Here is a 253,650-nt window from a genome sequence, read left to right as displayed (position 1 = left end):
TCTGTGCACATGAGGATCACCATGTTGTGCTGGTATTGTAGAGCAGCCAGTGCTCTGAAGTGAAGGTAGTTACTGCTGAATGCACACTGCAGTTAAAGCCAAAGACTTGGGCTTATATATAAGTGGTGTCTTAGTACACATGCGGGCTTTAGTACCTCTGGGCTTCCAATTGCCCTCTTCTTTTCTTCCTTTGTAAGAACATTGGGAAGATGAATATGGTGAAGACTGCATTGTGTTCAGGTTGGAGCCAGATGTGTAGTATAGGTAGAGTGTTAAAGGTGTGTCTTAAGGCAAGGACACAAAATATACAAAGGAATGACCCTGGAGTTACTTTATTCTCCAACTTGCAGGACGTAAGAGCATAAACATAGCAAACACATCAAAATGTCAGTATCTGTCAGATCAAGAACTGTGTTAAACCTAGAGTTTTAGGGAAGGCATAGTAGCCTCCTGTCCCAGGGAGTGACTGATAGCTGATGCCAAGAGAGGAGAGTGGAGTATGCTGTTGCTTCCCAGATCAGCCTCTCATGGTCCACATGTTAAGGATATCTGAGTCAGTGGTGGCTTCTGTGTTGAGTAGCCCTTTCTGTGAATTTGTAAGGTTATGTTTTGAACCTAGGTGAATTTTTAGGCTCTGCAACTTCATACTGTTCAGGATTCCCAAGCTGAATGCTGTGAGGGAGAGAGCAAGTAGTTCCTGAAGTTAGTTTTGAACCTCCTACTTGCTAATTTCATTTTACCTGGGGACTAAGTTGACATCCCAGGAGAATCAGGAGTTGAACTGAGCCTTTTCTGCTCTGGTGGAGTGGTAGGAAAGGATGACCTTTATGTTCTGTACCTCCTTGAATTAGAGAAAGCAATAGAGAAGATGATATGTCATTTAAGCTGTAAGGCAGTCATCCTGGCCATTTTTTTCCTGAGAATTCGAGATTGTGTGGAAGAAACCATCATAAATTTAAAATATCCTGGGGACACACACTCAGCAACATATTAAAATATAGAACCATTAATCAGAACTGAACTGTATTTTTTCTTGTTGCCTTTCTTTCACACACTTCAAACATTGCTCTTGAGTTCACAGAAACTTTAGGTGGAGTAAAAACTAAAGAGGAATTGCTCAATGATACTTTTGCTGCAAAATCATTGCACTGAGGACCTGATTGTACATATTCCAGCTGATGTGTCAAGGCTATGGAATAAAGTGTGAATTCCATAAATCTACCTGACTTGCTTAGATGGAGTCACAGAAATACGCTATGCAATATATACGATGTGAACTATTGTGGTAGGGTTGCAGAACTGGAAAAGGCTATGGCTTTGCTGAAGGTGAGCCTCTTTGAAAAGGTAAAATTTTATACTTTGAATGTGCTAACTACAGAATACAGAGTACTACATTTTCAAGAGTAAAGACTTTAAAATTTTGTAGAAGCAAGCAATAAAAAACAAGCTCTTAGCTAAAATTTTAGATCCAGATGAAGGAGAATTATTTAATTATTATGATTCTCCTTGGCAGACAATACTTGGGAGACAGAATTTATACAGCTGGATAGAAGCTCAGTTTATTTTTTCTCTTGATTTTTGTTTTTGCTAAAAACAGTAGAGATCTTGGACTTAATAGCTGTTTCTGATTACAGAACCAACTATCCCATCTGCCTTCATTTTCCCTTCTGCATCTATATGCCTTATGAGGTACAAGGCAAGTTGTATGTAGCATATCGTTTAAGGCTATTTCAGTTGAAGATGACTCCACTGTGCACATTCTTATGACTCATGGAAGAGCATGTAAAGGACTGCCAAGCCAGCTTTCTCACTTAGAGGAAACCTTGTTCCTCACGTCCCCAGGAAATGGGCAAAGGTTTTCCCCCAAATCCCTTCTGGGTGGGCTGATGGAGACTGAACTCGTGGTACAATACGAGCAGCTATTTAATGGAGAACCAAAAGAAGGAACCTCAAATGAAAAAGCTTTGCGATACTAGAACTGTGGGTGAAGTGTTTGCTCACTGTTTTAAGCCTTCAAATTGGGGTTGTGGTGGGGAGAAGGGCAAATCTACTGCTTTGCTTGCCTGTACAGGAAGGAGTGGCTGAGAAAAATGTGTTGAGAGAGTTTGGTAATGGAGAAAGTGAGTTGGACAATTTGATTAGGCTAAAGAGAATAAGGTTTATCCACTGATCATGTGGATGCATGTGAATATGTGGAGGTGGACTGTTTCTTGCCAGAGACTTTTATAAAATTGTAAAAACAGAGCAGTTTTGTTTTTTTTTTTTCTGTAGCAGGATATAGCTAGATTGTAAACTTTGGCAGGACTCTTAACATCTGAATGCTTCTTGAAACTCTGACAATGTTTTTGTAAAACTAATTCTGGAACTGGAATAAATGAGAGAGTTTTCTATTTTCTCCCTCCTGTTAATTAGATGAAACAGTAAGTTTTATATTTTGTCCAGAAAGGGGTCAAAACAAATGAGGAATTGAGAGCAGAGGAGCCAAAGAGGCATAAGTAATGAGCCAATTTCTCAAACTGGCAATGACATACCAAGAGTTTGGAAAAAGTATGCTTGCAAGCTTCCTTTATTATTATAACCTCTTGAACAGAATAATCCAGTCCAAACAGCTATAAACGCTTTCCAATAGAGAAGTTTATGACCTAGTTTCTGACTGAAACACAGTATCACAGTGTGTGGAAAGAACTTAAATGAAGATGTTGGTGGCAGTACCTCTAGCACATTGTATTAGACACTTGGTGTATGGCCCTTTGCAAATACTTGTTAATTGGAGTCAAGTGGAATGAATTTGAAACATTGGAGTGTGGTGTGTTTTGGTTTTTTTGTTTGTTTTGTTTGTTTTGGTTTGGTTTTGGGTTTTGTTTGGGTTTTTTTGGTTTGGATTTGTTTTGTTTTTGTTTTGTTTTGTTTTTTTCAGGAGGCGTAGATACTTAAATGCCTGAGTTGGCATGTAGAATTTTCATAGAATGTCTGAAGTTTTTCACGGAGGACTGTTCAGAAAAATGTTCATTTTAGAGTTATTTCAATGGGAGTTCAGCAATTATAGAATGCCTTTTTAGATCCTGTGTTTAGAGCAGTGAAAAAAAAAAAGGGTTCATTTAGTCTGTTCACAATCATAAATCTGTTCTGGAGAGACAGGGATAACTTTGATTAGGCTTCATTCTGTTCATTGCCCTCCTGTGAGGAGAAGGGCAAGGAGTTGTGGGGAATGTGCTAGGATGAGGTGGGAACAAAAATGTTGAACTTGTGGTTTGAGTATCCATTTCTCTTGAACTGAAGAACACAGCCTGGCAGGAGGCATCAGAACATGCCACATTTCAATTAGCTGCTCTGGTGAGAGGCCGGCAGACAGGGCACTTCTGTGCTGGGGGGCGAAACAACGCATAAGTAAACTAGATGAGCTGTTACAAGTTAGGGGATTTTGGTTTATCTCCTTTTTATTGCTCTTCCTGTGACTCACTGATGTCATCAAAGGCAAAGGAGCTGTGCTGATCTCCATCAGCTGCAGCTGTGGCCAACACCAACCATCCCTTTCTTCTGCTTTTTTGAGGACGTTCAGAGTGATTTTGAAATCACATATCATTAATGTCAAGAAGAATTTCTGAGTGCTGTTGAGTTTCTGGGTGTTGGTTAGCATAGAAAGAGCTATAGTTAAATTTCTTGCAGTGTTTCAATTATAATTCCTTCATTGTTTCAGTTGCTTATAACTTCCTGAAATGCTCTTGTCTCAAGTTGAAATTTTCCAGACTTGATCTTGGCCTGAGAGTGACCTTTTTTCCCTATTCTTCTTTGTTTCTCTTTTCTCTGTGGTATTAAGTGAATATAGCTTGGGTGTTTAATTTATAATGAGAAGAAAGTAGTAGAAAAATACATTACAGCTATTACTTAAAAACACAGACATCATTAATAGCTCAAGCAGTGCAGCTGCTAAAGAAATGGTGGTGAAAATCATCAAAACTACTTCTTGAATCTTACCAGCATCTGTGAGAGAGGGCACTTAGAGGTCTTAAACTTTCCATCATGCACATGTATTACATAATTATCATGCAGTTATTTTGGCTGATTGGTGATCAGCTGAATGAAGCAGTAGTCTTTGGTGAAAGAGTGAATCTGTTTTTTGGTGTTTACCATGACCCTGGTGAGACAGGACTTGAAATTCAGGCAAGTGCTGTGCTGGGATGTGCAACAGGAGCCCTGTGGGGCACAACTCCTGTCTCACAGTTCAGGCTGAAAATGCTGAAGTTTTCAGAAACTCTTCTCCCAAGAAAGCTATTTCTTAACAAAAATTTTAAATAAACTTTTGACTAACTCTTCTCAAGCTGTAGGCTATAGTAGTTTAAACTAGGACTCAAATGTCTTAGGGGATGGAATTTAAACATGGGGTGGAAATGGTAAAAATAAATTGTCAAGTGCTTTCCTTTAAATTAATGCTGATATTGTGTCTGTTTATTAATTTATGTAAAGACTACTGCTTGTGGTGGTGATGTTGCTAAACCAAAAACTACGGGGTTTGACTTCTTGACTTGTAATATGCGTTTCAAGAAAAAAAAGGTCACGTACTTGCCTGTTGGCTTGTGTACAGGCTCGCTTAAAGACTGTGGTTTCTGCCAAGGACAATCACTGTGAGTGTTTCTATAAAAAAATATAAGAAATTTTCATTTCTAGAGTTGGCTTCTCTTGGTCTCCTCTGTTCCATGGGAAATATCAATTCACATGCATTCATGAATCATCTTTGTTTCTGAATGGTTGTGTCTTTCCAGTGATACAGACAAGTGCCTGACTCTGAAAACTGCAGGGCAGCAGCAGAGAGAGGGTGAGAACAGAACTGCCAGCAGATCTTGGCAGAGGTTCCCATTGTGCTCTCCAGCTCTGTAACATACGTTTTAAGTGAATTCCCTAACTCTGAACCTCCTGTGTAATAGCACAACTCTCTGATCTTGTAGAGGACTGTAGAAACTTTCTCTGTTGCCTGTCACAAACTTACGTTGATCACCTGCAAGATTGTCCCTTGCAGGAGCTCAGGAATGATGTTCTGACACTGCTTTAGGAGCACTACCAGCTGCTAGGTAAAAGTAAGGTGCCTATGGAATAAGCCCAGCTTTTCATGTTGCTGCAGAATACTTATTTCTTGTTGGAGAATAGTACTATACACATGGTTTTCTTAAGATTTAAGGATCTCAGGATTTAAGGTTTGGTCAATAAGTGCAACAATTTCATCACAACCACTTTCACCTCTAAAAATTAATCAAAATGTATCTGCTGCAACACAGAGTGATACAACTACCTTAAAGTTGCATTGATCTGTCATAAAAAGCAGAGTCCAATAAAGTTTCTAACTTTAAAGGAAACAGCTCTGTGTTGCCAGTTTGTCTTCAAAACAGGAGAAATTGTTTTCTTTAAATCAGCAACCAGATTTTGGTTCAACTTGCTGTTCTTTTGATGAGAAACTTGTCAAGTGTGCCGTCTTTCTGACCTGTCCCTGAGTGAGTCACAAACTACCTAAGTATGTAAAGGACATCTGTCTAAAAAATTTGGGGGCTTGTTTTCTGGGAAGACCTTGAATTCTGAATTTTTTCAGGCCTCTTGATATGTGGTAAATTATTAAAGTGGAATTACTTGGAAGAGATACTGTAATAAACTTCAGATTCAGCAACTTTTCCTTAAAGCTGGCCTTGCTGATTCTGATGACGATAATCAATTCATGCTTTGTTATTGGCAGCAGGTAGTGAACCACTGCAAATGTTGTGGGTAAATGACAGTCAATGTGCAAGAAGTTTTAGGTGAAATGAAATAATCAAAACTTCCTTGAAAATTACAAACTTCTGTTTCTGTCATGATTTCCTTGTCGTTTCAGTCTGTTTAAGTTTGCTCTCTTCCATGCTGTCTTTGGGCTTATACTTTCAGTTACATTTTTAAATGTCGAACTTTTGAAGGACAAGCATCTATTTCTACCACAGATATTAAAATGAAAACTCACTTATTGGCACATACAAAAATTTGGGGGTTTTGACCTTTTTGGCTCAGCGTGCCTAAACTCTACGCTTGGATGGATGAGTACTTTCAGGGTTACAGCTAGGTGTTGGTTTTTTAGCCAGCTGTAGGATATTTAGGGTGGATTTCTAATAGGAGCATGGAACTAATTTTATCACTTTGACTTTCTCTTCAGTGGTTTCTGCATTGGTTTTTCCCTTGTAACCTACACTTTAATTCTAGGTATAAGTATTCTGCTAGTCAGAATGGGCTCTGGTGTTCGAAACTTTAGTAACAAAAGTGTTTCTGTCTTGGGGTATTTAAAAACTGATCTTTAACCTGTTGAATAAAGTTAAATGGAGAGCGATAGCCTTAACTCACTTTTTTTTTTTAATTTCAGCTAATTTATTATTAAATACTCTATGGTGATGAGTGCTTTGGAAAAATTCAGTTTAACTTCTGAAATGCCAATTTAGTAATCATCCTTGCTTTGTCACTTCCCCAGCCCCCATGTACCTCCTCTTATATACATGCTCTATAAGTTAATGAAAGACCCACTATAGGCAGAGAAAGCTCCCTGAGAGAGCTGAAGCAACTCCCACACAGTAAATTCATGACTTGCTGAACACTGCTGCTGGTCTGCTGAAGGAGGGATCAGAATTGCACTTTTTTTTTTTTTTTTTTTTTTTTTTTTTTGTGCCTGGGTAATTGTGTGAATGCATCCCATGTGCCTGACCTCCCTCCTCCACCTTCCCAGGGCCCTCGAAAGTAACCATAATCCTCATGCCTCCTGTTTCCTTGCCAGAAAAACACATCAGCTCTTAGCTTGGAAAACATCCTGCTTTGCAGATGTGCTGTGTTCCAGGGAGGATGGCCCTCTCCTGGCTGTGAGCTCCTCAGATCAGCGGCATGACAGCATCTCTTCTCAGCCCTCTTGGAAATGATTAATTCTGGTTATGTTGCTGCTCTGTGTATACAGTCAGAGCAGTCTCTTTTCTTATTTCAGGGATCACTGTAGAAAGGCCGTGTTGCAGATCGTATATCGTTGGGTTTGGACATTCGGTACATATGGTGACTCATAGGTTTACTTTATAGTCAACTGAAAATTCAACTCGGAAGTTTAAACTTGTTTGAGGATGCTTGCAATTCAAAGGTTTTTTTTTAAAAATAATTTTTTTGGGAGTCACAATTAGTGCGTAGACCCTCTTGCAGGGAGAGGTTAAGCTGAAGTGGAAATACTTGTATTTTGCAAGCAATCAAAGAGGATAGTGGCTTATTGGTCTGTTGTGGGAGAGACAGGGGTATGTACCCTTATGTAACACTGTCTGGAGCAGACTGACTGGAAAAGCTGATCCTCTGCTGTGTGACCCAGCACTTGCAAGTGCTGCATTTGGCTGAGGAAGTGTTCAGTGTCTCTGTAAAAAGTAACAACCTGTCTGTGACTGTGAACTGTAAAAGGCAGCATGAGATTTTCTGGTCAGGAATTCTTCAGGCACAGTCACCAGTGAGGTGGGAGGCCTAAGGAGACTGGCAGTCTGGAGACCAAGAAGTAGGAATTTAGGCAGGATCAAAACAGGACTGATCAGGAATATTGTCTTGTCAGCAGTCTCACATTACTGTCATCCAGTGTTGCATGCTTGATTCCCTCTGTCACCCACCCTAGACAGCCTTGCTTTACTTTCCCAGGGCAGAAGTATCGGCGTGAGAGATTTCTGTGTGCAATTGAATCTCTCTGGTTGGACCACCCTTGGGCAGGCAGACTACAGTCAGTCGGATCTATGTTGGTGGCAGCGCAGCTTCTCTGCCATCTGTAGGTTCAGATATGCTTGAGATTAGGCCTGTTTCAAGCTGTCTCTTTCATGGCTATACCCTTTGTCTGATCCCAAACATTAAGAGATTAGGTTTCTTGAAATATCAGCAATTGCTGTCCTCCCTGGCTTGAGCAAACCACTTAGCCCACAGATGTGGGAAGGCTTGAATAGGTTTTCAGCATGAAAGAAATGTTGAGTTCCCAAGATGTATAATTTATACAGAGGAATAGTTTTTCACCTGCAGAGTGTGGGTAAATGCTGCTTTTTGTACTGTGGTCAAGGGTGTGCACTGATAAGCTGGTGGAAAAAGGAATTTGCAGTGAAGGTAGGTGTTTATTCTGTGGAATGAATACAATAAAAATAGACATCAGACATGGAGAGTGCTGACTTCTCAGAGCTTTCCAAATGCACACTGGTTTAAAACTTTCATCTTATTTAGTTTGGGGACTGTGTTGCAGGTTTTGAATGTCGAATATTTCAAAATAGAGCCTTTGTCATAAGGAAATGTTGAGTACATACCACCCCAAGACCTATTAAAAATCCACAAATGGCAGGCAAAGCAGAGAGTTTTTGATTCTCATGCGGTACTTTCTGAGGAAGAGTGTGAAAATAAGCAAAAAGGAGGTTTTGATGCTTTGGCAATCTATGATTTGGTCAAAGCTTTGAAAAAGGAGTACGAAACATGCTTTTTTTTGTTCAGAGGGGACCACTACCTGGCTTCATTGCTTTGTAATGGTAAACACTGAATTTCAGTACATCTAAACACTGCTACCATAAAGAAAAAAGACCATGCTCCGGGCCCTGTATCTGAAACCAGTTCCAGGGCTTGAGGGCATGGGTCCTTCCTTCAGTGCTGATCTCCTGGTGTGGGGCTGGGTACTCCCTTGGTTTTATGCTCTAAGCCAGGACCTAGACCTAGGTGTGTCTTACTCTCTACAGCAGGGCTGTAGAGATTTTCATGGTAAAGCTTAGTGTGGGTTGAACATGTGTGACTTGTTTATTAGGGAAAAGTCTGATAATTTCAGATGTGCTTTGTCTAGCTTTCACATTCCAGTTCACTCTCTGATTTCCCTGTTTAGTGAGTTCTTACTGAAAAATTCCCCTGACATGGCATAAAATGTTGTCTTTTTTAGTAGACACTGTTCATAACACTGTAATATCTACTCTGAGTACAGTGATGCAGTCTTCTGTTTATTCATAGAATCACAGAATAGTTTGGGTTGGAAGAGACCTGTAGAGATCTTCTAGTCCAACCTCCCTGCCATGGGCAGCGTCATCTTTCACTAGATCAGGTTGCACAGATCCCTGTACAACCTGAATTTGAACACTTTCATAGGACAAAGATTAGACTGTATTAGGTCTTTTGCGTATTCTCTGCATGAAGGAAATAATTTACATTATCACATATAGTTCCTTTGAATTTTACTGAAATGAAAAGAATATTTATAATGTAAATATTGGTAGAATGGACATGAACATTTTACACATATAGGTTGTCTAGTTAACATGCAAGGCATATTTTCCTCTTAGAAAAATGTTTTTGGTGAAGTTCTACTTTTTCAATCCACAGACGTGTAACAAACAGTTCTGTTGATTTCTCTGTGATGAGTTCAAATTTTTACATATAAAACAGAGAACAGACTGACCTATAGCTATGCAAAAGGTTTACATTTTGTTCTTATTTTAAATATCTCAAACTTTCAGAAATTGCTATTTTAAATCCACTTCATTTTTTTTTAATCTGCAAGTCCTTCCACGTGATTTACTTTAAGTTTTAAGACAGCTGTGATTGCCTTCTCCTGCTTGCAGCTGTTCCCATTTTCTTGAAATTTAGACTTATTGAAGCAGCTGGTCTAGACATCGTTGGTTTAATTCAAGAGGAACTTGCTCAGTAATCTGTCAGTGTTAACCATAGACAATGTGTAAGTACACACATAGCTATAGTATCTGATACACACATTTAGAGGTGACTTCATCATGTGGTTTGCTCTACAAAGCCAAGAAGGAGAAGGCTGTTTTTGCAGGAAGATCTCACCAAATGCAATTACCTAAAACTCCAATTCCACTAACAGCTTGTAGCTGGCTGCCTGGGGAGGTAACTCAGCAGTTAAGCCAAGCAAAGCAAGGACTGAATTGCAGCAGTTTACATTTTTGTGCACTTGAAATTCCCCATGTTTAACTTTACAAGTGGACTGGAAACCTTAAACTTGCACTAGAAGGGATGATCTCCAAACCTTGTTGTCTGACATGGATTCTTGAACTTAAGGAATAGCTTTTATTAAGTCCCCGAAATTCAACCCGTACATTAGGAGCCTGGGATTCCCTGGGGATGCTGGTACAGGGCAGTGTTGTATGAACTGGATTCTTGGCTGGAATGCCTTTTGTGTATTTTCACAGGAGGGATGGGGATGCAAGGAATCTAACTCCAAACAAGTCAGTCTTCTTGAGAAGAAAAATGTTTATTGAAGTTGGCTTTAATATAGGTGCCATGGCAGGAGAAGTGCAGTGATATTTAAGAATAACATTGAGCGTGGTGCTGTGTAGCTTCTCTTACATCTGTAAGGTTGCTCTCGATGTGCTGTGCATTGCTGCAGCCAAGGTCAGATGGGGGTCATGGTGTGTGCATGTATGTCTACAAACTGTCTTTGCTGCTATATAGTAGAAGCATCTGTGAGCTTTGCCATTATCACATAATGATTTGAAATACCACTAGGCTTAAAAAAAGCACACACTTTCTCATAGCATCATCTGTTCAAGTGTGTAATGGATATTCTTAACTGCAACAGGAAAGCATATACAGTAATTAAAACACAGAGCAGAAAAATTAGCCAAATTTGGCACAAATGCCTGAGAAAGTGTCTGCTTTAGCTGTAGATATAAATGAAGCAATAGCCAAAATTACTTTCAAAGGCTTTAATTACATCTGTTTTAATTTAGCATGTAAAATGCAGGATATTATTTTTAATATAAATTTAATTCATGGTTAATCTGCAGATTGCAATATCCTTCCAGTAGAAATGATGTACTTGGAGTAGAATAACTGAAAACTTTCGAGCTGTTTGGTTAGTCTGTTGCAGGGTGTGCTGTGCAGAACCACATGTTCTCTGTATATGTGCAGCTGCTGCTGGTGGATCATGTAAGAAAAAAACCCCAACACTCTTGATTTTAATGTAAGTGCATTATTATACAATAAGCTGTTCATAGTGCAGATATATAAACCAGTTATCAAAATGTAATGTTTTTGTCCATAGAATTTTTTTTCTGAAGCGCACACAGTGGGCATGGAATGTAGTCCTTCTCAATCTATTCTAGACCTTACTGCTTGTAAACAAGAAAAATTACGTGCTTGAAGATAGCCGGTGTTTTTTCACTAATTATGCTATTCCAAATGAGAAAGGGTCCTTGTGTGTGCATGCATAGTTAGTTCACATATTCTGTACTGTCCAGTGGCTGACGGTGTCATGTGCCAGTAAAGAGCAAGCTCAAAATGCTCCTGATGAGAGAGTGCAGGTTCCAGGTGAGCGACTGGCAGTCGCTCATAGAAAGGACTTTAAGAGTGATATTTGAAAAATTAGGGCTGCCGTGTAAATTAGCAGGTTCAGACTGTCTAGATAAAAGGATTTGGGAAGATTATCTGAATGAATTTCAAAGACAACTGGTCACTGTATTGAATCAGTTGTGAAACAAATAGTGAGTTGGGCAAGAGAAGCAGGAAGAAAAGGTCATCTGTTGTCCTCCATCTCAAACACGTGGAGGAAGGGCAATCAGACATCAAACTCAGTGAGCCTCTGTTTTAGTCTGCACGTAAATGCATACACCAATGAATAAAGTAATAGATTTCAAAATATAAACTGTGCATATCTGAATAAAAGAAACATGAATGAGAAACTGTATCTGGGTAATAGAGTCATGGGTCTCAAATAGTTTAGTTACATAAATGTGGAAGTTGGGCCAGATAAATCGGAAAACCCTATTTTGTCAAAATTACTCGATTGATAGAAGGAGGAAACTGAGGTTCATGAAGTGTAACTTGGTTTTAGGAGACTAACATATATTTTCTTGTGAAATCTCACTTGAAACATCATTTTAATTGAATAGTTTGTGAAAGTTGGCACACTGGCTGAAACTGAAAACTGGCAAAAGTAAAAAGAAGAAAATCCTCTCAAACCCAGAAACAGATGGCAACAACAATATACGAGGTTAGGGAATGATATCAAGTGGTCACTGTAATGATTTTCTCATCTTATATTTATATATTTTAATGTAGGGATGCATAGTGGCAAACTCTGACATCTCTTCCACTTCACTGTATTTTCTCCTGTGCACAAGGATAACCAGCTCTTCACAAACAGCTTATCCTCTTGCTGTGAGCAGGATCTGAGACTATCCGGTGTTGCATTTTGTCAGAGGAGCAGCTGCACCACTGGTTCAGGATCCTCTCTCTGAAGAGGGTTTGGTCCATTTTGTGTGTGGGCAATGCTCCTGACAGGAGAACCACATTTTAAATGCCTTCTTCAAAACTTTGCTCAATCAATCAGTAACATGGTGCCAGAAGTCTTCATTGTAAGAACTCTCCTCCACGAATAACAGGCTCTGTAAAGCTGAGTTTCTCATTTAATTACTTCATATATTTGCCAAACTAGCTGTTTAAGTACGTAACAAACTCTCCCCAAAATACCATGATACTTCTGGTAAAGTCCTGAGCATGTGGCAGTGCTGTCCCTTGATGCTTCTTTTGTCTCATGATGTATCTGTTAGAGTAGGAACAAAGTGACAAGGATGAATTGGTTTGACTTGCACCCTCTCAGTATTTTACTAGTTGCAGGTAACATCAGTGTGATAGCAGGCAATCATTGCTGTGCTGGGTCTTCAGAAACATTAGTCAAAATGCAGTCATGTTGCTGCTAGATACCATCTACTACAGTGGCCTAAACTTGGCTTTTTTCACTGTTGTCTGCCTGAATGGAAGTGACAGCAAACTTTTCTCCTGTGGTCCACAAAGCAAAGAGGACACTGCTCTGAAAAATAGAGAAGGTTCAGTGGGTTTGCTGGTAGTTCTTTCCCTTGTTTTCTGAAGACACTTGCTCCCACTGATTTACTTTACTTTGTTTAATTATGAAACCAAGGAAATACTGGATGCATGCTGCAATTTTTCTATTGTATCTTGGGAACTTTGGGTTCATTTTTATTAGATGATGAAGATCTAGAAATCTGGAAGTCTGTGTTATTTGGGAAAGATGGACAGTGACAGTAGGAAAACATGTTAGAATCACTCTCTAGCTGTCAAACACATCTTTGACTTAAAACTAGTTACTAGGTCTAATAGTAAAAGCCACCTGCCTTTTCGTACTCTAATGCCTACATCCTTAATAGCTTGCCTTAGTCTAGCCCCTGGAATCTCAAAGTCATTGTAATACTACTGCAGCCTCCGGCAGGATCCTCAACAAGCCACAGATTGGAGAATATACTCAGACAATAATTTTAAAGCCAGTTTTCTCCAAAAGCTGACAAACAAACCCTATGTTGTATCTGAAAGTACCTAGAAAAAAATTGTTGCCTAGAGAGGACTCAAAGGAATCATCAAATACTATTAAAAAAACCTCTGACAAAACAAACACTCCTCCCAGATAAACACTCTGCAGTCGTTGTCCCCCTGCGCTCCCCAAAAAAGGAAGAGATTAGGAATTTTAAAGTACTAGGAGGCACAGAAAGAAATAATCTGCTGGCTAGAAGTTTTGACCGCTGCCAGTGGACTTATAAGTGCTTTGTGCTGTTTACAAGTACCCCAAGGCTTGGCTGCCTGGTATGCGGGGAATGCCCCTGCTTAAATAGGAAGGGGGATGACTCCTTCCCATTTTTCAGGCCAAAGGATCCTAAACTTTCAGTTGCCAAATATATTACCTCACTGTGTGATATACTAAACTTTTTTTTCTGTAATAGCATGCACTATGAATTTCTTGCAACCTTCTCATTTAATAGCCTTAGAACTTAAAGTACCCTCATAGAATAAAACAAAATGGTACTAGCACACCTCTTTCTTCTCCCTCCTCCCCTCGTTACCTTGAAAGGATGATATGCCATTGCTGCGAAAGCATGATGAAAAATATGGAATAATCTCTTGCAATATTGGAATATTTCCTATTAAACACAACTTGATCCTCACACTTGAAGGTTTCATTGTGATGTTGTTATTATCTTTACCTTGCTTTACATATTGTTGCATTTTCACCTGCCGTACACACAGCACAACCCCCTCCTCAAGGCTTTTTTAGTAAAAGCAAGTAACTTCACAATGATTATCAGCTATGTCCTATAGTTATACTTATGTTGAATTATAGTTATACTTATGTTGAATGTTCTGTGTATTTATTTAAGAATCATAATCTCTTATCATAATAATATTATTATGGAAACATGTTCCCGAGCACACAAGAAATGCTGAGGCAATCTTGCTTGAATTTTTCATTTCTGAATCATCAGGGCATTCTGTTAGTGAGAAAGAAGTTGCTGTTGCTACCTAAACTGAGAATAGTTTGTTGATGTTAATGATCTCTTAGAGCATAGACTATAAACAGAAAGAAATCTGAAATAGAAATCTTCTGACTATATAATCCAAGAAATAACCAATGCCTAGTTACAATAACTGTTGAGGCTCCTGTTTTAGAGCTCTTGTGGCTGTGGTGGTATGTTGTTATTTTGACTTAGTACATTGTTTTAGAGATGCTTATCTACCCTTCTGCAGAGGTGGAAGCCTGCTTTATGTAAGCTAACACAACTGTTTCATTGTCCATTGCCCTTGCTTGAATTTTGTCTTTGAACTTATCCCGTTTCCTTTTTGTTTAAAGCCACCAAATGCAAAGGTGATAGGATTGATCTCCAGTGTCAGGTACCTTTGTTGCTAGAGCAGGTGAAAAACTGATGGTTGCAAGATTTGAGGGAGCTTCCTCCCCATAGTACCCTTTACCAAAAATACCTTCATGGAGATATTTAAAAGATGTGTAGATGTGGCACTTAGGACACGGTTTAGTCATGGACTTGGCAGTCTGGGTTAATGATCTTAAACTTAAACTTTTCCAAACTAAATGGTTGATTCTGAACTTTTGGATCAGAATGTCCCTGAAAGGGCAGGGAGATGTTGATGATGTGTCAGTGTGGTGTTCGGTGGTAGTAGTCTCTTAACTGTTGCTTTCCTGCATTTACCTTATTGTATAAATATTAGTTAAGATCATGGTTGGCATAATTCCCATTGCCTTCTGCATGCCATTATTACAGTAAGCTCTGCCTTTGCTGTGTGCCTTATGTCAGCTCAAGATCACAGCAGAGCTAAATTCAGGTGACCAAAATGACAAACTTTGGATATTGCTAGCCCTTCCTTTCCCCTGGGGAGACTTTCTTTTCAGCCAGAAAATCCCTCTGTGAAATCTCTACTTCATACAGTTGCTCCCAGCGCAGCACAGTAAACCCAAACCGGTGTTTTAAAGTTCAGAGCAGCATTATATTCAGCCTGCTGTTGGGCGGGCAGCTGCACAGAGCAAGGATGAGCAGCGTCAGGGGAATAATAACCACATGGGTCTTCTGCATTGGTACTGCCTGGGCTCAGCTATGACTGTCTTCAGCATTTGCTCACAGGAATACAATATTCTGAAACTTGTTAGTTGTCCTGAAAGAACACAAACAAATCACAGCTGCACTGCATGTTTGGAAAATCACGGAAGTGCCAACGCTTTATGAGTACATTTCTTTTAATTCCATTTTAATTTTTTCCCCCTCAAAAAAACTTAGAAAATATTGATATGGGGATGAGCAAACAGGTTTGACTGAAATAAGAAGCAATCCATGCTTTTCCCACGTTTTAAGCTGAATGTGAGATTTATGCTATTGGGCCTTGTTGTCTTGGAATAGTTAGAAACGGGAATTGAAATTTTCTCATTCTTTCTGAAATACTTCAACATTTTCTTTTTATTTATTATTTTGTAATAGAAAGTCTTAAGCCTGATCGTTTGCCTCAATTTTCTAGTGTAGTCAGAAGAACGTCAGATTGTTCTCCTGGTTTTAACTACTTTATTAAGTTTTGTAAACTATAGATTTCCTTATTTGGTTTTAGAATAGGCTATCTTTGGTCAAGTAACACAATTCAGAAATGGATCATAAACACAAAGCATCCTGTTGGAACCAGTATTTCATATTTACTCTGCTTAATTCAGTGCTTTTTTGTTGTATAGACAAAGTGTTAGAAAGCAATTAAATGGTTAAACTTACATAAGAAGCTTAAACTTTTTTTTTTTAATTTCATTTAGAAAAGAGAATAATTACAATAATTTGATAGGTTAAATCACAAACCTAAAGTGATAGAAAGTGCTGTTAAGTCAGAAAGGTATTGTTTAAGGAATGGAAAGAAGGGAAATAGAGGATTTATCTTTCCATTATATCATTCATTAGGTCAGTTTTGGTGTTTTCCTTGTGTTTTGGGAACTTCTTTCTCAGTATATATGAAACCTGTTTAGTTGGTGAGGGGAAGCATAATTTTTATAAAATTATCATCTCTGTCTGTAAAGGGATATTCTGGCTTTGTTCCATTTACGTTTTCTCATCTGTTGAGTCTGCTGAGCACAGACAAACACAGGCGAGACATGCAGCCTTTACTTGCAGTAACTCTGTCAGTGCAGGTCGCTCGCTTATTCCGTATTTGTCTGTTCATTTCTCTTAGAGCTCATTAATCTGTCAGCATGACACAATCCTTCCAATGAGATTGTGCCAAATGTTACAGTAGCACACCAGCAGAAACCTGCATGCCATTTTTTTTTTCCAGTGATTAAGTAAGACCATTTTCCTGTCTTGCAGTATGCCCAGTGCATTCAAAATTTACCAGTGGTTTGTTTTTTAAAGAGGAAATAGCATAGCCATTCATCAGTATTTACTGAAAACTTAGTTCAGGCTTTACGTACTCACTGCCTGACCCTCTGCCCTGCAGCCCTTTGCTCTTAAGCAGAAGGGTAATAGTGACAAGAGCATGGGATAAGCCTGACTGGGAGGGAGAGCTCAGCATGCAGGACTCCAGTGGTATTTAAGACTGAGCTTCAGAGCTGCTCAAGAATTACTGCTGCTTATGACTGTTTGGCCTGGCAGACTGTCAGAGCTATTAACTTCAGAATAACATGTCCTTAAAGAAAATGCAGTGGCTGGGGAGGAGGGGAGGGAAGGGACTTTTTTCCATTTCTTAAAATAATGTCTTATTAACTCAACTTATGGAAAGAGAAAAGGCTTCTGCTTGAAGTATAGTGCTTCCATAATTCCAGGTGATGTATAAAAATAGCTGTGAATGTGGAGCATCCAGGAGAACCTCGGGATCCAGCTTTGGCTTCTCGAAGTTTTCAAGGCCTCATAATGTTGCAGAAGGAGCTTGCTTTGTGCTAGCCTTTGCAGCCATGTCCCTGGTCTGGATCCCTTCAAATCATACTGTTGTTTTTTCTCCCCCTCCTAATTCCAATGTATGTGTTGTTCTTTTGTTCATATGCTGTTTATTAGAAACAAAATTTAAAAATAACCCTCTTCCTGTGCTGCATAAAATACTATGCTTACCTGTAAGCATCTGGAGCTTCAGTTTCATATGCTGTATTTTTTGTGAGCATATGTTCAGAAATTATTTATGCAGAGTGTTTTGATTACTTGTAAATCTCTCCATCTTGCTTTGAAAGCACCTTAGCATCGTTTAAATGGTCATTTTGGATGGCAGTGACATTTATTAACATGGAATCTGAAATGCAAGCAATATTTCCTTGCAATTGGGATAGGCAGATCAAAAAAGTCCTTTATTAATGTCAGGATTTACCTCAAAACAAGCAGCTGTTTGATTTCAGCTGAAAGTGTGTAATGTTTTGGTCACCTCTTCCCTGTCACTGACAGAATTTTTGGACTTTTGCCAAAGAAACAGACTACAGTTGAATGTATGAAGAAGGATACAGTAAAAAAAATCCATGAAAACAACAACCCAGCAAAACCAAAGTAGGCTTTTATGAGTCTTATTCTTTGCTATTTATGCTGCCTGTCCTCTCCTTTTTATCTAAGCAATGATTTTTTAGGTTTATATTAAAAATACTTTTTTTTCCTTCTCTTTTCCATTTCTGTATTTTTATCTGCATGCTCTGCTGTCTCCCAGGAGTGCTCTTCTTCTCTTGTGCACTTTTTCTGTTCTTTCATTAACATGGATTTTCTTTTCCACATCATGCTCAGAGCCACAGTTTCTTCTTCTCTTAAAATCCATTTTTATTTTTTTTTATTTTCCTTGTTTCTTCTCACATGCTACATCTTTCTTCTTCATGCATTCGTTCTTCTTTGTGTCCTTCTCTCCTCACATGCCTTGGTTGGGTTCTCCTCTTCACTGTACTTTTCCAAAATAGTCAACCTGCTAAAAAAAACCAAACCCAAAACAACACCCAAACCTGAGGCATCCTACTGATCAGGTACTTCAGGTTCTTAACAAAGTGGGAATGGCTGTACATATGTAAAGTCTTTGACTGCAAACCTGAGTGAGTATAATTACAGAAATCTTTCTTGTCAGACTTCTGCATGCACAAAATCTTAAGCCCCTGGGAATAGTTTAACAGCAGAGAATCAATATATTAGAGGATTGTCACCTGTGCTGTTAGCTATAGCTGCTCCTGTGTCAGCATTTCCATTATAAATTTTGGCTTTCAAGGGTTTATAACTCTGCTATTAAAATTCACTGCTGACTGAAACTTGGCATACAAGGACTAAGCCTGGAGCAAACTCCCCCCCTTCCCTTAAAAATAACTTTAAGCCAAAGGAATGCAATGAAAACCATTAGTCTAATGATTAGAAAGGCAGCACTACTGCTATCAAAAAACTACTTAATTTACTTATGTGTCAGTCTTCAGTGTGGACTTACACTTCAGGTATTTTGGAATAGGGAATCGAATGGACAAATTAAAAAATTAAGAAAACAAAACACCTCCTTGATAACGCTTTCATGATATCTCTTGGAATGTGTTTCAGTAGGTCATTTATTTCACAGCTCTGTGGCTGCAAAATAAAAATTTTATACATTAAGCCAAGTGAATATGCATCATCATGCATTAAGAAAAATGAAAGAACATTGTTATAGATATCAGGAGACTGAAGAGACCAGGCTCTTGGGTGCAGGATGCTGAATGCTTCAAGCCTGCTCTAGTTGGACCAAGAAGGATGGGATGCCCCTGGGGGAGCTGCAGGCAGGGGGAGTATTTGTCCGCTCTCCCTGAAGGAGAGTTTTCAGCTGGTGACCTGCAGCAGACAGACTGCCTTGCTCATCTGTCATCACCCGGGAGATGCCTCATTTCTGGGCAGATGAAGTTGAGACAAGCAGGATCCTGTTCTTAATGAGGTAATTTAGGTCACCCAAGCAACTACCCGATGTGGGGCAAATTTCTCCTGTGGAATTGCCCATGGGCAAGTATCTATCTGCACAGCCAGCTGCCAGAGCACTTGATATTAATTGGCACCTTTTCTTGTTGTCCTTGCAGGGAGGCCTTAATGGGAAGATAACCCTTCCTCCTTCCAGAAGTAGATGGCAGGATTCACACTGCTGCTGTGTTTAGGAGTTAAACATGTAACCGTTCTTGACTAAGCTCTATCCGTGTGGATTGTCTTGCATATCTCGCCAATTGTGATGCCACACGTGAAGCAAAAAATGTGAATAGAAAAAGTATTGGGAAGGAAAGAGATTTAGGAGAAAAAGTATTTGGTGACAAATATGTTTTGATCTGTCATAGTAATTTGCCTTTAAAGATATACTAAATAATACACATCTTGGAAGTTTAAAGGGTCAAATATTTGACACCCAGCACATGTAACAGTTGATTACATATACAATGTGTTGCTTTCAGTAAGTAAAAAGAAGAAAACTGACCAGCAGAATTACCTGGGTTTCCTCTTATGGTGTTTAATTCTGGCAATTAACAAAGAACAGTGAATTTGTGTTTTGAGTCTGAAGATGCCTTTCGCTTATGAGAACAAACCATGTTAGAAGTGATTCTGTCAATGGTTTGTCACTTGGCCTTTTGGTAGCTTTTTTTAGTGGAAAGGGGCTTTTAGGAGGAAGATCTAGCGCTTACTCTGTCAGAAGCCGGCTGTGTGAATGCCAGTCACACAAAACCAGCAGGGCCAGCCACCGACTCACTTATTCCACCTCTACCAGGCTGAAGGCAGGGTGAGCAAGATGACTGGTGAGTCAACTGGGTGGTGAGTGAGTGATTGAGAAGGTTTGGAGCATCTGCTCTTCTCTGTCTGAGCCCAGAGGGAACCGTTGGAGGCTTCCTTCCTCCTCTGGAGTATGTGCCCAAACAACACTGCTGCTTTTTGGGTGTCTTATCTGACTGATGTGCAGTCAGCCTGCTGAGGAGCCACACGAGAAGCATGTGTCTATGTCACTGGTTTCTGGCAAGGCAGTGCCAGAGTATGTGTGTGTGCTGCTGAACTTTTGGCGTGGTGGAGAGGTCTTGGCGGCTGGCATGCCTCCAGAGGGGCTTGCCAGCACTTGTTCAGTAGCTGTCCTTCAGGGAGCAGTTATGAATAAACAGCTGGATAAATTGCTTATTTTTTTCCTGTCTCTGAATGCTGATACTGTAACACATGCCCTCAGATTGGCCTAGCTAATATTAGAAAATGATTGGGTAAAAGGATGAGAAGATTTACTAATGCTTTTTTAAATGACCTCAAACATATTTTTGTAAGAACAGGAATTGCTTTCCTACTGTTCATATTGTTTTCTGTTTTAGAGTGGGTGTCTATGATATAACCCAGAACTACTTCTCTCAAGGGGTCTTTTCCTTCTTTCTTCTCCAACAAGCAAGTGTTTGAAGATATGATCACTCCCCTCTTGCTGTGTTGGTGTCTTTGGGGGGTACATGCATGTGAGAGGGGGAGAAATCAAGCTTGCCAGCAGAATCTTATTTTATCACATGATTTAAATCAGAGGCGTTTTCAATAAGAATTTATAAAAGCTGGTTCAAATCATTATAAATAAAAGAACTGAGATTCTGCTCTGGTAGTATAACTTAAAATAATAATGACCACGATTCTTTATTCTTTCCAGTGTCAGAGGAACTGCTCAGCCTTATGGCCAGGCTTCCTGTCTCTTCTGAAGGCTTGTTCAGGAAATGGCAAAGTGCACAAAAAAGGTCTTTGTCATTGAAAAGGTTTATTATTGTGCAGTTGAAGTACAGCTGTTACATATTTCCTTACTTAAATTTGGACCCTTCCTGAAGTTTCAGGCCTCTAATTATTCTGCCCAGGCCACTGGTCTATAGTCTATATTTAGCGTATTGCTGAAGTTTTCTGGTCATCCAAAGACTGAAAAGCCTTTCTGTCAAACCCTGATCCACCAATATTAGCTATGAATTTTCTGTTGGAGTATATAATATGAAATGTGACTACTAGAGGGTTTTGCAGAGGAGTTTGAATGCACAAACTGTGTCACTCTTTTAATATTTTGCCAGTTTCTGCAGGTTCTGAGAACAATAACGCAGGCACTCCCCCTCTCAAAAAAAACAACCCTGCAAAAACAAACAATGAGAAGAAATAAACAAAACCAAACAAACCTGCAAAAAACCGCCCATCAAAATACAAGCAACAAAATGCTACCCCCACAGAAGTCAGGGAAAACATTCCTTCTTAATTGGGGGTTGAGTTATGTAATTATTGTATTAGCCAGAAGTCCTGTCTTTAAGATAGTGAAGTTTATTTTATCCTTAGAAAATGGTAGTCCAGATGTTCTAGCCTAAATTTACTTAATTCGCTTACTTAATTCACAAATGTTTTTTGTAATTTGTGAATGCTTTAACAACTCTGGAAGAGATATAAGTTAGAGGGATAGGTACAGGACTGTCCCTTTCTGGTGGAAGTTGTTCTAATGAGTAAAGTGGGGAAGGATAAGTGTGTTTATGTGTTTTTCCTTGTTCTAAGGTATTATCTTTCTGTTCCCCTCTAAAAGTTATAGCTACAATGTTCTTACCATTCACCTTTCAGATAGTGGTATTTGCAGATTCATTAGAAAATTTTTGACTGGGACATAATGATAGCTCCTATGTGAAGAATATCTCGAGATTTTATGTACCAACATTTATAAGATAGTATAAAATATGAAGAATTATGAAACATTGAGGTAAAAGCCATTGGCCTTTAAACTGTTTTTAGCTGTAAGTGCACATTAAACACAGTTCTGATTACTAAAAGTATTTTTTTTGCTTTTGGAAAAACACAGAAGCTGGATAATTAATAGCCAATAATGCTTAATGACAAGCAAAACAGTTTTTGCGTTTTCATAGTTTGGTTTTAGATTTTTGGATATGGAGAACAAGAACAGACAGAGAAACGCTGTAAGTGTGCTGAAAATAGTATCTCCAGATAACTTTGTCTAATTGATTTTATGAAACATCTTGATTGTTCAGGTTTAGTTCCTCCCTGTATGAGTCGACCCTGTTGGTTATGCATCCTCCTGGAGATGAGCTGGCAACTTCTGAGAAAGTAGCTATATCCTTTGGAAGCAGAAGTGGGATGGAAAACAGGATTTTACTGTATTTCAGCGTGCTGTTAGAAACAAATTCCCTTCTTGAAGCAAATTTCCATGATATCTAAAATCTCCCTCATGGGGTTTTGTCTGTAACTGTAGGCCTAACACCTGACATGCATTTTTCTGTTTTCCCCCCTCTAGCTTCTCTTGCAAAATTATTCCAATTTATTCTGTAATGTTCTGTGTATGGTGCTGAGTGGCTGTCTGAGCTACGGACACAGTTAGATACACTTTCTGTACCTTTAACCATACCTTTAACAATTCCCACAAAGGATATAAAGAGAAAGCCCTGTAAGAGACTGGAAGTTCCCTTCCTGCAGCAATAAAGCTATCTTGATGGGCTGTAATGTGGGCTCCTGTACTAGCAGAGAATGTCCTGGAGGAAAGAAGGCAATTATGTCTTTGGCACTAATATATATTTTAATTATAACATGATGCCGTGCAGTTGTATTTGGTTATAATGCAGTGCTATTTACATGTAATGAATATATGTATTATCATAGCTAGGGAATAGACATAGCTGAACAAAAAGGAGTTAAATGGCAGAGCCAGCTCACTGGGTTTTTGCTCTGAGCAATACAGTACAAGTAAAATGAGCTGGGTTTGATTAAGTGGCACAGGAATAAACTACTGGCCAATAAGAACTGTGTTTTTGCATTATATGTTCTGCCTTTTAAGCTCATTAGTTTTATATTTATATGGCACCCTCTGCTCATTTGAACCATGTTAATTATAAGGTGGTGCATAACATAATCAGAATGCTTATCCATGGATTTTGCACGAATGGAGAAATAGTATGTTTCGAAATGTTTCGAAGTACCTCTCTCAGATATAGTTGAAATTAGCTTTGGTCATTCCTTTTTTCATTTGTAAATTTGCTCGGACTGTTGGTGAAAATGGGACATCAGTGTGAGAGGTGTCGATTCATCTCAAAGCCGGTGTCCTGAAGTTGGCCTCATATTTGCTTCCAGCTAAGGCTTCTTCCTCAGAAACCCTGCTCTTATGGCGAAGGTTTGAAAGTTGAAAAAAGAATCTGTTGTTAGACTTGTGTATGCCTAGAGAGTGTGCATGTGCATGCTGAGGCACATATCTTCACATATACGCCTTTGGGTGGTCAGTTCATGGGCTAAAACGTATTTATGAGAAAGGATAGTGGCAAGATGGTTTTGGCTTTGCTTAGTGCCATGAGAAGCACAAATTTTTCTTTTGCAAGGAATACTACTGCTGATCCGTGAGGCAAAATCTCCATATCACCCCTGCTGTGCTGATGGCTTTGCCAAAACAGCAAGGTCCAACCTTCAGCGACACCCAGCTTGGGAGCATGAAGACTGACAATTCCAGATATGCAGGTTGCCTGCCCTTTGCTGTGCCCCCGGGGCCAGCTGTGAAAGCCTAGGTGCTGGTGTGTGTTGGGAGCCACAGCCTTACGTGGTCTGCCTGAACAGTTCTTGCTGCACATACCTGAGACTGTGTGCTATGTTAGTGAGAAGCAGGCTTCACTTCTTGCCTTATAAAAGCTTTTGCCCCACAAAAGAAGATGTCAGAGGAAGCAGCGATGTTGGAGGAAGAGGAACAGTACTTCAGTAGTTCAGACAGTTTAAAATGCCTCAGATGGAAATAACAGTTGCATTTGTTTCTTCAGTGACAACAAAAGCCTTGACCCAATGTTTGACCCTACACACTTTTTTCCTCTTGTGTCTGCATCTCCTAGCCAAGGAAGAGCTGAGCTGAAGCTCTGGACTGCCTACAGGCTTTCAGGAAGCAGTGACACGTAAGTCCAGCTGGTCTCCCCCGCTTTCCATGTATTGTTTCTGGATTTGTAAGAGAACACACTGAGATGAGAGGCCGCTATTTTTTTAATTTATTTTCTTTTCTTTTTTTTTTCTTTTGGTCAGGTTTCATGCTGAATGGAAGCAGCTGCTTTATTTAGAATATGACAGAGAAGAAAAACACTGCTTAGGGTTAACACCCTCCCAGTGTTTATCCATAAATATGGAATAGTGCAAGAACACCAGATACATGAGGAGCACTGTGATTGGCTGCTGCTGATGTCATGCTGATGTCATTCAGCAGTGATCAGTATGTCACCCAGCAAATGAACAGATCAGCTCCCCTTATTCCTTTGTATGAATTCCATTTCGTAGCAGCACATTTTTAAGGCGTTACTGCACTTCTTAGGTGATGGAGGGCATCTAGGCCTTTTCTTGAGTCAGTCAGTGTTTTGTCTCACCGTACATAAATGTGCTTCCGTGCCCTCCCCCTTTGCTTTTTTCTCTTAACGTATGTATGTAAACAGTTGACTTTTATCTGAATTAATTGCTAATAAAATAGGTGGGAGATCTAAGCTAGCTTTTAAGCCTCATCTGCTATGATTGCAAGTTTAGAGAAGAGGAGTGTATATTTGGGAGAATGGATAGATGCAGATGAGTGGAATAAAAGGTAGCTTTGTGGAAATGTTTAGGTTTCCATCTACCTGTTCCTCTTAAATCTAGGTCAGTAGATAAGTAGTACAGTGTTTTTCTACTCAGTGCTGAATTGTAAGTTATGAATGCATTTCAAGGTTATTTTGTTAAACATACCCATATTCCATGACATGTGTGTCAAATCAGTCAATATTTCTACTACTTTTGAGTGGAAATAGAAATTCTAATAAGTGATAGTCTGCTCTTAATAAAGGGTGGGAAGAGAAAAACAACAACAAAAAAAAAAACCTCTTGAAGTTTCAGATTAGTTGGACTTTCTCACATTCTAAAGCTCACACTCTAATCTAGCAATAATGTTCTTTGGTTTTTTTCTGGAAGTTTGGAAACACTATTTTTGAACAAATCCTTTAATAGAATGAATTTGCTTGTATAAATAGAAACATATTGGAAAATGATTATTGCAATATTTTTCTTCCATTTCTTTTAAATAAAAACTCCTTTCCGTAATCCATCTCCCTCAATTGACTAAAAGTGACTCTTCAGCTGATGCAGTATCCCCTTGCTTAGTTGCAGGAGCTGTATTTCCAAGAGACTGAAAAAACATGGGTATCTCAACTCACGTGAGTGCTCAGGAATATTTTGGATGCTGTATTTTATGGATGTTACAGATTGTTAGGATTTGCAAATTTTAAACCAAGCAGCTTGACTGATGCCTTAGAAAATTTTTTAGTGCTAGATCTCCTCTGCCCATATACTTCTGAGTTTCAAATGGGCAGTGACCATAAATTTGCCAATTCAAAAGGAGGTGAAAAAGCTATTACAAAATACATGGGGGGTATTTCTGCATTACAGGCTAGACACGTCTCTGTCAGGCTGTAACTGTTGGATGAGCTGCAATCAACACTGATCCAAACATACATAAGAATTTCACGTACAGATTTTTGCAAGTGGTGCCTTGGACAAGTCTATCAACCTAAATCGATATTATTGCTTATTCTGTCCAGGCGGGAAGGCACTGCTCTGCTCTTACTTCTGCTGCTTTTTCTTCCTCCTCCTTCTGCTACTTTTTCTTCCTCCTCCTTCTGCTGCTGTTTGATCTGGTGAAAGCTGTTTCAGCCTGAGCTGGCAGAGCTATCACTCACTATCAGGATACTTAATCCCATGCAGGTGCAGTTTGAGCCACTATAGAGGGCCCCAAGGTCATGCTGGCTGCAAAGCTGGGCTCTTGTGGATGGCTGGGATGGGAGGCATGATAGTCATTAACGTTTCACATCTAGAGCTTCCATGCTCCTCTGTGCCATTTCTTCCTCCTCCTCTCTCCCCCCACCACTTCATAGCTTGTCACAAGGCTTTCCTACAGTGCCGTAGCAGGTCTGGGTGGCTGCAGAGGCAAATACTGCTTTACAAGCAAGCAGTTAAATAAAGGTTGTTTATAAATTTTATGTAAAAATGTGGACAACTGGAAGGAGATTGTAGACAAATGGACATCTTTTCTTTCACTGATGTTGATGGTCTAACTCTTAAGCCAATTTTTTTGTTTCCTCTCTCTACCTAGTGATTTTAAGCCTACTTAACTATATATGTTAAAAAAAAAAAAAAAAGGCAGGACGTTTCCACTGACTTTATCTCTGCTCCAAACACAACCATTCCTCTTCTGAAGGGTTGAATTTGCCAGACTCCTCCACCTCATTCCAGTCCTAGTGATCCACTCTTGCCCCATCCTTGTGTTAAAAGCTGCTTATGTTTTTTTCTGTGACAGGTCCTATCTGTTACGGTGCTGTTACGGTTCTGTGAACTGTTTCAACTACCATGTCTCCTTTACACACCCCTCCCCTGAAAAACACAGCAGGGGCAACCTTCACAGGGATATCTTAGGAGAAAAGACCTGAGAGAGAGAGAATTTAGAAAGTGTTGGCAAGGGAAGCAAATGAGCTGTGATTAAAGTGAATCTAGGCACTAAATAAAGGATCCTTAAAACCCTTAAGTTTAAACTTAATACAAGTCTTCAAAAAAGTTGGATAGGATTTTGGGGGAGGATTTCTAACCTCAGAGTCATTGCTGCTAGGAATTGCTGCTTCCCCTGTGGCTTCAGACTGGATTTCCACAATTATGCAGTGAACAGGAGCACAAGCCTGTATTTAGGACACAACTCTTTGTGGTAAAAAGTTACATATGGCATATGAGCACCCACTTATGAACTAAAAATACACATTACAGCCCAGTTTGTCTTTGAATAAAATCATGCTTAGGACTGGAGTGCTTAAGCATAATTTGATTTCCCACCTCTCTGCCTACCTCCATAGCCCCCCCAGGCCCAATATTATTATTATGTTTTAAAAGACTTTATTCAGCGAAAAACTGCCTACTCAGATTTTCAGCACGCGTTTGCCTCTACACTAGGCCATATGCAACCTGTACTTCAGTTTAGGAAGGTTTTATGTGAATTTCTTTCTGACAGGGTTTTTGTTTATTTTCAGGCACAAACTACCCATTTTTTCTCCCCAGTTTCCAAACTTTTCGTGTGGTGACAAATGCGGAAAAAAATTTATGTGTCAAAAATTGTACTGTAGTATAGTGTTGTTCTTAAACAATTGCGTTACTGGGGGTCGAGGAGGGTAGTTGCTTTCTGCACTTGATAGTTTTCATTTAATTTTTAAATGTTTCTCAGCTGGTGAAGAAAATATAATGAAGTCCTGATAACCTTCTTTTAAACAGGAAGGAATATTGCCACTGGTTTGGGTCATCACGTCAAATTTAATGAAAGATCTTTAAATTTGCCCTTCAGCAAGAGGATTTCTGTGCCTCTGCCACCTGCTCTTTGTGGTGGCAATGGAAGACTTTCCTTAATGGGGGTTGAGGTGGTCAGAGGTTCCATGAGGTGGAGGTAAGGCATAGGAAAGACTAAGACATAAACTCTCTGGTTACTGTGAAGTATTGTACATTGATGTCTTGAAGGTGCAGTGTGGACATGTATTGCATACACTTGATTTTTACTATATTGGATACTGTTACCTTATTCTGCCAGCTCCTGTCCTTCAGAGATTTTTTCCTTCAAGAATGCAGAAAGCAATCTCTTATATGCAGAACACTTAAGATATTAAATTAGCTATCTCATTTCATTCTTGCCTCAGAGTATCCTTGCTTAGATGCAGAGGGGGAATAGTGGAATCTTAATTCCTTCAATTTTAAAGTGTTAGGATTAAAAAAAAATATGCTGTTTTTTTCTGTTCTTCATTCTTTCAGAGCTGTCGCCAGCAGCACCTCTCCAACTTGATCACTCTTCAAGAGAAAGCTGCAAATGAAATATCTTCAAAATGAAGCTAGGCTAAAGGAAGGTGTTTTTCTTCTCTCTCTTTTTATCTGTAAACAGAATGTTCTGCCTGTTCTTTGAAACAGTAATTCCAGTGATAAGGATATAATTATATAGCTCTTCAGTGCTTATGTAAATGCATTCAACAACACATTTTGGAAACTGGACTTCTGTTCTGTTAATCTTCATTGCCTCATGTGTTTTGTTCAAACTAGAGATGCTCTTTTAACTTTGCCTCTTCAAAAAGAGCAAGGGAGGAAAGCTACAGTTTTTCACTAACAATAAAATATATTGATGATGCTGATAGATTTAAAAAAAAATTACTGGGAATTACTGGAGGGACAGGGGAATAAGAATCTACTGAAACATTGTGGAAATATTGTGGTGGAGGGCACACTTAGAATTGTATATAGGGATTTTTTGAGGTTGGAGCAGAAACTTCCAGGCACACTTAGGGTGTGGATTATGGGTGGCATAGGCAGTTGTATTTGTTCTGCTTTTTGCAAGAATGGGGAAGTTGACCTTATTCCTATTGTAGTGGGTGGATCCTGGCCAGATACCAGGTACCCACTAAAGCCCCTCTCTCATTCTTCCTCTGCAACTGGACAGAGGAGAGAGAAAAAAACCAACAAAAAACCAGCTAAGGATTCATGAGTTGAGATAACAGCTGGGAGAGGTCACTTACTGACAAAACAGACTCAAAGTGGGGATAGTACTTAAATTTACTGCTAACAGGATAAGAGCCAAAGAATGAGAAATAAAACAATCTTAAAAACACCTTCCCCCCAACCCTCCTTCCTTCCATGTTCTCCCTCCTCCCTCCCAGCATTGCAGGGGGATGAGGAATGGGGGTTATGGTCAGTTGTTGTTTCTGCCACTGCTCAGAGAGAGGAGACCTTCCCTTGCTCCCGTGGGGTCCCTCCCACGGGAGACAGTCCTTGATGGACCTCTCCAGAGTGAGTCCATCCCTCAGGCAGCAGTTCTTCCCAAACTGCTGTCCTGTGGGTCACTCCTCCATGGGTGCAGTCCTTCACGAATGAGCTGTACCGGCGTGGGTCCCCCACAGGAGCCACAAGTCCTACCTGGGAAAAACCTGCTCCAGTGTGGGCTTCCCTCTCCATGGGCTGCAGGTCTCTGGCAGGACTCTGCTCCATCTTGGGCCTCCCACGGGGTCACAGCCTCCTTCATGCATCCACCTGCTCCAGCATGGGCTCCTCCATGGGCTGCAGGTGGGTCTCTGCACCCCGATGGTCCTCCATGGGCTGCAGGGGCACAGCTGCTCCACCATGGTCTGCACCACGGGATGCAGGGGCCTCCGCTCTGGCACCTGGAACACCTCCTGCCCCTCCTTCTGCACTGACCTTGGTGTCTACATTGTTATTCCCATGTTCTCACTCTGCTCTTCCCTTTCCGGAATTTTTTATCTGTGCCACAACCTTCTGTTCTTAAATATGTGATCGCAGAGGCGTTACTATCACTCCTTATTGGCTTGGCCTTGGCCATCGGCAGGAAGTCTGTCCTGGAGCCGGCTGGCATTGGCTCCACGGGACAGAGGAAGCTTCTGGCAGCTTCTAAAAGAAGCCACCCCCTGTAGCACCCCCTGCTACCAAAACCCAGCCACAGAAACCCACTAAGCCTATGCAGGCCTAGAGTTTGATGCATGTAGCCCCCAGACATGCATGGCAGGATGGCAGTTCCCGACTCTTTCTTGGAGAGCGGAAGTGAAGTGAGGTTCTTGCTCTGCACATACATTTGAAGTATCTTGTGTACCACATTTTGGTAATATTTTGGCTACAGAGAAAAGAAAATACTTAGACTTCAAATATTAATTCGATTTTTCAAGAGATCTGGTGCTTTCCCCTGGCATTTCAATATATGCTGCAACTTCACAAAAGCTTTCAATATATCTCTTTCTGCTTTTAGGACATTTAAGTATGCATTCTGAGGCTTCAGGCATCTCTTGGCATGGTTTTTTCCAGCTCATTGTTTACTGCAGTGCCAAGTTATCCTCAGGTATCCCATCTTGTTTGCTTGAATTGCACTTTGTTGATTTGCTTTCTGGATTCATATTCAGAGTGAGATGAAAATTTCCTACCTCAGTCAAATTTGGCAATTGGTAATTTTATTTAAAAATGCCTCCATATTCCTGGAAGAGTTGGTATTTTACAATGATAAATTGTATATGCATAATACCAGAATATCTGTTTTGGAGAAGCATATACCACTGTGAAGAAAAAAAACAAACCTATTCCAGATATAAATTTCAGGTTTCAACATAAGATTTAGCCAACAAAAAACCAACCCAACTTCAGCTGCTGCTATAGTCACTGTGAATCAACTTGTGGAATGATATTATCTGTTTTATGAACATGTTAAAACTGGAAATACTACCAAGGGGCCCTAGAATATCCTTTAAAGTTGATTTTAGATTTGAATTTTTGTAACTTCTTGGAGGTTGTCAAAAACAAAGGAAAAATCCATGTTCAGCTAATTGGTGACTGAGTCGACAAAGGAGTTTGAAATCCAATGCCATCTGTTTTACTAGATCCCGCCTTAAAACAGCACCAACAGACTGTGTCAATCTCAGAGCACCGCTTGATGGATTTTTAGTTGCCATAGGACAATCGATTCTTGAATCCTTCTGTCTGTATTTTCTGGGGAATACATTCTCATTCAAGACAAAGGAAAATGTTACACATGGATTAAAACTACGTTTGGATGTGATAGATCTTCAAGTATAATATTTTTGGTGAAGTGATAATATATCAGAGAGAAAATTAGTTATGTAGGGGTTTTTCCTAACACCTGAAGCTCATGCTGTTGCTGTTTCTGCTGCTGGCTAGCTGTTGTTTTTCATAAATCACTGGGTAGGAAAAAAATTAAAATCCAGTAAAATGATGGAAAAAAGAAGTCATGGCTAGGAAGGAGGAAAGCAACATCTAAATATTTAACTACCACCCAACAAGTTCATAATCTTCAGGAATTTCCATCTTCCTTGGCTTGTTTCCTTGGCTTACAGCTTGGAAAAGAAACCTGCCCAGATAGCTGGCATTGAAAAATAATAATCTCAGCCTATGTTCTGGATATCTTAAAAAGAACTCCAAAACAGTGGCCTCCCACTGCCCCCCCCCCCCCCCCCCCAAAAAAAATCCCCACCCAACCAACCAAAAAAAGCAACCAAAAAACCTCACCACAACTAATAAATGAAATAAACCAGAAATGTATCCAATCATGTGCTTTATGATTTCATCTCTGACTTTAATGAAGGCCTTTTGTGCACTCCAGGGACTTTCACTGATGCATGCAAATGAGGCCATTCAGTAAGATCTGTGATCAGGATATTTTCTTTCCATTATATTTTGATCCTGCCAGCTCTTATTTTGGCATTTGACTTGCACATACGAGTTCTGCAGAGCTACTGTTTGTAGCACCTTTTTTGGAACAATGGTGAGGGATTGAAAATGGAAGGGATCTTAATTTCTAAACAGGTGCCTCTTTCAGCCAGATTCATGAGATGTGAAGTAAGTGGCAGCATTATTTTGTATACATTTTATTTATTCTGAGTTCAGGACCACAGAGTCCACAGCAGGAATGCTGCTAACTTTTACACCCGTAAAAACCACTATTTACAAATTATCTTTGCATGCTGTGCTATTTGACTTCTGAAAGTGCTGAAGAATCAAGGTGTAAGAAAGTAACAAAATAAAACTTCTAATAGCACATTTCTTTTCTCTGCTTGGGTTTTTCAACAGACAATTTATTTATTAGGATAGTGGTTGTGTGTCTAACACATTTTTGCATCAATGCTGACTGGGTGATTAGTTGTTCTTATTATCAAATATATTTTAAGGAAAGTAAAGGCAAGCATCGGAGACTAAGACAGCTTTTCTAAGGGACTCATCTGTTGTCATCTTTTCTGTGACATTTTCCACAATTAGATGTATTATTTCACTTCTGTCATCACAGAGAAAAAAAAGGATGATCCTTGATTTTACCATGTGCATTGTTGGTCCCCAGGAGAGTACCATCATAAATGCATTCATTTATTTCAGTGAGTTTAGTGTAGTCTTTGCTTATATATAGAAAGAAAATGTTCACAAATGTCTTTTGTATTGAAACATGGGAGTTTTTTAAAATTTGTTATGCTTGAGAGTGAGCAGAGAATGTTATGATTGTCACTCCCTGCTGCTAAAATAAACACCTGGATTTATCAAAGCGTTTGTTCTAATCAGCAGGAGATGTTTATCTACAAAAAAGTTCTCTCCTCTTACGTATTGTCAAAGAATAGTATATCTCTACAATGTGTGTAGGAAACACTGTTCTTTTCCACTGCCTGAGATGAATGCCCTGTGCTTCACCCCCAGATTCCTGTATATGGGTTATTCTGTGCTCATGGGGCAGATGAGTCAGAAAAAAGATACTAGTTTAGTGGCATTCTCTGTGGACCGACTCCATTCCTTTCTGTCTTTACACCACATTAAATCTGTAATCTTATGTTAAACTGCGAAATTCTTCATGCTGGCATAAACCAGCTTTCCTTCTTCATCATTCCAATCTGTTTCCTACTGATGTATGTGGTTTCGTGGAGTCAGTTTTGTAGGAATGTTGAGATCAGGAAATCAGATTCTTTAGAGCAAGGCCAATATAAGATGATATGAAACACAGTTTAGCTATATTAATGTAATTGCTGTCTTCATAAATCACATATTAGGTGATTAGAAAAAACAAATCTAATAAAATCTAATATATGACATTTCTATTTACAGTCCTTGCAATTATACATTAGTTTCACTAATCATAAGCTGACAGCTTCAATTATTGATGCGAGACCCCCTCATACCAAACTCTACAGGTTTCCTCTTTTCTTGCACTTCTAGTAGGAGATATCAAAACAATTCTGCCATTGGGGATATTTCTGTCAGTCTTCCTATCCACCCTCCTTACGACATTGCCTTCACTGGTGAGATGTTGCTGATAAGATCTCCTCAAGTTGTCTTTTATCTAGGCTGAGCAGTCCCAGCTCTCTTGGTCTCTGTCATATAACAGATGTGACTGGAATTATTCCTGCCCAAAGGCAGGACTTGTCATTTCCCTTTGAACTTTGTAAGATTCCTGTTACCCCATTCTCCAACCTGCTGAGATCCTTCTGAAGTGTTTTCCAGGATTATTTGCTTCATTGCCTTCCCATGGATTAAAGTAAGGACTGACTGTTCTGTAGCCACCCAGATCTTCCTTCTTGCCCTTCTTGAAGTGACATTTGTTTTCTTATGGTCCTTGAAAAAGTCTGCCAGTTTGCTGTGACCTTTCATAGCTTAGTGAGAGGAGCCTCAAAATGACATTGACTGTCTCCTTCAGCACTTTTGGGTAGACCCCATTAGGCTAAAGAATTGAGTATGTAAAGTTTAAGTCTAATCCTAACCCAATTCTTCTCCACCAACAGTAAGTCTTCCTTTCTCCAGACTTTTCCCATTGGTCTCAGGGACCTGAGATTTCAGAAGGCAAATCTTAACAGAAAAGAACCTCAGCTTTATCCATGTCCTTTGTCACCAGGTCCCTTGGCCCTTTCACATGAAGGATCCACGTTTCCCCTGGTTTTCCTTGCATTGCTGGTACTTCTCTAGTAGCTTTTCTTGCTCGCTTCACTTTTCTTGCCAGATTCAAAGGCTTGGCTTTTCTAACTCTGATAAATAGATTGTGGACAGAAACATATGTTTGCAGGTTGGCAGTTTTGCAGTAGCACCTGTGGGCAAAAGAATCCTGAAAGCTCCTGGGTAACGTGTGATACACAAAAATTAGGAGCAAGGATGCAATAAATTGGAAAAAGGTAATTTTGAGTGCAAGGTCATTTGCAATAACCTTGATGTAAGAAAAATGTGCCTGGAAGTTGAAAAGTAAGGCTTTGGTTCCTTTTTTAAATTTTCCGTAACCGTGTATTCTGATCAAACATTTTGAAAAAAACCAGAATGTCATCTTTTTTTTTATATTGGGCTTCAGAGCATAATATGTGCAGGACTTAGAAGGAAGAGATAGGAATACCACTTGGATCTCATGACATACTTTGCAGGAAGGGGCAGCAGGTAGCAGGATAGCAACTTGTTTCCTACACCATTATTCCAAAGGGCAGGAAACGCACAGGGAGAATTCGAAGAGATTCATTGTGCTTTTTGCACAAAGCAAGCAGCCTGCCTGACCTTGTGAGCATCTTAAATCCTAGTAGGGCAGAATGTTACAAGGCATGCACCACAAGTCTCAGAGAAGTGCAGAGGAGGAGACCTCCTCTACCAGAGCAGGAGGTGACAGTAGCAAAGTCCCCATTATGGTTTGTGGTGTTTTAGGCTGGGCAGACATGCAAATGCCATGCTGATCCAGTGAGTTCAGCCTTTTTTATCGTCTTGTTTTTATGTTGGGGAGTCTAAGACTTCCTTGGCTTTTGGTGCACATTTACAAAAATTTGAAGTGCTGCATTGGATCATGGAAAACAGGTTATCATGTCCTTCACTCAGCCTGAGCTGGAAACATCCCTGTATCTTTCCTGACAGACGATTGTCTAACCTGTTCTTAGAAACCTTCAGTAAGAGTAATTTTCCAGTCATCCTTGGTAAACTACCCCAATTCCCCACTATCCTTAACAAAAGAGAAGTTCTTTTTCTGAAGTTCTGTGTAGAAAAATTTTGCTACAGTCTCAGTATGTGAAACAGTCTGCTGCTGAGATATGTGACATCTAAAGAAGTTCCTGGGTGCAAGCTTTTCTTTGCTGTGTAGTCTACACATTCATACATATGCTTGCGTATTTCTTCTTCCTTTGTTATTTATCTTTCAGCTTTCCTTCATGTATATAATAAAGGGCTGTTATTTGCTTGGGATTTTCTCGAGCCTGTTTAATAATGGTAAGTGTTAACTTATATACTTATTGGACTTTTCCAAATATACTATGTCACCTCCTAAAATGATCTGTGGAAACCATGTTAGAACATGCCCCAACTTTCTTTAGATCTGATGTCATCACAAAACCTCTGTCAATGATTTTTGGGCAGTCTTAGGAATTCAGTCCCAGCTGACTGGAAGCTGGGGAATGTTGTCCCTATTTTCAAGAAGGGCAAGAAGTGGGACCCTGGAAACTACAGGCCTGTCAGTCTCACTTCAGTGCCTGGTAAAGTTATGGAGTAGATTATTCTGGGAGGTATAGAAAAGCATCTGAAAGACAACAACCCAGTCATTGGTCACAGCCAGGAGGCATCAGGAGATAAAAGTCCTGCTAAACAAACCTGATTTCCCTTTATGACAAGGTAACCCACCTGGTTGATCAAGGGAAGCCAGTGGATGTAAATTTTTTGGATTTCAGTAAAGCTTTCGATACTATCTCTCACAGGATCCTTCTGGACAAAACATCCAGCAGAGCTGGATAAACACATCATGTGGTGGTTGAGCAGTTGGCTCACAGGTTGGGCACAGAGGGTAATAGTGAATGGGGTAACATCAGACTGGCAACCTGTCACTAGTGGGGGGGGGTTCAACGGGGCTGCATCTTAGGCCTTGTGCTCTTCAACATGTTCATAAATGGCTTGGATGCAGGACTGGAAGGGATACTAAGCAAATTTACAGATGACACTACACTGGGAGGAACTGTTGGCTCCCTCAAAGGCAGGGAGGCCCCGCAGAGAGACATCAACAAATGAGAGGACTGGGCAATCACCAACCATATGAAGTTCAACAAGGGAAAGTGCTGGATTCTGCACCTGGGATGGGGCAATCTTAGATGTCCATACAGACTGGGGAATGAGATGCTGGAAAGCAGTGCCATGGAAAGGGACCTGGGGGTCTTGGTCTATGGCAAGTTGAATATGAGTCAGCAGTGCCCTGGCAGCCAGGAGGGCCAGCTGTGTCCTGGAGGGCATCAGGCAAAGCATCGCCAGCTGGTCGAGGGAGGGGATTGTCCCACTCTGCTCTGCACTGGTGAGGCCTCACCTTGAATGTTGTGAGCAGTTTTAGGCACCATAATATAAGAAAGATATTAAGCTCTTAGAGAGCATCCAAAGGAGGACAATGAAGATGGTGAAGGGCCTTGAGGGGAAGCTGTAGAAGGAGTGGCTGAGGTTACTTGGTCTGTTCAGCCTGCAGAAGAGGAGACTGAGGGCAAACCTCATTGCAGTTACAACTTCCTCATGACGGGAAGAGGAGGGGCAGACACTGATCACCACTCTGTGGTGACCAATGACAGGACCCGAGGGAATGGCCTGAACTTGTGTCAGCGGAGGCTTAGGTTGGATATTAGAAAGAGGTTCTTCACCCAGAGGGTGGTTGAGTACTAGAAAAGGCTTCCCGGGGAAGTGGTCACAGCACCAAGCCTGACACAGTTCAAGAAGCATTTGGATGATACTCTGAGGCACATGGTGTGACTCTTGGGGATGGTCCTTTGCAAGGCTAGGAGTTGGACTCAGTGATCCTTGTGGATCCCTTCCAATTCAGCATATTCTGTGACACTGTGATTTCCTTTCCATTCAAGCCAGATCAGGTAGCTCTGAAGTTTGGGGAGCTGATGTGTTCTTGGAGCTTGACCAGCCAGAGGGTTGGACTGCAGGTGTGGCAGATGTGCAGAACCTGAAAATAAAATTGTTCTCGGTTCCCTAGTTTGGAGATTAACTGAAATTACAGGTTGTCCCTCTGCACTCTTATTCCCCTCTTTCCGCGCATTAGGTGCAGAGGGTCTGGGGGATGCTGCAAAAAATGGTTTAATACCTACTGGGAGTAGACCTTGCTTATTGTGGAAGAAAAACCATGAGCTGTCATGTAGAGAAGTGCAATGTGCCACTGTTTCTCATGGAGCCCAAAATACCTCATTAACATTATACCAGCTTGATAAAATGAGACTGCATCACAGGAGTTTTTCCTGGGGAGACTCTTTTGGAGGGAAAAAAGGGCTTGAAACAACAACCTGCCATTTTTGTGAGGTTTTCTGTGAACGCACTTGGCTTTTGAGTGCTCTTTGGTTACCGAGAAGATCCCACAGGACTTCCCAACAGTCTGTTGTAAAATGGTTCAGAAGGGCAGCTGTTTTAAAAGCCTGAGCTAGGCTCAACCTGCAGAAAGAGGCCATGTGCCACAGATTTTGTTGTGAGAAAGTGTACTCTACTGTATTGGCTATTAAAGTGCAAGGCTTCAAGTGCTATCTACTCCTTATGTAAGAGATTTTGTATGCAGTTATTAGGCTTCATTACCTGGGTTTTAAGTAGATGTGTAGGGCATTTAGATCAGTTGTCATCGGCTAAGAACAACTCTTAAAATGAAGGCAAGCAATTTGTGTTTAATGTAGTAGAAAAAGGGGGAGCCAGCGGGAGGACTGGCAGGATGAAATAGAGGCAATGTGCTTGAGGCAGTAATCCAGAAAAATGATTTTTGCCTTTTCAGTGGATTTCAGGGGGTAAGATTGCTTCTGTTACAGACAGAAGGAAAGAGATTATCTCACATCTCAGGAACAATAATGAGGGACTGGAGGAGTGTTTTGATTTTATGAATAGAAAGGGAAGTCAAGGCACTGAAGATGCTAAAGCAAGCACAATTTTGAGCCAGTCCTGGGTGCATGGAGGCAGGCAGAGGACAAAGCCAAAGATGACACCTTGGCATCATGAGAAAGAAGTGATTGAAAGAGGAGAAGGTGAAGGGCAACTGCATGTTCCCCTCCGTATCAGGGTGCGTTTGACCTGCAAGAAGTTTCCTTGGGGACTTGAGCATTCAGAAGTCTCTAACTTGACATTTTTTGTAGTGTCGTGCTATATTGTTGTCTAAACTCTGCAGTATGTTTGCAGGCTCAGGTTTGCAATTTGCTGAAGCTGTGCCCCTTAGGAGTATAGCTCACTGTTTCTCTGTAGATTAGGATGCTGGTCAGACTGTACCTTCAGTGAAGCATTGTGTTTCATCCCCCTGGTAAGGGGTGTGTATGAATATCTACATACTAGAATGGAGCCTAGACCATGAAAAGGAACAGTCTGAGACTTGTTAGAAGGACAAAAGCATGAACTTCTAAATGCAAACATTTTGGGTTCTGGTTAAAATACTGTTCCTTAATGTATAAAAGAAAAGTTGAACATTTTCATAGAAAGCAAGTGTATTTTGTGAAATACATTGCTTACAAATAAGCTTATTTTTCTTACAAATGTGGGTAGAGCCCTTCCCAAATCTTCGTTCGTGAAGCCTAGCCATGATTTTTCTACTAGAGTCACAGATTTGTTTCTGCCAATCCTATTTTAATCTCTATTTCCTGTTTGTTTTCACCATTTGTAGACTGGGAAGGAAGCTACTGTGTCTTACGGGTTTTCCACACTACTGTTTCTATTTCTGCTATGAGAAATTAGCCCTTAAAGCAGTGTAGCAAAATACATTTTCTCAGAGTTTTTGGTAGACTGCAAAGAAGTTGGAACCAGTGGAGAAAATTAAGATAAGAACAGTCATTTTTTTCATAAAGTTCACGACAAGTAGGAAATGGAATAGAAATTGTGTGTTACAGAAGGCTTTTTACTGTGTTGCAATTATGATAAGCCCTGGACAACACATGGTAAAATGATGATGCCTTTGAAGGAATGTTTCCACCAAAGCTTGTTCTTGTTTTGGACAGGAAGTTTACACAGATTTAGCTTTAAATCTTACCATATTTATATCTGTGTTTACCTATAGACATTCAGTAAATTTCAGTAAAATTCTTCGCTGAAACTTCTTTTGGCTTTTTAAGAGGTAATATTTTCAAGTAATGTACTTAATCATTTTACCTGCTGCCTTACCTTTACCCAGTGAGGCAGCTTCGATTAAGAAATTCAGCTGCTTCTGCTTAATGGTTTTCTTCCTGCCCTTACAGAACAGTGCTTTTTTTGTTTGGTATCTTAGCACTTCAGGTGAAAAATATAAAATTCCTGAAAACCTGTCTTTCTACTTACTGAAGCAGTTTTTGAAAATATTACTTTTCACTTTAAGATTTTATAAATCCAGTGCATTTGCTTTCTCTCCACTTTCTCAAACTACTAATTTCGCATCAGTAGGGGAATACTTTAGTGATAAATGTGCTGGATTTTTTTATGTTGTAACAAGTCTTTGATCACCCTGTCTATCTGAGAAGCAGCTACAGTAGCGCGTAGCCCAGGGCTGGAATCTGTATGTAGCAGGCCTGCTGTATTTTTTCCGGTTTTGGGCTTAGCTAGGGCCTGTGAAATAGCAGCAAATCTGGGTGCCATCTGGACTTGCTCTCTCTGCTCAGGCGGAGTCTGGGAGGCAGAGTGTTAGTTTTTTTTTTTTTCTTTTTTTTTTTTCCTAATTGCACTGTGGGACAACCCCAAGTTTTTCCCAGGATTGTGAAAACACAATGTCTGCCTTTCCCAAATCTTTTGAGGTTGCCCTTTTTTTTCTGAGGGAGGCCATGAAAATCACTGCATAATGGGCTTGGTTAAAGCATTCATGTCAGATGTGACTTGAATAAACCCTGGAGCTAATCTCACATGAAGCCTACTTGTTTACTTAAACTGAATGAAGAATTAATAAAATAATAAGTTGATTTCAGTGAGGTTTTCTAATCAGTTTGTTTATTCCTGAAATCATAATGGATAATTGCAGAGAATAATTTTGAATTCTACTGTATTTTCTCTTCTCAAAATGCAAACCCACAAATACAAGGACAGCACGTATAGAAAAGAGGGAGAGTCCAAGTATGTAACTGCGGGGGGGGGGGGGAATATTTTAAAAACCCCAAGAGTCACCTTTTTCTGAATATTTGCTTTGGATTTAGGGTTGCATTAGATTCTGTTGTATGTTTATGTCAACTGATTCTGTGTTGCAAGAATTTGCTAAATACTTACCCTTACTTTGCCCAGTGTAGCTGAGGACTTATTTCCTTGAGAAAATGATGGCAGAAGTGTGTCCTTTTTCTGTTAAAAGAAATCAGCATTTGTCATTTACATATGTTGTTATTCCAAACACTTCAGCCATATCCATTTTCTTCAGAAGACTGAGTTGCAGAGGTGAGATACATTGATTGAAAAAGCATGACAGCGAACAGTGCCTTGTCTGTCTTCCTCCTCCTGTCACCCCCTCCCCAAAGTACCACGAATTAATGAACATGTATATTGGTTATCTGCTTGCAAAAACAGCATCGATACAAAGCCCTTAAGTTTTGCTGTAAAGTAAATTAAGTGTGGATGGCAGCGAGTAAACTGTAAACTTTGTTATACTACTTTATTACCATAATTACCTTGTGTAACATGGTTTACAGTGGATTTTTAAATGACGATCCCTCAAGATAATTTGAACAGCACAAAAGAAAATTACATTTCTCTTGCTGAGGACAAAGACAGAGAATTCCTGACTCACACCAGTGAATGTGTTTTGTTTGTCTTTCCCCTGAAGATGGGTCACTGGTATGATCACAGTCTGGAGCAGCTGCCCTCTTATTCAAATTGGGAGTGGGGGTTGCAGGACTAAATTTCCTATTTGATGAAAATTCAGAAAAAAACCCATTCTGGAAATAACCCTGTAGAAATATTGCATACAGTCAAGGTACTTAGCCTTTTGATATTACATTATAATTTATGTTGGTGAAAGTTTAAACATTTTGACTCCTAGAACATCCAAAACATGATAAATATTTGCTAAATTTCAGTTATATGAGAGGTCTAGAAGAAAACGGTTCAAGTGTTTACTTCCAGTGTGCTAATGTAGCATGCTCTTTCTGGTATGATAATCTTATCATACTGATGTGTGAAGTGTCAAAATGATGGGTGAAGGTTTTCCTGTAATCTGAAGGGTCGTGTTTAGGTTTTTAATACATATTTTTTAAGAGGCTTCTGTCTGACACTGTCTTTTAGTGGGACAGCACTGTTGTCTTTGCAGCAGAAAAGCTTTGTGTGTTGCCACTACTACCATATTCCACTGAGAAAAGTGGCAGGCACTAAGATGTGATCTGCTGATATTCTTGGGCAGAAGGCTTTTCCAGACATAGAGTACTAATTGTCAAAAAGAAAGCTAGTGGTTTTTGCTTCCTGTTTCCTAACACTTGAAGGAATCTTTTGTGACTCTTACCAATGAGAGATTACACTTAAACGAGAGATGTTGCAATTTGTCACTGAGGCAGCTTTGGCAATGGGGGCTGATGCAGCCGACATGAAGGAAAATCAAACATGCTGTAGCATTAGTGTTCATTTCATAAGTTTTAAGTGGTGACTTGGTGATCCACCAGCTTTTCACCAAGACTTGGAATATTTTGCAATGTTGTAGTTTACAATAGCTTTCCCCTCTATTAAGATCTGAGGTGGAAGAGTTGTTTATTTGCCAATATCTTGCTTTCTTGGGAGACTCTTGCCTAAATTTGTGTGTTCAGTGGTGACTGAGCAGTATTCAAAGCTACTAATTTGAGGTTTATGAGACATTAATAAATTAAATATTTCTAGCTATCATCTGATGATAAGCATGCATTATGGCAAAAAGGAACAGATTGGCCAAGCTTCCTCTGACTTCTATTTTTAGGACTTGAGTTTTCATCTGTTTGAAAAACTTCTGTTGTTTGTCTGACTTTCCTTGTTTGATTTGCAAGTTTATGCTGTTGCCTATTGAGTTTCCATGCCCATGAGTTAATTTCTCTTCCTTTACATTCCTCAGGTGGTTAAAGACAGAGTGAGTCAGTGTTTTGCAGGTGAAGGTTTAGACAAGTAATGGATAAAATAATAATAAAGGCTCTGTCTAGATTTTTATCTTGGTGAAGCAGAGGCAGACGATTGAGAGACGAAGATGAATCTGGGTGGTCTTGATGTTGCCATGAGGATGGATGTTCACAGCTGGGAACATCCCTGGGATGTTTCTTCTTCATTTCTCCCTGGGAACAGGGAGAAAAAAAAGGATTCTGAAATTATGAAATAAGTATATTGAATAACAGTGTTTTGCTGTGCAAGAAGCCTATCGTGTTTGAAAAGTAATCCAACTAGCTATTTTAGCATTGCTTATCTTAAAAGCAGCAGCAAGTAACACTACTGCAGACAGGAGTACCTTGTTTACTGGGGGGATAGAAAAACTGTTCTACAAGAATAAAGACCTTCTGGGAAGTTAAGCCACAACACCCCTCACAGACATTTATTTGTCTTTTAACAAATCATGTTTTCAACAAATGAGATTTGAAGCATTTCAGTGACATAGAGAAGTTTATGGAAAAGTGCATTACTAGGGCTGTAACTGAAGTGATTTCATAGTTTATTTTTAGGCACTTTAGATTGAAGGTTGCTAATTGACAGTGGGAGTTAGAAGGGAGGGTTTGCTTGGAGTTGGGTTAAGCCGAGGTTATCTGTATTTGTCTCAAGCCTAGGAGAGCTGGCAGGAGAATTGACTAAACTTTGTGAACTTGTGCAGACCTGACCCTTAACACACTCACACACACACATGCGCAGACATACATGCATCCTTGAATGCTTTCTCAGCCTTCCACTCTAGCCAGCTTCACTAACAAGCATACCACAATCCTTTCCAGCCCACACTGGGAGGATGTTAAATAATTTTTATCCTAAAACTCCTGCTCCCTCCTCCTCTTTAACTTTCCCATCCACCCCCTGTATGTTCCCATTGTGGGGAAGAACGAGTGCTGTTTTCTCTTATCTCCTTGGCTATGAGGGTAGTTTCACAACTGCTCCATGTTTAAGTTTTTCACCTACCACAGACTTAATGTATTAAAGTGGGCCAAATCTGGCACTCCTTATCCCAGACAAAAGTTTTATTGAAGTCTTTGGGAACTGTGCCTGGGACTCTGTGAGATTGCAGGCAGTGGTATTTAAAAGAGGTTTCCACAGTCACTTGATTTGATTGAAGTGAATTTTTTTTTTTTTTTAGTGAAGGTAGCTTAATCAAGACAGCGCTTTCAAGTCTGAAATTGTCTCTTATGAAGTTACCTGGGAGGAGGTTCGAAATACCTCAGTTAATGTTTTCACATCTCTACGCATCAGTTGCCAGCCATATCTACTCCTTCCCTTCTGTTTGAAGGCAAACTCTAAGAGAGATGTCATTTATTTTCCCCCTTCAAGGTTAGGCTGGACAGTCTTGGATTCTGAAAGGAGAAGCTATGACAGCTTGTTATAAGGTACAACTGATTGTCTGCAAGTGATGTGATGAAAGAAACAGTCTAGTTGGTATTCTGACTTTACAACGCTAATAAAAGGCTTGGGGCGGGGGGGATTTAAACCCCCTTTGCATGCACAGACATACACGCCTGCATTCTCTCGCTTGTGATTGATGAAACAGTAGCGGGGGAAAAATGACTTCTTTTGGGGAGGGTAAGTTCATAGAGTTTTTGATCCAGTGGGGGCAAAATAGTACCGGGGTGAATTGGCAATGAAGAGGAAATTGGTCTGTGAAGTTAGCTCTGATAGCCCCACATGGATTCGGGCAGGAAATATGCTCCTCACCGTATAGCATCATGTTTGCTAGAAAAGCCAAAGCTGTAAGTCAATCTGTTGCCTGTAGGACTTTTCTGTGTTTATGGTAAAAAGATGATAGATGTATTTCTTTTAAGACTTCAAAGGAAGAAAATGAAAGGGAAAAAGTTAAACTCTGTCAAAATCCACCAAAATACCAATATGTCAGCTCCTGAATAGGCTGTGCAAGGAGGTGCTGTTGTAATCAAGGGAAATAAAATGTAGAGAATTGAAGTGTAGGAGATATACTGGATTCTCATTAAGCAGTTAAAAAAGATTATTAAAATAAAGCCTTCTCTAAGGGTGAAAGAAATTAGGAAATGGTGCCTTCACTGAAAAGACATTTATTTCTGTCTGAGGCATCATTCATTATAAGGTTATAGGAAAGGCCATGCTAATATCATGTTCTTTTGCCCTCAGCTTCATCACTGATGCTGATGTCCCAAGTGCCTTTGTAAGAGCCTCACACTCAGGCCAGAGATCTGGCCCTCCTGATCTGATCCAACTTGTGGATTGCAGCAGGAGGTTTACTGTCTTGGGGTGGGAGCTCCTTTTTTCTCAAACTCAGAAACAGTCTAAAAATCTAGCGCACTACTTGTAGCCAGAGAGAAACAGAAGAGCAAATTACTTCTAATTGGACTGCAGTGAGGCCACAAGCTCATTTAGTGAAAGGATTTTGTGGTGGAAGGAGGTGGAGGCAGAGGCTGAGGATTCAGCCCAGTGAAGAGGCCACAACATTGCAGCTGTGGCAGTTTGGTGTAATGGCTTCTGTAATCTACTGGTGCTTTATGTCTTTTCCAACTGAGCTTAAGAAAGGTTTGCCTCTAACTACTGCATTTCCCAAAAGAAACCACTTTAATACTTGTTGTTTTTTCCTGTGGAAACCTTGATGAGCCTCTCTGTTGTTTGCTCACTTCACAAGTCCTCTTGGCATTGCTGTCTTGTCTCTGACTTCTTGGTGACTTGTTCCCAACAGTGCTTTTCCTCACAACTTGTGCAATGAGTGTATGACCAGAATAGCATTCTTGTCCACTTACATGGGTGTTTAACTGAAATTTATGGTGGTCTGTTGAAGTTACTAGAACTTAAACATAAAAATGTACTACTTTTTTTTTTTTTTTTACTAAAGGTTATTTCCATAGTGTGTACATGTAAGAAGGAGCTGGGGCAAATGCTTAATAGCACACTAAGGAAAACTAAACCTCTTCTCTCAGGCTGGGTTGTATTATTTTGAAACAATCATATCTATGTCTTTCGGAGTTTAATCCTTGCCAAGATTTCGGTTTGTGGTTTACTTGCATACTTGCATTGTGCCATTTCATCTCCACAGCAGTTTTTTTGCCGTGTTAATCCTTTTCTCAATTGTTACATTTTCCCTTTTTTTCTGCCTGAAAAAAACCCTTCTGTTTTGACTTGTTTTTGTATTTTTTCCAATCATGGAAACAGAGCTGAATGTGTTGGACTAGTGGTTGAATTTCTGTTGCTCAGCTCTTTTTTATGATATTTGCCTTTACAGTGTGATTTGTACAACAATTAACATTCGTCCGGGCTGAGAAGAATGCTAATGGAAGGCTGTCTGTGAGCTGAGAGAGTGAGAGAGCAGCAAAAGAGGTCTGGGAGTAGAAAGCTTAAACAGTGAGGTTAAACAGGTCAAATGAGAAGTAACAGTCAGTTGAAAGAATAGTCCAGGGGATTAGAAGAAGGGATGAAGCTTAATGGCCAGGTTTTGCAATGAGGTTGTTACTTATGTGTAGGTAAATTGTCTTTGTTTTGACATCAATATACAGAAGTTTGGCTTTGTCTCTGAAGCTCAAAATGTTATTTTGTAGAACAACAAAAAGTCTGATTTTTTGCATATTGTCTTTCCCACGTACCTCTGACTTACTGAGATGCTAGCACTCTCCACAGAGGTAGTTCCTTTCAGACTTCCCTTCACTGAAAAACTAAATACCTTCAGCTGGCAAAGACAGGTAATGGTTTGCAGCCTGCCTGTTGCTATCTCACCGGTGCACACAACTCAGTTTCAATAGTAAGACACCACAAATGTTATCAGCATGTTTTTCCTTTTCCCATGTACAAACGGAGTCCAAGATCAGATAAAGGAAATGTCATGTTGACCTGTGGTTGCCTCTGAAATATTTTTGACTCTTGACTTCATGAGTTAGTTGTCTTTATCTGAGGCAGATTTCATGTCTGTGATGGTGAAACCAATTTTTCCATCATGTGTTGGTACTGTGATATGGAAGATCGCTATGACTCTTGACTAAGAATTGTTCTGCTGTCCATGACTTGAAAAATAGCAATAAACTAAATGCTTCTGGTACACCTTGTGTTTGAAATACATTAGCAATGGATTCCAGGAAGGAGCAAAGTTGAAATGTGTATTACACTGTTTTCTCTTATTCTTTGTAGGTGACTTCCCCATATTTAAATGTAACAGGGCAATCAGAGCATAAATGTGTGCTGTGTGTGACACAGAAATGAGAACTGGAGGTGCAGGCTAGATGGGATTCCTTGATTTCCCTCTGAGAGGAGCTCTGACAAGTCCAGAGGAAGTTTTGCGCAGGATGTTCAGGGTTGTTGCTACAGATCACCTTTTTTTTCTCTAGTGAACAGAAGCAAGAATTGGGTTCTTTTCTAAAATTCATCAAGCCTTTGCTGATTTATGATTCTATGCTAATGGTTTTCCATTTTGTGCAGAAACATCTTTCCTTGTCTTGTTATGTGTAATGATAATGAATAATGAGGAAATGGCTTCATAGATGATAAAGGACATTATGAAAGTCCTGCTGTGAGTTAACTGTAAGCTAAATTGTGTTCAAATCATCAGCTTTGGGCACAGCTCTCCTGCTGTGTTTCATCCTTCCTTCCTCCATTCTCTGCTCTCTGATAGGCTTTGCAGCCTGCTCTTTGCCAAGAAAGCAGAAAGCATTGGAAAGAAAGTGGAGTTAATTATATTTAATGGTGGGTCAGGAAGGGGGAAGGAATGATAAGATTTTGATATCAAGAGCCAGCATCAATGCTGAATATACACATGCTTTCAAGTTTGTTTCATTAAAATGGTTTCAAAAAGAACTCCTTTGGAAATATTGGTCATCTTGGCAAAGCACCATGATAATTTTTTTGAAATGTGAACTCTGGAAGACCTAACCCTGGGCCCATTAAAAAACCCCTTTCTACCTGTCCCCCCCCCCCCCCTTTGTATCTTGCTCCTTCCTTACCCCCTAAACAACAGACTGATAAGCAAAAGCCTCAGAACTAGCTGTTCCTGCCTTGGTGGTTGGAATAGGTTTTCCTACTGTAGCATACTTTAAGCTCTGCTTGCACTGACTTCTGAGAAGGACATGTCTTGTGGATCTTCATCTCTCCTGGTGCTCTGAAGTGGTGGCAGGTCTGTGAGCATCACAGCGGGCTGCTCATCTGCTCCCTTGGCCTTTCAGTGAGGCTGCTGTGCTCTGGTTTGGCTCCCATGCAGTGTTGGGACCATGGCGTGGGATGTCTACACAGACTCAGAAGCACTCTCAAACAACAGACACATGTATCTAGTGGTGTGGCAGGGTTTGCAAGGAAAGGTTTATAGAGAATTTAGGACCTGTCTCCCCTGCACCTTTTTGCTTCAGACCTTGCTGAGCCATCTTGGAGTAAACTGGTGCTTTTATGTAGTGTAAGAAAGAAATATCGAGTCCCAAAAGTGTGACTGTACCACAGCTCAGAGGCAGCGCAGGGCTGATGCACCTGTGAGCAGTCCTGGAGCCAAGTCACTTACTGCCCACTCAAAAATCAAGTCACATTTGATACTAACATATAACCTGCCCCACACAGAAGTGCAAACAGTTATTTCTCCGCCTCTCCGTTTGTGGGCATTGGTGGTTTTGAGGTACCAAAAAAAGGTGCCTGCTGTACTGCTGCTGCTGCTGCCCATGCCATCTTTGATGAAACGTACTGCTTCATATCTGAAGGACATTGCGTCTTGCAAGTTAGAGCTGTGGGTGTCTGTCTCTAAATCCCCTCAGTTGTGTTCTCCCCAGACCACGCACCAGCCTGTTTTAAGGAGCTGCCTGCTGCAGGCCCAAGAGCTGATGCAGGCTTGCCATACCAGGGAGGCTGGGTCCCTTCTCAGCTTGCCAGGGAAGCTGATAGGAACCCATTAGGGTATGTGTTTCCTCACCAGCTATTTGAATCTGTTATGTTTTCATGAAATATTTTTGTTCAGCTGATGAGGATTTTACTTTTCTGATGAACAAGATTCCTGTCAGAAAATACCAGTCAGAGCTGGAAAAGGAGTTACACAGAAATATATTGTTATAATAATACCAGAGAAAATTTCCAAGCATGATCTGAATGCAAGTCTTGATTTCTTTTGCTATGGGTCAGAGGAGCGTAAACTGTCCCTTTCATCTGTGTAGTGTTGGATTCTGGGACAGAAATGCTTGGTATTCAGTATTTGGTATTTTATTTTAACTATTTTTTTGCTGAAAAGTGATAAAGATCCAAATAGTGTCCATTTTGGTAATAATATAGTGACTGGTCTAGTCTCAGAACTTACAAGGCTCTTGGTAGTTAAAGGCTGCAAGCTTTTATCTTTGGCAATTTCTATTCTAGTTGTGTAACTTATAGCAGAAGCTGAGATTCAGGATGGCACAGGTTAAGCAAAATTTGATATATTAAGTAATGCAAGAGGTATTGTTGCAAGAGAATTTGTTTCAATTGTCATGATTTTTAATGGGAAGAAAATGAAATGCACTTAGTTTTTAAGTCTACATTGCACAAGGGTGGAGTCTTAGTATCCTGAGATTTTAGTGAATATTTGATATTAAATGTTATACATAAATGATCTACCAAATAAACATAGGATAAAAACTTTTGAGTAATGCAGGGGAACTTCCTTAAAAATGTCAAAATGTGTATTCCTACTTGTGTGTTGTTGCCTTCTACCCCATATAGTAGGTTGGGTATGGTAAAAGCTTATACCCCAACTTCATTTTTTCTTCTGAAACTGACAGTGCCTTCCTGAGTTCAAGGCATTTTAAAGATTTTTATACTTTATATTGAAGAAGAATGATAGCTGAAGATAAAGCTGATTTATTCTTCTTCCCCAAATAGGTTGTGATTAACTGCATCATTTTAATTTATTTCTGAGTAGTTGCTAATTCTTTTTGAGGGCTATGTATAGTGGACTCATTTGTTACCAGAATTAATTACATATATAAGGAAGGTTTGTAACTAAACAGAAGCTGTGGAGGCAGAGGAAGCTCTTTCCTTTTTGAAATCTGACCACTTGAAACTACCCATAGTGTCTGGAAACCTGGAAGCTGATTCTCTGTAGTTTTGTTTCTATGGTCATTATATTCCTTGGCACACATAATGAATATTTTTTTTTTAAGAGTGAAAAATGCAAAAGTGCATAGATAATTTTAATAATTAAATTTTTGCTTGTGTTTTCTTTCAATGTTAAAAATGAATGTAAAAGATAAAATTATGTATATTATAAACAAGGCCCTTTCTCTGAGCACTTTGAAGCAGGATGTTCTACTAGTCTGTGCTCAGAGTCATGGTTCAGCTACAATTTGATAGAATAAGGCATTAAAGGGTGCGTAAAGATTTAAGAGCGCAGACATTGTTGGGTGTCTTGTGCTGTCATCAACAAAGAAAAAATAATATGTCCTTTATTAAGTCCTTGTTCATTGATAGCTATTATTCAGATTATACCTAGAATATCTCATAAAAGATTTAAAACCAGAACAAACACTACAACAGACATTTAGCTGGCAAGTTGTAGAGGTTATGCAACTCTCTGCCAGACACGGAGCTGCTAGTTTTTAATTCGAAGGGAGCAATCTTCCAAGTTTTATTCACAGATTTATATTCTACTGGATTTAGTGACCTACTGTTAGTGAACTTTCATGTGAAGATATATCTGAAGTAATTTTTTCAGTCTTTTTGTAATTTAAGCAAAATTTTAGATGGCAGGCTTGTTTTACAATTAATGACTAGCTTTACAGCTAATTTTCAAGGAGTGCGTGTGTTTGCATGCATATTGTGGTTTTAGTATATAAAAAAAAGGTTTTCCTATCAAGAAGAAAATGAGCAAAAAGAAGATAGATCATCTTTTTCTATTTCTATTTCGAGTTGATTCTGATGCAAAGCTACATAATGCAAAGTTTTTGTGTCTGAAGAAGTTGGATTGGCAACTCGGGACTGTGGATCAGTTGTGTGGCAGATAACCTAAGGTATGCAGCTGTATAACAGGCCAACTTAAAAATAGTGAACTGCTGGGCATGGGTACCTTCCTTTCAGCCTTACGCTTCCCATGGAGAAGCCCAGGAGAAGCAAAGCTTTTCCTGCAGCGGTGGAGTTCAGTGAGACTACAGCAGTGCAGGCCAGGGTGTACAGAGGCCCCTGTGTGGGGTGGGGGGAGAGCCCCAGGGTGGGACCATCTCAGGGCTGGGTTTCTCACGCAGGTGTTTGCAGACAGGGCCCCTGGGTACCTGCCTCAGCTCTCTCAGAAGCTGTAGACACTGTGCTTTGTAAGGCTAGCTGAAGGGTGCAGATGTTTGCAGGAATTTGTTGGAATTGAAAGTGAGATGAGAAGCAAGAGGGGGTAATGTTTTGGGATGCTGTGCTAAGAACCTGAGGCTAATCAGGTGTAATGAAGTTTACGATGTCTGCCTGAAGGTATTTGCAACCTAGAGTGGCAGCTGTGAGGGGCAGATTACAGCTTTCATCTTGCTTGCATGCAGGAGATGCGTTCAGTGGGAGATAGGACCTGCATCCATTACTTGCTTGAGCGCCCACTCTCTGTGGGCCTCTGTGCTTTGTTTTTCTCTCAGCCCTGACTCTAACCTGAACTTTACACTCAGCCCTAGACCAGGTCCCCCAGCCATGGCCCAGGCGAGGAGTTTCATGCAGCCTTGTTTTCTTGGCATCTTGCCTGGAGCAGGCCCTATCTAGCCCCACTCTGTGTGTGGGCCTTTGGGCTATCTTGTTCATCCTGAACCCTAGTTTTATGTTGCACTCTGAGCTAAGGGCATACATAACAGGCAAGTTCCCTTTGCTCCTATGGGAGATGGCACAACAAGGTTATCTTGATGTTTTTTCTCTGTAATGGAGGATGCAACGAGTCCTGATGCTGCTGTTGTTCCTCTTATTCCATACCAGTGGGGGATGATAGGGGTCCCAGCATGAAATAGGGAACTGGGTGCGACTGTCACAGCATATGTGGCCTTTGGATTGATGTGAGTCAGATTTGTATGGTTTGCCTTCTCTCCTATTGTGTTTCTTGATGGTGAGGTGAGAGGGGGGATTCAGACCATCTTCTCTCCTGAGGTCCTTGTGGATCGTATTATGTATGGTTTTTAGTAAATAAGCAAGACCCAAAACCTCCCTCCTTGCCCCCACAAAACCAAGCTGTGGCTGCACTGGATAGGCTTGAAATAGGTATAAACAAACATTAATTACTTTTCTAAGGTTCTGAGGCTCAGTTTACCACTTCTTTGATAATGTCCCTGTAAGCAATGTGGCCAAACTCCAGGTCATATTAACATTGTGTTGAAAAAGTGATATGATTTTACTTGTTAAAATAACAGTCAAAAGAGCATTAGTGGTAGTAGGGGTTGTGAAAGTAATCTTTCTGGTTATAGGGACAGACACTGCACTTTTTGGAGGAGGGAAGATCAAGACTAATTTCTAGAAGTATATTTCTAGAAATATTTTTAGAATTTTCAGGAAAATCTCACAATCAGTTGATCTTTAATTTACCCTCGTTCACAGTGTTTTTAAAGTAGAGATGGTGTTCTGCACACACTCCTTGTATGCGTGCATGCATTCACATGGATATTCCTGCAAGACTGTTGTGGTAAAAAGCAATTGGCATTTACCAACTTTCTGCATCTGAAGCTGCTTCTTTTAGGCATTTGAACTGGTTCTCTGCACCCTGGCCCCAACTGACCTTTCATGTGCAACTCTACATGTCCAGAGCGCAAAGGCAGCACCATTTCAAATGTAATGCCACTGGAGAGGGGTCATGATGGAGGTTCCCCCTGCACAGGCACTTCTGTCTCCATCATGTGTGAAGCCATTCCACATAAGTGAAGGCCCCCATCAGCTGCAGGCCTAGGGTGGGCAGCATCCTTACTTTCTATGACTTCCTTGGACTGAAAACAGGGAAAAATGGGAATGTCACCATCTTGCCTGGCCAGTGGTGTGATTGGTAGCTGGGTCTGTTTTGGCAGAGCTGCACCCCACGTCTTCACAGGTGCATACCCCTGTGTGTGTACACACGGTATTGGATGACCTTTCTGTAGGACAATCCTGTAGAGGAAGATGTGTGCGCATATGTGTTTAAGTGGCCTGATTTATTCCACTGTGTTTTATTTGATTGGTTCCTCTCCTCTCTTTCCCAAATGCTAGGAAGGCCTTGCATTTTTCTTTGCTATGTATGTTTACCATATGTGTTTCAGATGGCTTTGGCAGTCTTTTGAAAAGAAGGATTGAGCTTCTGTGAGTATTCTAAATTGTTTTCCCTTATAGATAAAAGTATTAAAAGATACATACTGGTGGTTGCCTGAGAAGGGCAGAGAAGGGAATGTACTCTTTTGTATCTCAGCCATGTGTCTTGTTTTAATTATTCCGTTAGCTCTTTCATGGAATATAGGCACATGGTTGCATAAAAAAATAAACAAAGTATTCTATTTGACCATCTTCAATAAAGATGGTATTGTTTTGAATATGTTAAAAAATTTTCGATTTCCAGAGACTGTGATAAAGGAAAGGAAGTGTAATATGGCTGAGTTGTGTATGCATGCTGGCTTGCACAAAAATGAGAAAAAATACCTATAGCGTGCTTTTAGAATTTAGGGACAATTCAAGAAATCAAGATACCCTTTGGCTTCAGTGCATCCAAGCTGGAGAATGAACCTCAGGGTCTGCTCATTAAACAATTCATCTCTATTTTGGTGCCCATTCTGAAACTTCTGGCTTTCCTTTTTCACTCCAGCAGTCAGCAGATTTAAAGGTGTGTGTCTCTGTGTGTTTGAAGAAGCTATCAGATATTGGTGACAGCTGAGCTTTGAAATATTCTTTGAAACCAGCACAAAGTGCATGAGGAGTGAGTCATCATGAACATTTACAGACCATACTTGCTTCATGTGTTAGTCTTCTAATACTGAGCCTGTCTGAGCTGGGGAAACTCACTTCATCATCATGCTCCTCAAAAAGCAGTCCAGTCACTAAAGCAAAAGATCTGAGCAACTTTTTTTATGATGCTAGTTTTGATTAATCAATCAAATTAAGATTTTCATCTTTTCTGTCACTGCCAGAGGGGTCCAAACTAGAGCATGATTTTCACCCCTCACGAGCTTCCATGAATATCTTCCTTTTTGTAGTTTTAGCTACTTCAGTTAGAAAACATGAGGCTGTACATTTTGAAGGTAAAACTTTCCAGTTATGATTCTTCAGCAAGGAATTGAATTGAATTAAATGCGGCAAATTATGTTTAGTCACATAGACTCAGACAAGTTTGTAATAGGAAGATATTTTTGTTCGTAGATGCTGTGTCTGCTCCAAGTGTAAACCGAACCACCGGAAGCGTGCAAAAACAAAGCTTTCTGAGCCCCAGTGTAGTTATTCTGGACAAGTTTCCAGCACGTGTGGAGAGCACTGCACCGTACACACATCACGACTATAAAAAAAACAGTCATAAGTTTCTGAACTGGCTGTTTGCATAAACCACAAACTGCTGAATTGTCAAGACAGTGGCCTCAGCTGTAACCCTCACAGCGTGGTGTGTGCTTGTGCAGCATGGGCTCTTTCTGACTTACCACAGTGGTCAATATGCTGCATCTGTGCTTTTAAGAGTGTTTGTTAGTATGTGCTACAGAACCTCTCCATATAAACTGGTGACCTTCGGCTTCAAACCTTAATGCAAAACTGGATGTTAATCACTATCTCCCTTCTTACCTTGTAATTTCCTTTATTTTAACTCTTAAGCTTATAATTTGAACAAGGATCGTACTATGTAGGTGGCTAAGACTTGAACTTTTTTTGATTTTGATCAACCTCAGTGCGTTTTATATTCATACTGTTAAAAAAGTGAAGGTGCACTTAACATGCTTAGATATATAAAAAAGTTTATTGCTGGCAAAATGTCCTTTCTTTTATCCTTCTCAGGATTTTCAGAATGTTTTACAGAAGTCAACTTTTATTTGACTTTCTGAGCATTGGAAGAATCTCTAATACTTTGACAGGGTTAAATGCCTGGGTGACACAAGTCTGCCAGGCCTCAGTGTCTTCAGTTCACTCTGCATGGTTCAATGTTACAGACACGTATGACAAAACTTTGTGATTTCAGACTGGAATGCCTGCTTATGTTGATTTTCTTTCAAGGTTATAGCCATGCACACAAAAATGCACACTGTGTAATAGAAAAAATTGGTATCTATAATAATGTTACATAAAAATTAATTATAAAAGTAAGAATAGGAAATAAATGGCATGGGGCATATTTTTGTGAGAATGTACTTGCACAAGTGATGTGCAAATATGGATTTTTTTATACTTAATCTTAGCTACTGTTTTGAATCTTTTATTACTGTTTACTTAGTAGAGCTGAAGTTTTGATCTTACTTTTTGGCTGTTAAAACTGCAGTCGCCATCACGCTGTAGCCTATGTTTCAAAGGTGGGCAGCAGATACTCTGTGTGCCTTTGGGAGTAGCAGAGGGCAAGATGTGAGGATGTGCTGGAAGGCTGCCCACAGGGTTCTGCAGTGTGTTAAGGGACATCAACCACTGCCGCTGCCCAGCACCTTTGTCTTGTGTTTGGACCTGATTTGTTAAAATAAATAGATAAAATCCGCTGAAAGCTAGTGACTGCAGAGAACAAGAAAATATGTGTCTGAGAGTAGATTTGTCTTCTGCTGACATAGTTTGGCTTCATTTTTGTAGCATGAATGTTCAATAAATTTTATTTCTCAAGGCTGTGTTTTAAGAGCACATTCCAGGTTGTGTTCCTGTTCCAGAAAGGTTTTAGTAAGGAAGCATCCTGACTGAAATTTTGGACTTTGTCCAGTGACTAAAGACCTTGTGGTGCCCAACTGGTAAAAATCCTGAAATATAAGATTATGTACTTGTATAAAAACATTGTGTTTTCTGTCATCTTACAGTCATTTGACCTTGAATTAGAGCAAGGTCTTTGCATTGAGTATCTGAAAGACATAATATAAACGAATTGTTTTAAAACACGTATTATTATACTTTAATTTTTTATCAGTGCGTTGCATAAAGTTACTAAGTGTTCCTATTCTGGTTTTCTTTATTTTAGGCTTTAGTCACAGAGAAGCATGGGGATTTAGACCTCTGAAGTAGGTGTGAATGGAATTGAAGGGCTTACATGGAGGATTCTGAATTCCCTTCCTTCCTGCTTCAGGAAAGACGGGTGAGTGAATTATGAGGTAATTAGTAAGTAATGCAGTCCTCACTTCAGAAGGTTTTTAGTCAAAACAGTAAGATACAATTCAGATGACTGTATGTAAGAATGGAATAAATTTCAGATACTACAGATACACCTCCTAATTACAGATGTCAGCCTTCAGTTTTCTGTTCCTGTTCCATAATAAGAGGGTTTTCATTAAAAAATAGTGTAATTTTTCTGTAAATCTCAGCCCCCTCCTACACTCACCAACTCCCTCTGATGTAGAATGTTCTATATTTGAAATGTCAAAGAAATCTGAACTGACAAAATTAATTTAGCCATTTGTTGAAGTGGTTCTGAGTAAGGCTGTTACTGGAGAAAAGCTCAAGGTGGAGCTTTATTAGACCCCTGCACATATTTCTTAGTGAAACAGACAGGTCAGCAACAGCACCAAATGTGGACATACTGCACCTGGGCTGCTCCCAGAGCCTGTTAGAGTGGAGGTGATATGTTAGTTCCAGTGGCTACAAATCCAGCTTGTGTGTCTTCCTGCCTCCCTCCCTTGCTACATCCCTGCCCTCAGAGGGAAAGAGAGAAACTAGGGGCCAAACCCTGTAGGAGGATAGATAGGACTTTGGGTTGTCTTTCTTTGGCTCTGACTTTGTAGATACGAGTCCATCATTAGAAAAGGGTACATGACCTTTTTGTGGAATTTACGTATTGGCATTCTTATTACTTTTAGCTTTGTGAATACCTAGCATATATCACCTTCAGCTACTGACCAATGAGTAAGATCTATGCTTCTTAGTACAACCTGTTCAAAGTGAGAAGATGCAATTCCTCTTAGAAAAGCACATGCTGTTGAAGCCCTGGCTTTTGGCAGGCTTCTTCTTACTTCTCCATCTATACAGGCCTGCCAGGAGCATGTATATGGTCCTGCGTATATACCAACACTGAGCAGTACATAACAGGATGAGCTTTAATTGCAGATGTCGTTGACCAGACAGGTCTTGCACCAAGATGCGATACAACAAGAAATATTTAAGAACTAGTAAAAATGAGCTCTAACACCGGTAGAGCAGCAGCAGTATCTTTGTATTAATTTAAACATTCTTGTACCTTAGATCCATTTTGTCTAAATTGTGCTCAGGGCTGAAAATAGAGGCTGCACAATCCAGAGCCGCTTTGTATGACATTCTTAGTCTTTTCCTTATGTACGTGGGGGCAGGCAATACCAAAAAACAAAAGAGATGGATCTAGACAGCACTCTGTCAGCTTGAGAGGACCAGAACTGAGATGTTGCCATGCTGCCTACAACCCTGCAGCCATAGGAAATGCCTTGGGTTGGGTAGGGAGATAAGATGATGACATTATTGTGTTGAAGGTGTCAGGGACGATATCTGAGGCTTTGCCTGAAGCAGCAATCTGCAGCAGGTGTGAGTGTATGCTGGAGAGGAGCAGGCTGCAGCAAGGTACAGGAGTATCCCAGCACTTGGAGGGGGTAAAAGGGTAGACAGCAGAGCAAAGTGGGTGTCAGTGGTATATCAAAGCATCTGGAGCTCAGTGGGTGAAGGAGGAAAACAAATGGGAATAGTAACTTGTGTGGCTTCTCCAGAACAAAGAGCGGGATGAAAGGATGCAGTAGAGAGTGAAGTGGGTGGGAATTTTTCTGTTCAGCCATGTATGCTAAACATTTTTTTTCCTCCAGAGATGTTTCTTGGTGGGCTGTACTTGAGACCAAGTATGAAAGACTCTCCCCTGCAGTTGGTGAGAGACAGAGGTGAACACAAAGTCAGGGAACCAGAAATCAGACCTTTCTGAATAAGAGGAAAGAACAAAGGGCTGAGAAATGTCCAGGCAATAATGAGAAAACAAGTGTTTTGAGGGGGAGTTTCCGAAGGTAATGGGAGAGCAGGACTCTTCATTAGGAAATACACAGTGATAAGATTCAACAGCCAACTTTCTTGTTTTTGTTCACTAGTATGATGCAAATGGTAGCTCTTATTGGAGGGAGAGAAAAATCACTTTTCTCAGCAAGAAAATGGAAAAAGCTCATTAGATTTGTGTGCATGCACTAAGAATGCTTTAATGTAAGTGTGGAAAAGCAACAGAAGCATTTTAATAGCACTTTCTGTGTTTTCTATTTTTTTAAGAAGGGGGTGCCTATGGTGACAAAGCTGGGTAACCATCAGCCTAAACCCCCCATCTGAGTGCCCTTGTGGTGCTTTCTCAAAATATGTTCTTTTTTTCCCCTATCTTTCATATACTGCCTTGCTTAGAAAAAGCCAATGTTTTAAAATTTTATTTTGAAGTTTGTCAGAAGGAAGTCTAGTTATCTGCTGGCCTGTATATTTGTTGCTTGACAGGAAGATTAAAGTGGTTGTGAATGTTTTAAAGTTTCAGGCTTTGCAGGAGTAGCTTTTGTCCTGCAGTGGGTAGCTGGGCTGTCACTTGGCAAGATGTGACTCCTGCCTGAAATCAGAGCAGCTCTGGGGCTGACCTAGTAGCTCAAAAATTGGCATAGACTCTCAAAACAGTGATCAGCTTGGTGAAGTAAAGACCACTTTGTGCGTGTGGATATATTCACTTTTACCTTTTTCCTGCTTTTCCTTTGGCTACAGCTGTGCTTTGAAGTGTTTGTGGTGTATTTGTTTTATCGGGAGGACACTGGAGGTATCAAAGACATGCCAGAAAAGTACTTGTTAGCCTGATCTGTCCTCATGCGTTACCTACACATGTCATATGGAAGTCTCTTATTTTAGAAATTGCCTAAATATGTTAATAACATTTGCTTCCAACAGGGCACTACGTTGTCGTGGACATCCTGTTGTCTTCCTCTTTCAGCCTTTGTCTGGATCAGTCTGAGGGTTTTGTGAACTTGTTCTTGTTTCTCAAGCCCCTGGTGGTGGTAAAAGGCAGGTGCTGACGACAGAGTTGTATTATGGGCAGGTCTGGGATCCCTGGAGCCATGGCAAAGTGGAGGGAAGAGCTTTTCCAGCTGTAGCAATCCTGACCTTTCAGAGAGCATCACACTTACCCTCTATGTACTACCCAGTTGCTGTTCCCACTCTATGGCAGGCCTGGTGCTTGAGGGGGTGACACCAAAGCAATGTGGCTGTGTGTTTGCAGTTTTCCATTGCTGCAAGCAAGTACTGAAAACCTCCATTTATGCCTGGGAGCTTTTTGACTCCTGAACATGCTAGATAAGGGGCTTGTCCTCCATATGGATTGCCCGGCCTTGTTGCTCAGCGTCTGTTTCTAACCCTGTACATTCATTGATTTTACTTTTCTTTCCGAATGTGTCAAAATATAGGTAAAGCAAACATTTCATTGTATCTGTAAAGATGCTGACCTAGCATCAAATGGAAAAGTATGATGAAGTGATAAATATTTCAAGCCCCTGGCCTTTTATCTGTGGTCTTTTCTTTTTTTTTTAATGTTTCTCAAACTTAAGTGATTGAAAAGTTTTCCAGATCTGATAACTGCAGAGATTTCAAGTGAAACTTTTGGCTCCTATCCTGGTATGAGATCACACTAAGTGATATTAGCTGAATTTGTATCAGAGTTTGAAAAGAAAATGAAAACAAGTTACTATTAGTCTCTCACAGCTATTTTTCAGTTCTGCTGGACAAATGTTTTCTCCTTGGTTAAGTTCTCTGTACCATTTTAAAGGTTTGCAAATACACACATGTGTTGTATATATACACATTCTTCTTTGCTAGTATTGTATTTAATTTACACTCTTTTGATCTTTTATCCTTGCAAGAAGGATTCCTTGGATTTTATTTTAAATAGAGGTTTTAAAATCTAGTGTTGCTGAGAAAGCTCACTATAAGAGAGAGGGTGTACTAAGTTTACCTGTTGTTATTCCAGAATGACCTTAAAACCGCATACAGCTGGTGTATCTCTAATCTGTCTTTTTGTCTGGTTGCTGTGATAGGTGACAGTGAAAGCAATGGTCCTGGTACATGTGTGTGTACCTAATAAGGGTAAATGTGTGCCAGCTTCGTGTAATTTGTGGGCTTCCTTCTGTATAGAAATAAAATAAGATAAATAATGCCTTAAGTTAGGTGCTTAGATTACTGAACAGGGCTGAACTTCAAGGTTGCAAAACCAAGCAATCGGAGGCTAGAAAAGTTACTCATTCATCCTCTTGGTAAATATTCATTTTGATTGCCTTTAATTAGAGGATTGTGTGCTTCCCCCTCCTCCCCCCACCCCCCAAGGCCTGCATATTGTTCAGCACACAGCATGGCTAATGCTTAATGAGTGGGTAGGTTGTTGATTGTTTTGTTTCTCACCATTTCTTGTATGGCTTTATTTACTGCATGGTTGGCAGATGGTGCACTGAATAAAGAACTACTTATTTCCTCATGGAGATTTTCATGGCATTAACACCATAAAGAGTTACTTTACTGCATATTTTTCAGAGAATCTTAATCAGGAGTGCAAAATAAGACATATATGTATATTTAAACAAACTCTGAGCCTTGACAGTTAATTTTCTGGCAGGAGATAGTTACAGCACAGTTGTCTTGGTGGACGATCTAGGATGCTGTACTGCTTCCAACCCCCACTCTTCTTTTTATAGCAAAAGGCAAAGCTCACACTGGGGCACAAGGTATCTTCATAACTCAAGGAATTTGGTGAAGATGGTGTAAATAGCTATAGATTCCCTCCACCGCATCAATACTTTCTTATTGCAGTTGTTTGTTTTATAATAGAACAGAGACTTTCACATATTGGTAATCCTCTTCTGTAATCAAAGGAATGGATATTCTGTCCAGCAAGTTTAGAGTACTTGCTCAGCAACCTGCTCTCCAGCATTCAGTGCATATTTAAGAACTGATGGAAATGAGCAAAACTTCAAAACCTAGTATAAGCTACAGGAAGAAAACACCTTCATCTGGTTTCTCTCTTGGGAGATTGTAAGCTCTTCAGGCTGGAGACTGTGCCTTCCCATATGCTGATAGAGTATTTCAAGCAGTATAGTAGTATAAACAGCAGTGGATGAGGTCATCATATATCAAACAGCATAATTAAATCAGTGCTTTATTCACTGTCTGTCTCTCATTATGGCTGCCTCCTAGGTCACTCTGCAGCCTTGAAGATCGTGTAAGAACTCGAATGTTATAACAGCCCTCACAGAAACATTTGCTTTGAAGTTGGTGCTATTAATTTTGAAACTAATCTTCAGAAAAACATACTTTTGTTTAAAATGTGGTCTTATTTTTAAAAAGTTATGTAAAAGGGAAACACTTATTGATTTTTGTCATAAATTATCATGCACAAATGTCAGCCCACAGCTGCTGGTCACATGACTGTGATTTCCTGATTGATAAGAGGTCTGAAAGCAATCAAATAGATAATGTATTAGAAAGGACTCAGTTTCTCAGAGGGGAGCATAAGGTTGAAGTGCCTGCAAAGCAACCAGACTTTGGGCATTGGCATGAAACTGGCATTTTTTAAAGTTAAGTGATGTTTAGTTTTGCCTGCTATTTTAAAGTGCATTCACTGTAAACAATATAGGAAAATATTTTAAGATGCTCCTTCTCCCTTTCACAGTTCTAGTACCCACGCTTTAAATCTTGTGTTGTAGCAATAGATCCTTATGTTTTACAAGAAAGTAGGCTACCTGTTTTGTCTGAGCAGTAAGGTACTTTGAAGCCTAAATTCATAATAGATATGCACGTAAGCCTCGTGCTTCACCAAGTATGATGCCTTGGGCATATGTTATTGCTTACCTATGCCATAATTACTGTACACATGTAGCTACAGGAATATATCCATATGGTTTTCCTACTGTAAACTTTCAGGTGACTTGCTAATCTAGGCCAGTACTCAGAAACAAGGGCTGGTCTGAGATCTTAGTAATTACAAACCTGGCATACAAACTTCAGCATTAAGGCTCTCCCAGATCTACTAGAAATCAGGTTACATTCATATTCTGTCTTACTTTTTGTATAGCAGCCTGACAGCATGCAAAGTCATGATATTGTTTCTTGACCTGCTCTATCCCAGTCTTGCTGCCAAGGGAAAAAGAGGAAAAGGTATTCCGGATTTATATTCTCTTGGCTTTGCCATAAATGAAGGAGGGATTTTTGTTTGTTTGTTTTTGTTTTCATCTGGGGGTTTCCTGAACTAATTATTTGATAAATTTACTGAAGTAATACATGTTCTTCTTCCCTAATGCTTATCTATTTGTCTCTAGTGCTTTTTCCTCTCTACCAGTAATGATAGCTCAGAACTATGAGTCGATACCATTGCTAAATTTGAGCCCAAAAGCAGAAAAGTGAAGAGGGATCAAAGGCAGCTCTTTAGTGTTCTGCAGTACAGGCGGGCTCCAGAAATCAAGTACACAAGTGAAGTTGTGCTGCTCAACCAAACACCCTCTTAGAGAGTGGAGAGCATCTGTCAGCTAGGCTGCCTCTGGGACTAGTTTGCTCTCCAAAGCATTTCCACAAACCTCCTGCTGTAAAGATGGGAGATGGGGGATGACAATGAGGAGGGACTTGCTGGATCCTGCTGGAGGTTCAAGCCAGTAATTCCCGCTAGGTAGCTCCCCTGCTGGGAAGAGTAGCCTGGCGGGGTAGGAAAGCTGTGGGAGGGGCAGGGAAGGCTGCTTACCCCCAGGCTAGAGCTGGAAATCACCTGGCTCCTACTTAGCTAGTGAAATAACAGCAAGGAGAAAAGTCTGTCATCCTGCCTGAAGAGGTGCCTTCATGTGGTTCTGGGGTGCTATAGAGTAGTCAGTTCTCCCGTGCTTAGTCTGCTCTTGAAAACCCTGCTGTTCCTGACCTTTTCTTGTTTTCCTCTTCAATAACTGTATCTGAGCAGAGGTTAAAAGAAGATCAGTGTCAGACAACAGGCTGCTCAATACTTAAAATTTAGTGTGTTCAAAAAATTACTTCAATTTTATTATGCTGCCTTAGTGGCTTGATTGTTGGCTGGTTAGGCACTTGATAAACCTCTTAACAAAAAGAATGGACATGTTGGTTTTGCGCTGTTTTTTATGTCTCTGTTCATGTTTTGTTATTTTGCTGTGATTCTTTTTTAAAATAGCTAGACTAAAACAGAATTGGTAAGCCCTAATTTAGAGGTGTTAGCAAGAGCTGGCTTACTCTGATAAGGGTCATCCAGGCTTCACTGGTTCCTTATTATAATCCACTATCCACTGTGGTTTATCCTCTCTGAATATTACTTCTGTTATACTTGCTATCATCTCTGTGCAGATGATAGCTTAATAGTTGAAAATGACCTAAATATAATGAACAGCAAGCCAAAAAACCTCTGAAAACATACACCTATGAGAAGACAAGGACAATACTGGAGAGCTTGTTAGGGCAAGCGTGAACAAGTGTTGGATGTAAAGAAAAAGTGGTGCTGGTTTTTTTTTCATTCCTTTGATACAGGGGCACAATTCTCCTTTCTGCTCGCAGTCGTCTAGGCAATCTTAGGTGTGTTGAGTGCAAGGCCTATTTGCTTGTGCACTGCATACTGCATACAGCTTTCAACTGGGAGCCAGCTTGGAGCACAAGCAGAGCAAGCTTGGGTCTGTCTATACCTGCCTGCATGCAGAGATCCTTAGTAAAAAGCAGAGACACCCATTTTCTCCTTATTACTGCATTACATCAGAGGCAAATGCTCTAATTAAAATTTGCATTTAGCAGTGGTGTGTTATAACTGCTGTAAATTTTGGTCATGTCAAGACTTCCTGGCAGTGAGAGGAGAAGCACAGAGAAGCTGGTGAGTGCAAACAAGGGCTCTCATGTAGTTGGCTTCAGCAGCCTGGCCCTTGTGTCTCATACATTTCATTAAGGCATCACCTATGGCACTTTGTACCAGGGAAATGACTAAATAGCTGAAGAGGAAATGTCACTAACCCTGTATAGTGAAGGAACTAAGATCTGCCTTGTAGTGAAAGAGGGTCTAGTCACATCCTGCTTTCCGCTAGTCTTGCATGGGGAAAGGTGCTTAAAAGGCTCAAAACAGCCTTGCTGCTTTGCCCTGGTGTATTGCTTCCATTCATCTGACATAGTAGGGAAAAACTAGGAACTTGGATAACAAGGATGGTAAGATTAAGAAATATGCATTTTAATAAAGGCATTAGAGAATAGTTTTGCATACCTTAAAACTAGAGAAATAGAAACTTGGAAAGTGAATAGTTTTCTGAACAGGTTCCAGTTTTTACCTTCTCAGTCACTATGTTCATTTACTTTGGCCATTGTGATGGCTGCTGAAGTGCTGTGCCGGGTTACTGTCTTGTCTTCTGCTTGCTTTTGTGAGCTGGATGGCTGAAAATATTTATGTGCTGTCCTACACTGTGCTATTTCTACCACCACATCTAGACCAAGGAAGAATGTCCAGTTACTTTTCTTTCTGGGACGGGTGGACTTGATTGTACAGGAACTCTGAGACGAAGTGCAGTCTGGCATGTAATTATCTTTTCCTGTCTACAAGGGTGCTCTTTGCTTGGGCAGGCTGAGCAGAAAGCTGTGGGTTTGGACATGTTCTCTCTGGACATCGAGCATTGTTTAGCAGTACGTGTTTGGGACAGAGGAACAGAATGGCACCAAGTTAATGTGGTAGTATTCATGTGGAGCCCCTGCTTCCTGTTGCACTGTATTTGACCTGACATAAGCAGCTGACATAACACCATCATGGGAGTTGCCAGCATTTTCTTCTTTTAATATTAAATTTGGGGAAAAAAAAGTTATAACTGTTTTCATTTTAAAAGGAAAGAGAAAACCCCAAAGGATCTTGGCAGGCTCTGCGTGCCCTATAGGTATGTCTGGTTGTTTTTGATGAACAAGGTGCTGTCCTGTTTACCTCTCTCAAAGGAAGTGTCTGTTGACATAGTCTGCATTTCAATCATCTGTATTATACAGCTCTCTGGGAAGCCTCCGAGGCAAGTCAAGCCAGCCTTAAAAGAAGCTTCTTGGTCACAAAGAGGGAAGAGTCCGAACAGACTCCCAGAGTTTATATTTCTTTATTTGCAGAGATCTCTGCCCTGATAACCTCAGACCCCACAGCAGTTGAAGTTGACTTAATTTGGAGTGGTGCAAGAGGCATGGCAGGCAGGTCTCCCAGTGGCTGCTATTTCTGCCCTTGAACGGCAGCCAGTATGGACCTGGGGGTGCCACCGACGCTGAACCTTTGGGAAGCTGAGCTTGCTGCCCATCCTGGGGAAAGCTGGGATTTTCCTGCAGTGGGAGAGCTAGATGGGCACTACCAGGCTCAGAGGCAGCTCACAGGCATCTTTCTCCCTTCTCCTCCCTCCATCCCACATGTTTACTGTGCATGCTCTCCCCATGCGTTTGTTTCCCTTAGCTTGGCTCAACTGTTCTCAAGGTTTCACGTGCCATTACCCGTGAGAGGCTTGTTCGCTGAACAGTATCCAAAGAATTACATGTTGGGAATTTGTGTCCAGACAGCTGGTCCCTGAATTCAGTAGGGAACTGCTGTTGGTCATGCCATCAAAGCTGTTAATATGAGCATGTTAATGTAAGTATGAGGAGAGAATTTTACTTCAGATGGAATTTTGTACGTCAGGACTAAGCCATTGTGGGTAAGCGGGCAGTGGATGATTTGCATGATGTTATGGTAGTGGGTTTTATTATTCCATGCTCTTATAAGTGTTTTGAGTAGGTGAAGTTAGCTTTGGCTTACATCGATGTGATATTTTCCTCTAGTGCTCAATGATGAGCTCTAGATAGAAGCTCTTGAAAATTATGCTACGCAAAGCATAATTTTCATGGTAAAAGGTGAGGCCCTAACTGGCCCTCAGGGTACCCTTAAGGCCTCTTTGTCCAGATCCGTGCAGCTTCTTGGCACCTCTGAGGGGCTAAACCCATCAATCTTTCAAAAGAAGAATGGCTTTATACTATGCTAATAGAGAGAGTAATAAACCTTCCCCTCTCAAGTTGTCTGCATTCCTGATGTAGAGCTTTATCTTTGATAGTTCATGCCTTAAAAGAGTTCCAACCTCTATTAAAAATTGTTACCCGGAAAAGTTGCAGATGGTTAAGGAGCAATGTATGGGTGACCTGGTTGTCAAGTGTAAGGTGGTACCTGTGGAGCATGGGGAGCTGCCTAACATCTAAATGTTCAAATATCAATTAAAAATAATTTGCAGAGTCATGCACTAATGATGAAAGCAGCTTGTGCATTCATTGTAGCCAAAGATTTCAAGGGCCAAATTCACTGCAAATATAAACAGTGGTGCAAATTATATGTTAGAGCCCAGTTGTTTCCCTGTGGGCTATAAATAACTCCTATTTTAAGACAGTGGGGGTTATTTGTCTCCTGTGGGAGAGACTGTATTCTGTGGTGTAGCTGACCAGAAAATGGTTGTTAGTGATAAAGTGGTGTAATTTGCATTGATTTATTATTCATTGGCTGTACAGATCAAGTGCAGCTTACTCAGCGAGAGGGATTGATACCAAATTCTTTTGTCACTTAAACAAATATCCCTGCTGAGTATAAGTGAGAGGTGCTATTATAACAGAGTAGTGTTTATCACACACCTTGTAACTCACTAAAATCTGAATCAAATTTTCCGAGACTTTGACTCTAAACTTAATTTTGGCCTACCTGTGCAAACTAGGGTTCATAACTATCAGAAGTAGATGTATATAAAGAGAAATAAAAGTAAATTTCTTGAATTTGTCTAAATTTCCCACATCATGTATCGTGCAGATGCTGTTTTAGAACCTCTCATGCTTGCATCTTCCATCCTGCACCCAAAAGAATAGGCTTTTATTGGCTACTGTGTTTAATGTGGACAAAATTAAGTTAAGGATAGGCCAAGATCATTATTGTGAGGTTTTCTTCTGAAAATGTTGACTTCAGATCTCCAGGTATTGTGAGACGTATTATGATAGATGTGAGAGTGAACGCTTCCATCAACGCTGTCTCTACACAATCCTAAACATCCACTGGTCAGATTATGTGACCAATACATCTGTTCTAGAACAGGAAAGAGTCACAAGTGTTGAGGCCATGGTGCTGAGAACACAGCTGCGCTGGGCAGGGCACGTCTCCAGGATGAAGGACCACCGCCTCCCTAAGATCTTGCTTTATGGTGAACTTGCCACCGGCTGCCGCAAGAGAGGAGCCCTGAAGAGAAGATACAAGGACTCCCTGAAACAACATCTCAACCTTGGCCATGTTGATCATCATCACTGGTCTACTCTGGCCTCCAGTCGGGAGGCCTGAAGACACACCATCTATAACGCTGCTGATGCTTTTGAGAAAGCACGCAGGATCACTCTTGAGGAGAAAGGACAACGCAGAAAGAATCGTGTCTTGCAGAATATTCCACCTAAGGAGTCTTTCTGCTGTGCCTTTTGCAACCAGACGTGTCTATCTCGTATTGGCCTTTTTAGCCACCAGCGCACTTGTAACAAATGTGGATAGAGTCCTTTCCAAATCTTCGTTCGTGAAGCCTAGCCATGACTTTGGTGTTCTTCTGAAAACTGCAGCTCTTGGAAGAAAACAACAGATAAAGACTGTTTGTTGTGTTTCTGTTCTCTTGCTCCTCACCTTTTAAATCAGTTTTCTATTTCTGGTGGTTGTGGAAGAAAACCTGAAAATATGAATCAAATGCTTCTTCAAAAAAATGGAAAAATATATTTAAGTGTTATTTTTAGTCTAGTCTGGAGATGGAGGGTGTTTTATGTTCAGATTCATTATTCTTAAGTGTGTATGGCCACTGCTGCAGGCATTGAACCATCCCTTCCCTCCCTGGACTATTATCAGCCCTGATTTCATGCCTGGCACACGTGCACTTGCTGCCCTAAGGATGATGGCGCTGGTCACTGTGAGCTCCAGTACCAAACTTAGCCATTTGGCAGTGCAGCCAGACTGTCTGCTTTTCAGCTGGATTCCTTTGGCTGTGCTCCTTGAGGTGTTGTCAAGCCATCCAGTTCTGCATGAGCTGCACCTTGTGGAGGTGGAGCTGTGGATTGCAGGCCAGTGTGTGCTGGGTGGACTTGCAACCCAAGAGTGCTGGGGTGGGAGAGGCCTGCTGGCAACCCTCTGCTGGGACCCTCACCCTTGTGATCCTGCTGGCATGCTCCATGTTTCACAGATTATTCTGCAATTCCGATGATTTGGGCTAAAAAAAACCCCACTCCAACAAATTAGTGGCAATGCTGGAGGAAATCCTTAGAGTTTTGCTAGTAATTCATTTTTCTTTGTATGTTGATTTAGCATCAGTCTTCCACCACAAGTCCCCAGCTACCATCTGCCTTTGAATAAACACTCCCTGTCCTGCCATGGGCCCTTGCTGTTCACAACCTGGAATGAACTTGTAGAAAAGAGTGCTGTAACTATAAATTATTCTTTTTGGCCCAATTGTCCTGGGAAAATCTGAATAAAATAATAATCTTGAAACTTAACTGTTCTCCTAAAAGGAGCATGTCCTATCTATTTTAAACCAAACCATTTTGCAGCATATTCCTTCACATTTTTGCTAAAGGTTAACAAAATTGTTTAGACAGCTCTAGTTGGTGCGCATCAATATACTTTACAACCGGCTGATTAATGTGACTGATTTCTACAGTGAATTTCTCTAATCACTTCTTATTTACAAACTGGGGCAGTTTTGTTTAAAGCAGCTATGCTGTGAGTGTTCATCCATCTTAAAAGTTCATTTCTTGACTGAAGTAAGTTCAGGAAACACAAGTCTAATGAACCTCTGTGACAAATAGTGCCCATAAAAGAAGAGGTCACATGCAACATTTTTGATAGTGTTAATCCCTCTTGTCATCTCCTACAGATGGAATAATAAAAGTACATTTTTCTTGAAGTAAAGAGAAAGGAAATCATAGTGAGTGTAGGCAAATAAGAGAGAAACAGCTACTCTGAAGCCTGCAAGGAACTGTGCAGGAAGCCGTAAAACTGTGGATTTTCATTATCCAGGCTATTGGCTGCCAGCTGGTGATGTGAAATAATCTACAGCTTTTTTTTGAGAACTTTTTAAAACCTCATAGACTTGTTCTACTGGGAATTACAGAGGTTTCCTCTTTAGAATTAAGTTAAATTATCCAGTCTTTCTTCAAGTGGAGTTAGGCACTGAGCTGATGTCTCTACTGTGCTACATTGTGCTTCATTATAGACTACAAGTGCTGAATCCTTCTCTGTGGTTATTCTGCTGGTAAATATCTTTCTATCTAGCATTACACAAACTGTTTCCAATAGCAAATACAAGAAATATTTAGCAGCTGTGTCCTGATAGGGAACTCAGTTGGACAGAGTCCACAGGTATTGGGGATGCAGTGTATGCAAAGTCTATGCACTTTATATTGACAAGCCAATGTAACTCTGTTGGATTGTAGCATGACAGAAATGAGGCTCAGAGGTTTTGAACTGTCAGATCTGTTATGCAGGATGCCAGCAAAAGTTGTGGCATGCTGCTGATTTGGGAAAAAAAATCATATAAGTGGATACAGGAATATTTCATTCAATATTTAAGGACTACTGAGAATCTGCTAGTCACCTTCAGTGGTGACCATGATTTTTAGTTTTAAATCAGGCTTAATTTCCCTACACTTTTATGACTTGTTTCTTTCTATCACTATATGTCTGGGAGGATATTCTATACATGGCTTTCAGTGTAGGAGTAATTCTGCAGGTTTCCCTTTACTCTCTGTATCTTCTATTCTGATGACTCAGAATGTGTTTGTACTTGAGTCCTGTCTGAGGAAAATATGTTATATTTCTTTGTGGTAATCTCACCATTTTTTCTACACTTATGTTACAGATCAGAGTTCTGACCAATATCAACTTCAGTTTGACTTTTCTTTTAACTTCTCTCACAAGAAGCTATCTGGTGTTTTTAGTTATTTGTGGACTTATGAAGAAAAGACATATCTCTGTGTACTGCTAAAGCTCTTGCCCCATCTCTCATCACCTTATGATTCTCTCTCTCTCTGCCTTGTTAGTTTTTCTGGTTTTAGCATGTGTTCTTTCATCCTGTTACTGTCCCTTTAGACTGCTTCTGCAAAAAGTCTTCCAGACATATCACCTTTATTATTTTCTTTCTAGATTTCCCTACACTTTGTACTGCCTTAAACAAAAATCAACTCTATTTTAGAAGTACCTAACAGTCTACCTCTATTCTATCTGTAATTTTTACAGTTTTTGTAGACTGAGTTACTTCTGAGTTACACTTTTGCCATGATTTCTGTGGAAAATTTGGATTCTGGTGATCAGAATTACCCCAATCCCTAGAGAAGGCTTGTAAGTGAGATGGGCAGATGGGAAGAAAGCTTGGCCTGTGTTTCCATTGGGTAACATTCAAGAAATTAGAATATTTCTTAAGAGGTGATCTATATCACTGTGTGGGGTACTGGTCTTTGATGCTGAGTCTGTTACAGCAGTTGAATATGCCAAGAAATGCTGGGAAAAGGTCTGAAGATGGTCATATGATATCCATGACTGGCTTTAGTGTGCAGAAGTCAAAAAGGGGGAAGATACATTAATGGATAATGGAAGTAGAGCGAGAAAAAAGAAAGCGACGGAAATTATAGTGATCTTAATTGGATCGTGAGGACATTTAATGAAAGGTTTGTGTCTAACCTGACAAGGCAATTGGTTGTGGTCAGTTAGAAACAAGGAAAAGGTTTGTACTTAAATATAGCAGGCTTGTACTTCAGTACCAGGTCATTAGGGAAAGGGAATCTAAACTACCCAAGAAGGCAAATGGTGTAGAGAACAATAGATGAGTAGCAGAATAATAGTCTTGCTGGAAATGTGGCACTTACTTGTTGTGTTCAGAAAGAACAGAAAGGGAAGGTATAGACTGTCCATGAGTGTAACAGTGCAAAGGATCATTAAAAAAACCCCAAATGGAACCTACCCTCCCCCACCAAAACACAAGAAGAAAGGACATACTGAATAAAAGAGTATCTGTTGTGGTTTAAAAAGCTAATAATGAGATCATAGAAGAGTTGAAGTTACTTGGGGAGTAACTTCAGATCAAGTGATCAGAAATCCATTTAATTAAAATGAAGGGAGGATTAAAATATGTCCTTAATTAAAATTTGTCTTTGAAAGATAGCAAATGTGAGTTTGCCAACCTGCTAGCAATGCAAGTTGACTGTACTGAGAGCTCGGGGACCCGAATAATGCAGTCATTAGGAGTTTTTGCAAGTACTCCAGCTGTCTGGATTTTATGTCCCAAGGAAGGAGAGAAAGTGGTCAGAAAAGGGTAAAGTTAGAGTTGCCAGATTTCAGGCTCAGTGGAAGCTAACAAGTAATGTTTAGACATGTAGAAAAAGAACATTCAACTATTCAACTTTCAAACAACAAGAGGTCTACTATATAATACTGCTGCTTGTGCAAGGATTAAGCAGAATTTAGATGTGGTCTCTGTGTGAAAAATACCCCACCACACATCCCCCTGAAAAAACCTGGGTGGTGACCATCAGGAGAAAAATATCTGAATGTGAGGAAGCAAAGCTTGAACATGGCAGTGCTTTTGAATTGCATAGAAATAGGTAAACTTTAAATTCAGACATTGAAGGGATGACTGCAAATATTTTTAACAGATCCTTCAACATCCACTGTTGACCACTGGGCTCTATGCTTTGTGCTTAATTGTGTCAACTGTCTGGAACAGGAGTAGTTTTGTGGTGTCATGCTTCTTGGTGTTGTGGTTCTTGAGTATCATTAAGTCAATTCAGGAAGGTTTGAAGTATGTAAACTTCAGGAAAAGATTGAAGAAGAGGGTGTGAAAAGAACTTTTAAATATGATGACATCTTAGGAAACTGCTTGAAGGGTATGCTTGGAGGTTTCCTGACTGAACAGAGATGGGAACATGAGTTCAGCAGTTGTACCTTTTCTGCCCTGGCAGAAGGCAGTGGCATTTTTGGGATACTCAAGGGGAGAATGTTGTCAGACTGGTTATAATAAAATACAGAAGGAGAGCTTTAAGCTGCTGAGACTGTAAGAAAATGACTGAAAGGGTAGGGCTGAACTTGATACTCAGAAGGAGAGAAGGAAATATTAGAAGTGATTTTAAATTTGCTGTTGTAAGCATTGAAATCCCAAAGTTGGCATCAGTTGTAGGGAGAGAAGGAGGTATTGTAGGGAAGGCATTTTGTGTTAGGGCCAGTTAATTTATGTTTGTGACAAAATGTGAAGTTTTAAAATTTGGGAGGTAAAATGACTCATGTTTAAGTGCAAAGGAGACGACTTAGAAGGGGAAAAGATGTGTCTGACAACATGTTCTCATAAGCTGCTTGATCTGATCTAAGGTTCCTGGCCTATGTCCCTCTCCTGTCTTCTACTACACATTCCTTCTAGGTCACCTTAGACTGCTTTGGCACTCTTGGAATGGAATCTGAACCATCAGTGCAGAGGTGACAGCTAAAGAGATCACCTAATTGTGTTAAACTGGGAAGAAAACAGTGCCAGCGGCAGAGCTTTCAGAAGTGCCCATCAATGTGATGGGCTGCCCAGAACAGCAAAGTATCATTGACAGAAAAGATAGCAACTGATTTGACACCTCAATGAGGATGAGATGTCAGAGCAAGGATGATGTTCAGCAATATCAAAAGAACTAGAAGGGCTAAATGGAAGGGAGATTCTTGAGACTTGCCCAGGAAGAGATCATGAATTACCATGGTGAAAACACTTTCATTCAAAGTGCAACAGGGAAAACTGGGCTGGACATGATTCAGTACAGAGCTGGAAGAGATGAAGCAAGTGCATTGACTTTAACCTATGCTTGCAGCAAGTTTATAGAAAAGGAAAAGGAGGAAAGGAGCAATTGCTGAAATAGGTAGGGATGATGTCTTGTGGATAGCAAAAAGGGGGGACAGAGTGAGAGAGCAGTAAGTGGGAGCTAAGCTTGGCTGAAATGGAAATGTGCAGTTGAATACAAGTAGAAGTAGTTAAAGAATTTCAGAGGAAGGTAAATACTCTATAGGCTCTGTATAGTGATGTTTTAGTAAACTGTATTTTTGGTAAGAATTGTCAAAAACCAGTGAGAGAATTCAGTTGGAAATATGAGCAGCTTCATGCTTAATGAAGAAGAAATTGGCTAAATGAACTTTTTTTTCCAGTAACTGATTTGAAGCAGCAGTGTGCTGCTGTCTTCCCTTTCCTCTTTCCAACCACAGCAGACAGCAGGGCATGGTGCCGACGTGTGCCCTGCTATGGAGTTTGCTTGGCTCTGGAAGGAGAGCAATGCATCCAGACTTCAGGGGCTGCACAACCTAATTGTCTGGCTCTGATCCAGCTGGTGATTGACCCAATAAACTCTAATGAATCTGGATTCCTGCAGTCTGATTTGCTTCCTCTCCCCTATGTGCCTTTCTCAGTCCATGAAGAGCTGAAACCTGAGTGCTGGCTTTGACAAAAGGAGTGAGAGCGGGGGAAGCAGAGGAAGAAAAGGCAGATAACAGCCGAATGTAATCAGTGTTTTATTACCATCCTCAGGAAGTGGGAATGGCTTTAAAAAAAAAAAAAAAGTAGTAGGTTGGAGCAAGGAAAGTTAGTTACGGTGAGGTTATTTGACAGGAAATTACAAAATACAAACAGACAGAAGAAACACATTTTAAAACAGGGTAGGAAATCTCAAGTTACTACACTCTGTATGTTCAAAACCCTCAAAGCAAAGGCTGAAAATAGCAGTTTAAACAAAAGCTATCTTATCTGATAAAGGCATTTCAAGCACAAAAGGAAATTTATATATTGGGTTGACAGTCTTAAAATAAACTGATTTGCTTGATAACACCATAGATTTAATTGTGGGAATTGGGTTCATTTGTATGACCAGCAGACACAGTAAATTCCCATGTAAATTCATTCTTTTTCTTTCTTTGTACATTTCTTGTCTCCCAAGCAGTGTTTATCAGTGTTTTCCAGAAATTGTAAAGGTAGATTTATGCATGTAGGACGAGACTGATAAATATGTGCATAATTTAAAGAATTTCTTGCAGACTAGATATGATTCATTTCCTGTGCTACCGGATGGAAGCATATTAATGATACTTCAGCAAGTAGCATTCAGATTCAGAAAGATTTTAGCAGAAATACATTGTTTTGGAATGAGGGTAGAATTTCCAGTACTAGTAATCAGAATTATTATTTTATTTATTTAATTGTTAGTAGATTTGTGATAAACTTTTGTATACTTGGTGTGTCTTCACTTTCTGTGTAGAAAGGAAACCATTCTGTTAGTGCATCACCTTAAATCTGCTGAGATTTTGAATAAACATTACATATTTATAGATATGTGTCCTTCTAGTGAGATAGGATATGTGTTATAGGGTTGAAGCAAATTGATTTGCCATGAGGAAGGGAGCAAGGAGGAGGAGGGGAGGAAATAACTCAGTTGTGCAAATGATAGATTATCAGAATTCAGATCAAAGAATGCTGTGAGACAAAATATTTCTCTTGCTTTTGACTGAAGCTGTAAGAAGAAGCATTAAGAGGTTTATAGATACACCTATCTGACTGGTGTGACTTGGAACTTTGTGTTCCCCCCAGCTCCTTGGTCCTCAGGCTGCCTATCTATCAGTGTATTACAGTGCATGAGGTACATCTGCAACTCGGTGCCTCGCTGTACCTGCTCAGTCCTGGGAGACGTGTAAGTTTGGGGGTTTTTTTCCAATGAATTTGTCTGCTGTGCCTGTAACTCCGTATTGCAGACACTGCTGAGCTTTCATAATCAATGAACACAGCAAAATAAAGTCTGGTAGGAGGGCACTTGCTTACTGAGTTATGTTGGAAGGTAGTGGTAGATAATGGTTGAAGCGTACCATGGTTCCTTATGGCTAAGTTAGGTAAGTGGAAGTTTTTGTCTGCACTCAAATCTTTCCTTTTTATAGGTGATCCAGATATGCATGGTGATCTCTTAGGGACCAGAGTGCTCAGAATTATCCGACCTCATGAAGTTCAGAGAGTATCACTGAAGTAGAGCACAAAGATGAGTTTACATCAGCTTGTATTGAGGAACACAAGACTACAAGGTCCAGTAGTGTCCTATTACTGGAAAATCTTGCTGGGGTCCTGTAAAACTCTCAAGATCTGATGGGACCATAAAGGTTTTTGCTCTGCTTAACAAAGAAATATCAGTTGTCAACTGGCCATGAGGATTGGCTTGCAGTATAAATATTCTGAACTTGTGATCATTGGGGTTTGCACTCAAAATAAATAGAAGTGACACCTGTGCAGGAAAGAAGTTGATCTTTTTTTCTCTTGATTTCTGTCTTATTTAAATGACCTCTTACTTTAGCAGGATTTCATAAATCAACTGGGGGACTTCACAAGAGAAAGTTGTAGGAGGAAACTAGCTTCCTCCTTTAAAAGGGGTAAGTGTTGATGTCCTTATGAATCACTACTCTAAAACAGTGAATCTTGAAAAAAATAGAGAGAGAGAGAGAGGAAGAAGAAAGAAAATGAAAGGGAATCAAATAAGAAACAGAACTAAAATACCTTTCCTAAATCCATGTATTGAGTCTGTGAAAAAACAGGGAATAGACTAATTCTTAATTGACTCATTTTTCATTCTTAGGTTTTAGTTTTTTTTTTTTTAAATAAAAATTTTCTGAAACCCTCTACAGTTACTCCCTGATACAATTCTGAAATGTAGATGTTGTCCTATTGTAAAAGGAGATCAATAAAATGTAGTGTCCTATAGTTAGCTCTCCAGAATGCTACCTCAAATATTGGAAATTTCTGGTTTTCCCACTTCTTTTTTCAGCAATGACTAACAGCAACTGACATAGCTGATAGAAGATTTTCTTAGGGTTAAAGGTCATGCTTCAAAATTAACATCTCTGAAGAATCCTAAGATCATTTAAACAAAAAACGTTGGCTGTTACTATGAAGTATCTTTTATAATCATCTTTCCTTTTTGGTTTTGAGACATGTATTAATAAAATTTAAGGAGATGCAAGGTGATCCTGATGATACATAATTTTCTTTCTGTCTTACTGCTATTTTATAGCTATTATTTTACATATGTTGGAAATGGAAAATCAAGTTCTGGAAAATTATTGCCTTATAACAGTCCTTATCACAGGGTAATACTATGACTAGGTAGCAAGCATGTCCTCTGCTGAATATGCATTAATGTTAACTTCTTAGCTAAGATAAAAAATATCTACCAAGATTAGGATACAACCATTTCAAAACTTTGCTTTAACACAGTTCTGGTGTTTTCTCCTTCATAATGATGGTAAAATAGATGGAATCAATTTTTGAAAAAAGAAAACACTATTTTACATTAAACTGCAAAATGGGGAGACTACTTCGGGAAAATTGTTTGCTGGTTTTGAAAGGTACATGAAGCTCATTGTGACTACTGGGTATAAATAAAAGCTAGGTCAAAAACCACAGATTTAGTCTTCACAGAATCATGGAATATGCTGAGTTGGAAGGGACACACAAGGATCATCAAGTCCAACCCTTAGCCCTGCAAAGGACTATCCCCAGGAGTCACACCATGTGCCTGAGAGTATCATCCAAATGCTTCTTGAACTCTGTCAGGCTTGGTGCTGTGACCACTGCCCTGGGGAGCCTCTTCCAGTGCCCAACCACCCTCTGGGTGAAGAACCTTTTCCTAATGTCCAACCTAGACCTCCCCTGACACAACTTCAGGCCATTCCCTTGGGTCCTGTCACTGGTCATCACAGAGAAGACATCAGTGTCTGCCCCTCCTCTTCCCCTCACGAGGAAGTTGTAACTGCAATGGCTTGTCACTTGGCTTTGGTTATATGTATGACTTAAACAAGTCTGTGACATCACACATCTTTTTCTGGTGACGGAACTGAGACTGTGTGTAGGTGACTGACTTGAGACAAGAGTAAACAGATGAGAATGGGGGTAAGGACCCAGCTTCCTCAACAATGTTGTTCATGCCTAATCCACAGAGAAGTATTCCAAGAACAGTGTTTCTGCAAGGCTGAAAGACCTACCAGTTGGATTTTGGGACTTTTAGGTCTTTCAGGATTCCAAAATATGTCTCATTTATTTAACACATGTCCCTGCATCTCCAAAATTCCACTCTGGGTAAAGTTTGAACTAATTAACCAGTAACAGTTATGAACTACATTCATATCCAAACCATATGTTATCCTTGTAGTTTATCTGTACTTGTTTCCTTTAAAAACATATATTTTGCATGTATATGGTTTTGGTTTTGCAACTTTTTTATGGTTTCCAAATATAGACAATAGTGCAGTTTGTTTCAAGGTGTTTTGAATAGAGTACCTGGCATGCTTCCAGCATTTTTCTAATGAGTCACTGACTGGCCTTTAAAAAATTTAATTTAAAGTATGAAGTGAGTATTTTGCAAAGCACTTAATGCAGCTTCAGTCTAGGACTGTAGCCTCTAGATATTGGGTGATATTTGTGATCTTTGCTCCTGGAGGAGAACAATTCTGTGAAATCACGTTACTCCTTCTTACAAAAAGTAAAGTTTCTTTTCAGCAATTCTAGTTTTAGGGAGAGGGGAGGAAAAAAAGTTGACAATAAGACTAAATTTTAGTTTAAAACTTCAGGAGACAGAAGATAGAGAAAATGCAGAAACATATTTTTTAAAAATGTAAGATTTTCAGACTAATCTCACTCCTGTTTTGTTGGTGTGGCTTGAGTGTTCAAGGATTAGCAGTACTATTACATTCACAATAATGAAAAGCTTCTTCCTCCAGGGACTTACTCAGTAGGGCCACTGCCTTGAAACTTGTGACAGGACCCAGAGGTGTTTTTCTCTGTTCTGGGGCTACAACGATTCATTTTAGTTATTGTGTATAAGGCAGACAAAAGTCTCATTTTTATTCACAGGAAAGCTCTGCAGTTTGGCTGGAGGGAAAAAGGCTACAAAAGAAGGTATCAAATTTTGCAGCCATTCCTGTAGTATTTTGGTGTTACTCCTTGAACCCAGCCTGAGGGAGCCATTAGAGCAATATTTTAGCAGCTGAAGAGGGGAAGGGGAAGAGTAAAGTTTCCACAGCACTCAATCTCCAGTAGCCATGGGACTTGTGCTCCATGTTAAAACACAGTTCCAAAATTGCTGTATTCAAACTTAGTAACACTTAAGATATATATATTTACATAACATTATGTAAGAAATTTCCAAGTAGTTTATTAAAAACCATGAGATATTCCTTATAATATTTTAACTGCCTATAAGATTTTTAATTAATAGTCCAATACATAAATTGCCTTCTTATAATGTTAATTTTTTCGAATATAGATTTTTAAATTAAGTAGATTAAAAAAAATAATCCTTTTTATTCCTCTATCCTCCACCTACCTCAATAATCAAAAGCTGATTTGTGTTATACGATGATGTAACATAAACCATAGCCTAAACAACATAGATAAAACTTATGTTGAAGGGAAAATATATATATAAAAAAGGTTTAAATGGAATGAATGCTAGTGTCAGACTATAGAAGACTACATTAGAAAATGATTTTTAAATACTGAAACAGTGGGACAATTATGAATTATCCCAACATAGCAGATGTTTGAACTCTTTTAAGTAATTCTTTTGTGTTTTGGTGATCATAGAGTAACAGAAAATTTAGATTTCAGCACAAATGGAAACAGTTTTTACATGACTTAGAGCTATCAAATGCCTGTGCTGCAGATTTTTTGTCTAAATGTGCTAAATTAATTGGTGTTTCATACCCAGCTACAGTGGAAGTCATATTTGCTAACATGCTTTTTGTCCATGCTCTTGTTCATTCCAATTAAAACTACCTACTGGTGACTCTTGTGTTACCAGCTTACACTCTCGAGTCTAGAACTACTTCACCTTTCTCTTCTCTCTCTAGCCTAAGCACAGACTTAGGGAGGAGTGTAGTCTTTGGGATCTCATTCTTCTCATAAAACACTCAAGTTACTTTTGCTGCTTTAGCTTCCACATTGTTCTTCTGAGTGGGAGATACTCAGACCTGATTTTTTTCCTGGGCTTGCTCACTGGTAACATTTCTCAAACATTCAGACATAAAAGGCAAATAGTGTTTGAAATATCGCCACAGTCTCCTAACAACCCTAAAGTTTATAGAGGGGTCAGACTTGTATGTTATATTAAAGTTGGGCTGAGCTGAAATTTTGAGAGCAGTTTATTTCCCCAAGCAGATTTTATTTTTTTATCTACTTAAGCCAAAGTGTCTTTTAGTTTAGTGTAATATGAAATGAGGAAAAAAAACTAGGTAGAACATTTTATATGAAGACACAGCTACTATGACTGGTAACAGTAAGAGTTGGACGTTAGCTCAAATCCCGAGCGGAAATGACCATGTGGGTGTTTTTCTCCCACGTGTTCTCCTCTCCATCAGGTTTGCTGTCAGTGTTGTCTGATGGCTGGCTTGTTAGTTCAGCAGTGGTTATCATTTTAATCTCTTTAAAATCAGCAACTGACAGAAATTGAAGCATTGGAGTCAAGCAAATGATAACACGTAAGTGCCAGAGACTGCCTTATGTGCCTCCCCACTGAATTCGTTATAACTTTTTCTTCTAGATCTGCCTTCCCACAGGAGAAAAAACCTCCCACCAGACCTTGATTCAGGCTTAAATTGTACATACATCTGGTACTGATGTCTGGTACATGACACTGATGCTGTCAGCTATACGACAGAACCTCCAGGTGGTTTCTCCTCAGAGAGCTACAACCAAAGTAGCCTGTTTCTGGTATGGTAGCACCTTGGGAATCACCACTACTGTTAGTGTTGAACCCCATTTTCCTAAATGATGAGTATGGGGACTCCTGCAAAGACTAGAGGAGCATTTGGGTTTACAGCTAATGCATGGGGATTACTGCATTCAGAAGGGACTTTCCCAGACTGCATGGAAAACCAGGAAAGAGACCTGGCATCAAGGAACGAAAAACACTGCAAGTAAGATTATCAGACGAACCTGCTTGTCCTTGCTGTATAATTGGATTATAGCAACTAAATCAGATTTTTGAAGGCATGGAGGAAGGCATCTTCCAATAGCACGCTCACAGTCTGTAAGAGAACTTTTGCAGAACTGGGAACAGATTCTGGGTCACTTCCAAAAAATCAGTGTTGGACTACAATAAGCAGACTGTTGGGTTGCAGCTGCCGAACACAACATGTGTGCTGCCCTGCATATGGTAAGGCTATATTCAGCTTTATTTCTCATGGAAATACCATGGATATTGGAATGGAAGCAGAAAACCCTTTTAATTTTTTTGGTACAGTAATTGTGAAAGGATTTTTTCCACCACAGCAGCTTTGTTTCCATGTCTCCCCCTTAGAAAAGTTTAACATCATTTGGAACTGTTTTCACTCGTAAAAAGGTAAACCCTGTGTAAGGATAGCCATTTATTGGAAGGCTGAGTAAGATGGCAGATGGTCTGCATGTATGATTTTGTTCCCCAGGTCTAGACACTGGGGAAAGGATCAAACTGTTGAAGAAATTGTCATAATAGAAACTGTATAAATACATACTACTAGCATACAGAGGTTTTCCATTTTATCTAACGAGGCCGGATGTGTTTGAGTGAATTACATCTGACAGGGAAATATTAAAGAGAGTCCTGTTGTTCCAAGCCTTTTTTAATCTCTGATGGCATGCTATCTTGGTGTGCTCCTGGCTTGGTGGTAAGTCTTTCTTGGGAGAAGGAACCAACTCTACCTCTCTGCAACCTCAGTTCAGGCAGCTGTAGAGAGCAGTAAGGTCCCTCTGAGCCTCCTTTTCTCCAGGCTAAACAAACCCAGCTCTCTCAGTGATTCCTCATGAGATCTGTGCACCAGACCCTTCACCAGCTTCATTGCCCTTCTTTGGACATGTTCCAGTAGCTCAGTATCTTTCTTGTAGTGAGGAGCCCAAAACTGGACACAAAAGATTCAAGATGAGGCCTCACAAGTACAGAGTACAGTGAGGGGATGATCACTGCCCTGCTGGCCATGTTATCTCTTATGCAGGCCTTCTTGGCCACCTGGGCACACTGCTGGCTCATGTTCACCTGTCAGTCAGCATCCCCAGGTCCTTTTCTGCCAGGTAGCTTTCCAACAACTCTTTCTCCAGCCTGTAGTGCTGCATGGGATTGTCATGATCCAAGTGCAGGACCTGGCATTTTGCCTTGTAGAACCTCATTGATGGTCTTGGCCTATCAATCCAGCCTGTCCAGATCCCTCTGTAGAGCCTTCCTATGTTCCCCCAGATCAAGACTCCCACCCAGTCAGTTTGGTGTTATCTCAAAATGACTGAGGGTGCACTTGATCCCCTCGTCCAGATCGTCAATAAAGATATTAAGTAGGACTGGCCCTTCACCCTCTGGGCCATACCATCTAGCCAGTTTTTTACATGGTGAACAGTGCACTTATCCAATCCATGAGCATCCAGTTTCTCCAAGAGAATGCTATGAGAAACAGAGTCAAAGGCTTTACTAACTTCCAGGTAGACAACATCCTCAGCCTGTCCCTCATTCACCAAGCAGGTAACCCTGTGACAGAAAGAGATAAGGTTGGCTGAGCAGGACTTGCCTTTTATAAACCCATGCTGGCCTGATCCCCCAGATGTCCTGTACATGTTACATGATGACACTCAAGATTATCTGTTTCATGACCTTCTCCAGCATCAAGGTCAGGCTGACAGGCCTGTGGTTCCCTGCATACTGCTTCTGGCCCATCTTGTAGATGGGTGTCATATTTGTCAACTTCCAGTCACCTGAGACCTACCTAGTTAGCAACAGTTGCTGGTAAATGATGGAAAGTGGCTTGTGAGTGCTCCTACCAGTTCCCCTGGTACCCTGGGGTGGATCCCATCCAGCCCTGTGAGCTCATGTGTGTCTAAGTGATGCAGCAGGTCACTGACCATTTCCCCTTGGATTATGGGGGCTTCATTCTGCTCCCTGTCCCTGTCTTCAGGCTCAAGGGGCTGAGTACCCTGAGATCAACTGGTTTTACTGTTAAAGGCTGAGGCAAAGAAGGCATTAAATTACCTCAACCCTCTCCTGATCCTATGTTTCTTCCATATCTAATGAAGAAAAGATGTCCTCTGAAATGTGAGGGTCTCTCAAAAAGCAGCACAGTGTGAATCCTTATTGTGTGCTGGTGCATCTGCTGTTGTATCTGAGTTTTGCTGTTTACCTTCTTTCATACCTCTGCAATGTAACAGCTTGTTCTGAGAATTTCTCTCCCTCCACTGTCAACATTTTTTGCCTCATCACATCTTATGCATAGTAGAGTTTAAAACCAAAATGTTTTCGTGTGATCAGGCCATCCTGATTGTCCTCCTTATTGTCTAAAGTCTTGCTCTGAAACCACCTCCAATTATGATCCATGTGTGCTACTGAAGCTGACACAAATGGTGTGACAAATATAAGTATTTTGAAGAAACTTGGCCCTGCAAGCGTCCTTTTGTGCACTTGGAATTAACAGATGCTTTAATATCCCTGTGTCATGCCCCTGCTTCTGTAATGTGCATACAATGATATCATTCACTTCATCACACAAAGATGATGTGAAAATGAATCACTTAATGTTTGTAATGCATTCAGATGTTGTGATGAGCACTGTAGAAAAACTCACAAGCAAATGAATAATTCATTGTTCAAATCAGGCTTTGAATAGTACATGGTAAACAAGACATTGGACTTCACAATTATAGTGAAAGTAAGGCCAAATAATTAATGATCACTTGTTCAATTACCTCTCTTCATTCAGACTATTGAAAGGAAATGGCATCTTATAGAAAGAGTGTTGTCATGTCCTAAGGGATTGTATGTTAGCGTATGATGAAAGAATAATAAAGATAAAATAATTATGATGTGTATTTTGGAACAATGATGAAGTGTGTTAGACTTCTGAAATTGCCTGATTTGAGTCTATATGTCTCCCTTTACAATGATTTAGTAGTAGTTGGGAATCCTAATCTCTTCTTTAATTCTGTTTTCATAGTTTTCTGCCACTCACTAAATCTTTTTGGACATTGGTACTTAAGCATCAAATGAAGGGTGTAACACCCTCCCTGGACACTGTGGAACAGTCTCTGGATATATTTTTTTAGTCTGGATTTTATATATTGATATGAAAGGGTCTTAAAAGAAGCTAATGGAAGAGGAGAGTTAAACTTTCTCCTGTGTACTGGCTGCAAAATAAGAATTTAGTTTTGATGGCATCTCAGGTTCTGGAATAGCTTGTTCCTGTGTTCAGCCTTGTGACCTTCCTTTGGATGATAGCTCTTTACATTTTGAGAGTGAAAAAGAAAACTGAGGGATGTATTTGCAGCTACACTGCACAAAAATATGTCAGTAATTCAGGCTGACTGACAGCTCCTCTAGTAACAGAAGTCACCTGCAATTTTTTATAGTCCTAGAGCATAAGCCATCCAAACATGTCCGAGAGACAGCCACAGCCCATGCTAATACAATGCTCAGTATGTTAAATAACAGTTCTGGCACAGCCGTATTTAAAAGCAAAACCAAATCATGTTTGAAAAGCAATTCTGTATTTGACATTTCTGGTACAATTTGATACAGCACCGGTACTTCATAATATGGGGCAAATTTTGAGGAAAAAGCCCTGCATAATAACTGAGTGATTGGAATAAAATACAGGATCAAATATAAAAGGATAAATCTGCATTTTAGGACTGTGGAGAAACACAAACCTAAAGTACATTGCAAGCTGAGAAATGTAATGAAAGGAGGAAACTTTCTTTCCTAGATTCCAAAGCTGGCAGTAAACACAACTTTAAAGTTTTTTACTATAGAGTATGCAGTCCTTTTTATTCTATATTGAGCAGAAAACTTGCAAAGGATGAACGTATCTTTCACGAAGATAGGCCAAATTCTTACACCTGAAGGCCGATACATCCAGGGAGTTCTGTGTGTAGTTTCGCTGGCCTTCTACAAGAGATGAGTTTTGGATGTTAACTGATATTTTCTTCCGTCCCTGTCAGCATTTTCTTAGAATTCTGCATAGTTTTTAATCTGAGATTATAGTGAATCCAATACTTCATCAACATCACAGCCAGAGGTGGATTTTAAAAGTTTGAAGGTATTGGAAACAACTTATGGTGAGACTTGAACCTTGGAGACAGAAGGTAGTGAATGTAGGTACCTGAAGTAGTGCGTGCGTCTTAATCTTCTGATGCCAATCAGGCCCTGAGTTAGAAACTACTGAGTTAGTTCCTTGCATTTTTTATGCGGAAATCTCAAAGCATGTTATAGCTAATGAATTACTCTTGTCTGCGATGTGAAAGATGTATGTAAGTTATCATGTGCTTATTTTAGGTCTGCACAAATGGAAATATAAATCAACTTGGCTTGCACTGCATGCAGAGCTAGTGTTAGGAAGAGAAACCAAAGATCTCCTTTCTGCTCTTGCTTGGCTGACCCAGGAGTGGGAGAAAGCTCATTCATGTGGGCAGAATTCTGCTTACTGTCAAAAGTACTTCTGGCTTTAGCTCAGTTCCCAAAGAAAACAAGACTACTTCTTACTTCCCCCCACCCCCTCCTCCCTACCCTCCCTCATCGCTTCACCCAATAACCTTTCATTTTCTTGGACAGTTGTGGGAGGTTTGGGTAGGGCTGGAAGCAGTAAAATTGTTATGAAATAAGGGACTGGCTAGAAAAGGAAGATAAATTAGTCCTTTCTGAGAGATGTGTGAGCCTACCAGGTCTCTACTCTGTTTGGCCTGAGAGCTTGGCTGAACCTCTTGAACCATGGCTCAGGCTTTGCCTGAGCACAGGAACTGCCTCTATGCCCAGCTGGGAGTTCACTGATGAAGGAGGGATGTGTGGAATATTTTTTTGAAATGGTGCTACTGGAGTAAGGGTGGCTGGGAGTTATAATTGGGGAGTTATAATTGGCTGTAAAAGAGAATGAAGCTTAGGTTTTATTACTGGCACTGTTTAGAGAAGAACTTGGAGCCTGTAATAATACAATTAGCCTGCTTGGGAATGTATTGTTATAATTTTCATCAGCGTGGCAATTAAAAAAAAGCATTTTATTTCCAACTAGAGTTGATAAAGCAGAAACTTATTTAAAATATTGAAGTCTAAGCCCCTTCAAGGGAGTGTTTCTTTAAATAAATACTTAACAGCATCTCAAACTCCAAGAGGTTTTTTTTTTTTAATCTTCTAAGTAAGTGTTCTTTGCAGTTATGTCTTTCATCTCATGGGAACTGTCTGCTCCTTGTTTTAATCCCAAAACATCATCAAAGTCAGTGGGAAAGAAGAGGAAAAAAATAATATCTGCAAACTCCAGAATAAAAGCTCAGTGTATTGTGATTCAGCTGGGCAAAATCCTATCCTAGTACTTTTACATTTTGTACAAAGAAAGATGGAGTGTTAGGAGAAAAGAATTTTCAGGGTTGGACATTTTACTGCATTGGTATATGGATCTAGAATTCTTGTTCTTTTCACCAAGAACCTCCAACATGAAATGTGTTAGGAAGTGTGGGATGATGTCTAATTTGCCCTCCTTTGGAGTACAACATTGTGGTTATTGGTGTAGAAGGAAATCAGAAGTGCATATCAGAAACATCTCCCCAGTCTATTTGGAAGAGAAAAATTGAGACTGTTGTCCTTCCTCTCCCCCTGGAAAATCTGCTAACTTCATGTTCTTTAGTCTGAGCTAGCTCTCAAGGTCATAAAAGTAATTTTTTGAAGCCTGTGGCCCTAGTATTCTTATAGATAATAGCATCAGGCCCATTATCTCCTACTCCTCAATTTTCTTTTGGCTTCCTGCAATTTACATCCCATTGTCCACTGATATTTTCTATGTTCTTTTAAAGTAAATCAAATAACACTTCCTATGTTGTCTCTGGACTTAATAAAAATCAGACATGCAGCATTTGGGACTCTTAAAATAACACGTTTTAATACAAAGATGTGAGATTTCTTTTGAAATCTGTGGTGGATGTTTGTTTCCTGCTGGGCTTAATTTAGGAATCTAGTGCTAGCATTAAACCAAGGGGAAAAATATTTGCTCTTTCATCTGTGTGCCACATCCCATCTGAAATCACAAACAGATCTTTTAAATTTCTGATCTTTGTCCCCTGGTGGATGTGTATAATACACATGCCTGTCTAACATATGAGACAACCAGAGCCTTAAAAAAAAAAAAATAAAGGCAAAAAATTGCTAAGCTTATGCTTCTTGTCTTAGACCTCATAATCATGTGCAGTTTGGGAGAATGACAAGTGTCTGAGTTTGTTTTGATTTGATAAAGGTGCAGCTTTTCCTTCTTCTGAAGAAACCTCTTTCTTACCAAATCAAAACTGATTTTATTGGTAAAATAAAACAGGTAAAAATGCTTGGGGAATAAATACCTTCCCTGTATCAGGGGACGATTTCCCTTCTTTTCATACCACCTTTGAATACAGAAGTAAATAACTTCAGACATGTCCCCTTAAAATTATGAAATGTACTAAGGTCAAACCCAAATGTGAATCTCAGTCTTTAACGCCTAGCCATGTAGCTCTTGTAAATCACATTATAACAGGCAGAAGAACTTCTGTTTTTTTGCAAGCTGGTATGAAACTTCGTGGCTTCAGACTTTCAACTGCTTGGATCGCATCAAAGGTCTGGGATCAGAGTTTAAAGGAAGTTTTCACTTTCTATTTGATAAAAGTCTACCTTTGTTGGAAAATCATCTTGGGCCCATAGTGCTATAATAGAGATTACACATGAAAAACGTATTTTATAAGAAAGTTATTTAGTTGTAAAATGTAACACTGAAAAGTTTGATGCTAGAATTAATATTGGTCCTGTAATCTCAGTGGGTATGTTGTATGTAGGCATTATGATACAGATTTTAATTATATGCTTGCATCTTTTTTCTCTGTAGTTTCTCTGCCTCATTTACATAAACAACCGTTCTCACCTCTCCCTCCTCTCAAAGAGAAAGCACTCTTTAAACTGACAAGCTATTTGATGTTTTGTTTTCTCTTTATGCAGTGTAAGAGCAAATTGCAGTAGCTGTATGCTGTTCCAGCCCTGATATGAGGGTAAAATAATTAATTCTTTCCTGCGATTCTCTGTGGTACTTCACCAGTGGAGGAGCAGTGATCTTATATAACCTAAGAGCAGCTTTTTAGTTGCAATTGCAAGGGAAGCCATGTCAGCTGAAACTTAGAGAATTCATGTATTGAAATTTTAGTTATTTTTACAACGTGTCTGTGCACAGATTTAGTTTTTCTATCAGGTGGAGAGATCTAAGAAGACTGAGTTTAAAAATAAAAAAAAAAGAAAGAAAATGCAGGCATGTTGCCAGTTCCTGATCCAAAGCGAGTGTCTTCCGAGGCTTCCCAAAGGAAAGGCGACCAGGATTTTACAGTGTGTATTTTTGAGTTCATTTGTTTGTGAAAACTAAAGTTTATATTTATATGAAAGGAAAATTTCAGCCCAAACAGTTTAATTTTGCTGGAAAACGTGTCTTTGTAAATAAAAGTATCTGACTCACTTATTAATTGAGGATGATGTTTAGTTAAAAGTAGTAGTTTTGTAGAAGGATGAGAAGATGTGTTAACTTTGATTTTCTCCAAAATGTCATGTTAGTGTGTTCAAAATATTCTGCATGTATTGGCCAATAATCTGCTGTGTTATCCTCTTAAGAGTACACTGGCCACAAAGAGCAGTTTTTGGCAGGATGGGGTAGAAGGAATGATGCTGTGCTGTAAAACCTGGGGTGAGTTATGCTGGGTCCTGAGCTCTCCAAGCTTTCCATCCTGATGGAAAGATTTACAGATATGCCTTGGGTCTGATCTGCCTTCTGTACTTCAGATTCCTGTCTGTGCCTTAAATAATCACACTTTTTTTTTTTTCTCCCCAGGGTGTTCAGTAACAGAAACAAACTAGAATTTATTGTGAAACAGTGTGAGAGTTCGTTTTTAAAATGAGACTGTTCACTCAGTGGTCTTTAAAGCTAGCCTTGGCAATAAGGGGTATCATGATTTTTTAGAACACTTTTCAAAGACCCTGAACTTAAACTAACAGTTTAGCTCAAAGAAAGAAATTAAGCAGTATTTATTTGGAGTAGATATTTCACTTTCTTGAGCTTTATCTGTCTTCCATAGCCTTGGTATCAACCTTAAGCAAAGTGATGAAGCTTGTAAGGAGCAGATATACCTCAACCTCTGTTAGAAGGGACTACTCCCAAACAGCTCTCCACCTGGCACTCTTAATAAAAACTTGTTTTAACCATAATTTACTCAAAAAAATCCACTCATTTGCCATCCTTTTTGCCCCATACTGAGCATGTATCATTACATGACTCAGAGGTGAGAGTATGTCCCATCTGCAAAACAGAGTGATGTCTTTTGGCAGTCTCTTTGCTCCATTATTTTCTTTTAATTTACAGAGAGTGTTCAACTCCAAGCACACACAAAGGAATAGGAGAAAACTCGATGATGATCTCAGTGATGTGATATCGTATCTGCCAAACTGTTTTGCTGATCTTATTTTGGTATACTATGTTCATCATTTATGGGAAGTTGTGATTTCTCAAGATGATACTAAATCTCATGTAGGCAGCATTTCACTCATTTGCAAGTTGAGGTGGAAAGGTAAGCATCATGAAAGGGCTATGCAAGAACCAGCTTTTTGTCTTGTCGTAACAGTAAGCTGTCACAAGATTAAATTGTCCTGCTGATGAGATGTCATTAGGATATTACCTCCAATAAGGTCTGTATTTGATCAGCTATATCCTCACTGGTACGATAATGCCTGAAAGTGGTGCCAAAGTGGTACACAGGCCAACACAAAACATGAAATTGCACTTTTTGTCTACAAAAAACCTAAACCCAAAACAGTTTCTCATAAAACAAACCACCCCCCCATTCTTTCTGTTATTGCCTTTTTTAAGTATTTGTTCAATAAAAAAACCTGTCCTTTTGGTTGTTTTTATAGAAAGATAAATCAGAAGAGAAATTTCTAGGTTGGGGGGTAAAATTTTGAGAAATAACAAATGGATTGAAGACTTCTAAGGCCAATGTTTTATAAAAGTTCAGACATTGAAGTCTGCTTCACTGACTTTAAGTGAGACAAATGTTTCTGAACATGGTTCTGAAGAAGGGTCTTAAAAGCTAAACTGTTTTAGGAATTTTTAAAATGCTACCTTCAATCTTTATATGCTGTAATGGAACCAAATTTTGGGCAACAGGAACAAAGGAATGTAGTCCTAACTGTGTGCATTCCTGCTTTTACTTTAATTGGAAGCTAGGGAACATGGAGAAAGCAGAAAGCTTGTATTAAATACACAAAACCAATACAAACATCTTCTCATAAAATGGTTTTATCTTCACTTTTTTCTTTTATCTTGAGAATTATCAGAGTATGTAATGTGAATTGTATATGGAATTATCATGTAATAGAGCTTCAATGTCCCACGTAGTTGAAAATACGTCTGCATTGCTCTAACAGTTACTTTTACTGTAGCATTTCCTACACTTAGAATGGGAAATATGCAGACAAATTTAGGTCCTGTAAATGAAAAATATTTAGTTTTTATTGAGTACTCTCTGTAATTTTGTTCATACTAGACATATCTGATTTTATCGCATATTTTCTTAACCAAAAAAAACCCCAACCCCAAGAAACCCAACAGGAATTCTTAGGTTCAGTTTCTCAAATTAATGTATTTTTTTGTCCTAGTAAGTTCATTTCTTTTCTTGTAAACTAGTAGTTGTTATGACACATCATCTCTGTTCCAGGATTTCCCTGCTCATTCCTTTGATGTGTCTTATAAAAGCCTTGAACATACTTGACTCTGATATAGTGATATATATACAGCCAAATATGACCAAAATGAAACTTGCAGTGGTTATGCTTCTGTATTTTACTGTGGTATTTATGTAACACTTCGAGTTATTGTGCTAACATTTCAGATATTTCAGTTTCTCCTCATCACCGTTATCCTTAAAACTGTTTCTGTAGATAGTGGGCCAGAAGCAGGAGATGAAACAAAGCTTTTTATTTAATCTATATAGCAGGGATTGTCTAGATTAGGTCTCTACAGGAGAGGCATTTGGCTTTCAGCCCTGTACTTTCTTTTAAATATGCAAGTACAACTTACATTCACCTTTTGTTTGTAACAAAATACTTGATTCAAGTTTTTCATTTCGTGTGCATAAACTGTCCGTGAAAGTGTCTCTGATACTTCGTGGCTGGGTAGGTGTAGGTTTGTGTTTGGTTGCTACTTAGAGTGATAGAAATAAGGGAAGAGACCCAAAGCAAAGTACTGGCACTTGTGCAGCACAGTAAAATAAATAATCCTGAATCATACTATGCAAGATGTTACTGACTAAGCCCCTGAGGAACAATGCGTGCTTTGGGATAATATATTTTATATTCTACCTATGAATGTGTGTGAATGTATATAACTTTATAAATCACCTTTCAGCTGGACAAAGTCCCATAGATTCAAATGAAATCACTGTAACTTGTATAAATTGTAACTTAATTGGTTGGATATTAGGAGAAGGCTCTTCTTCTCATAGAGGATACTTGAACCAGGAACAGACTGCCCAGGAAAGTGGTCACAGGAGCAATCTGGGCAGAGTTCAAAAAGCATTTGGGCAATACTCTCAGGCACATAGTGTGACTTTTGGGGCTGTCCTGTGCAGGGCCAGGAGTTAGACTCGATGTTCCTTGTCAATCCCTTCAAACTCAGGGTATATTATGATTCTGTGATTTTTTCCTTTTCCCCACCCATCCCAAATAAAAAGATACTGCATCTTAAATGGTGATTGAGGAAGGATATGCAGCTTCTACTCTATTGTGTTAAAGGAGACAATGGTGGGAATCAGAAATGACTCTGCTTATCTAGGATGACTGAGTACAATCTTTTTAAGTATTCCTTAACTTGATTCAACTGTTCCCGTTCTTTTCTCCATTAGTGTGTTCTTATAATGGCCTTCAAACTGTAGGAAAAAAATATGTTCAATGAAACATGCAGTTTTTAATAACTGTTTGTAACCTCTTGTTTTTGGCATGTGTTTGTCCGTTTGAAAATAAATCCTGATTTTTTTTTTAATCTTTTATTGCTAACTAGAATTTGCACGAAACTTTTGGAGAAATCTGAGTTCATGGCCAAATTGGTGGTATTCCATGTTAAAATTCCAGATCCTTTGGATAGAACATGCTACAAGAAGTGGCAGTGTCTATGCTGGGTTGCTATTTTACTTCTTTGATGTGACGTTGGAGGACAAATAAAAGTCATCTTGAGGTGTTCAGAGTTAGTGTTGGGAGCAAAGAAATTAAATCTGTAGATTTTTGGGTTAACTTTTACTCCTGTGAATTGTTTGTCTGGTGCTTCTCAAGCCTTTGCTTTGAAAATACAGAGGTTGCATATTTTGACCGAATATTTTACAGATTGTGGATAAACCATTAAATATGGTTTACTCGATGTTTGTTTTTTATTGTCATAAGTTTATCTTTTCTTGATTTCTGAAACATCATTCATGGTTTTTTGAGTTATTTTTCCTTTTAAAAACAAGATTAAATAAAGAGAAAATTTGATTGCCACAAAAGAACAAATAAAATAATGAAAAAGTTGATTGAGACATTTTTTGACCTAGCTATGTGAGAACTATTTTAAAAAGTACCATATAAATCTGCAACTTATTATTTAATGGATGTAAGAAAGACTTTAGGTTCAGTGTCATTAAACAGTTTCCTTAAGCGGGAATGTGGTTTGGAATGGTTGTTTATAAATATGTAGATTAATTTAAGTCCAAAAAGTGTCAAGCATTAATGTTAATGCATGTTAATGAAGTGCTACTGCACTAAGCAGTGGATGGCCAGCCGGAACAGTGGAGATAGGATTTACCCTGAGGTTCAAAATGAAACTGCCATGCAATGTAAACAGAAGGCATGGCTCCTATTGATTGGCAGGGATGTTGTTCACTATTGACACTTATTTCCTGGTATTCTATCAGATGCACAGTTAAACCAAGTTTTTACTGTCTCCAACCCTCCTGTTTTTTTCACTGAAGTAAATCAATTTCGAGGACAGAAATGAATACCCTTCTTTCTCAGAGAGACAGCAGGATTCATAAGGGAATAATTACAAGTCTAATTCAGCTCTTTTAATGACATCAGCCCAACAATTCTTGGATTCAAAGTCCCGGATGAGTTCCTAAGCTTTTTAACTCTGAGCTTCTAGGCTGAAATAGTATGACTTTTAAATTTTGCTTTCATTGGAAGATCAAAGAAGTGACTGCAGTATTAATTAACTGTGTGTATTTCTGTTTGTGTAGCTTGCTGAAAAAAAATTGTGTATTTAATAGCATCCATTTGCTGGGTGAGATAAGGAAAGCTGGTCTGTTGGGCCTATAGGAGGAACTGACTGCAGGACTGACAAAAGCTTCTAGAAGTTGGTCATCCATGTACGTATTCTCTAGAAGATTTTTCTGTCAGTTCTAATCTGATAATCCTGAGATGAGCTTTTCTAATGGGCTGGATTCCAGGTGGATTACTCGGTGTGACTGTTTGTTTTATCTTGTGACTATTTGTTTTATCTTGTGCAGATTTTAAGCACATGAAGATTTTTTTATTTTGTACAAAAACTACAAACATATAGTTGGGAATGTAGAGGGGAATGACATTTTTCTACATTGTTTTCTTATTTGGTAATAGCATCCATAACTTCCGTTTTTGTAACCATACAATGAAGGAGTGCTGGTGCCCTGTTTGTATGATTAAAATCTATACTCTTTTGGTCAAGGCAGGCCAGCCATCCTTTCTACTCATTCTTCAGTATAAAATAGAAAATATATAAAAGTTAAACCAGCATCCAAGATCATTTTATTTCTTGCCTTAACCCTTTAGTTATTGACGCTGTATCCACTGCTCTGCCTCTCTCCTCAGATCCAGTCATTTCCTCACAGAGAAAAATCGGGTTTGTCAGACATGATTTACCCTTGGTTGGTCCATGCTGACTGTTCCCAACCTAGTTCTCCATGTATTCAGAGATGTGCTTCTCACAAAGTGGAGTAAGGCTGACCAGCTGGCAACCCCCTGTGCTGTCCTTTAGGCCTTTTCTGAAGGCGGGTGCGATGTTCGCCTTTCTCCAGGCGTGGGACATCTCTGCTGGTCTCTATGACTTTTCAAAGATAAGAGAAAGCAGATGCATTATGGCGGCAGCCATTTCTCTCAGCACCCCTGAATGCAGCCCATCTCTTATGTCCTCACTTCAGCTGAGTTGTTGCTGTCCCAAAATGACGACTACTTCTTCTAGACTGAGGTAGAGCAGAACTAAACTGCTTGTATGCATCAATCAGAAACTGTCCTTGGTTTCCTCTTAGTTTCCTTATACTGTAAGGGAAGGGAACGTCTGTGCCAGTCACATACGAAGATGGTACTGCTTGGTCTGGTTTGCTCAGAAATAGGACAAGAAGTCATGCAAAGCCTCTGACACATGCTGGGGAGAGAGAGTCATGGTATTTTGCTGAGGAGATGAAATGCTGGAGGAAAGTGTGCCCCCTTCTACAAGTTCTGTTTTTAATGTAAAGGTATTATTTGTTCATTAAAAGAAGTGGTAGATCTCTGCCTGCTTGTTGAAGGCAGCGCACCTGTGCGCCAGCTCTGGGTCAGGAGCTGGGCTCCAGGGGTAGCAGACTGTGCTTGCCTGCTGGCTGCCAGTGGCCGCTCTGATCCTGTTTCTGCGGGAACAAGTGTTGGATCAGCAAATGGGATGTATGTGAGAACAGTAACACGCAAATATTGATTTACTGGCTACCCGAGCTGCTTCTGTGGTTACAAGCTGTCTGCCTTCAGCTGCATGCCTTACGCTGCCCGTAAGGCACAGCTCTCCTGCTCTGCTGCCTTACCCTTGTTATTTGGAGAGGACTAAGGAGTGTTCTAACACACGGCATGTGAGAAAGTGAATCCATGGAGTGCTACTGTGGGAGATGCTGGTCAGCCAGAGCGTAGTCCAACCTATTTCTTTCATTACCACTGGTGCTGTAACTGTGTGTTGCATTTGTTAACTCTTTGCAAACTCTGGACAAGGACTGCCATGGTGTCTGGCATCTCCCATGGGAGTGAGGAGCAGACAGCAAAAGGCTGCTACAGAGCTGGGGAGGAGGTGGTTTTGTTGTAATTTTCCACCCTCTATCCCTTTGTTTCTTAACCCCTTAAGAAACCCACAAACCTATCCCTTCATAATTAGTTCTGTGCAAAAGGTTGAATTCAACCTGTCTCAGTTTGGGCAAAAGGGAGTAGAAACCTCAGTGATGATAGTAAAATTGTGTTCTGTGTAATTTTAGATGTCAGATTGAAAATCTACTGATCATGGATAATTTTCAAGCATAAGTCCGGGCCTACAATTATAGTGGCATTTGTGCTTAGAAATCCTGACTTCACTGTCCCATGAATGTGGATTTAATTCTCATTACTATCTAGATAACCTCAGAATTTTTGGTTTTGATCTTCCTACACAAGATGCTAATCAACGACCAGATTCTTTTTAATTAACCCCTTACTAGGACTTTTTTTTTTTTTAATTTAGGCAGCTTTTTGTTTTATATATCCCTAGAAACTTTTACATTTTTGTGGTTTAATTACATTTAGAATAGAAAGGAATTTTCATTTTCCAGGGAAAAGGGTTAAAACAGAGTTTGCACCTGAGAAAGGGAATTTAATATTATGCCTATCGAGCAGCACTTGATAGTGATGAAAATGCCAGAATGCCTGACAGTGGTGTATTCTGTTGCCACCAGTGCCCCATTAGGGAACCTTTCCAGGACTCAGTGAGCTCCTGAGAGCTATATTTGTTTGCAGATTTTTCTTTCTTTTTTATACGCTTTTGCCCTTCCTTCCCGTCCCTTTTTTTTTTTATTTGTGTCTTATTAATTACCCCCTAGATTCTAAGACTCTTAAATACAGCTCATCAGACTATGACTATACACCAGAGAAGCATTTGGCCTCTTCAATTTGTTCAGCTTCAAATTGCCCCCACTGTCCAAACAGGCAGCTGGCTATTGATGTGGTGTGGAAAAACCTCAAGGAAGCAACCTCTCCTTGTGAGCACACCACAGGAACAACAAGTGTCACAGAGGCTGTTTGCACAAGCTGGAAATGTTGCTTCTGCAGTTTGAGATCCCTCTATGGGCTTGGTACCTTCTTGAGTTGCCCTCCAGCTTCTACAACACTTTTACTGCAGTGTGCTACTGAAATTACTGTTACTGTCAGAACTTGTTTCCTGCTGGTTTTTTTAAGGTTCCTGGGCACTACTAAGACAGCTGTCAGACTCTTGTTGTACTGAAAATCTCCTTGCAAATATTGGAGATCTTGTACTTTGTTTCAGTTGTCTGCTTTACTTAAAAACCTGCTGTGTGTCAAAACTAAAGGAATCCTTTTTTCCCCCAATATGCTGATACTTCCTCGCAATTGTGAGCAGGACATAAACCCATTAAAAGCCTTGAATTACTTCTTAACCAATGTTTATACAATAGCTCAATACAAATTATGTTTATACAATAGCATAACTCCAAAACTGTGCTATTTTGACAAATATGTATATGCTGTGGAAACCACAGGATTTGTGGGAGGAGGAGATTGCCTTGAAGAAGAATCCAGCATTAACTGGCCATTGGTTACTGAGATGGTACACAAACCTCGGTGTCAGATTGGCTTTGTTTGTTGCTACAGGAGGCGTGGGCTGCTGAATGTTTTATAAGGAACACTTTTCTCAGTTGCATGCTTGCCTGGGGGTGGCCTCGTCTACCATAAGCACCTTATTCTTGCTAGTCATCCCTTCAGGCTCAGCATGCTGGTGTAAGGCAAAGTGAGAAAAGACATCGGCAGACCACAGCATGATGCACCTTATCAGCAGTGGCCAGCAAATGAGCTCAAATCAGCCTTAATTTGTAAAAAGCTTACTAAACTAGGACTGGGCTCCTCAGGAGACAAGTTGCCTCTTTCTCACCAGCTGAAATGATGAGATACACCAAGGGCTGCTGTCCTGGATCAATTGAATGTGCTGATGCCCTGACATTCTTTGCAGACTTCGGACGTATTTAGTATTTAGGGTATGTCTCCGTATTGCTCTATTTATCCTGAGCCTCCTGGAAACCATATGTCTGTGACTCATGGGACAACGAGCCTGGGCTAATCAGCTATGTTGACAGGCAGGGTGTATTTTATTTGGCTTACTGCAACCCTAATGTGGTCGTGCAGTTTCCAGAATAGCTTGTGTGGATATGCCCATAATCAGAGCAGCTTAAAGTGACTCTGAATTTGTCTCTGTCCAGTTCAGACTGTGTGACCTTTAAAGAGACTGTGAAGCAATAGCTCTTCCTTTTTCCTCTCTGCCCCAAAGGCCAATCCAGGACACGGAGGTTTTGAAGGGACACAAGAAAAATAGAGCCAAAGTAAACATCAGCAATGAAAGAGGAGAGGAAGAAACAAAAATAGCAATGGAAATCTGTCAGGTACAGAGAAGGCTCTTTTTGACATACTCTATTTCTTATAACACTTAGCATACGTTTAGTTAAACCAGTAAAAACAGACATTCTAACCCTGCATTTATGGTATACTCCTGCTGGGAAGATTATATTCAACACTGGAGCTATGGCAAATCAGAATTGTTTTGTAGGAACAAAGGTATTTTTTAAACTCTGATACATCTTACTATTTGTTCTCAACTGAGTTCATGTATTAAAAAAAAATGGAAAAAGGCAGTGTGAGCATGCTGCAGGTATGCTACAAAGTTGCCTGGATGACTGACCCTCCCTATTTGGCTGGCTACTTTCTGAGAACATGTTGAACACATGCTCTGCTGCCGTTTGAAGGCCCCGTGAGAGGAAGAAGCTGATCGAAAGCTCTCAGTTATGCTGAAGTGGGTGGCCAAAGTGCTGGAATTGAACAGCTACTATGAAACCTGCTGAACTTTGTTGTTTATAAATTATTTTGCATGCCATCTGGAACAAGAATGGTGCCACAGTTTACAAAAGCTGTAGCTGAGGTTCAGGTGTGAAATATTATTAAGTGATTATCAGATTTTAAAGGCTTCTCTATGGCTTAAAGACAGATTCTCAGGTTAGAGAGGTTTTAACTGAAACACACTGCTAGCTTTTCTTTCCTTGCAGTGTGTTTGTCTATGCTACATTTGGGTCTCCCGTTGAGTCCTTACCAATACCCAAGAATACTTCTGTGATTGAGTCTAGGGCAAAATATCCGTTAGATAAGAGTACCACCTCCATGGGCAGGAGGTGGTAGCTGTCCAAAATATTTCTCAGAAAACCTTCCTCTTGTGCATGAATGGTGTCAAATATGAGATTTTTTATGTTTCAGGTAGAATGAAGCTACTCAATACATGAACCCATTTCCCAAATCTTGCTAAAGCAATCTAGCAATTCTGGTTGGGACAAGGGCACAAGGACCATGCAACATGGCCAGACTGTAATTGGCCTTCTGCTTGCTTGACTCGATCTGTCTTTTATGGACTTTTCCCTTGGTAGCAGAATGGTGTCCATAGGTGCCATCTGGGTTGGATGAGGAGACTGGGCCATATTTAGGAAACAAAATATGCTTAAATAATTTTGTTGTCCCCAGCTATGGCCTCACCTGGATCAGTAAGACCAGGAATCTTTGAACTTTCCAACTTTCTGCTATGAGTATGAGGGGGATTTTTACCACTTTTCGTAGTGAATCCCTGTTTAAAAAAGGCATAGGGCAAATGTGCTGTGATGGTGACTCATGTCTTTACTATGTGAGCAAGCAGGGATGTAACTGAAATGGCTCAATATGTGGGATGCTCAACATATGCTGGCTGGGCATATAATGGGAAATGTCACAGGAGAGAGACTGCAACACGCAAACCTGGTTTGTACATGGACCTGATGGTGTGCTGACACACACCTTTTTAATTAGGTGCATTACAGCTTAAGCTCTTTCTGGAAAGTTGGTAGTGAAGGCAAAGAAAATTGAAAGTCTTATAGATATCAGTCAGGTATAAAACATGGATTAACAACTGGAACAGATATTAATAACAAAAATACAATCCACTTGCATAATTTTTGTAGGAGTACCTTTCTCTTCTGTTGAACTAGGTGGAAAGCTTATGTGCTTGTTAATGTGAAGCAGATGGCTACGATTGGAAAGCAGCAATAAAGAAGGTTTTCTGGTCAAATTTTTTATAATGCTGAACGGGCAGTTCCCTGATATGACTCTATACCTCATTAGTTGGCATTATATACAAGGAATTAAATATAACTTGCCTTGCCTTGCCTTGCCTTGTGCTATCTGGTTCAAATGCAGTCTCAAAATTTGATGCTGTTGCTTGAATTAGTGGTGTTTGTACTTTGAGTGTGTGACAGTTTCAATATGTTCTTATTACAGCTTCCACACATTAATACCCTATGAAAAGGTTGCTAAAGTATTATAGCTACTTTTCAGACTTCAGCTTCTACTTTCCTCTGAAAACTTACATTTGTGTGCAGGGTTTTCTGTTCTGCATAAGATGCTAAGGAGAAGATGGGAACATTAAACTCAGAACTATTAAAATCAATGGAAACCTGGGATTTTGAGAACAGATGAGGATTGACACATGGTTTCTGATTGCTACTTTGTCCCCTTACTTGTAGACCTACAAAACAGAGTCTTTCTAGCTTCCCTGACTATCGCTTTTTTCCCCCATATGAGTGTAATTTTAAAGTGTCTAGTGCTGTGGAATTCATTCTGCAGCCTTCTGCTCCATCAAGGCACCAAATAGGTCTCCCTTGCACATACACAGTTATTTTCAGAAAAACTGGGGGAACTTACTAGCTTTGAGACTCTGGGTCCTTTGTCAAATGTGTCTGAATTTAGTCAAAAAGTTCAAAAATTGCTGGAAACGTGGGCAGACAGTGTCCATATGTGCACACAGGTAATGAACCCATAGGCTTTGCGTGTGCAGGAACACATGTACCTAGTGCTGCATGTGCTTTTTTTACTCTGTACAGTTGATGAAATTCCACCAGGTCTGAAAATTCAGTCCTACTTCAAGAAATAGTTGATTTGCCTTCGTTCTTTATTTTTTTTTCCCCAGGCATGTTATTTGTTTATTTATTTTGCTTCTCTCTAATCCATCCTTATAAGTGGTATAAGAGAAATGCTGACACACTCTTGCCTTTGCCATTACCAGTGGGTGCTACTCTAAAAGTATCTAATGATTTTAATGAATTTGTGCCTGAAAGTTGGACACTGAAGCTGATTTGAAAGCATTCAACAGTGAAAAAAGGAGAGGCCTCTATTGATATCTAGTCAAAAGTGAAGACTTAGCTGTAATTATTTACAAATCAATTAATGGACCTTTCCTCTAACACCCTATCAGTCAAAGACTGGCTAAGAGCAGAGGAGAGCATTGATAAGAATACACCATGAAACAAAATCAATTGGTTTTTCTCATTCTGACAGAAGTGAGCTGTACACGTGTATTAACCCAGAATGCAACAGGAAAATGTCCACAGGCTGGAAGATAACCTAATTTTTTAAAATCAACATTGTCATAAGAATGTTTCGTAACTGATTGTGAGATTAGAATTTATGTAGCAGCCTGGTGGTAAAAATCAAAACAGTTTTTGGTGCAGTGTCACAAACTCTTTAAAGCTAGGTTAGCTTCCTCAGCTCTGGAGTCTGTCCTTCATGTCAGCTAATTTAAAGGAAGTAGATATACAGCATGAACTTTGAGATCATGCTTTTATGAATGAGGTCATATGATCCTCTGCAGTTTTTGGTAATTGTTGGTTCATGTATATTTCTGATTCTGTAGGACAGTCATCAATATTTTTTCTCTTTTTGAAAAAAAGTTTTTTTAATTAGTGTGTTCTTGTATACAAAATCTTTTGTTTCATATTTGTTTTTCTGCATGTGAAGTTGTGATGTTATTCAGACCGTAATCCTGGTTGTAGTATGATTCTGCACCCCCCTCTAAATCTTAATATTTCCTCCAAATGGCTGATGAAAAAAGTCTGAAGCATTTCTGTAATTATCAGTATAGCACTAAGATACTATTGCGGTGATTTAATTAAATGATGAAATTTAAGACTACTAGTTTTAGCAAATATTAGTTCTTTGTGTGATTACACAATATGAAAGTCTCAACAAATTTCCAGTCTAAGTTTTTTTCTCTTTGCACTTAATGGGAGTAGTGCTCTAATTTCTGCGTCCAGCTGGGCAGTACATATTTCACAGCCTTATGATTAGCATAACTTCATTCCACTCAAGCATTCCTCATCAATGTGCTCCAGCTTGAGCTCCACAAACAGAGCTTTCCCCAAGCTGCTTTTGGGAAATCCTTGTGAAAGAGACCACTATGCTCATGCTGCCACTTCTCTCCATCCCTCCAACATGTTTTGTTGTTCCTAGCTGTAATATGCTTTTCTACATTTCTGCAGGTTATTTTGCAAATCATCCAAGGAGTGTAGCAGTTGCTCTGCTTGTCTATTCAATTCATTTTTCAGCCTAAGATAACTCTAAAGATTGTATCTCCTTTGAGATTTAGTGCAATAACTCTTCCTCACCCAGTAGTAAAAATAGGCACTGGTGCGTACAAGGGCAGGAATACCTGAGAATTATTTAAATAAGCAGCAGGCCAAACCTTAAAGCAAAACCCAAAGAAAAAATATTAATCAAAATCAGGATTATCAGTAATGTTTTGTGACCAAGACTAAAGGTCAGCACAGTAACCTTTCAGTAATGCATCGTGCAGTCATGCAAAAGACCTGGTTTCTGTTCCCAGGCTTAGTCTGAACAAACTTGTGTGATTTGTTTAACCTCTACAGAGAGAAAGCTTTGCATTGCTTATCGATTTCAAGGGTGACCATACAGATGGAAGTATGTGCCCTTTTGGTCCTGAATTGGAACAACAGTTCTTGGGAGAACAAGTTTTTAGGGACTTTTAAGTGCTAGAAGTATGCAATGAATGTTAGAAAGAAAGATATGGAGCTCTGTCTTTTAAAACATGTTAATATTATAAACCCTTGAAAATGTAAAAGTGTATGTAGTGAGTCTGACAGCTCCATGCTGAACATAAGGATTCCCAGAGAAACCTGCAGTGCTCCAAGGGACTCTGTTTGTACCAATAGAGATGCTTAAGTTTTCAAGCTACTTAAAAGAAAAGGATTTTCAGGGGGGAAAAAAAATATATTAAAAGAAGAAAAGTTAGGGAAGCTGTGGTTGCCCTGATAACCATAACTCTGATATTAATTAATGTGGCAGTTGCTTTTAGCTGCTGACCTCTTAATGTTTCCATCTACTTATTTGCAGTAATAATTTAAAATTTCTATAATCTCTGTTTTAACTTTATTTTGTATTTATTTATCTTTGATAGTTTTGTTCCCATCCTCACTATGTTGTTCAAAGACAAACTTTTTCCCTTCTTTTCTCCACATGTTCATCTCTCCTCTAGTGAGGCAGAGTGAAAGGGGCAGATGAGGAATTGCAGAACAGAAGTCAACATCCTAGCATCTTCCCTGGAATAAATTCTTTCTAAGAAAACTGTTGTCTTGTCTGCAAGAACCAGAACCCCTCATTTAAACTTATTATACTTCTCATATAACAAAATCACACGATGACGTAGACAAGTAGTAACATGAAAAAAAGCAAAATAGCTGTTGTTTCCAGCTCATTTGACACAAACTAATTTTTTTTCAACATCAAAAGAAGTCTGTTTATGGTTTCTGGCATATGTCATAACCTTGGCATTGGTTCAGAAGCACACTAACATTAGTTGGGATTGTGACATGCTTCCTGTTCTTTCTCCTTAAGATTTGGCCCATGGTCGTGGACTGACATACCCATTTTAATGCTTTTTATGATATGTTTTCTAAGCAAGAACCAATTCTCTTCCAGGAAAATTTGACATTGGGTAAAAACAAGGTGAGTAGAGAAAAAGGAGATGAAAGTACAAAGTTAACTTCAAATCACTGCCTGCCACCATCTTGAACTATTTTTTTCACTTACCTTTGGGAGAGGAACAATTAGAAATAGCACAGCAGCAGTAATCTGCAGTGACTATCTTGTATGGTAGAATTTTCCTTGGAGGTATATATGTTCTAGGTGATTTACTTCTTGCAGCTTAAAAACATGTTATTCTTCACATATTTAATCCTCTTTTGCCTGTTGCTTCATAGTAAATATTGTGGAAAAAACCCTTGTGCCACTGCAAAAGAATTCTTTTGAAGTATGTATTCAAGTCTTTCTACTTATCAAGTGTTCCTCTTTTTTTCTGTGATTTCTAAAACACGAATTATAGGAAGGGTGCTCTTACTGTCTACTTCAGGTATTAGATGTAGCTGTTGCTTCTTAGTGCAAATTTAATAATCTTAAGTCAGTGGAGAAAGGTCTTTGTCAGTTTTAATTGAGGTTAAATAGCCTCAAAATAAATGGTGTAAGTAGTTAAGAATGAATCCCACTAAAAGCAATTTCAAAGTGCTAAAAGGAAGTCTCCCAACTACATCTGTATGGAATAGAGTGTTTTTCAGTCAAGTGCAACAGTCTTCCTTTTTCTGAAGCAAATCTTATCTACTGATGGTTTTCTTTAAATTTTTCTAATTTAAATCTGTTTTATGATTAAAATCTTCTATTTACACTGCACTCATACAGAGTCATAGAACCCCAGAAGGGAAGGGGCCTTGAAAAATCATCTGGTCCAACCTCTCATGAGAAAGGAAGGTGAGATTATCTAGCACCCTGTCCACTTACATCTTGAAAACCTCCAGCAATGTGGACTCTGTCAGGTCCCTGGGGATGTTGTACCAGTGAACAATTCTTCTTGCTATAAAAAGCTAATTTCTTATGTTTAGGAGCAAGACAATGATAGCTAATGTTGAACGTGTGTTTTGGGGAGATTAAGTTGCATATTAGAAAGACGTTCTTCACCCAGAGCAGGTTGAGCACTGGAACAGGCTCCCCAGGGCAGTGGTCACAGCACCAAGTCTGACAGAGTTCAAGAAGTGTTTGGATGATACTCCTGGACATATGGTGTGACTCTTGGGAATGGTCCTGTGCAGGGCCAGGAGTTTGACTCGATGATCCTTGTGGGTCCCTTCCAACTCAGAATATTCTGTGTTTCTGCTAGAGCTTCATGTGTGTTGGAGAGAGATAGAGGAATTTCAGTGGAAGCGTTTCAGCAAAGTTTTGTTAAGGAGGGTTTCTTCTTTTTTTTGGAGTGAAAATAAAAAATCTGAAGATCAAATCTAAATCTACCATTGTTGCTTCAAAAATAGTTGGACTGAGAAAGTTCTGCCTTGGCTTCACTCAGTGTGAAATAAATCCTTAACCTTTCAACCCCCCAAGTATTAAATAGTCGGACATCAAAAGTGTGTGTATATGAGGCATGTTTAGATTTACTTTAAATCTGTATCCTTCTGACACATATCATGACAACATCAAACTCAGATGATCAGATGGCTCTCTGAAGCTCAAAGAAGTACAGTTTGCATCTGCAAGAGAACAGTCTTCTTTTGTAATAATTATTTTCTCTGGCTTTTTCCCCAAATTACTAAGAGAGTGTAAAACTTCCAAAAAAAGTCTAAAAAGCATCTGTGCCAACAATCATCTTATTCCATATTTGAGCACCTAATTAAAGTATTTTGGTATCCAAATTTGTAGATGAAGTCAACATTTGGGGGGTTGAACTAGATGATCTCCAGAGGTCCCTTTCGACCCTAACAATTCTGTGACTTTTTAATTTCTGTTTATTTCTGATGCAAAGGATACTGGGAATCCAGACACTGGTATTGATCACTTTAATTTGCTGTCCATGCATCAGGCCGCCTTTTGACAGACTTCTAATTTTATAGATTTAGATCTGTGCTTGCTCAAACTCCTTGGTTTGTCAAGAACATTAAACATTTTTGTAAATAATGGTAATTCACATTGAACACTCTGGAGATCCAGCATCTTGATTTAACAGCCCAGGGAAGAAATATCACTGGCAGCAGGTTGGAAAAACTTACAGCTTAAATACCATACAAGTACAAACTGGTATTGGGTGATGGCAACACCTTTTCTCTTCTAAAAAATGAATTAAGGAGGAAAAGTCTCAACTATTATACAGCTTAAAAAAACCTGACACAAATGATTAAGAATAGCTAGTATTTTATGAAATCTCTGCAAAATTGTATTATGTTTAACATTTTAATATTCGCTCAAAAGCATAGTCTAGCATAAGGATAGTTTCAACACAAGGGGAACCAGCTTTCTTTTTCCTCCAAAAAATTTTCCTAATGGTGTGTGTGTTCCATACAATGTTGCTACTAGTGATAGAAAAATTGTTTTGCTTTACCCGAAACCCATTTGGACATGTTAGCTCTAGATCTTAGCTTCATCTTGACTGCTCAGCTCCACTCAGTGACAGAGACACTAATACAGATGTAGGAGATGGGAAAAGAGCACAAGTTTCTGGAAAAAGGAAAAAAAATACCATATGAGGGGAAAAAAAAAGGTAGAAACTGAAGACAAAGTAGAAAGCAAATAGGGACTATGGAAAAGCTGCATGAAGGAATAAAGGAAAATTAAAAGTTCTGATAAAGTATACCATGGGCTACTTGTCATTTGGGGTCAGAGGAGTGTTTAAGTTGCTTATATATGGACTAATAGGCAATGGTATGAACTTTGATAGCTTGAAAAGTGGAATTGAATCTAAAAAACATAGAATAGATCTTTGAGTTCAGGAAAGTGTTACGAACTCAAAACAGTTTAAGGATTACAGATCCTCAAAGTTGCTGACATGTATATAAATGTCACTTCACAGAGTTTGTATAGCAATCCCAGTTGTCAATATTACAGGTTTATTTATTGTTGGTTTAAACTTTAGGGAGTAAACTCATCAGGCAAGGGTGGCGTGCCCTTTTGTCACTCATCATAGCCTTGCATGGGGGGCAAAGGAGGGAGACTTCTGTGGGGTCAGTGCAGTGGTGGTATTTGTTATGTAAGATTATTCTATGTTGTTGCACTGTCAAAATATAAGAAGATAAATGTGACAGTTTACCTACAACTGTGCAGTGTGTTTTCACCCCACGGGACTGATGTAAACAGGTGGAAGGATATGAATGTTAAGATAACAGGAGGAAAGGAGCCCAGCACAGAGCTAGTACCTTAACTGTGGCTGTGGGTATACAAACAAATTAGTGTGGGGTGAGTTCATTGTAAATTCATAGTGTTGGTTACTGCCTCAGTACGTGCGTTTGACCTATGGTTAATCTGAAGTAGCATGAGGTAGTTCCTGTGCACCAGAAATGCATATCTGGGCAATTCCCCAGAGCACCTGCTGACCTGTGAATTCACTAGCTCCTCTACCCTGTGCATGTGCTCCCATCATGGCAGATAGAAAAATCAACCTGGCATTCCAATATGTTGCATGAATTGAATGAGCGAATATATTTTAAATTATGTCTTACCTGATAAAAACATAGTTCTGTCATGACTACATAATTCTGTTTTATTTTTTAAAATCGTGAATCAACACTAAACTTCAAATGCAAAATAGGCAATAAGGCTGGTTGGTGTACGCTCGGCTGTCAAAAACTGGTTAATCTGGCTTTGGTCTAGCTCTTATTTTGTGCCCAGAAGTAATTTTGTAGACATAAATTAAAGCATGCAAATACCTGTTTGATCTGAGACTGCAGTAGGCAATTTTGAATCTTCTCTGTAGCTATTTCCTTGAGGTGAGGAATGAAAGAAGAGAGGGATTTAGAAAGTAAGCAGTTAGTGTTTTATATTATACAATGACACTGTGCCAGTGTAATTTTAGGATCAATCCCTGCATTCAGAAAATTGATGCACATTGTTAGTTGCGCCTGCACAAAGGTCATGATCAGAAGATCTCTTATTTCATCTCTGGACAAGTAGATCATGTTGCCTCATGACTTTCAGAGTTTTCTGTCCCTTCTGACAGTTTACCTGGGGATTCCTAGGGATGAGTACCACTGGTAGTGTGATCTAGTTACCTAAAGCGAATTGAAAGGTCTTAAATGCAATCACTGTATGTTTTTGACAAATGTCATTATTTAAGTATAAAGGCATGAAGGAATAAATTTTCAAAGCATTGCCTGGAGGATTGGTTGTATTTCTTTCTTTGTAGTGAGAAGAGTAGTACATTTTATACTCTGTCCTGTACTTGAGAGAGCTCAGTAGACGAGATCTGAGGGCTTTTGAGTTTAGAAAACTTTGTTTTAGGAGGTCCAGGTTGAACTTTAAAAGCTGTGTATAGCCCTCAAAGCCTGGCCTGCATATTCACTTTCCTTATCATTTCAAGGTGAGAAGAACATTTTTTTGCTCGCAGGCTTTTCATTAATGTTGAAGAGAAATCACGAGAACAATCAGCTCTCATGATGGTCTGAACTTCTTTTGGTAACAATTCATGTAAATAGGTGTGCATGTGCAAGCTAGACATAGCTTTAGGGCTGCTGTTAAATTGTCAGTGTATATGCCAGTAGCATTAAAATTGTACAGCTCTGACTTATGCACATCATTACTGGTTGTAGAAGTAACATTTAAAAATACCACTTACTCTTTCTGGAAGTAAGGGGTAGATGTCTGATGGGTGGACTGTGAGTTTGGATTTGGGGGTGGGGGGAAGTCATAGAAAACCAATCTTCTTTATTTCTTATGAATGGTTTTCAGCTCAGGATTGCTCTTAAATTATTATGCAAACAACTACGCGATGTCTCTTAGCCAGCTGTGTTAGCTGCTCTCTTTGAAACAGGTGTGCCATGCAAGTCCGTCAGATATGGAATCACAGAATAATTTGGGTTGGAAGGAACCTTTAAGATTATCTAATCCCAACTCTCCTGTCTTGAGGAGGGATACCTTGCACTAGACCAGGTTGCTCAACACCCCATTCAACCTGGCCTTGAACATTTTCAGGGATGAGGGTATCAACAGCTTCTCTGGGTACTGTTGCAGGGCCTCACCATTCCTACAGTAAAGAAATTCTTCCTAATACTTTGTCTAAACCTAATCTCTGTGTCAGTGAACTCTCTTGGTGTGCCTTTGCCTGATTAGTAGTGATGCTTGCTACTGCCTCTTTTCATCTGGTTTAAAACAGAACTACTGTAATGCAGGTCCTCTTCATTTCAGAAGACGGAAATACAAAATAAGCTTAGTCTCATTTGCCTGAATATAGGGGACCACAGGAAAATAGAATATTTCTCTGCCCAACACACCAAGAGCAAGAGCTACTTGCAAATTGCTAAAGGAATCAAGGGCTTCCCAAGTGAAGGCTGTTGGGTATTAAGGAATCTCAGGTGAGCGGCCATGGCTGATGAGATAAAAACTAAACTTTACTTGATCGCTGTTAGCAACGAATGACAGACCTCAGACATGCCAAGGTTGTGGTTCAATTCCCATATGGGCCATTCACTTCAGAGTTAGACTTGATGATCTTTGTGGCCCCCTTCCAACTCAGAATATTCTGTGAATATCCTGTATAGTGTGGTTACACAACTGTGAGTCTGGCTGACCTGGTTACAGTCTGCTGGCTGGTACCCGGTGCAATGAACTGTGTTGATTCTGTTGCACTTTTGGCTGGCAGTGGAAGAAGTGACAAGTTCAGCTAGAGACATGGTTTCTAACCGTAGGAATGCTTTGTTCATGGTGACAGCTAGAGGTGCTGGGGCATCACATCTCAGAAACTGGTAGCATGGGAGCAACAGCTTTCTTTCAAGCACTGAGGCAAGCAGTGTTTGCCACTTGGGACTAAGCTGCTGTAAATCACAGTGCCAGACTTACAGAGGTCAGTGATAGCTGGGGCACGAGGGAATCATGGCCTTGTGTCCTTTCCTTCAGAAGAGCCACAAAGTACTGGTGGCATGATGTAAGCAAACCCTGTCTGTACATAAATGTCTGCAGTGCACATACAGCATGGAGAAACTACTATTGGAATGAAGCAGTGAAGAACATCTATTGATTGCACAAAATATACCTGTTTAAGCAGCAGTCAGGGTCATTTGTCCCTGTGATCCTTACAGTAGAATTGTAAATTTCATAGCTTTTTAAGAAAATTTTCTGCTCACATTTATGTGTTTAAGCTATTTTTAAGGTAGTCTGTGTGGAATTACACAGTGACCTAATCTGGGGAAATGAAACAGATCCAATGCAGCAGCCTGGGAGGGAAGTGGAGAGTCAGTGTTGTTCCCAGGGAGGAGAAAGGGAACTCATTTATGGTGGTTGCAAGCAGTGCTGCTGCTGGGGAAGATGATAGTGCATGAAAGGGGATGAGGAGTCAGGGACCCTTCCGCAGGTGTGTTAAGAGAGATGAAAAGACAGCATGGAGGTAGAAAGAAAAGACTGAAAGAAGCAAAACAGGGTGGGACAAAAAAGTGGTAGGATAGGCTGACTTCCCTGCCCACAGGGCATGAAGGTATGGAGACACTTGCTGGGCACACATGGGAGGCCTGGTGAAGAGTTGCATGCAGAACTTTGTAAATAAATACTCTGGTACGAATATATGTTATTTAGTGTCAGTGGTGACATGAGAGGTTGCTGCAGTTCAGTGTCTTCAGAGATCACAGGTTGGGCATACAGTCAGTACGCTTGGTTTAGGTGCCAGTGAAATGTGTAATGCTACAGAGGAGTTCTTTGGCTGTTCTTACAAGGTGTAGATAGTAGGATTTTAAGAAAATATGAATTAAAATAGATGCTTTAGCAGTACTTTCAAATGCATAAGGTCTTTGTACTTACCTGCTGAAAATCTGGGTTACAGAGAATCAGGGTAAAAGAGGTGTTGAAATCCTTGGGAATAAACAAATAAAAGTCTAGGTGAACATAGTCCTGTGTTTAAATCAGAGGTTGTTTATTGCAAGGTTATATCCTCAAAGCAGCTATTCACAATAGCTTGTTGTACCTGTTCTACAAGACTTTCTGAAAGAAAAATCAAGATATGAAGCTTTCTGTTAGCTTGCCAATGTTTGTTTCATGCAGGAGCCCTGCATCTTTACACCCTGTTCTGGGAGTCCTTTTGCTCTGAGAAGGGATTCTAATATTCTCTCTTGATCAGGAATAAATCCCATTGAAGTCCAAAATAAACGGGAATTTTTTTTATTCCCCCCCCCTCCTTTCAGAAGCTGGGAGTTAGGAGGAAGGGAGAAATGCTAGAAATTGAGAGATGTTAAGAGTGGGCTTTAGAGCACATGTTTAGCTGTAATCGTTCCTATACACTCGTGCATCTCTATCCTTTTATTAGCAGCCCTCCATGAAATGTGGAGATTAGCACTAATCGTGCGGAAGTGTTTAAAAATTCAAGCAGTGACAATAGGAAGTGTCAGACAGTAATGGAATAAGTATGACAAAATTACAAAGACAGCAGCTATTCATTAATAAATTAGAACCTCACAGGGTTTTTTAAAACTGAAGGTGTCTAATTTGGAAATGATATTCTTCTGGATGCAACTTTATAATTTCCCTTTCACCATGTTTGGTGGGGAAAAAGTAATCCCTTTTTAATCATAGACCAAGTCATGTGTTAATACTCCCCACTGCATATTCAGAAGTAAATTTAGTATGAAGAATTGAAACCATAACCACCTCCAAGGAGCAGGTGGGCACCTACAGTAATTACCCCTGGACACGGAGCTATGACGACGGGGTAAGAAAGAGAGCGTAGAGCAAGTCCTGGCATACAGTGCCTTTCTCATGCTCTCTGCTTGCTGAAAACAGTAGTGTCATACATGAGGTAGCCAAAACATGATGTAAGAAAGGTCGAGCTAAAGCATATGTCATGGTTGGGTAATTTTGGTGGTGTTACTGCGAGGTTTGGGGTGGTGCTTCCTTGATGCACAGCCCAGCTCAGCTCTGCGCCTCAGTGTACAGTGCTCTCTCTGCATGGAATTCCCTGGCATAGGGCTGTGACTCAGTGTTTGGCAGGGGATAACCCCACCTCCCCCTCCTTTTCAGGCCACTGCACACAGAACACCACCCAGATCTCTGTGTTCATGTTTTCCATTTAAAAGCACTCAGGGCCACCCAGTGCTTTGAGTGAGCAGCTGTAGTAGTGGTTCTTATATTGGCCAGAGTGGGACACTAAATATGGGTGGCCTCGAGTTCCTCAGGAAAGAGCACTTTCTCACTATTTGGAGGTGGTACCTATTGACTGCCTTTCCAGCTCTGCTGCCTGAAATACTTTTCTTCTACTTCCTGTGTCTGCAGATTTGCGTGTGTTCTATGGTCTTGAAAAACTTCACATGGGGGAAAATCTTTTGAATCTGCTGCTCTGCTATAGAGAGACCAGTGTAATGAGAAACAATTCTCTTTAAAAAAAAATTATTAAATAAGGTCCCTTGTTCTTTTCTCCATCTCCTGCCCCTTTTGCTCCCTCCTCTTTCCTAGCTAAGGACTACAGGTGACTCTTGTACATAATACATATTTTCTGATCAGTCCTCTGAAGGCTAAGTCCCCTGTTCTTTCATACAAGAATGCCACTTCTTTTTTATGAACTGAGCTTATTAACCTGTCTTTCACTTTGTGTAAATTGTAATTAAAATATATGAAGAATTTGACTTGCAGTGTACCCTTCTGGGGCTGTTGTGGGGTCTGCCTTAGCAGCATGTACCAAGAGCACACTGAAACTTTTTTTTTTTTTTTTAAAGAAACCTTGGGTCATTTCACAGCCATTTGTGCAGCCATGTCAGGTACTAGTGTAGACCTCTGGCAGGAAGTGCAAAGAATGAGCTCAGATCACAGTCAACTCTAGCAAAGTCAACACATTCCTGATCTCCAAATAGCTATTTTATTAGGCAATGGTTTAAATACTCTTCCCCTCCTTTATGGGAAAATTGGTGAAGAAGGTAAAGGGAAATAACATCATTTGTGACCCTAATTGAAATATTACTAGAGCAAAGTGAAAGTTTTTGTTGATCTGTGTAACCCACAAAGGCAAATGTGGTGGGAGACCAGGTAGGCTGCTGGATTTTAGAAATTTGAGATAACCAACTGGTGAATGATAATTTACCAGCAATATTTGCAGGGGGCTTTACTTCTGTGGTGTGTTTGGTTTGCTTTTTGTTTGTTTTGTTGTTTTGCTTGGGGGTTTTGTGGATGTTTTTCTAATTTACTTTTAAAAGTCAAGCTATCTTTCTGTTATGATGAGTTATGACTCTTAGTGTATTATATGGCTGAATCCTCCTCCAATGCAAATAAGGAGTTGATAGAATTATTTTACACACCATTATTTTTAAGCAAGCTTTATTGTTGATAGCTGTGTCTGTGATACAGACAGATCCGAAGCTGACAATTTCCACTATTTTAATTTAATTATTCAGAGATGTTGTTGTTGGTTTGTTTTCTTTTTTTGTGTGTGTGTGACCTATCTGATTATCTCTGCTTCTGCCTCTTTATACTGCATTGCCCACGGTATGCTTTTTGTAACCCTGAATTCCTAAACTGAATGGTAAGGCTCAGTGTATTTGCCATTGTAATCTCCGTATTGCCCTACTTTTAATCTCCCCAACATCAAGATTTTAAAAGCAAGACTGATGTTTTGTTGACAAGGGAGTGGAAAAGAAGATATATATATGATATATAGACTTCAGAGTGGCCTGTCCATATGTGTAAAGTGCTAATTCATTCACTTTTGAGGGTCAGAGTTAGAGGAGGTCTGGGTGGGTGCTGATTTCTTATCAACATCCTCTGGCCTTTGCTCCACTCTGTGGCTGAGGGTATTGTGAGCCAATGCAGAATTTAATGGGGGACGTTTGCCTTTTCTGTAGGAGGCTGAACGTGGTCTTTTGCGATGCCTGTGTCTTCCCAGATGCAACAAAACCGAGACTGGTGAGTGGCTCTGGACCAACTTGTCATTTCAGTCGAGTTGTGTCTTTGCACTCAAACAGTTTCTAGTATGTGCCTTAATTAATTAAATAGTATAATGTGTCCAAAGGAACCTCCTCCACCTCTTTCCTTGGATAGTGGCTTGCTCAGATGATTTTTCATTTAAAAGCCCCAGTAAGACTGCTTCTTTTGATACTATTCTTTTTCTTTCCCTTGTGCAGGGTAAGCCAGCTTCATTATAAAGGCAGTGTAGCCGGGCAGTTTCTTATAGCTGTGGGTAAATAGCGGGACCTTTGAGCTGAGCCATTCCAGATGACCTAGGATGAATCAGGCTGCATTCCTAGCCAGGGCACCCCTTTTTCTAAACAGATGAAAAGCTGCCTTTTAAGCACACTCGCTTATAACTTGTTTGGGTGCAGATGTTTTGCAGTGTTGGTTTTTGCTATGCTGAGAATATAGCATAAGGTTAACAAAATATTTAAACTGTAACATAGTCACAGGCTGAGTGCACAAGGTTTACTTAAGGGAGGAGAGTGCTATTTATGGAAAGCGTGTGGTTTGCTTCCTCCCCCCAAAACAGGAATGTTTCTTTGGGGTTTGGCATGCTCTTCCATACAGTATGCAAAAGAAAGAGAGGAAGGTTTTTGGGAACTTTCCATACATTCATGTCCATTTTCGCAGCCCAGGTGTGGAAGTCTTCTGATATGCATTCATATTTTACCCACTAGGTAAAATATGTATTTTTAGTCTTTTACAATCAAATGAAGCAATTTTCTCCCCTTTATAGTAGTGGTACATTGATAATCTGAATTAAGTGCAAATTATGGGAGCTGACTAGGGGAAAATGAGAAAAAGACATTACAGCTCTCACAAATGCTTCATTATACTAAACTGCTGATTTTAAAATTCATTTCATTGAGTTTAAAGTGAAATGTTTAAAGGAAGTGTGTGTAACTGCAAAGGTTACCACGCTGCTTAAAAAAAAATTTTATGGTGATATGAGATACTTGGTTGTCATTGTGTCAATTATGGCTCGTCAGGCAACATTAGTCTTTGATGTCTGGCATTTGAGGAAGACAGTTATATGAGAGAGTTAAAAGGCCCTGGAAAGTATGTTTGTTAGTGGTAGAGTTGAGTAAGATATTCAGCTCTGACAAAAGATCTTTACAGTCCAATATTGCCAAGAGAGGAAAATACTTTTATGACTTGAGAAAACATATAAATTCTTTACCTAATGTTGGGGGATGATTGATCCAGCAATGACCAGTCCAGACATGGGTCTTTCAGAATAGCAACTTGATGTGCAGTGCACAGTGTTGTAAGCTCTTGCACAGAATGCTGCATGCCCTAAATTTAGGAACCCGTGCTTGTCTCCAAGGGATGCTCATCCATTTGAGCAGCATGTCTTGTGCAGTGTGGGTTTTCTGCCCTTCCATGAGCTTAGGAAGCAATTAGCTATCAAATGCTATACCCATATTGGAGGTTTGAAACCCATAGATTTTTGTTCAAACCATTAAGCTCTTTCATCTAATGAAAATCACTTTCTTTTAAAAAGGAAAACATTAAAACAAACAATAACTATTTTTTTTCCTAATGACTTTTTTGATCCAAGAGCTTTCAGAGTGCTTAGCCTTGCAACTTCAGATTTATTTTTTTTTTTTAAATTGCTTTGAAAAATCACAGGATGTTTCTGTGGTGAACATACATCTGTGCTGGCTTTCGCTGAGCTTTGGAAATAGGTCAGGAATTAAAGCACCGGCTTTGTGGTTCTGAGGAAAGCCCTTAAGAAAGTCTCTCAGACATTAGAGGGTAAAGAGGGGTCATTGGAAATACTGTTTGACCATATATAGATGGCACGGTCTCTCTTGTCTACATGCATGTATGACTATATACAACCACATATACGTATGAGATGTTTGAAAGTGGTGCTCTTCCATGCTTACTTAGAAAGGACAGATTGCTGCAGGACAAAAAAGAGGTAGTCATGGGAAACCATTAGAAAGAAATTCTCTGCCTTCTTGTGACAGTGGTAACTCCTTACATGCCTTAAGCTCAGCTACATGTCCTAAGCTTAGTCCTATTGTTTCGTGTATCTCTGTGAAAAAACCAACCCTGTGTGAGGCGTGCATTCACTGTGCAGTTGCATTGCCATGGAAACTGGCACCAAACCTCATTCACACATCGTGCCTGGATAAGGATGGATGGAGGTCAGGCTACTGACGGGCCACTGATGGATGGAGGTCGGGCACTGGCATCTGTGCTGTGCTGCCCTGGGGTCTTTTGCAAGCCCTCCTAAGAGGGAGGCAGTGAGAAGAAGGATGGTGTCTTGCAGAAGGGAAGAGGCAAAAGGTTGTCCAGGCAGCAAAAATGGCCAATGAAGTGTGAAAAATCAACCATTTTGCCCTGCTCTCAAATATTCCTCTTTTGCTGCAGTTTGTTAATTTAGCTTTTTTGATTTCAGAATAATATTGGAAATGAATAATTACTGCAATACTAGTGGGAGGTGGGTCTCAGCAGGTCTCAGCAGAGCTTTGGGTCAGTGAGGCGTGCACAGAAGGAGCAGTGTGTGAAGCACAGAGGTGGAGATCTTGGCATAGGGGTTAAACCTGGACTTAATTTCTATAGGGTTTTCTGCAACATTAAAGAAAAAAAAGTTCAGAACCTTAGGCAAAAAAACCCACAAGTTAAAGAGAACTGAAATAAAACAAAATCCAACCTTTGGGGTAAATGGAATTCCCCAATCTTTGTCCATCCCTTCTTGCTAGGAATATTATAGCAGGGTTACCAAATATGAGGCTTTTTCTTTTCAACATAACAGAGGAGCAAAAGAGAAATGGGATGAGAGGTGTTTTTGTTTTTTTTTTCTCCAAGACATTTTTCCTTTCTTTTGGCATAAGCAACTTCTTCCATCTCTCCCTCTGCCCATTATTTGCTAGACCTGTGGGTGGCCTTTAAACAACCTTATCACAGTGTAGTTTTTGCTATCCTAAAACATTAATTTCCATGCATGCTGTGTAGGCTGCTTGCCTTCATGATATGCACAGTATTTCCCATCTTCTGTTCCCAGGTTAGGGAGAGCAGCTATTGCTTTCTGACCCCTCTTCTTCCCCTCTGCCCCCTCCCAGAGCCTCGGTGTGCACTGAGGATGCAGCACAGCTGGGAGAGCCCCCCAGTCTCTTAGTACCGCCTTCAGATGAAGGAAGCAAATCACATTTCCAGATGCTGTTATGAGGTCCCTTTTCTTTGTTGTGGACACTGCTGGGTGTGTTTTACTGGCAAACGGTTAGCATGGCTAAAGGGTTAGAAACCAGAGCATGATACAAACCTTGGATAATGCAACCAATCAGTGCAGCTTTAAAAGTTCTTCTCCCTTTCTGTACCTCCTGCTCTCTTTCCTGGGCTTGCTGAATCAAGCCAAACTGGCTGGTATAGGTAAAATGAATATATTAACAAAAAGTTTGCTGTACGTTTGTTTCTCCTCCTTCTTCTTTCCAAGCAACCTGTGGGGCCTGTGGGCAACGTGCCATGCTGTCAAAATATTTTAAGCATTAAGCCATTTCTTTGGGAGTTGGTATTTAGCTGAAGCTATATGCACTTAATCTCTAAGTGCTGTAAATTTATTTTTTACCTTTTATTACATAAACATACTTTCAAATCTGAGACCTGCCTTGCATAAATGTGCAATAATACACTTAGTCTTGGCCCCTGAGAGGATTTGACTGTAGTCAGGTGGTTGTTCAACAATTTACCAAGGGTAAATTGAGCTCCAGTGCAAGGTGAAGGCCCAAGCTGGCTGGGGGAGCTGTACTGTGGCTGCTGCTATTTCTCTCCTGTGTGTTTCCTGCAGCAACTCTGCTCCGTGCCTTTTCCTGCAGGGGACATGTCAAGGACACAGTGCATGGAGGCAGAAAGGGGAAAAGCAAAGCTTATGCTACTTATGCTGTTCCTTGGCAAAGCAAACTGGTGTTTTCAGGAGGCTCTGTGCTTAGTCACTTTGAAGTCAAGTACAATATGCTTGTCCTCATAATCTGGGATCCTTGGTGGCTTCATTTCAGATCCTATGTTTCTGTGAGAAACCAGGTGTATGTAACTCCTTTATCTCAACATCCTCTGATGCTGGTCATGCACATGGGATGCAGCACATGTACATCTCGAGCTGTGGTCTCTTTGCTCTGTACCCCTTCATGTCTCCTCTGCTTGCCCTCAGTTATGTCAGTAATGATAAAATGAGGGTGATGACAGTTATTCAGGATTCCTCACTATGCACGTGTGTCAAAGCCTACCACAATTATCCATCCCCTATGATCCCAGGCAGCAGGATGACATCATTGCCATGAAATCATTGAGCTGCAATACCATATGGGTCCAGTTCCAGGATATTCGAGCTGTGTGTGGCTTATTGTTACATACGTGGGTAATTGCTAACTGCATCTTCAAGTGGTGGTGCCCCAAAAATGAGTTGCTGTCATTTTCTTTTTGATTAGTCTCCTCTAATTGAAAAGAAGTCTTCCCTTGAGGAAGGTTTTTCTTCATATATTTTGTTAGTGGATACTTCCTTTGATTTATAAACTTACTTCCCTAAAGAGATCGTAGAAAAAAGAAGTGGACTGACAAAGATTAAATATTCTTACTAAACATGAGGCTGACAATGTTCAAGTTTTTTTAAAAAAAATAAAATCTTAAAATCAATCTTGTTTCTGGTCTTTCTTGCAGCTTTTTAAATGTCACTGCCAAGAGAAATGGCTGCAGTAGTGTATGAAGTTATGGAAAAAACAGAGCTGAATCTCTTTTTTTTATGTTATTGTTATTATACTATCTAGTCCCCTCTTTTGAAAACATAAGTCAGAGAAATGTGTGCATGGAAGTTCAGAAATAAACACCCGGACTCCTTTTAACATTAAAATACTTGGAATATATAAAGATTACCTCGATAGACATGCTTTGTTCATTAAATGAATCAATGAAATTTGGCATGCTTCTTAAAGAGGCCTTTTGCCAGTCATTTCCCATATTCTTAGCTCATGCCTTTGCATAATGATTTAATCCATGGTGGGCAGGAATAATTTAGCCCAATGATGAATAATGGTAGCATTTGTGGTCAACTGGTCATGACATTCTCATTTGAGCCTTTCTCTTTGGGAATTGCGTCTTCGAGTCATGAGATTTGCAGTAATGTCAGGAGCGAGAGCAGCACAGAGTCAGGCTGCATGAGGGAGAAAAGGGACACTTGTTTTACAGGGTCCACTGTGTGTGTGTGTGTGTGTGTGTGTGTGTAATTAAAAAAAAAAGCTTTGCTTAAAGTACTGGTAGCTTTACAATCATCTCTTTGTGACACTCCCTCCACCCCCAAGTACTTCTGTGCTTTAATCGACGTATGTCTGTGCACAAGACCCACTGGAATCTCAGTGAGGGAAAAACAACCTGTAGGAAAGGAGGTGGTGTGAGTAGAGAAGGGAGGAATTTTTTTGTAGCCTAAAATAAGCAAATGCAAAAAAGAGCAGATGATTTAAACATGTTGGAATCAGACATGCTACCCCAGATTTGGATCCTCCTTTGCAGAGGAGGAAGGTGAGCACGTTGGTAAACCTGGGGATCATGTTTAAATTGGGACATGATGTAAACTGTCATGCCAGAATGACCTACTTTCATCATGCCTCATCTGTGTCCGTTGTTTCTAAGTCCTAAGTATTAGGTATATATGAAGGTTAAATATATAGAGAAAAATTATTCATTGGTAAGTAGAAAGGGATGTGTGAAAAATGCAACTTTCCCCACTACAACTGAAAACGGCAAAGATACTCCTGTGGGTATGTACTTGTGGTAGGTGCATATAAAAATAGTCTGGACATTGATTAAAGGTGGGTTTGAAGTACTGTGATCGTGCTAATTAGATGTGTGGGATGTATCTGCTTTGTATTGAAACAAAAAATGCGTTCACAGGAAGACGAATAAATGGCAAAGGAGTATCTGTGGTTAGAGGGAGAAGAATTATTAACATTCTGATGACTTTTGCAAACTGAAAGTCTGGGAAGTTGGTTGTGGGCTAAGAAAACCGCAAGTACTCAGGTTTATTTTAATTTAAGTCTCTCAGAATTTGTTTAAATGTGTGAGTAGATTTCTAAATATTGTGGCAATAGAAGAGCTGACACTATTTCCATCCTTCAGGTGTCATTTACAGGACACTGGAGATGGTTGAAGAACCAGAAATCTACACTGTTCTTCTGTAGTGTAAACTACTGCTGAAAATCATAAGGAAGAACAAGAAACTTGATTTACAGTATTGAATAAAGTAACATTAAGAGAGCATATTCCACCTTGTCACATGTTACTTAAGAGATTCTGACAATATACACAAAGCAACTCCATCTTAAAAACTGACGAAAGAAAATCATGTCACATCTGATAGTGTTCTGATGTGTTCCGTTACTTGTGAATTTCTACATGGATTCTTCACACACAAAATAAATTATTATAAGCAGCAATGGCCTTATTCAAGATGCCACAAATAAGGTAACAGAAACATGTCAAAATTGTACAGTTTGTGCTGAAGTGTAACTATTCTACAGCAGCTGAAAGGGTTGAAGCTAACTTTGTGCATCCGAGGTATGTTATAAATTCTTAGTAATAGCAACTCCAGTATTTGACCTATGGTTTCAGAGCAGTTTGGAAAAGTATTTTCACACAGTACATGCCCAATTTTTTTTTTAAACTATCCTTTGCATTTCTTTTAGTCATGTAAAAGTTTGTAACCAGAGACTATAGACCAATCACTCATCCAAAGTAAGCAGCAACGTCAGCTGGAACACCAGATTAAACTGCTAAAATATTTTCTTTCATTCATTTGTATGGCAGTGCTGTATAAAAGTTCCAACTGAAAGTGAGGACCCACGTTGTTTTATTTTGTAGAAAAGCAGAGTGCAGTGTATGGCGAGAGCACAGAGAGCATACAGAGATTGCACACAGTAAAAATTTGACCTGAGAAGAGTTTGGGGAAGAAGGAGTAGGAGTAAAGGTGTTTATTTTCTGTTATGGTTAAAATAAAAATACATGGAATTTTCCTTCAATTCCTCTGACTTTGCTTTTTATTTGAGGAGAAGAGTGTGAGAAGCTTGATTTTAGTCTGGACTAGCCTAAATGAGCTGTATTATTTTGAGATTCTTTTACTTTCAGGCTCTGTAATTTGGTAGTCTATGATTAGAGAATTTTGCTGAATCATACCCTAGAAATAGCAAACATTCCCTTGACAAACAGCATCAAAATCTTTATTGACACCATGAAGCACTTTTCTTAAGCAGGTAATTTAACTTCTCAGAATAATATCCACAATGTTGGACAGCAATATCAACATGCACACAATGGGTAATTCAACATTTAGGATGAATTCAGAGCTGCTGTAGTGGGTTTAACTTCTTTGAAGTCAAATGATTTGCACATGCCTGTGTCATGGGCAAGTGTAATCTCTTCAGCTTTCCAAAGCTGGGTTGCTGAAGATACTAAGGCAACTGTTTTGGAAACATACTTCCTAATCATAGCATTCCTTTTCCAGTAAGGATGTGGCTTTGATCAATTATTTACTTGACCTCAAACATATTTACACTTTTCAAAACCTTTCTTTGTTAAGTTTGAGCCCAAACTGCACGTCCTTGGTACTGGCATCTGCAGAAAGTCTGAGAAAAGTGACTGCTGCAATTCTGTGCAGCTCTGCAAGATGAAACAACATGAAGGAAACAATCATGATATTTGAATTTTCTGTCTCCTTTTCTTTTCTGAGTGCTCACTGCATTAAAATACCCTCACCAGCAACCCCCCTGAAGTTATCAAATGTCTCAGCTTTGTTTCAGTGTTTAACCAGCAGTAAAATATGTTTTATTGCTTATATATTCTTCCACCATAAAGCTCACCATTTAAGTAAATCACTTCAGTGTTGGTTTATAGATGACTCTAAAAAGGAGAGGTGCATTTTTTTTGTTTTGTTTTGTTGTTTTTTTAATTTTTTTTATTTTATTTTATTTTTTAATTACAGTGACTAGTGGCCAGGTATGCACAGTAACATTTGGAACAAGCAGAGACCTGTACTGCAGTTACTTGAGGGGGGAAATGTACCCGTTACCCCATGAGTAATGCAGCAATCCACGTGCCTTGCTGCTGAAGACCAGCTGGCTGCAGTGTGCTATCAGAGCTGCTTGCCAGCAGGCATGGCTCATTAAGAGCCTAGTTGCAGGGTATAACATCTTTGCAGTCAATTAACAATTCTGCTCTTTAAAAAGGTCCAGATCCTTCCTGATTCAGCAAAGCGCTTCAATACATGTTCAAAGTTAAATGCTTGATTAAAGTTTTGTGTAATAAAGATGTGAGGTCTTGTGCTTGAGGTTAAACAGATAGGCACATTCCCAAATCTGGGTTGGACATGTTATGGTTCTTAGAGGTTTCCAGGAATCTTGAATATCCTGAAATACTGACTATGCTGATTTCCAAGCTGACTGTAACCTACAGCTGAAAACCAAAACCATACCACTTCTAAAATCTGTATCTGGTCATCACTGATGCTTTTCTAGTCAAATAAATTCTAGCAGACTCTTCAAATTTTCATAACCGTAATATAAACAAATAAAAAGAAATTACACAACCCTCGTCTTCTGGAAATGGAGAAAAAAGTATATACATTTGATAAAATTAATTTATTATTTGAAGAAAGAAACAATAAGAGTAATTGAATTTTTATGCCCTTCCTGACTAATATTTCTCACTGGACAAGATTGTATTTTGTAGCCTGCTTCCTGTGGTCAAGTAAAGGGATGGGTATTAGGAGAAACAGAATCCAAGCTTTTGCCTTAGTGTTTTATATAACAATGAGTACTAATTTCCCACACTTATTTTCTGGTCTATGACATCTGCTCACTTATTGTAATACCCTACTGATAAATCATTGCAATAATAGGCAAATATCTTCGCTCCAGTTCAGTGGGTCAACAGAAGAATCAAAGATAATCTCTCACTGATTGTGAGTTGTTTATAAACAACAACTGTGCTGCTTGTGGATTGGGTCTAAACACCTTACTATGAGATCTAGGCTTGGTATTTTCTGTAATAGTATGTTGAATTGTCATAGCTCACTGCTTCATCTTCTACAATGCCTGATCTTTTTATTTCCCCACTGATAAAATGCAAAGTTCCAACTGACTGCAATGAGTGTAGATTCAAGCCCCAAATAATTTTAAATGCAACTTGTTGTGATTAATTGGTGAAGTATGCTATGAATGTGGATTGTTCCATTCTTCCTCCTATTTACTTAGTCCTGTTAGAGAACAAGTTGAAATAAGCTTTCGGGTGTATGTGACACTTTACTTGTGTGTTTTTAATTTTTGTTTTCACTTTGATTTGGATTGGAGTAATATTTTGGTTTTACTTTATTGTTTGAACCTGAAACTTAAAGCCAGACAGCCAAAACAAACACATTTCCTGTACAGAGACTGTCTAGAAGTAGCTGTAAGGTGGGCACAGCACCCTCCTGTTAAGGCACTGAGATGTCATCCATCCCCATGGAGCTAGTGCTAGCTGCCCTCAGACCTCTGGTCCTGGGGATAGTGTCTTCTGACAACCCAAATGGCAAGGCAAGAGTCAGATCCTAGGGGATCTTTCTTGGTTTCCACTCTCAGATACACTGGATCTGTTCATGGGTAGACTCTGAGGCTTCACGTTTCAGATATGCTGGGGAAATTTTGAATTTAGTTGGTGTACTGCTTGATCACCCCAGAGGTGCAAGCTCTGGAAGAAGTGAAATCCGAAGAGCTGGGGCAAATCCCACTTCAAGACCATCCCCCGAATTCCACATCCATCACAGCCCACCACAAATCTACACGAAAGTTCAGTGAGAGTCCTGCCTTTCTTTGTCTTGCCCCAAATTTTCATGTATCTCGGAGCGTTTTGGGTTCAGTGATGGGCATCTCTTTCAATGAAAACATTTGCAGCAAAATGTCCAGCCCCTCACAGTCTCCATCAGAAAATGGGCAAACTTTGGAAAAGTTTGGACTACATGTGAACTTTGACACTGACCAAATCTAAATAATTTTTCTCAGACTCTAACAAATGAGTTGAAGCAGGGATTTTGAGAAGATTGAACTTGTATCACAGTTTTATGGCTATCTCTAAAATATTTTATTGCTGGTTTATGACACCAGAATGTAAATAATGGGGCTTTTAAGAGTTGCAGTGTGAAGGTTTTATCCTTTCCTTATGTACAAAAGATAAGTACTACCATTTTGTTTTCAGTGAAATTGAATATGTATTTTTAAAACTGTTGCTTAGTGGGCTTTTTTTTTCTTTTTACCTTTTTTTTTTTTTAAGTGTAAATACTTTATTTTTATGGTACCGTGTAATTATTTTCAGTCAACTGATGTAGATTAAACAATTGAAAAGAAGGAGAGAAGAATGTGTTTTATATATGTAAATATCACTAGAATGCAAGTCGTGTGTGCAACACTATATGGATCAGAGATGAAATGTTTTCTATTAAATGAATTAATGGAGAAAAATATCTTTTGGAAACACAAGCCATTTCTCAGGTCTGAAGCAAACTTTATACAGTTTGTGTGTAAATGTAATAAATTGGCTTATACTATGCATGTGAAGGTACATACGTGCCTATGCAAATACAGTTCTAGAAACAGAACAACTACGGTATTGCCTAATTTTATTGACATTTTGTGGCCGTGTTCTCCATCTTTAGAATAGGAATTGTAACAAATGAAAATGTATAGTCTCCTACTACATTTTTAAAGCTAACTTAAAACTATGTAATTCAAGAAAAGTGTTATATTTTGGAGTCCAGTTTAAAGATCAGTTCCTTTTGGTTGTGACTTCATTGGGATTCACCAGTAGCTTACCCTGTTTTTTATCTCTTGAGGTTTATATCCAGTATTCCTTCAGATTTTGCCCCATCCTATGTTGAGATGACTCACCATCATCTCCTTCCACTATGCTGAGTGACAATGGGCAGAAAAATTGTTTTCATCTGCTCTTTCTAGTTAACAGTCTTGTTCCAGAAGACTTGCTCAGATAATTTTTTTCATAAGTTATGAAACAGTTATTTTATATCTGCGAACTCCATGCTATTCTCCAACCCCCACTTTGGCCCCCACCAATGTCCTTTCCGGGCTTTGGGAAAAATGCTGGTTTATGTTGTTGGGGTGAAACTGAGGTGTGAGTCTCCTGTTCTCCAAGACTGGAAGGACTGAGTGTCCACAGTGGTGTGGAATACATGTTTTTAATGGCTCTAAACTATTATTGTTCCAATCTCTTGTATGTAATGTCTTTATTCTCTTAGGAGAGGCAGATGGATCATTCTTTACCAGCTGCCAAGGCCAATACTGCTGTATAGCCCTTGCTCTCAGCAACGTCCTCAGTGTCCTGGTGATGGGGTGCCTTGTAAGGACTGCAGATCAAGCTTCGTACTACCTTTGCACTTCAGGCTCTCTGTGCTGTAAGTACACTGAATAATGTTGTGGCTACCACTTGGCATTTCCAAGTTGGTTAGCTAGGAGTGCTTTGGCTTAATATCTGGAAAATTTATTGTGATTTTGATGATTTTATGCTTTTTAGGTGGATGAAACTATATATCTGCCTCAAATAAATATGAAAGGTGTTTTTAGGTTGATTTATTAGTCCCTGTACTCAATATAAACTTCCATGATTGTAGGGTAAATGGATATTTTTCCTGTAGTGCATTACAAGCATGCTGTAAACAACACAAAACCTATACTGACAAGCAGCATCTGATAAAAGTAATTCTTTTGCTGCTGTGCCTAACAAGAAAAGGAGGAGATGCTTTTGCTTATTTGGAAGATCTGTTCCCTAGGATCTATAATATGTCTAGTGGTAACTCTGAATATACAGAGAGGGATGTGGAAGCAATGCTGTGTATAGAGGTGTACTTTTTCCAACTGTGAAAAAGATGTGTCTGCAACCTAACTGTACTGGCTTCAGCTGAAATAAACACTTTTGGGAAGGATTTGGCTGAATGTTTATTTTTGGTCTGGCAAAGGGGAAACTGACTGAGTGACTGTTATTACTCTGATGCCAATTACTGGAATTTACCAGCTTAAGGGCAATTTGCTGACTTTGTTTAAAAACAAAACTAGTCTTTCTGGGTCCAGATGTGATTTAGAAAGGGAGGAGTTGTAAACTACTTTTTTGTTTTCTTTCCTTTTTTTCCCCCTTTTTTTAAAAAACAAATATAAAATATTTTTTTAAAAAGGTTTCCTATCCAAAACCATTATCTGAATCCCACATGATGGGATTTAGGGAATTAACAGGATGATTCAGACACAAAATCTTCACATTCATGCCCACTCCTGAGAATTTTCCTTAAGGAATAAAACTTCTTTCCTGTACTTGGTCAGAAACAAAACCAAACCAAACCCTCTTCACCTTTTTTCTTTTTTTTTTTGTCTTTTTTTGGACTGGAAAGTAACACAACTAATAAATTTAACATTAAGCTGTATCACATGCTGTAGTCCAGTATAATCTCAAGATATGAGTGGTGTGATTTTAGCAGGCATTTGCAGCACTCCTCTCTGTGAGCTCTTGGCTGATATGTTGTTCCATCACTCCTTACCTTTTCTCTCCCCTGCTCCATATGGCACATGTGCCAGCAGGGTAAAGGGTGGTTCAAAGTATTGTCTTTTCATTTTTTTCCCTTAGGCAGTGGGACAGAAGATGCTGCAAGTGCTACCATGTGTATTGATTTGCATCTCTGTGAGAAGACAGACCAAGAGCAATGCCTGAACTCTGATCTTGAGTAATAAAAAGTTGAGATCTTGTAGCCCCACTGTTCTCTGGATGTAACTCTGGATCCCTTTTCCTATATGGGGAAGGGGAAGGTCACATAAGCTGCAGCAACTCTCTGCAGCAGGAATTCAGGGTGCTCAAATTGTGCTAAATTCCTGAGGTGTGCACCAGAAGGATTTTGTGATGGATCAGTTTCCCACTCCTTCTGCCTTTGTTGCTCCTTATCAAAACCAAACAAACTCAAACAAAATATATCCTTTCATTTAAACAGGAAATAAAGCAAGTTAGTGAAACTCAGTGATTGTCTATGCTGCAGTTTAGTTTAAATGCCCACTGGCACCTGTATTTTCCTGCTTTCTCCTTCATAGGATTGCTTTCCTTGGTTCTCCTTCTGCAGATTTGTTTTAAAAATTCCTCTGACATAACATTTAATATTTTCTAAACTTAGTCGGACTTTTTTTCCACCTTGGTAATACTTCCTCAATACCTAGAAACTTCTCCATCCATTCTCTTGATCCTTCTTTTCCTTCTTGATTCAGGAAATGTTGCTTAGCTTGCTCTGTGTATTATCAATATTACCTGGTCCACAGTTGAATCACGGAGTACCAAACTTACCTGGTGATTTCTTGATTTTCTTTTATAATGTATTTATATTTTTTTACCCCTAATATTTTTGTTCCATTATTTTTATTTTTGGGCTTTCTTGCCAAACTGAGGCCTTGTTGGTCAGTCTGTCTGATCTTTTTCTCCTCCATCTTAGTTCACAGAGTCTCTGTGGGCTTCTTTTAAAATTCACCTGAGTTCATTTGGTTGTTTCAAGCTTATCTGCTCTTCCAATCCTATTTCACATCTGCTTTTCTTACTGTGTTCATTTGGGGGCAGTCTGAAAACAGGAAGTTTACTAAATGTCTTGCAGCTTTTTCCCTTTCACTGTCACAGTTCTAGGCAACTAGATCAACAGCTGCATTACTTACTGTATTTTAAAGACATCCAACCTCAGAGGAGGATCAGAATGACCGCTTGCAGTATATTGCCTCTCACCACATGGCTTATGCCCGTTTTGCTATACCAGATGCTGCCAATGTCCTTGTCTCTGAGATGCTTCTGTAGTGCTGTGTCTCTCCTACCTTTCCTCTAGCTGATGTTTAGCTCCACATCCAGTTGTGTTTTTATTACACACAGAGATGGAAAGCTCAGTCATTCCTTTTCATTCTCCAGCTTCCTTTTGTTTTGTCTTAAATATATTCAAGGGGGAAACAGGAGGAGGGATGGAAAAGGAAGGGTTCAGTCTAGACTTCCAAAGCAATTTCCTTTTCCCTACAGAGCACAGCTCATTTCCTTCCAGAGCGATGTGGCTGGGAAGTTGCACATTTCTTCTCATCACTGACTTTCCTGAAATTTGTTGAGTCAAAGCACAGCTACTGGGCGGGATCCAGAGGACCATAAACAGGAGTATGTGAGTGTTCTTCCCTCTCACTGCCAAAGAGAAGAATAAACAAAGATTAATATAGAAAAGAGAGGGCGGTCTAGATAAGCAGCCACAGGGTGGAAATGTTGAAAAAAAATTTGACAAATATCCACAGGCACACCTGCACTTGGGCGTTTCTACATTGCGGGGCCTCACAGGGCTTAATTTTGCCATAAATGTCTCAAGGACAGAAAACTAAGCAATGTGGAAGCTGATGATTTTCCTTGAGGACAAATTACAAGGTTTTGCCTTTGGAAAAAAAAAAAGGTGATAGTTCATTGTTGTAACTTTATCTCTTCATATATTACATTTAGCTGAAGACAGGAAAGATTTGTTTTTTTCTTTAAAATGTGTTTATATTTACTGATTTTGAAAACTCTCATTTAGTACTGTTGCATCCTCTCTTAACATGTTTTTGTGTTTGCCTTAAGTCAAATTAATAAATTGGTTTAAGTCAAATTAAAACCTGGCTGAAAGAGTAGCATGGTCATGACTGAGCAACTTCCCTCCTCCAGAGAGTTCAGGATAGTCCGTGTGTAGATTTTTTCAGGTGAATTAAATTCAGTTTGGAAAGAAAATGTCTAGAGAAAAAAATGACATGATCATAATCTGCTGACTCCATGGAGTTTCTAATTTGGTTGGTTTCTTTATGTGTTCATTTACTTAAAAAAATGAGATTTCTTCTGTGTTGAGGTGTGTGAAGACATGAACAGGAAGATAAGCTGGAATCTGACTACGTGTTTGATGTAAGCTATTTATTTCATCCATTCCATTTGGCTTTTACTTAGCCAGAGAAATCACATGGTGTCTATTGTCCTGCCACCAGTAATTGCAGATTTGTGTCTGATTCACTGATACTTTTTTCTGAGTCTGAAAAAGCTCGTAACTAATTTCTTGTGCTAATTGTCAAAAAATGCACAATGAAACTTTAGAGAAGTAGTTCCAAACTACTAGGTATCACAGTGATGCAGAAACATGATCCTTTTTTAGCAGATGAATAGATGATGAAACTGCCTTTGCATTTTGTCTCAAAAATGGAAATTCGGCAAACTATAGGCAGAGGAGCTTTAAAAGGTCTCCTGCTTCTCAGACCCTTAGCCTTGAAATACCAACTACAGAAAACCTTTCTGGTATTAACCACAAGGCAAAACAACGCAGTGTTTGCTACTTTCCAGTTTAATGGCATTTTTTCATGTGAAGGAAAACACCCAGCTTAGGAAGAGGTTGTGTAGGGCTGGTGGGCACTGGTTACTACATTCACTCAATCATCCTTCACTTGATAGTGCCAAAATATTGAGGCCTCAAAATTTGTCATTGCTGTCTGGCATGGGAGACTTTATAAGGGCAGGAAAAAGATGTTATGATGTGAGATGTAATGCAAAGACCTGGTTATGGAGCTCACACTGCAAATTATAGACCTTTTTTGTGAGAGTAAAGGATACTGCTTCTTGCTTGCTTCAGCTATATTGCAGGTGGCCATACTTGTACAGGGAGGTACAACTTTTCCATTTGCAGAGGTACCTGTGTAGTGAAAAGATGTGTAGCTGGTAGGTGAAGATCCTTGGGTTAGTTATAACCTTATTATAATTAATCCGGTTGGATTGGAGTGGTTGGCTTAAGCTTTTGAGAGCTGTAGCTGGCAGGGAAATTACTGCTCTGTTAAAGCAAGTTCTGGCAGTGCCAGGTATTCAAAATGAAGTGGAGGTGGGCGATAAAAAGATCATCTGCCACTGAGCAATCACTATGGGTTTTTTTCCTTCCTAAAAAGTGTAACTCTGTATGGCTTGGATTTATTTTATTTATTTTTTTTTACCTGTTTGCTGTCTTCTGTCAGTGCAAAAGGCTGAATTTATTAGACCAGGTGAGGGTGAGAGGTAAAGGTGCTGCTTAGAGGACAATGGATACACAACAAATACAAATTATTTAGAAAATGTTACTTTTTTAACTATGATGCTGATATTATGCACTCTGACCAAGAGAAGAAACTGCAATAGTAGGTAAAACTTTTATCCTGCCAGAAACAGACAGGGCAGTATCTCAAGTTTTGGAGTAATTTTTTATCTCATTTTTCCAGATATACACTTTATTGGTACTTGGGGGACAGCAGGGAGAGGATGACTCTTCACACACAAATTGAGGTTAAGTGTGTTTGTTCGTGTAGTTGCTCGGTCTTGCATGAAGAACAGCAGTTCCAGATAAAAAACAGTTGTGTTCCTGGAAAGTCAGGATTTGAAGCAGTGCTATGCTAAATGCTGAATGAGGCAGATCAAAATACATGGAGGAATAGATGGAAATTAAAAGAAGGAAAAAGCAAGGTGTCTAGTTTTGTTGCCTACCATCTGGTAGGATTGCAAGGCCAAAGTTGTGTCCCTGAGTCTGTCACATTGTATGACCTCAAGAAAGACTGCATCTCAAAGTTCCCAAGGTCTTATATTTGTGAAATGGGGACAATAAGCAAGGTTCCCTGAGTTCTGTGAATAAAAAGGTGTTACTTAAAAATTAAGTTTTAGCACTGCTAATGATTATAATAACATGTATGATAATTATTTATGCTCAACATAATTTTACTTTGGACATAATTATATCTGTTTTTCTGTGAACAATGTTAAGATGCATAATGGTGCAAAAGTATTGCATTTTTTTCTGAAGGTATTACATAGGCACAACCTGCAAAGATTTTGGAATTCTTTGCTTTGTCCTGGTATGTAACACAGTTCATAGCAGTAAAGTATTTTCAGACCAATGCATTTCAGCAGAATTGTTTAGTACTTTCCCAGTAAATGATCAACAAATAAAACACACTCAAAAAAGAAACTATGATTTACTTTCTATTTTTGAAGTCGTCTCGTATTTTGCGTAACGAGATAGAGGGGCTATAGATCTCGTATGGCATCCACATCTAAAGAACAATGTGTCTTACACTGAACTGACATTGGTAGAATATAATAGATAAGAAGAGTTACATTTGTTACCCATACCATTGCATCTCAATTACTGTTGTCGCAGCTGACTCTTAGGCAGAAGGTGCATAAGAATGAGCAGCCATCGCTTTGCATCAGAAGTGGCAGCGTTCAGGTCTTATCTTTAGACTAGTAATACCTTTCCTGTCAGTGTCTCTTTTTCAATTTCACTGGCCCAAATAAAATGAAGTGCCTTCATATTGAAAAACTTGTGTGTTCTTAGCAGTCTCTAGATTTGGAAAAAACCTTGTTTAATGAACAACCCTTGATTGCAATCTCTAACTGCGATGCTCGGTGGAACTGGAAATGTGCATGTAAATGATATTTCTGCCTAGCATTTTTTATTCCTTCTTTGTTACAAATCTGATGAATACTCACTGTCACTAAGCTGGTAGAAGCAAGTGAAATAACAGGAGACAGAAAGTGTTTTCAATGGGAAAGAAATTTTGGAGTGTATCCCTTGACTCTTGTTAACTTTACATAAGTATTTAATAGGTGCTACAGAAATAAGTGTGACCAGAGATCCACAATGCTTCACAGAAAGTAGCTTTTTGAGATGTGACACTGTCCATTTTGTGCCACGCTAGAAGCTCTGCTAAAGCAGTGCAGAGCAAATCCTTCCATCACAAATGCATAAAATGAGCTGAGGATGGATTATAAAGGTATGTCTTCCACATCACAAAATTATTTTCCTCTTTCCTATCCACTGCCTTTATATCAGAAACATTACTGAATATACATCTGGGAATTTAGCAGAATGTTTGTTTTACTTCTTTTCGAAGTGTTTTCATCATTTTAGGTGAGTGTTTGACTTATGTTCATTGGCCCTTGCACAAGAAACTGAAAGCTATTTCCTTTTTCCTTAATTAGAGCATGAGGAATATCAGGTTTCTGAGCAGTGAATTTCCTCTCAGGAGATAGGTGAGCATATGTGGTAGTGGTGGTTGTTTTTGCAAACTTGAGAAGTTGGTCCTTCTGTACTTTGTAGATACTTTCTTAAGCCGAACTTTTACTTTTCATACAGACAGAAGTGCAATTTTTTTTTCTCCCCTCCCCACCCCCCCTTTTTTCTTTTTGGAATTAAAGAGAGAAGTGGGAAGTTAGAAATATCTGAGGGAAATTCTAGGAGGGTGGCCATAGTAATGTGGTAGCAAATGTGGTGGAGGCAACAGGCCGACTCTGTTTGTGTGTGTAACTTGATTTCTAGTCTGCAGGGCTCCACAGTCCTCTGTTTTTATGCTGGTATTTTAATGCATGACTTATTTGTGGAGCTGGTAAGAAAGGGAAGAAAACTTAAAATGTGTCCTGGTTTTTAAGGTCATGTATTTTTACATCTGCTGGCTTGTTTGTGTGGGTGGGCAGGTATGAGTCTCCGTCTGTCTTTTCCTTGTGCAATGTCAGAGGGAAGTTCAGGTCGGTGCGCTGCCGGGGCCAGCCCACATCCTCCACCCACGCAGCCCCATGAAGCAGTTACACACATCAATCAGGGAAAACCCTCATCTCTTGGCACCGTTGGAGCAGGTGTGTGAGCTCACAGTGACATCGGGTGACCGTCACGTGTCCATGGGGCAACCATCGGTGCCTGGCGCACAGTCTGTGTACATCAGGTCTATCTCCTGAAATGAATGATAGTCTTTGGTTCAAAACATGCAGCTCCAACACTCAGACCACCAATAACCATCCTTTTCTCTCACAGGTGCTCTGGGGTAAGCAGATGAAAGAAGAGTGAAGAGAATGATTTTGTAAAAAATTGCAGATCTCCATATGTCCCTCCTCTGCAAAATGCCATGCTCTTTAAATTGTCAACCAGTTATAAGCATTGTAGAGGGAAGTAGGAAAGACCATGGCTGTATTCACTCTGAAGCAAAGCTGGCTAGATCAGTCATGACCAAAGGGTTGGACAGAGAGATGAAGCATGAACAGATTGTGCTGTGGGGAAAAGTTCTTGAAAAGGTACTGCTTTCATGTCCATTTAATGTTAGGGGTTTTTAAGCACCAGTACTGCACCTTGTTTTCATTCCTTAAAAGATGAAACCAGAATAAATGCAGACTCACCCTACTCAACCCTCTTTATTTGGGTGTCTCAGTGTTTGTACTATACCAACACCTGTAAATAGAGTGTATGTAGTGAAAATGTTCTGCACTTCCCCAAGTGGAGCTATTGGCTTTTTCCAAGCCCTATCCACTTGGACCATTTCTGTTAAAGAGTATGAGGCAAGTTCTTTCCCTCTGTGCCCTGCGTAAGTGTGGAAGGGCATCACAGACTTAATTTGCCCCTGGGAATTCAGTGGAATGTGTCTGTGTTGTATGAGTACATATGAGAGACAAATTTAGTGTCAGCTTCTGGCAGTGCAAATAGGATATACATGCACATAGCCTTTATTTTGCTAAATAGATGTAATATATTGGATCAAGTTATTGGAACATATGCCAGTGGGCAGAGGAGGAGATCCAAAGAGTGCTGAGATGGTAAGTGCCTCCAGTCATGGACATACTCTTAGACAGTTGGAAGAGAGATGTCTCCACCATTTGTGGATGGGGTGGAGTCTCAAAAGTTTAATATCTCCAGAAATGCAGCTTAAGGTGTCTTTCATTTTGCCTGTACCACTCTACTCTCTCAGTGCCTTGGGGACAGAATGCATGCACACTATCCTTCGAGCTGCAGTCTAAACCTTGTTTATGAAAAAGCGTATGAGGAAAATCAGAGAATTTGACTTTTAAGTTAAACAGCTTATTCAATTATTTTATATTCACATGTAAGCAGAATTTTAAGAAGTGATGTTAATCATTATAGCAATCCTATATAAGAAAAAAAAGCAATTTTTTGTCCATTAAAATACTGTAGCCTTCCTGTTTCAGTGTATTCACAAATATACAAAATTACAGGGTACGGGGCTAGTTGGGAACAAATTCCTCCTATACTGCCATGTTAACAGTGTTCATGTTGCTTTGTTTCACCTACAGATAATAATAGACATAGGTACCTAGACCCAGGAAAAGAGGTAGCTTCAGTTCTGCTGTGCACAGTTATTAGATACAATAGAGCAATTCTGAATTCTGCATGGTATTTCCAGCTTTGAAACAGTGTTTTATTTGGTAATGAAAAGTAATGACTTAGCAAGTGTATAATTGAATATTGACATGAGTGTAGTTTACATAGATAATGAGACCATCTTCAGCTGCATTACATAAGTTTGGATTGGTGTGACATCTCTGAAAAGGATCTGAGTCTTCCTGGTTTAGGATGTGAACTCCACCAATGAACTGTTAAGAAGAATCTTCCTGTATGGAGGAATCTTCTCTTCACCCACTCCTCTGTGTTTCTTTCCTGCTTCCCTTGAAAACAAATTCCTAGACCAGCTGCTTCGGTGTTAATTTTTTCTACCTTTCCTATAAAAGCTGATCCCTCCTTGTTTCACACTCAGGAGCCACAAGGGTAGTGGAGGCTTAAAGTTGCAGGAACTGCTTTCCATGCACTTGGAAAGTGCATCCATTGCATGGATGTTGATTCACATGCTGAAGTACAGGAGAATGACCATGCTATGCTTACAGAGTCTGCAATAGCTTGGCTTTACCAGCTCTGTTTTGCTTCTTTATCATACAAATGAGCTCGCTCTCTTAATCTGGTGTTCACCGGGTGAGGGTGGAACGGCCTAGTACAGATGATGGAAGAACTGAAGGGCAACAGGGAGATGGGGAAAGAAAGGAAGAAAAGAATGAAAATATTTGTCAGACTTAATAGTGTTAATGAAAACATAAAGAAAGAAAGGAGTAAGGCAATGTTTGGAGAGCAAAGAGTGATCTGACAAATGTGACCTCTGTTTTTGCCAAGGGCTTCTGACTTTGAAACCAAAGCTGCCATTAATGTTCACCAGGTGCCATCAGGGTGTTTTGATTACCTTTATGGAAGGGAATTAGCCTTACAGTTTCAGCATCTGCACTTCAGTGAACTTCAGGGGCAGGGTGTATTCTTGCTCAGATCATAACCATTAAGGTTCAAAGGCCATGAGCAGCTCAGTAATTAATTCTGTTACTTCCACAGGAGGCAATGAACAGACACCTGTACTTCTCACCAATTTTGTCACAGAAGTCTTTCCAGTCCTGTCCCCTGCTCAAACAGATTCTGCCTGAGCATGTCTGAACAGTCGGCTAGAGCAACCAGAAAGCAAGGCAGACGCAGCACAGAAGCAATGCTGACAGCAAGATTATTCCTCATGCTAAAATAATACTTTGAAGTTCATATTTTGTCAGCTGAGATTATAGTTTAATTTCTTGGAAGAAGTGAGATGTTATTTTGCTCAAGATATATGGCTCTCTGTCCCCTGTTGTTATATAAGCAAATTGTTGGTACTTATCATCCTCTTTCTGGCTGCTTGCTCTCTGTGGGTAATTGTGCCTCTGATATTACCTAAATATCTCAGCCTTGTTTGTGACCTCAGTGTAGACTTTAGCTCTTCAGGTAATTGTCTTGTCCTGCAGATGACGGATTTATAACAATATTACATATTGTCAACAAAAGGAAACAACTTACTGATTGGTGGGGTTTCTACTCCCTCTGCCCCTTTCCACTTTCCTCTGAGAGACCCAAGAGCCAACCATTTCTGCACAGCTCCCTCTTCCCTTTTGAGGCTCAGGAAATTCAAGAAACTTGTCTAATTCCCCTGGTGCAGAGGCAGTGCTGCAGCAGGGAGGAAGGTAGGGTAGGTAACGTCCTCAACAGAAGAGTTTTTCTGGGAGGAGGACCTAGGGCTATCCAAGGGCCAGCTCAGAATCATTGAATTGCTTGGGCACTGGAGTACAGGGGTGAGTAAGTTTGCCTTGAGAGGTCATGTCCAGAGATGACTCTTCAATATCTGTGGTTCTTTCAGCCTTAGTACTATAGCAAATACATGCTTTAGGAAGAGAATATAATAGCATCTCTAACATATCTAGTTGCACAGCAGGACATCATGGGTCCAGATGTACACAGGTTGACCACTGCTTCTGCTCATCAGTCACCTTCTGCAGCCACTATCTGTTTGTTCTACTATCACATCCTGTACCGAATTATCTATTTTACAATCCATGAATTTAAAGTGTAAGAACAGAGCAATTTCAACAAGAGATTGGGAAGGGAAGGGGTTTAAAAGGTCCTGTCAAATCTGGCAAATCGACAAATGATTACAAATGGTCATCAAATTTGAAAAGTCATGGCAGTCCAGTGAAGTTCTCACTGACTGGTAAAGGGGAAGCATAACCCCCATTTTTAAAAAAGGAAAAAAGGAAGATGCAGGAAAGTACAGGCTATTAGTCTCACCTAGGTGCCTGGCAAGATCATGGAACAGATCCTCCTGGAAACTATGCTAAGACGTGGAAAATAAGGAGGTGATTGGTGACAGCCAACATAGCTTGACCAAGGGAAAATTATGTCTAATAAGTTTGGTGGCCTTCTGTGATAGAGTTACCATGTTGGTGGAAAAGGGAAGAACAACTGATGTCATCTACCTGGACTTGTGCAAAGCATTTCGAAGTCCCATATCCTTGTCTCTGAACTGGAGAGGCGCAGATTTGATGGATGTATCACTTGATGAATAAGGAATTGGCTGGATGGTTGTGCTCAAAGAGTTACAATCAATGGCTTGGTGTCCAAGTGGAGGACAGCAATGAATGGTGTTCCTCAAGGGTCAGTATTGGGACTGGTGCTGTTTAACATCTTTGTTAGTGACATGGGCATTGGGATTGAGTGCACCCTCAGCAAGTTTGCCAGCGATACCAAGCTGTGTGGTGTAGTTGACACGCTGGAGGGAAGGAATGCCATCTAGAGGGACCTTGACCAGCTTAAAAGATGGGCCTTTGCTAACCTCAAGAAATTCAACAAGGCCAAGTGCAAGGTCCTGCATCTGGATCAGGGCAATCCCAAGCACAAATACAGGCTAAGTTGTTGGAGAATGGATTGAGAGCAGCCCCGAGGAGAAGGCCTTGGAGGCGTTGATTGATGAGGAGCTCAACATGAGCCAGGAATGTGCACATGCAGCCCAGAAAACTATTCTGGGCTGCAGCTAAAGAAGCATGGACAGCAGGTTAAGGGAGGTGATTCTGTCCCTCTCTTCTGCTCTGGTGAGACCCCAGCTCTGGGGTTCCCAACATAAGAAGGATGTGGACCTGTTTGAGCAAGTGCAGAGGAGGGCCACGATATGACAAGAGGGCTGGAGCACCTCTTCTGTGAAGACAGGCTGAGAGAGTTGGGGTGTTCAGGCTGGAGAAGAGAAGGCTCTGGAGAGACCTTATAGCAGCTTTCCAGTACCTAAAGGGGGCCTACAAGAGAGCCGGAGAAGGACTTTGTACAAGGACCTGTAGTGATTGGACAAGGGGGAATGGCTTCAAACTGAAGGAGGGTGGGTTTAGATTAGATATTAGGAAGAAATTTTTTAATGAGAGTGGTGAGACACTGGAACAAGTTAGCCAGAGAGGTGGTAGATGCCTCATCCCTGGAAACACTCGAGGTCATGCTGAATGGGTCTTTGAGCAAACTGGTCTAGTGTAAGGTGCCCTTGCCCATGACAGGGTGTTGGAACTAGATGATCTTTAGGGACCCTTGAAACCCAAATTGCTTTATGATTCTGTTATCTGGGATGCTGTTGTGTACCAAAGAGCCAAGACTGCTAACATTTGCTGAACAGAACATGAATGGTGTTCACTTTTCATATTGTGGCACAAAATGCATCATGTCTTTATCTTTTTGTAAAAGTGTTCACTTTATACTGTAGTAATGCATCTTATTTAAAGTGGAAAATGACTACATAAAGTTGTATTTGAATCCAGAGGGAGCATTTTATTAATTAGTAAATATGATGAAATTGAAACATAGTGCCTCTTTTTTTCCCATCTTTCTTTGAGGAGTGCATGCTATAAAAGTGTGCGCACAAAAAAATTGTTTTCCTGTGTCCCTGAAAACATGTTGTAGTAAAAGTTTAATTTAATTTAATTTTAATGATAATGCCAGTTTAGAAAGGAAATGCTGTTTAAATACAGGACTAGAGGAATACGACTGTAATTTTATGAGTTTTAATTAGAATATTAACAGCATATTCTGGAGTAACAATATTAACATGCAGATATATATATACATATATATTTGTCTTGTTAGCATTAAAATATGTTTGTAAATTGCCTTGAAAATCTAGGTGCCTGTTCTTTTTACTTCATATTAGGATTAAAAACCTTGCAGTTGGTGAGTGGGATTTAGCAATGCTACAAGCATTGCTCTGCATTTTGGGGCTGATTATAATCACTAGGGAGATTGAAGTGTATTGAAAACCAGAAAATCTCAACAAGCCTTTTAAATGAATTGTTGAAGTCCTCTAGGAGGATTTCAGAATAAAGGTATCTGAATGCATTCACATTCCCCATATGTGTGGGAAAACCTGAGCACATATGTACATCCCTGGGTCCTGGAGTAATTTTGTGTAATACTAGCACAAACTAAGCCTGTGTTACTGTAAAGTGCATGTTGACTTTGATAGTGCCTTCCAAATCCATTCAGAACCATTATTAGTGTAAGGACACTTCTGCTGGAGAACGTGGACCTTCTTCAATTGCACTGAGTGATTTTTAAGGATTCTTCAGCATTGGGGCCTAGATAATAGAGTCTGGAAGAGACTGTTTCAAAGTAGATTTGAATGAATAAGAACAACTGGTCCATCTTGGAAATAATACTGACATGATTTTTTCTGTTTAAGTTGTTTCTCATGTAGTTAAAAATAATATTTTAGTATTTCTGAAGTCATCTCTATTTTGTGTTCAAGAGGAAGCTGCCTCAATATTTGCAGATTAAAGTTTCTCCCGCTGCATTCCCAAATTTAACCTTCACTTCTCTGTAGCATAGTTCTGATTGCATTGGGAAATGAACAACATCTCATATCATCTTTACTACCTTTATTTCTTTTTACACAAAGAATTTTGTTTTTATGGTAGAAGGAAAACAACACTTTGAAGTGTTTCCACCAAGGCACAGCTAGAAAACAATAGAAGGTAGAAAACAATTCTCATTATTTGCATTAAGAAAACATCATATAATTCAAATAAACACGTGGTGAACAAGTTTCTGAAACTTTGACTCGGCTTCTAATTTTCAGTCTTATGAGTTATTGGTGGTGAATCTCTCTATGTTTGTATGAGTGAACAGAGGAAAGCTTACTTTGAGATGTTCCGAAATTAGTGTTCTGAATGTGTTTCATCCAGCTGTTTTTACATTTTGCTACTCTTCCAAGTCAGCCTGCAAGGTTATGAAGACATAAGCAAGACAAGGAGTTCATGAGTTTGAGGTGCTATACCCATAGATGTCTACACAATTTTTTCATGTTGTAAAGTGGATATAAAATAGAATCATAGAATGGTTAGGGTTGAAAGGGACCTTAAAGATCATCTAGTCCCAACCTCCCTGTCTATGGGCAGAGACACCTTTCACTAAACCAGGTTGCTCAAGACCCCATCCAACCTGTCCTTGAACACTTCTATGGATGGGGCATCCATTACTCCTCTAGGCAACCTGTTCCAGTGCTTCACTACCCTCTGAGTAATGAATTTCTTCCCAATACCTAATCTAAACTTTCTTTTTTAGTTTAAAACTGTTGTCCCTTGTCCTGTCACTATCTGCCTGTATAAAAAGTCCCTTCTATAAGCCCCCTTAATGTATTGGAAGGCTGCAAAAGGATCTCCCTGGAGCATCCTCTTCTCCAGGCTGAACAACCCCAGGTCTCAGCCGTTCCTCATAGAGAGGTGCTCCACCTTTCTCATCAATATGAATTGCCAATTAGTGTTACACTAGGTCAAGTTTGTACCATCAATTATTTTGTGTCTTTAAGATATTGTGAATATCACAGGTATTTAATATATATAAAACAGTTTATTTGAAGAGGTCTGTGGTGATTTTCCGTGCACATATACGATATGAAAACTTTGTTTGCAAACAGCAGCTCTTTCTCAATTGTCCAGCTATCCACAAAAACAAAGCAAAATGCGAGAGGGTGTTGATCATTATTACTTATGAAATTCAGCATGTTTGCTGTATATGCTTAGTTTGTTCAAGTGACCAATTCACTGCTAGTGACAACTTGCTCCCTGACCAATAATTCCACCCACAATCTTAAGTGTGAAAAAGAAGATACTGGGATAGATGTAATTAAACCTGTGGAACAATCGTTCATTTTTGTGCCTACTTCCTTTGAGAATTCCTTTAAGATTAGTGCAATGTTAAGACCTACGCAAGTGAAAATGCATTTGATGACAAGATAAGACAGGGTAGTGTACTGTTTACAGCAGAAATGGGTGACATGGGAGATGACAGAGCTCTTAGGGAGATATCTGTGCCATAATTGCTGCATTCCAGGTGCAGCAGCTCAAGAAAATAAATCTCCTTTGGATCATCCCTTTAAAAAAAAGAAACTTGTGGTGCTGAATCACAGGGTGATTTTTTTAAACTTGACTATTGACCTCTGAGTTTCAAAAGGAGGAGGAAAAAAAAAGGTTGGATTGTGAAATGCTGGCACACCTTTGGCTAGAGCGTACCGATAGGCCTAGATGTAATAATATTGTAGCATGCCATATGAAGAAGGGGTAGAGTAGATGGGTACATCTGCTGATAATCTTTCTTTTTAATTTGGAGTCACCTGAAGGCAGTAAGTAGCAAGATCCCCATACGCCTTCCAGTCTTTCAGAGTAATAGTGTGCAGTGGTGGAAGGGGAAAAAAGAATCTACTTTTAGCTCTGGCTTCTGTTTGCTTTTTTGTGAGCCTGAGAACATTTCCTGTCTGCTTGGTGATGGGCAACGTAACTAAGACAGCCATTGATGAGTGACATTTCTCATGGCTGGCTTTTGACACTGGGTTTTCTGTACCACCTTAGAGATGTTGTAACATGCATGAATGGGGAAGTAGGCCAAATCTTTAGCATGCTTTTCGGCTAACTTGCTTTAATGTTGTACCCTGTTGGCTTCTGAGTATATATTGCAATGCATCTAAAATACGTTTCCCAATTATAATGCCTTAGAGTCCAGTATTGCAAAGAGCAGGTGAATATTGTGCTATAACATACATGTACTTTTGTGAGAGACGTATTTTGAAATAGCGAGTTTTTGTTTGGTCTAGAATTTATACGGAGACTCTCTACTTATAGTTTACTCATTTTTGTTTTTGTATCTTCCCATACTTTCCTTCCTTTCTGTGTTCTCATATTTCCTCTCTAAATTATATATATGAGGGAACATGCATTTTCCTTGAAAAGGGCTTCACTTTTGGGGATAATCTATGGCTGTTTTAAGAAAGGTCAGCAGTTCACAAGGGTGTTGCCGAACATGGGATTAAATGAAGTGGGACTTTAAGAAAAACATACCAAAACCAACAGCCCTCAGCACTCTGCAATCTTGAGATGGATAGTACTAGGGAAAAATGCCCATCCCGCTTGTTTTTCTAGGAAGGTTTTGTGACAAATTATAGTCCTTGCCTTGTCTCTGTCAGAGTAAGTTTTGCAATGCACAGTCACCCACCACGTAAAGGGCGAGGTGAGGAAAGGAGGATCACTGAGTGAAGAAAGGAACAATAGTGAGAGAATTTGTACTTTGGCTGTGTTTAGTATTGATGCTACACTAAATCACTGTAAACACAGGTTAGGATTTCAGACTAGGATACAATATCAATATTGGCAACTTTACTAGTATCTGTTGCTCTACTGAATTGTTTAATTGCTTTAATGAGAGAATGTGAAGATATGCAATTCTTTAGGAAGACTTTGGGAAGGAGACAGTCAAGTCACCTCTTTTTTTGACCTGTGCAAAAAGATATCCATCTGTTTGTTGGAGATGAGAATTTGAAGTTTTGGGTTTGAAGGGACATAGACATAGACTAGTTAACACTGGATTTCTGTGAAAAATGGTGCTGGTTTTTTCTCTACTTGGAAAAATGTGAAATACTGAAACATACTTCACTCCCCATTGTTCAGTCCTTTTGTTTACCTCTAGAATTTAACCCCTAGAGAGATTACTGTGTCTTCTAGTTCAGCAGTGTGCAGTAGACATAATTACACAATAAAACCCCCTCTTTTCCTCATCTGGGTGTTAGGGAGAGTATGCAGCACTGGTGAACAGGTTCCTGAAATCCCAATCTCAGCGTAGAAGCAGCTGAGAACTCCATCCTCTGGACTCTGCCTTAGGACCTTAAGAATGAATCTTTCTTTCCCCCAGTGGGATTTTAGGCCCTAAAGAAGTATATTAACTGTCCCTACATAGGTAATATGATGTTAACACGGTACAGCTCAGAAGTTTCTATGATGTTGTGAACTTCATGTATGTGTGTATGCTTGTCTATCCATAATTATTTTTAAAAGAGAAGGCTTGGTATTGTACTTTTGGCATCTTTATTTTCCTCTAGATGTTGTTTCCAGGGTCAGTTTTGCTGTTAATACTTTATGGTTTGAAAATGCTGGCTAAAGAATACATTTGCTGTGGCAAATTCTTGCTGTTCTATTTATTGTCACATTAAATGTTCTTCATGGGACTGCATGATGGAGCTACGACATAATTTGTTTCACCTGGAAGGGAAAGTAATGAAATTCTAGTCAGAAGTAGTGATACTGTGATGTTGTTCCATGTTTGAGAGAGATTTGGTACCTCTTTTAAACCAAGGCTCTGCTTTGACAGTGGACAGAAAGACTGCATCTGTACTAAGAAGTTAAACTCTCCTGGGCGTATTGTCTGGCACTGAGAATACAGACAGCTCATGACGAAATCATGCAGCTCTTACTCTCCAAAGCGAGTGACCGCATCCATACTCTCCTACAGGATTTATCCCTGGGCTGTGTTTTATCTCTGTGGTGCTGAGCAGTCTGCCAAACCTTTGCCAAGAACTTGTCTAATAACTGAACTGCAGAGACAATTAAAATCTGCTGTCTGGGTTTGCTTCTTGGTGCTGTTTAACTTACTGATGTAAAAGAGGCCAAAGAGAAGTGTTTGACCGTATATCTCTGATTATGTTTATTGAGGATCAGCACTCCAATTGATGCATCTCATGCATTTGGAGACTCGTTTTGTCTTATCACTGCTGAAGACTTTGTTATGGTTTTGCATTAAAATTACACCCATGCTACTTCTGCATATCTCTTAGGGGAGAAGAAAAATGAAGAAGCCTTAATCAATTATACCACTGGCTGCTGTACATGTGGCTCTGGGATGATGGAACTGAAAGAACTTGTCTTTTCCCTGAAATATGTTTTGCCCTTCCTGTAAGACTCCAGGGAATAATAGTGATTTCTTTTCACCATAAGATCCATTATGGTTCTTCTGTGTGCTTTGAGTGCATGCCTGGTGTGTGTGTGCATATACCTAGACACACACATATATGCATTGCCCATTTATGGAGGAGATCTGTAATATCTGTGTATGGTTTTCAATGATTAGAATTAAGTGACAGTGACAGGTCACGTGAGTGCTGAGGCTTGGACCCAGCAGGAGGTGGTGCATATGCATCTTCAGCATTAACACAATCGACATCTGCTCAAGAGAAGGGTGGCTGGGCCTTTCCTTAGGAAACATATGCCAAAACTATTATCATAGTCTACGTCATAGCCTACGGCAAACAGGACAGGATGTTAATGAGGGGGGAATTGTGGAAGTAATCTGAATGCATCCCATAGTTTCAAAACAGAATGCTGAATAAACAGATTATTTCTATTATGGTGCCCTGTCAGCAATCTCATATTTTGATCTTTATCAGCTTTATGCTGATAAAGGTTTATTTTTCATTACTTAGTTACTACAGGCTTGGGGGTGCTTTAAATACAATAAATAAATAAATAAATAAATAAATAAATGCAAACATCTGGGAGGCTATAAAAGGCACTATGGACCCAGGACAGCTCATTATTTCTCCTTGACGAAGAAATCTGCGGTGCATCCTGAGATGTCTGTTACAGTGTGTAATGAGGCACTCCACTGTGTCAAACCCAGAGTCATAATTCTGTCTTATCTGCTTCAATAAGGAGGCTTTTTGAACTACTGAACTCAGCAGAAGTTATTGGTGTGAAGAAAATGGTGTGTGTTTTGCAACCATTTACAACAGGTGGAGGCCAGGGAATTCTAATTGATTGTTTTTTTCATTTGGGGACAGTGCTTCAGAGCCTGAGCTTGGAATTTAAGTTGTGTTGATGTTCAAACGGTGTCTGGCACTAATTTTATTTCATATTTGGCAATTTTCTTCTATAGTCCTTGATTAGAAGTTCAATATTTCATTGTTTACTTTGCTTCTATTTGTTCTTCCTTTATCTTTTTCTTCCTGTCCCTCTCCCCCTCCCTGAAGGTTTGCCTGAGTAGCAAGAGTGAGATAACTAAAATAAATACCATTGATGATAACAGCGGTCCATTTATAGTAATTTTGCAGGTGTGTTTTAGAAAGCAAAATACCAAAGCAATATCAAAACATGTATTATTTTTTCCAAGATACGAGCTGTTAAATGATTGCATTCTAATGGATTGATCATAAGTTCAACGTTATCATTAGTTTGAAGTCCCTTGAAATGTTAGGCTGGTACCTCTGTTTATTCATAAAAATTAATTAAATATGGCCAATGTCATAACAAGTTCATCTTACCATTAATTTTCAGCTGCCTTGTTTTCACTTGACAATGGATGTATTTTTTCCTACATCTGAGCTAAGATGCAGTAACTAACATGAGGTAACCTGTAGTTGTAATATGTGTTAGCAGGATGACGCAGCTCTTGGCCTCTTGGCAAACTATTCACATACTCCCTTGTCTTTGTTACAGTTTTACCAAATGTCAGCTAATGTGCACTAAGAATAGGTCTTGCTGCCTGCTGCCTCAACAGGAATGACCTCAGCCCTGACCTGGAGCTTCCCTGTCTCGGGTGTAGAGATGGTTCATGTGCCAGAGCCATTCTAGCTGCAGCCCCTTAACCCCCTGAGGTGCAAATCTGTGCTCTGGTCTGCTCGAAATGAGATGTTTGGTAGCAGTGACTGGCAATCACTGTCACTCATTGTCAACCTGAGCTTGATTTGAGGAACCAGCTATTGGTAAAAGGCTAACGAAAACCTTTGTTGTTTTTTCTTAAATTTTACTTTGCAGGGAAGATACCTCTAAATATCAGAAACTTAAAAAGGTAGAAGTGGGATCTGATCTGTTTGTTTATGTGCCATAGCATCATTCCAGGTGACCTAGTTTAGGACTGTGATGAGATCTGAAGAGCAGAGTATTGAAAATGTTGTTTATGAGAGCCTGTGTGCCAGAACAGTACAGGGTAAAATCATCTTAATGAGATGCTAGATCATCTACAGAATGCATCTCTCGGTAAATACAGTGGGTTTATTTTCCTTAAGAGGAACACAATGAGCCTCTCACTGGAATGCACTTTCATAAGGCTGAAAGGAAGATAAGTAGAGGTTTTGGTTCTTGTAAGGGTTAAGCAAAAGCAATTTTCTGCAGTACCCCACAGCTGTGGCTGTCATGGCAGTTTTTGTAACCAGGATGCTCTAGATTCACATCTAGTGACGGAACACTGAACAAACTTCTGTGTAAATCTCTCCAGAAATAAAATGCTTTTAGTTTATTTGAAAAAATAATCCTGGAGATGTTTTATTATTGTAAATCAAGATCCAGAACCTTAGAGTCCAAAATACTACTGTAGCTTCCATCTGAAAATCAAGGCCTGTCAAGTGGTATCACATCCACTCCCTTTTCAGCTTTATTTGACCCAAGAGGAAATTTGTTGAAATGCTTGCTAACCTTTACTGAACAAGAGGAGTGACTTAATAAACATGATTTTCCCCTGGGGAGTTTTACTGCCTGGCCTAAGTTTAGGCAAGGTTTCCCCCTTGACATTTTTCTACCCATGTTTTGAGTCTTCCAAGGAACATAGCAAAGAGATCAGTTGCATTGATTGGTGTTTCCCTGTGAGAAACACAGTATTTGTTGACCAGAGCCTCAGTAAAAAAATTACACTATATATAAGCCAATAGGAAGGACGGACTTTTACTGCGCTGAATTTGCAAGAGTAATGTCATAAAGCACATGAGTTTTCATTATATCATTCTTTAGAGGAAAAAGGTGAAGTATGGGCAATGGTGAGGAAACAGAATGTATTTTGCTTTTCCTTAATGCATCCTGCTAGTAAATTTGTGCTGACTGCAGGTCATGTTATAAAATGAATGAATAAAAGATGAATGAGTAAGGGTTATTTACAGAAGGGCAGTTGCCTTATTTTATGTTTTCCCATCCTGATTCTGGTTGATGACATCCTCTAGTTAATTGGTTAATTTCCATGAGTAAAACTTATTATATTCTCTCTTATTCAAACTATTAAAAATAAAATAATCCATGTTTCTCACTTTTCTGTTCTTGCTTTAAATCCACATCACTCAAACTGAATACGTGCATGACTCTATTGATTTTTCCTCTCTCAGTCTACATCCATCAACCAGAATAAATTCCATATTGAAATAATAAATGTGTCTTCCCACCAGGAGAATGGCATGGCTTTCCTTTTCACTTCCAGACATGAGGAATTATTTGTGCTTGTTTATTTGCTGTGTCAGCACTGGAGAGCACATTAGCATTTCTTTGCAACTCATGTGTCACCAAAAAACCTCTATTGATAGAAGCCCTTTACTGTTTAATTGTCTCACTAATGCCTGAGTCAGTGTAAGCAAATGTCTCATTCCAAGGGTATATACCAGAAATACCACTGATAGCCTATTTAATAGTCTCATGGGCTGTATGTAACTAACACAACTTCATCAATAAGAGGTGAAAATTCAGCCACAATTTTAAAGATGGATTGGTCTGGCTGCTGGTAGCATTTTTCTGGTTTTTAAAGCCTATGTTTTGAGACAGGTATGTGTACATGTACATATGCATATGTATGGCCATGTGTGTTTAATAGAACAGAATTTTTTTTGACTGGTCGGATATCTAATTCCCTACAGAAAACAATGGTAATGAGCATGACACCATTATTTGTCAAATCATTTTAGTTCAGTTTTGTATTATACCCAGATTTAAGTCTTCTTTACCTTCTTATGTGTACACCATGTTCTTTTGCACATTACTCCTTACCTGTCATGCAAACAGTACCCATCCTTGTACCATTATTGGACAGGAAATTTATAGAGCATGGGTCATCTTTATCCAAATAACCCCATTGTTGTGATTTTAATACAGAAAAGTGAAATGTGGTTAATATGGGATGCTTTAGTATTTTTAAATTATTCTTTTGGCTTTCAAAGAGCACAGTTCATTTTTCTGGGCCAAAGGAGTTCCTTCATTCTCAATACTTCATACTTGATTTTTAAGTCTTGTCAAACTGTGGAAAGAAGTTTTTTTGTTTTCTTGATTTAATATGCTTTAACTCTATATATAGGATTTTTTTTCCTACTAGTCTTTCTGGGTAGGGTTACTTTACAGATAATAGGAGCATTGTAGTTTAAGTTAACACAGCATGCCTTATTGCCTTAACTTTGATGTAAATAAAATAGGGGATTGTAGCTGATCACTTGCATAAATAGTACTTAACTTTCTCCTCCATATCTTTTTCTGGTTAATGACTTGAAGGTGGACACATAAAAAACCTTCAGCTGTCAAGTTCTGACTAAAGCATTTTAGAATTCTGGTTTGCATCCCCTAGTGTACATCTTCTTACCTTAAATAAGATTCATTTCCCACCATGCTACATTTTTATCAGCTTAAGGTGTATTGAAGTATATATGTACAGCAATAAAAGACTTTTAACATATGTGTTAGCTAGGACATGTTAACAGTTCAATTTTAAATCTTCGTCTAGATAAAGCCTATGGCACCATTCCACATTGACTTGTGTAAAAAAACTTTTAACTCCATCCTTGGATGCTCAGCCACGCATCTGTCTATTTTTAAGATTCATAGTCCAATGAATAATTTTGTGCCCTATGTGTTAACCAGAAGAACTGAGTCTGCTCTTTTAGAGCAGTATAGCAGTATTGGTAAGTGGAAAGTCATAAAACTGGGATGTTTGCAGGTGAATTACTGCTGAAAATATACTAAGGTTTAAATCAAAATATGAATTTGCTTGCTTGCAAAGATACAGTTACAAAATTTTCCTGGCAAATTGTTCTGTGCTTATTGTGTCTTGGTATCTGTACTGTTCACAATGCACACTTGTTTTCATTAATTATACATACCTAGTGTGTGCATGATTTTTATTGTGGAACAGCATACATACTACACACAGATTTTGTATGACCAAAATTGACATGGTAACAGTGTATTCTTCCATATTTTGTTATAATTTTACATTGGTACAAAATATTGCTGCTTCAACCTGTAATTCGTTTCTTGCAAAGGATATTTCTGTCCCCCACCCTGTTTGTTTGAATGATATTTAAAGGCCTCTATAATTATATGGAGCTACGAAACACCTTAGAAGAGAAAATGAAGCAGGAGATGATGCTGGCTCTTACCAATGGCTGATTATGCTTCTGAGAGGTGGATCTTTTGCAGTAAAATACCTTAAGCCCTGAGGAAAGTTTCTTTCATAGATGTTGTTGATTTATAATATTTTATATACTGTAAAGAACAATTCCTGCCTTATATAGCATAAGTCTTGTCAATAATCCTTTACAAATCAAAACATAATGTATGTTAAGATCTGAGAATTGAGATGTTTTGATCAAAACCAGTGCAAACGCATTGTTATTGAGTAACAGTAATAACGAACAAAACAAGAGCAAGGACAGCAGAAGAAAAAATATGTCTCTCTTTTTTCCCCAAAGAGCAATATTTGAATACACTTATTGCTCATAAAGCATTGTTGATATGACTTTTATTAACAGTGAGAATCACTTCCTGCTCTGGTCCCGGAAGACCATGATTTTAAAAAGCCATCTCTCCTTCCAGATTCCTGAAGTAGGAAGGAATCCGTATATGGTACATGACACTAGAAATATTATTATTTATAGGGCTGAAGAAGAGTTCTTTTACACAGAGATAATCTATTAAACTGGATAAGAGATTTTGATCGGTTAAATTGCTTTTGGCTTTTCCATCATGCTGAGTTTCTTAGTTAATATTAGGAGAGAAAAGAGTTGAGTTGTAATGGTGACAAACAGGAAGTAAGTAAAAGATTTAGTCTGCTGTAACTGGAGAATATTATAGAAATTGTGAAAAGGAAGCACATAAGCGCTTTCCATTGAACAATGTCCTTAAAATAGTATAGGAGCAAAACCAAAGGATATATGAGTCAATGATAAACCATATGGTTGCCCATATGTCTGAGATACTGTCCTGTCCCTTGAGGAGATCCAGTAATTTGAGTTGAGCCCAAGTACCTAATAACAATATATCTTTAAGTGGCTCATCAGTGCTCTGAGAAAATGCAGGATATGGGTATCACAGCAAGAGAAAATAAGGCAGTAAACTTGTACAGTATTCTTAAGCCTTCAGATAAGTTTTGAGTCAAATATTCCATTCTTCACATTCTGTTCTCTATAACCAGGCTTGGTTTATTTCTTTACTTCTTTTATTGTATTGACAGGACTAAGGAATAAATTTCAAGCTGTTTTCACACACATTTTGAAATAAGTGTTATTATAACAAATGTTTAAGAAAACATTTTTTATGTACTTAAGAAAAGACATAAAATAGAGTTTATTCCCACACTCCTCTGTCATGCAACGGAACATACCTTGAGACTATTTAGTCTTCCGTTATTGAGACTCAGCCTAAAACCTTTGAGCAGTGCAATCTGTGGAAGTCTGAGGAGGCTGGAATTAAGGCCGGACCAACATGTCTTACGGTGAAAAGAAAGGAAAAGACAAATCAGCATTCTGATATTTGGAGGCAGGTAGAGATGTTTGGAGGAACCTCTGCCTTCCTCAGTTTTCTCTTTCACCAGCCTCTGATGTGTGCCACAACTTAGAGCTGGAGCTGTTTGTGAGCAAGACTCTCTGTCTGACCAAATAGCATAAAGATGCAAATAAAGTAGTAGTCCTCACTTAATTTGGAGTAGATAAGGTGTCTCCCTACTAAATTTTATTGCTAAAGTATGTTTTATTGGTGGAAGGGCCACCCTTTACTAGCTGATGTTGTGCTGATTGGAAGTGTGAGTGCAAGGTTCATGCTGGGTAGCGTGGCTCTTTGATTTGTATCTATTCCACCTTTGGAAAATGGTTTTGAAACTCCTGGATCATTAGGACTTCTAAAACTAGCATAAAAAAAACCATTTCACCCTGTATTGGTAGCGTTATTTTTCACTTGTAGCCCATGTTGGTATTTTAATCAGGAAAGATTAGCCTGATTTTTTGTGGAATTCAAGCACTACCTTGAATAAGGATGGATTTTAATGCATGCTTAAGCATGTGTCAAGGATACACATCTGAATGAAGCCTGTAATTTAATATTTTACATATATATATGTGAATTCATTAAGCAAATAAAACTTAGGCAATTTGTGCAGTTGCTGGGCAATGGCTAGGAAGTTGTGTTTTCTTCTGTCCTGCCAGTTGCAAGGAATGATGGGGCTAGAAATAGGAAAATCATGCGGATGCGTACCTGCCTTCAAGACTGGTGTTACCAGCAGAATTTTGGGGGTTTTGGTCATGGATCAGTTTATACAGCACTGAACCTTCTGGCAACAAATAGAGTCCACCTGTCTCAAAGGGGAAAAAGGATCTTAGCTTAGGAGTTAGCCAGGGTTGTTGAGAGAGCTTTAAACTAGATTTGAAGGGAGACTGGAACATAGCCAGGCTTGACAGAGATAAGTCATGGGAAAAGATGAACTATAGCGACCACCCTAGTAGCAAAAGGAGGCTTAAGAGGGAATACCTCAAGCAAGTACAATGAATTCTTGTAACCACAAGACAGGATTATTGGGCATCCCTTTGCACCCCCACTGGGATATTGACACTACCAAATACTTCTATAAAGCGCCTGTACAGCAATGCACAGAATATGTGGAACAAATGTGCTCTAGGATGACCCAGCTGGAGCTAGGAGCTTGGACCAGATGATGCACTGTGGTCCCTTCTAACCTTACTCATTCTGTGATTCTGTGAAATACAAAATTTAGTAGCTGTAGTAAATGAAGAGTGGAAAGATACTCCTAACTTTAAAGTAATCTTAAACTGAATGTGGCACTCCTATGTGGATATCTAGGAACTGGACATTAAGTATCTAAACAATGTATTTCTTCTCAACTTTCAGTTAAAATTAAAGACTGTACCTCACTCTCAGTTATTTTTAAACTGCAGATTATTGAGCTGAAATGGGGAGAAACTATTGCAGAGCAAGAAAAACCTCACTGTAATGTAAAATGAAGAAAATCTCACTTCTTGATAACCTGCACACCATGTTTGTAGGGTTTTGTTTGATATTTTGGGAAAAGTTTTTCTACCCCTAAGCTCTTTTGTTTTGTGTTTTTTACTCTGACATGATTTTGTGAGCTGGTGAAAGGTATTACCTCCTGATTAGGTGCTCAGTTAATCTCAGTCACAACAGCACAGTATCTGTAATCTTTTGAAATTCAAATGCTGGTAACTGCAGAGCCCTATTAACAATGCTATGTAGTATTCTTTATTTATACCATAAACTTTATTTTATAGAAGGAAAGTGGGAAGTTTAAGGGGACTTTTTGTTTTTGTTTTTTTTTTTTCTACCCACTTTGAATTGGATGTTGGTGTCCTTAGAAGTCAAGACCCTGAGACATGGAGGGAAGATCTCAGAATTCCAGCACACATTTCTGTGTTCATCTCTGCCTCTGATGGTCCTCAGCATGGGGTTTGCAGAACTTGGTCTTCTTTTTGCTATTTGCCTTATTCATTATAATAAAACCCCCTGATATCTTCACTGGCACCTTCCAGTGAATTCCCTCAGTACCCTGGAAGATTACTTTAAATACTGGTGGAATGTGCACTCTGTTGGCAGTCTAATAGGCCCAATAACATACAGTTTAAAATTGAGGGTATTGTGCTCTGTCTTGCATGGTATTTTCCTGTAGGCTTTTTTCAAGGTAAAGGTAAAGGGTTTACTGTTTCTAAAAACAATTTACAGTTTTTCATATTAACAAAAACAAACAAAAAAAAAAAGGGAGAAATGAGCGCTTACAAGATCTGTTTCTTGATCACACTAATTAGTTGTTTGCAGACGCTCAGTTTTGGAACCTTATTGGACAGTTAGAAGACCAGAGATTAAATTTTCGAAAGCCAGTTCATTATGTTGGATGACGAGTATCAAAGTCGATGGAATTGAGTTGCTTTAGAAATGGGACTTCACGTTCTTTTGACAGTTTCACCTTCAGTGTTGCAACATGGCTTAAAATTTCAGCATAGTTTACTGTGGCTGAGACTTTGCGTTAGGTACAGCTATTTAACTTTATCAGGGAGTCATGGGGAACTTAATATTTCTTGGCTTCATGAAGGATGATGATCTGCTGGGGAATGACTGCTTTACAAGTGAAAATGCAAAAGTGGCTGTAGTTCTGTTTGTCTGTCTAGTCTCCTTTAAATCTTCAGTCCTGTGGGTGATACATTATCAGACCCATTCCAGTTTCCTGTTTATATAGGGTCTGGCTTTGATGCGAGTACAACAGATTAAGAAGCAGAAGCAGAGTTCCTGTTTTAGTACTTTCTCATCAAGATGTATATAAGTCCAATGACACTGTGCTGAAAATTATTAAAAACATGAGATCAGCGAGCACATACTTTCACATCAGCACCAAAGATTTAAAGGCATACCACCTCAGCAGCAGCTCCACTGCTTCATCTTTGATCAAAGCTACAGGTTGGGAAGAAATTGTGCATGTCGGTTTACACGTGTTTTAAGCTAAGGAAAATCATTCTGAAAAGACTGATTTGTCTATACAAGAGAGTTTAAGTAAATAATTCCTGCATTAAATGAAATCAACATTCTTTATCTGAAGTTCATTTATGAACCAAAGGGATATGAAAACTGTTGATTGGCTTTTCTAGCAATTTCTTAGTTGCATTTTGCATTAAGAAGTCATGCTTTACTTGCAGTTTCAATGTCTTTAGCAAAGCTTCTTGCCATTATCTCTTACTATGTGTTTTTTTCTGATAAATTAAAATTCTCCTCAATAAAGAACTCCTCCTCTCTGGGATTGGGATAGAGTAACGTGATGCCCTGACTCTTGCCGCTATGGTAATTATTTGTTTGGCAGCCCAGAATTTTGGTTTCAATGTGGTTATTCCTTGCATGATTTTCTGTTATGTGTTGCCTAGTACAGCAATACACCTCTACCTGAGTGGTCTGCAAACCACATACTCTTCTTGTTCAAAGACAGACTTTGAAACACACTTATGGTGAAATAATAGTAATAAAAAAAGCATTATATAATTTTTGTGTTTGTAAATAGACCTAATTTAAGTGTTAAGCCTGTTGTTGCAAAGATGATGTAATAATTTGGAGTAAACTTGTGAAAAACTCAATAAGAAAGTGAACTCTAAACAGAGTCCCAGCTACTTGGAAGCTCACGCAGGCAGGCCAGGACACATTTTTCCCTTGGTCTGTAGCTTCTCTTGGGAAAAGCTTTGTGATGACCGTGCTTCACATTACCTTTTCCTGAGTTAACTTTCCAAGATCATAATGAATACCAAACTGTGTAACCCTGGAAAACTAACTCAGTTCTTTCCCCCAGCAACACTGCGTATAAAAATCACAGCAAAAAACAATACTTAGGGCAGCCTTTTCAAGCTACATTTTGTGTTAACATGTTTACCAGTCTTCTAGTTTAATTGGTATGTGAACCTAACACACCATTTTCTCTTTATGAGTTGGCGATGTGTTACGAACTCCTGTTATTTTCTATTTGCCTCCTTTGGGAGTTTCATCAACAAATGATAAATATGTCTATGCATATGGATTCCATAATATGCAATATAATCTAGTAACACTGTCTATGATAACTGTAGCATAATACCAGTAAGAGAAAGCTTATACTTACAGTCCTTTGAATAATCACTTCGCTGCCTATTTACATGTTAAGTACAGAACTGGCTAGATTTAATTTCTGCTCTGGTGTATGTTTATCCTGTTATTGACTATGTGTTCCTTTCTGCTACTTATGGTTGTGTTACCTAAATTTACTTAATGATTCAGAATATTTAGAAAATAGAAAAAGCATAGTCTACTATAAAAGTATTCCCCTCAGAAAAGGGTTGGTTGTCAAACATTAAAACTAAATAAGATCCAATTGTGCATAATTAAACCAGGACTTGCAGTCACTAAGGTGCATACATGCACATTGGAACTTCTGAATTCAGAGGTGGACCAGGTTATTCTTATATTAGTTTTGAAGTTATTAGGTCTTGAAAAAAAGAACTTAAATTGAAGATCTTATTAGGCTGAGCTTTGTTGTCTTTACGGAGGCATCATGACACTTTTCATGAAATCTTCCTTCTCCCCTCCCGTCCTCAGTAAAATCAGTGTAATTTAGCTTTTCTTTTTTTTAAACACAGATTTATTTTTTTTAACACGTTTACTGCATGTCTTTGTGGAACAATAGACTTTGAATAGGGGTTTTTTAGGTAAGTGATGTGAAAGCAGATCTTGTCATAGTAAATTCAGGTGAAATCTTATGTCTGCTTATGTAATCTCCCTACCAGTGAAGTAAATGTAAGGAAACTCTGTGAACACATCAGATTTTTATGGTGTTTATGTGTTGTCAGTCAATGGACTTGAGAAAATAATCTATTTGTCAGTATAATTCCTAAATTTATTATTGCTGAAGTATCAGGATTTTGCTTTTACTTTGGACGTTACATTGCTGAACTGACGTGTTCTTGAACTTGCAGGGTGACTGAACAACCAAATTCTTCTTCAGACAAATCCTTATACCTTCCGTGCGTTATACAAATATATTCATGGGATAAATGCCTTAGAGGGGCTTTAAACTGTATAAGGGAGCCTAATAGGATTTAAAAGCTGTAAAGTTGGTTAGCATGGTTTAGAGCCTAGTTGTATGGCTATGGTCTATATTTTTTTTCAGGCCAAGGTCAATGGTAGAACTGGTGCTGTAAAAACTGCCTGTGACTTACTGCAAAACATACCACTGACTGAGCCAAGGCACTTTAAACAAAAATCTGTGTTTCAAAAGTAAATTTTTAGAGCTCGAGAAGAAAAGTGGAAGACAACTTTTACCAGATCTAGACTATAACTCTTGAGTTTGAGTTGAATTTTAATTTTTTCTTAAATTGCTTTCTCATAATATCACTTTTTTGAGATTTTTTTGGTTTTTTCACCTGCCTGGGAACTGTAGTTGGCGATGAAAAGAGGACATTCACTTTCCTGAATTGTTTGGGCTAATGTCTCTGTGTGAAAAATGAGACTTCTTTTTCTGAAGTGGATTGAACAAAAATTTCCACTTGCTGCCACCTACTTGCCGTAGTCATGAGGCCACTTAACACACAGCTTGTGACCATCTGCTTTCAAAAAGAATGGAAATGTCACAAGCCAATTATTGCAACATATAAATGACATTGAAACAAGACCACACCCATGTTCCATGAGTGTAATGAGGTGAGGGCTTCCACTTTGAAACCCTGTGATTACTTTACTTAATTACCTGTTGTCTGTCTTCGGCAAGAGGAGCCTTGGTCTTGGTTGGTCTTCGTGGGATGTCTGTGTGCAGCCACTGGCAACAACCATTGCCAGTGTGTTGCTGCCAGTGTTTAAAAACTCTAGTACCACCACTTGGGACTGGGTAAACTGAGCCTTCGGTTATGTATCTGAACACTGCAGCAGTCTAACTCTGCTACTTAGGTGCTCTTTATCCTCTTAACACAAGCGCATGTTTAATTTCAGTCAGACAAGAAATGTAGATGTGTGAGGCTGGGCCTGTGCCAAGGCTTGTTTGGCATGCCGGAGGGTCAGGCTGTTACAGGGGTGCCCTCGGCTGATGGGGAGTGGCTGGAATGGTAAGTAAATATAGTCAGCGTACTATATTTAATAGCAGGTAGTGTTTGTACCTGGTTTGATTTATTTCAGTATTTATTTCCAACAGGATAGTGTTTTATTCTGCTTTAAATCCAACACGGAAGAGATATGGTGTGCGTATAGGTGCATGTGTTTGCTGTGTAGCTGGCATGTCTTTGTTGATACTGGATAGAGAAAGTGCTCAAGAAAACAGAAAAATTGAAGCTTTGCTCATATTTGTACTTCTTTCTGTGCTGGGTGTGATGTTAGGTGCAAAGCTGAGTCTGTAAAATCTACAAAGTGACTCTGCAGTCCTCCATGTGGGAGTTATATGGACAGGTTGTCACAGCAGGTGGCTAATCTGCCTTTCGCAGTGCGTGGTGATGTTTGTATCCCAACCCAGCCTCCGTGAGAGTCTCCAATATTACTTTTTTTCCCTCCCTAATATCTGTGAGAGGCTTCCTAATGAGAAGGTGGTGGTTCTCAGGCTGATGTGCTATCAGAGTCCTTACAAGAAGTGATTAGTACAGTGGCCTTTCCCTTATCAGAGATGAACTTCTGCTCCTAACTCATGGCCACGCACCACGCTTACTGTTCTCCTTCTTTTCATATAGAATGTAAATATCATACCAACGTACACGTAATAAAACTTGAAGCTGATTTAATAGTTTGTATGGCATTATATACACAGAAATGGAGCAACCAGCAGAACCATAACTATGACGTCACTACCAGTACACTGTTGTGTTAATGGCATGTAATGCAAGTTATTTCTGCACCAATCAGGCATTGTATCTTGAACACAACAACAGAAAAATAAATAAAACAAGAATTTAGAAAACCCAACCATAACAGCTTACCACTTCTGTTTTTAACTGTGAGACACTAAAAGGTTTTCTACTTGACTGTTGCAGTTACTCAAGCAGAGTTTCAAGACATTGTAATTTTATTGTTTCTGGCAGGAGGAAAAAAACAAGCCAAACAGTCCCAACTAACTGCTCATAGAAAAAGAAAAAAAGTAATTTGAAGTTTAAAATAGCATTTTAAAAGGAGAAAAACAAATCCCAAGGCTTAGCTATCCCTTGCAACATATCTCTAGGCAGAACTATGGCCCTTTTTCCCCCCACATAAGCCTCTTTCCAAGCAGATAGGGCCGGAGTTGTAGGCAGAGTTTGGCAAGCTGTTGCCCTCAGTTTTGTATGCATCATGAGCAGCTTCATTTTTTAAGCTTCAAACTTTTGTATATGTAATTGGTATTTTAGAAATTAATATGACATAGAATATATTTTATTGGTGATAAGGTACTGGAGTTTGTTATTGTGCAAAGGTATAGATGTAGGGATACAGTTTTGCTTACTATTAAGTATTGAAAGCCTGAGTCACATGAGATAGTTGGGATATAAAGCATGGGATGTTTTTTCATCTTTGCTCTCTTTTACTGTAGGCCAGTGAAAGAACTTGGCAGTATTTGTTTATCGTTTCTGGAATATGTCAGAACTTCCTAACACACGTTTTCCAGATGCTGAAATGAAGACAACTGGGGTTTGGGGTTTTTATTTTTATCCAGCAGTGATGGCCTTGGAATGGGTGACATTCAGTCAATAAGCTACATATTGGTTTTTTTCAAGGTAGCTGCAAGAGTACAATATAGGGAAAAGAACTGCAGCTATGTAAACTGCAGTTCATATGACAAATAATTGTTACAGCTCGTAATGCCGAGTGAAATGGACTGGAATAAGCAGGGCTGGAACAAAATAGAAATTATGAAGAAGAAAAAAAAGTTGACTACCCGCCTTTAACAAGTAAGCAGTACTGTGACCCTTGTAAATATGAAATAACCCATAAAAGAGCTCATGTTGCAAAACTCTTTGGACAACTACATGGAATTAAGGTATTTGCATCTCTCAAGAGGCTGTTAATTTATAAGATGTATGTTTTGCTCTGCTTGGAGGCATATATGCTGTCTTCAGCTGAGTGTTAACTGTGCTGCATAATATTTGTCATGTTTGTTGGAAATGTTTAATTGAGCAAGTTTGAGCCATGGATAAATATCAAATGTATTCTGTGATTAAGTTTTGGGTTTGTCTTAGATACCAACATTTAAAGTTCTAGACATAAAACTATGTAAAGCTCTCTAATGGCTCTTAAAGGAAACCACAGACTGTTTCTCGAACTGGTTATACAACGAGTCATTCCAAAGGACTTGGTCCTGCAGCCCTTGAAGTCAGCAGCTGAGCTCCCATAGATTTTTGTGGTGCAGGCATGGTGCGCTCTGCCTTGCACAGGAGCCAGCTGAAATCAGCCCTCGTGCTCCGTCAGACAGTTCAAAGCGAGCAAAGCTGTCATCATTGCTGGCAAGCTTGAGGGGTAACGCGAGGACAGGGTGAGGCTGCCAGAGCAGTTCCCGGCGCTGAACTCTCCCAGGTCACTCCTCCAGCACTTGCTCCAGTGGAGGCAAAGGCAGCAGCTGGGATGAGCACCCGTCAGCCTTCTGGGGCTCTGGCTGGTGGGCTCAGAACAACACTGGCCTTTAGGGCTTGTGTGCTATGAGCTATGGTTTGTGTTTGCAAAGGCCAGCTTCTCTTATGTGTGTATTTCATCCAAACTTTGAAACTTTTAAGCATGTGCCTATGTGTTAGGGTGTGCAGGCACTGCAGAGCTATTGCTGGCCAAAGAGTGCTTGTGGTGCAGATGCAGAGACTGTAATACCATTTCTGCAAGGTCTTGTACCTGCATTTGAAGTGAATGCTCACCATGTGCTCTGTGCACACGTACCGTCTCAAAAGAAGCCCTGCTGAAAATTTACCTTTGCTGCTGTCACACGAAGTGACTAAAAACCCAGCTCATGCATTTGCAGTTAAATATAATCTTTCTAGCCCATGTATTATTCAAAGGAAGGCTATCTTATGGAGAACCCTGTTATTCAACTGATTGCATTAAATGTTGATATAAAGGTCTAAGTTAAAGAAGTACCCATTCTCCTCCACCATGCCTGTGCTATCTAATCATGTATGAAAAAAATAAGTGTGTGTGTGTGCACATGCCTGCCTGGATATATGTGATATCAGCGGCCCACATTAAATCTTGAAGCATTCACTACTGGTTCTGTGATAGGCAGGCTCAGGATGTGCTTTTTCTTTGACAGTGCCATGTAGCAGTGCCTTGATTAATGTTATTACTCTTAGGAATATAATAAAAAAATCCAGCAGAGCAAGAAAATTATTGTTACAATAAAAGCCATTCAAATGAACATGCTTATTAACATACCTCTCAATTGCACAGAGACTAAAAGACAGAGAGTGTGTTCTCCTCTTTGACGTTGCTCTGCATATTTTGTCATTATGCTGCAGAGCTGTCGCGACTGCTGTCTGCTAGTTATGATTTTCATATTCCAGTTGATGATTAATACTTTGGCTCAGACAATTGTAAAAGGCCGGTGCTGTACCTGCATACATTTTCATGCTGCTCTGGCAGTAGTGATGTGCACTGCAATGGGGAGGGGCGTGGAGGGTGGAATGGAACTGAGAGAGAGGCAGAAAGAGAGTGTCATGCAAGAAATTATTTTTTCCGTATGTTTTCCTTGTTTGTCAGATCAGCACTCAAAGCAAACTAGAAGGCACACAGACTAGAAAGCACATTGCATGAATACCTTGCATTTCTACAAGACCTCTTATGCTTCCACCTTGTACTTACAAGCATCATAAAGGCTCTTGTGAGGAGTTGAAAAACCTAGGATTCGTGGATAAAGTGCATTCGGTGACCTCAGGTAAAGGGGAAGAGTGGACAAAGCGAAGAATTTCCTCCAGATTCTGCTGGAAACTGCATCTTTGCCAAGGAAAGAGTGTTCCTGGGCTGACTGTGTAGGGTGACACAAAAGATGAAGAGAATGTAGCTTGTGCACTTCCTGGCAACAACAAAGTCAAGTCTGCAAAGCTACTGATGTATGCTTAAGCTATATAAATGTAATTGTGAGTAGAAGTTGAATGGGAAATTAAGGAAAGTATTAAAGGATCCCTGATATTCCTCATTCTGTTTTCTAGCACTGCTCTGTCTGTCTCTTCTTTATCCCATCTTCATCTGCTCTCTACATAGTCATCTTTCCTTTTGGTATTTTCTGTTCCACAGTAACATCCATTCATCTCTTTTACTCTTTCAGACCCAGTGCCTCTTGCCTGGCTATTTGGACCCCTCTCTCAAATGTAAGCAAAAGCATTTGCAAAGTTTTAGTTCGTAGATGAATGTCCAAAACAAGACTAATGTGCAGGAAAATTAGTTTTGAGAACCTGTATAGGCAGTGGTGCACAACGTGGTGTATTCTGGTGAACATGCAATACCTGGTGCTCATGTCATTTATTATGTAAATTTATCTGTCTGTGGAAAATACAGTGTCAGCCCCTTTTGGACTGGGATGCTGAGTGAGCTGGATATTTGTCACAATGCCGTTATGAGTTGTACCCTTCCCCTTTGTCACTGAGGATGTTTGCTCAGATTTAAGTATTGTTTTGGTTTTGGCAGAGGCCAAAAGCTGGGAGCAGGAAGCGGCTGCACCCTGACGGCTGTCATTTCCCTTGCACACCACTCCTGTTTACTGCCAGCTGCTTTCTTACAGACCCATTGCACGGGCTTTGATATGACCGGGTCTGTCGCTGATTCAGAGCTAGTAAACTTTCTGTGGCTATCTGCTCATTTGTGATGTTCTTTACAAATGATAAGGTCAGCCTGGGAAAATAATAATAGTAATAATTAAAAAAATAATCGTAGGCTCTTTCACAATCCTCTACTTGGATTAGGGAGCAAGTGTTCCCACTGAGTCAGTAAACGACGGCAGCCGGGAATGTCTCAAGTGGACAGTGGGGAGCTGGACAGACCTCTGATGCAGAAGCTGCTTTTCCAGCAGGATGCAGAGGAGATCCTGGTAGACAGATGGCTGGCTGCCCGGTTTGCAGTGTGTCCTCTCAGACCTCAGTCTCAATTCCTCCCCCTGTAAAAGCATTCATTATGTTTTGTCACTTGATACATTAGTTTGGTTTAATGCATTGCAACCCCACATACATTACATTACACATACCCCCCTCTTTCTGCTTGTTTTATGGGGTTCCACTGTGTTTGGAAATGAATTAAAGCATCTGAAAGGCTTGGCAGTTTCATTAGAGAAGGACGGTCCAATCCAAATTAGTATAACTCATTTAAAATTGAAGTAAAATGTTTTAAGGAGAGTGATCTGATAAATATTGGCTTAAACTAATTGGATTTTCAATAGACAAATTACGGCATTTTTCTCATTACTTAGTGCTCTGTAAGGCTTTCACATGGTATAGGAGAGAGTACAGTTCCCTGCTATGGAGCTGAGAAGGATGAGTGAAATCACTGACTGCTTTCTGAGTTTTTAGCTGCTGCGGAGGCTGAATGGCTCAGGGATGCTTTGCAGCTCAACCCTCCAGGCAGCTCAGCCTGTTATTGAAGGGGTGCTGCTATTTTCCAGTTCACTCACACAGGTTTGCTGATCCTGGTGCTCATTGCACAGGTGAGATGATCCTCAGGCTGTCACTGACCTCTCCAAAGAAAGCGCTCACCAGGATAAGTACAGCATAAAACCTCTCATGTTACATGCAGAGTAGTCTATTTGTTTTGTTTTGGTTTGGTTTGGTTTTTTTTTTTTTATTAGTTGGGCTTTTTAAATACATAAAAGCAATGCTTATTTGTACTTAATTTCCAGAGGCTGGGAAATTATGCATGTCCTTTCAAAGGCAATTTCTGTATTATAATAAGCTACTACTCACAACTAAATAGGATCTAAATGCAGTTGTTACATTTTTTCTTTAAAAAGTGTTATTATTCTCATTTGAATAATCAAAAATAGAAAAATAGAAATAGGAAAAAACAGGGATTCTTAAACCCTTATCTAATGTTGGGAGCACTATCATTTGATTCCTTCTAAAACATGTTGTCTGAAAAGAAATGATGTGCATTTATTTGAGTCCCAGAATTCTTTTGTTTAAGAATTCTCCTTTAATGAATGTCAAAGCCAACATCCTATGGAGGAAGGAGCTGCTTCTCAAAAATATATTCAATAAGGTACAAGAACATAGGGCCTGAGAAGTGGTGTAGAGAAGTGAAACACCTTCTTATTCCTTAGTATCACAATGTTAGTATGAGTAGCAACAGTAAAAGTGTATTTTAATGTCTGGACAATATGAAATTGTATGTGGATGCAATTAGATAATATTGACAGTCACAATGGTGGATGTGCAAATAATACCTTGACATTCTTCCATCTGTGTAGGGAAAAGGAGAGATGAAGGAGGCAGTGAGCCATTTCTTTTTCTAATGCAAAATACTTTAAATCGGGGCTTGTCTATGGGGTGTTTATTCTCTCAGTTTGGGAGTGTCAGTAGTTGGCTGCATGGCTAAGGCATGCAGATATGTATTTTTACAGGGAAAATTTGATGTGTCTCATATGCAAACCTGACCATCCCAAGTCAAGTATCCCAGCTGAAAATGGTTTCAGTCAGTGCACTGCATTTCCGTGTGATTATGATGGTGTGCTTATTTTTTTGTTACCTTTTGAATAGATAATTTAAAATTGCTCTCTGTAGGGATGTTCTCTCTGTCTGCCTGCCTATCAATCTTTCTATCTGAATGCAGAAGTATTTGATTAGTGTGTTTAAAGTAATAAAGATGTCAACAATAGTGTCACATTGATTGATGTTAATTATAAGTCTTTAATGGCTGCTCTGGTTTGGCCACTCTCCTTGCAGATTGTGATTTTATGGTTAAAATAATGCCCTGCTGTCCGCACACTCGGTCATAAATTGTGGTCTGTCTTTCTTTAATGACTTTGCATGCAGTGGTATAATCCCAATAACATACATTATCTTCGATAAAAGGAAGGCAGTGACTTTCATAGAGGTGATGGATGGATTTACAAGGACTAGCTAACAGACTGGATGGGATCACACCAAAGGCAAGGCTGATTTTCTTCTTGTGTATTGCCATAAGCAGAAATAGTAGGCAGTCTTGGATAAGTGATGGTTTTCATTGAATCCCTCTCTTTCCACTCCATGCTATGAGTGAAAGTTAAGAAAAGGCTGAGGTGTGAATGCCTCATATGAGAAGGCTAACTACTTAGTACTATGTAAAAAACCTGTAGGCATCTGTTCATTATATTGAACAAAATAATAATGCAGATTCTTTTTCTTTGTGGGCATTCTCTTTAAAGAAAAGAATGGTCAATGAATGCATGTTCACTTTACTCATTGTACTGCTACAGTGAGGAAAACACTACAGCTCTGAGAGAGGTATCACCATTTCATGCATGTAAAATATTTTCTCATTTTACGTGCATGAGAAAGTGAAATTTCAGGGGACCATGCGAGGATGTGTTCAGGGATGCTCACATACATGTGGATGTGTGTCAAGTTACATGTGTTTATTTTAAAGTAGAATCACTATAGTTGTTCTGAAACACCACCTTATTGCTTCTGTATTCATAATTGGGTCTGTGAAGCTCCAGCACAAAATGGAGAATCCCATCGTGCTCTGTTCATGCAGATGGGTGCACACAGAAACTTTCAGAGCGGTCGGTGCCCTACAGGGCCTGTGATATAACTAGTGAACCTGGTTAAAAAGCTGGATGTTTCCTTAGCACCAGAAAGTTAGGAATAGAAGTTAATTTGGAAAAGATATGGTTAAAGAAAGTAATTTCTTGGAGCCCTTATCCTGACCTTTGCTGCTTGGTAGCTCACTATAGTCGTACTATGGTGCATGATTGACAACAGTGAAGTCCAAGGAAATTACTACTACAGAGTAGGGGCTTTTTGTTTGGTTTTGTTATTTCTGATGGAATAAGATGAGGTTCATAAAATTAGTTCTGAGCAGAACTGTAGCACAAACAGTGGTAAAAATATATCACAAAATCCATTGCAGGCTGCAGTTCCAATACTGCCTTCCATGAGTAGATGTCTTACACAGCTACTGCTTGACCAGTTACTTTTAAAATAAACCTGATTAGTATTTGTTTATTAAGCTAGAAATTTGTGTTACTTTTTCACAGAACAGCAATATGGATATGCTTAAATGTAGCAAGAGGCAATAATTGAAAAACAAAAATTCCCCCAAACTCAGGGCAAAGCAGGATTTGCATAAAGGACTTTTAGTGACTTGCTACCAAATTTGACTAGTATTAATTTTTCTGACTCTACAAAGCAGCACTTTTCCTTTGCCATTTTGTGAAGTGTGTGCTTTCAGAGGTCACGTCTGGTGGACAACATCTGGCCAGCTGATGAGTTAGGCAGGCAGCCGTACTTGCAGATTTGGAGTTATTTTGGTTTCTGTCATCAGAGACCCTGTTGATGGGGTGTCTGGAGCACATTGACCATGTGAATCTTTTGGGTTGGTTTTGTTTTGGGGTGGTGATGTCTTTAAGTTGGTTGTTGGTGGTGCTGTTTTTTACTTGTTTGTAGTTTTGTTTGTTTTGTTTTGGTGTTTTTTTTTTTTAATTTATTCTGTAATTGATCAGAATTTTTACCTCTTCTGTGTGTGCTGGACTTGGGCAATGCATCCATGTGAAGCTTTCTCCCAGGTCCTCAAAGGGCAGCATTCCCTTGTCCTAGCCCCTGCTCTTCATCCTGCTGCTGTCCCACACACAACTCATTTGCAGCACTGGTGACTCTCTAAGAGTCCAGATGAATGTGATGTGTGCTGGGAAGGGATCAGAGACATGCTTCATATAAGCACATCCTTTGCTCTCCAAGCAGAGGAGCCCCTTGAGTAGCGTGCATGCCTGTGCACAGAGATCAGCACAGAAACTCGTGCTGACCAAAGGAGGTGGCAACAGGCTTGTCTATTCTCTCTCTACTTAAATAATTCCCTTTTTTGTTTATGATAAATTAGCAGTACTTCCTATGTTGGAGATGAACTTAAAAAAGTAAAAAAAGCACCACAAAAAACCCAACTCCAAGGCTTCTGTTTAAAAATGCAGGTTAATTCTCCACAGCTTTCAGAAGCATTTCTGTAGCATTCTACTAATTAAGATAAGGTTATCATTTTAAGTTATACCAGGAATGCAATTAGAGCTCTTACTAAGAACTGTAGTAATCAATTTTATACAAATTATTCAGACCTGGTAAGGTAGAATGCAGTTTTAATAGGACAAGAGAACATACTGTGGTTTTGTTAAATATAATATAGATTTAAATTACAGCTGAATGCTGCATTGTTGTGCATTCAGGAAGAATCCATGTATCCCTTTCTAAAATCTTTTTTAAGGTAAGATTAATTCAAGCATTTATTTCTCTCCTTTTCCATGTACAGTTTCAATTGATTTTTGATTTTGAAAAAGAGCCATTTAAATGGAGGTACTGTAAAACTATAAATTAATGTAAAGGAATATTTGGCATTATTATTACCAAATAATATAAATTTTGCATGTCCAAATGGGTACAAGTTGATGTCAGATGCCAGTTTAGAATCTGTGTAACTCATAGATGTATGTATTTTCTGCAGATACTGTACACAGGAGATCAAATTCATCCTCTGTTCAGGTAAATGAAGAAGGCAGAGTGGGCAGGAGAGTGAGTGCTACTCCCACCAAGCCCCCTGTGCACTAAATAGGCTGGGATGTTTCCTTATCTTTGAACTATGGCCAAACCTCAAAAAAGGGGAAAAGAAAGGGATGATGTGTTAGTGGAAGAACTAAACTTACCTATTTTCATGTTTGTTTGTTTGTTCATTAGGGTATACCCATTTCTGAGAAATAGTGTTCACATAGACATGCTGTTGTGGAAGGATTTCACAGTCTTGGACGTATAATGTGGTATTTTTAAGTCTGCATAGTGTCCTTCTGGCTCTATTTTCCAAGCAACGAATGTTTGCCCTTTAGGTTTTCCTGAAACAATCATCTTTAATGTAATCACTTCTTGTTATCTTGCTCTGGTTGCCTTTTTCTTTTGGAGCTGTGTAAACTTGTATTCCTTGAGTTTTACATGTTTTACAGATTCCCTTTCCTACATTTGTAAAAGTGGACAGAATAAACTGCAGTTAATCTTGAGTGTCTGCATGTGCTTAATAATTTAGAAGTTGAAATATTAAAACAATGACTATTTCTCAAGTGTGATTAAAAACTCAGCAAATTCAGAAGGAAACCCTTATCTAAAAGGAAACAGAACACGTGAAATGTGGGTGAATGCACAATTCACCAACCTTAATTCTCTGATGTGAAAACTTGGTGATCTGTGAATAAAAAACTGTCTGTGTGTAAAGATTAGAAGAAAATTATTTATACAAATGCATTAGATTGTTTCTTATTTCACTTTTTTTTCAAAGAGAAGATTTAGTTTTCTATTTTAGGTGTCTTTTATAAAAGAAACTTTTCCTTTGGATTTGTAACTTTGTTTCTCTTTAATGTATACTAGAAGTGTTTCATAGAGAATGGTACAGTCTTCTACAGGGTGGAAAACAAAAGCCTCTAACTTCGACCTTCAGCATTTTTGCACAAGGCCGCCCATCTTAAAAAGAGAAGTATCTAATTAAATATTTTCTAAAATCTGCAGTATGTGGGTCAGTAGAAAACATATCCAGCTATCTGTGTTTATTGAAGTCACAGTACTGTGCTTCCCAGAAGCCTCTGTACTCTACATTTTTTTACTATCTGGGCTGTACTTACCAGCCCTGACCTTGAGGTAAGGCAATGCTGCACTGCATGGGTGATGCAGATGTCACTCTTCTGTTTTGGGCTGGTTTTCCTTTCAAATGCAATCCAACGGAATAAAAATTGCTATTTAATCAGTAATCTTGTTAGTTTTGAAGGAATAATGGATGAAAAGACTAGTTGTTGTGGTTTTGCATTTAATTTGTTTATTGGCATGTGTCATGATTTAACCCGAGCTGGCAACTAAGCACCACATCCTTCTCCTCCCACTCTGGAGAAGGGGATGTGTGATATTGCTGCCCTTTTTTTATGAGAATAACCCTTGTTTTCAATTTGCTAGCATGGGAAGCTGGGACAGAGAGGTTGAGCTCTTTGGGACTGAAAAAGTGTCTCTGGACAAGCAAAGGCCACTGAAGCAGCATAGGTAAAAGTCTTACCTGCTTGCATATGCATATATACATATGTATTTGACAGTGATTGCAGCTTATGCCCAGACTCTGCAACAGAAGTATCCATTTTAAATTGGTTATCCTAACAAAAGGAATTAGAGTTAGGATACTGTGGGTCTGCTGAGAGCTGATCTGCAGGATGGTCTGTTGCAGGCACAGTAAATGCAAGTGTGTCATTCTCCCATTTGTTTAAAAATAGTGAGGGTTTGATTTTGTTTACTTCTCAGGACAGATTTTTGTCATTGTTTGTGTGTTTGTTTTTTTTTTTTTAATTCCTTTTAAAAATGTAATTTGAGGAAAGAATGTATCATCTCATTTTGAGACTCGTCTGTCTCCTGTCGGACTGGTAACTGACAAAAAATGTCATGTTGCAGGCAAATGCCCCTTCATTTTCAAAAAGATGGGATAGAGCGTGATACTTTTCTCTCACAAGAAATTGAGTTTGGACACTGTGCATCAGCAGCTTGGCAGTTGCTTTCAGGATAAGCAAAAAAGCTGTTGCATTACACACGTACAGATGTTTTGATACTATATGTGAAATTAAAATCTGTTCAAGTCTGAAGAAGTTTTTTGTTGGTTTAAGGGAGGGAAAGGCAGCAGATAACTTGGGTATACTTTGTTGGAGAAGTACATCCATAAACTGGTGTCTTTTTTATTTAGGTAATGGGGTGGAGACAGATGAATTAAGAAGGCATAGTTTAGGAAAAAAAACCAACAACCCTGCTTTCATGGAGATTATCCTTTGTAGGCTGGGGGTAGAAAGATGTAATTTAAGACTTGTGGCAATTAGATAATCATTGATACTAGTAATGAATAAAGCAAAGGACACACTACAGGCACTTTATATTGTTCTCATTTTGTTCTTATAGAAATTTCCTTTTTATGTTTGCTTTCAATTAAAGTTATGCGTAGGATTAGGTTCTGACACATATGTGGTTGGGGATGACCACTGTGGAGCAGAAGCCACCACTACTCAGTGCGACCAGTCTGTCACAAGGAGCCTGTGGTTGTTGAAATTTTTCTCCCCTGCACCAGTATTTATACAGGTACTATATTCTACAAGAATTCTTCAGGCTTATCAAGAGAAGGTTCATGAGCAGGGGTCATAGGCCTTGTTATCATGACTGTAAGTTTACAGGTGAAGGTTATTCTGTCATGCACAGATGTAAAAGAGGGTTTGTGTTTACAGAAGGAATTCCTCTGCACCACGTTGGAGGAAGGTTGGCCTCATTAGCAACAAAAAAAGTCTGTGGGCGGATAGCATGGATGAGCATCAACTTCATTTATTGTTAAACTTACAGTACATGTTAGCTCGGTCAAAGTGTCTTTAACAATATCTCATAATATTTAACATTGTAACTACTTCACAATATCAGTGGAGCACAGCCTGTTTGTTGGGTTCAAATATGATGAATAACAAGTTTTTCTAGTCTGGTTTATAGTGTGGTGGGTCATGCTTTCATATATCATGTTTCACTATTGTAATTCAGTAGGTTTCATTATGAGATGTTTTGAAATGCTCAAAAGCACAAGACGGGATGCTAATGATGAACGAAAACAAATATTCCAAAGCTGAATCTAGTTATGGTTGTCAGAGTCAGAGGGGCTGAATCACCTTTAAAATGGCAATTGAATGCAGAGACATTTTCAAATGACTTATTGATATTGTATATAAGACCAGGAAACATTCATCCTGTTCACCATAATTATTTTTAGATCTCCTCAAATTTTTTCACAATTTGTTTACAGTTATACATATCTGTAGGACACAAATTAATAGCATGCACGAGGCTTTTGTGTTGTTCAACCAGTATAACATCTGTAGTCCTGATTCAGAAAATGCTCTCTCCCATCAAAGACCAGTTAAGTGTGTGCTTCTGTCATACTGAAGACAGTAGAACGTAAACAAGTGCTTAGTACATGAGCTTAAATAGATCTAATTTTAGGGCTTTTGAATAAATTTACTTTTCTTCTTTGGTTTGTTCTTCTGGCTTTGTTTTCACTTCTGATAGTACTCAGCCAAATCGATGTACACCCACCCCCTTGGTTTTAGCCTTTTGGTTTACTGTGCGAACACATCTCTGCTCCAAAGAGAGATGTGTTTTGTTGTCAGCTAACATGTGCATTATCTTACTGATCCACTGTCTGATTAATCTTTGTCACACCCTCATGAGATGAAGGGCTGATACTATCCCCATTTTACAGACACACATCAGTAGTTTAGTGTCTCCACCTGTTTGCGGTATTCAGTTTGGGATGCACTATCTTGTACTACCAAGACAATTTGTATAGGCTTCAGTTGTGATTGTAAATACTCATTTGCAGAATCTCATCTTGGGGGTCTGGAGATGAAAATACACATATAGTACTCATGTATAATTGAGCAGTGTTATCATCATCATCATGGGTAGGCTTCGCAAACGAAGATCTGGGGAGGGCTCTACCCACGTTTGTTACAGGCGCGCTGGTGGCTAAAAAGGCCAATACGAGATAGACGCGTCTGGTTGCAAAAGACACAGTAGAAAGATTCCTTGGGTGGTATATTCTGCAAGACACAATTATTTCTGCGTTGCCTTTTCTCCTCAAGAGTGATCCTGCATGCTTTTTCAAAAGCATCAGCAGCGTTATAGATGGTGTGTCTCCAGGCCTCCCGACTGGAGGCCGGAGTAGACCAGTTATGTTGGTCAATATGGCCAAGGCTGAGATGTTGTTTCAGGGAGTCCTTGTATCTTCTCTTCGGGGCTCCTCTCTTGTGGCAGCCGGTGGCAAGTTCACCATAAAGCATGATCTTAGGGAGGCGGTGGTCCTTCATCCTGGAGACGTGCCCTGCCCAGCGCAGCTGCGTTCTCATCAACATGGCCTCAATACTTGTGACTGCTGTTTGTTCTAGAACAGATGTATTGGTCATATAATCTGACCAGTGGATGTTTAGGATTGTGCGGAGACGGCGTTGATGGAAGCGTTCTAGGAGACGCAGGTGGTGGTGGTAGATGACCCATGATTCGGATCCATATAAGAGAGTAGACAACACTATGGCTCTGTAAACACTGATCTTTGTGCTTTTCTTCAAGTGTTTATTACGCCACACTCTTCTATGGAGTTTTCCAAAAGCACTATATGCCTTTGCTAGCCTATTGTCTTATCTCTTCGTCAATCTTACCATCCAAGGAGATGAGGCTGCCTAGGTAATTAAACTGATGGACTGATTTGAGCTCTGATTGGCCAATGGGGATGATGGAAGACTTCCTGAGGTGCAGGTTGATAGAGAACTTCAGTCTTCTTTAAGCTGACTTCCAGCCCAAAGAGCTCAGCAGCATCTGCAAAGCAGGATGTTAAACGCTGCAGAGCTGCTTCTGTGTGGGCCACAAGGGCGGCGTCATCAGCATAAAGCAGCTCCCGGACAAGATGGTTTAAGGTCTTGGTGTGGGCCTTCAGTCGCCTTAGGCTGAAAAGGCTTCCATCAGTGCGGTATCAAATGTAGATACCGTCCTGATCCTCGAGGTCTGCCGTGGCCCTTTGGAGCATCATGCTGAAAAAGATCGTGAATAGGGTTGGAGCAAGAACGCAGCCTTGTTTCACACCACTGGTTATTAGAAAGGGCTCAGAAAGTGCATCGCCACATCTGACTTGGCCGTGCTGATCCTCATGGAGTGAGATGGTCATTTTAAGGAATTATAAGCCTCACACAAAAGTGAAAGGGGGTGAATTATGTTCAGTAAAATAATGTTTAGAGGTTTAGATGTAACAAAAAAGTAAAAGAAGTTATAACATTAGTAAATTTGGGTTCACACCTGAAGAGAAGCAAAAAGTAACACCTGATGAACAAAAGATATGGTTATAAGGTTATAAATTGTGGCAACAACTCTTGGAAATGGTAATGTTTTATGAAGAAAATATCAATAGAAATGTTATTATTTGGGCAAAAGGAGTCTTCTTAGAAATTTCTAATATCATTTTAGAGAACATCTACAAAATGAGGTAAAATAAAATCAAGTAGAGATGGGAATGAAATTTGACAGAGTTAAAAGTAACTGTTAAAAAGTGAGTAGGAGGCAACGTTAGTAATAAGTGATGATACTGGCTCTTCTCCCTGTGTCTTTACTTACCATTTCAGCCAGATACACACATTTCATTTATATATACGTGTGCATGTATGGTATGTATAAGTATATATAAATATACATATACAAAGTACATATATTTATATAGATATATGTATTAAAACCTAGTATATGAAGTTGTATTTGCATGTATTTATTGTACTGTCCAAACAACCAAGTGATGAGAGCAACAAACAGGGTTCAAATGTGTGGTTATTCTCACTTCAACATTATGCTTTTTGTTTCTGGTAGCAGTCTGTCGCACTTGCAGTTTGGTCCTTGACCTTCTATCACTTTTGGAGATGTGCCATGCAATCTTTGTTTACAGTAGCAAGCATGGAAAAACTGACTTCCTGACAGTAACGCTGGAGTCTAAGTTGAAACCACTCACAGGTGGAAAAACACAATTTTTCCACTTTGAACTTGTAATGTGTTTGATGTAAAATACCCATCTAAAACTGGGCAGCCAATAAAAAGAAATCGGTCTTTTGCCCAAGACCGAATATTAACTGCTTTGTCGGCAATTTCACTAAGGAGTTGGTTGTAACGTGTTTCTATGTGTTTTTCCTTAAGTACCATAAAATTTATAATTTAAAAACCCCAATCATTGGTTATTTAATTTTTATATAGGTATGATATTAATTGACTGAGCAGGTCATGGATTTGTATGTGTATCTCTGATCTCCACACAGTTTTGTCACAGGCAGGTAAAACACATTAGGGTTTGTAGATTGGTTTGTATGAATCATAGAATCATAGACTGGTTTGGGTTGGAAGGTATCTTAAAGATCATCTAATTCTAACCCACTCATCTCCTGGGCAGGCACATCTTCCACTAGACCAGGCCACTCATGACACCATCCAACCTGGCCTTGATCACCTCCAAGGCTGGGGCCTCCACTATGTCTTGGCAATCTGTTCCAGTAAAGAAAAAAAAGAACCTCACAGTAAGGAACTGATAGACTGTGCAATTTCCTCCATTTCTGACAATTGCATCACTTTTCCTAGTGTTTCATGTTCATTAATCCAATACTAATGACTTTGAAACTTTTTAAGGAAATTAGGTATTTACCTGAGGAATTTGTGTGTTCAGAGTAGATTATCTTCTCGAGGTGCTGGTTTAGTAAACAAAGCAACATTTGAGTTTTGGAGTCAAAAGCAAAATTGTCATGCAAAATGAATGTAAATCTAATGGAAGATTTGTGACCCCACTTCCATGGTAATGTTTTTGGTGATGTAGTTTAGGTGATGTGTTTTGTATAAATTTAATATTTCATAATTATGTCATGGGAATGTTATTTTACATTTTCAGGAAAATAAAAGGGAATGATAAGATCACTGTAAGTTGAATGACAAGCAAGTTATTATTGAAGCATTTCTCTTTTTCTACAAGGTGTATATTTTAACACTTTCTTCCAAACACTTGTTCAAATTTTATTTTCTTTTTAGATCATTACAATAATTACAGTCCTCTACAGTAACTTATGGCCTGACCCCTTTTACACTGGCATGTACATCATGAATTTGTGTACATCTTTAAACCAGAAGAGTTTGGCCCTGGGTCTAACTTAACTGTTGGAAACAGATGTTAGTAAGTCGGAAGAATAATGGAAATATTAACCTTAAGAAAATTGCATATTTTTCAGTGTTTTTTTGTCATTTGATTGCGTTTACATCAATGTATCACATTCTACTCAGTTAATTCCCCTGTTCCTGCTCCCCTCCAGGACTGCTGCTGAAGTCTTCTTTCTTACCCAGTTTACAGAGTTCCAAGAGCACAGAGCTTAAATTATGCAGATTGGGTCCTTTAAAGTTCATGGGCATTTTTTAGCATACAACAATCAAACATGGCTGAATATTGAGAAAACATTCAAATTTTAAATGTAGCATTCAAATCACATTGGTAACAGATTCTCAAACAAGATTAAGGATCTGGGGAATACAAGCATATGTGATCAGTGTTATCACCTGAAATAGCTGAAACCTTGCAATAAACTTGATTGCAATAAATTGTCCATCACACAGCAGAATTCATGTAGGAAATTCTTCTAGGAGTAGTATTGAATAATAAGTGAATTCAAATAAATTGATCTGGTTTCAGATGACTGCAAGAGAAAAGTGAAGAACTGTGGTGCTTCACCAGTTTCTTGTGATGAAAGTCTCTGTACTGACAAGGCAGAAGCAGTTGCAATCTAATGAAAAGGTGGAATCATGGTCATTTTTTAACTGTTTGGACAACCAAAGCATAACTTTTTTATGAGGCGGTAGTTAGGTCTTCATTCCAGGAGCCATACAGCATGGCAATGTCAGGAGATGGCTTTGAGAAAGCCCATCACATGCCAAAGGAGTTGAGCTGCGGTCACACAAAAAGGATATCTTATGTTACTGAAAGGGTACAACATAGACAAACTGCTTTTGGACTCGAGCTCTCAGATGACATTGGCCTAAGTGTCTCTAAACTATGGCAGTGTGTGTCCAGACATACCCTGTGGTCACTAAACATCTACTGGCATTTTGTGCAAAGTGTAGGGCACTTCATGCATTGGCCAGCAGCCAGCATGGCTCAGTACTTAGATCCATGTGCAGCTCTGTGGTTTTTGTTCACTGACATATGTTTGTTTTGATTTGACTCCATAAGCTTTGCACACTTGAGGTTCACTTTGAGGTTTCAAGTTCAGTGAAACGTCAAGTTTTGCCTGGCTTTCAGGCTGAAACCTCAAGTCTAATGATAATGCTTTCTCTATCTGCAAATTACAAAGGGAAAGGTCATTGAAAAATGAACCCCAAAGACTGATACTTGCTAAGAACCATCAAATATTCAAATGGACCATTCCTTGCAATTATATGTTCAAATCAAAATTAGCAACTCCACATTTTACTGATATGTACAAGTATACTAGTGGCATTCTGCCTCAATTGAAACTATAACATTTCTCCAAGTTTCTGCTATTTTTCAGTTCCTTCTTCCTAGGTAGCACTGTTTAGTGCTACACAAGGATGGCAGTTTTTGGCTATAATAGGCAAAAAGTTAAATTTATGGTTTGTTCTGTTACTTCTGTCCAGTCTCTGCAGTGCCTGTGCTATGCTTAACCAACGTGAAGTTCTGCTTCCTTTAACTTCAGGAGTAAGACCCAAAATGGACTTTTCCCAAAAGGAAAAGCTGATGCCCTATAGGTGCCTGGGTTGCTTTCCTCTTTTGAATCCTAACACTCCTCTGGTGTTGAAAGGAATTTAGCTCTTGTTTTCTGTAACACTGCAACTATCTTGATGCTGGGATCCAAAGTTTCATTTTCCGTGATGTTCAGTGCATCAGTCTTGCAGGAATCCATGTTGCATTGGAGTACTCTACCAAGCAGAAAATTAACTATACAAAGAAGCATTTGGTTGAAAAATATTTGAAAAATCACTCCACAGAATTCAGTAGCCTTTAAGGAGTCATGAATTAAGATTATTTTGGGCTCTCTCTATATTACTCTAATTCTTCATTTTCATCTAAAGTCTACTCAGCTGCTAAATCTTTGCTCCAAAGCCTGTCCCCTGCAGACAGTTACATCAAATCCAAGGTAGCTAGTGTATCCCTAAGGCAGCACAAAGCTGCACTAATATGGAGCAGGATTTGTGATGAAATGTTTGAGAACAAATCTTCAAATGCTGACACGAAACTGATGTTAGAAAAATTTGTATTGATGACCTCTCAAGGCGGCATCCAAAATAATCCCAATTATTTCTGTGTGTTCCAGTCTAAAAGCTTTCATGTGAACTCAGGAAGTAATGTTATCCACCAAAAATTCTTACCTGTACCCTCAGTTGTTCTGTTTGGACAACTTCCTACTTCTCAATTTTCTGTATGGAGGCGAAAAATATATGCTGTGGAGCTAAACTGAGAAAGTAATTTTACACATGTTAATCTAGAGTCTGCCAATGAATTACTTTGAGAGCTAACACTATCTAATAAAGTAACTATGTTAGAGATTTGGAAAGGGATGGAAGTTACCCATGCTCTTAACAAAGGAGTTAGTGGGGAGGTTATCCAAAGCATAAGAATTAGATTTGTAAGCACTACGTGCATAGGGCTGTCTCGCACATAAAGCCTTTCTTCACCTAAGTCTTTTACACTTCTGAAGGAATTATTACTGGTCTTTCTCTTTGTAATTCTTATCTCTTTCCCTCCCTCCCTCTTCATTTATACCTAACATGACTGTGTATCTCTGGTTTGTACATCAGGTACCTTCATAGGAGGTTTTTCATAAAGTTCTGAAAAAGTTTTTACAGATACTTTAGGGCCTTTTTCAGGTCTGTTTGAAAAAGGTATCTTGTTTATTCTGAATAAACCAGCATCCTCCATGTACCATGTCAGTTCAGCCCTATTTCAGACTTCAGATTTCATATTCATATAATCTTTATTTTTTCTCCTGTTTCTTATAGGTAACTTGGTAGAATGCTGGAATTGTTATCAGGGTGTTCACTAGGGTTTTAGTGATTTGGCTAATAATTGAACTGGAAGCATTTAGAGATTAAATGATGATCAGGAGTTAGTAATTTGAGCTGAACTTGGTTAAATTAGTATGAAAAGTCTTTTCATTCCTTGACTCCTTCGCTTTTCTTTCACTGGCAGATCTAGGAAAATGTATGCAATACAGTAGTGCAGGGAAGGCTGCCTATGTAGTAAATACAGAAAGAACACTTATTTCCTGCACATTTATTTTCCCACGGAGGGAAGTGCAGCACTAGAAAAGTTACAGAATCTCCATCTCTGAGGATTTTCAGGATGAAGTCGCAGTTGACCTGATGGAATGTTGATGATATCCAGAGGTTTCACTAAGTTACCTCCAGGTGACCCTTCCAACCAACATCGCTCTAGGTCAGAACAGATAAATGAGCTACTGGTATCAAGTGGGAAAGATCATCAGCTCACAGAGTCAAGAACTGCTGCAAATCTGTCTTAGAAACTAATGAGAACAGACTAAAAACCAGTCAGAGCCATGTTATTATGATATAGGTTAAAAACATGGGACTGATCACCAGGACTGCTCCTCTTATCTTGTATTCCAAAGCCCTGAAGATGCATATTTTGCTGCACTCAGTTCCTGACTCACTAATGTTTGTCTTTTGGATCGAGAAAGTCATCTGTAACCTGGATTCTCCATATTAGCTGACACTCCATCTGAAAATAGAGTATTCTATTGGTTAGCTGTAGTCAGTTTGGGTTTACCAATACCATTTTCCAGTAAAGACTTGCCAATGTTGAAATTATTAGCACCACAGGTGAAAATGCCCTGGGATGACTGTGGTAATCTTGTGATTTCTGTACATGCAACCCTGTAGCTCCCCTGAACACTAACAGCATGCTGAGACTGAATGCTACAACTGGATTTTACGTGGAATTTAGGCAACTCCTAGGTGCAGCCCACTGAAAAAACCTCTTTCTGAGAGGAGCCAATAAGAAGAAGTTAAAACTGCCTTGTGCAAATTTTTGCAATCTGCTATTGTGTGAATAGTCGGGAAGGTTGAAATCGGCATGAAAGAGCACTTGGATTTTGCTCCGATGGCGCGTCCCTGTGTAAGGGCTGGCTAAACATCTCTCTTCTGGGGGAATTCTGTGCTTGATCTCCATTATGTAACTTCGGAGATTGCAGTGGGATCCTTTGCAAAACAGCTGTACAGATTCAGAGCAGCTCTCTTCCTAGATTTCCCTGACACTGCGTACAGTTTCAGTGTAAAGAGCCAGGGAGTGCAGCGTCACGAGGTGGTGCCCAGCTTTTGCAAACAAAGGGGATGGAAGACTCTGTGCCACCTGCTCTGTCACTTGAACAAATGTTAGGCGTAAAACAAGCTACAAACCGCTAACTGTTTGTTGGATGATAACTTTGTGAGCAGCAATTCCATCGATTGTCAAGGTCAGCTTTTTTGCTTTTGTTTCTTGAGCGAACCAGTCCCTCGGTTCCATGCTCCTATAGGTAGAGCAAGATGGTAAAGCAGCCAAGATGTTAACTGCTTGGTGCCCTGACAGTTAACAGCATTGCAGAGCTGCACGCTCTTATTTGGGGGCTGCCAGGGGTGTCCAGATGTTTCTGCATGTTAAACAGTGTGGCACAACACCTCTGCAGGAATCGGCAGGCAAGAACGTTTGCTTCTTGACTTGGACTGAAAGCTTTTAGTCGGCAATATCAGGAAAACATTGACACCATCTGCAAACCCTGTTGTGTCCGTACATGAGGAAAAAACCCTTCTGCTCATTTTTCCTGATTATTTTGTGGGACAGTGCATTCACTAAAATTACCAGTTAAGGAAACCGTAAATGCCTCTGTGTTTCTTGCTGTAGTCGCTTGTTGAGTGTGGGGCTGAGTGGGAAAAGGAGTGGTCTTGGCAAACAGCTTATTAGCCTAAAATAAATTATTCAGAACACAGGTTTGGATACAGATTGCAGGGAATGATAATGGAGATGGTTTTCTGAGTCTGTTCATGTTAGGGAGACATGGAGTATGCTTTTCAGGAATTCACTTAAGTAGAATCACTTTGAATAATGCAGCCTGGAAGTAATATTGCTGCCATCCAGCTAGTGTCTGTGGAACAGCATTCTCCTGCCTCCTGAAGCATTGGCATTGAAGATGGATAGATATGGAGATATTTTTTTGGGGGGCTTTTTCTTTTTTCTTTTTTTTTTTTAAGGGGAGTTTTTCTAACCAGTAAAGAGGGCGATGTTTCGGTTGAGATTTTTTCCCCCCGAGTGAAATAGTGGACCACATCAGCATCCGATTTGGGTGCGTCATGTGGTTTCTCATGTGATGCTGGTCTCACTGTGCTTTGGAGAGTGAGCCTTTGTGACTCCGCACTCTTGGACAGTAGCATCCAGCAACACAGGAGACTTTGGGGAGGGAGAGGAAAAGACACAGCCTCCGCCTCCCAGAAAGCCCCAAAACCCAGAAAAAATAAAGTTATGATAATTTATTATAGTTATTGTTTCTTCATAACTGTTTTGGCTTTAATTTTTAATTCTGGGTCTTCCCTTTTCTCCGTTCCTGCAGGCATAAAGCTGCACCGTTCAGAAGAAGCAAGACTGTCTTTCCTTACAGCTACGATGCTGCACCGCTTTCGACACAGCGTGCTTTTCCCTGCGTTTACCTGGGCGGCTGCTGCTCTTTCTGCTGCTGCTGGGGCTGCTGCAGTCTTGCTGCCTGCGCTTCACCCTGGCTTGATTGACTCGAAACTCTCTCGTCTGCACATTGCTAAGGAAGAAGAACGATGGAGCCGCATTTTTTTTTTTGTTGGCTCTGGAAGCAAAGGGTTGCGATATGTGATGATTTTGGGATTTTTTTGGTGGGGGGGAAGGAGGAGAAAAGAAGGGTGTTAATCTAGGATGGGGTGGGTGAAAGCTTAAAGAAATATTATGTAAAGTAATCCAGTGCTCGACAAGGGCATCAGCAACAAGAATCCAGCCTCTGCTGCTCCACAGGATTAACATGGGGAAGCCACAGTGCTGCAGTCAGGTTTCACCTCAGTGTTGTGCTGGAGACGGATAAATAAGGTATCGGTTGCATCTGCCTGATAAGGCAAAGCCAAAGGGAGAAGGAGAGAGCGAGCAAATGCAAATGCAAAGGAAGAAGAAACGCTACGTGCCGTTTGTCTGATTCTGTGGATTCTCATTGCAGAGAGGATGGCTTGATTAACAAAGCAATGTATGGACCGAGGGACTGTAAATCGTAGCTTGAACACTCCTGGTGCTGTCAAGGAGTGAACTGATGAGTTAGGTGGCTGCAGGAATATCCCCAGGGAAAACAGCAGCCACTCACTCCATGTATATCTGTGTATGTATGTGCTTTTGTGTGTGCGTGAACATGTATGGAAATGAAAGCAAGACATTTCTGACCAATTTACAGAGGACTTTTGTCACTCTGCTGGGTCAGACCTGATTGCAGCTTGTATTTTCAGCTATAGCTCTACACCCATTTCCTGACTGAGGTGGCACTTTGTGAAAACAGATGGTAGGCAGTATTCTTTTAAGAAATATGAAAGCAGATCCTTTCTGCTTAACACCTTAAAGCACTGAATCTTCTGCACTGTGCTGAGAAAAACCATGGGGCTTCGTTTTCTCCATCTTAAAATCTCTATAAACACAGCTGTATTCAGTATGGTGAAAAGTTCTATACTGTAAATAGAAATGTGATCAATCTAATCAAAATAAATGCATCCCAGATGACTTCTAGACCAGCTGGCTACCACAGTCATCAGATGACTAAATCCTCAACTGGGCATTTATATTCAGTGTTATATTTGCATCTTTTTCTTTTCTTTTTTTTTAGATTTTCAAAATCAGCCTCTAATTGAAAAAGATTCTTCATATATTGAGAAAAGGCAATGCTTACATTTGGCAATCAATTTCTGTGAAATGTAGCTGGGTGTATTTTTTACTGCCAAACCTGCATGAGGAAGACTGTGTTTTTAGGGCAGGTAGACTTGTCACGGTAGAGGCATATTTCATTTGGTAGGCAGCTCAGCTTGGCCATGTCTGAACAATGCAGAAATAGGGGAAACAAGTGCTGCAGTCAGCTAGCAAGGCTTGGCATGGCTGCTAGCAGCTGCATACCGAGAAAGAGGTTTTTTTCCCTTTCCTTTTTTTCCCTTTTGTACAAAGCCATAGACCATAATGTCAACCTAAAATATGTACGAGGGGATTTTCCAATAGTCATGGTGAGCTACCCTGCAAGATGCCGGACTGGTCCTTCCACTGTTTGTTCCCCCGCCTACAAAGGCAGCCCTCTGTGTTGGATTATATTTAGCCAGCTGTTGGATAACATTCTTGTGCTGGGGGCAAAGGAGTCTTATTACTCCCAAACTGTAGTTTTCTGTTTGCTTAAAGAAAAATAACTTTGGCAATACAGCAGGCTCTGCAAAGGAGTTTATGCCACTACCTATACCTTTCTGAAACTGTCATGTTCTTCTAACTCAGGCAGCTTAAAGCAAGAAAGGAGGGAGGAGGAGAGACTCTTAGCTCACAGCTTCAAAGCTGCAGAGATGAGCAAAATGTCAGCAGCTTGTAATTAGGAGCCCACGGTTACGTCAGTGACTGTATCTCTCCAAGAATAGCTATGTGATGTGTGCCACAAAGCAAAGGAAGACTCTCAAAACCTGGTTAACAAGCCTGGTTCAAACAAGAAAGAGCAAAATGGATTAATGAATCTGCTGTGTTCCTAAATCAGATGTGGATGGATTACATGCACAAGGCTTGCTGAATTCTGCAGCAGTGAAGACTGAATTATCAGTTTGTTAGAGGGCAAGACATTCACCGAAAGTGCAAATCTTTCAGAAAAAAATGCAGATGAACAATCTATCCTTGAAAATGTCTTTCCGAGCTCTGTCCTGTACAGGCAGCTGCATGACATGGAGGCATGCTCGGAAGAGACCAGCAAGCTACGCACGAAGGTGTTTAGAGGAAGGGTATAATTAAACATAAAGCAGGCTCGATGAAATTCTGTTCTGGCATTACAGATTTGATACCAAAATACCACCCCAGAGAAGACTGGCTGGGCTCTGGTGTGATTTATATTAAGGCTTCTCTGGTTAAGAGCAAGGGGGGAGGGACGGGGCTTCGTGCAGCATCTTGCAGTCATGCAGAAATCCCCAGAGCTGTGGGAAGTAGGAGGGATGGGTGCAGCTATGTGCTCTTAAAGACACATGCCCATATCCCACCAAGGGGCTTTCTGACCTCTGCAATTATTTTTAGGTCTGTGAAGGCAACTCGGCAGTGCTTAAGCAGTGAGATTGCAGGGGGTGCTTAATCTGCTGCGACTGGCCTTTCTCTGTGTCATGGCTGGAATATGTTAACAGTGCTTTTATCAGTACCCCTCCACCACATCCAGTGTGCATGTCTGTCAGTGTTCCCGTCGCCCAATTGCTGGAAGTCTGGTGTGGTTCCTTGCTCTCAGCAGAAGTCACTTGCAGTTAAGCTCTGTTGTAGTTGCTCTTTAATTTACCGGGATAGGTAGATTGTCTTACACAAACAGTGGGGTGGGTGGTTTTTGGTTGTGGTTGTTTTTTTTGACTGTGAATACAAATTTGTAGGAGGAGGTGACTCTGTATATTAAACCAATAGCTCTTTGAATTGTGTGTAGTATAATTTAAATATACTCACTTTAATTAATAGAAGGTTACAAAAGCTGGCATTGTCTGGGGCTGTTTAATTTACATCTTAGGTTTAGTCAATGAGCATAACCTGACTGATTAGAATAGTGTATTCTGCGCAGCCAGCAGGGTGGAAGGCATTATTTTGTTTGTGTTAGTTCAAACAGCTGGTCATTAATGCAGGCCCCATCTCCAGAATGAAGTGCTAGTGGACATGAATGGCTGCCTGATTAATGCTGCCCCTCGATGGGTCCTTCATCCAGCAGCGATGCTCGTAGCAGAATAATGCAGCGAGATTTGATTGCACTCTAACAGGGTAGTATGTCATTGTGTCACCGAGTGATCGAGGTTATTATGGGGCAGGGCAGACAGACGGGACAGTGGGGTTACTAGACCGTGGCATTTTTAGAAATGCAGGGCTGACCTACTTAGAGTTATTCTTGCTGGCTGGCAGCTGCCTGGTGCGGGGCTCCCCCGGATAGGCTGCGGCTGTTGCTAGGGGGAATTAGCATGAATTTTTCCACATACAGACTCAGTGATTGAATGATAAAAGCTGACTGGAATTAAAGAGATTCGGTTCAGTATTATGCAGATTTATCTCCTCATTTTTTTTCTCTCTGTCAAGTGCATAAAAAGGGGCAGAAAACAGTTTGTTTCCATTTATTTTTGACCTATTTTTTTTTCCGGGGAAGGCCAGAAGTGTTGTGAATTTTTGATCGTAATTTAATATTTAAACCATTGAAATGATATGATAGTGGGCATACATCTTTAATGTATGGAAGGTTCAAATGCTATGTCTCTGGAAGGGAATGAAATGAATAACATATTTTGTGTTCTGGTCAGACTGCTGCCTCTTTCGATCTGAAGCTGTGTCAGATTCCCTTATCTGGAAAGGGGAAACATATAACAGGTTTTATTGCATAACATTACTCTTGTCTATTTTTAGCTATCTGTACTTAAAAAAAATTAGTCCTGTTTACGTTAGTGGATGAAATTAATCCCCAGGCTATGCCTCATGTATGTGGAGACAGATGCCCCAGGTAGCTATGGTGTTGTGGGTCATGTTCATCTGAAAAGGTGTTTACATACTGCAAACTTATCAGCACTGCATACCTAGCAGCGTACTGATGCCTGGCATGTAATCACATCAATAAGAGAATGTCTTCTGGATTTCCGAGTCTTTTTCAGGCTTTGGTTTGAAATTGGATTCTCTAGATGGCCTTCCTTTATTTATCTACATCTGCCTAAAAGAGTGGTATCTTTTCAGAGAACTCTGTGCTCTCTCAGGAAGCAAATAAAAACAATACTCAGTGAAGAATCCTTTGATGTAATTATGAATATTTCCTTTGTTATCATCACTAATTATAGAAGATCATTGTTTAAATTGCTGTCCCCCTCTGTATGATCTTTTGCCACATGAAGAAGTTCTAATTTAGTGCTTATAATTTCAAGTTAAATTTTCATGGCAACACATCATGACATCACACTCGAAGAACTGGGAATTTTCAAGATAAAAGACAGTGAGGATGGGGGAGAAGGACCCACATGTCTTTGGAATTGCAAAATAAAAAATATGACTTGGTGATGAAAATTAGTGAACTCATTTTTGTCTGAAATAGTTTAATTTGAAATATTATATGAATGAGATACCTTTTAGAGAGGTGTGAGCAGCATGCATGTCTGTCTGGACAGCCAGCAGCCTCCCTGGAACCAGTGCTCTCCTGCTTTGGCCCCTGGAGTTTCTTGGAAAGCAATGAAGAGGAAGAAACTGGAAATGAAGACATGAATTTGAATGCATTTTGTGACTGAGGCAAAACATTCAGTTCCTACAGAGTTGAATTTCCAGCTCTCTTTCCTGGCATTGATTCATTACTGAAACTCATATCACTTCCTTCTCTGCTCCTTCCTGATGGTCTCATGAAGTGACAGATTTTTAGAGAAGTGAAAGTGAAGAGGGGTACTATTTGATGCCCACTAACTGTGTTTGCCTTGCCTGTCCCTGGAGGTGACTGCAGAAAGTTTTGGGTCCACTTGCCTCAGCAATATTCTCATGATCAAAGTCTGATCTCCTGCTCCACTTTCCTGCCGGATGCTGCAGGATGCTAGGCAACAGACCTTTGTCTACAATTGTCTGTTGAAGTTCTTGCCCTTGTTGGTTGTAGCCAGTTGCAGTTTCATCCAATTCACCTGAGATATTAGCTGAATTGGGCTTCAGGAAATCAAAATAAGCATGCAATGCTATATTAAAGCAGAAATCCATTTTCTAGTGAAAAATATTTGAGTGTTATCTTATTTTGGTATATTCTTGCTAAGAAAGGGGGAGTTCAAAGAAAAGCAACAGACAAGATAAAGCATATACTCCGTGGAAAAGAGTTGTATGCTTGTTGTTTATTTGGGATTTCAACACAGTGAATGTTTATAACAAACATCAAATCGGACAGTTTAACAAACCATCAAGTGGTATATTAAATATAAAAAATATAATGCACAAGAAATTGTATTCAGCATTAAGCTACTTCTCTGAAAGTCTCTTTAATGGCAGTTATTCCAAATAAATGAATGTATGAATGATCTGATCATAATACTTTGGGTAATTATAAGTAGCAGAAATATGGAGTTAATGAAACAAAACCAAAATCTGAGCTTTGTATGTGTGTGTATAAGGCATAAGAAACAGGACACCAGAGGAGTTAGAAATATATGTCTGTGTTGAAAATATTGTCAATTGTGCACATTCTTTTGAGAAAACCATGTTAATCATTTTCTGATGATCTCCTCTGAGGTTTCTATTGTTGCTACAACTTACACCTCCTACCTTGAAGTTTCTTACCTACAAAAGATTGTGCTGTATTGTTCAACATTCTTGTACCATGACCTCTCCTGTGAGCTATGAAAGATCTATTATGCTAGGGTGGCTAAATGAGTGCTGATTTACTGGGAGCATATGCAGGCAGTAATTTTAAATTTTTTTTCTCAGCAAAATACCCAGAATCCTACCTCCATTTGCAGCTGTGAGGTGGCTGTGCTGCTTGGTGTATTCCTGACTTCAAAGTCTTGGCAGGTCATGGATTTGTTGGGCATTTTGTGATTTTATTGCAACTTTATGTTTTTCTGAAAATGATCAGAGGATACAGGATATAGAGCAACCCATCTAGATTTCCATGAAGGGATTACAGCCAGAAGGAGTGAGTTGACTCCCAGCCTTTACCTCCTGCCAGGGCCTTACAGATCAGTTATTCTGCAGCAGATGTGTTTTAGTTCCGATTTCAAACCAAAAGTACAAGGAATTGTATCGTATTTCTTAAAAGACTGGCAGTTAGCACATTCCTTTTATTGCAATGCAGTAGGGAATACAAATGTTTTACAAATTAAAATAATCCTTACAAGATTTTTTTCTGTGATCCATTAACACGGAAGCAAAGTCTGTAATTTCCATCAGCCAGGAGCAGCATTATTGTGGCTCCCACATTCATGGTTTTCCTGCATCTGTGCATATGTGTGCCTATGCACTCAGAAATGCTACATACATGTAGCATGTGAATGTGTATACAGGACAGAAGCAGAACTTACACAAATACAACACTGAGGCATATATATAGTGTGTGGTCACAGTGTAATACCCAAACCTGTACCTCTAGATATATGATAGTGGTTTGTTTATGATGAAAAGTGACTTGACATAAAATTTGTGCAGTTCTTGTGTAGCAGAGCCATTGTGTTAATGCTGTCAGCCATTCCCCACCAGCAACAACAAAAATTCATGATAATGTGTAAAGGAAGGATAACAAAAAGGGTAGTGTGATGGAAAGTAGGGTGTACCTAGATAGGTGGGTTTCATAGCCACTTATACCCTTTTTGTAGTCAATAGCAATGTAACATGAAATGAACGATGGGCTGTTTAAGACAGAGAGAGATATTTTATTTTATAGTTAATTCTTCCCTCCTGCTTTTAGGCCACACCTACTTCAAAAGTGAATCCAGACTTAGATCTTGACAGAGATCGTGACCCTGTTGAAACCAATGGCTGTTTTATCCTGGAATTCAGTTGGGCCAGGCTTTCATCTCTGGTATTTTCCCCTGAACATGTCTTTTTTTGTGCTCTTGCTCCAAAGTGTGGTGTTTCTGCTTCTACTTTTTTTTTCTCTCTCTTCCTCTGAAAGTGCTTTGAAAGCTAACTTTTTTGTTGAGCAATATATTATAAATTTGCTCTTAAGTATGAGAAAATGTGAGGAAATATCACTTCACTGTTGAGCAGATAAGGCTGGGTTGCAGTTACTCTCTACGGTTATGTTTTTCTGAGTACTTCTGCTTTCATCATAGAACGTCTTTAGTTTTTAATGAAATGGAACAAATAGTGAACAAAACAAGTATGCCAGGGAGAACCTGGCCTCTTAACAGGCTGCAGAAACTTGGGTAATGAGATGGCTAGGGTCTTGACATTAAAGCTTAGAAATGTCAAGGGAGGCAGAACACAACAGTTTTTAAAAAGAAATGCCTTCTAGCTATCTAGCCACTTTTACTACTATCATCATTAAAGTTAATGATGAATTAATTTTTTTTTAATGCTTTACTGTTGCATAAATGGTACTCACACCAATATTCAAAGAAGTTGTTCATTTGGAGGTAGGTATACCACATTTGTGTCTGAGTTTGCCGTGCTTTTCTTTGTTATATACAGACACAGTAATTAGATTTTTCTGAGGTCAGAATTTTTTTGTTATTTCAAGGAGACATTTGAAATAATGGCAGTTAGGAGAGGACATTGGTGATAGATTTTGTGCAGTATTTTATCATTTAGAAAATATGCAGAATGGAGGAGGTGGTGCATTACACTGCATACTTGGTTTGGTTATGGCTCAAACGAATGGCTGATGAATCTTGATTTAAATCTCCTGTTCATGACCTTTAATGATGGCAATGTATTATAGATCTCACCTGCAATTCCTGTGTGTATGTGCCAACACACATACATACTGTTTTAGCTGAGCTGAAATTGCTGGTGTATAATCTCCAGCAGCTCTTCTTATTACTCCTTTGAAACTAAAACCTACAATTGTTTACAACCTAGAGATGAGATCACAAGTTCCAGTCTTTTTTTTTGTTCCCCTTCCAGTGGTTGGTAAGATTATGTCCCTTTGTGACTTTTATGGATACATCCTTTTTATAAAGGAGCAGAAATTCCAGTGGATTTCAGTGACCTATTTGCTGTGTCACAGTCATCTGATCTTCTTTCCACCAAGTGTTTTCTGTTAACAGCCACAGAATTGCACACTTGCCTTCACATTTTACTTTGATTCCTTGGCATGATGCTCACCATTGCCAAGATTTTTGTGACTGTGAAGAGATACTTGTAAATGTTAAAAATAATCTCCTCTGGTGTCTATATTTGTAAGTGTCTGTTCACACTTGATATGAGTTTAGCTTGATGACACAGATGATCTCCTTTGTTTTATGAGAGTAATCCCATTTCTTTTAGAAGCAAGTGAATGGCAGGCTGAGGAGCCCAAACAAACAGATGATGTTTGATTTTACAAACCAGGTATTCATGTTATGATACATTCCTAAGAAGCAGGATAGGTAGCTAATGCTGTGCAGATCAACTTGGTTGTGTGTTTTCAAACAGTAGATCATCTGAAATCAGAGCTGTAAGACTGAGTGAAATACTGGCCCTGGTGGAGCCATTGGAGAGCTGGGTTTACTAGGGAATGGTGCCTACTTGCACAACTCTCTAAAGGGAGTCTCCAAAGTTTCAAGTACTGCCAGCAGTTAGTTGCTTTCTTTGCTCAGCTCAGCCCAACTGATGCCATTTTCAGTTAGGTGGTGATTGTAAAAAGAGGAAATGCCCTTTATTTAAACCAGCTCTCTCCCATAAACCTTGACTTCTTGTTAGCCTTAGGTAATCCTGGCTGCCTCATATATGTGTTGAATTATAATAGGAGTTTGAAGCATGCAAAAAAATCAGAAGGTGGCCAGGATTTTGGAACAGCGGTGTTGTGTAGCTGAAGTTTTCTAGAATGGGATGAACATTTTCTGTTGCAGAGAAAGTTAGAAGAAATGCAAGGCAGTGGAGTTTTGGCTGTACTCCTGTGCTGCATAATGATGGAGACCAGTAAATTCAGTTAAAACTCTGAAATTTTCTTTGTCCTTGGGTCTACAACCAGAAAAAATCACCCCTCTGTTCTTCACAGGCCCCCATCAGTTCTGCACAGGCCCCAAATAGTTTACATCTTAGCTTGTCACACCTGTTGTGTGCAAATATTTTTAGACATTTGGTTCCCCTTGTCATTTGAGCCATGAGGACTTAACATATATGCTGACTTTTATAAGGTCTGTGATTATTGCTGGATTCTAGATGGTACTCAAGCCTTCCTGGTAACCACTAGAATATAATTTAATATAAGTCCACACATACGCATTTTCTTAGAAAGGATGAAATGGCTTTTTGTCACCCCTTAATTCCACGTCCAAGGGTAGAAAATGCAAGGTTTTTTTCTCTGTGAGCTGGATGGACATCAGAGACTTTTCTCTTTCTTTGGGTCTCACAACCCTGCTTTGAAATGTCTTTTAAAGAGATGAAAAGGGTGTAGTTGTAGCTTTAAAACCATGAACTTTGCACGTACTGAAATAAATGGTTCTCCCTTTTATTCTGAGGACCAGGTTGAGATAATACACAGAAGCAAAAAAAATATGGATGGTCTTCTATTTTATTGTTTCCTGACATTTCCCTCCCCCCTTTCTCCTGCCTTAATTTATTTTTGGGGTCTGGAAAGAAAAGCACGCTGAAAAGCCCCAGTGTATTGATGTGTGAAATTGAAGGAGTTACTCATTCTTATGATCCAGCCACTGTGCCCTTTGACAGGGTTAACATTAAAAGAAATATACTAGAAAACATGCACCTAAGTATGAAAAATTCCTTAAATTCAGGGTGTGTTCATACAAAGTGAAGTTTTTGCAGTGTGGAAATCATTAAACCTGATCCAGAAAAAATGTGAGGTGCCCCAGCCATTGAGATGTGAATCTCTTTAATCCGCACAAGCATTAGAAAAATCTGAAACATGTGAAAGTTCAAAAGCTGCAAAGCCATTACATGACTTCTCATTCATTTCTCAAATATTGTAACTTTCTATTGAACTGTGAAAAGACTTTTTCTTGTATTTTTTTTTTCTTTTCATAAGCAATAGATCAGTCACTCACTAATATGTCACTGCACATTGCGAATTTGAAAGTGAGTTTCACTTGGTTATATCTACTTAAATATGATTTCTTGATTTATTTTAGAGCATTTATGTAGCATTTCAGTAGTTGGTAACTTACACCTTTTCAGCAGTTGCTTTTTGGGAGGGGGAAAAAGGCAAGACTGAGTACTTTTTACATTTTTTTTTTTTTTTGAGATCCCAATCAATTTCACTGCAAATTTAGAGGTAATCTTAAAGACTAGCTCTAATTTTGCATGAATATGTACGCATGCTAGTCAAAACCCAACCCAACCCAAATGAAAGTTTAACAAATCCAAAGTAACACAAAATGCTTTTTTTCATCTTAAGTGTACAGTTCTGAAATATACCAAGAAGACCTTCAAATTTGGTGAAAACTTATTTCAGAGAAAACAGTAAATTACTTTTTGTAAAGGGACAGACTTGGTTGGTAACAGAAATGCTTAGCCCAAGGAAACCTGCTACCAACAACCTTTTAAAGTGCACATATATCTGGCTCCAAGGGCTAGACTATTCATGCCTGGTCCCAGACTGTTGTCCTGCAGCAGCCAAACCTCCTGCAGAGGTTCGGGCAGTCTGGCAGCTCTGGCTTTCCCTCTGTGGGAGTATTAATTTGTTTTGCAGCTGCATTTGTAGTATTAGGCTTATTTTTGATTCCTTTGCCCTTTCTGTGGTCTGTTAGAGCAGCCCTAAAGTTTTCAAATAGTTGTCTCTGAGTGGGTTATGAGTTGTGCTTTAGGCTGTTTGCTTAAATGGAGTACTTGTTGAGATAAAGTTGCTGGGAAAGAGGTGGGGGGGAGCCCTATGTCTAATGGTTTTGTTCAAGGAGCTGCCAGGGATGTACTCTTACACTATAATGTCTGAAACTATAATAGTTCTTCATGTATGGGTTAACAGGCTTTCTTAAGGGTAACAAGAATGGAAAGTTTCACACTGATTTGCCATTTGAAAATCAGCCACAAATTTTTGTCAGTGAAACTCCTGTGTGAAGAAAGTATAGTGATTTAAAACAACTGGAGTTGTTTTTTAAAATGGCAGGAAACTGTAGAAGCTGACAAAGAGACTTTTTGATTCCTCTCCACACAAAAAATGTCTACCCTTAAAAAGTCAGGGAGAGACTTGTTTTCCACATGAAAATAGTTGGTAACCTGACTTTCACTGACTTGCCAAAAGATGTATCAGAGGAGCTGAGGTAATTTCTGAGGTGGCAAAACAGAAAGGTGCAAGTGAGCTAGAGATGGGAGTGACTGCAAGAGCAGACGGCAAGGTCAGCAGAGAACCCTGGGTTCTCTGGAGGAGACCACATTCTCAAGCAGTACTCATCATTTAGAGTTATAAAACCTAAGTAAAACAAATGTCTCAAACCTGAGCCAAGACCCAAAGAGTTTAAAGGTAAACATTAGATAAGAATTAACTGTATTAATTCTGTCCTTTGCTGCCAAGGCCTCACAGCACAACAAAGGACTATTGATCAAAAAGGTCATGTAGAAGAGGGCAGGGTTTGAAGAAACTGAATTTAAAAAAAAAAAAAAAAAGCCCAAATGAGACAAATGCAAAAATAGTAACTCAGAGATGAATGGAGTTCTGTACATCAGGCATTTCTCACATGCATTCATTTGTCTGCACAGATGACAGCAAATATCTGTCATTTTCTTAATTTGTACAGTGACATCCCCCTGTAGTCTCCAGCGCTTGAATTGATGACTAATTATATGTATCCCTCTAAAGAAAGAGGAAGAGGTAGCATAAGAAAACATTGTGCTGGACTTCGGTTTTCCACTTGATACTTTTCTACTCTACATGTCTTGCATGGATACTTAAAGCTGCTCACACACAAAATGGTATTCAGTGGCTACAGACCTATTACTGTAGTATTTAGGACTTCACAAGGTAGCAGCAGCTGGTAAGGGATACTATATTAACAAGCTGCTGCTATCTTGATCTTCTAGACCAAAAAGGATTTTTTCCCCTCTGAAGGTTACGTGGGAAAGGGTAATAACTCTTTGTAGCTGGGATCTGCAAGCTGTCAGAATCTCCTAGTCTGAAAAATATTAAAAAAGTGCAACTTACTCTTGTGAGTGCTGCTGTAAAAAGCTTTTAAAATACAGAGATTCTAGTGTCATCTGCAGATGACAATCTGCTAAGTGTGTTTGTTTTTGGGGCGCAAGTGGAAAAAGAGCATTCCCTGTGAATGACAAGTGCCAGTCTCATAATGTAATGTTACCATTGTGGATGAATAAAGAAAAAGGCCCATTATATTATATCTAACTAGAAAGAAACTTAACAAAGAAATACACTGTGTTGTTAATGAGAGGAAGGATAGACTTGTGGTTAGGGCACAGGAGTTGCTGATTCAAATTTCTGGCTCTGCAAGAGACTTCCTTCGTGACCTTGGGCAACTTGCATACTGCCATGCTTCAAAGTGGCAGTAGCACCCAGACTGGGAGAGAGACTTCCTAAAGAGATACTTTCCCATTTGGCCAGTCAAATGGATGCCTAAGTGGCCAGATCTTCAAGGTGTTGCAAAAATATATTGTGAAAATTTCCAACAGAAGTAGGAACTAAAGGGTTTGGACATTTTTTCCTTCATATTTCTTTTCCATTTTCTGTTTTCTCCCCTCCCCCCTTTTCTTTTTTTTTCTTCTTCTTTTTCCTATGAAAGTCTGGCTCTGATGCTGGTTATTGAGCATTTGAGAATCTGATCCTTGACCTCCCTTGGGATTCTGATTCTTAGTCATCTTAAGGCATGGTTTCCCAGCTGAAAATGGGGATAACAATGCTTCCTTTATCCTGCTGTCTGCCAGTTTTGTGTGTTTAGATACTGCGATGTTGGGGATAGGGATTGCCTTCTACAATGTACAGGTATTTGACCCAAATCTTTGAGAGGGATTTGGAGAAATGGAAACTTTTGACAAAAGTGTGATGAGAAGGAGCACACAAATGATGGTAAAAGCAATGATTTTGAATAATTGATGAGCTCAACTCACTAGTATTAAAGACTGGCTTTGCTTGTTATAGAAAGAGGAGACAATTTGGGTCAGAATCAGGATTTCTTCAAGACTTGGGAATGTTGAGATCCAGACTTGTGGGTTAAGCACATCTCTAACCAGAGTTAGATTCGAGTCTGTATTGAAGTATGTTTTCAATTATATTCTGTTAAGAAAGTAGTGCTGAAATTTATCTTAAGTTGTCACAGTGCTTCAAAGCATGGGCTTTTCCTCTCTCTAAGTCCTTGAACAGACACAAGATGTGTTGAGGCAAAACTGTTTCCAATTATGTTGATGCATTCTGTTCTTTACTGTTTCAGGACTTAGGTTTAAGTTAAAGAAATATCCTGTAGCCAAAGTTCAGAAGGATGATTCAGATAAAATTGCCTAGAAAGCAGTCATTTGCCTGAGTTTCCGTGACTGTACTGTGTCGGGTCATCAGATAGCACAGGGTGACACACAGCCATGACCTTCCCTGAAATTCTGCTGACTAACACTGACTGGGGATCCAGCTCTTCTCTGTGTCAGGTCACTGAATATGTAAGAGGGACTTGAAGCATACAGGTTAGGGGAAATAAAAGTGATTCCTGCAAATTTCTCTGTTGCTTATATCTGCTGCAACTTTTTGCTGTAATAAATGTGACTTGTCTAGCAGAACAAGTTTTTTGAGTTGCAAGGGTTTTTCCCTGTCTAACTGAAGCATTCCTCCTCATTACCCATCACGTGCTATGCCGAAAAATTCTGTCATGTTGAAGATTAAAAAGGGATTAAAAGGGTGTAATAGGTTTTTTCAGGTAAACGTATGTACACACAGAGCACATTATTGTTCAGGTTGAGTTCTCCAGCTCAAGACAAACACTTGCACGTTTACATTTGACAGTGTTATTTGTCAGTTCTTGGAGCTGCTGCTGCAGGGATCCCTGAGCAACCCTCTCTAGCAGTTTTCTGTATGTTCTCTGTCATACATGCTACCTCTATTCCTGCTCTCACTGTACAAATACTTCCCTGCTGAACCGCAGCCAGACGGGTTATGCCAGAACTTCATTTGACTCACGATGTTGACTGCTTTGCAATGCCTGGCCTGCTCAATTTTGTTCTCCCTCGAGGACAAGTTTAGGACTGCTCAGAATGCATGCTCCAGCTGGCTTCAGCAAAGATAAAATATATGTGTAAATGAAGATAAAATTAAATCTCTGCATTTTTATGATACTAGATGAAGAATGGAACTCATGACATATGAACAAATGGTCAGTTTCTCACTTTGATCAATATCCTGTTGCAGGAGTGTGTGTGACTGGCAGTCAGTGTTGAATGAGTTTTGGATTTTTTAAACTTTTCATGAAAACATTTTAGGTTTTTTGTGGTTTTTTTTTTTTTTTTTTTTTTTTTTTTTTTTTTTTTTTTTTTTTTTTTTTTTTTTTTTGTTTTTGGTTGTTTTTTTGTTTTTTTAATTTTTTAAGAGTGAGGTTTATTGTAGATAAAGATGTTATTGAAGAAATTCTCCTAACATTTTCCATTTAATGAAGAAACTTGTGCAGATATGCAGTAATGCATTAAACATATGTAGGGAGATACAAGGAAAAATCTTCATAAATTACTGAGTAGTTTTGCTGATGATCAGATAGTTTCTTCAACTTTTCTTCACAAAAATGATCTTATCTCTGTGACCCTGGGTCGTCTTTCCACCATTACTGCAGTCTGTCATGCAGTGTGTGTGGTACTGTGCAGTGACAGGGCTTGTAAGAAGACAAAAGCTTGGATTTCAGTTTCCTACTTGTTTTTGGTGTGTTTAATACATCTGTTAAATAATCAGGTAATTTAGAAGTTTAAGTGTCAAGTTAGGTTCTGGATCCAAGTTATCAATTTGGTGGTAACGGTGAAGCTACTTACACTTGGTTCTCTTAAAAGTAGGTACAGCTTTCTTTGGTATTCTTAAAAGATCGCTTTGAAATCTTGCACCTGAAAATATAAGAAAATTTCTAACATAACATTAAGCCACACTGTAATTCAGGGTGGTGTCCTTCTCTAAGCTTTTTCTCGAAAAGACAGGTCAAACCTCTCTTCCATCCAAAATTGTAATCACAAGCTATTTTAAATAAACTTCCTGGACACAGAAGATACTGGAATTTTGATTTATTTTGATGTATGCACCATGGGATTATTGTACTATTTAAGGAAGATATTTGGTTGTATAATCCATGACAAGTATGCTGTTTCCCTTGTCTGTGTTTATAATCTTAGCAGCGTGTTTTTAACATAGAAAGAAGATATGCTTTTCTCTTAGTATAAATAAGAAGACCCAAGAAAAATAACCCCAGTGTGACATGGGTCCCCTTAGAACTGGGGATAATATTATCCATGTTCTCTCAATGAGAGATAAAAAAAGGCATTTATTTTGCTTTAGAAAATATGGAATATTATATCTCATTCTGGAAATCTGGACTGTGACTACTTGATGCCTAGGAGACTGAAAATTTTGTGTTCTGTGTAGAACTGTATCCTGGTCACCACTTTGAATTGTTGACTGGCTGAATGTTCACTTTCTAAACCATAGCTGAAATCTTTTTCAGTGTGGTGCCAAGCTGAGGCTATTTGAGCAAGCAAATTTTAAAAAAGAGAGAAAAAAAGTTATAGTAGCAAAATCATTTGCTATAAATGAATGTGTGCCTATCTTAAAAAGAAGGAAGAAAACTTCCAAACCAATGTATCTAAGACATTTTTATTTAATTAATATTTAATTATTAAATTATTTATTAATTGTTAGACTTCTTTATTTAAAGTCTAACAAATATTTAAGAGTTTAATTGACATACCTTATTATTTACTCTTAGAATCTATTCTGAAGTTATTGTATTGCTTCTGTCAATGTATTAGTTTCCTCCAGACAAAGGACTAAATGACTTTCACAACAAACTCTATGCATTGCCCAATAGATGCTTCATAGAAGAGTGCAACATGTTTATATCATCCTTTTCCACGTACGGTCCTTAGAACTTATTTATAGGAGAAATCACAGCTACTTTTTTCCAAAGAGTATCAGTGTTTTTATGACTGGTGACGTGACTCAGCTTTGACAACAGTGACCTAGATCTTTGCCATAATGGGCATTATCTCCATAGTCATAGTGGAGTCATTTAAATGCTTATTCTTTTCGTGAGTGAAACTAAATACAGAGGGATTATACATTAGCAAGCAGATCCCTAGCAGTCAGAACTGCTGTGCTGTATTGACATGTGGTTTGAAAGAGATAGTTCAAATATCATCAGTAGTTTTTCACATTTTGAGTAAATAAGGCATAAGTGGCAGAGATGAGAGAGTGGAGTTATGGATCCTTCAATGGCTTAGCTTAAATGAAACTGTTTCCAGCAACAATTTACGTATATTTATAATAAGACAAAATAAAGCTAGAACAATACAGAGACACTGCCTGGTCTGTCTTTTGACAGAAAGACATTTTGAACCATTTCTAGTTGACTGGCATCATACACTTTTACCTACCTGCTGATTGCTGCTCGTGGTACTAATTTGATCTGAAGCTTATTTTGACAAAAAAGTGTGTCTGTTGTGACAAAAGCACACTTGCACAAGGTACAAGGTATTTGTGGTCAACACATTAATAGCATGAGTGTGAAGATTGCCTGGTGACTCCACGTTTAGCTGGCAGACGCTGACTGGCATGTGGTACCTCAGTGAACTACTCATGCTCCTAAAGTTACACACACACAAGAACAACCTTGTTGAATCAGAGATTAAATCCCTTTCCTTTCTTTTTTTTTTTCCATCCTTTCCTTCTTCCCTTTCCCTCCCCACACTTTGTCTGGCTTTTCAAGGAATGTATATAGACTTTTTGCCATGAATTATCACTGAGACAATGCTAAACTGAGAGTTTTAGTGAGGCATTGTTTTGCATCGGTCAGATTTTTATATCCTTTTTCTAACAAACAACACTGTTGCTGCCAGGTTTTGATCATTTAAGCTATAGACTTTCAGAGATAACATATCAAAATTTTAAGGTGCTTGAATAGTTGCATGAATTTAAGAGTTTATAAATAATTACTGTATTGCATCAAAAATACCTGCCTTTTGGCTGAGTTAAGACTGCATCTAAGAAACTAAAAATAGATCCATCACTGCCTAAGGGCTTTAAGTCGAGTCTTTACATGAATTCATGGATGAGTTTACTTGGAAAACATTGACTGGCACCAGAAAACAGAAGCTGGAAAAAATTAACAGCAAATCCTCTCAGCAAAGTAGATCTGTTGACTGTCAGCTGCCCTAGATTTTAGAGTGCAAAACCACTCAGACAATTGCCGAGCATCAGTGGCTCAGAGAGTTGGGGAAATTAGCCTCTGGTTGTGAGAATAATTGGATTCCATTTGGAGAACTTTCAAACTTTTAATATTTTAAATATTTGAGTGAAGGAAAAGTGGTTTGTTTTCATTACTGTGTTTGAAGGGCTGGAGGGTATTTTCTTTTCCTGGTTTTAATGCCTTATTCTCCTCAGAGGATCTTAGCATACATGCTGCTTTATAAAGGCCACCTTTTGCTGTACTCACTGAAGCACTTACCTCTATCCTCCCCTTCCCCAGACAGCACACCCTGTAAGTGGGTCAGTAAAAACTGGTACAGTGAGAGCAATGACTACAAATGGAGAAACAGATATCATCTCCAAACATCCCAAAAGCATATGTCCTGCTCCAACAGCCCTCCCTTCTATCATAGGGAAGGTTTAAGTAAGAGTATCAGGAAAGTAAACCCAGGATTGTCAAAAAAACCAAAAGGCATAAAAAACTCCATCTGCTTCTTCTTGAGGTTCTCTAATGTTTCCTGCATGTGTGTAGAGGGGTTGTAATTGCAGCAAGTCTGTTTGTTTTCATCTCAGATATAGGGCTAAACAAAGGGGAGGGGAGGGTTCTTTTTATCCTTCTAAAGTGAATTTATGGGAGGTCTCTCTTTCTTCTGTACCCTGAAACAATACATATAATAATTCACAACCTCTTTGATTACTCTTTCCAGTACTTCATGAATAGCTGTTAATGATTCTTCAATCCTATATTTGAATGGACCACTACCCTTTCCCCATGCAGTCCAAATGATGAATGTCAGGAGATACACATAAATTGGGCAGAATTTTGTAAGCATTTTTTTCCTGAAAAACCAGGGCCCATTAGTCATCAGATATTACATAACAAAAGTTTATAGGTTGAAAAGAATGTTCTCAATCATTTATGCTCAGTAAAGGAGAGGGTTTAAAGTACAAAGGGATATTAGATTTCCTGAGATCCAGAACTGAAGTAAGAACTTCCACTTAGAAGTAACACAAATTCCTGCAATTACTAATTTAACTGAAAACACTTATATACCTGTGGATGTACATGCGTGTGGATGCATCTTTATCTATCTGCATTTCCTAGAAGTTGGTTTAGGAACTTAGACTGGAACAAATCTGGCTATTAGAGAGGGCTTCTCTGCGTTCAGTGAGGCATTGCATAGCCACAAATGGTAATCAACACAGGGAAGACAAATCAACACTTCACTGATAATAAACGAATTCAGTTTTGATGTGACATGTGGAGGTAGAAGAACTGCATCCATTTGGGTGTCAGTGAGGCTATAAACTCCAGAGCATAATGCACTGCAAGGGAGAAGGGACAAAACCCCACTTGCTGATGTAATGTTCTCAAGGACAAGTGAGGGATCCAGAAGGAAGTATGAAGGAGAGAACTATATTAAATGCTTATGGCCCTGAAAAAGAGGCTAAATGAATGTTCAGAGTTACAAATATTTCTACTTACCCAATATAAACAGTGGAGGGAATTTTCAAAAGTGGGTCCTAGGTATGTGGAAACTGTGTACCTGATTACCCTGATATAACTCATGTTATGTGGCTTAAATGAAGCTGTGATAGATATGCAGTTTGTGTCAGAAAGAGAGCCTTTAATTATGTAAATCATTGTCACAATAAAAATAACTAAAACATCAGTTAAAAATATAATGAATAATTTTAAAGTGCTAAAGATGTCAGGGTTAATGATTTGATTTTAAGGTCAAATTCCAAGTGTACTCTATCATTTATATTCCCCTTTTATGGAGAGTTTGCTTAAAAGAAAGCAAGGAGGAAAAGAAATATGAAGGGGAAAATTGGTGTTTCCAGCAGATCCCATAAAATTGGGCATTTTTTTTCTCAAAGATTGAGGTTAGACTTCTGTACTTGTACTTGAAATTAATCTGCGTTGATTTATAAAAGGTATTCAGTTTTATTTTCTGAACTTATCCCTATACTTCCAGTATAAATTTTATATTCAGTATTCTCTCCAGACCCAGGTAATTTAATTTCCCTTTACCCATATCACTACATAGAACAATTAACAATGACTAGACTGACATCACTGTTTGCTCAGCAACAACATCCATTGACCCCAAACCCTTCCTTTGAAAAGTCTGAAACCATTATGTTCTATACCTAGGCTTTGTATTATGTTTCCTCTTGTACAGGTAATATCCTTTTCTAAAAGCAAGTAAGTTCTGTGAACACTTTTGAGTAGCCTTTTACTTCAATTCAGTATTTTGACTTGAAATTAAAGGATGATCTTCAGTCAAAATTCTTTTTCTTTGGGAGAAAAAGTGAACATTCCTCTCATTGAAGTTTGTGAGGCAGACTGATTTCATGGTGAAACTACTGATGTCATAGAAAAAGTGTTTGTTGGCAGAAATGGACCTAAGCAATTCTTTCAAAAGTCACCTTAATTTCTGTAGATGAAACCAAAGTTTTCCAATGTTACTAGATTTAAGAGAAATGAGGTGATTTGTTTCTTTTCACTCAAGTAAATTAAATATACCTTTACACTTATATCAGTGAAGCTAAGTTGCTGTTTTTAGCAAAGATTTTATGCGTATTAGTAGAAACCTATAGGAGAATTTATGCTATTTGTAACATTGAGGAAAATTCCTTTCTGACTGTCCTCTTGAATAATTTTTACTGGTTTTGCATCTCGTTCTCCATTCCTGATTGCTATCAGGTAGACAGTTCCTCCTTTTTTTCTTCATCCTCTTTAGCTGCTATAAACACAAATTAAAGCCCTTTCTAGCAGACTTTTTTTCTATTCTTCCAGCCAAGAAAGGATCTAAAGCCAACAAAAAGAAATCACTGTCACACAACAAGTTGTGGAACTCACTGCAGCTTGCAGTTTTGCAAACCAAAAGTTTAAGCATTTTAAAGCAAGAATATCCATGTTTATGCAGAACAGGCACACAGTAATATTCAATGTGATGGTTGAATTCACTATCCACTTCAGAATGTCCATAACCTCTTACCTACAGAGGACCTGAGAATAAGAGAGCTGCTTGTCTCTAATAGTCTTTTCCTGATCATCTACCACTTGCTGTTTTTCACGATGGACCAGACAGTTGTTTAGAGCGGACCAATGCTTCAGTTCCTGCATAAAGCTTTCCTTTGATAACAAAATGTCTTACCAGTAGAGAGCAAAAGCAGAATGATGTTTTACTGGAATACTTTTAAATAAAAAAAAAAATCTTGCAGTAATTTATATAAACATTACATGTTAGCACAGATCTTAATGTATGTATACATTTCAGCATCACCACTCATGGACATTATCTGAAGGGTTGGTGGGTAAATATTGCTGCTTGACTGAACTGAGAATATCTTCACTGTACTTGTTTAAGCTTGGTGTACAGGATTGGCTTTGAGGCCAGGTGGAGGAGAATGACAACTTGATAAACTGCTCATTAGACAACTGATATTTTACATATAGAGGAGGGCAACCATGCAGGAAAACTGCTGAAATTAGCCTCCGGATAGGGAACCTTAAATATCAGGGGAAGTTTTGGACATGGGTGTTACTCATATAGCATATTCAGCTATTGCCAGTTTATGTTTAGAATATCATACCTGTGAGACATGTGGAAAATGTCTCAGAAACCCATGTGTTTGTAGCACAGGGACTTGTAACATGCCAAACTGCCACTCTTTTGTAAGTGAGAAGTATCATTAAATGTGGTGAGCCAGATTTCTTCCTATAGATTCTTAGAGTAGAAGATGCAAATCCTGTTCTTGTGCAGCCTGGGTGTGCAAAGGGGAATGACACTCTTTAATAAAAAATGTGTCTATGCTTACCAAAGGCTGTATAAAGGTTTGTTCTTTTGACTTAGAAGTAATTTGCAGAACTTCAACCTGTATTACTTGAAAAAATAAAGCTGTCACTAATGCAATATTTTTTAAAAGCAAGTGCAAATTACACACTTTTGTAAGAGCCTGCTGGGTAATAGCAGAAACAGAACAAAGAACTGAGGCAGAGCAGTGAGAGGAAGCAAACATAAATCTAAGATGCTGAATCCTAGGGAGACAAGAGCAGCTTCCAATATGAATAATTCTGCTTCTCCTAATTTATTTCGTATCTCCTTCCCCCAGTTTCTCTGTTATTTTATAGGGAATTCCATTACTGATTTTGACCAATAGAAGACTTCCCAAGATATTTGTGCTCCTGTGTAACATCTTTGTTGGTGACATGGATGATAGGATAAAGTGCAACTTCTGCAGGTTTGCTGATGACACCAAGCTGTTGACATGCTGTGGGGAAGTGATGCCATCCAGAGGGACCTTGATAGACTTTTAAGAGGTAGGCCTTTGCAAACTCTATGAAGTTCAACAAGGCCAAGTGCAAGGTACTGCACTTGGGTCAGGGCAATCCCAAGCACAAATGCAGGCTGAGTGGAGAACAGATTGAGAGTATCCCTGAGGAGAAAGTCTTCGTGGCGTTGGTTGATGAGAAGCTCAGCATGACCTGACAATTTGAGCTTCCAGGTCAGAAAACCAACCTTGTCCTGGGCTGCATCAAAAGTGTGGCTAGCAGATCAAGGGAGGTGATTCTCCCAGAATACTCTTGTGAACCCCACCTGGAGTACTGAGTTCATGTCTTTGGCCCACAAAATAAGAACTACACAGACCTGTTGGAGCAAGTCCAGAGGGAGATAATCGAAGGGCTGGAGCACCTCTCCTATGAAGACAGGCTGAGAAAGTTGTCTTAAGCCTGGATAAGAGAAGGCTGCAGGGAGACCTCATGACAGCCTCCTAGCCCCTAAAGCAGGCCTGCAAGAAAACCAGAGAGGGACTTTTTACAAGTGGATGTAGTAACAGGACAAATAAATGAAGGAATAGCTCTCAAAGTATTCACAAGCTTTAGAAAAACTTTATGTGGTTTTGCATAGGACTAGAGGGATTCCTGATAGGTTTTCAGAAAATAATAATAATACCAATCTTGGAAAGTCCAAGTTTGATAATTGCTGCTTAGGATTAATTTGAAATAGGAGTAGTGTTAGGAGTACTTGTTGTGCAAGAGTCCTGAAGAAGGATGAATGTCATCCCTTCTGGATGTCATAGAAAATCAGTTTCTATCTTTTTTCTGCCCTCCATAACTCCTGGTTTCCTGGTAACTCTTGGGCTTATTCTTTTAATCACTTCACAGCATGTAGAGCTGATGGGTAGGGGTCTAGAATATTTCCCCATCCCCATAGGCATTTTCACAGTGCAGCTGTTGATCATGTGAACATATTCATGTTCCCTTCACAACTGACACCCTGCAAATGTCTGGCATGCCTGACAATGGTAAACATGTTCAGAGCAAAAGGAGCTTTCTTGTTATAGGGATGGCACGTCAATATTCTGAGAGGTGAGGGAATTTAAAGTGAAAATAAGGGTTTCTTTAATTGCATTAAGACAATACAGACTATCAATAAATAAGAAGAAAATTTGTCATGCTGGGGTATGGATCCAGGAATCCAGATATTAAAAAAACAAATAATTTTCTTTATTTTTATTCCCTTAGAAGTAAAGGTTTTCAGAGAAATAAAGCTAAATGTTTCACAGATTTAAGATTTTTAGCTTGTCTCACCTCACTTTTTTTTTTGGTAAGAGATGCCTCTTTAAAACTCTCTTTTGCTGTGAAGTTTAATAAAATTTTGACAGCTGTCAGACTAGGGATGTGCTGAGAATGCTGCCTATCACACTGACCAACTGTGTCACTGCTTCTTTGTTCTTCCATCTGTCTGTCTTTTTCTGTTTGTCATTTTTTGTCCTACTCCAATACTGTAAGTGCCTTTCAGACAAGCAACATTTTTGCAAGGTGTTTTGTACAACACCTACACAATTGCTCCTGATGCGTGTCATCCACTTGTGTTTTGTTCTAATTATTTGGTTCCCTTTTCTAGCTAAAAAACTCCTACCAGGTGAAATATGATCAACCCCCTCTAAAACCAAATATAGGAAATCTCATACAAATGCAATTATAATTTTGACAAGAGTCTAAAATGTTTAAAGAAGAATCTCTGAGGCATTAACTTCTGTCAGTGCTTGACTCTTCACTAAAGCTGATCTCACGCCTCTATACAAGGACTCAACAATCCAGTCAACTAATTAAATATACCTTCTGTCATTTGTTGAATTTGTTGAACCCTTTCATTTTAGGGTGCATGAATGTTTCCCTCTGTAACCTGGTGAACCTAATATAAGACTGTGAATTGTCATTTAAGCTAATCTAACCATAATTTTTTCTCTGTTTAAGGAAATAAGTCTACAAGGACACATTTATTGCATATCAAATTATTCAGGTCTTTTGTCTTCAGTGAAGCTCATTTTAACAAAAATCAGATAAAGGAATAAATTTGTAATGATGAGTAAAATAATGTGTACTGGATATAGATGGCATATCTAATTCTAATGTTGATGGACTTAGTACCAGAAGAGAGACATTTATGCTTCTCTATTCTACATTGCATAAATTGCCTGACTGAATACGTTAGGCTTATATGCTAGCAAAGTGCACATCTGTGCTTAAAGTTAAATCATAGAAGACATACCTGTTCCCGCAATCTTTTTTTCATCTAGTAGTACATGTTCTATAACCACCACTGAACTAGTCATCTTTCCCAATTTTTTTCAACAGGAAGTATCCAGTCTACTGTTGGCTTTCTGCTTTCTCATTGCCTTCCTGAAGTCCATCCTTTTCAGAACTTCAAACCAGTCCTCTCCAGCTGCTCCAGGCATTGAGATAACTGCCTGCTTTCTAATTGCACCATCTACCTCCTTGAATTGTGAAGATGTGTCATCGTTGGTACTACTGCTCTGTGGATGTATTTTCATCCTGTTCTAATGAGGCTATTAAAGATAAGATGAGCCTTAATACCTGGGAATAGTATTTTCTAGAGTCATATAAGGCACATAGATACAATGGTCAAATGGATTGCCTCTCCAATGGATGTCTTGTCCTCCGAGCTATTGTCTTGGAAATAGTCCTTGATATCCCAAGTAATATTTCCCCATTTCCTATTCTGTTTGTCAGACACAACCCAGCTTCAGAATGACCAGTTTCTAAGCACTCAGCTATGCTGTAGGACCCTCAAGACCTAGGGAAATGGATTTTCGCCATTTGCAAAAGCTTGTATTTTGCTAAAATATTTTTTAAAAGCCCAAAACCAACCCACAAACAAAAGAACCCAAACCCTAGCACTCTCAGCTCCCACCACCTTTCAGTATTAGAAACAAAGCAAGATTCTTCTATTAAGCCATGTGAGATTTTACATTTCTTTCTTGCAGGTTGCATGTTTAGAAGGGGAGGGAAAGGAATGGTAGAGAGGTGTCAGTCTCTGAATAACAAGTCCTCTTTCCTACGTAAAATTTCTTTAAGAATGAAAAAGATAAATTTTACCAAATCACTATGAAGCAGAAAGAAAAACTGCAAAGAAGCTCTGTAGAATATTATTAGTGGTTGTATTTGTTTCATTTTGATTAAAATTCTTTAAACAAAAGCATGATAGGAGTATGAAAAAAAAATTTTACTGTAAATACTGTTAGAATTGATCTGTGCATTGCTTGGCAGAGTGTAAAAACCCAAAAATGCAAGAACAATTTCTCCCAGTATAATATGGTGCTTCACTGTGAAGCGCATACCTTCTTATATATTTTTATAGGATGTATTATTTATTATAAAATTATTTAAGTTAATAGTAATAAGTATTTAAATAAAATATTTATTATATAATATATATTATTCATTTAAGACTATATATATTTATATCTTCTCATATATATATATAGAAGGCATGAGACCTGGTGTTACTCAAATAAACTCTTTATTTGTGTGTCCAATCCCATTTTCCTTAAATCATGTCATAGTGTTGAGGGGGAAACTAAATACATATAACTGAGCATTTGGAGGTTTGGACAAATTAGCAGGAGTAAAGCAGTTTATTATTGTACATTAATGAAATAGAATGAAAATAAATGTCAACCGAAAAGTAAAAAATAAATAACAATAAAAAATAAACATCCTCAATTGCCACCAACACCCCAGTGTAGTAAAGTGAATGAAACAGAGAGGACAGCAGTGCCCACAAAGACATCCAGCAAGACACTTCACACTACCTTCTGTCTCTGAGAAGTCATTTGGTAACACTGTGATCCAGGAACATAGTCATTCCTTTCTGTACATTACTGTAGCATGATCTGCTAAGCTTTAAAGGTCATTCTTTTGTGTTTATTTTGTCCACTTCTTAATTTATGTTCTATTTTGTGTCAATGAGGATAGAACATTTTATACAGATTCCTCGGGGAAAAGACTGTAGTTTTTGTTTAAGGAGGTCAGGGTGTTCAGAATTTTTTATGCTTACAGTAACAGGACTTCTAGGCTTCTGTCTGCATGAGAGGAACGGTATTTTGCATCATTGCCTTCACCTTCACATTTGGGGTTGTTACCTTCGCCTCCCTCTATTACTAGCCCCAAGGCACATGTTGACTCATATCCACATGCATTCTGTCATGTTTCATTCTTTGAATAAAATCCATGTTTGGAAGATGGGAAATGAAGAGCTGGACTGAATTCTGTAGATATGCATGGAGGAGGCAGTCTTCATGCAGATTTTCCCCTTCCTGCATTCAAGTGGTTGTAGGAAGCAGCTGCCTTGATTTCTTCCATCTTTCTTTGTGGAAACCGTATCAGGATTTGTTCAAGTCTGTGTTTATACATCACCTCTTGTAGGCAACACCACATTCAGCTCCAGCTTTATGGGAACAGGTCCTGTCTTTTATCTACTGCAGCAGGTGTTGCTGCATGGATACAGCAATAGGACACCACAAAAAGCTTGGATGAACTTCAACTGGGTACTCTAAAATCAGTAACACTGTAAAAGGTGTAACTTTGTCTCCAAAATGTCTCTGTTTTCCCTCTGGGGCTATTATGGTGAGAAGTGCTGCTCTCTGTTTGGAAAAGGCCATTAAGCCCTTCTAGTGAAATATTTTCACACAAAGACATTTCCAGAAGAGGTGTGTTTGCGATTTGAACTACTAGTTAGGAAACCTCTTCGATATCTATTAGCAGTGGTACAGAGAGATTTAGAGTAAAGAACTGAATTTTCACAATTTGCTCCTTGAGAATGTTGATTAAAATTTATTTCAATATGAAAGATCTCTGCAGTGACTGACCTAAATGACTGTTTTTCCATGCTTGCTTTGCATATCACCTAAACCTATCTTTCCTTGGTTTTATGTGTATTTTTTATGCATGAGTATCATGTACCTATGTTGGTATTCTTCGGGGATTAAAATATAATATTGATTGTTTATACCATATTACATTACCCATCCCACTGAAGTCAACAGGAGTATTATCACAAGGAAGGAGCCTTGTGTTCTCTAGGGCTCTAGGTCTGAGCCTTTGATTCCTGTAGCATTCTTCTTTAACCAAACCAAAATATTACTCTGTGTTTGGATTATGTTCAGTTGCAGCTGAGTGATGATTGTTTGTCTTTTAGATTCCATTCACATTACTATCTTTTCATAACTGATATATGTTAATTTATACTACATGCTCCGAGGACTACGTCATGTGAAAAGTAAAATTTAGATAGCCAAATATCTGACAGAAAAAGCGTATGACTATCACAAACATACACACATATTTGAAAGTCCAAGAAATCACATCTCCCAAGTTGCTCATATCTTTCCCTTCCCTGTTTGTATTGGTTTCCTTTCAGTAAATACAACTGCAGATCTTTGGCCTGTGTCACATGTCAAATAAGGATAAGAACCCTCTATACTGGAACTCAGTTTTCAAATGTAAATGAGGCAGATACCTAAATCTCAACAGTTTCCTTATAAAATATATATCTTTGAACTGCCAGATTATGCAGGTATATGTTCAATGAGTAACTTGTACATGCAAGAACTCACTTATGACAATTAAGCAATTTATATGTGAAAACTAAAATAATTTTAGAGCATGCACTTCGGTATGTACACAGTTTGCTAGAGTAATTGATGAAATGAATAGAGTACCTCTTCTAAGGACACTAAAGTACAGAGCTGCTTAAAGTCACTAAAAAGGAGCAAAAAGCAAAAGATTTCTATATTCTTCATCTTGCAATATTTTGCTAGATTCTGAGTATTTTATTCTATGTGCTGTCGTGCTTAAAACCAATATAATAGAAAAACTAGAATATTCTCTTTTTTTATTACATTGCAAATGCTGCGAAAATTGTAATGAGCTAGAGTTTAGGTTTGGAAGTATTTAACTACTCCATTTCCATCTGAATTAACATAATATCATCTTTAATGCTATATTTATCACAGGAAATTTTTTGCTTGAAAGATATACTTCTGGGAATATATTAATTGTCCTGTGCCATAATATCACTTCTGAAAGGATTAAGTCTTTAAATATTAGAGTTCAGTAGAACTGTTCTTAATCTTTGCTGTAATAATAAATACTGAATGTCAGACCTTTTGAAAGATCCAAATTGGAAATGTCGTTTATCTCACTAAAACGAGTGGAAGCTCCACATGTTTACATATGAAAGTGGGGAATTGTTACCCCAAATATAGCTTGCAAAGATAATTGGAAAGGATTAATTTACTTCATGTGGCTTTGAGAGTCTACTGTGTTCCAAGGAAATGGAGAGTTTGGAATTCTTCCCTTTTACTGGTTCAGAATCATCTGCAACTTTTAGTTGTACCTGTCCTTGAAGGAGTGATTCAACCCAAAACCTCAGATTTTCCTTGTCCAAAGCTTATTAATATTGCTCTGGCCTTTTAACATGAAGTTTTGAATATTAAAAATATTTTGTCCCTTTGTTTTTAATACTTATGCAGTAGAATTCCTTTCAGTAAGTTACACGTGTGTGTATTTATGCATGTATAAATATATATACACACCAAGATTTGGAAGACTGTGTCGATAGAATTAGACCATGTTAAGGTTGCTTTAGATGTGTTCTAGCAGGTACAGTTTGAGTCAGATAGGCTCAGACTGAGAGAGGTTTTTTTCAGTCCCAAGTGAGAAGATGGTTAATCAAGCTCCTGTAATATTCATCTGTACTCACAGTTTTACCTGAGTTGCATTTGCCTTGCTAAGCTTCCCCCTTCTTATGCAAAGCCTCTGGCTCAACAGTCTAACACTGACCTATTTGACCATGGCCATTTCCCCTCTACTGCATGGCAGTTCAATAAAGGTATTGTGCAAGCGATCCCCCTTCTAGCATATTGCCAGATGGAGAGAAGCTGACATGAACCTTCTAGGAAAGCTGAGATATGATGTAATACCCACATTCACCTACTATCAGCAATTTTAAGGTGTTGTCTCTGAAAAGCAGAGGGGATTGAGTGGATATGCTGTGAAGGAATTAATGAAATATCCATTTTAATGCTCTCCTAAGAACAAAGGCATGGTGTGCAGAAATACAGTCGAGCATGTATGCTAACACAGACAGAGTTTGTGTCAGCTGGGCCTCCTGTGAGGTGAGACTCTGCAGAGTTGCTGTGGTATGTTGTCCATGTTTCTGGTTAGTCCCCTCTTAAGTTCTCTAGAAACAAAATCTCTAAGACCTGTATTTAGATGTGTGATTTCAGGGGGCAGATGGAGTCCCAGAATTCCTGTAGAAAACTGTTCATCTCTAGGGTTGCAAGAGTATCCAATGGTTTGGGAGCATTTACTGCACTGGTTAGTACTAAGGTACCAGCATTAAGCTTTTACAGATGCAGATCAGAAGTCTCGTTTTCTTATTTCTTCATTGTCACTGCATGGGAATCTGCTTGAATGTAGGAAGTAGATTGCTTATCAGCTGATATGGTGAGACACAGGGTCATCCTTAGCTGCAGACTCAAGAAACCATGAAATAGATGAGTTTTATAAGGTGTACAATTTTTTGAGGCACTGTAAAAAATAAAGTGACAGATACCCAAGGGTGGCTATAGGGCTATAGAAGAAAGTCTTTCCACCTATGAAACACCTATAATAAAACAACTATGAAACATCATTAGGTGATTAAAAATATTCTTCAGTGGGAAAAGATAATTTAGATAGTATGTCAATTTATTTAATTACTTAAGTATTATTTATTAAATGCTATCATGTATAAGATATTTACTCTGTTTTAGTTGGCCATATTTCTTATTCAATGGATTTGTCTATTGCAGTGCCCTATCTTGAGTAGAAAGTTCAAGAATTTAAAAAAAATTATTTCATTTATTTGAACACAGGTGGTTGTTAGACAGCTAATTTTTAGGAAATACAGGTAACTGTGCAGAAAACCTTAGGTGATGCAAAGCTTACACTCGTTCACAAAAATGGTTTCACAGAGGATGAGAAACACTTCAGATCCTCAGAAATCCAAATAACCAAGCACTAGCCAGATGGCAGACCCATATTTTACTGTGCCATCAGCAAGCCATGCTGTCTATTCTGTTAAAAACTGACTGTTGCCTCTTGTTCATTGCAGGGGCTGCACCTGTTTCTTTGCTCTTGTGGCCACTCCTGGGCTTTTCCTCCCAAGTGCCACTTTACAAGGCTGGACACTACACTTCCATGTTTGTTGTCAATGCATATGGCTAAAATGACATTTTCATACTTCAGTGCAGTTGAAGCCCCTTAAAGCAGAGGGTTGCAAGTGTGAGAGAGATATGTTATTCCCTAATGGCTTATTACCATTCCATTTGCAATTCAGATCAGCTCTAAATTGACTGAAATTTTTAAACACATAGCAGGCAGTTTAAACTAATGATTGTCTGGAGATTCACATCTGACACAAGCTAAGAATCTGCTCAAAACAAATTGCAAATAATTCCTTCCTTAGAGTCAAAATGTCACTTTTTTTTCATTACACGTTGTTGCCAGATTTTGTCAGATATGTAAAAAAAAAAAGCCCCACACCAAACCCCACAAAAAACCTGCCGAACATTCTGAATTACCCAGTGGAGTGGCACTGGGGTTGCTCCCCGCCCCCCTTATTTACAATAATGTATATGTATGCATGGATCCCTGTAGCCTGATGGAAAATCCTTCCCCCCTGCTCCAGCACCCGACAACCCTCAGGCTGTGCCGCATGCCCCGGCGGCAGCGGGAGGCCCGAGTTGCCTAGCAACCCCCAGCAAGCAGCGGGATGACTTGGCCGCCAGCATCCCTGTCCCTGTGGCTGCCAGGGTTAATCGCTGACCCCCCTTCAGACCAGGCATTCTGCCTCGGTCCTCCTCCCTATTGTTAGCTTGCCTAGGCCCACACAGCCGTGTTCTCTACAGCAGGGGTGCCAAGGGTGGCTGTGGTGCGTTGGAGGGACGATGAACACTGAGCAAAGTGGGCACCACATGCCCCGATGGACGGTGCTGGGTGTTGTGCTCTTCACTGTGCCAGTGCTGGCACAGATCTTCAAAGCTGCTTTTACTTCTGGCCATTGAGATGTAGTAAAATGGGCTTAATCCTTCACTGTTTCCATTTTTCAGCACCTTGTAATGGCTGCTTAAAGCAGTATTTCAGTTTGAGTTTGATTCTGTCAGGATTTCAAAGTCCATAGGTTTGATGATGATATCAAGGGAAGCTCTTTAAAAATATCCAGTGGTGTGGAAATGGTGTGTTTAGTATGCGATTGTAATTGGGTTTGCCTTGAAAGACATAGCCCATCTGAGGGGACTCACTGGAGAAATCTTGATAACTTGCAACCCCATATAACTAAATGTGAATAGGGAGGTATCTGCTAATTTCTGAAGAGAAAGAGCTTATCTAGAGAGAAAAAAATACACTGACATAATCATTGTGTATTTCTGCTTTGTAGGTGCAGAAATCCCTTATGGGGGTAAGGTTTGTGACAGTCTCTCCTTTTTACCCGCAGTGTTACAGCTGTCTTTGGTTGTTACTTGAAAGTCTGTGTTACTTAACTGGATTGTGTCTGTTTTTGGAATCCAGAGAAAAGTTTGTTTTGCAAAAATTATGACAGTGAACCTTCTTATGTTCCTCAAGCTACTTGTTAAGTTGCTATTTGCGTTTTCATCTTGAATTGTGTATTGATATACTTCAAATAACTTTGCATTTCTCAAAAGCTTTTGCCTAGCATATCATATTTAATATTTTTTCAGTCCCTTTTCCCACTGAGAAATATTTCTTGGACTGTTTTTAAAATGGTGGTTTGATGGAAATTTTCTCATGAGAGAATGTATGTTGAAATGACACACTTCTTATCTACTAAAATTGTAATTTCACGGAAAATTTTAATTTTCTTGCTGAAAAATGGGAATCCATAATTAGTTTTAATCTCTACATGGAGAAAAATTGTGAAACATCAACATCATTTGGTTATTTGAATTAGAATGTCTCTGTGAATAAGTAAAATTCAAAACGAAATGAAAGAGACTTTTCTTCACTAAATGTCAACTTTCCTACTACATTTTCATTGTGTGTAAAAAATTGCATTGCCCGAGTGTTTTTTAAACTGAAAGGACATGGGATTTATAAAACCCCCATATTTCTTAAGACATTCTTAACTTTGTGATCTTTCTGGGAATGTCTACATGCTTGTAACTAGCTCTAGGAAAGATGGGCATATGTATTATATTTTCCTTATGCCTTCAATATGAACAATTGAAATGTGATATACTTTACATTTCACAAAAAAATCAGCAACAACAAAGAAAAGTATCAGTTTATGGATTATGTGTATGGATTAATATAAAATACCTTTCTATTTTCAAAATAACTTTGTGAGTGCCACCTCTTTCCACTACAAAAATCTATTACATTGGAGACTAAATTTCAATGCAGTTTGCCCCAGCTACAATTAAATGTGTATAAAAGAAGTGTTGCAGATGGATTTTAAGGTTAGAACTCAATCAAAACTATCTTTTATCTCTGAGACATGAAAAACTATTTTTCATCTTTTGATATGCTACAGGGAAGGGATGCCATTCAGAGGGACCTTGACAGGCTTGAGGAGTGGGCCTATGCAAACCTCAGGAGGTGTTTCTTGATTGTCTCTCTGAAATGCGTTGTGTACTTTCAAGAGTGTAGCTCTATCATGCTAGAGCTTTGCTCTGCTATTTTGTCCCCAGTCATATTTATGTCAGGACAATAGAATAGAATATAATATTACCTTTAATTTAAGCCATGACTGGATTCATAGTGCCTTTGATAAAAAGGCTATACCAGTTGTGGCATGCTTTGATACTAAGGGGATGTACACAGTATAAATAATTACACAGCTACCTTTTCTCCCACAGAGCAGCAGCGTAGCTTTTTTTTTTTTTTAATTCTTTCTGAGTTATGACATGCACAAGGAGGGTTGTCTAGGGGACCAAAAACATCTTGCAAAACAGTGCTACTATCTAACACTTTATTAAAACTTCAAGGTTTGTTTTTGTATGAGTCTCTGTCTTATATTTACTTTCACTTAGGTGGAATCTCAAGTGAAAATAAGAATAAGTGGGTATCCTAACCTTCTTGAAAACCATTTCTGATGCTTTCACTTTACATTTTTCATGGTGCTATCTATCAAAAGTTAATCTCTCAATAAACTCAGCCTGTGCACTGCACTCTCTTCCATCACATGGCACTTGAGAGAGCATGAGAGAATTTTCTAACACCATGAAGTATTTTTAAGTACAAGATGATAAAGAACAGAATCTTTTTCATTTCTGACTTTGATGCAACAGGGACACAGAAGAACAAATTCCTTGCAAATAACACAAAACCCACTTTATAGAAATGCTCAGCTACTTATTGCATTAGTTTTGACATGAGAGCCCACGGTCTCTATTGCATGAAGATACCATGATAATCAAATAAATTCAAGTACCTTTTGTCATATTAAGTTGTAGTACATATGCTGTAGGTCCAGGATGTTGGAACATCCAAAAGATTCTGAGGCTTTAGTTAGGCTTGAATAATCATCAAAAGCTTGGAAACTTCTTTGTGCTATATGAACTATTTTTGTCCGTGAAATCAGGCTGGAAATCTCCCAAGCATGGGTCCTGGGGAAGATTATTGTTATTTCAATCATCTGGCTAAAGAAAGAGCCTATTGTCATGTATCATTATTGGCCTAATCCTGCAAACCATGCACAATGCTTTCAAACATGAAGTCAGTAAAGGTAAGCACTATAATATCTATATATATTTCAGAAATTATTTCTGCCTTAGCAATCAAGTGAAAAGAACAGCAGAGAGACAAGCTAAAGTTATGTACCACCCTTTGAATACTTCTGATTACTGCTTGTTGAATTATATGAAAACAGAGCAGGCCCTTGTTGGGAAGGGACCCTTTTTTTCTTCCCTGTTAGTGTACAGTAAAAGTGACTTGGTTGAGTGTGGGTCTAGTAATTCTGATAATACTCTTAAAAATACAGTATTATTTGACACTGAAAGCTGGAGGGAGGTAGTCAGCTTGATAGTGAAAAAAATCTTTATTAGTAAATGGGAATATTTTTAGAATTAGTCATTTAGTGCATGAACTAATTTCTATTCATTGAGTGCACATGCATGTTATCTATTTTGTATTTGCAAACTCCTTTGCAGCATGTGGTATATGGTACAAATGGTATGAGTTTTATAGCTTCTTTGATATGCTAAAGTGAGTGCTCTTAGCATTTTTGATGACTCACACTGTCACTCGTGAAGTAATAAGTGATATGAACTCTTCAGTGTAATGAACCCTATCATTTATTAAAAAGGAAAAATGTTCCCATAATTAGTGTGGTGATGTTTGATAGGAAAATTGCATTTTTGAGGCACTATTATTATTAAATATTGTCAGTAAATACAGTTCATTTCTATGCTTTACGTATCTAAATACAGCCTTAAAATCCCAATGAAAGTAGATATTGTTGAAATGTTATCTGGTAGTCATTGAGTTGTTTGTGGAAAAATGTTGGAAAACCACTGTTGACATTCCTACTCTTTTCCAAGACTGGTGTTGAATTTAGCTTCTTCAACATCTTTAGCTTAAAGATGGATATGAGTACAAGGAACTTCAAAAAGATATTATTATGTTTTAAACTATTTTTAAACCTTAAATTTCAATTGAATTGAACATTGAGGCTCGACATCGCTCTTCAAGATTTAGCAAAGTAATTTGCAGGCACAAGTCATTAAGAGCTTGAGATAGAAATAGTCATAATGTAAATAGCTTTACAGATCAGTAAACCCAGTAATTTCAGTGGGAATGCTATTCCCATGCATGATTGTAGTACTAGATTTCTTTAGTATATGGATATATACATAAGTAGAATTACTGAGTTTACATCTCCGACATAATTTATTGTTTGTATACATTTTATTTATAATAAGCAGACTCAGTTTAAAATGTAACCTTCAGAGAATTTCTGTTGTTCGGAAGTTAAACTTAGAAGATATGTATGGTTTCTACTCTGTATATCACTTGTTATTAAAATTGTGGATTGTCTTTGAAATAATATTGTAAAGGTCAACTCTATTGTACAGATGAGTTGCCAAGTTACAGTTAAACCACTGGAGGTTTTTTGTGGGAACTCAAATGAAAAAGAGAAAAATAAAGGATAGTGGAGAGATTATCACGTTACTAGTTAAGCAGCTGGATCCAAATGGCATATGCTGTCAGTAAAATCTCCCCCATATGGGCTTTAAAATCATCCTCAAAATTATTTCTGTTTGCTCCAGAGTCTAGAAACAAGTCATGAATAGCAAGTCAGATTTCTATTTTGTGTATCTCTGTTGCTTTGTTGCGTTCAGTTATAAATGCTCTCACTGATAAATTCGTTCAAACTTCATACCATTTAGATTTGGTGTCACAAAGTGTTATCTTAAGTTTAGTGCCATCTATGGAAGCTTGAATGCCTTTTTCAAATGGAACAGCAGGCAGCCTATATTTCAGCTATGTGGACCTTTCCATTATTGTCACAAAGCAATTTTAAATGAACAGAACTAACGGTATGAACAGAGATTTAAGCAAGGCCAATTAGAAAACTATCTATTTCAAGTGCTGGAAACCTGAAGTAGCCAAACGTTAATACACTTGGGAAAAAACTCTTATGGATAACTGTTTCTTTCACTTAGAAAGAACATGCTTGTTCTAAGTTTTGGGGGTTTTTTTGTTGTTTTTTGGTTTTGTTTTTTTTTTTAATAAAATAAGAGATTGGCTATGTAATATCTTGTCGGACAAGAGACAATAGTTGCTCAGGTCTTACAAACATGCACTAATTAACAAAATATTAGAATCATAAAGTCACAGAATTAGCCTGGGTTACAAGGGGCCTTGAAGATCATCTAGTCCCAGCTCCATTGCTGTGGGCAACAACACCTTCCACTAGACCAGGCTACTCAGAACCCCATCCAGCCTGGCCTTGAACATTTCCATGGATGTGGTATCCACAGCTTCTCTGGGCAACCTGTTCCAGTGCCTCACCACCCTCACAGTAAAGAATTTCTTCCTCATATCTGTCTATTAATGATGTAAGACTGTATTCCTATTAGGAACCCAAAAATAAATATAATTTCCAATTGCTCTACATTGTGGTTTGGACATTCAGATTCTGAAGTGATTGTCCATGCCAGGGCCTTTCACAGCGAAAGTGTATCTTTGAATCTGACCATGGGATTCTACATCTCTCTGTCTCTGTGACATCTGTGCTGACTCGGAATATTAACCAGATCAATTTTTAATACTCCTTTAGCTTAACAGCTGCAAAACAGACAGTTTTTCAGTTGTTTGGTATATTTTTTGTCATTCTATCTTTCTTTATGAAATTAAAACCCTCATCATTGTACTAAAACAAGCTATAAGAAACCCAGTGCATGCAAGTTTTAAACAATTGTTTTAGCACTGTAATTTTTAAGCAGTTAATGAGAGTCATTGTTTTAGATCTAGTCATGTAAGTGTAAAATTATGAATGTCTGCCCTATTAATCAAGTTGCTTTTGAATTCTAAAGCAATTCTGAGGTACGAGTTTACTCAGCAAGACATAATCGTTTTTCCAGCTCAATACAGACTAGTCCCATTATTCATGTTTTCTTTTCAATAAGAACTCACACTGTAATTCTAAGCACTTATGATATTTTAAAAAAGCATTTTTTTCTTTTTTTTTTTTTTTCCTTTAAAATGCTTTTTTTCCCCTTCATTGGCATTATAACAAAAACTAGAATATCATGATCAGTTTAAATTCTAGTCTGGGCACTTGCATTTTGCCTGACAAATTTTACCCATTTTCTTCTTTGACTGTGGTGTACAGCTGTGTGTTGTTAAGCTACTGTTGCATCTGTCCCAAGTTTTGTGCATTTCAGAGCTTATGAAAAATGTCAGTTGTGACTGCCTTACAAGGAATTTACTTGCTGTAAAGTTGATTTTATATATATTACAATTGGGCTTAGTGTATACTTACCTAAATAAAGCCTGAGGCAATCAATAATTGAAAACATGAAGAGATTAAAAGGCCATTATATATATACATAATGAGAACTGCAAGTATCATTGCATTCTTATAGGGAGGGCTGAAATGGGACCTTTCTAGGAGTTGGTATTTTCTAATCCCTTACGTAAATACCTACTATGGCTGTGCTTATTTTGTTATGGTAGTGAAAGCCTTAGGGCCTCAAACCCATCTTCTCTGGTGTTTCACTCTTCCTCTGATCTGGCTCAAACCTAGAGCAATGCAGCATGCTTATCTAATAGGAATCCAAACCCATGAGGAGCTGATTAGAATTTAAGCTCCTGTTTGCTAAAGCTGTGTGATGAAACCAAGGCTTAGTTTCTTTATGGCTTACAAAGACTGTATGTAGGTATGGTCAATGGCTCCAGCCAATTTGACTTCTTACTTGCTGTGTGACTATAAACCAGATTTTTACAAAAGTGGTCAGTTGTTTTGGTCTTTCCAAATTTCCAATGTTTAATTATAGTGTTTTGAAATGAGTGCCCTAAAAACTTTCTGATTTAACCCAAGGGGAATGGAGACACTTTGGGTTTAGGACAGCAGACATCTTAGCTCAGCTAGTGCCTTTTTATAACTTGAAAGTTTTCTGAGCAACTGCAGTGACCACGTCGCTTGTGAGTAATGTGAAGACTAGATGAATATGATATGGCTGCCTAGCATTTCCTTCTGAGACCAATGGAAACCTGTTGGTTCTTTTGGTCTTAGACAGTCACCAAGAATATAATGAACTTTTGTTTGGAAATGCTTCTTCTCCAAATAGTCGGTAGACGATGTAGATATGCCTGTATCTCTGTCCTTAAAATTCTGTATATGTCTTCTCTGTCCATGGATGGCATGGGGGAATCAATGGCTATGTTAGCCAGGATGGATTTCTTAATCTTTCCCTCCCCTATTCTGACAGTTTTTGTACAGAGTAAAAGAATTGATCCAAGTAGATTGGATTTCAGACCATACTTTAAGTTTAGGGTAGTTTAGTGTAATAGGTGATTAATCTGCTTTTGATCTCCCTCCTTTTTATTCCCCCTCTTTTTGAAGGGGGGGAAAAGAGCAATGCAAGTAAGATAGCCTGTCATCAGTAAGTGGAGATGGAGATCCAAAAAGAGAAGCTACTGTTAAAGGTATAAACCATACCAGCTGTTTTTCATTCACTGACACCACTCAATGTCATATGTTTTTTGGATTTAAGAATATTTTTATTTGTATCTGCATACCTGTTTATGACGGAAATACTAATAAGTAGTGAGGTGAGGAGATTAGACAGAAGAGCGTATTCTTGTCATACAAGAAGTTGATAACATTTTAAAACACCAAGATATATGGTGCTAATAGTTGCAGCCAGAATTTGTACAAACATACCTGAAAATTACTGATCATACAAATACTGCACAGTGTGACTTTTCATAAAGTTTGCAATGATAAGTGGCAAAGCATCAAGAACATCATGATGAATGATTTTGGTAAGTGGTTAGGCCCATGCGTACTTAACAATTGTTATCGTGGATTAGGCGGCACTTCAGAAGCTTGAGATAGTTGTCAATTTTGTGGGAATCTCTGCGGAGGCAATGCAGCAGGTTGTAAAAGGCAAAGAGTCTGGAGTCCTCATCAGCAAGTTGAAGAGATGGAAGTCCTTCCCACGGAGAGTAAATTTCATTTCCGATCTCACCAGAATGAACCTGAAGACACAAAGTGATACTAGAAATGAATGATAGTGAACCTGACTGGATGTAGAAGATAGCATTTAAAATACTGACCTTGGAAAATACAGTTGTTAGTGTATGGCTTGTAAAATGGTTTCAGTTGTGGTTCGCACTATTCTGTATAATGTTCTATAGCTTCATTCAGGTTTTGAATGAATTCGTCAGATTTCTCAGGCTGTTTCCTAAAACGTGTATAAAGCTTAACTGTTTCAGTAGTGTTTTAAGGGAACTAGTGTGTTAACCTATGTCCAGGGGAACCTGAGTTTGCAGAGGAATCAAACTTTCCTTCATGCATAGATAGACTCATTATGGATATCTCTTTTTGATTGCCTCCACCTTGAAAACTTTGTTAACATTTATTCCTAGAAGTTGTTGTGTGTGCATTTCCAGATTTGTCTTGGCCCATTTCTTAGGCAATCTCTCTGATACATGCAGCTTCAAGTACACATTACCAGACAAATCTCTCAATAGTACATGTTCAGAGGTACTGGACCTCAGATTTCATTAAAAAAAAAAAGTGATGAGTGATACAGAGACCTCTAATGTTAGAAAGCTAAGTACAGGAACTCATGCAATGAGTTAGTATCTGAGGTGAACATTGGTTTAGAACTCCTTGTTTGAAAGAGGCAATTTTTTCATATCACAGAAATCTATCTTTCACAGCAGGAAGGAACTCTGTGCCTATTGGTCCTTATGTATCATCCTTACTTCCCACCAGCTGTATTTTGTAAAGGCACATAAGAAAGTATCTGTGGAGTCTCTATTGTTCCTTCAAAGCAACAGGCAAAAAAATAGACTTACTATGACTCAAAAATGTGGTTTGACACTAATGAATGTGGCAGTCTTATCTTCAACCTCCTTCTGTAAATAATGAGAATGAGAAGGTGGTGACAGGGAAACTGACTTCTTACTCTTATCTTGGATCCTCACCTGCACCCTTTTTACACATAGATATGTGATAGAGATGTATTTGGTTACACTGATAAATGTATTTGTAGCCTGTATGATATAAGGTTTCTGAGTAAATACATACCTAACTGAAAGAGAGAGAGACCATGAGTGATCTAGTGGGAAGTGGTGGACACACAGTGATGGTGGCATTCTTACTGCTGTTCAACTGTTCAGAGCCTAAGCAGAAGCCAATAAAGTCAGAACCTCTTGTCAACATCTAACTCACTGACAGAATGATATATTCAGAGACTAGCAGAGGCCCCTTTAAAAATAAACAAGCTAGAGCTGATTTTATTCAGGAAAGCTTTCAATCAGTTACTGATAACAAGGGCTATTCAAGTATGGGTTTTGTCAGACAACAGCCTTGTTGTCTAAACTTAGAAGTGTAGGGGGAACCAAGTCAGAGCCAGAGTTCAGAGGAACCAGTATGGTGCGAAAAGAGAAATGGAAGATACTAGGATTACTTTACTGCATGCCACATCTTTGCAACAGCCCAGACTTCTAGAACAGTTTTAAGTAGAGCATCTGTTTCCAAAACCTATACACAATACCTAGATGTAACAGATGTGTACAGACATGTTAAAACATATATATATATAAATACGTGCATGTGAAAAAAATGTCCATGCATCCTTAAACAATCAGAATTGTACATTGAAAATACTCAAAGATAGAATGATGATCGGCAGTCTTGATGATTACACCTCCTGAAGCAGAACTGGGAGTATGGTGGATTATGCTATGCCAGTCACATCACATTGTCTCTTTAGAAATTGCAAGATAACAGAAGAAAAGAAAGCTGAAAAGTTCTCTGACAACTATTTTGGCTCCCATTTTTATGTTCAGATCTACTTTATATCTTTATATCTCATTTTTATCTTCACATCTTCCTTTAATGTTTCAGGTAGGGAGAGTCTACCTTTGCATGTGTCTTTCCTACAGCAAGAGGCTGAAAGCATGTTAAGGACCTAATACTTACCCGCCCAACTATTTTCTCCATTCCTTCTAGAAGCCGCTTGTTTTGTTCTTCAATTTCTACAGCCTTCCAGAGAATGGTTTCTGGAGCTTCTTTGATTCTTTGTACTTCAGAGGCCAAGTGGATCAGGGGATCATTCCAGGAGCGCAGTACTCCCAGTACTAAATTCAGTAGGTCTTCATGCTGTTCAAACATATTAAGAAAAGGAAGTTAAAATAAGAAGGCTAAATGCTGGCAGCATTAGAAGACATTTAGAGTAGTGTCCATAGAAATTGTGATTTAGGAATTTATTCCAGGACCTATCACTGAATGGGCCCTATAGTACTGTCTTAGATATCTCTGTGTAATTGCATATTTGAAGTTTGTAATTGGTGTCATCATGTTTTACAATATTTGTACAAGGAGTTACAGTATTGCAATAGAAAATAAAATAAATCCTCTTGAAGTCAAAAACTAGCAAGCACAGCTACGTTTCACCTCTGTGAAGAAAAACCAGAACTCTTCTCTGATTTTTTATGCACATTTTTAAATTCAATGATTTTTTTTTAATTTTCTTTTTTGGCTGGAAGGTTCACATTATGGTAAACCACTATATAGCTTTTATTGCCTCTACATAACACATCTGTCTTCCCCTTTGAACAATGGTGCTTCCAGCAATAGCTCTCTGGTTTTAAAAATTGTCCTTTCTTGTGGGCAATAGGAATTCATAAAGCTTATGGTTATAGTAGGGTTAGTATTAAACCTTTTCTTCTTTGCTAGATGCACAACCCAGGACCGTGAATTCTATTGCTCCCGCTAGAATTTCTGAATGACATACTGAGAAGCTGGCAATACTGTGGGATTGCAAAGATATCACCACCATGAAACTGATAGAGATTTCTCCCTGGAACAGCCCCATTTATATACCTCTGCTTATTTTTTTCTGCAGAGAATTTTAATTCTGTATCTGTGAGCTGAGCATGGGCTGAAAAAGACTATCTTCATCTTCCCTTAATAATTTTTACATTTCATGTATGTATGCAGTGTGTTTCTCTTTACAGGTATGTTGCAGTATTTCACACTAGAGTTTTTGTATTTGCATAATGATATGACCATTTTTTCCTACTGGTAACAGCAGGAAAATCTATTCAACATTTGTTTAGTAATGTCATTTTTTTCAGCCACTGGAAAACTATTTACCTCTGCCTACATACAGCAATGTATTTTTTATGTTTGTTAAAATAATAACTATCTATAATATGTGTTAAAGTAATGTTTAAAGGTTGTAGTGTTCTCAATACCGTACAATCATGGTAACTGGCATTGCTCCAGGGGGTTGTATTTTAATTGGAAATAAGATGCAGTGACTAAATGTACCATACGGGAAAAGGAAGGGACATTGAAAGTTACTGGTACATATATATGGAATATGGTTTGTAACTTAGTATCAGCAAATGTTAAATCAACTTTTCTTGGCTTTTTGGTGTTTTCCTCTTCCTGTCTTTTTTATTCCAATTGAGCTGATTTCTTTCTCTCTGTCTGCTGCCTCACTATCCCATAACCCTCCTTCTTCCGTGCCTTACCCTGCTCTGTCTTACACTGAATGGCATTAGAAATAGGACTTACATGAATCTGCTGAGCTTGCTCCTTATCTTCAGGAGTGGTTAAGGAGGAAGTGTGGCAGCCATTAACAGCTTTTGCAATAAAACCCCGGCCCTGAGCGTAGCGTTCGTCCTGCAGATCAGCACAGACAGGCATTATTGAAACAGATAAGTAAGATCTTCAGTTCAAACCCTGTATTAACTAGTTGTTGTTCCACTGCTTTTATCACTGCTTTTATGCTGTAAAGGTTAAAAGTTTCTGGTGGGTCTTTAGAGTGGAACTGGCACCCAGCAAACAGAAACTTGTCCCACAGATAAAGAATGATGGGAAAATGGTATCTTCTTTTAAAAGAAGTGTTGGGGATCTTAGCAATGGTCAGCACCATACATTGTCGACATTGGGACTGTTACTGTCTGTGCAGCAATCCTATTTGTTTATCTATTGAAGGGTTTCACAGGTTAACCTATGTTTGTGCTTAAAAAGAATTAAATTGCAATTTTATGTTTTCTTGCTCTCAGGAAAAGACAGAGTACTTACAAATTCATTGAACATTTCTGAAGAGAGGAAGTGGATATAGTGTGAAAGTTTAACTGCTCGGTCAAAAAGTTCCTCAAGGGAAACTTGGCAATTGATGGATCCATTGGGGCAGATTGGTAAGGAGGTCACTCCTTCCTTTGTCAGGAGCATGTTGGACACCAGAAGGGCCACCAGCAACAAACCTGTTCAAGTTTAAAACAAAGCAAAATGGAATCAGATTGACTTACAGGTACATTTAGAAGTAGCTATCAGAGCCAGCTGATGGGTGATTTGGGTTGCGCTGTCACATGGCTGAGAGTACCCCCTGTACTGGCTGCTGAAAATCAGTGGAGGAGGGAAGCACTATAATTCTGTAATTCTTACATCCTTTTTCCTCTCTGTCATCCTGACAGTATAGCAGAGCCTGCTACAGTGTGTGAGAAGGTAACCTGTGTTGCAGTGTACACTGTGTTCTGAAGTCTCTTACTATGGTGTCTGACTTTATAATGTAGTGATAAATGGAAGAAAAAAAAATCAAACTTCTTCACAGTGTAAATATAATACATAGTTATATTTGCACAGATATATGTTTGGAAAATAGATTGATTTTCTTTTTTTTTTTTTTTTTCCCTCCTCCTTCCAGAGGTCCTTTTCTTCTTTGCAAATATTTGGAGTTTAAATTAATTTTTGTGGGAGTGTGGTTAGATCACTCTCTTAAGGTTTTGATTGTCCTGGGAGTTCCTTCAGAAGATTTCCAGCAGCTGTGCTGCTTTACTATTTAGAGTTTAACCCTAAATTTCCTACTGCTAAGAAATCAGAGAGAAGTTTTTTCTTTTCTCCTGAGCTTCTGAAACTGATATAGAGGACTTTTCATTATCTAAAGCACAAAACTTCATCTGTTTAAAACTTTTCATATTAACTTAACAGAGTTAAGTTTTCTATTCAGTGAAATAAAATATACACAGAAAAACAATGGAAAAAATAAAAGCAAATATTTTTAACTGAATTTACACACTCAAAGAACACTGTTCTGTGCTCTGAGATTTTTACTTCTGGAAATTGACCTGTTACATGTACTGATTCACTAGACTTATTTTAAATTAAAGTGTGCTTCATAAATCAGCAGAACTGCCCCCAGTGATATCATGTGATAAGTTTCTTTCTACCTCTACATTCAAAAAAAGTGCATTTACACGTTATTGATATAAACCTTCCTCCTGCCTTGCGAGCAAGGTACATGCAGCATACTGCAGTTAGGAACGTACTCTGGGGAATAACTATGAATAAGAAAATCTGAGACTTGGCTTAAAAGTTTGAAGACTGTTATGAAAACATTCACCTCAAAATTACTACATCACTTCTAGCTTTGTGTGTAATGACTTCTAGTCATTGCCTTCTGAGTGGTGTAGGAAATCAGTTTGGATCCAAACTTGCAGGGGCAAGTTACATCCCTCAGTTTTCTGTGACACTGCCCAATGCAAAGGCAGTCGTAGCAGACAAAAGGGATCAAGCCGCCTTCTGGAGGAAGGTTTCACATTACTGGAAGACTAGGTGGCTGGAAGACCTCAGTTTCTAGAGCTGTTATATTTCAGTTGCTTCCTAATTCAATTTAAATTGAAAGAAGTATAAAAGTTATGAGCAAGTGAATGTCAAAAAGTCTTACCTTTCAGTGAGGCCCCCTTGGCACTCATGGTAGAGATCTTGTATGATGACTTGCTTTACCAGAAAGAAATCTCAATACTTGCTGTTATTCTCTGCACATACCACTTTTATATACTCCATTCAGGGTCCATTTTGCATACATTCAGCAGGTCGTGGAGTTTACCTCGATAATTACAAACATCAAATTGCCTTTCTTCCACATTCATATTAATTTTTTTTTTTTTTTTTTTTTTTTTTTTTTTTTTTTTTTTTTTTTTTAATTTTAACTGTGAGAGGGAATTTCATTAATAAGTTCAGCTGTGGGATCCTATCGAATGGAGTGCCAAGATTTTGCCCTCAATGAGGTGAAATGCCATTGATCCAGTTGTCAGTTCAGAGACAGGTATTCTCAATGTTTGTAGCCTGCTGTTCCTACTCCCACAACCATCTTCTTGTCCTTCCTTGTTTCTTCAGCCATCCATAGTTGCTTATGCTAAAATTCTGGCTATTTGTGGGAGGTAAACACTATTTTATAATGTCCCCATTGAGAAAAATAGCAGGTATTGTACTGAAATTTATCCAGAGAAAGGGAACAGAGACTCCTGGAAAATTATAGATATGACAGTCCTGGTCAGTTAAAAAATATATTACACAGCACAAATCATGATATGAATGTTGCTCAGTCTGAGAGATGATTAGAGAAATAGGGACAGTTCTTATATTAAAAAAGCAATAATGTGGAACAATAAAAGAGGTAGAAGTTATATGTTTACTGTTTAATCTCAAATGTTTCATGAATAAATTAGCATTATTTAAAAAGAAAAAAAAAACCTCTACAAACCCATGAAATTATTTTCTGTACTTGAAAACCCTCTGCACAAAAGATGGGCATTTCCACCACATGCAAAACATATGCTGTCGTCAGCAGTGGGATTTGTTTTCAGATGTGATGCATCTGTGGTAATCTACAAACTAGCCTTAGCAGGTTGGCCCCGTTTTCTTGCTATGTGAGGCTCCTCTGTGTGAATATATTAGCAAATATATAACCTTTCATCTGTTTCTCAGGTCCATTTACCCACGCAAAGACTTTCCAAATTAAATGATCATAATGAATAAGGTATACAGTGTTAATGAATTTTCTTGCCTTGTTCCATAACTATGGAACAGGTATATATATTACCCTGAATCTTTCATTATTTCATAACTATGGACAAGGTTCTTGAAGCAACGATAGACAATGGAGAAGAAAGGTAGAGCATTTAGGGGGGAAATGTGGAAGGCTTTTCTTGTGAAGCAAGATGCTTCAGCAATCAACCAGAACTGGTATCAGGTGGTCTACATCTGCTAAGTTCTAGGATGTTTGCTAGAACAATTTTTTCTGCTTAGAGGCTTCACCTTGTTTGGAAATTGAGGTCCTGCTGAGCAAATGAAGCAGTTGTTGCCTGCAGCAGGGAAAAGTGGCAATCTGATGAAGGCAGTAATATTAGAATAGGGCCATGGCCAAAATTCTAGAATGGATGGTAGAAAAACAGCTGCCTTCTAGACTGCAGATACATGTCTTATGATCTTGATTTAATTCAGCTTCATTTGAAAATCTTCTTCAATTAGATTACAGGTGAGGTTGAAAAATCCTAACATCTTACAACATTAGAAGAGTCCTGTGAATTAGATGAATGAGCAGTTCTCAACTCACTTGTTGCGCTTTCATTTACTAGTCTCCTTTTCTTGGCATTTTGAGGGTTTGGTAGTGGTGTCAAAATAAGGCACACAATTCATATTAGGGACTAGATAACAAAGGCAGCAGGTAAACTCCATAGGCTGTGTTTTCCCTTATTGGAGAGGAAGGCTCCTCTGAGGCCTGACAACATCAGCTAAAGTCAGTATCCTCATATGACTTAGTTTGGAGAAGAGCCTTACACAGTTCTCTTGCCAGGTAAGTGTAGACAAGCACCTTAAACGCAGACATTAGAAGAGTGGTTATTTGAAACCATTGCATGATGTTTTAATTAAAACATTTCACCACAAAATAATATATTCTTGCACCTTTCATCTTCAAATACCCTACAAACATGAATGGACTAAAATTGTCAGCAAGCAAGAATCATAGGCAGGAGAGAAGAAACTCTCTATAGATTAAATAAATATAAAAGCGAAGGCTTTTTTTACCAGGTGTGGGTACTGACATAGAGATTAGGAAGTTTATTTGTGGCTGCACAGGAAGTCTTGGGGAAAAAAAATAAAATTCCTTATTCCCAGACCTGCACTTGAAGTGAGGAACACAATTTCTTACTAGTACCAAAAAGAAAACAAAGGTGAGAGAAACAAAAGAGAGGAAAAGTTACAATAACCAGAAATAAATAGGCACATATATTAATTTTCTAAATTAGGAGTTCGGTTCTATTTAAAAGTTGAGAAAAACACTTGAAAGTTGCTGAAAATGCTCCCCTCTGCCTTATGAAAGTGACCTGGCTTTATGTTCTCCAAAGAAGTAGTATGGAACTTGGCATCTCATCATCTCTGATTATTCTTTGAACCATGGTAAAGGAAGCTGATCCTAGCCCCCAGTAGTCACCTAATTCTGATAGTAGCTTAGGACAGCACTGTAAATAGCTGGACAGTCATCAGTACTAAGGGAAAAGCCTCTGGAACAGAGAAACTACAAAGTACAGCTGTTATTAGCAACGTTTCCATCTCCCTTTGTCTTTTACTTCTGCCTTAGGGATTTAATTGACTTTTATCTTCAAGATCTTTCCTGGAAATAAAATTAGTAGAATGTTGCCACCCAGTGTAAACATATGCCAGAAGAACTTACTATATGCAGACTGTTATATAGCTTTTATCTCATTACTTATGCTTCATAGGCATTACATGTGATGTATCAGTATTCCAGATAAAAATGTTTAGTGCCCATTTCTCAATAACCTTATCTTTCTACCTCATATCAAGTTGCAAAGCATGAATTAGACTGTGACATTTTGATTGAGAACTATTGATCAGTACTGGAAGATCGAATATTCTTATTCCATTTTACTTTAAGTAAAGCTTTTGAGATATGCAAAGTGTTGTGTCTGATTGATAGCTAACACAGAGGAATGAAAAATCTTTTCTAATAGAATAGTTCTTTGCAGAATACTTAACAAGTTGAATCAAATATTGGGAATATATCTTAATTTTGTCTTTTTCTTGCTTGGAAGTATTTGTCTTTAAGAACTGAACATTAGGTAATGCAGAAGTCTGAAACACCAAATTTTTGTTATGTTTTTAACAGACGATCCACAAGTTATGTGTGCAGAGCATGCAAAGCTGAATGTGAAGAAATATATTTCTATATGTGATCTGATTGTTTGACTCTTCAGATACACGATGAAAAAAAGAGGGTTTATGTGTTCCTCTCTTGCATATGTAATGAGAAATGAGACAAGCAAGGCCAATGCCCATCTGGAATTAAATCTGGCCGAGGATGTCAAGGACAACAAGAAGGACTTCTTCAAATACGTCAATAACAAAAGGAAAACTAGGAACAATGTGGGCCTGTTACTAAATGGGAGGGGTAACCTGGTAACAGAGGACACAGAGAAGCCAGTTACTGAATGCTGCCTTTGCATTGGTCTTCACTGACAAGACCAGCTCTCAGGAATATCTAACCCAGGAGACCAGAGTAAAGAAGTGTTGAAAGGAAAATTTTCCCTTGGTCAAGGAGGATTGGATTAGAGAACACCTAGGCAAACTTGGTGTCCACAAGTCCATGGGCCCTGATGAGATGCATCAATGAGTACTGAGAGAAGTGGCAGACACCATAGTGATGCTGCTGATGACCACCTTTAAAAGCTCATGGCAATCAGGAGAGGTGCCTGAAGACTGGAAGAAAGTAAATGTCCCCCTGGTCTCCAAAAAGGGCAAGAAGGAGGACCCAGGGAACTGCTGGCTGTCCAGCCTTACCTCAATCCCTGAAAAGGTGAGGAAGCTTCTCATTCTGGAGGGTGTCTCTATCCACATGGAGAACAAGAAGGTGATCAGGAGTATTTAGCATGGATACACTAAAGGTGAATCATGATTGAGCAACCTGATTGCCTTCCATAATGAAACAACTACCTGAACAGATGAGAGGAGAGCAGTGAATATTGTCTACCTTGACATCAGCAAGACTTTCAAAACTGTCTCCTACCATATCCTCCTGAGTAAACTCAAGAAGAGTGCAGACTGGATGAGAGGACAGTGAGGTGGATTAAGAACTGGCTGAATGGCAGGTCTCAGAGGATCGTAATCAGTGGCACAGGGTCTAGTTGGAGGCTTGTCACTAGTGGTGTTCCCCAAAGTTCAATACTGGACCCAGTACTGTTTAACTTATCCATCAGTTACTTGGATAACGGGAGAGGGTGCCTCCTCAGCAAGTTCACTGATGACACAAGGTTGGGATAATGACAGATACCGCAGAGGGCTATGCAGCCCTTCAGAAGGACCTCAAAAGGTTGGAGAAATGAGCAGAGAAGAACTGTCTGAAATTCAACAGAGAAAAATGCAGTGTCCTTAATCTGGGGAAGAATAACCCCATGCACCAGGACAGGCTGGAAAGCAGCTCTGTGCAAAACAACCTGGGGGATCCTGGTGGGCAATAAAATGTCTATGAGCCAGCAGTGTGCCCTTGTGACCAAGAAGGCCAATTATCCTGGTGTACATTAGGAAGAGCAGTGCCAGCATGTCAAGGGAGTTGATCCTATCCCTCTACTCAGCTCTGGTGAGACCACATCTGGAGTGCTGTGTCCAGTTCTGGGCTCCTCAGTACAAGAGAGATGTGGAGCTCCTGAAGCGGGTCTGGCAGAGGGCTCAATGGACTGAAGCATCTGTCTCACAAGGACAGGCTGAGAGAGTTGGGCCTGTTCAACCTTGAGAAGAGTTAACTGAGAGGGGACCTCATCGATATATATAAGGATCTAAAGGGAGGCTGTTGAGAAGGTGAACCCAGGCCCTTCTTGGTGGTGCCAAGCAATAGGACAAGGGGCAATGGGCAGGAACTGATGCACAGGAAGTTCCATCTGAACACAAGGAAGAACTTTACTGTGCAAGTGACCATGCACTGGAACAGATTGCCCAGAGAGGTTGTGGAGTCTCCCTCACTGAAGATACTCCAGAACTGTTTGGATGGAATTCATGTGCAATGTGCTCTAGGATGACCCAGCTGGAGCAAGGAGCTTGGACCAGATGACCCACTGTGGTCCCTTCTGACCTTACCCATTCTGTGATTCTATGGTTCTGTAAGTTGGAGTCATAATACTGAAAATATAGTTAGTCTTGTCTTTCTTTTGTAGAAAAACTTAACTAAGGGGTTGGCTTTGGAAAGGTGCAAAACTATTTTAACTGTATCAAAACGAAATCCTCAGAGCACTTGGATTTTGGGGCTCTCAAACCATGACATTTTTGGTATCAGAGGATGGTTGCAATCCATCGAGGATAAAAAGATAAGAGCCATGATACTTGTGGTAGCAGAAAAGGTTTCCAGACAGAACACAGACTGTACCATTGTAGTGAAAGTAAGGCTATAGTAATGTAAGTTAAGTACTAAGAGTAGAGCTAAGTTTGTGATGATGCTATATTGATGTGTAGTAGAGAGATTTTGATTATATTTTAGTTGTTGAAGATTGCATGCTGATTAGAATTTTTCAAATTGTTGTGATATGTTGATATTTCACAAAAGCGGGGGGTGGAGAGTTGTGGTGGGGGAAAACAGTTTTCCCCCTGAAGTTATAAAATGGTAAAACCCCAGGGGGTGATGACCCTTGAAGTTTTGAGGTTTTACCCAATGAGTGCTTCTGCAAAATATAAACATATCACAAGCAGAACGGAAGAGAAGGTTGTTGCTGAGAGAGGTGGCCATGTTCTGAGGTCGCGAGGAAGGGGCTCGGAGCCCCTTGGGGCTTCTGGGCCCCCCCAGTCCTTGGCAGAGGGGTTACAGAGACTTAGAACAGTGTTAAACTAGACCAAGTATCTGTAGCTAGAAAGCTGGGAGTTTTTCTCCACTGTGAGTGAGCAGCAGAAGCAGCGGCAGAACAACACTGGCCGGAGCGGTGGCAGAGAGCCAGAAGAGATAAGACCAAGCAGCAACAACAGGCAGGCAGCAACACAGAGAGAACTCCTGGAAGGAGAGAGAGGAAGAGAACGAGAGCCAGCAGCAGAGAGAGAACTGAGTTCTACAGAGAAAGTTTGGGTAAGAACTGAACCAAAAACCCCAAACTCCTTTTGTGACCTTTTCCTAAGTGGAAAGGATGGACTCCTACTGGATGGAAGTCCTAAGATGCAACATGCACTACAGAGAGGAGCTAAAAATCTCCGAGAAGGATGCGGAGGGTGACCTTGACCCCCCCGCTGCTTGAGACAGAGCACAGAGCTCTGCAAAGGGACTTGAATCCCCTGAAGATACAGACCGTCACGAAGACCCCTGAGCTTTGTGATATGACCGTCGTGAGACAACCTTGTCCGGGTGAACGCAGCCCGTGGAAGAAGACCCTCGCTTGGAGACGAGTGGCCGAGGGGGCTTGAATACCCCCTTGTGTGTACTGGCAGAGATCCAGCTACAGTTGCTGCATGAGAAGAAGAGCGAAACAGATAGACCTGCTGCCCTAGAGATATTGCTGCTCTGAAAGTGGAAAGGGATCTTTCCTTCTTCCCTCCTGGACTTTTATTTGGAGGGGAAAAGAGATTTGATCCATTGTAAATACTTTTATGTCATGGTAGAGATAGCTAAGATTGTATATAATGTATTGTAGTATTTATTTGTATAGTCATTGTAATATATTCCCTTTCCCCCATTCTGAGTCTCGTGTAGTGTCTGGAAACCATCTCACACTGGGTTGAGATGTGGGAGGGGGTTTGGACTAGGGAATTGGATTTTGGAGCTCTCAAACCATGACATTTTCATAGAATCATAAAACCACAGAATGCTTTAGGTTGGAAGGGGCCTTAAGGATTATCCACTTCCAACCACCCCTGCCATGGGCAGAGACACCTTCCACTAGATCAGGTTGCTCAGAACCCCATCCAAACATGTGGAAAATACATTTGGACGAGGAACATAAACAGAATATTTTTTCAATCTAGATAGTTTTAAATGACAAATACTTTGTCTTTTCTGACAAAATATTACTCCCTATAATCTCCATGAAACTTTTGTTCAAAATTCAAGTGATTTTCTAGGATTCTGTTAAACAAGAACATGTTCTTCTCCCATCTTCTTCATGTAGGGAACAGGAGAATTTTAAAAGCATTCTTTCCAAATGTTTGTCTCAGCAAAACCAGCAAAATGGGATTGAGTACTTTCTTAATGTGCTGTCTGTGTGAAGGCTGGTAAAAAATAGATAAGAACATAAGGGAAAATGATTCCATATGGAGAAAAAAAAGGTGAAAATCATTGGGAGATTTTCAGTTTAGTTTTAATTCAAGTACCAGTGTGGTTTCATACAATTTCAGAAGTAGACATAAAAATGAAATGGCAGAACAGGTTTCAAAAATAATTTATCAACATTGTCACTATGATGACATACATCCAAATGCACCATGAAATATTAAGAGTGAATCCCAAGTAGAATTCCAGCTAATGATAGCAAAAGCCCAAGGGACTTTGCAAAGAATTGAGTAAAAGCTGGCTAATATATATTGTTCCTGATACTTGAAGTTGTTTGAAGTCTGTGGCTCTGTGTTCACTAATGCCGTATCTGTGTATTATCAAATAACTTGGCAGTATAAATTTGATCTGGATCATGCATAACTGCATTATGGCACTTCAGTTGAATTATCGAGAGACCATGCTATGGTAGTTATCCTGGCTTGATACTTGATACCAGATTTATCTGACTGTTGGAGGCTGGATGATAAGCATCTGACATCTACTAGGACAAAGACGCACTACGAAACTTTATGTGTAAATGTGAAGTGGCAGAGTGAGCCTGTGCTGGTTCAGCATTTAACGTCATGTGGCTGCAATATTATTTATCCAATACCTTGGTTCCAGTTTTCCTTTTTCAGAGCTGAAAATGAGTGATTTTGAAAGTAAAGACAAATAAAGAGGAATCTCCACCCTCTAAAAAGTCTTTAGAGTGGATTGCTGGAATCGTTGCTGTATAGTTGAGGTTTTGAGTAGCTGTGACAACTTCTTCTGTCTGTCCAGTCTGAGTCTTGTTCTGCTTTTGGGATGGTGGAATCCATATATATATATATATATATATATATATATATATATGTATATATACTGGGACATAGTTGGCCTGATTTATAAAGCTGGAAGATACAGTCCAGTGCAAATGGAGAAATTGTGTAACTTGCATTTGCACACTTTGATTTATAAGATACAGTTACTGCTATAAAAACATCATTGTTTTAGCTCTGTCTTAGCATACAAAAGTGTGGTTGATTCTGAGGCACACCGAATATCACAACTCCAAAGACCGAAGACCTAGTGATTTAAACAGTTTCTCTATTTTTTTGCTTGTTTTCCCATACATTAGCTTTTATGTCTGATTTTTTCCCCCTTGACCCTGTTCTGCTATGTTCATAGTTACAGTCTGCTACAATCAAGTTATTTTCCATAAGATCCTGATTTCAGTTAATCATTATTCCACATAAAGTGGAAGGAGTTTCAAGATTTTACTTAGGGTATACCTGCCACAGTGGAATTTACTAGGGGGCTGGGTAATTATTGGTATTGTTTAAGTATTATATTTGTGTAACACACTTTTAATAAAACGTAATAAAGAGTAAAATTGCCATCAGAAGGCTGAAATTTTCCTACTAACATGTGGGGAGTAGGAGAAATAGAATCTGTTTTAAATATTTGCATATTTTTAATTCCATGAATAAACGCATCACTGGAAAAACATTTCCTTAAGTGCTTTGTGGAACTAGAGTCTGTAAAAGTAAGAGGATTTTTTTTTTTTCAATTGCAAATACATTGAAAAGAGCACTGAAGTGTGCACAGAGATTTTAAGCACATTTCAATAGGAGAGTATTTCCACAGATTGTGGTAAGCACCCTTCTGTTTTAGCATGCAGTGTTAGATTTCAGTAATGGATAGTAACCCAAAATGGCAAATGGAGATTTTATCCTATGCTTTAGAAGCGCATCTTTGCGAAGATGCATTTTTCTTCCTGATATGAAATGCTCTTTGGTCTGATAATCTCTGAGATATATATATAGATATATATATATATGTGTGTGTGTGTGTGGATTGAATGGAGAGGAAAAGGTGAGTAGAAAAATTTTTTGGGGGAATGTGGTGTTAGCTGAAAGCAAAATAACAAGCAGAGATCTGTGCTGACATTCTTGCTTTCTTGGGAGGATCTTCCTTTTAGTTGTATGCTTGTCAGAGGGAGGAATACATATTACTGCTCAAAATCCTCTGTTTCATAATGGGATAGAAGTAATACTGAAACAATGTGACCTTTACTTAATTGTCTTAAAGGAAGCATTCAATGTCAGACATTTCTCTCAGTGATTCCAAAACCTATCATATACTCTTTCCTTCATTTATTTGCTACTGTCTCTAAACCTAATACATTAGAAAACAAACAAAACCCTCCCCACCAAGCAAACAAACAAACAAATCCCACTAAAAAGCTCTGAAGGGATGAGGTGTATGTGTATTGGGCATCTCCTGTCCCACACGAAATTTGGAACCTCAAATATTGTTCAGTATCTCACTAGAATGGTTTTTCCAATATACCACATTTTTCAAATATTTTAATTAAGCTTGTCATTTTTATTGAACCAAGGTTAGAAATTAGTATTGACATAGATTTTTTTGGAATTCATGTGAAATTATCTTAGTAAAATGCATCCACCTACTTCCTAAAACAAAAATATTTTCTTTGGAGAAAAATGGGGAAGTAGTTATTTTGTGACTGTATATTTTGTGCTATTAAAATAAATGAATGCTGCAAGGTGAAAAATGTATGAAAATGCATATATAGCAGGCACAGCCCATGATATGTTCTATGTAGAGGTTGTCACCTATCTCAGGGTATCTGGTAGGATTTGCTTATAACTTTAAAACTTACAACTGATAGCTATATTGAACATAAAGTAATATAAGTAAAGAAGAAATAAATGTTTGTTAATAAGAACGAAAAAAGCTGAGGAGATTAAAGGAAACATTTTTAAACAGAAATATGAAAAAACTATACTCAAGAAAACTTTTTGGTAGCAAATACTGCTAACCAGTCCTTAGAAGGTCAAATACATTAAATTGTACACCTGCAGCACATTTTGTATGTTTAAAAATTCATTAAAACATTATTGAAGGTGCATTTCTGTTCAATCTCTCCTCTAATGAATATATTTGCATATAATCACAGCTTCTCTCCTTTAGAGCTTTCTTACTCATTTTCCAAATCCTCAGTCTGTAACCTGATCTTGTGGGATTTACAAAGCTGAGACCAAAGTCATCATGGAAATGTCATGACATTGCCATTATCAGAAGCGTCTAGTCATTGTAAATGGCTGAGCAGGAGTGGTTACGTCAAATAGACTGAGACTTGTTTCATTATTTCATGGCTTCTTACATAAACAGGAAGAGATAGACAAATAGTTGCCTGTTTTGTCTATGTATTTTACTTTAGTTTTTTGAAGTGTGATTGTAAAATCATTGTTTGAGCTACTCTTCAAACTCAGCTCTTTCCAAGGGATGAAAGCTTTGATATTGTTACAGTCTGCCTTGGGAAAAAGAAAGCAACAACAAAAAACCACAATAAGAACAACAGCAACATCAGCCCAATAAGAGAGAGTGGAGTGCAGCACAATCTTTGCATCACTTCCTCCTTATAGATTTTTTGATTTGGCTCTGGTTTCAAAGCTTGGGGCTAATGTTCCCTGTGGAGCATATTTCGAGTGTGTTTGGCTTTATACCTGTGAAACATCAACATCATCCCACCTTGCTGACACCAGAAAAGACAACATTTTCATAGTGAATAAAATTAACTTATTTGTATCCTTCATAAAAACGAATATGCTAAACAGAGGTAGTTAATTTAAAAAAAAATATAGAGAGACTTAAAGTAATTCCTATAAAAGGACTGAAGTTTTATTCAAATTATGATGTTCTTTCCTTTAAAAACACCCCAACAATCTGCCACAAATTTTGTACAAAAATTCTGCTTTTTTGAGTATGTACCCTGTCAAGTTCCTTAAACTTACAAGTCTTTAAATCAATCTTTAAAAAGTGGAGGAGACACCTGTATCAAGAATAATGTATTTTTACATTCATGTTTGTTGTGAGGGATGTAATCATAATGTTAAAGATTTCTAATCTGTAATTTTTCCCTAAAACTTAGAGTAAAAAATTATTTCTTATTATGCGTAGGAGAAAGACAGCCAGTCTACAATTAAAGATGATCAAAGAACAGAAGATTCATAGTTTTTTAATATTTATTTCTTGTCTTTATGACATTGGGGCAACAGGGTATTACATATTGGCTTGCAAAATTAAAACAACGTGGTATAAAATTGCACGTTTTGCCATTATGACGCTTGAGTTCGTGTGTAGACAAATCCTGTAGCTGGATCCACTATTTGCATGTGGCTGCGAGATGAGGATTCAAAATAATTGATTGGGGATGACCAGATAGCATAAAGTTTTTTCGATTTATGCCAGACTTGTTCTGGAGAAAAATCATCTTTAGGTAAATCAGATAAAGCAACTCAAAAATTCTTCCTGTGGTAGTCAGTTTTTCTTCCACAAATTCTCCTTTACTGCATGGGTTGATGCATGTCAGAAATCTATGGCTGTTAAAAAAACAAAAAAACAAAACCAAAAAAATAATGACAAAATAACCCCTTTCATTTTAAACAATGTCAGTAGAAATAAACCCAATTCCTCATTAGGAATAGTGATGATCACAGGAATAGAAAGGCAAAGTGGCCAGTCATTTTTCCTGTGCTCCAATTTTACTCTCTACCATGTAGGAACAAGCATGAAGGATTTGTAGCTACACTGGCCGTAATAGAAACTGCAGATATTTGGTTTAATAAAGACTACATTAATCCCTTAAAATCTTAGTGTGAGGTAGAGCTGCTGTTAACCATTCTCACTGGGCTAGAGGTGAAGAACCTTCAAAGCCTGTAAACATGCCAGTAGTAACTGACTATTCTTGTACATTCCCTCCAGCCACCTTTCAATTCACAAAGGTTTTTAATTTAGATCTCTCATATCTTTTAACACCTTTAAAAAATTCTGTCTTTTTTTTTTTTTCTGTATTTTCTTCTATTCAAAACATGAATTTGAAAGGAGGAAAAACTACAACAAAAATCCTTCACATCCGGAGATTTGTTTTTTACCTTCTGAAATGAAATCTGCAAGGTTTTTTTAAAAGATGAGTAGAAGTATCAATCAGCAAGATGCAGACTGAACTTATCTGACAGGCCCATGACAGTGTTTAGTGCTCTCCAATGAGATTTTGTGGAGGCATATGATTATATGTCTGAAGGCTTTTTCCTAAGAACATCAGTTCAGAAGGGGCTGCTAGCCTCTGAATAAAAGCAGACACAATTGCTCTCACATTGTGCGGGAATGTGTTACACAGTGGAACAAAAAATTCCATAGTTAGTATATCTGTAGGGAGATGACCCTAGCGTTTCTGTCTTGTGATAAATCTAAGGTACTGGGGAACTAGTTCTAGAGGTTTAGGGTAAAATCAATAGGGCATGTGTAGCTATTTATGCAGGAAGAGTTTTAACATTGTATCTTGTAATACTCTTGGAACTGTGACTATTTCTGTAAACATAATGGACTGTGATTTGCCCATATAGAAAGCCATAGGTCATGTGCATAAACTGCACATAAACATATGCTCTATTCTACATCTCTATTTCAAGTCCTGTGGAATCATCCACAGATCATATAACCCCATTTAATTTGCACTGGCTTTGGTTTTCCTTTCTCAACTCTTATATGTCTTCTGTTCCTCTCCTACTGTGACACCACATGAAAAGCAAAAGATTGTCTGACCTCCCAAAATCCATTAGCCTGCCACCTGTGTTCATGTATCTGGATGTAATAATGCACATACTTGCATGCAACTCACACACATACCCCATTTGCTTCTGGACATATGGTCTAGATCAGTCCAGAAACTTGTTGCACAAACACGTCTAACAATATGCACACCTAGAAACATCCCATTACAAGCATGCATGCATGCAAACTCAGTTCACAGGGTTTTTCCACGCAATGGCTGTCAGGCTTAGTTAAAGGTGCAGGAGTTAGTAGGCCAATCCATGTTGATTTGTAATGCTTTTGACAGAGTAAGATTCTATGCAAACAATCAAATGAGTGATCTAGCTGCTCTTAACCTCCTTTTATACCGCATTTTGTTTTAATAAAAGACTAGCTAATCTTTGCACATAGTCAAGTGAACTTGGACTAGGTTTTTCAGTAGGTCATGATATGCTTAGGATGCGAGATGCTATGACTGGTGTTAGAAAATGCCCTGGTCTTCCCTGGGATAATCTTGATATGATGCTGAATTAGTGCAATGTGTGGGATGAAGTTGGTACAGATCCTCTTCTAAAATGTACTTTTGTAGATTTAGAAAAGAACCAAATTCCAGATCCTTACTTTAAATGGCAGTGAAATCTACTGTTTTGAACAACACTGGTAGGATTTGGCAAAGACATGACAGAATTTATAAGGAGATAAGTATTTTTTGCCACATGTATAGTCTTGTTGATAATGAATATTGTCTGCATGAATATGGCAAGTAATAGAGAAATCATTTAACTGTAACTTAACCTGAAACCTACTTCTTTTTTCTGGCAAAGCCTTTTTAATTCACTTTAATTTGTGATTTTAGTTCAGAATTTTTAGCTATTGGAAGTATTATGTTGCCTCATCCTGTTATTTTAAACTTGGCAAAATCCATGTAGTGATTTAGCAAAACTGAGAATAGTTATCTATCTGACTGATAATAACTCTCAAAAATGCTATCAGTCAAACAAATCTTTATTGTTAATAAGGTATATATTTTCTTGGCAGGATAAGAATTACGTGTCACATTCTCTTGAAGCTATTTGCTACCAGATACTCTAATACTTTTTGGAACGGGCTTTGTAATAAAGAAGAGGCATGTATTATTCCCTTAGGGTGTCAGCTCTCTAGGTTGCTGGATAATGCTGGAAACAATGAGTCCCATATCTAAGCCTAGTCCCACCAAGATCCAACCTGCATTCTGTCAGATCTGGGATCCTGCTCAGATCTTTTATCACAGAATATGGTGGAAAGAGAAGGGATGCCTTATATATGTATATACTTATATATATATATGACTAGAGTCTATTTAAGGCTGAAAAAATAAGGACTAGGTGTTTTCATATACTGAAAAAAATAGTTGATGCAAAATAGTGGTATGATGTTCTGCCCAGGGAACCCTGGAGCTTGGGAACTGGCTTGCTGCTGTTGGAACCCAAGAATATTTTTCAAATAGTCTTAAGGGTAATCTGGTCTAGAAGTGTTTAAGTTACTAGCACAGCCATGGACCCCTACTGCCAAGTCCCAGTCTAGTATTTACTTTGGAATATGACCAGTCAAAGAAAGAGGAAGATAAAACTGTGTCTGTCAATTGCCTTTAACTATGGGTAAATAATAATGAATCCAGAGAAACCTGATGGTCAGGCACTACTATGAAAGCTGGAGCATGAATTGTATTACTGAGGAGTCTATGATTTCAACTTGTTCATGATAGTGTTGTCTTCTGCTTATGAGCCCCAGATCAGCTCTTTTGTTTAGCCTGAGAGCTATTTCTCTACAAGATCTATAATTCTCAGAGATGGAAAATCAAAAGAGCAATACTGTAACACTCTTGGGTTAAGGGAAGACTGGATCCAAGTTTTGGAGGATTTATGGTAGAAAAGAATAGTTTCTTTGTCATGCTGGCCACTATGCTGGAAGAACTTTAGACACCATCTTTGCCATTGCTAACTATTTAGCTTGTCTACCAATTGTCTGCTCTCCTGTTTCCTTTCCTACAGTTCAACACAGAATCAGAGCTAGCTCTAGACAGTGAGTGAGGAGAGATGGAATCTCATTATTACTTTGATGGCTGTAGACAGTAAATAGTTGAAGTGTTTCCATTTTATAGCCATCAACTGTCACTTAATTTAGTGGGTACTCATTGATCTCCAGCAGAGATTTTTGAAATTATAATCAATATGAAGATGCCACAGAGGAATAATAATAAACCTCTTAGGAGCTGGAAATACATTTAATGAATCAGGAGGCTGAGTAAATAATACCACATGTATGTGGTGAGAGCTGTCTGGATAGCTGTGGTTACAACTCCAAATAACTCCTAAGTAGCCTACAAAATAAAAGTAGATTTAGTCATTATTATTGGAGGGTCTACTCATGGGACTGTATCAAATGTAGTTACAACAGCATAAAACATGAGAAACATGAAAGCTCTTCTTGTTTCCCTTTTAAAGTGTTTGGTTTTTTTGATTTTCTGGCAAAGCATATGTATATTTGTGTATGTGAGGAGGATAAAGACATGGGTTGAAAATGGACAAAAGAAAGCTCCAGCAAAAAGTGAGAAACACTTCAGAGGAGAGAGTATTACTCAGTTAAAGGATTAAAACAGATGCTTGGGTGACTCTTGCTGGTATCTAAACCACTGCTTCACCTCGCTTCATTTATGTGGGCCTAGCGTGGCTCATACCATAGAGGCAGGAATTTGAATATTCTGAAGCCCAGAAGGGGCTAGAGCACTTAGGCCAAGCCTAACTGTGTAATCCCATCTCTGATACCGTTCTAGTCTTCCTGTGTGTCTGGTCACATTCCACAACATTTTTGCCTCATTAGCTTCATCAGTAAAAGTGGGTGATATTTACCTGAGGCTTCATAGAAAAGTTACTATTAACTAGGTCATATTTAAAGAGTTGTAATGCAATTTGGGTACTGAACCTGACAGTACAACACTTTTAGCCATCAAGTGGCTGGAGATTTAATAATCTACCCTCACACAGTCCTGCGATGCAGTTGAGCAGTTGTGAGAGATCTGTCTTTACCAAGCCATGTGCTGGGTGCTCTTTCTAATGAAGAAAGGCGGTAATGGGCTGAAGATTCTCATCTTTCTGACTTAGGTAAAGCAAGTGAGTTAATGGTTCCACAGCCATTTCTGTAGCCCTCTCTCCACACCGCATTTCTGCGGGAGAATGTGTGGAGCAGAGAGAGCAGACTGCTGTCAGGGGACTGACTAGGGTGATCTCTGAGACCCTTCCAACCTGAATGATTTTGTGATTGCATGATTTGATGTGTGTGTTAAAGTGAGATGTCTTTAGAAGTGTAATTAGGAAACAAAGAAAGAAGCTAGAAACCTATGACCATCCTTGCTGCTTTATTTTCTGTCAGTTTCAAAAGATCAGAGGATCGTGTGTCTACATGTCTCTTGATTGCAGAGAAGCACCTAAATGAGTAGTACCTGGCCTTTTTGCTGACTTCTTTTAGCGTTGGAGAAAGACTGTTTATGGTAGCTCTGCTCTTCTCATATTGCAGAAACTAGAGAAAGTTTGGTGCTTCCAGGAAGTGTACTGCTCACATACTCCACTGTATACATGCATGGGTAAACCCCTAAATCCTCCTGCAAACATAACAGACACCAGCAGGTTCTGGCCACAAGAAAGCTCATACCATGCCTTGCAGTTGCCTTTCTTAGTGGAAATTCACATAGAGAAGAAGCAAATGTGCAGAGCAAGCGATTTACTCTGTCTATAGCAGAAGTTTATTCCCAGCTGCCATCTTTCATTAAGACACCTTGGTCCATGTTAAACACATGCCACCGGTGATTCATTCAACCCCAATCCCCTTGCCTGCATCTGACAGTCTCCCAAATTACCCGACAGGACAGATAAATTGCCCCGATGCAGCCCATGCATACAGCCCGTGGGCTGTAGATTGAGGAGACTGATGGCTATACTACCTCGATTACTTTAACTATTCCTACTTTAAAGGCAGTGGCAAGAGCAGATTCACTAAATGCTTGAACTCTTTGCACTCTTGAACTATGCGACAGGCAGCGTTTAAAAATAGAAACCACGGCTCCCCTGTGCAGCCCCTTTCCCAGTGATTCCTCCTGGCAGATGAAGTCATGCCCACAGCTCACTGCCCCGTGAGCGGGCAGCCTGTCTCCGGCAGAGTCAGCAGGAGCCGGCACGGCAAGCTTAAAAGGCTGTCAGGGGCTGGCAGGTCATCCGCCCAAAGGCAGGAAAGAAGGGGGAGGGAGGGAGAAAAATTGCAAAATAACCACAAAGAGAACAAGCTCTTTTTTGAAATTGGAAACTTTAAAGAAAAGATTTATGAACCTTTGGGTTTATGAAACCACCTGGTGCTTTGGAGTTTGCTGCTGGTTAAATCTGTCGGTTCAAAGTTTGGTGGTTGTTTTCCTCCATTAAAAAAAAAAAGACATTTAGAATAGTCTAATTCCACATGTGCATTGATCTTTTAAAACTCACGCCCACTTAACTTTGAGCTCAACTTGTAAAAATCAGAAAGATTTAGGGGAAAAAGCCTGTTGCTTTTTAAGGGTAGCTTTGCCATTTGTGGTGCGCATTGAGCAGTACGGCCCCTGAACTCCAGCTTTGCCGTCTGCTTAGTTTCCTTGCCTGTGCACAGCGTGACTTGTGCTGTGTTTTGACAGTTGGTGACCTCCGACCCCCCACTCCATAAAATGTTTAGGGTGAGGACGCCTGAGAGGAGCTCTCAGACGTGATGGTTGGCGGCTCTTTTGAGACAGGCCCATCATCTTTCCCCCCAGCCCATATATAGCAGCATCGTGGAGCCTGTAGGTTTTGCTCACGCAGCAATTTCAGTCACAGACTTTCACCCACGATTCTGGTTCTGGGTTTCCAAAGAGATGAAGGGGAAAAATGAGAAGAGGGGAGAGTAAGCATCTCATTTTGCTTTTAGGGTCATTCGATAATTGATCTTGTAGGTCTCAACCATGATGCATGGCAGCAAAATGCAGTTTAAACTCTGCTTTTGCAGGAGTATCTGAAGCTAGAAGGGGTTGCCAGAGAGTTATGAAGTCTGTCCTTTGGTACTGAAACAGAAGCAGTAGTGCTTCATTTTTTTGTGGCTCGTTTCTTTCTGGTGTTTTATGCCTAATTTATGGCTAATTCTGATTATGCCTAATTACAATATTTGTAGAGACAAATAGTTATTAGATCTGGATGAATCAATCCAAATGAACAATTTATTTAGCACATTGCTTATTTTTCCTTCTTAAGTTTGCAATTAAAAATTGTGTTACTTTTAAATACATTCATTATTTTGAAATTAGCTGTCAGTTTCATGAGTGAGTACTCTTGTTCTGAGTTAATTTGCAGTCATTTTCATGAAAAATATTGGTAATTTCCACTGCTTTGGCTAGCTTCAGGAGTCAGGTGAGGTATCTCTGTTCCCTTGTTGCTTATGCAAGTATTTTACTTGTAATAATGTTATTCTGGTACTTTATGTTTGACTCTAAAAAAATTTAATTTCAATTTGTTAGGACTTAACTGTAGACTTGAAAACATACTATGGAAGTATTTACATATAACCAGGTATTTGAGATTAAAGTTACTTTTTTGCCAAGCTTTCACAAAAGTGTTTATAGAAAGTGAAGGATGCTGGCCTTTAAGGACAGCTGACTAATTTAAGAATGTGTACGAATGAACGAAAGCCTCAGTTTTATAACTGGTGAAAAATAGTATCTGTTTCTTCTTTCTTTGGTTAATTCTCCTTTGACACAGGCAACCTTGTAGCATAAATGAGAGCTTTCTTATCACAGACTCATATCTGTCTATGGCAGGAGTTGAAGCAGTCACTGAAGCTTAAGCAAAACTGAAGATTTTTTGTTTCCAGACAAAAACAAACAGAGCAGGTAGAGTTCATTCCTGTAACCCAACAAGAAGCTTTAAAGAGCCAGTCTGTTTCTAGATTTGCCTTTGACTTCTAACCCTTCGGTCAAAGGTTATGCTTGGAAGTATAGCTTGTCCTCTGGCTTATTAACTTCTACCATCACCTCATATACTTTGCTCTGCAGTTTAAATTTCACTAATTTGGAGCTTACTAACTCAGTACCTAATTGCCGAGATTCATCTGTAAGAGACAAAAATATGCCTGGTAAAAAAGGTTTTAAATGGCATTAGATTCATTTTTTTAGCAGAGTGATATTATTAATTCACACGCTAATTCTGCACTTTTGCTCTTCACTTGATAGCTTATAGCTCTTGGAAGAGAGTATTACGTGCTCTGTCCTTTTTCAGGACAAATGTGAATTTTGCTGCTTGTTCAGGCTTATGCCAAAAGTCTGCTATAGAGGTAAAAGTTATTTCTACACAGTAATATGCTCCATGGTAAAAGAACTGAACTGATTTCCTGGAGATCTAGGTTAAATTTCTGTCTCTTTCACAAATTCCTTCATGTTCCTATGCAGGTCACTTAACAGGTTTCCTCTATAGTTCTTTATGGGCAGAGAAATGGACCTTATTGCTCTTCACTGCTGCCCTTTATATTATTAGTTAAAACTGCAAAATATTTAACCCGAGGATCACACCCACTGTACGCGGTGTAGGTTTTAGCACATGGAGATTATAACCTTTTTTGGGGTCATGCACTTAATATTCTTAGGAAGTGGACAGAATTATCCCCATTTTTCTGAGGGGCCAGTTGAGGAGAAGGAAAGGTAAGAGATTATTAGGAGTAGGAAGGAAGAAAGAGATCTCTGTATGTTCTCTTCCATTTTTTTGCTTTACTTGCATCTCAGGCCATCTTTAGGCACAGGCAAAAAATGGACATTCATCCTGGAGATCTGATTACAGGCAGATAGCCTATGAGACTCTCTCTTATCATGAGGAAAACAGAAGTTAATTTTACCTATGCTGCTAATCCCTTGATCCAGTTCTGCTCACCTTCGCTCAAGAGCAAAGTTACCTGTCTCAGAAGAGTACATATTCCCTATGGTAACATATTTCCTGTGAGAAAACTTAGGTGGTTTTACCTTTTCATATTCACTTCCAAGACAAAATTATGTGTGCCAGTGCTTGGAAATATTGGACGCATTATGTGGATCCTTCTGGTATAATATTTTCATATATAAATCTTGGTGCCACAGAAGGAAATACTTCTGCCTCATCCAATTCTAAGCAATTTAAGTGGAAGCAAACCGAGAAAAGTGAAAGGGGAAAAACTAATTGGTGTTGGAGGAAATGCTCACATCTTCTGTGCTGTCCTGCAGACCTGAAGTAAAGTTTCTGGCTATTTGGAGCAATGAGAGTTTTTTCATTTGGTTCTATAGGCCCAATATATCATCCTCTGTTTATTCAGTCTCAGTTCCCTTGTATCAGGACCCAACTGTGGAAACAAATCTCTCAGTTGCTGAAGCTATCAAGTAATCAAGATATTACTCAAGAGGCTGAAGCTCACTTGACTTTCAACCTGGGGTCCTTGAGGCTGATGTGAAATTATGCTTGCCCCACCTGTGACTAATTAACAAAGCCTAAGTGAAACAGAACCCAAGAGTAATAATTTATTTCCATTGTAAAAGGATACAATGTCACAAAAAAAAAAAAGGAAGGGAAAAAGAAAAGAAAAGAAAGGAAAAGAAGAGAAGAGAAGAGAAGAGAAGAGAAGAGAAGAGAAGAGAAGAGAAGAGAAGAGAAGAGAAGAGAAGAGAAGAGAAGAGAAGAGAAGAGAAGAGAAGAGAAGAGAAGAGAAGAGAAGAGAAAAGAAAAGAAAAGAAAAGAAAAGAAAAGAAAAGAAAAGAAAAGAAAAGAAAAGAAAAGAAAAGAAAAGAAAAGAAAAGAAAAGAAAAGAAAAGAAAAGAAAAGAAAAGAAAAGAAAAGAAAAGAAAAGAGAAAAGAAAAGAGAAAAGAAAAAAGAAAAAAGAAAAAAGAAAGAAAAGAAGAAAAGAGATGTACCAGGCAATAACCTTTTTAGGAAACACAATAACAAGTAACACAGTCACATTGTGGCATACAGTACAAATTCCACACACACTGCTGGAGGTTCAGGTCAGAAGTGCAAGCATATGTGAAGAGCAGTGGGAGGAGAGGTCTGGAATTGAAAAACGTGTGTATCCTGTCTCAATGTGAAGATCTATGTTTCTCTTACTCACTCAAAGACTGCTCCTGGGTGGTTCCTGGGATAACCATGTGCCCCAGGCCCCTGACAGGATTCTTTTTGAGTACTAGAAGCAGTTTAGATATACCCTACAGGCAGAAAAATATGTACCATATTGCTATAACATATTACAGGACTAATGCAACCAGAATATATAGGGAAATTTTTTATCTTACTATTTATTTAATTACCTCTTTAATTTTCTGTTATCTTGTTTTATAGAACCAAAAACTCCTTTAATGTTTACAAACTGAAATTAGGATATTGCAAAACATTTGACAGCAGAATTCAAATTTAATGCACTATATGTACATACACAATAGATACAATTATACAGATTAGAAAGCCATATTGTCTATGGCTTTACTTAGTGCACACATATACACATGTACCTACAGATATATGTGAAAACAAGTCAAAGACAGTCAAAGAGCTTTGCTCAGTATGATTCTGGTATATGGATCTAGTAAAGATCTGTACAAAATTGTAAATGATAAGTTAGAAGACACGGATTTCATTGTGTCTTTTTATAACAGAAAAGAAGAATGATGTGAAACTATAACAATAACACTGAGCTATGGACTGAACAAATGATGATGGGTATCTAGGACAATTTCCCAAGTTAATCTTGTCTCTTTCTCACAGCTATGATGATTGCCATCAGTTTGCTTAAATTATTTGCCTTTCAAAATTATTTTCATAGAGGTGTGGTTAGTCCCTTTCCCTTCTGGTCCCTTCACCTAATGCTTACAAGGCCCAGCATGGTCTGTTTTATGGAATCTTTGAACTTGAGCTCATGGGATACAATCTTGAGAAATGCATCTTCTTTTATATTTTCAGTACTGATACCTTCTAGAAATTTGCTTTGCCTGTTTTACAATATAGTGCACAGTGTCTGGGTTTTGGTTTTGTTGTTCTTTGTGCATCGTAGTATCTATGGGCACCCATGGCTGATACAAATGTCATGTATGTTTATATACAATAAATGAAGTATATCTCTCAATGTACACTGGTTAATGAAAAGGCATATTTATGAACATATACTGTAGTGGGACAACTAAACACAAATCAACTCATTACCTTTTATTCCTTTTGAGAATAACTTGTTAAACAGAGTGATGAATCATTTATCTCTTACTTCACGGTCTCTACACAACCTAGCTTGGCTATGATAATAAAGCAGTAAATTCTTGGTCCAAACCATTTTCTAGGATGAGCAGGTGCAACTCATATTCAAGATAGCTGGGCTTCGTGCAGTATGGTTAGAATATGGCCCTTTTATTTGGCTTTGTTCTCAGATTTGTCAAATTAAGAAAAATGGTTTATTTTCCTACAGCAGGTACATTTGGGATGTCTTTGTAAAACTATACAGACCAAAACAGTACCTCTGTATAGGTGGCACTTCAGGGATCAGGAAGATTTATGCCTATACACCTTAACTCAATAAGGAATTGATTGTATATGCCATTAGTTCTTCAATAAACGGCAGAGGGTCCATGTAACAAATGGGAACTACTCTTGTAGTTAAAAACGACCTCTTGCATGATAATTGGTTTCTTTTGATCAGTTTAGAATGCTTTTTACCCCACAGATACATACTAATATAGAGAGCCAGTAAAATTTAACAGTAACTGATATAACCAAATAGTTATGTCCTATAAATCCTAATGCAGACGTGGTAAATATATGATTTGCCATCTGCTTTTTTTTATATCAGGTAAGCAGAGCTGAAATTTTCAAATTGTGATTTATGGCTAAAGGAGAGATATTTAGTGATATCATGCTGGCTCTTGTTCTTTTTCTCACTGAGAGAACCTGTGTGGAAGAGGTGGATGAAGTGCAGGGTAATGTTAGGCTACCTCAATCCTTTTTTTTTATAAAAAGACAAAATATTTGACTAGAAATTAGAAAAAAAACCCCAAAACTTTATCAAAACATCAGCAAACACATAAATGCTTTCCAATCACCACTTCTCTGTGAAAACAGCTATGGTAATCTGCAAGCATAATGTTGTTTTATGTGTTATTATAAAAGAGAGGATAGCTGTGTTTGCAACAAGAGTTCATCAGAGTGATAGTGAATAGTGTTTGTAAACCATTTTTCCAGAAGAATCCATTCTATCAAAAATTTTGAAAGATCCTGAGCTGATTGATTTGTGCAACATGGAGTCTCCGTTAAAGGTTTTTTCTTCTAAAGTTTTGTTCTGACTACAAGGCTTTGAAAACTGTTGGTACATCACTGCAGTTAACCGAGGCTTAGCCAGTCACAACTACAGCTGACAACAGTGTACCTTTTGCTGCTGAATTGTGCATGGCTGGACTGAACAGAGACCTGGGGTTTCTTTGATCCATGTTATGGCACAGAACATAAGCTTTCATTGCACGACCTCAGACACAATGTGCTCTACTGGCAGATTATAACTGCTGCATATTCTACGTATTCAAAGAAGCCGGGGTCTGAAATTGCCTTTGCACAGACAAGCAAAGTATTTCCTCTGTGAGGTGATGTAATCAAAGATACGAAGCATCAAGTCCCTTTCTCAGTTTTAGTGTAGCAACTAAATTTTCTTATTTCACTACATAATAAAGTAGAGCGTATCTTAGAATTATGCAAATCTTTCCTAGTTTCCACTGAGTAGGAAAAAAGGACAGATTTTTATTTTCCTCCACAGCCTGGTCTGTTACTTTCCGCATAATCTTCATCTACGTAAATTTGACAATGCAGTCTGAAAATTGATTACATTTCCTTATGATTTGCTGGAGAATAATTTTAATTGAGTATATAATGGGAATGTTTGAGTAATGATGTAATTTAAATATTCCTCAAATTAGTTTCTAGTATTTGAAACTGTGAATAGGTAGAGTTGATGTAAGAGTTTCTAATCTATTATCTATAAAATAAGACAACTTATCACCTGCTGAATGTGGTATTTTCTCCTCTCTTATTTTTTGCTCTCATGTTCTCTGGAGAAGTATGCTAATCAGCCATTGCTGCTGCTGATATTTTTTCATCAAATTTATAAGGAGTTAGTAATGAACATTACTCATTCAACTCCCTCTGAAGTACTCATGCAAACCTGTTATTAGGAAACTTATGTTATTTTGATGCTTCTAGCTCTTATTTCTGAGTACAAATTATTGATCCACAAAGGCTTAAATGAAACAAAATCCTTCTAATCACTTACAAAAATACAGAAGTCTGCTCTTAAATTAGAGGATTAACTAGCTAGGATTGACTTTGCATATGGAATGACAGGAGGAAAAGGGCAGCCTGAGTCATGTAACTGGCCTTGTTTATCTCAGTAAGAGAGAGAGGAAAATTTAATTTAGTGCATGCAATTTAGCATGCAAAAGGTCAGACTGGTGCATGCCTGCAGGTAGTTAATCAGAAAACTGCTATAATTTCCAACCTAAACAATGTTAAGCAATACAAATGCAAATATTGGCTCTTGCTCTGTGAGGCTGATTTCAGCTGATATTTATAAACTCCTCTTACTTCTGTCCTGAGTATTTTACATGATACAAATGATTTTAATTAAAAAAGAGTGTATCTTTCCATCCTCTGTCCTTTTATTGTCTCCAGTAGGGTTGGAACAGAGTGTACAACAGAGCAGAAGTGCAGCTGGGACAGGATGCCTCTTGGATGGACTCAAGTTTGTTTTAATTGAATCTAAAAAAACCCGTTGTCTGACACATGGCATGTGCCATCTGACAGTGGATAAAAAGCCTCAGATCAGTGACAACTGAGATGAAAGCATGACTGTGGCTGTATCAGCTGAAAGCAGCTCATAGTCTAGGTGAGGAAAGTGTGTGTGAGTGAGTTATTAGGAAGTCTTTTCTCAGTTACTGGAGTTTCCCTCCTTTCTCCTGTCATTTTCCCTTCTCCCGTCTATTTTACATTCTGTATCACTTTAAACTTCCATTCAGCACTTTCAACCCCGTGCAGACCATCATGGAGCAGTGCAGCTTCTGAGTTCATTTTTGTGCCTGCTTTTTGTTTTATAGACTAGTAACATGGGAAACATATTGCTTTGTTTGTTTAAGATGCTGAACATCTTTTAGTTCTTTTCAATTTCCTGGATGTATGCTTCAATTAGCCAAAAGATACCATTCTCCTGTCCCATTTTTGTTTTTGTAAATATACAGAGTAACTTTTTCCCCCACAAAATCTCATAAGAAAACTACTTTCCTTCTAACCCTAATCTACATATGCATTTCTATTCATCTTGTAGTGCTGCTCCCTGACATTCAGTTGTCTTTTTCAAAATAATAATTAATTCAAATCCCAAATAAATTGGACTTAAATCAAGTATTGCTGCTAAATCTTAGATATGTTTGGAACCCTATAAATGGCAAGCTTAGAATTCACTTTTTCCTCCCAGGTGTCATAAAATGGTGTCTGCATGCAAAACCCCAAATTCTTAGAGCCAGTGTACAAGTGTAGCTGCTTTCTTATTTAGTGGAGCGACTCACAGACAGCTTATTATTCTAATTTTCCAAAGTCTGCCCTGGCTTACAGAATTGCTTCAGGGCATAAAGCATTGATTTTGCTCTGTAAACTCACGTGTGGTTTAGGTGCTGACTGTCTACGGGCATCATGGTTTCACATAGTGAGTGCCTTGTGGGAGGTGTAGAGTTCCTTCAGCTCATGTTATATTTAAGGTAAGTGTGAGGTAAACGGAAAGAGGCAGTAGAGACCTTGAGAAAGCCTCACTTCTCTATGGAGTATCATAATACACTTTAGCATTGCTAGGCACTTTTAGTGTCCAAACCTTTGGCAATGACACTAGTCAGACATAATCTAATGTAAACCTCATTTATTTCTGTTCCCAGAAGGGAACAGATGAGGAGGCTGGAATAGTTTTAATGTTCTTGAACTGTGTATGGATGTTGAGGAGACAATACTATTTTTCGCTGTGTCACGTTTTAATTTTTGAACAATGAAGATGTACCCAGACAAGGCACATTTGGGTCTGTTTCATGACCGTAGCGTGTGCTGGCTGGTGAAGGACCAGCACTGGGGCTGTTTGTCTGCTCCAGGGACAAGACTGAGCAAATGAAGTCTTATATCTCAGCTGAGCTGTGGGGGAAACACACCACTCAAGGGAGCTCTGTGAGGACTCAAGACTGAGGAGCGGGAGTCCTGGCTGCAAAATGCAGCTGGTGATTTCCTGCCTCACTGGTCAACTTTGCTTACCTGTATATGAAGCGGAGAAAGCTGTATGCCCACCTCTTTCTCTGCCATTCTTGTGTCTTCCTAGTGGTAAAGTAAACAGTATGAAAAAAAAAAGGGGGGAAGGGAAATAGCGAGATGGACAAATGCAACTTTCCATTTCCGTTTCATAAATGTAGAGGGAATCCATTGGATTTGATCCAAAAGGTCTAACAATTATTGAATCTACTTTCTTTACTCTACTTAGTAAAAATGTTTAATTTAATTTAATTGAAAATACAAGTGCAATTTCTTGATGGCATTTCCACTATTGTTGTCTAGGTATCTACCCTCCAATAAACAAATAAAGGCTCTGATCCAGCATCAGAGAAGGTCTGCTCCAAATTCCACAGAGGTTGAGAAGAGAGTCCTGGACTGAGTAAGGGAGAATCTGGAGAGGTAAAGTGACAGTACCAGTCTCATATTTGGTTCTGTAAATAGTCAAGTGCTGAAACTTAAGATCACAAATATCTGCACTGATTTAACTTAGTTGAAGAAACATCAATGAGAATGTTGGTATGTGTAAAATTAAACCCATTCATAAGTCTGCAGAACTATGGCTTAAGCCACACTCAGTAGTCTGGCATGACTTTTTACTTACTTTTTCTCTGCCACTTTCTGTAGGCTTAAAAGTAGACTATGAACTCTGAATAAGAAAATGGTAACTTTGTCTAATGTTTCTCAATTTATTTTTTTTTAATGCTGTAGGTTTCATAAACAGGAGAGACCTTTTGAAGGTTCTAGGAAGTTACACTGGTGAAAGCAGATTTCAGTCCACACAGCCAAATTTCCACATGAAGGTGCTCATTGTATTCCTAAATCATAATAGGCTCCAATCACTCTGCCCAAGAAAAATAAGGACAATTGTGAGTCACTTGCGAAGAGATTATGAAGTCTTGATCTGTGAAGCACAGATTTGACACTTAGGAGTGTCATTTTCCTCTTAAGAGAGTCAGAGTTCAAGGTGCACTGTGCTGCTTAGGTTCTAGACAATCAAGCAAAAGTATGACTGTTGGACAACATTGCAGTGGGAGCACATGAATCATTAAAAAGATTAATAGGAAAGTTTCTGAACAAGCATTCTTTTCCTAATATTTCTCATCTTTCCCAGGAATGGTCAGTTGCATAGGGAGCAGCACTGAGGTAGAATGTAATGTGTAGTTTTGCTTGTGTTTATGGAAAATTGCAAAAGAAGAGAGTACTGGATTCATTCACAACACCTTTCTGTTCCTAGGAATACTAAGGAGCTAGACAAAAAAAACCCCTGCAACCCCACCTCCCCAAAACACCCCCCCCCCAGAAGAAAAACAAAAAACCACCCCTCCTTAGGCAAAGCACCAAGGATGTGGTCTTCTTGCTGGTAACTTGTCACTAAGACCTGACAAAATTCACGTACACACACACAAAACCTGCCTGTGGACTCTTTAACTGTGATTTTGGTGACTGAATTACAGGGTTAAATATTTGGCAGTGAAAGCTGGAAAACAACTGAGTCCTGAGATCCTGCATGGCAGGGAATAAGGAAGACACTCTCCCCTGAAGGCCCAGGGAGTCATGTGGATTTGCTCATCACAGCAAATTCTGCTTTAAAATGTGTGATACAGAACTTAAAAAGAGCTGGTCTTCTAGCATGTGCTTATCTCAGTACTGCCAGTGAAAGAAGCACATCTAGAGAAAAGAGACAGCAAAACTGAATATTATTGTGTGGCTATGATAAAGTGGACTTGCCTAACATACTTTCGCTAAATTTATAATAATAAGCTTCCCAGATTGAATCTCTCACTAATTATAACAAGAAGATAAGTAGCCTTTAACCAGGCTCTTGGAAAATGGTTCCCTAACTGTTGCTCAGACCAGTGCTGTGGCTTTTGGGCATATAAATGCCACAAGTAATTCATTTGAGTTTTTTGAAACAGAAGGCATTACTCTGGAGGTTGGCTGCCCAAGGAGATATTTGTAAAACAGGCAGTCTGTTTACCATCATTTTGATTATATTGTCAGTCATTTGACCAAATTCCTGGAAATCTCAGTGACTGGGGAAAAGGCTAAGCAAAATGGTCATTAGGTTAAACTATTAGGACATTTTATTTTCTTATTGGTTTGGTTTTATTAGTGCTCTATAGGCACACAGTGCTTTACATTCTCTGTCTCTGTCTCTGTAGAAAGGTTAGAATTTTGATTCATTTGACATTATGACTCATCAAGCTGTGCCATATATACTAGGATTAAAAATTGCTGAGCAAAAAGGCAGAGAATTTGTGTACTTTTACTACCCTTTGGCATCGTTTCTTTAGAAAATATTTGGATTTTTTTTTGCTAACACAAAATTGTAGCAAAATTGTGGAAAATAGATAAGTTAGGACATGTCACACAACAAACAGTTCAGCAAGGGAGCTTCAGGGAAGGAAATAAAACAGTGCATTTGTGAAACAAAGAGGATGCTACCAAAGTTACACAGTATACTTGGGGCAACAGAAAGCAGGTAGGCCCAGGTGTTGCTTGAATGGTGCATCCTGCTTCTTTTGAAGTTTTTGCTTTTCCTGGTTATATAGAGAAGAAACTGTAAGCCTTGTGTATAGCAGGTCTAAAGTTGGGATTTTAGGAGTTATTCATAGGAGTATCAGTATTTACACAAGTGTTTGCTGTGTATTCACTATGCGCTGTACTTGAATAGACAATGCACGTGTTACTTCAGAATGCTTGACTAGACTGTATGGAATATCAAGGGAGCTCAGAATAAATGTCAGAGGTGGAGCTGTTCATAAGCATGATATATAGGGAGCAGGCCTGTTTTGTGAATTACTGAAGATGGTGGAAATCAATCTGTTAATCACAACAGGTTTCTGTGATTTTAAATATTATAGGAGTGCTGGTAAAATACAGTTGCTCCAAAGTTTAAACTCCAAGTTTGTTTTGGTGAACCTTGAAGCGAAAATTTAGATAGATCTTGATGTCAACAGAGATGCCATAGCTGAGTGAAGGTCAGTCAAAAACAAAGAGGAAAACACTTACATAAACTCTCCTTAAAGATGGAGAGAATGTGGTGGGTGTGCTCATGGAGCCATTCTGAGATGAATGTTGTTGTTAGACTTATTGCTAGTGTCAGTGGGAGATTTTTCTTTTTAATTCTGGAAGAACTTTAAAGATTTTATCTATAAACAAGAAGAGAGACTTAGAAATAGGGTACAGCTTCAATTTAGGAGATGATAGAGCTTTTCTCAAAAAACCTGAGGCTGCAATGTGACCATAAGAAATGAAGATAATCTGAGGTAGAAGTGAGCTACATCTAACTGACAAACACTCAATAATACCACAGAAGAATAAATATTTGAGTAAGAATGCAGACATCAATTGACTCCTACGCAGTATTAAATGGAAACACATGTTTTGTACTAGGAGCTAGATCATGGTGGAGAGAGGAGCAGGCAAGAAGCCCCAAGCTCCTTTTCATTTCAATGTTATACTCAGTCTTGGCCACTGCCAAATTAACGCCTAAAAGTTGAACCAATTCAAAACCATTCAGTTCAAGGCTGAAACCTCTCTCTCTCTCTCTCTCTCTCCCCCCCCACCCCCACCTTTGTTCATAAACATGCTGCAGTCAGGTGTTAATTACAATCTCCAGTAAAGTCTCAGAGCTGCGTAGATTCTCCTGGGGAAAATGACTGGACTCAGCACTTTGCAGATCTGTTTATTTTATTTTACTACACTTTAGTTACCCCAGCTGGTTTGCTACAGACAGAGAAGAGAGGGGAAAGCCCAGCCTACAGAAGAGTCCAGAGGAACTAAAGTATATCCCTCTTCTGAATCGAACAGCTTACATGAGAATTGCTTGCCTGTAGTGAGCTGATTGGGTGTTGAAGTGTTCTTTCTCCAGGGACCTGACCTTTCAATACTCTGAAAAGTGTGCTTCTTGCCAAGTCATTCCAAGCCATCTTCTCTTATGCCATGCTTCACAGGCAAAAGGCATATGTGAGAATATCTTGCCACATAGTATTTATTATTGTTAATAGTACAAATTATTTGCTAATCTCTGATGATGTGATCGGCACTGAACAAAACACAGAGAAGCACAAAGCATACCCTGAGGAGTTTATAATTTTGAAGACAAACATAGATGAGACAACATGCACTTGGAAGACCCTGAAGTAGATGTTGACCTACTAAGAATTTAAAACTAATTAACTAGGAGTGGGAAATGATTTTTTTTTCCTGATGCAATCTGTTTTAAAGAACAGACTTTTTTATTGGGGCTGTAGCAAGAAAATGTTTCATGAAAGACATACATGTCTTACCTTACTATTCCATCTCTTGGAAATAAATTGGGTCATACTCTTACTTTTGAAAATTGGTAGCCTATTGTTGAAGCAGATCCGATTCTGTTAAGTTACATCAGGTGGGCATCTGACCAAATAGGTACACAGGCATGTTTTCAGATATGCCAACAAGCTAATTGTTCCAAGCTCACAAAAGACTGAATATGAATTTGAAATCTTGTGTATCAGCTTGCAATTTCTTGGAATGTGCACTTTTCTTAGAGAAATACTGTTCCTCGAGTGAGGAGAAATTCCAGATACTTTTATACTGCCTAAATATACAAATCAGAATTATTGATTCTTAAGTAAAACTTGTTTGGATGGCAAATTAATTTAATTTCTAACAGTAGCTACCTAGTTTTACATATAACAACAATAATATAATTTTTAATTTGGGAAACAGTACCTTCTTTTGTGCAACTCTGTTCCTGTTGAGTTTTTACAGGAACTTGACTGCTTTAACTGTTGACCACTGCTTTCTGGAAATCAGAAAAATTCACAAAGCAAAGGCTTGTCTATACATTTAAATTACCAGCGGTTAACTAAGATGTGAATTGATGTTTGATATGGTTTGAAGCTGACTCCCTACCAAGTCTCCAAACCTTACCACGAGAAGTGTCCCCCCCCCAAACCTCAGGGAGAAGAGGGAGAAAAACGACTAAGAAAATCCAAAATGAGAGAGAGACAGCTAAAGTGATATATATAAATATATATAAATATATTTACATGTATGTTACAGTTATATACAATTGAAATATATACAATTTCACAAGGGAACAGGAAGGGGTAAGGGAAAAGGAACAAAACCAAAATAAAATATATATATATCCTGATTAGTAACCCAATATCTAACAACTAAAAGAGTTAGCAAAGAAATATCTCACTACTCTCCTTGGGACAACCAAGAGTCGCTCGAGAACGATCGCTGGCAACCTCTGTCTCCCAAGGTCGGCAAGGCCTAACCAGGCCTTGCTCCCCAACACGGCAGACTCAACAGCAGGGAACCTGCACCTCCAAGCCGCTGGAAGGAAAGAGAGAATGAAGACCTTTCTTCCTATAGTCTGCCTTACGTAAAAATCGTAGGGAATACTGGGTAAACCTGGACCCTTCCTCGGTTACAAATTAATCACCAAGGAAGGCCAAACTACCACAGATCTGTGGCAGTGCTGTGTGAGCCGGAGCTCAGCCACAGCTGAGCTATAGATTTTTTTTTATATTCCATAACCTGTCTGTGTCTGCATGGAATGGGGAGGGAGTGCCGGGTGGCAGCAGGAAATGGCACCAAGCAGGCCCACCAAGGCCCAAAGGGCTCCAAGGGCACCCAAAGGGCACTCCAGGCCTGAGTCAGTGCCGGAGGTGCAGGCATTCCTGGAGGGTCCCCTTCCCCTGGGCAAGCAGCCCTTTGGCATGGGAGCCAGAACAGAGGGGTCCGTGCAGGACTCACGCACATGGCCCCACGCCGAAAGCAGCCCCGAGCACAGCCTGGGCACCGTCCTCCCACTCTGGGGCTTTAGAAGGCTGCTCCCACTGCTCCCACTGACCCCACCATGTCCCCAGTCATCCCACTGCAGCCCCAGACAGAGCTCCTGCAGGCTGCCCCGGGGCTGCACTGGACAGGGGCGGTAAGGGAGCGGGAAGAACGTGCTGGGAACCATATGCAGGGCCTCACACAAGTCCAGGGAGACGGCCTCTGTAGATCTCTGGGAGGGAGCACTTGGGATGTATCGAGCTCTGTCGGGGGGTGGACGGCGAGCCACTCGGGACTCGATGGGTCAGGATCAAAGGGCAGGCCGGGAATGGGGATGCTGCTGAGGGCACTGCGGGGACACCGCGGGCCTCCTGAGCAGCAGCAGCAGGATGGGGATGAGAGTTCTACAGGCAGCTTGAAGCAGCCTCAAAGTCACAGTCCCTGGCTCTCGTGGGGCATTCAACTACCCTGAGAGCAGCTGGAGAAGCAACGCAGCCAAGCACAAACAGTCCAGGAGCCTCCTGGAAGGCATGGGTGAAAACTTCCTGACCCAGGCGGTGGAACCTGCCACAAGGAATGCTGTGCTGCTCCACCTCATCCTAACACACAGGAAAGGCCTTGTTGGAGATGGGAAGGTAAGGGACAGCCTTGCCTGTCGAGACCACGGCACTGTGGTCTTCTGAAGGTCCAGGTATTGGGAGACACATAAATACCAGGAGGCAGAGGAGCTAACTACGAAGAATAAGCTTTTATTTCAATGAAACTTTTATATCAATATTCACTGAACAAACCTCAGTGAGGCCTCTCAACTCAGTGGAGGTCGCAGCCCCTTTTATCCCCTTTGCCCGGAGCGCTGCTCCCTCCCCAGCGTTTCTCCACTGGCTGACGTACTCCGGGGTTACCGGCTTCCCGACACGCCTGCTCTGTGTCCCCCATTATGTCCCTTGGAGGGGGCTGGGAAGGTCACTGGCACTTTTCAAAACGGAGGCCACAGCACACTTCAAAACGGAGGACGTGGCCACCTGAGACCTTCTCTGCTGCTGATCGGTCCCCCTGTCTCTGGGCAAAGGGCACCCCTTTGTAACCAACAGTTGAACCACCAGTAACTTACTGCTTCTTACTGCGAACTGCAACTACCCTACAAACTTTGCAAGCACACTTTCTTCTTCCTAAGGGTGGAGTTGAGGACTGGGGGAGGACGAAGCAGGGCAGCATGGAAGATCAGAACCACGCACCTCCGGAGAGCTGACTTGAGCCTCCTCAGGGATCTTCTTCCTCCTTGCCTGATGCCCTTTTTCCCCTCACTCACTGCTCTAACCCCCCAATCTGATTTGCTGCACACCCTGTCTTCCTGAAACACCGCCCAGCTGGTCCTTCTCGATGGGCCGAGCTCCTCGTTTCCCTTTGCCCTTGTGCGAATGCCAGGGAATGGGAAACACCCTCATTTTTATGGTTGGGCTTTCGCTGCCCAGCCTCACTTTCTGCAACAGTTTCACAGTTTTCAATCTGGTTCTGTCCCTGTTTCTTTTAGTGCCCAGATTTTCTCCTTAGCAGCCAGCTGACATCTGTGCAGTCACTGTGCCCAGAACTGCCAGGAGAACTCCACAGGTTCAGAGGCTCAAGCGGGCAGAACCTATCTTGGATACAGCCTTGCCCGCTTTGAACATCGGATTCCACGTCAGGAGCCCGGTGCTGAGCACTCCTGAAGAACCCCCTTTTCTAGACCCAATCTCCAAGCACAACGGATCACAGCACACACCTAAAGTGCCTTTGACCGTCACCTGACAGAACCCCCTTCTTCTTGTCCACGCTTGTCTCCCCGTGGAACGGAGAGCAGAAAAAGACTCTCCAGTGTAAGGCCAGAACTGCCAGGTTTACGGCAGAGGCAGAGAAATTGCCCAACCCTTGCCACCAGGATGGTGAGCTTGCTCCAGGATCCTTCCACCAGGCAGTTTTGGTTGCATTGTTTGGTTTTATGTCAACGTGCATCGCTTTCAGCAATGTTAACTTCCAATGCTGAGAAGTCACGGGATTAGTCCCCAGAATGAGGTGATGACCTTCGGTAACCAGAGTTTGACTTCGTATGGCCAACGCTTTTATTTACCTCCTGCTTTCTGCAGGTGCCCCCTGTTTTTCAAGACTCCTAGAAGAGTTTGT

The 253,650-nt window shown here is 39.2% G+C and overlaps 2 protein-coding genes across 3 annotated transcripts; one reads left to right on the top strand and one right to left on the bottom strand.

Moving 5' to 3' along the window:
• Positions 1–76,717: 76,717 nt before the first annotated feature.
• LOC120324336 lies at positions 76,718–181,782 on the top strand. 2 transcript variants are annotated; one of them, XM_039386675.1, is made up of 6 exons: positions 76,718–76,762; positions 78,405–78,574; positions 95,182–95,293; positions 110,552–110,612; positions 121,933–122,088; positions 174,985–181,782. In XM_039386675.1, the coding sequence occupies exons 2-6, from the start codon at positions 78,492–78,494 to the stop codon at positions 175,308–175,310; spliced, it is 738 nt and encodes a 245-aa protein (XP_039242609.1). In that variant the 5' UTR covers positions 76,718–76,762; positions 78,405–78,491; the 3' UTR covers positions 175,311–181,782. The 2 variants fall into 2 exon arrangements, 1 of the variants encoding a protein (XP_039242609.1); XR_005565578.1 differs by lacking the exons at positions 76,718–76,762; positions 78,405–78,574; positions 95,182–95,293; positions 110,552–110,612; positions 121,933–122,088 and adding an exon at positions 174,780–174,893.
• Positions 181,783–213,177: 31,395 nt separating this feature from the next.
• Positions 213,178–219,620, bottom strand: PRL (prolactin). The gene is made up of 5 exons (XM_027748320.2): positions 219,391–219,620; positions 217,749–217,930; positions 217,236–217,343; positions 215,634–215,813; positions 213,178–213,679 (listed from the first exon to the last, which is right to left on the bottom strand). The coding sequence occupies exons 1-5, from the start codon at positions 219,416–219,418 to the stop codon at positions 213,488–213,490; spliced, it is 690 nt and encodes a 229-aa protein (XP_027604121.1). The 5' UTR covers positions 219,419–219,620; the 3' UTR covers positions 213,178–213,487.
• Between the last annotated feature and the right edge of the window lie 34,030 nt (positions 219,621–253,650).

This window comes from Pipra filicauda, unplaced genomic scaffold (genome assembly GCF_003945595.2).
Source record: "Pipra filicauda isolate LSUMZ 115617 unplaced genomic scaffold, ASM394559v2 scaffold49_size4853605_pilon, whole genome shotgun sequence".
NCBI lineage: Eukaryota > Metazoa > Chordata > Aves > Passeriformes > Pipridae > Pipra > Pipra filicauda.
Note: the sequence above shows the minus strand (reverse complement) of the source record. Positions and strands in the feature narration are given on the sequence as shown.

Coding starts and splice junctions, on each gene's coding strand:
- PRL (XM_027748320.2), bottom strand. CDS start 219,418: ATGAGTGCCAAGGGGGCCTCACTGAAAG. Junction 215,814..217,235: donor AGCAAGCTCAGCAGATTCAT/GTAAGTCCTATT, acceptor ATGTTTGAACAG/CATGAAGACCTACTGAATTT. Junction 213,680..215,633: donor TGGAGAAAATAGTTGGGCGG/GTAAGTATTAGG, acceptor TTGTGTCTTCAG/GTTCATTCTGGTGAGATCGG.
- LOC120324336 (XM_039386675.1), top strand. CDS start 78,492: ATGACACTGATGCTGTCAGCTATACGACAGAACCTCCAGGTGGTTTCT. Junction 78,575..95,181: donor ACCAAAGTAGCCTGTTTCTG/GTATGGTAGCAC, acceptor TCTGCCCCAAAG/GCCAATCCAGGACACGGAGG. Junction 122,089..174,984: donor CACTTCAGGCTCTCTGTGCT/GTAAGTACACTG, acceptor CCGTTCCTGCAG/GCATAAAGCTGCACCGTTCA.